The sequence below is a fragment of the Halichoerus grypus genome, chromosome 2 (genome assembly GCF_964656455.1).
Source record: "Halichoerus grypus chromosome 2, mHalGry1.hap1.1, whole genome shotgun sequence".
NCBI lineage: Eukaryota > Metazoa > Chordata > Mammalia > Carnivora > Phocidae > Halichoerus > Halichoerus grypus.
The window spans coordinates 165,441,584-165,674,469 of record NC_135713.1 but is presented as its reverse complement, the minus strand read 5'-3'; the positions used below and the strand labels follow the sequence as shown (position 1 = coordinate 165,674,469).

At 51.5% G+C, this 232,886-nt stretch overlaps 3 protein-coding genes across 8 annotated transcripts; 1 reads left to right on the top strand and 2 right to left on the bottom strand.

The window, feature by feature from the left end:
* Positions 1-634: 634 nt before the first annotated feature.
* BHLHA9 (basic helix-loop-helix family member a9) lies at positions 635-1,886 on the bottom strand. Its single transcript, XM_078066442.1, has one exon. It carries the CDS (start codon positions 1,771-1,773, stop codon positions 1,120-1,122), a length of 654 nt encoding a protein of 217 aa, XP_077922568.1. The 5' UTR covers positions 1,774-1,886; the 3' UTR covers positions 635-1,119.
* A 46,765-nt stretch (positions 1,887-48,651) lies between these two features.
* ABR (ABR activator of RhoGEF and GTPase) lies at positions 48,652-220,206 on the top strand. Of its 6 annotated transcripts, none has more exons than XM_036073026.2 (23): positions 48,652-49,714; positions 127,834-128,018; positions 149,333-149,431; positions 156,284-156,469; positions 161,618-161,725; positions 164,426-164,486; positions 169,307-169,359; positions 169,903-170,043; positions 172,033-172,154; positions 173,781-173,946; positions 177,173-177,295; positions 177,639-177,714; positions 178,161-178,265; positions 179,176-179,250; positions 182,027-182,124; positions 182,509-182,640; positions 211,087-211,146; positions 211,422-211,531; positions 212,129-212,268; positions 213,305-213,439; positions 214,404-214,509; positions 216,707-216,854; positions 217,525-220,206. In XM_036073026.2, exons 1-23 carry the CDS (start codon positions 48,667-48,669, stop codon positions 217,612-217,614), a joined length of 3,567 nt encoding a protein of 1,188 aa, XP_035928919.2. In that variant the 5' UTR covers positions 48,652-48,666; the 3' UTR covers positions 217,615-220,206. The 6 variants fall into 6 exon arrangements, with proteins under 6 accessions (XP_035928919.2, XP_035928922.1, XP_077924221.1 ...); XM_036073029.2 differs by lacking the exon at positions 48,652-49,714 and adding an exon at positions 84,387-84,942; XM_078068095.1 differs by lacking the exon at positions 48,652-49,714 and adding an exon at positions 85,441-85,459.
* A 2,031-nt stretch (positions 220,207-222,237) lies between these two features.
* On the bottom strand, positions 222,238-229,504 carry TIMM22 (translocase of inner mitochondrial membrane 22). The gene is made up of 4 exons (XM_036073031.2): positions 228,996-229,504; positions 226,738-226,934; positions 224,786-224,858; positions 222,238-222,932 (listed from the first exon to the last, which is right to left on the bottom strand). The coding sequence occupies exons 1-4, from the start codon at positions 229,231-229,233 to the stop codon at positions 222,856-222,858; spliced, it is 585 nt and encodes a 194-aa protein (XP_035928924.1). The 5' UTR covers positions 229,234-229,504; the 3' UTR covers positions 222,238-222,855.
* Positions 229,505-232,886: the final 3,382 nt, after the last annotated feature.

Sequence of the window (232,886 nt, the reverse complement as noted above, 5' to 3'; positions counted from 1 at the left end):
GTGGGGCCAGAGATTAGCTCGGGAGTGCTCAGCTTAGATGCAAAAGCTCTCCAGACCTCTCTGAGAAGGCTGGTGGTGCCTCCCACTTTCTTGGCAGACTTGGCCTGAGGCCCTCATTCCCTTAACCTCTTCCCCATAATCTTTCCTGATTCCCTGTCTGCTCCTCATCATAGAGGCCCTGGCTGCACTGGACCCCTTTTCCCTGGGAGCTCCATGCACCCACGCTCAGGGTCCAGGCGGGACTTACTGGCCTCCAGGCCCTGGTCTGCCCGAGCCTTCCTTTCCTGAGACTGGCCCAGACTCTACTTCCATTGCAGCCCTCAGAGTGGCTCACTGCAGGGTGTCCTGTCCAGAGATGAGATGGACTGCATCCTGAGTCTCTTGGTGCCGCTCCCCCTCTTCAAATAATGTCCTCTCCCACAGTGCTCCTCGCAATGCTCAACCACATCTGGGGGCTTGCCATGAATCAATGCCCCAGGTACTACCTGTGGGCATCAGGCCCTTGGCCTGACATTCCACAGTGAGCTCCCAGACCTCAGGCCTTCCTGCCACCCTGAGCCACTGGGCCCAGTGGACACCTGATAGCAGACAGAGATAATAGCTTTTCTGTTTTTATTTAGCTCCTTCTGTTGCCTCTCTCAGATCACAGACTTGGGGTATGGGCACGGGCAGGGGATGTGGATGCCACACTATCATCAGACCACACCGGGCGTCACCCACACTCCCACATACAAGTCCCCCTGTCCAAAAGCCCCCTTTCTCCTAAAAAACAGCAAGAGAACATAGGGCTCAAAGGCACAGAAATGCGAAGTTTACTTTCCAAGAAGAGTCCATCAAGTCCAAATGGAAGAAAGAGCCCCAGCACGATCCTTGCTCCTTGCCCAGAGCCGCCACCCCTGGTTGGGATCGGGACGGCGGAGAGGGGTGCTGGGGAGTGCAGCCCTGGGCTCGAGTTCCTTCCCAACTGCCAAGGCTGCTTCCTCTCTCTATCAGGCCTTGGCCATTCAGTTTTTCTCGGTCCAGGACGTTTTTTAGTAGTCTTCCCTTTTGTAGCCCTCCTGCCATTGGTTGCTCCCCGGCCGGCCTCCCTCCAGGCGCACCGGGTCGCTCCGGGGCCAGTCAGCAGTGCTGGAAGCCCAGCCCGGGGCCCGCACGCAGGTGCCCCCGCGGCCCGGCGAAGGGAGCCCCGGGACCTCGGCGCCAGCTTCCCGTGGACGCCTGGGCCGCGCCCGGAGCCTCGGCCACCGCCCGGGGCCGTCCCGGGGGCGTGTGCGGGGAGCACGAGGCGCAGCGCGGCGCGAAGGGGCCGGCGGGCGGCGGGGCGGGCGGCGGCGGGCTGGAGCCCGCATCCCCGCTGCCCCCCGCGCGCGCGGCCTGGCCGTGGCACTCCAGGTGCCCGCAGGGCCAGCGGGGCGCGGGGCTGGCGCGCAGGACCAGGGAGAGCGCCGCGATGCGGTGGATGGCCCTGCGCAGCGTGGCGATCTTGGAGAGCCTCTTGCCGCCCAGGTCGTGCCGCAGCGCCCGGCGGAGCGCGTTGAAGGCCTCGTTGTAGTCCAGGATGCGCTTGCGCTCCCGCACGTTGGCCGCCATGCGCCGCGCCTTGGAGCGCACCGGCCGGGCGCGCTTCCTGCCGCCCGCCGCCTCCTCGGCCTCGCCGTTCTCCCTCAGCACCCCAAAGCTCCTCCCGGCCTCCAGGCAAGAGCCCCCCAAGTCCTCGGAGGAGCCCTCGGCCCCCTTGAGGCCTCTGAGGCCTCCTGGCGCGCCTCGGTGCATGGCCTTCCCCGGGCCTTGCTGCCCCGGCTCTGGCTCACGGGGCTGACAGTCCACGTTCTGAGCGTTGACTCCCGCAGGCTGGACACTCCCCGGACGGGCCCTCTCTAGCTGGGCTTTATGGCACCACGTGGCTCTCCACCCTTCCCATCCATCCATCTCCCTCCTCCTGCTTTATTACCTGCCTCCAGGTAAGCTGGCGAGGGAGGAACCGAGAGGAAGGAAACAACGAAGGGAGGAAGCATGCAGATTCTTGTACAAGGGGACCAGACGGGCAGCCCGGCCACGCCCGGGGCAGTGCTCCAGCCGCCAGGGAGAACTGGCTCTGCCTCACTCCAGGGCCTCTCTCTGGCGACCAGATTGGACATTCTACCTGCAGACCCCAAATACAGTGCCAAATGTGGCCCCCGGGCAGGAGTGCTGATGGGGTACCGGAGGGTCACGGGGCCAGTTGAGTGTGTGTCACAAACCTTGAAAGTTCTTGTCAAGGCCTGTGAACAACACAGAGCTGTCCTTGAGGAAAGCGTGACTGTCCCAGTGGGACCAATATGTCCCAGTGGGGCCCACAAGAGAGGGACTTAGCTGATACAGCAGGGCCCTGCGGATAACAGGGACCTAGAGCTTCTTGCTTTTTCAGCTACGCGAGTGAGGCTGACTGGGATTCTGGGTTTGGGTTTTGATTGGGCCTTACTCTACCTCTACCTCTCTTTGGCCCCCACTTCTGAAGGCAGAGCTGGACTGAGTCAGCAGCAGAGGGTGATGGAGATGGTCCTGTGGCCCTCCGGGTCCCTTTGTGGTACCCATCAGGGGCATCTCTTGGTATTCAGGGCCCTTGGGCTGCTCTGTCTCATGACACAGCACTGCCAAGTTATGAACTCAGTGAACCCACCCCACCCACCGATTCCTGGGGACTTGAATTTTATTTTATTTTTTTAAAGATTTATTTATTTATTTATTTATTTATTTGACAGAGAGAGAGAGAGAGAGTGAGAGCAGGAACACAAGCAGGGGGAGTGGGAGAGGGAGAAGCAGGCTTCCCGCGGAGCAGGGAGCCCGACACGGGGCTCGATCCCAGGACCCTGGGATCATGACCTGAGCTGAAGGCAGACGCTAAATGACTGAGCCACCCAGGCATCCCGGATTTGAATTTTAAATAGAGTCTCTGGAAAAAGAATAATACTTAATCCTAGAGAAAGACCCTCAGTGGAAGTTCAGGCATCCACAAGTGAGTTATTTGGAGCACCAAGCTCAATCTCATTCCCAGCCACAATCCAAATGCCTCCAAAATGCAAAGGCTTGCTGTGGCATCAGCTGGGATGGGTATAGGGTTCACATCTATCTCACCAAAGAGCATGCCAACCACCCCATTATTTCAAACTATTCATTGCTCCACGGAGGAAGAGAACAGGGCACTAGGAAACAAATTATGCATGTATCTGTGTGATTATTTGTTTTATTGTCAGTCTTGCTCACTAGACTGTAAGCATCCTAAGGACATTTGTATTTCCAGGGCTCTATTCTCCAAATCTGCAATATCTGTGAAAGTCAAAAGTGAATGAAGGCAGAGAGAAGTGGATGTTTTCTCCTCTCTACTCCATCTGTTTCCCATCGCCCCACAACACACACACATGCACACACAATCACACAGCAATGCATGCCGCCAGCAGAATTCTACACAGAGTAGAGGGCACACATGGCTGAGCACCCATGTCTACCCATCCAGCTCCTAACAGGATGTCAGTTTCACTGGGTCTCAGAGCGAGAGGTCAAAACCCAGAGAATCCGGTTTCTGAGTGTTACATTCTATGACCACCTCTGCTCCCACCCCTATCCATGTCCCTTAGCCCCTCCATGCCACTTGAGAGAGAGAATTGAGTCACTGCCCTGCTCATGGATTTGCCCAGCCCTTCAGAAAAGCCTGGCCCCAAGGGCCAAGGGTGGGCAGGTCAGGAGGTAGCAGGTGAGCATTTCAGTCCCAGAAGGGCCAGGTGGGAGAAGTGATTTGGTGAATGGAAGCCCTCTCCTGCCCTACCCCCCAGCCAGTGTCCCCTTCTGAAACTTCCCTTAGCCAGTGTCCCTCTGAAATTTCCCCCACCCAGGGCACAGTTGGGCATCTGAGTACTTCCAGAGAATTCCACTGGACAGGGAGTCAGGAGACCTGGTTCTAGTTCTGCTACCAACTTGCTACATGACTTAGTACCAGTCATATCTTCTTCTCTGTACCTCAGTTCCCTTTTCTTTGCAAAGAAGACATCCTCTCTACAAAAGAAGGTAGGCAGGACCAGTTACATAATTTGCAGGGCCTGGTGCAAAAGGAAAACGTGGGGTTGCTTGTTCAAAATTATCGAGAATTTGAAGATGGTGACAGCAGAGCATTAAACTGAGCTTGGGGCCCTTCTAAGGGGGGGTGCACAGGTCCCATGCCCATGAAGCTGGTCTTGAGTGCAGGACACAGTGGTGTAGTTGTAATGAGCACAAACTCATCTGATATTTGCTTCTTTCATAAAGACCGAGGGAAAGGCTCTGAACCTCAGTCCTCAGACCTCTAGGATACCAGCCTCAGAGGTCTCAGTGAAATGGGCCCCAGTAAAGAGTCATCCTTAAGAAATGCTGCACCTGGTTATCTTGAGGGTAACCCCAGTCTCAGTGTGATCATTAACAGGTTTCCCCTCCCCCATGGTGTCTCCAGGGAGCCATAGCCCTCCCCCCCATCAGGAGGAAATAGATGGGCAAGCCCAGAGCCCCCACCATCTTCATAGAAGGATAGACATGACCTACCCAAGGAATCCTTCCCTTCCCACCGAGCCCCAGGGTAGCCCCACAACAATCCTATATGGAAGGCCTTGTTATTATAATACCCATTTTACAGACCACGACCCAGAGAGAATTAAGTAACTGGCACCAAGTCAGAGGGCTGAGCTGTGGCAGAGCCAGGATTTCAAATAAGGCAGTGTGGCTCCTACTCAAAGATCAAGCTCTTAACCCTTCTGGGCTGGACCTGCCTTCTCAACTCAGGGAGTCCCCCCACCCCCACCAACCACCTGCCAGTATTAGAGGCCTGGCACCTGCCCTTTGAAACAAAAGCCATTAAGATATTCAAATAGTTTCAACCAAGTGTAAAAAATCAAAAGAGCTTGGCTGATATATAGAGAAGGGTTGGGGTAGGGAGGGAGGGCCCCACCCCCCCCAGTGAAGAAAGACAAGTAGGAAAGAATAGAGAATATAGGCTGGAAGCCAAGAAAAGTCCAGAGGAGCCCAACTGCCTGCCTCCTGGGCTGAGATTTGTTGCCTGGGGTTCCCATGGCTAATCCTATTTCCAACACCAGCTGATCTGATGACTGCCGGGACCCCAGGGAGAGCACAGGAGAAGAGGAGTGACAAACCCGTGCCCCCCTGCTTACCTTACTGCAGGTGAGCAAGGGCCCAGTAAGCCAGGAGTAGCCCCAGGAGAGTCAAGATCAGCCTGGAGCTCTCTACGCACACAGGGTGGGAAGGCCAGAGTTCTGGATGGAGTTCTGGTTGGAGGTCAGTGGACTGCAAGGGGTCACTAGCCTCTGCAGCCACTTGCTAACCTTTTCTCCTCTGTGAAGCCAGCCCCGAGCCCTTCCCCACAGGGCTCCCTTCTTTATTTTTATTTATTTATTTTTTATAAGATTTTATTTATTTATTTATTTGAAAGAGAGAGAGAGCAAGAGTGGGGGGGGGTCGGAGCAGAGGGAGAAGCAGACTCCTGCTGAGCAGGGAGCCTGATGTAGGGTTCGATCCCCAGACCCCGGGATCATGACCTGAGCCGAAGGCAGATGCTTAACCGACTGAGCCAACCAGGCACCCCTTTATTTTTATTTTGTTTAAAAATCAATTAACATACAGTATATTATTAGTTTCAGAGGTAGAGTTTAGTGATTCATCAGTTGCATATAACACTCAGTGCAGTGCCCTCCTTAAGGTCCATCACCCAGTTTCCCCATCCCCCCACCCACCTCCCTTCCAGCAACCCTCAGTTTGTTTCCTAGAGTTAAGAGTATTTTATGGTTTGTCTCCCCCCACCGATTTCGTCTTATTTTCTTTTTCCCTCCCTTCCCCTATGTTCATGTTTTGTTTCTTAAATTCCACATATGAGTGAAACCATATGATATTTGTCTTTCTCTGATTGACTAATTTCGTTTAGCATAATACCCTCATAGTGATTCGAAGGGGCATCTGCACCCCAGTATTTATAGCAGCAATGTCCACAACAGTCAAACTATGGAAAGAGCCCAGATATCCATCGACAGATGAATGGATAAAAAAGATGTGGTGTGTATATATATACAATGGAATATTACTCAGCCATTAAAAAGAAATCTTATCATTTGCAACGATGTGGATGGAACTAGAGGGCTCCCCTTCTTAACTCCATCTCAGAATTTAGCAGGTCATATTGTACTTTTATGTTTATGCTGGGTCCACATCTAGGTCCTCTCTGTATTCCCAGTCCTAGCACAGTGCCTGGTACACAGCAGGTGCAAGGAAATAGTTTCTGAATATTGAATAAATGGTGCAATCCCTGATATTAAGAAATTTATGAAACTATGGAAACTCCATACTGGTCTGATTAAACAAGCTCTATATTCAAATCCAGTAAACATTTATTGAACATCGACAAATACCGGGCTCAGTGCTATAGGCTTTCACGTGTGTTGACAACCAAAAATGTGTATTAAGTTTATAGAAACTCAGGATTAAAATAGAAGGAAACAAACTGTGCAGCCACATAGAAATGCTTTGGAATTCCCCACCCACCCCATTCCCTGGGGGGAATTTGACAGTTGTCTAAGCTGTGGTTCTCTGGGTACCTGGCTGGCTCAGTTGGTAGTGCATGTGACTCTTGATTTGGGGGGGGTGTAAGTTCAAGCCCCATGTTAGGTGTAGAGATTACTTAAAAATAAAATGTAAAGGGGCGCCTGGGTGGCTCAGTCGTTGAGCGTCTGCCTTCGGCTCAGGTCATGATCCCAGGGTCCTGGGATCGAGCCCCACATCGGGCTCCCTGCTCAGCGGGAAGCCTGCTTCTCCCTCTCCCACTCCCCCTGCTTGTGTTCCCTCTCTCGCTGTGTCTCTCTCTGTCAAATAAATAAATAAATAATTTTTAAAAAAATAAAATAAAATCTAAAAAACAAGAAAGAAAGAAAGGCTGTGGTTCTCATAGTGTGTTGTATAGGCAGCAGCGTGTGAGACCTCATCCCAGATCCATGGAATTCAAAATTGTGTCTTAGCAGCAACGTGGTTGGAACGCTCAGAAGGATATATTCGTTCCTCCAGAGTCCAGCTCAGCGGCTATTAAATTTTAGCTTGCATAAGAATGACTGCTGAGGGTTATTTACATCATGCCTTGCATACCACAACATAAGGTTTATTCAAGGGTAATTCTGATCACATGCAATTTTCTTCTCGCGCATTAACTTTAGAAATCCCTACCCATGTGTTGGATGGAGGGAAAATTTATGACAAGAGACAACTATGGGTCTCAAAAGGAACAAAACAGCCATAGAAAATCAGCAGGGAAAAAAAAAAAAAAAAACGAGATTGAACCACCGACTTCTCTTCTGGTCCCCTAACATGAACCCTCAAATCGACCTTAAACCGAGGTTAGGAAAAGCCAAGAAAATGCCCAAGCAGCCCCAGTTCCCAGGCCTGAGAAGGGGCCCACCCTCCCAATCCCTGTCCCCCGTCCCCGCTCAACAGTTCTGGCTTATCTTCCCCGCGTTTCACACATTTCCAGGCCAGCTCCCCGCCCCACTCCGCGCCCTTCCCCGCACAGATCAGGAAATGGCCCACGGCTGCAAATTCATAATTCTGAGCCACACTCCCCTGACAAATGGCCGGGGCCGCCGGAGAGAAGCGCCTCCGCCCCGCCCCGGCCCGCTGCCACGAATCCCGGGGATCCGCGGGGACTCGCTGGGTCCCCGGGGCGCGCGGCTCCGCGGGGGGCTCCGGCGCGGGGAGCGCGGGCGGTGCGGCCGGACTTCAAAGGCGGGCAGCGGGACAAGTATGTCCGCGGCACCTGCGGCGGCGGCCGGGCCCTCCCGCCGCGCAGCTGGAACCGCCCCCGCCCGGGAGCGCCGCTTCCCCGCGCCCCGCCGGGCGGAGGGAGGAGGGGCCGCGGCCGTGATTTAGGGCCAGGCGCTTCCGCCCGCGGCCGCGAAGGTGCCTATTACCGCTCGGCTGGGCCTGGATTTCAGGAATTCCTGCTCTTCCTCTGGAAGTTCCGGCGTCGCTCGCCCGAGGGAGGGCAGAAGTCCCAACTGAGAGGAAGCCCGGGCCGGGGGACGGGCTTTCTGGAGAAATGGAGCCCGCGGGGTCCTGAGAACGCGATCACGCCGGGGAGCCGGCCTCGGGGGAGGCCTGCAGACTTCCTTCGCCTTCAGGCCGAGACCCTCAACAGTTCAGTTCCGACATAGTGCAGGGGTAGTTTGGAATCTGGCAAATTTGGGCTCAGTTTCAGGCGCTGCCCATTCATTCATTCATTCATTCAACAAAAGTGTATCGACTGCCCACTAGTTACTGGTGTACAGTAATGAATAAAACTAAAACCTGTCCCCACGGGAGTCACATTCTAGTGCGGAGAGCAAATAATAAGGAAAAGAAGTCATTTATGGAGTAAACCAGTACTATTTTATAAGTACATTAGGAGGTAATAAATACTCCTGGGGAAAAACAAAACAAAAAAACTCCAGAAAAGATAGAAAAGTGGAGAGTGTGTGCAGGTTCCCGGGTTGGGGGAAGTGGGGTGAGGGAAAGCTCACCTGAGAAAGTGACATCTGAGTAAAGACTTGAATGAGACAAGGCATTGTGTCCATTTTGAGGAAGAGCTTCCAGGCAGAGAGAACAGCATGTGCAAAGGTCCTAAGGCAGGAGAGTATCGACAAGTTTCAGGAGCGTATGGACAAGCAAGGTGGCCAGTGAGGGTGGGGCAGAGAGTAAGAAGGGAGCTTGGGTTGGCGACATGATCATGTAGGCTACTGTAATATCTTCCAGTTGTACTTGGGCAAGAGATGGGAAGCCATTAAACATTGATTCCTCCCCCCTCCCCCCCGCCCCACTTCATGGAGCTTTAAAAACAAAACAGGGGTGCCTGGCTGGCTCAGTTGGGGGAGTTTGTGACACCTGATATCAAGGTTGTGAGTTCAAGCCCCATGTTGGGTGTAGAGATTACTTTTTAAAATCTTTTTTTTTTTTAAGATTTTATTTATTTGACAGAGCGAGAGAGCCCAAGCAGGGGGAACAGCAGAGGGAGAGGGAGAAGCAGGCTCCCTGCCAAGCAGGGAGCCCAATGCGGGACTCGATCCTAGCACCCTGGGATCATGATCTGAGCCAAAGGCCGATGCTTAACCATCTGAGCCACCCAGGCGCCCCTAAAAAATCTTTTAAAACATTAAAATTTTTTAAAAATTAAAAAAACCCCAAAACATTAACTTTCTCTTTCTCTGACTGCTGGATGAAGACTCCCTCCACCCTACCTCATCTCTTTGTGTTGGTGTCCTCCCTCCCCTGGCAGTGCTCTGGGGCATGTCCTCTTCTCTCAGCCTCCACCCCACCTCTTCTGGGGACCTTGGCTCATCAGTTGCTGCTCCCTTGGCTTCATAGCTTTCCCTCTCCACTGGCTCCTTCCTTGGAAATACAAATGTGCTCAGGCTGCTTTCTCTGAGCTAGTCTTTCCCTACATCCTGCAATGACTATCTTCTTGGGGCGCCTGGGTGGCTCAGTTGGTTAAGTGACTGCCTTCAGCTCAGGTCATGATCCCAGGGTCCTGGGATCAAGCCCCACATCGGGCTCTCTGTTCAGCCGGAAGCCTGCTTCTTCCTCTCCCACTCCCCCTGCTTGTGTTCCCTCTCACGCTATCTCTCTCTCTCTCTCTCCCTGTCAATTAAATAAATAAATAAAAATCTTCAAAAAAAAAAAAATGACTATCTTCTTCCTTTCATCTCCTGGCACCAGTTCTCACCCCTCATAAACTGAGTCTGGCTCTTGCCACACTCCATCCCCAGTCTCCTGAACCCCTCTTCTTATTCATTCATCTCCCCACCTCCGCCCCAGCCCCTCCATCTCAGCAAGCCTTTCCTAGTCGATTGAGTTACACATTTATTGAGCACCTATTTGCCAGGTCTTGGATTAGGTACTGAAGATACAGTGATGAACAAAATGGATAGGGTTCCTGCCCTCAAAAACAAATTATTTCAATAGCATGAAACAAAAGAAGGTTAGAAGTAATGCAGAGGATGGAGTATGAGTTTCTTTGAGGGATCAGGAAAGGTGTTACAGGGGACATGATGCCTGAACTGAATTTCAAAGGATGAATAGGAGTTTGCCAAGCAAACAAGGGGTGGAAAGGCATTGAAGACAGAGGGAACAACATGTGGGAGGGCCCAGAAGTTTAAGCCATCATAGTATGATGAGGACAATGCAGTAAACTGGCTTTGCCAAACCATGATATGAGAGACCAGGGAGTGGGAGATAAGTTGGGGCTTACTAGGCATCATGCCAAAAAATTTGGCTTTTCGTCACTATAGGTCCCTCGGTACCACGAAAGGATATTAAGTTAAGGAGTGACACAGTCGTATATGGATTGTAGCTAGAATTCTTTGGAGCGGTATGGAGAATGGATCTAAGGCAAACTCCAGTTAAGAGGCTACTGCAGGGGTCCAGGTGACAGGGAGGGGCCTGAACTATGCAGGTTGGTGGGGGAGGGTGCTGGAGTCAACACCTGTTTGGAAAATAGCTTTGGTACATGGGGGCAACCAACTGGATGTGGCAGATGATGAAAAGGAAAGTGCTATCATCTCCCCATCCTCCTTCAAGAACCAGAAGCCGGGGATTTCTGAGCGGCTCCTAGTGATGGGCTCTCTGAACTAGGGTCCAACTGTGGACAAGAAGGCTTGGGTAGGGCAGAGAGCTGATGGCATTATGGTCACCTGGGACGGGGAGGGGGAGGGTGGTGGTGGGGAGACCTGGGGCACTGGGGCATTCCGTACCTGTTTTTTGTTGTCATTGTTGTTGTTTGCTAAGTAGCATCCAATAGGCTTCTTACCTGGGGGGAGGGGCCTCCCTGGTGGGGCTCCGGGTGGGAGGCGTTCCTCCCAGCTGGGACAGACTAGAGTCTTGACTTGAATGTGGAGCAAGATGTCCCATAGAAACAGGCAAGACAGGAGAAATTTCTCTGCCAGTCCCTGGGCCAGGAGCCTCCAGTGTCCTGCAGGGGCATCCACAGGAGGTTACTGCCTAGGCCTGGGTCCAGCCACCCAGTTTCCTTAATTCCCATGAGTTTCCCAGACATGATCCCCAGCCTTTCTTTCCATTGATCCTGCGAGCTTCCTCAGAGCTACCCAATAAGTTCCTCTTCTGCTTAAGTGAGCCAGATCGGGTTTTGTTGTTTACAACCAAGAATCCTGACAGCACAGACTCCCAAGCCAATCCTGGTACCTACCATGTACCAGCTTTGAGACCTGGGCCAGGTGACTTAGCTTCTCTTAGCCTCAGTTTCCTCATCTCTAAAATGGATTGCTAACTGCCTCCTATGCAGATTATGGTAAGTAAATGACATCATGCACAGAAAACCCTTAGTGCTGTGCCTGGCACATAGATACTTAATACAATTTTGTTATTATGATAGTTATCCTCTTTCTGGCAGACTGACCACCCAGAAGTTCTTTCTTCTAAGCTCATGCAGGCATAGGGCTCTCTACCCTACCCCAAAACGCCCAGCCCACAGAATAACTTCCCTCCATCAAGCACATCCCAATAGCTTGTTCCTTCTTGCTCTAAAGCTAGATATTTCTTGACCTACCCTCACCTCTGTGCCTATAACACTTAACAGCAGAGTGGTTGTTTGGGCTCTGGGATAAGACCATCATTTATTAGCTGTATAGCCTTGGGCAAGATGCTTAATTAACCGCTCTGTGCCTCAGTTTCCGTGTCTGTAAAGTGGGGACATGTAATAGTACTGCTTCATCAGATTTGTAGTGAAGATTAAATGAAACAGCATATTATGCTTTCAGCACAGGGCCTGGCTCCTCTGAGGTGTTCTACGAATGTTAACTTTCTCCTCCTGCCACCACCCTGCTCCCTTCCCCAGCCAGTCTGGCCACTAGAGCTGTAAATCATCCAGGAACTAAGAGCATCCTCCTCCCTTCCACCCCAGTACCAAACTCCTTATCACCTCCACCCACTAATGACCCGGTGATTGGCTTCTCATTAAAGCAATGACAAAGGGCCTCTGTGATTTTAGCCTGGTTCTAATCAGCCATAGATCTGCCCCAGGGTCAGTCAGGGGTGAGGTAGGCATTCTGGGTCCAGGAGCCAAGCTTGGTGTAGACTGAGGACTCTGTCTCCCTGTCTCCCGGGGAGGCAGCCACTGCCCTGACCTGGAATTCTTAGGACAAGGCACTGCTATTGGGGCAGAGAAACAGGGTTCCCCCCACCCCCAGCACCCAGGAGGCTGAGAGCCAGGTGTGGTCTCAAGGAGCCATCTCTGCCCTCCCGAAGTTCAGTGTTCTCATCTGTCACTAAATGATAACACCTACCTTGAGGGGTTGGTGTGAGGATAGGAGATAAATTGAATGTATATTTCTACAACTTTGTAGGTATCAATAAATGGTAGTCATTGTTATTGTTATTGCTTTCATTATTATTGGATTTCTATTCTTATTATTATTAGAACCCAGGTGCCAAATTTTCCAACTCCGTTTGGTAAATAGCTTATTCTGTCTCTAGTGATTCGTAATGCCACATCTCTATAATGCCACTCCCAGCCATTTCTGTTTAATCCTTCTGTGATCTGGCACTCCCTTGGCCTCCTTGTTTCTTTTTTTTTTAAGATTTTATTTATTTATTTGACAGAGAGAGAGGTCACAAGTAGGCAGACAGGCAGGCAGAGGGAGAGGGAGAAGCAGACTCCCTGCAGAGCAGGGAGCCCGATGCGGGGCTCAATCCCAGGACCCTGAGATCATGACCTGAACCGGAGGCAGACGCTTAACCGACTGAGCCACCCAGGCGCGCCGATACTTATTTGTTTTCAGAATTGTTTTGGATGTTCTTGGCTCTTTACACTTCCATGGGAATTTTAGAATCCTTTTGTCTAGTTTAATCAGCCCTCTGATTATTCTTCTGTGATTCTTTTATATCTCTTCTTTGTATATTTCTTTCTCAAGGTGGCTTCCCTCATCGTGAAAAATAGCTGCAGGAGTTCTAGGAGTCACATGCATACTCCATCATGTAAAAAAAAAAAGAGAGAAGAAATCTACCACATAGGCAGCTCCTCAAATCCTGACCCATAGAAACTGTGAAATAATTAATGTTCATTGTTGTTTTCAGCCAATAAGTCTTGAGGTAGTTTGTTATGCAGCAATAGATCATGAATACAGCGGCTACACCATTTCCCAGCCTTTCCTGCAGTTGGCTGGGTTCTCCTGTGAATGTGAGCAGAAGTGATGTAGGTCACTCCCAGTCCTGTTCATAATAACTTCTCATATGCAGCCTCCATACTCCCTCCCTTTCCTCTTGGCTTGAAGACGGAGGGCAGCCATGGGAGCCACAAGCTAAAGATGAGGAGTCAAAAAGGAAAAGAAGCCTGGGCCCTTCTTCATGTCTGGAGCAGAGCTGCATCGAACATCACCTTAACCAATATACTTTTCTTTTTTTTTTTTTTAAGATTTTATTATTCATTTGAGACACAGAGATACAGAGAGAGAGAGAGAGAGCGCATGAGCAGGGGGAGAAGCAGAGGGAGAGGGAGAAGCAAGCTCCCCGCTGAGCCAGGAGCCCAATGTGGGCTCGATCCCAGGACCCTGGGATCATGACCTGAGCTGAAGGCAGACATTAACCATCTGAGCCACCCAGGTGCCCCAACCAATATACTTTTCATACAGTGTTTTACAGATTTTTAAAAAATACAATCAATGTTCATTTAAATTTGCTCATATATTCACGAATTTCTTTGCTCTGCCTACCTCCTGTATCTCAGACATTCCATCTGGGGCCATTTATTTCTGCCTCAATGACAGTCTTTAGAGTTTTCTCTACTGAAAGCCTGCTGGTGATGGCTCTCTCAACTTTGGTTCTCCTATACAAGTCTTGGTTGACGATTACATTTTTAGAAAATCACTTTGAGGGTCACCTGGGTGGCTCAGTGGTTAAGCGTCTGCCTTCAGCTCAGGTCATGGTCCCAGGGTCCTGGGATGGAGCCCCACATTGGGCTCCTGGCTCAGCAGGGAGCCTGCTTCTCCCTCTCCCACTCCCCCTGCTTGTGTTCCCTCTCTCGCTGTTTCTCTCTCTGTCAAATAAATAAATAAAATCTTAAAAAGAAAATCACTTTGAAGATATGATGTCTTTTTACTTCCATTGCTATTGATGAGAGATGCCAGCTTCAGAGTAACCATTGCTCCTTGGAAGGTAATTTTTTTCCCAGACTGGTTTTGAAAGCTTTGCATTGTTTTTGGTGGTTTTGATTGTTTTGATTGTTCACTAGGACACATTTAAATGTGTGTGTTTTTTAGCTGTTAGGCTTCCTGAATTTGTCGTTTGTTATCTCTTCTCAGACTGGTAAAATTCCTCACCTTTATCTTCTCAAATACTGCCTCTGTTGCTTTTTGTTTTTCTCTTCTTATGGTTCTTCAATCACATACAAGATAAGACTTTCTCACTGTCTCCTCGTCTGTTCTCTTCACTTTTGCTTTCTTCTGCAGACAACTTTAAAAAGCATTTCCATAAACTCCAGTTTAGTTTGATTCTCCTAACTCCTTGTGAGGTAGGTAGGGAAGAGTTCCTCTTTTGCCAACGAAGACAAATGAGACTCAACAAGGCAAAAATATTTTCCCAAGCTCACACAGCTCCTGGTGGATCAGGAAAACAGTGAGGCAAGCGGTAGCAAAGATGCAGTATGAGTAACTCAAAAAAGTTTAAGCTCCAAGGACAGATAGCCAGGGGTATGAGTCCTGGACCCACTACTCACTAGCTTAGTGACCTTGGAGAAGTCACTTAATCACTTCTTGCTGGGATTTCTCCACTTGCAAAATGGGAACCATAAGGACTACCTTGCAGGGCTGTTTGGGGATGTTCACGAGATAGTATATGCAAAATTCCTGGCACCGAATAGGCATTCAATAAATATTTGATGAATGAATTAATAAAGAGTTTAGTCCGCTTTGGCGCAGTCTCTCAATCAATGTTCGCTATTGCTATTCTGTTTATATTTTATTTATATATAAACATACTACAGTTTGTTGCGATCAAGATTGTCATTTCAACAAGGCCCTCAGAATTTGGGAGCCTGTCAGGTGTCCTGCCCCTGCCTCTCCAGGCTCCCCTAGACGTGCCCAGCGGCAGCCGCAGGACACGGCCCGCCCCGCAGTAAATCAGGCCCCGTAGGCTCCGGGCCTGTAATTAACATGCCGCACTGGGCGGGTCTGCGGCGGCCCCGCCCCCCCGTCCCTGGGGCTTCCTGCGCCCTGGTCCTCTCCAGGAGGGGGAGGGAGGGCGCAGGGAGCTGGGGGGTCTCCCACAGCCCCCTGATTTATCGCGCTCTGTGTGAAGGAGATTTACGAGCTAAGAGGAGGTTGGCGGGAGGTGCAGGGAGCGGGGTGGCCAGAGGCGAGGGAGGCCCGTGGTCACCCACGTAAATCCTGTGGGCTGGCTCACGACATCCTGCAGTGTTCTGGTATCTGTTTACCTGTTTTACGGAGTCCCAGGGAGATGGAGTTCCTCCTAACGCTAGCACCTGCTTGGGGGGGGGGGGTCTGAGGTGGGGGGAAGAGAGCAGAGTCTCCAAGCACTGCAGATGTCTCTCTTAGCTTTAGGACAGCCCTTTGCCGTGACTGTCCTTACGTCCCTTTCATAGATTTGGAAACAGGGCCTCTCAGAGGATTAGCAGTTCATGGGAGGTCAGGTATCTGGACTGTTTTCTTTGTGGGGTTAGGTGAGGACACATGGGAGCACAGCTGAATTCGCCGTGGTCACAGGGATTCATGGAGGCTTCAGTGAGGGAAGGGGCTTTGGCTCCAGGGCCTCCAGCAGATGAACGGGACAACCAGGTCTCCCTCTCCTGGGAATATTCCTGACACACCAGCCGCTCCTCTGGTGGGATAGGAGGCCTGTCTTCATCCACAGACCCTCAACCCTACCCACTGTACTTATGCTGGAAGGAAGAAGTGTAACCTTTACTTCAGGGTCGTTAGGACATGGAAGAAAGATCTTTCTTTTTTCTTTTTTAAGATTTTATTTATTTATTTGAGAGAGAGAGAGAGCACAGAGGGAGAGGGAAAAGCAGAGTCCCCGCTGAGCAGGCACCCGATGCGGGGCTCAATGGAGGTTCGATGTGCCTGATCCCAGGACCCTGAGATCATGATCTGAGCGGAAGGCAGATGCTTAACCGACTGAGCCACCTAAGCAACCTGGAAGAAATATCTTTCAGTTGATTTTGAGCCAGACAGACTCAGGTTCAGATCCTAGCTCCACCTTTGATCCGCTGGGCACCTTAGGTAAGTTATTTAACCTCTCTGAGCCTTGGTTTCCTCATTTAAAAAATTAGGAAAATAAAGTCCTCCTCATTGGGTGATGTGAAGGTTAAATAAGATAAAACATAAAATTCATTTAAAACAACTTCTGGCCTCCTATTCATAGGATCTGTATAGCAAATATTTCCTCCCAGGGTACAGGGCTAGCAGTTTATTTTTATTTGAGTGAGCTACACACTACATCAGAAGCACTCAGGTGGAATTTCATAGACTCTAAGAATCTTTTTTTTTTTTAAGATTTTATTTATTTGACAGAGAGAGAGAGAGCGAGCACAAGCAGGGGGAGCGTCAGGCAGAGGGAGAAGCAGGCTCCCCGCTGAACAAGGAGCCTGATATGGAACTCGATCCCAGGACCCTGGGATCATGACCTGAGCCGAAGGCAGCCGATTAACTGACTGAGCCACCCAGGTGCCCCAACTCTAAGAATCTTGAGACAGAAAGATGATCATCTTCTTTCAGGATCCTGAACCTTGGCTAACTTCAGGTGTGGGGGTGGGGGTGGTTCTGCATCCCCCAAATCCATTCATTAGTACTTACGGAACATCTACTACCTGTCAGGCACTGTTCTAGTCTAGAGAGCAGTAAATGAAACAGACAACAAACCCTGTCTTCATGGGTGGAGACAGACAAATAAATAATATGTGGTTTATCTAAAATGTTACATCTAGGGAAGCCTGCATGGCTCAGTTGGTTAAATGTCTGGCTTTTGCCCAGGTCATGATCTCAGGGTCCTGGGATTGAGTGTGTCCGGCTCCGTGCTCTGATGGGGAGTCTGCTTCTTCTCCCTCTCCTTCTGCCCCTCCCCCTGCTCTTGTGCGTGCGTGCGCTGTCTCTCCCTCTCTCTCAATTAAATAAATAAAATCTTGGGAAAAAAATGAAAAAAAAGTTACATCTATAGGCTTTTATCAGAGTGTCAGGGGAATCCATAACCCAAAAAAGGTTAAGAATTACTAATTTAGTCCGATACCCTAAAGGGGAGCCACAAATCATAGGACCAGCCAGGACTTGAATCAGTCAAAGTCTCTGAGAGTCCAGTGTCCCTCTGTCCCCTGCACCATTCACCCCAGAGAGCAGTTGAGCTGAGACCTACTGGGCGCTCTGTGTGTAGTGTGGGTTCATGTTTTTGTTGGTGGGTTTTATCACTGAGCCAAGCGTCCAGGGCTCACCTACACCCCCACCTCATCGGGGCACTTCACTCTTGGCAAGGCCCCACCCTCTGTGTCCACAATGAAAGCAGAAGTCACGTGGGGTCGGGGCAGAGGACTCCCCAGCTTCCCACCTTGTAACGCTTCTGTGTCCACACTGTCCTTTGCTTTTGTGTCAGGGGAAGAAGGAGCCCTCCCTCTGCCCAGGGCCATCCCTTCAGCCTCCTGGACAAACTCACTCCATCAGTTATTCCTCCTTGGTCATGAATCAGTGTCTCTTCCCCCGGCTCCTTCCCCTCAGTCCAGAAATAGGGCGCTATTCCAATTATCTATTGCTGCATGACAAACCACCCCAAGTGGCTTGAAATACTAGTCGGTTACTTCTCATGATTCTGTGAGTTGATCTGGTGGTTCTTCTGCCTCGTGTGAAGTCAGCTAGGGTCACTGACATGACTTCATTCATCTGGGATCTTTTCTGGAGCTGGCGTGCCCAACAAGTCCCCTGTCGCCCTCCCCAGAGGCCTCTCCACAGGGGCCATCTCTCCAGCAACATAGCCCAGCACAGCTGCTGGTTCCAAGAGGGAAAAAGGGAAGCTGCTGGTTCTCTTAAGGACTGAGCTTGGTGGGAAGAGCCAGGACGCCGCTTCTGCCAACTCTTTTGGTCACACACAGAGCAAGTCTCATGGCCAGCCCAGAGGGAGGAAAGATAGATTCTGCCTCTCGGTAGATGGAGTGACGTGTGTGTCCATGGATTAGAGGAATTACTTGCAATGGTATTTAGGAGAATATAACAAAACCTTCCCTTGATCCTGCTTCACCCTACGAATCTCTCACTGCCTCACTACCCACCACCACCCCCACCACTTCATTTATGCATCCCATAATAATCTGGATTAGCCTCTCTGTACTCTGCTGAAACTTCATCAATGACTTCCTACATGGCTGATATGATGTCCACCTCCAGTTCCCACCCTGCTTCTTCTGCCAATGAGCTCCGAAGCAGCTGACAACTCCCTCCTTCCAGAAATAGTGCTCCCTGCTTCCTGGTATGCACCTCTCTTTTGGGTCTCTTCCCACTCTTTTTCTTTTCTGTTAGCTCCTCTTCTCCCATCAACCCCTTAAATGTCAGATCTCTATTTCCAGCTGCAAGCTCTCCCCCAACATGCATATCCATGTTCCTCGCTTCTGGAATACTTTTCTGCAGACATCGCAACCCACATACACATCTCTTCTACCTGGCTTCCCATCTTGGTGAATGGACAAGATCATCATCTACCTGACGATTCCAGCTGAAAACCCAGGAGCCATCCTACACACTTCCCACCCTCAGTTGTCTGCTACCCTCCCAGATCTGCACAATCCGATGGTCCACTGGGCCTGTTGCTTTTACCTCCTGGTTTGTCTCCGGTCTATCCCCTCCTCTTCACCCTCATGGCCACTGCCTCATGGTAGAAGAGTCCCCAGACTGCTCTCACTGAACTTCTTGCCTCAGTCTATCTATGCTTCATCTCTCCCTGCACCTAGCTACCCAAACACCCTTCCCAAACGAGTCTCATCTCTCCCCTCCCTGCCACCACTGCAGAGCTGACCACAGCACTTCACAAAGTTTGTTGTGTAGATGTGAACAGGTGATAGCAACAACAAAAGTTCTCTAGACAAAGACATTTGAAAAAGGATGGGTTTGAACAAAACCAAGCAGGTTTCTTTGCTGCCTGCCTCCTGGGGTTCTCTCTCCACTGTGCTGATATGCGCAGAAACAGAGATAGTTTGCAGCTTTGCCAAATTTACTGACATAGAATCCTTTCCTCACAGAGCGCCTCCCAGGACAGGCTGCCCAGCACACACGTCTGTTGAATAACTGTGAACTGGTTAAAACCAAATAGGAATGCAGCTTAGCACGATAGGAATGATCTGGTAACCTCCTAAACCTCCCTGCGACTCTGTTTATTTGGCTGTAAAACGAGGGTGATATTAACCACTCAGAGGTGGTTTGAGGATTAAATGAGACAGCACTTAGAACATCACCTGACACGCACTGAGTATTCAGTAATGGCCTGCGTGGACACTGCTAGCTCTTCCTTGAGGGAAGTAAAAGAAAGAAGCTTCCAGAGGCATAACCAAATTCTTTCTCTTCAAAGGTATTCCCTTTGGGCTGTTTCAGAGTTTCTCATCCTGCAAACATGGCCAGCTCAGAAAAGAACTTTTAACTCCTGGAATCGAAGGCTTTGGAACTTTGGAAAGAGAAAATTGGGAAATCTAAAGCAGGGGTGTGGGAAAGCAAAAGAAAAATTGTGTGGTGTCTCAGCGCCCTCCGCTGGTCAAGACGTGAAAGTCCAAGGAGACCGTCAATCTAGGCCTCTAGGCTTGGGACTCTGGGCCCTGCTCTTGGCACAAATCTGTGACGCGACAGGAAATGGCTCTTTTCTGTCCTCCGGTCAGCTTCTTCCTCTGCTCCCCTCAGCCCTCAGGGGCTCTCCAAATTTCACCACATGCAACCCACAGTTTTTCCATAGGTTCTGAGGCCCTCAGGTGTGAACCCTCAACTTCCTGCCAGGGCTCACAGAAATACCTGGGGCCCACGTCTCCTTTCCTCCAGCTGGCCGAGGCTAACCCTGCTGCTGAGCTGAGGAGCCCCTTCCCTTCCATCTCTTACAAAACCTAGACTTTTTTTTTTTACTTTTTGAAAATAGACTATTTTTTAAATGACTTTAGATTTACATAAAAGTTGAGAGGATAGTACAGAGTTCCCATAAATTCTTCACCCAGTTTCCTTTCAAACAGCATCTTAGAAACATCTTCTAAGAAGTGCTCTTAAACATTCAGTATAAGCATTACCCACTTACTGGACAAACACTGTGCTACAATCATCTTTTTTTTTATTTTTAAGATTTTATTTTTAAGTAATCTCTACACCCAATGTGGGGCTCGAACTCACAACCCTGAGATTAAGAGTCTCTTGCTCTATTGGCTGAGCCAGTCAGGCGCCCCTGAAATCATCTTTTAAATAATCCTTAAAAAACCTTGTAAGAAGTCTTTTTAAACATATCTGTATAAGCATCAGAGAACATCCACTCACTGAAACGACATTGTGCTGAATGCATCTTTCAGATCGCTTCTCAGAAACATCTTGTAAAAAGTGTTCTTAAATACATCAATATAAGCAGACCGAGTGAACATATGTTCCGCTCACTGAAATCACACTTTGCTGAAAGCCTCTTTCAAATAATTCTTAGAAAAATCTTGTGGGAATGCCTGGGTGGCTCAGTTGTTAAGCATCTGCCTTCGGCTCAGGTCATGATCCCAGAGTCCTGGGATCGAGCCCCACATCGGGCTCCCTGCTGGGCGGGGAGCCTGCTTCTCCCTCTCCCACTCTCCCTGCTTGTGTTCTCTCTCTCGCTGTCTCTTTCTGTGAAATAAATAAATAAAATCTTAAAAAAAAAGAAAAGAAAAATCTTGAAAGATGTAGGTTTGTTTTTTTTTAAAGATTTGATTTATTCATTTTAGAGAGAGAGAGAGCATGTGGGAGCAGGGAGCGTCAGAGGGGGAGAGAGAGGGAGAGGGAGAAAGAATCTGAAGCAGACTCCCCACTGAGCGGGGAGCCTGATGCAGGGCATGATCTCAGGACCGTGAAATGACCTGAGCCTAAACCAGAAGTCACATGCTTAACCGACTGAGCCACCCAGGCGCCCCTCAGGGGTAGAGTTCGGTGATTCATCAGTTGCATATAATACCCAGTGCTCATTACAAATGCCTTCCTTAATGTCCATCCCCCAATTGGCCCATCCCCCCACCACCTCCCCCATGTAAGATGTGTTTTTAACTGTTCTCTATAAGCATCACAGAGTACCACTCATTGAAACAACCCTGTTCCTGGCACAGAGCTCCAAAAATCCTTGGATCTTCCTAAGTGATGAGAGCAATAAAGGTGTCCTTTGTTGAATTAATGAGGTGACTTTCGGACCCTCTCTAAGGATGGGGTCCTTGTGCTGAATGCATCTTTCAGATCGCTTCTCAGAAACATCTTATAAAAAGTGTTCTTAAATACATCAATATGAGCAGACCGAGTGAACGTATGTTCCGCTCACTGAAATCACACTTTGCTGAAAGCCTCTTTCTTGTCTGGTTGCCAGGGGGAACCAACCATAGGATTAGAGTTTTAGAATTTCCAGTCCTCTGGAGGAGGAGCACGTCTTGAGAAGAGAAGGAACTCAGTTTTTGAAAAATTGAGTCTGGGGTGGCTATGGGAGCTCCACGTGGCAAAGTTTATACAAACATGAAGCTTGGGGCTAGGTTAGCAGGGAGGTAGAGACTGGGGAGCCCGCAGCAGAAACTGGCTGCTAACGCCAGGTGAGAGGATGAAATTGCCTGAGGCAACATGTAGAGTGAGGAGAGCAGTGGGCCTCAGAAAGATCATTAAGAACAGCAAAGTCGGGGTGCCTGGGTGGCTCAGTCATTAAGCGTCTGCCTTCGGCTCAGGTCATGATCCCAGGGTCCTGGGATTGAGTCCCACATCGGGCTCCCTGCTCAGTGGGAAGCCTGCTTCTCCCTCTCCCACTCCCTCTGCTTGTGTTCCCTCTCTCGCTGTGTCTCTCTCTGTCAAATAAATAAATAAAATCTTAAAAAAAAAGAACAGCAAAGTCGATAAGGAGGGCACGTTCTGCATGGAGCGCTGAGTGTTATACGCAAACAATGAATCATGGAACACTACGTCAAAAACTAATGATGTAATGTACGGTGACTAACATAACATAAAAAAAAAAAAAAGAACAGCGAAGTGGAGGTGGGTGGTAAAGAGGAGCCCTCAAAGGAAGCTGAAGGAGGAGGCCGGAGGCATGGGAGAGAAACCACGAGAGAAGACTCACAGAAACCAGCGAGGAGAACGTTTCAAGAAGGCGGGCACAGTCATGAACCAAAGACTCTGAAGAAGTCAAGTAAGATGATCAACCATCTTGATGACTGGATTATGGTACTGGCTGCATTATGAGGTTCTTCCAGGATACAAGGAAGGGACTTCTCAATTTACCTTAGGACAGTGGTTCTCAAACCTGAGCATGCATCAGAATCACACAGAGGGCTTGTTTAAAACATGGTTCTGGGGGCGCCTGGATGGCTCAGTCATTAAGCGTCTGCCTTCGGCTCAGGTCATGATCCCAGAGTCCTGGGATCGAGCCCCGCATCGGGCTCCCTGCTCCGCGGGAAGCCTGCTTCTCCCTCTCCCACTCCCCCTGCTTGTGTTCCCTCTCTCGCTATGTCTCTCTGTCAAATAAATAAATAAAATCTTAAAAAAAAAAAAAAGGTTCTGGGACTGGTTCCCAGAGTTTCTGGTTCAGTAAGTCTGGGGCAGGGCCTGAGAATGTGCATTTCTAACAAGTTCCCAGTGATGCTGATGCAGCCGTTCCAGGCCACACTGTAAGAAACACCAACTTTGGGGCACCTGGGTGACTCAGTTGGTTAAGCGTCTGCCTTTGGCTCAGGTCATGATCCCCGAGGTCCTGGGATTGAGCCCCACGTGGGACTCCCCGCTCAGTGGGGAGTCTGCTTCTCCTTCTCCCTCTGCCAATCCCCCTGCTTGTGCTTTCTTGCCCTCTCTCAATCCCTCTCTCAAATAAATGAATAAATAAAATCTTAAAAAAAAAAAGAAAGAAGGAAACAGCAACTTTGGCATTACCATCCACAGGGAGGTGAGGCAGCAAGGACACCTTCTTGGCAGCCACATGGTGACCCAGGGACTCAAGGAGAACTAGAACAATGGCTCATTGGATTCTAGCCATGGAAGAAGCTCCAGTAGATAAAGCAATCTAGCAGAGGGTTAAGAAGACATGCCCTCTCTGCAGGGGGCCAGGCCCTCTCACACATGCTAGTGAGAGGGAAACTGGCATCACTCTTATGAAGGGCAATTTGGTAATAGCTATCAAAATAACGCAGGTATAGTCCCTTTAACCCAGCAATCCTGCTTTATGGAATTTATTCTATAGACATTCCTGCACACATCTGCCAGTGGAATAGTATGCAGCTTTAAAAAAGAAAAGGACCGAACCAACATGGCAGTTTCTCTAAGACACTTTGTTAAGTGAAAACAGCAAGGCACAGAACAGAACGGGGCATGGAATGTGTACCTTTTGTGTAAAAGCTGGAAAATAAGAATATATATTTGCACATACTTGCATTTGCATAAAGAAATTCTCTAAAGGTACATGAGAAATTAATATGAGTGGTTTCAGAGGCAGGGATGGGATAGGGCTGGAAGGATGGAGAACAGTGGTAGGAAGCAAACTTTTTACTGAATACTTGTTTATGCTTTTTTAAAAAACATTTGGATTGGGGCACCTGGGTGGCACTTACTGGTTGGGTAAGTGTCTGCCTTCGGCTCAGATCATGATCCCCCGGTCCTGGGATCAAGCCCCTTGTCGGGCTCCTCGCTCAACATGGAATTTGCTTCTCCCTCTCCCTCAGCCCCTCCCCCTGCTTGTGCTCTCTCTCTCTTCCTCTCAAATGAATAAATTTTTAAAAATCTTTAAAAAAATAAAAATAAAAAACCACTTGGATCATGTGACTCTATTATCTTTTTTTTTTTAACAGACTATTTCTTAGGGCAGTTTTAGATTCACAGCAAAATTGAGCAGAAGGTACAGAGATTTTCCATATGCCCCGCCCCCCCCGCCCCCCCCGCCCCCCCCGCATGTATGCATGGCCTCCCCCATTATCAGCATCCTCCACTAAAGTGATACATTTGTTGCAGCCAAGGCACCTTGCTGACACAGCATAATCACCCAAAGTTCACAGTTTACATTAGTGTTTCTCGGTGTTGTATAGTTCCCGGGTTTGGACAAATGTAAAATGACATGTATCCACCATTACAATATCATACAGAGCAGTCTCATTGCCCTAAACATCCTCTGTGCTCTGCCTATTCATCGCCTGCCCCCCAACCCCTAGCAACCATCTGTTATCTTTCTTAATTTTAAATATGGAAGACCGTTTCTTAAGTCACACTGCCTGGGCTTGGATCTTCTCCCTACCATGGCTGGATAATCCAGCAGTTGATTAACCTGCTCAAGCCTCTGTTTTCTCATCTTAAAGTTGGGGTTGCAAATAATATCTATGTCATAAGACTGCTGGAAGATTAAATCAGGTAAAACTTGAAAAGTGTTGGGCAGAGTCCCTGGCATTAGGTAAGCACACATCCGGGTGCACAGTTATTGTGGTTCTTATTTGTCATCTCTTCCCTTGTCCCAGCGTGCACCTGGCCTTGGAACCTCCAGAGAAAATCTGATTGGCTGATGTTGTCACTATCCAATATGGAGCATCCCTATTGGACAGACTCTCACAGGCTCGTATGTGGGTGGTTGGTTGTTCTGTGTCCAACCTGTCCATAGCCACTTTGGGCTTGGGACCCATTTCCGGAACTAAACTGTTAGCGCCAGAAGAATCGTTCAGTCACATGACCCACGGCAAAGCAAGAAACCCCCAGAAAGTAACCACATTCCTCAGAGAAGGACTCTGGCGGGAGCGGACATGCAGAACTGTTTGATTCATGCAGTAAAGTTGGTTTGGACAGAAAGAGAATAGAGGAAGAAAATGAAGGAACAAGGGATAAAAAAAAAAATCTGTTACTATTGCTTTAGGGTTGCTGCGAGAATTAATTGAATCAATCCACGTATGGTACTTAGCATAAGTGCTGGGCATTCAATGGTAGCGTGGAGTAGGAGGAGGCGGGGGTGGCAACTGTTATCAAGTCTACTTAAGGCTGAGGAACAGGTTACAGGTAGAACGATGGGGAGAGGAAGATAATGGACAGGAGTTGTGCTCAAGAGAGAGGGACCTTAGGGTTTAAGGTTTCAAAGCAGGAGCAGTTCCTAGGGAGGTAACAGTCCAGGATGATCTGGGAGTATGACATGCATACACCTGGCAGGTCCTGCCTCCTTACATCTACAGATAGATTCAGTGTCCAAGCTTTGTGTTCCCCTGGGGTCTCACCCAGTACCCACTCCTGTGTCAGCTCCACGGGGAGCCCTTTGCCCCTCCCTATGCCTTTTGGATGTACCCAATTCGCTCCCCTTTCCAGGACTCCAGGACTGGGCCAGTGTTTGCAGCCCTCCTGCCATGGAGAACGAGCGCTCCCCAGAGCGGACGGATGGCACACACTGGCGACTGGTGTGCGCTTGAGCTGCGGGGGAGGTTCCAGAACACTAGGCTATTTTTAGGCTGGCACATATGCCCAATTCCCAGCTCAGGGAGGGGGCGTGATAGGTGGGGAGTAATCTTGCTCTCATCGTTTATTATTTTATTAACCACTGAGGATGCTGTATGCAGTGAGCCTCACCCCATTTCATCGCTAGTTTTCCTTTTCGCAATCCCTTCCTGCTTGTTACGTCAGAAACAACTTTCTCCCCCGAGGGCCCAGGAAGGGTCAGGGAGAAAATGAAATTGACCAAGTGACAATGAATGAGGGCAAGGAGGGGATAAATATTCCATCCTGCTCCATCAGCAGTGGGAGTGGGTCCAAAAAAACACTTAGCCTCACAAATTGCTCACTTATCCTCCCTGTAGTGAGTTTGCTCCAAATGGTTTGGAAAACTATTGCTTCTAATCAAAGGCGTCAGGCCTGTTGCTGGAAGGGGGCCAGCATGGGCCCAGCAGGAGTCTGAATTGCGCCTGGATTCATTATCTTTATCTAGTCCAACGTTTTAGTGGTAGGTTTTTGTTTGGTTTCAAAGTGAGATGGTTAGGTCATTATTTGTTAAATTATAGCTTTTAATTAGCAGATCTATTGAAATGAAAAGCCTGAGAGAGGCTCACATGCCTCGAAGTTTTGTTTGGAATTTATAATTATCGCTGTTTGGAAAAGATTAGTTGGGGGCGTTAAAGTCTTTCTTTTAAGAAAATCCTCAAATTATATGCTGTTGTAGGAGTGGGAGAAGGGAGATGCCAGTAAGCTAGACATACCTCTTACAAGTGATGCTATTTGTATTATTACCCACACCGAGCATCCTTTTATTTGCAGAAAAAAGAGGGAGACGGATATTTTATAACAATTCATGTAACTTTTCTCAGGGTGAGCCCAAAATGGGAATCGAAGGGGGTAGTGAGTTGGGTCAGTAGAGTGGGTAGCCAGGGCTACAAGATGGAGTTTTGTTTACCACTTATCCATTCCTGATTCCTTCTTGATTCCCCCAGGAGGTACGGGATATAGGGGTCCCTGAATCAGCCTTGGTAGATTTTCTCCCCTTGGGGATTTGTTTTCTACTTTTAGAAGGAACAAGGAAAGTTCTTGTTCTGACTTTAGCGTCTGAGCTGCCTTCTTCCCACCTGGCTTGGTTGATGCGGCGCTAGTTGCAGAACGGCCTTGGATCCAGCAGGGGGCGCGCCGCCGCCGCCTGATTTGGAGCTCTTGCCTCGGGAAACCACACCCCCACCATCTGCGCAAGCCGGGAGTTTTTCTTCCAGTCTCTGTTGGTCGTCCTTCTCCTGTAACAGCCGGGGTGCAGATTACAATCCCTGCGCACAGGGCCTCGGGCTGTGAGCGGCGGTCGAGGTGGGCGCCCTGGCTTTCTTCTTACTCAAGGAGAGCATCAGTACTCACTGCACAACGGCAGAAGCAGTGAGAGGTCCCCAGAATCTGAGTCATCTCTCCCAGGACTCTTCTGCTCTGCGCTCTGCAGGTCCCACGGACAGCGAGTGGGAAGCCTCTCTAGGCGAGGGTTGAGCCCACATCCACCGTCCCTCCTCTGACCATCTCTGGCGTTTGAACATCTTGTGCCGTTGGACCACAAACCCCATTAGGGCGGAGACCAGGGAAGTCCTCTGATCTATTACCAGCACCCAGCATAGGGCCTAACCCACATACGAAAGAAAGAAAAAGAAAGAAAGAAAGAAGAAAGAAAGAAAGAAAGAAAGAAAGAAAGAAAGAAAGAAAGAAAGAAAGAAAAAGAAAGAGAAAGAGAGGAAGGGAGGAAGGGAGGAAGAAAGAAGGAAAGAAAGGAAGGATTCATGTAAACCATTATTTTAATTATTTTATTCTTTCTTTCATGTACTGAGCATGTACTCTGTGCCAGGCATTGAGATATCAAAGATTAAAAATATAATACCCATCCTCGGGGCTCCTGGGTGGCTTAGTTAAGCGTCTGCCTTCAGCTCAGGTCATGATCTCAGGGTCCTGGGATTAAGACCCCTAGGGCTCCCTGCTCACAGGGAGCCTGCTTCTCCCTCTCCCTCTGCCCCTCCCCCTGCTCGTGCTCTCTTTCTCTCTCTCCCCCCCTTTCTCTCAAATAAATCTTTAAAAAAATAAAATAAGGGTGCCTGGGTGGCTCAGTTGGTTAAGCGACTGCCTTCGGCTCAGGTCATGATCCCAGAGTCCTGGGATCGAGTCCCACATCGGGCTCCCTGCTCTGCGGGGAGCCTGCTTCTCCCTCTCCCACTCCCCCTGCTTGTGTTCCCTCTCTCGCTATGTCTGTCTCTGTCAAATAAATAAATAAAATCTTAAAAAAAATAAAATAAAATAAAATAAAATAAAATAAAATAAATAAAAATATAATACCCATCCTCAAGGAGATTACAATATGCACATGAGATAGACATGAATGTGAGCAACTAGAATTTGTAGCTTCCACTAATTAATGGCTAACTAACTTCATTAGCCAGCAAAATCACATCAGTCCCATAGTAGAGGTACATACTGGCTGGACACGACAATATCCTGAAATTCAAGCACTTCTGATCTTGGCAGTGAACTTGACTCCTACCTTCTTTTCAGGCTTGTGAGGGCAGGGTAGGATTCCAATTCAGATGCCCTCAGTCTCCTGTTACTTTGAAGCCCCAAATTACACTCTACACCCCATACTTCCTTTGAAACCAGTCCACCTCAGAAAGGTCACTTTTGACCTGAGGTCCTTTGTCTGTGCATCAGGGTCTCTCTGCGTGATTTTTCCCTCAGAAGGGGAAATGAGAAAAAAGCCTATTAATAAATAGCACATTGTTTCCTGAAAGAGTTTTGGGCTGTTGCTGTTATTGGAATTTTGTTTGTCTGTTTTGTTTTAATTTTGCTTTAGAGTGTAAATTTGATGCTCCGCCTCCCCATCTTGCTTTCATCTTTATTCCTAATGATCACATTTACTCCACTTACAGGATTAATCAAAGAGATGAAACCCTCTCCCTTTGGGAGAGAACAGCACAGATAAGCAGCCCAGAAATAGGAATTATGTTTGATGAGCAAATGTCAAATTTTATAGGAGATTAACTTTGGGGATTGGAGGGAGGGTTATCACTATGGCCTGGAGCAACCAGACACATCTTTAGAGCTCTGAGAGCCAAGAAAGGCAGAATACATGTTTGGGAAGTGGTCCAACACATTTTGATCCCTGAAAAAAGACTAGAGCATGAAATGAGTAAAAGAAAAAAACTTTAAAGCTTTTTGACTCTTGCAACAACAAAAACCAAGAGTTAATCTTTATAATTTCATGGTATTAAAAATTTACTAGAATTAAAATGTTTTAAATCATACAATTGCTCCGGCTCCAGCTGTGTGCCCTGGTGTGGATCAAATACTGTCTGTCATTTAGATTACACTCGTCCCCTCCATGGCCCCTCAGCAAGGGTCCCAATGACCACAATTAAAACCACTGCACTACATGGTTTCACAGGGGAATTCTACCAAACCTTTAAAGAGAAGACAATCACAGAGCTGTTCAAATTGTTACATACTATAGAAAAAGAAGAAAAATCTCCAAAATCTTAAAAAAAAAATACGATCACAGGACTGATACCAAACCAGCAAAAGACTTCACGAAATAGATAAATATTTCTCAATAACGTTAGTGCAAAAAGTCCAAATGCAATATTAGTAAATAAAATATAGCATATTAAATTAGTATATCATGACCATATGGGGTTTATTCCAGGAATTCAGGACTGGTTCAGCATACGAACTCTACTACCAAAATCCAGAATTTCCTCTTCTGGTAGTGGTAGCCACTGGAAGAATTTAGAACAATCTTCTCCACAAAGAAAAAGTTCTAAGCTGGACAAAATACAACAAAATTTTTAAAAAGCATCAAAGAGTTAACAAGATAGGGATCAATTACTGGATGAGATCTGGGAGAAGCTGGGAATGCAGACTGGTGAGCAAAGCACTGGGGTCACTTTTGCCAGAAACATTTGCTGAGAGTCTATGATGTACTTTGGGCAGTCCAACAGGGATGGGGGACAAAAGATAGAATCCACGTAGGGTAGGCACTCTGGTAAACTACTCCATCGCATAGTGTTTATTTTATTTTTTAATGTTTTAAAAGATTTTATTTATTTATCTGAGATAGAGAGAGAGCATGAGCATGAAGGGGGGAAGGGCAGAGGGAAAGGGAGAAGCAGACTTCACTAAGCAGGGAGCCCGACACAGGGCTTGATCCCAGGACCCCGACAACATGACCTGAGCTGAAGGCAGACGCCTAACCGACTGAGCCACCCAGGTGCCCTAATCCCATGGTGTTTAATTCAGATAGGATCTAAAACCTCTGGGGGAGTAGATTCATTTCTCAATATACAGTATTGGAACAACTGGTTAGCCATTGGAAGGACAAAGGTGGGTCCATACTTTACACTTCATATAAGGATAAATCCCAATTGGATCGAAGTTTAAAATGGGGAAAAAATGAAACCATGAAAGTAATAGAAGAAAGTAGGAGAGGATTCTCATAACTCTGAAGGCAGTAAGGCTTTTCTCATTGTATCACAAAATCTAAAAGCTACTAAAAATACATTGATAAATTTGGCTACATAAAAAAATCTGCAAGGCAAATAACATAAACAAAGTTGTAAGACAAATGACAAACTTGGAAAAATATTTTTTTCTTTTTTTTTTTAAGATTTTATTCATTTATTTGACAGAGAGAGACACAGCGAGAGAGGGAACACAAGCAGGGGAAGTGGGAGAGGGAGAAGCAGGCTTCCCGCTGAGCAGGGAGCCCAATGCGGGGCTCGATCCCAGGACCCTGGGATCATGCCTGAGCCAAAGGCGGACGTTTAACTACTGAGCCACTCAGGCGCCCCGGAAAAATATTTTCAACTTATATTATAGGCAAAGGGTTAATTTCCTTAGAGAGCCCCTGAAAATTGATGAGAAAAAGATTAATAGCCCAAGAGAAAAATGGGCAAAAGATATAAACAGATGGTCCACAGAAAAGAAACATGGCTCTTATTATGAAAAGATGCTCAACCCCAGTCATGATAAATGCAAATTAAAATCACATTGAGGGGGTGCCTGGGTGGCTCAGTCGGTTAAGGGTCTGCCTTCTGCTCAGGTCATGATCCCAGGGTCCTGGAATGGAGCCCCACCTCCGGCTCCCTGCTCAGCTTCTCTTCCCTGCTTGTTCTCTCTCTCTCTCAAACAAATAAATAAAATCTTAAAAAAAATAAAACCACATTGAGATATCATCTTTCACTCATTATCCTAATAAAAGTCCCAAAATTTGGTATCACACTGTGTGCACTAGCAAACAAACATTCTCATACATTGCTGGTAAATTGACACGCTGTTTCAAAGACAATTTGTTAGTATTTATCAAAATTACAGATGCATATACCCTCTGATCCAGTACCCGCTTCCAGAATTCTTTTCTACAGATATCCTTACGTGAGTACAAAATGACTTCATATCAGGTTTTTCATTATACTTGTAATGGCAAAAGATCAGAAACAGCTAAATGTTCAATGACAAAGGATTGGTTAAATAAAGGATGGTACCTTCATATACTGGAATATTATACAGCTGTAAAGGAATCTCCTTATGTATTTTATGGAAAGTTCAACAAGATACATCCTAACAAAAAAAGGCAAGGTTCAGAACAGCATGTTACCATTTGTGGAAAAAAAGAGGGAAACTATAAAAACTCCACCAAAAAACTACTGGAACTGATAAATGAATTCAGTAAAGTCCCAGGATCCAAAATCAATGTACAGAAATCTGTTACATTTCTATATGCTAAGAATAAAACAACAAAAAGGGAAATTAAGAAAACAATCCCATTTACAACTGCACCAAAAATAATAAAATACCTAGGAATAAACTTAACCGAAGAGATGAAAGACCTGTACTCTGAAAACTGCAAACCAATGATGAAAGAAATTGAAGATGACAAAGAAATGGAAAGACATTCCATGCTCATGGATTAGAAAAACAAATATTGTTAAAATGTCTATGCTACCCAAAGCCATCTATAGATTTAATGCAATCCCTATCAAAATACCAACAGCATTTTTCACAGAACTAGAACAAACCATCCTAAAATTTTTTTTTTTAAAGATTTTATTTATTTATTTGACAGAGACACAGCCAGAGAGAGGGAACACAAGCAGGGGGAGTGGGAGAGGGAGAAGCAGGCTTCCCGCTGAGCAGGGAGCCCAATGCGGGGCTTGATCCCAGGACCCTGGGACCATGACCTGAGCCGAAGGCAGACCCTTAACGACTGAGCCACCCAGGCGCCCCCATCCTAAAATTTGTATAGAACCACAAGAGACCCCGAATAGCCAAAGCAGTCTTAATAAAGAAAAACAAAGCTGGAGGCATCACAATTCCAGACTTCAAGTTATATTCCAAAACTGTAGTAATCAAAACAGTATGAAACTGGCAGAAAAATAGACACATAGATCAATGGAATAGAATAGAAAACCCAGAAATAAACCCACAATTATATGGTCAATTAATCTTTGACGAAGGAGGAGAGAATATACAATGAGAAAAAGACAGTCTCTTCAACAAGTGGTGTTGGGAAAACTGGACAGCAACATGCAAAAGAATGAAACTGGACCACTTTCTTACAGCATACATAAAAATAAACTCAAAATGGATTAAAGATCGAAATGTGAGACCTGAAACCATAAAAATCCTAGAAGAGAGCACAGGCAGTAATTTCTCTGACATCAGCTGTAGCAACATCTTTCTAGATAGGTGTTCTAAGGCAAGGGAAATAAAAGTAAAAATAAACTACAGGGACTACATCAAAGTAAAAAGCTTCTGCATGGCAAAGGAAACAATCAATAAAACTAACAGGCAACCTACAGAATGGGAGAAGATATTTGCAAATGACAGATCTGATAAGGGCTTAGTATCCAAAATATATCAAGAACCCATACAACTCAACACCCCAAAACCAAATAATCCAATTAAAAAATGAGCAGAAGACATGAACAGACATTTCTCCAAAGAAGACATTCAGATGGCCAACAGACACATGAAAAGATGCTCAACATCACTGATCATCAGGGAAATGCAAATCAAAACTACAATGAGATATCACTTCACCCCTGTCAGAATGGCTAAAATCAACAACCCAAGAAACAACAGGTGTTGGCGAGGATGTGGATAAAAAGGAACCCTCTTGCATTGTTTGTGCAGCCACTGTGGAAAACAGTATGGAGTTTCCTCAAAAAATTAAAAATAGAACTACCCTATGATCCAGCAATTGCAATACTGGGTATTTGCCCAAAGAATACAAAAACACTAATTCAAAGGGATACATGCACCCCATGTTTGTTGCAGGATTATTTACAATAGCCAAACTAGGGAAGCAGCCCTAGTGCCCATCGATAGATGAGTGGATAAAGAAGATGTAATGTGTATATACACATTTAATATATAATACATGTAATGGAATATTATTCAGCCAGAAAAAGAATAAAATCTTGTCATTTGCAATGACATGGATGGAGCTAGAGAGTATAATGCTAAGCAAAATAAGTCAGTCAGAGAAAGATAAATATCATATGATTTCAATCATATGTGGAATTTAAGAAACAAAACAAATAAGCAAAGGAAAAAGAGAGAGAGAGAGAGACAAACCAAGAAACAGACCCTTAACTATAGAGAACAAACTTGATGGTCTCCTGAAACTAATATAATACTGTATGTCAGCTATACTGAAATTCTTTTTTTTTTTTTTTTTTTGAGAGAGGGAGGAAGGGGGAAGGGCAGAAGGAGAGAGACTCCCAGGGCAGCTCCAGCACAGAGCTCAGCGCAGGTCTCTATCTAACAACCCCGAGATCATGACTGGAGCTAAAATCAAGAGTTGGACGCTTAACCTACTGAGCCACCCAATTGCCCCCAAAGACACTGATTTCTAAACACCAGTTGGGTTTGGGATGGAGCTGAGGTGATTTATGAGACAGAATGGAGCTAACAGGCCCCTACTTAGATTTTGTCCCTAACTTTGACCTAAATTTTTTTTTTGATTGTAGTAAAACATACATAATATAAAATTTGTCATTTTAACCATTTCAAGTGTACAATTCAGTGGCATTAAGTACATTCACAATGTTGTGCAACCATCACCACCATCCATCTCCAGAACTTTTGCAGGATCCCAAACAGAAACTCTGTACCCATTAAACAATAATTCCTCCCTATTCCCTTTCCCTAGTCCCAGGGACCTTCTTTTCTCTTTCCTGTCTCTGTAAATTTGCCTATTCTAGATAACTCATATAAGTGGAACCATACAATATTTGTCCTTTTGAGTCTGGCGTATTTCATTTAGCCTAACCTTTTCAAGGTTCATCCATGTGGCAGCATGTACCAGAATCTCTTTCTTTTTAATGACTGAATAACATTCCATTGCATGGATAGACCACATTTTATTTATACATTCTTCTGTTGGTGGATATTTGGGCTGTTTCCACTTTTTGGCTATTGTGAATAATGCTACTATGAACGTTGGTGTCCAAGTATCTGTTCGAATCCCTGCTTTCAGTTCTGGGAATAAACATCTGGGAGTGGAATTGCCCTAATTTTGGCTTTTAACCAACTGAGCTTGCCAGAGCAACACTCCTGTGATTAAGATTAAATAGATGTTAAGAACGCTGACTGTGAGGGATGCCTGGGTGGCTCAGTCGGTTAAGCGTCTGCCTTTGGCTCAGGTCAGGATCCCAGGGTCTTGGGATCGAGCCCCGGGTCGGGCTCCCTGCTCAGCGGGGAGCCTGCATCTCCCTCTCCTCCCCGCTCGTGCTTTCTGTTGCTATCTCTCTCTCTCTCTCTCTCTCTCAAATAAATAAATAAAACCTTGAGAAAAGAAAAAGAACCTTGACTGTGAGTTAGAATACAAAGAGTTAAATAGTGTAAGACAGCCAACATAAATGCATCACCACCAAATGGCCTTCTCCCAGGAACGTGAAGCCACAGGGTCTAATACCTCCCCTCTGTGTCCACAGACGATCCACAGTTGTGTTGGTATCTCGTGTGGGTCTTCATCCTCGGACCATAAGGAATCCAAGAGACGCCCGGCACCCCTCCACAGGAAGGACGGATGGGTCAGGAGCTTCTACCTGCCCCTCGTAAACTGGAACCAGGGCCATGCCTCTAACTATCACAGTTTTTTTGGCAGTCAGCAAAGATGGCCTGTGGTGACGCTAATCTATCACTTGCTAATGAGAACTCTGAAAAAGGCTGCAAGCTTAGTAATTTGCTGATTGCCTCCTCCTGACGGCCTCTCAGAGGGCTTCTGGGCAGGGACACCCCAAAAAGCATTAAAACTGTGCCAAGACACCACTAAATTCATGAAATAAGCACTCTGCCCTGCTCACTTCTCTGGCATCAGTTTGTACTCGCTCCGGAGAGTGGGTGAGTGCCTATTTTCAAAGCTGCTTCCTCTACTTAAAATATTTCAAACCCCTTCTCCCGTGGGTCAAGCGCTGGGGCTTTTGGACATGGGCTTGGCCACCGAGAAGTGCCCATGAGGAACACAGCTGCCCCATATTCACCCTGTGAGCCATCCTCTCATGGCCTGGGTGCCAGGCAGATGGCCCAAGGAGGCTCACCCTTATCTCCAAGAAGAAATGGAATGGAATAGTGAATTCTTGGTAATGGAAGACCTTTTTGAGGACCCTGAGTTCAACCCGGAGCAGACATTTTTGTTGGGCAACCCCTCTTCTCCTGCCAACATCACCCTGACTTGTCATGGGAAATTAACCTCTCCCTGGTTGTCAGCCATGTGGTTTAGGTATAATTAATCCCACCCCCAGTTCCAGGGATGGATTCTGATTAGCTTAAGACAGAGCATCCCAACCCCTGGAGGCAATGATGTAGTTAGCCCAAGCCAATAAGATGCAAGGACATGATTGCTGGGGTTTCTGGCAAAGAAGAGCCCCCTTCTTTGGGGGAAGCATGCAAATAAGGGAAGACATAACCTTGGGAGTTCCTGGCAGCCATTTTGCCACCATGAGGGAGAACGCGCCTGGGATTAAAACCAATACTAAGGGGGCGCCTGGGTGGCTCAGTCGTTGAGCGTCTGCCTTCGGCTCAGGTCATGATCCCAGCGTCGGGATCGAGCCCCACATCGGGCTCCCTGCTCCACGGGAAGCCTGCTTCTCCCTCTCCCATTCCCCCTGCTTGTGTTCCCTCTCTCGTTGTGTCTCTCGCTGTCAAATAAATAAATAAAATCTTTAAAAAAAATAAATAAAACCAATACTAAGGATGATGAGAAACCTACAGAGAAGTTGGGTCCTGGCACATTGTTTGAGCGTGTATCAAGCCCCACCTGAAATTAGCCCCATTTTGAAACAAGGTTATGTGAGCCAATAAACGACTTTTATTTTTTAAGCCAATTTGAGTTGAGTTTCTGTTATTCATAACATAAAGTTGTCCAGCTAATTCAAATCTCCAAAACCAATGCTACATAAATATAGTTCTTCCAATGAGAAAAAAAAAAATTGTTAGCTGTTTCTATGACATATTACTAAATGTTCAGCAGAGAATAGGGCAGGAGCATGGAAAGAGGGAGTTTGGTCTTGCCCTGAGGGAGAGAGACCCTGCTGACAACCACTTATTCATGAGGAGAGACGCTATGCCCAGGTGACAGTATTAGGGCATTAGGGCCACTCCTGTACAAATTGGAGAAAGAAGACGAGTCTATCTTAGTCTTATCTCCCCCTACTATCCCTACTTCCTCCCTATAAAATGAGGATGTTGGATTTGGTGAGCTCTGAGGCCTATCTGGCTCTAGCAATCTGTGCATCTTTGTTTCTGTACAAAGAACACAGGTTCTGGAACTTCACATACCCGAGTTCAGATTCTGCTGGCATCAGCTGAGCAACCTCAATTGAGTTACTTAACCTCTCTGAGCCTCGATTTCCTTTGCTATAAAATGGGGATATTGAGGGGCACCTGACTGGCTCAGTCAGTAGAGCATGTGACTCTTGATCTAGGGGTCATGAGTTCAAGTCCCACGTTGGGTAGAGCTTACTTAAAAATAAAATAAATTATATTTAAAAAAATAAAATGGGGATATTGATTGTACCTTCTATATAGTGACTTTTGTGAGGACTAAATGAAATCCCAGATATGAAAGTGCTAACACAGTGCCTGGCATGTGGTATCCACCCTGTAAATGTCAGCTCTCCTTACCCCATCCCACTGCCCTTCTCTGTAAATGTGGGACAAGGGGTCGGCAACTTCCAGCTAGCAGTGCAGGAAGTCTGGCTTTTGTAAATAAAGCTTTATTGGAACACAGCTATGCTCTTTCACTGTGTATTATCTATGGCTGCTTTCTAGCTGTATGAGGAGAGTTGAGCAGCTGGAACAGGGACTGTAAGGCCAAAAGCCCCAAATCTTTACTTCTGAACCTTTACGGAACAGCTCGCTGTCTCTTGATTGGAACATGAGGCCTGAACTAGTTGAAGGAATGTCAGTCACCAGGCAGCACATAGGGGAAATATTGAGGAGGTATGAAGGAACGCCTCGAGGCCCCTGGGTCTATCCTGCTGGCTCAGGGGCCATGTGAGCTTTCATGCTGAGGACAGTGGCCAGTCTCTGAGGAGAATGCCCCAGGGCAGGGAAAAAAGTCCCAGTGGAATAGTTGAAGATTGGACAGGACTCAAACCTTCTCTGGCATTCTAGGAAAGGGGCCAAAAGGGAGCTTGTCTCTTTAGACATCACATACACATACACACACATGTACGGACGTGCACACACACACATACGCACACACTGCTTCAAGGAAATTACCAGAGTGTTTTGTTTTTGTTTTAAGTATTAAAAAAAGGTAAATATTGCAATAGATCTCAGGTTCTGCCCTGGTGTGAAGAAGAAACTACTTCCTTTGGGGGTGGCATTTTTAGTGGGCATGGTATCTGGAAAGGATTATCAACGCCAGGGTCCTAAGTATCAGTTGATCTCGGGACTCTTGGGTGGCCCCAGTACTAAGCATTTGGAACTGAGCTTAATGCCGCAAGCAGGTTACCTGACCCACCGCCCAGAGCGATTTATGGTTTTCTCTGCACACGTAACTGTCTGAGCAAATGGCACGCTCCACAGGTTTATCTGTTGCTCTTCCAGGTGGTACAGCCCACAGTCAGTCACTATGACTGTCCCTAAGATTAAGTGCAATTTGCACCCCTCTGAGCTGCATGTTGGTCTCCACAGAAGAATCTGGCAACTCAGCGTCTTCCTCAAACAGATAACATCAGGCGCACATGCCACTGAACAATGTATCGTTTTTCTTAGCAAGACAGACCTTGTTGGCTGAGGCCAGGGGCCTCAGTTCTGGGCCCTATCTGAGTAACAAAATACCTCTAGGCAGTTTTTCTGTTTGTTTTTCTCCTCAGCTCCATGAGAGAAGCCCACCCGTGTGTATCCCATTTTCTTCCCGGAACTCAGGGCTGGAGATCCCCTACCCCCCTAACCCCCACCTCACTGGAGAAGTAGCCTTGATTAACTTGCCCTTTCTCCTTCACCCTCTTCCTGTTTTCCTCTCTCTCTTAGACACAGAAACTAAAGCTTATGACCAGGCCATTTTTCATGTGTTAACCCTTTTAAGCCTTGACACTATCTTATGAAGTTGGTAATACTATGATCCTTATTTTACAGATGAGGGAACTAAGGCAGAGGTCATTAAGTGACTTGTCCAAGGCCACACAGCTAGGAAGGGGCCAGCGTGGTAGTCAAGCCCAGGCTCTCTGGTCCAAAACCGCTGTGCTTTTCTGCTTCTCCAGACTCCACACACCACACGCACACACTCTCCTGATCCTTCACTGATCCGGACCCAGCTGCTGGAAGCAGGGCGTGATCTGGGCTTCTGGGTTCTGGGCATTGTCTCTCCTGGACTTCACGACGCCCTCTCCTGCTGGGCTCTGCCCATGCCCAGGGGTGACCTGATAGCACCCTCTTGTGATGATCACATAGCCCCAATTGCCCTAACCTCGGCTCCTCCAGATCTGGGCAGGGCTTCTCTAACTCTTCAGTACCCTTTGGTGCTCCCTGTGCATAGGAGCTTGTACGCGCCTTAGGTGTTAGTCCTCTGTCAGTGACACCACAGAGAGGGCTTGCGGGTACAGGCGGGGAGCACCCACCACCAGATGAGGAAACTGAGGGCTAGCGGGGTGACGTGGTCTCCCCAAGACACCAGCTGGCTCACTGCAGCACTGCAAGTCCAGCCCCGGGTCATCTTTCCCACCCAGATGGTGAAGCACATCATCATTAGGGTGCAGTGGCCCCTGGCACCAAGTGAGGGTGGGCATGGGGTCTGGCTTTCCTCAGAACATGGTCTTTCCTACGGAAGAGATGTGGACACGGGGCAATGACTGACGTCTCTCACTCTGTCTCGGTCTCAGAATGCCTGTAGGGCAGGGATTCCCTGAGGGTGGCGCTCACCCCCAGGTGGGTGGTCCACGAGATGATTTCAGGTGGCACCCCGCTTGTTTATTTTAAGAGTAATGTGCTTATGCTTCTGTGCACCGGGGAAGTATACAAGGAGGCGCCAAATCTATTCATGTGTGTTATGCCTGTATGTGACTGCTTAAGAGGGGGCTCCGTAACTAAAAATTCAGTCAGTAAACAGTAGCACGGGGCATTTGTTAATCGGGAAAAACATACCATGCAGATGACCGAAGTTTGGGAAATGCTGTTGTGGAGAATAGCAGCAATTTTATAGAGGCTTAAACCAGGGACTTCCCTACAATGACAACACACACCCTCAGCCTCATTAATTACCAAAGAAATGCAAACTCAAATTAGAATGAGATACAGTTTTTCACCTTTGGGATTGGTAAAGGTTATGAAGATTATGCGTTCTCACTTCGGCAGCGCATATACTAGATAGAACGACCCGGAGGATTGGCATGGTCCCTGGTACAGATGACAAGCAAACTCATGATAAGTCTCCCGTGGGGCTGTTGCACGAGTGATCAGGTTGGTGTTCTTGAGAACAGGAGCTCTTTTTTTGAGATAGCAAGAGGAGAAGAGTAAGTAGAAATTCTGTCATCCAGAATATTAACTGGAAAAGTGACGATAAATTCACTGTGGGGAGACCCGAGCGGGTGGAGGCCGGTCGCACCGGCAGTGGAGGAATTCACCCCAGGCAGCACGAAGGACACAGAAGTTTATTGAATCCAAGGAAGCAGCTGGGCAGGACAGCGAGGGAGAGACTGTCTGCCAGGAGGCAGTGCTGGGGGGCTGTGGCTCAGGTGGGGAGTCAGGAGGTATGGAAATGTGTGGAATTTTCCTTTTTTGGTACCGGTAGGCGGTTGCAAGGGGCCCATTGGTGAGCTAGGGCTCGCGGCTGTTCGGAGGCCGCTCGGCGGACGACTGTGTCTGCACTCAGCCCGGCGGTCACCGCCGATAGAGCCTGAGGGGTCTGTCCTCGCGGGTGATCCTTGCCCCCCGCACAGCCCTTCTACCCCACTCGGCTTCCAGGGCTCACACCTGCTGCCTAAGAGCCGCCTCTACATTCATGACGTAGTTTAAATATAAATATTTCCTAGTTTTTTCCACTGAAAAGACCTATAGATAATGACTAATGCAATAGAAATAAACACCTCGAATACCTTAACTGACGTCTCCAAATGCCATTTCCCACTAAAAGGAAACTGGGCTCTTCGGAGAAATGGCTGATTTTATGCCTGGGACAGGAAATACAACAGACAAGATAAGCCTGGAACATCTTGTCAAACAAGAAAACAACAAAGCTATCCAAGACCACTAGACTGAGGTCAAAAAGCCTAGAAAGCCCCCAGCTTGAAGAGGCTCCTGCTGGCCAAAGATGGGACAATTGGAACATTAGTAAAGACAACAGCGAAAGTGGAACAAAACACATGAACATATTTAAAGCCCCAAATGAATTATTATACTAAAAACAATTCAAAACAAAATAAAACCTCATTGTTACCTCTAGGACACTAGTAAACCAACCCATTTTATTATTTTTTTAAGATTTTATTTTTAAGTAGTCTCTACACCCAACGTAGGGCTCGAACCCACAACCCTGAGATTAAAAGTTGCATGGTCCACTGACTGAGACAGCCAGGCACCCTTAAACCAACTCATTACTTTATCTATTTATTTTTAAAGATTTTATTTATTTATTTTGACAGAGAGAGAGAGATACAGTGAGAGAGGGAACACAAGAAGGGAGAGCGGGAGATGGAGAAGCAGGCTTCCCGCTAAGCAGAGAGCCCGACATGGGGCTCGATCCCAGGACTCTGGGATCATGACCTGAGCCAAAGGCAGACACTTAACTGACTGAGCCACCCAGACGCCCCTCATTACTTTAAAAAATTGGGAATAAGGGCTACTAAATGAAGCTACTAAATGAAGAAGGAATGATGGTTCAACACCATTTGCAATCATCAGCAATGGCTGCTAACTTCACAAGAAGAGACATGACCAGAAATGATGACATTTTTCCAAAGAAGACATTCAAATGACCAATAGGCATATGAAAAGGTGCTCAGCATCACTAAGCATTAGGGAAATGCAAATCAAAACCACAGCAGAGATATCAGCTCACACCTGTTAGGATGTCTATTATCAAAAAGATAAGAGATAACAAGTGTTGGTAAAGATGTGGAGAAAAGGAAATCCCAAGCGCTGTTGTTAGGAATGTAAACTGGGGCAGCCACTATGGAAAACAGTATGGGTGTTCCTCAAAAAATTAAAAATAGAATTACCATATGATCCAGTAATCCCACTTCTGGGTATATATCCAAAGTAAATGAAATTACCATCTGGAAGAGATACTTGCCCGCACACGTTTCTTACTAATACGTGCTATAACATGGATGAACCTAGAAAACATTATGTTAAGTGAAATAAGTCAGAAAAGTCCAGAAGAGGGCTAGTGGCTAGTGGGTTGGGGGGAATATAGGGAGTGACTGGTAATGGGCATGGGACTTCTTTTTAGGGTGATGAAAGGATTCTGGAAATAAATAATGGTGATGGTTATACAAGTGAAAAAATATCTAAAAACCACTGAACTCTTCACTTTAAAATGGCAATATTTATAGCACGTGAATGGTATCTCAATAAAAAATCAAAACAAAAAAATAAAAGCCCATAATGAATCTACAATAAAAAATTACTAGAACTAATGCATAAGTTTAGCAAGGTCTCAGGATACAAAGTCAATATACAAAAACCAATTATAATGTTATATACCAACAATGAACAATTAGAAAATGAAATAAAAGACAGTCCCATTTATGATAGCATCAAGAAAAATAAAGTACTTAGAAATTGAGCAAAATATGTGCAAACCTACACACTGAAAACATGAAACATTGCTAAGGGCAATTGAAGAAGACCTTAATGTATGGGGAGATACACCGAGTTCATGGTTTGGAAGACTTAGCATTGTTAAGATGGCAGTTCTCCACAAATGTATCTGCACATTTAGTGAAATCCCAAACACAATCCAAATAGTCTTTTCTGAAAAGTCGACAAGCTGATTTTTAAGATTTATACCAAAAGTCAAAGGACCTAGAAATAGCCAAGACAAACTTTTAAAAGGGATGTTGGAGGGCTTTCACTACCTGATTCAAGACCTATTATAAAACTGTGGTAACAAAACAGCGATATTGCTGTGAAAATAGACATATACATCAACACACAACAAAATGGAGTCTAGAAATAGATCCACACTTACATGGTCAATTGACTTTTTACAAAGCTGCCAAAGTAATTAGGTACAGAAAAGAGTCCTCTTACTAAATGGAGCTTCAACAATTGGATATTCACATGGAAAGAAACAGCCTCTGCCCTGACCCTCTATCACACCCCTAAATTAACTAAAAATGGATTGGAGACTGAAACACTAGCCCTAACACTATTAAGCTTCTAGGAGAAAACATCGGAGAAATCTTTGTGATGTTGGGTTAGACAAAGATTTCTTTAACAGGACACAAAAAGTGCAAAAAAATTTATAAACTGTAAATTTTATATACATAGATATATACAAACTATACAATTTAATATAAACTGTAAAAAATTAATAAACTCTACTTCATCAAAATAAAAAAAATGTTCACCAAAGAAAAAGGAAAAGGCAAGCCACAGACTAGGAGACAATTATTTGCAAAATACATCCGACAAAAGGCTGGAATAGAGAATATAAAGAACTATTACAACTCAATTATAAGAAGACAAGCATCCAATATAAAATGAACAAAATGATATGGCCAGACACTTCATGAAGAACATATATTAATGGCTAACAAGCACATGAAAATATGTTACACATCACTAGTCATCAAAGCAACATAAACTAAAATGGCTAAAATGAAAAGACTGACAATACTAAGTGTTGAAGAGAATGTAGAGCAATGGGACCCTCATACCTTGCTGGTGGTGGCGGAAAATGGTAGACCACTTTTGGAAGCAGAATGGTTTTTTTTCTTTTTTTTTTAAGATTTTATTAATCTATTTGACAGAGAGAGAAGTAGGCAGAGCGGCAGGCAGAGGGAGAGGGAGAAGCAGGCTCCCTGCCAAGCAAGGAGCCAGACGTGGGACTCGATCCCAGGACCCTGGGATCATGACCTGAGCCGAAGGCAGATGCCCAACCAACTGAGCCACCCAGGCGCCTCTTATCAAGTTAAACATACAGTTGTCATACAACCCAACAATCCCATTCCTGTGTGTGTTTTTTTTCCCCTGAGAGAGATGAATATGTATGTCCACACAAAGACAACCCAAATGTCCATCAACTGGAAAATGGATGAACAAATAGGGGTGTTTTCATAGTATGGAATATGACTCAGCAGTAAAAAGGAAGGAATGATCTAAACTTTACCAACTCTCGGGTGCCTGGGTGGCTCAGTTGGTTAAGCGACTGCCTTCGGCTCACGTCATGATCCTGGAGTCCCGGGATCGAGTCCCACATCAGGTTCCCTGCTCATCGGGGAGTCTGCTTCTCCCTCTGACCCTCCCCCCTCTCATGCTCTCTCTCTCTCTCATTCTATCTCTCAAATAAATAAATAAAATCTTTAAACTTTACCAACTCTCTTAATCTCATCAAACCATAATCCATTTATCTGCAAGATGATGATAATACTTCTATCACAGCATTTATGATAGAGGTTGAAACTGATAAAGTACATTAAAATGCCTACTCTCAACCCTGGGGGGAAGAGGGAAGGGAGGAATGAAATATAAATACACTTAACATAGATGAGACTCAAAAACATTATGCTAAGTTTCAGCACTCAACCAAACACCACAAACTGCGGTCATTCATAGAAAACTCCAGAGAAGGCAAAACTATAGTGACAGAAATGACAGAAAACTGGTCATTTGGGACTGGGAGCCAAGAAAAGGGATTGACTGCAAAAGAGCAAGAGGGAACATTTTAGGGGCTCCTGGCTGGCTCAGTCGTAGAGCTTGTGACTCGGGGTTGTGAGTTCGAGTCCTATGTTGGGTATAGAGATCACTTAAAAATAAAAATCTTAAAAAAAAAAAAAAGATGGCATAGGGTAGAGGTTCAAGGGTCCAGGTGGAGTCCTAATCATTCATTCATTCATCATTCATCATTCCTCAGCAGACGTGTACTAGGTTCTGGCAGTTTGGCACTACGTCAGGTACTGTGGCAGTTAAAGGGAGAAGAATTGCCACCAGGCTAGAGCCAGGATTTCCTCAAGGAGCCATGGAATTAATTACAGTGTGGTGTGACCAGTGCTGGAACCAAGGGAAATCCCTCTGCAGGTCAGCATGTCTCACTGGACCCACGGTAGGGAAGGCTTTAGAGAGAAAGTCACAGGGGAGCTGGGCTTTGCTAGGTGAAAAAGGATCTCACCAGGTAGAGGAAGAAGCAGCCTGGCGAAAGAAGACACGAGAGACCAAGGAGTAACTGGGGGAATGGTGACACACCTGGCGTGGCTGTCATAGGGGGCCTGGGGAGGCTGGAGGGTGTCTTCGGGGGGAGAACAGAAATGGAAAGCAGGGAAGGACACAAGGACCTGGGGCAAATAGTTTAGTCAGGAGATTATCCCAGAAAGCGGAAGTGAGAGAGACAGACAAGAAGGGAAAGTCAATAGAGAGTTCATTATGGATTGGTTACCACTGTGAACCACTGGGGCTCATTCCTGTTGGACCACTGAGTCAGAAATGCCCTCCAAAGAAGGAGCCTGGGGCATTTATTAAGCAGCTCTCATTTCTACTGTCCCTGGGATGCCCGTGGGGATATTAACATCCGCCTTAGAAGCTTCCATCTGGGATGCCCTTGAGAGCTTTGAAACTTTGGGAAAAAAAAAACAAACAAACAAACCAGGGCAGAAGGTGGGAGAATCGTAGGGGTGGGGGTATTTGAGGTGAGACCACAGCAGCCCATTGGAAGGATCCGCTGCAGCTGCAGTAGAAATCTAAGATGGACCAAAGGGAGATGGCATGGGACCCAAAAGCTCATAGGGAGACTCAGATTAAGGGACTGAACGGGTGCAGCCAGTGGAAGAAAAAATTCAAGAAATGGGGTTGGAAAAGTAGGCTGGGGGTCAGAGGATCCGTTGTGAAGAGTCTTATATGCCAGGTTACAAAGTTTAAACTTTATTTGCCAGACCCTGGCACCTAACAGGTGCTCAATAAATATAGTTCTTAAAAGATTTATTTATTTATTTATTTATTTTAGAGTGAGTGGGTAGGTGGGGGAGGGGGCAGAGGGAGAGGAGAGAGAGTCTTAAGCAGACTCCCCGCTGAACGCGGAGCCCCATGCTGGGCTCTATCTCACGACCCCAAGATCATGACTTAAGCTGAAACCAAGAGTTGGATGCTTAACGAACTGTATCACTCAGATGGCCCTACAGGGGCTCAGTAGATATTTATTGAATGAATGAATGCTAATGACAGATGCACCTGGACCAAACCCTTGCGAATCTACTGGGCTTTAGAATCCAGTAGACTAGCTGTGTGACTTCTAACCTCTTTGATCTTCTATTTCTCTCTCTCTCTCTCTCTTTCTGAAGTAGCAACAATAATACCTTTTTATGGGGTTGTTGTGAGGAATTAGATGAGATCAAAGATGTATGGCAACTAGAAGTATGGATTCAATAAATGTCAGCCACTCTACCCCTGCCCCCATGATGACCCAAAGTCAAGTAATAAAGTTGAACTATCCACCAGCTAGAGACAATGAAGGTTGCTCCTGGGATCTGTTTACAGAAGATGTATGCTGGCATTTCCAGCTATATTAGTCCTCGTGGAAAAAATTAGTGGTATTAGTAACAACTTCCTTGGACCAAAAGGGAATCATGCTGCTGTTTTAATTAAAGGACAGAGCTGAAACTATCCTCCTAGGGAATTTACAAATTCAGAAATTGATGTTTGTAGTAACTTACAGGGTTTTTTTTTTCCTTTGTGCATTTAAATGTACATATCGAAACATCTTCCAATCAATATGCTGTTGACTGGGGTCATCCATCCTTGCTGTGCTGCATTTCTCTCCCATTCTGAAATTTTAACAGAAGCCAAGATGCTTGTGGACTCCATTTGATGGAATACCCCTGCCCTGGCTCTCAGTAGGCATTGGGAGCTCCTCAGTCCTTCCCAGTAGACAAAAGAGATTGTGGCAGCCTCTGGGGAGGCAGGGAGAGACTATGAAGCTAAGGTGGGAGAGAAAGCAGCTTGAGGAACTAGGTGAAGGACTGAGAAATCACACAAACTGGGGAATACTCAATTAATGTATTTTAAAACATATCCATTCCTTCAGTTTGGCACAAGACAAACACTATGATGAGTCATGCCACTAGCACACCAATTTTTTTTTTTTAAGAGAGAGAGAGAAAGAAGAAAGGATATTGGGAAAATGAGTAAACACAGACTTTGTCAGGAAGGAAATTCCAGAGTTGAGAAGCCTCTGCGGGAAGCACATCTGCTCCTAGTCTGGAGTGATTCACAACTGGAGAAGCTGAGCAGGAGCCACAAGGTGGAGATTCATTCATCTGCCTGCTCATTCATTCATTCATTTCTTTCATTCAACAATGATCAGTTATCTCTCTACCACTCTCTGCAAGAAGAAGCAAGAATACAAAAGTGGAAAAGACACAAACCCTACCCTTGAGGGCTCTAAAAGTAGAGGAAAAATATCACTAATAGTTATAATAAATTGGAGCAAAGGCAAAGATAAAGACGTGGAGGAGATGCAGTGGTGGCACAAACCCAGAAATGTCTTCTCAGAGGCGGTGATCCCTTAGCTGAGTCTTAAAGGTGTTGGAATCCCCTAGGCAGCAGGGAATTATGCCTGTGTGTAGGGATGGGAGTAGGAGGAAAAGTCACTCGTAAAGAGGGAGACGTCTTTGAGGACAGAGTGGAGTTGACAATTCTAAAGCATAGGAGGAAGGCAGAGAGGTGGGCTGGGACTATGTGTGGGAGGACCTCCTGTGTGCAGAGTCTAGGCACCCGCCTGTAGGTAATGAGGAGTCACTGGAGGGTTTTGAGTAAAAGCATGGCACTATCTCATTCATGGCTAAAAAATATCTTCCTGGTATCTTAGCAATAGCCAGCCTTGAAGGATGGGCTGAAAGGGATTGAAGAGTGGGAGTAGGATAGCTTGTTCAGACAGTTCAGGTGAGAGGCAAGTAGCAGGTGGCTAGAGGGAAAGTGTTGCTGAGTTTATCTCTAGGCCACAAAGGGCAGGAAGAATTTCCAGCTGCCAAGTCACTAGTCTCTTAGAATATCAATTTCCTCATCCTTAAAATGAAGGAAACGTGAATCACCAATAAGGTCCCCCGTTGCAGCAAGCACGAGACAGTTTATCAGGACCTCGCTCTGCAGACACTGGGGCCTCACCGGAAACCCTGAAAAGAGGAAGGGCAAAGTGCTCTGCAGCCACGTGCAGAGGGGAAAAGAAGCGGGAGCCCCCCATCCACTCCACCGCGAGTGCCCAGGCACCTGTCCCCAGCTCCTCCTTTCTATTCCTCCCTAGGGGAAGTGTGTGAGGCCACAAAGAGGAGGTGGAATGGAGGGCCTTCTTAGATGCCCAAGTGTCTAAGGCTCCTGCTGCCATGGTTTGATTCGGTCAGGCGGCAGTACTCTCAGCTTTGAAGTCACAGGGGCCTCTAGCAGAGCCACTTGGAGCTGTCACCCTTGCCCATTTCTCCCCTGGAAAAGCTCTAAGGGAGCATTGGAGAGAGTGCTTTAAAGGGACTCGCAAAAACCAAAGTTCACTCCCCAGTTTTGGTTTAAACAGCTCTGTGATCTTGGACAGGTTAGTTCAAGGCGCTCAATAAATCCTGGGTAGGGGTAACCCCGCCGGTCAGCAGACCGCCCCCTTTGACACCTGCCCTCGCAGCCGCGCCACCTCGCCTTTCCCCCACCTTCTCCTTCCCTGTCCAAGGCGCCGCGCTGGCTCTGGGCAGACGAGGCTGCGGAGAGCCGGGCGGCGGGAGGTTGGCTGGGAGCCCAGGGCGCCCCCGCGCGCTCCCTCCGCGGGGCTCCCGCCTCCCCCGGCCGCGCGGCCCCGCGCTCGGATGCAGGGAGCCGGCGCGGACAGCGCGCGGCTGCGGGAGCGGCGCCGCCGAGGCGGCGGGGAAGGTGCGAGCCCGGCCTACAGCGGTCAGCTCCGCGCGTCGCGGGCGCTGCTCCGGGGCGCGCCAGCGGGGTCCCGGCCGGGCGCCACCGAGGCTCCGCCCCCGCCGCGGCTCTCCCGCAGCCCCCAGCCCGCGAGGCGCCCGGTCGGGCGGCAGGAGGTGCAGACCGCCGGCTCGGCGCGTCCGGCCCAGGGCGGGCCCAGGGCCCCCAGACGCCCGCCTCCGCCGCGGGTGGCCGCTTACGTCAGGGAGGCGAAACCCAGAAGAAGGAAAAAAAAAAGGCACAAGGGCGGAAGGGGAAAAACTTTTATTTTTTTCCTATTTTCTTCTGGGGCTGAAGTGAAGGGCAGGCGACTGCGCCAGCGCGGGCTTCCGGGAAAAGCCCGGCGCGACCCCAGCGCGGGGCGCGCGGCAGAGCCGGGCCCGGGAGGCCCGAAGGGGCGGCCGCCATGTGGGACCCTCAGGACTTCGAGCGCCACTGGCAGGCCGAGTTCCCCGGGGAGGAGGCGCCAGTCATGCGGCTGGACTCGGTGCTGGACATGGAGCGGGAGCTGGAGCGCTGCAAACTCAACCTGAAGCGGCTGCAACAGGTGTTGGCTGAGGAGAAGTTCAAAGTCTCCTACCTGCAGGCGGCCCTGGCCGGGGAGAAGCGGGACCTCGGCTGCGGGCGCTTGGAGGGCGGAGACGGCGACAGCCCGGGAGCTTGGGCAGAGGAGCCGGCGCCGGCCGGGCCGGAGCGGGCGCCGCCACCGCGCGAGAAGGAGGTCGCCGCGGGCGGCGGCGGAGACCCCCCAGGCCCCTGTGGGTCGACCCCGGGGGTGGCCGCGAAGGCCGAGACTCCTCCCTCCTCGTGCCGGGACCTTCCCACCTGGCCCGGGCCGGCGGGGGCCGGGGGCGCGGTGCGCAGCTTGACCGCCGCCATCCACCAGCAGCTGCTGCAGGCTCGCCTCCTCTTAAGGCCCCAGGAGGACCACGCGCCCCCCGGCCACGATGACACAGCCCCCGGCGCCCAGGGAGAGGAGTCGTCCTCCGGGACCCAAGCGGGGCGGGGCTCGGAGGAGGGAGAGCCGGACGCCTCGGTCGCAGATGATGGGGACAACAGCAGTGACCACGACTTCGAGATGGTGGATTTGAACGAGAAATTCGTCCTCGGCCACTTACTCGTGGCCCCCTGCCGGCTCGGGGCCCGCGATGAGGCCGAAAAGCCGGCGCGGGCGGGCAGCCCCCATCGCTGGATGCACCTGATCCCCGGGGGCTGGCGGCCCCAGCTCCGGAGCCGCGACCTGGAGCAGCTGGAGGCGGAGGCCAAGGACGGGCGGAGCTCGCCCCTGGCGGCGGAGGAGCACCCCCGGCGCGGGGCTCGCGAGCACCTCCCCCCGTGGCGGCGCAAGAGGTTCCTGCGGGTGCCGGAGCGGGACTCGCCCAGCCACAGCTCTCCCGAGAGGGGCAGTGACTGCAGCCACAACAGCTCGGACCACGAGGACGGCTTCTCTGCAGGTAGGCGCACCCTCGCGCATCCCGGGGGCTCCTGGCCCCTTCCTGCACCCCTTCCTGGCACACCTTGCTGGTCCTGTTTAACCTCAGGCGCTTGGGAAGAAGGGAGATAAAATTTATCTGTTTACCTTGAAACCACTTGTAGAACTGGAAGAGAAAACAAAAAAAGATTGTGCAACATGATTTCGCCTTGGGCGAGTTTATGAAAATAAGCAGTATGGCGATGCCAGGGGGTGATGGAATGGTGTGCTTGGCTACGCCACGGGAGGAATCTTTCACTTCGGGCCTCAGCCCTTATGCTCTGACTATAGTAACATCACCGCCCTCCCTCCCTCCAACTCATCTTCCACAGGTCGGTCAGATTCCTTTGCACCACAGGATAGTACCTTTCTCTGCACAAACTACAGTGGCTCCCCATTTCCCCCAGATTCCTTGATGTGAAAGTTTAAATCTTGCACGTAATTCTCTGAACTTCTCCCTCATCTTTCCCAGCCTCTATCTTGTGTTCTGGCCAAACTGAAACATCCTGTCACTCAGGGAAAGGTACATAATCCTCACTGCCCCCTCCCTTTGCTGGCTGCCCCCTTCCTAGAAGGCTGCACCTGATCTGTCAGCTTCCAGGAGCCTGAGTGGGAAGGGGAGGGCATAGAATCATAGTTTTCAAGCTGGCCTGGTGCCCAGAAATCATGTCTTGTGCAATATCTTCCTTTGACAAAGGAGAAAGCTGAAGCTCAGAAAGATTAAGTGCTTGTTGAAGTGAGTTGAGAGCCCCACTTGGGGCTTCTGTCATTTGTTGTTTCCCCTGACATCTGCCCTCTATTTTGAGGACAGGACCTGGTCCTAGCCATCTTTGAATCCCCTTGTGGCAGTCAGTATGGTGCCTTGCACATAGTAAGTGCTCACTAAATATTTCTTGAATAAATGGATGACTGCGTGGAACTGAATGTCTCCCAGCCACCCAACTCCTCATAGGTCAGGGAGTGGGAATGGGGCTGAGGAGGAAAGGACAGATAGGGATGTGAGGATGGCCTGTGACTGCTCCTTTGCTGCCCCTGGAACCGTCAGAGTCTCCTCAGTCCTAGGGAAAGCATAAATTGATGTCTGGCTGGGTCAAATCGTGATCAGGAACTTAAGATGCCTTCCTGCTCGGTGAAGGAGGAAAAAAAAAAAAAAGAAATCACTGACGCTGGGATTGTTCCAAAATCTCCATTATTAGATCTTATCTGGGTGAGTTTGCATTTGAATGAAAAACTGTCCACTTTGCTAAAAGCACATTTGGAAGGTCCATCAAGTCATCTGTTGTGATCAATTACACTTATTCATTAGCAGAGATTGGCTGCTTTTCCCATAGGTAATGTTTTTGCTGCCCATGCTAGTAACATTTTTATGTGCCCCTTTAACTTAAGGGAAGAGTCTGAAGATTTCACTCTAGTGCCAAGTTCCAAATACTGAATGGCAGCTACCCAAGTGGCCCAGAGCTGCTTCAGAGCTGGCTCCAATCCCATCTTCCCAGAGACCCACATCAATCACCCCTTCAGGTATGCCCAATGCACTGGATTTTCCCCAGGGAGTTATTTTTATTTCTGTGTGGCGTCTCTTCTCTCCCTAAAGGCATTCTAGCACAAAGAGCATCTTGATGCAGATTAGGAATTAGCATTCCCTCTGGCCTCACGAATTACAAAAGGTGCCTGCTCTGGGTGGACCAATGATAAAAAGATTCTCATCCCTCTGGATTAAAGACTCCGGCCCAGTCACATGTCTGGCATTTCTGTGGCTTTGGCTAGTGGTGCCTGGGCTGTATTTTAGGCCTCACTCCGGGACCCCGCTGCAGGGCAGGCTTGTGGATAGAACCCCCTGGACAGCTGTTGTCGGGGCCCTGCCTCCAAAGCCTCCCCATGAGGAAGTGGCTGGGGTGGACATGCACATGCATACCTGCATGCGCACACATACGTGCACGCCTACACACGTATACACATGTGCACCCAATCACGTACATGCATGCATGTGCACACGGTCTTGGAGAAAGAGCCGACAGACATACAGAAAGTCACTAGAGTGGATGGACTAAGGGCAGGGCTTTTCACCCTGTGGGTGGTAGCCCACTGAAATCAGTGTAGTGGGGAATGAAAGCACCGAGAGGCTTTCCTCAGCAACTCTTGGCCATCGTGCTTTATTTTTCTCCGTAGCACTCACCAGATTACCGCTTCAGATGCTACAATTTTGCATGTTGATCTTATTCACTCTCTATCCAGTAAAATGCAAGGTCCAAGAGGGCAAGGATTTTTATCTTTTTCATCCACTGACATAGCCCCAAAGCCTAGAACAGTGTCTAACACATATTAGGTATTCCATAAATATTTGTTGAGTGATATATTTTTTTAAAGATTTTATTTGTTTATTTATTTTTGAGAGAGAGAGAAAAAGCACAATGAGGGGGGGGCAGAGGGAGAAATAGACTCCCTACTGAGCAGGGAGCCCCATGCAGGGCTCAATCCTAGGACCCTGAGATTGTGACCTAAGCCGAAGGCAGATGCTTAACCGACTGAGCCACCAGGCGCCCAAGTGATATATTTTTTAATAGGATGGAATAGAAGAGAAAACATGGGAGTGAATTGCCCGTTGTAATGGTGAGTATTTTCTGTTTTAAAACTTTGTTTCATTTATGTATAAATGTGTGAGTGTATATTGGGTCCTGATGTAGAATCTATTTCTTGCTGTGGATTGGACAGAAAGGTTTGAAAATGCAGATAAAGACTATGGGCTTTGTAGCTAGATTGCTCATGTGAACTTGGAAGAAGTTATTTGAATTTTCTGTGTCTCGGTTTCCTCATCTGTAAAATGAGACTAATAAGCACTGCTTACATCATACCGTTGATATGAGTAATAAATGGGATTTTGTTTCTAAAGGGCTTTGAACACGTCTTGACACGTAGTAGGTACCCACAGTGTTAACTAACCATGACTACAGGTCATTTTCTTTGAGTTGATGCTTCAAAGATTCTCATTCCCAGACCATTCCGAATCACAGGTGGTTTGGTTTTCTATGAGGCATGTGTTGTTTTCCTAGCTTGGCTCTGGCTCTTTCTAGAAACTTCCAGGAGCAGGGCAGGACCCAGGGCCAAGTCTTGGCTCATGACGCTCTCTTTCTGGCTTGGCCCTCATGTTTCTCCTTCACTAGCAATCATGCCCATTATTTGTATTCAGAGATCCTCAACTGAAGGTTGGGTTTTATCGGGCCATTCAGTCTCGAGGTCTTAAGGAGAGAGAGCCACGTGAGAGGCACATAAAAAGGCCCAGAGGGAGAGATGCCCCCCTCCTTGGAAAAGGTCTATTTTCTCTTATGAGAGGTAGATTCCCATCCAAAGACACATTTGGATCTGTTTCTACCCATAATAGCCAACCCTGAGTATAAGTTAGAATGCCAGTTCTTTTTTTTTTAAAGATTTTATTTATTTGACAGAGAGAGCGCGCGCACGAGAGAGAGCACAAGCAACAGGAGCAGCAGAGGGAGAGGGAGAGGGAGAAGCAGGCTCTCCACTGAGCAGGGAGTCCAACTTGGGGCTCGATCCCAGGACCCTGGGATCATGACCTGAGCCGAAGGCAGACACGTAATCGACTGAGCCACCCAGGCGCCCCTGTGTGCATTATTATGATTTGCTTCATTGCTGAAGTCCCCAGCAGACCCCTGTCCATCTGCTGCTGGGGTTAACCCTCAGGGCTGCTACCCACCCATGGGGCTCCTGGGTGGACTTGGCCTCACAGGGGAGCAGACCACCTGCTGTATTTTAGATCTCCCCTCTTCAGCAGGGCACTCTTGGGCAGACACAACTGCATGTCCACATGCGGAGGCCACGTGGTGACATGCTTCCTTACCCCTCCTGCCATAGAGGTTGGTCGACATTTCCTTCTCGGGGCTTCTGCCTCTCTTCTGGAGCCTCTGGCCTCCCCTGTGCCACATCTATACTCCTTTTGCACCAAAGTACTCTCTTCTAGCAAAGCCCATAGGTGGCTTTTCAGCGTCAGGCATCCTCTTGACTGGCAAACGATTCATCTGATATTCTGGTTGTAGTTCGGATGACAAAGTAAATATCATTAGTATTTTAAATTGGCAGCATTTTCTTCTTGCCTTAAACTCTGCTCTATGGAGGGCAAGTGGTCTCTGTTTTGGCTGGCCCTTGAAATCCTTCATTTGTTCATTCATCTGCTCCACTCAACAAGAATTTATCAAGGTCTTACTTCATGCCAGGTCTCTGTTAAGGCCCAAGACTGCAAAAGTCGGTGACCTGCCTTTATGGTTCTCACTAACTCTTTGGCTCCTGGGGTAGATAAAGAAACAGCTTTCCATCAGGTAACTTGGTACATCCTGAAATGAATGACTAAGGACTGTTCATCTGGATCTTCAAGAGTCTAGAAGAGGAAGAGATCTTAGAGTACATCTACTCCTGCCCCTCTCCAGACAGAGCCCCTGAGACCTAAAAGTAACCTCAAGGTCACACGCTTATGACCCTCAAGGCTGGGCTCATGAGCCAGGACGAGGCTCTTTCCATTGTCCTGTGGCCTTTTCTTTCCTAGAATTTGAAGCAGAGAACTCTAAAGACATAAGTTCTGTCAAAGTCATGGTGACAGGAACAGTAGGCCACCTCCTTTAGCCTCCTAGCCATCTCAGGGGGTGGAAATTACTAGTGCTATTTTATAAGTAAGGCGCTGAAGCTAGGAGAGGTAAAGAAATGTACCCAGAGTCAAACAGCTCGTGATGGAATCAGCTTGAACTCAGGGCAGTCTTACAAAAATCACACTCTTTAACTTCCAACATGTAGTGCTGTCCTCAGCCAGCTCTAGAATTCTAGATTTCTGAACTTGGGAGGCCCTGCCATCAGATTCTGCCAGGCTGCCAAAGGAGATTTTTTTATTTTTAATCTGCATGTGCAGTGCACTTCCTATTAGGTACTCATGTTACCTAAATCATTTGTAACCGGATGGGTTTTTTCCCCCTTCCCTCGAGTGACTGATGAGATTTTAGCTCCAGGAAGAATTCCTTGTGTTCAGTGGTTGTATCTGAATAACTTAATTCAAAGTATTGAGTTTTTGGCCTTAGCTGTGATAGAGTATATATTTTTTTTCCATTCCCTGGTGCGGAGAGATATTAAAACACTCTCTGAGACACATGAGCCGCTGGTTGGCTGTGATTCATTTATCACTGGAGTTGACATTTTGTCACTGTTTGCTTGGTTTCTCAATGCTTACTTCCATCCGCCCCTCACCCCCACCATCTTAGCACTATCTACACCTCAGGAGCACTGGACCAGCCAGCCAGGGAGTATGGGTGGGTTTGTTTAACAAGTCCTTCCTCCTCTACACCTAGTAAACACAACCAAGACTCAAAACTTTTCTTTTCCTCATCTATTTGTTTTTCTTCTGGTTAAGAGAGTATTCACAAAAGCAGTTGACTCTATACTTGGTTCTGGGTCTTTATGTTTGAAAATCAGGATCTTGACCAATTTTCCTGGCTTTGAAAAAATGGGACAAACACATTCCTCATCTGACAGATGGAGTTGTTGGGAGCCAGCTTACAGGGTTGTGAGGCTTACATTGGGTAAGTTACTGACTCTCTCTAAGCCCCAGGTTCCTTGTCTGCCAGATGCAGGTGATGACAGGACTATGTCATAGACGTGTCATGAAGCATAAATGAGATAAGTGTGTGGAGAGTGCATAGCCCAGGGCCAGGCACATAAGCATTTAATAAAGGTTGGTGTTGTTGTTATTGTTCTAAGTCCAGGCCACAGCTCATACTCCTGTCTCTTCATATAATAAAGTTCCCCCAGCCTCTTCTTCTGCCTCTTTCTCTCCTTTCTTACTCCCTCCAGGTCCACAGGTGTTTTGCTCCTTTGGAGGGAGACAGCTTTCTTCTTCCTTTTTTTCTTTCTTTTTTTTATATAAAGATTTATCTATTTATTTTGGAGAGAAAGAGGGAGAGCATGCGTGTGGGGAGGGGCAGAGGGATCGGGAAAGGGAGAGAAGCAGACTCCCTGGTGAGCACAGAGCCTGCCATGCCATGGTGCTCCATCTCACAACCCCGAGATCATGACCCGAGCTGGAACCAAGAGTTGGACGCCCAACCGACTGAGCTCCCCAGGCACCCCAAGCTTTCTTATTGCTTTGTGGTCCCTGGTCCTTCCCCAGTCAATCCTTGTTTTCCCTGACATCTACAAAACCATCATCTGGCTTCTCTTTATTTCCTACTCTCTACCCACTTGATTTCAGCCAATGCTCATTCCTGCCGGTGTCTTCCCCTTTGCTCTTTCTGGCATTTGAGATGCCCCTCCATCCCCACCCACCCTTCCTTTAAAGCCTGGCTTTTCCGTGGAAACTTGTGTTAGTTAAGATACAGGTTTGCTGCATATGACAAAACCCACAAAAATAGTTTAAGCAAAATAGAGGTTTATTTCCCTTTCAAGTAAAAGAATGCCAGAAGCAAGCAGTCCAGGGAGAGTATGGTGACTCCATGATCATCAGGAATTTGGGCTTTTTTGTATTCATGCTTTTCTCTCTCAAGGTTGCCTCATGGTCCAAAATAGCTGCTGGAAATCCAGCCATCACACTCATGTTTCAGATGAGAATTAGAAGAAAGGGAGGAAGGACACATGAGTGAGTGGCAGCTGTTGGTCTGCCTTTTAAGGCACTTTCCTGGTAGCCTCTCCTAACAATTTCTGTTTAGATCTCATTAGCCACCTCTAGCTACAAGGGAAGCTGGGAAATGTAGTATTTTATCTGGACATACGGCCACCTCAAATAAAATAGGGGCTCTGTTACAAGGAAAAATGGAAGAATTGATATTGAGTAGGCAGCTAGCAGCCTCTGGCACAAGCCTTTTCCAACTACTCCAGCCCATCTTGTGGTTCTTAGAGTGAGCCCCACACTCACACAATTGTCTTATTATTGTGCCCTCTATTAATTCATTGACCCAACGAACAAATGATGACTGATCCACTGCTCTGTGCAAGGCACAATGCCTTTTATATGTTTACTGTAAAGTGTTGCTTTCCAACTCAGAGGTTAGCTTGGCTGCTTGAGAGCAGGACCCCAGCTTATCCCTCTTTTTTCCTCCCTCACAGTATCTTTCACGGGGCTGGGCACAGGACAGGCACTTGATAAGTACCTGGTTGATTTTGGAATATCACAAATGGGAAGTTTGGTGAAAAAATAAATCGCCTGCCTCGGTACTAGGCTGGAAAATTCTGGTTGTGTAAGGCTTGTTTCTGGCTCATTGTGGTTTTGGGGAGCATGGGGCACGGGTCATCTCTAAACATCAGGGCTGCGCTGCATAGGCACATGGACTTGTCCAGGTGTGGGGAAGGGCTTGACTATTTTGGAAACTGGACGAGTTTGTATACCAAACTAGAATTACAAGCAGAAATCTCTGTGCCCACCTGATTTTCTTTACCACCACTCTGCGCAGCTGTATTTACACCACACGAGTCTTGCTCAATATCTCTGCACCGCATAGCTGCAGATTCAACCTTCAGTCTTTCTGCAGTGAGTGTGGGCTTTGGTTCCTGTTGCTGTCTTCCCGTTTGAGCCTTGCTCTAGTCTGCCTGAGACGAGGCTGTCTGAAGGGAGCTGCCTGGAGCTTATGTCACATCTTGTGGCTGCTGAGAAAATGATTGTTTTAAAAATTTCATTGGCCACTTAGGAGGAGAAGAACCTGAATATGTTTAGCAACTACTACCTGCGAGGCGCTATGTTAAGTGTTTAACTTGCATGATCACATATAATATATGTGAGAATATATGATCACATATAACAGTCTACTGTTCTTTACCACTGTTCTCATTTGGCAGAGGAGGAAACTGAGGCTCTGACCAGTGACCTCACAAGCCCAGGTTCCCTTAGGGCTCAGGGGTGGGGTTCTTTCTTTCTCCTGTTTAAAAAATTAATTAGTTATTTTTATTGGGAGATAATTCCCATCGTATATAACTCACCCCTTTAAAGTGTACAGTCGTGAGTTTTTAGTAAAGTCACAAAGTTGTGCGACCATCCCTCGCCTCTAATGCCGACCATTTCCGGGGGGTGGGAGGACAGTGTTTGAGTCCTGGGCTTCTCCTGTAACCACACCAGTTCCTCTTCTAACTCACCCCATGCAGTGACTTAAAATAACTAGGCCCGATCTGGGGGGACATCAGGGCGCGTTTGGGTGAGATGGGGCAGGAAAGGGCCATCGCTTCTTCAGTTGCTTTCCCGTCATTGCGATGGCCCTGGTGCCCCTTTGAGTTCCCTCCCGGGCCGCTCCCCACCCTGTCTGTGTTTCCTGGACTTTGGGTAGGGGGGCAGAACACCCCCAACTTGAGTTCCATGAGCACCCGTCACTCCTGCCCTGGGGTTGTGGTTGGCAGGGTGAGAGGCGCCCTTGCTCTGACCTGTGTCTTATTTGCCTTTGTAGCCCCAGAATGTCACAGCACATATAGGATGTGCTCCAACAATGTTCATGAATATCTAGACTTTGATTTCATTGCCCCTGATGTAAACCAGTGCAATAACGTCTTGTTCTGCCTCTGGCCTCAGCCTTTCTCCTCCAGCCCCCCTCCCCATGGCTTCCACATGAAAGCCAACAGGATTGCTCTTGCCCCTAAATCTAATTATGCACCCCCTGCTTGCATTCTTCAATGACTCTCTGCCACCTACAAAGTAAAATCGGAGCTTCTTAGATGCAAATGTACCCAGCCATTTGTGATCCGGTCCACCCTCATCTTCGCCCTCCCCCACCCCATATAGTCAGAGGCTTGACGCTCTAGCAATACTGAACTGCTTGTAGTTTCCAAACATACCTTGCATACTTGTTCCCCTGTGTGTGCCACACCCTCTCCCTGGAATGCCCTTTCCATATTTGCCCATAGGACAAATGACTGTTCATCCCTCAGGTCTCAGCTAGGAGGCTACTTCATCCATAAAGCCTCCCCTGCTTTCCTGGGTAGACCTGAGAGCTGGGGGTCAGTTAGGCGTGCACTTGGCTGCAGATAAGAGAAAACTGCCGTAATGACTGTGGTATGCAGAATAATGGCCCCCAAATATGTTCAGGTCCCAATCCCTGAAACCTATGAGTATGTTACCTTACAGGGCAAAAGGAACTTTGCAGGCGTGATCAAATTAAGGACCTTGAGAGGCCCTGGAATGGCTCACTTGGTTAAGTGTCTGACTCTTGATTTCAGCTCAGGTCATGATCTCAGGGTCGTATGATCAAGCCCCACGTCCGCACTCAGCATGGAGTCTGCTTGAGATTCTCTCTCTCCCTCTGCCCCTCCCACCACTCGGGCACACTCTGTCTGTCTCAAAAAAAAAAAAAAAAAAAAAAAAATTAAGGACCTTGACATGGGGAAATAATTCTGGATTATCCAGGTGGGCCCAATGTAGTAATGAAGGTCTTAAAAGTGGAAGAAGGAGGTAGAAGAGGTCAGAGTGATGCAATGTGCTAAGGACTCAACTCACTGTTGCTAGCTTTGAAGAGGAAGGAAGGGGACCTTGAGCTAAGCAGTGTGAGCAGCCTCTAGAAGCTGGAAAAGGCAAGGGAACTAATTACCTTCTAGAGCCTCTGGAAAGGAACCCAGCCCTGCCAGCACCTTGATTTTAGCCCAGTGTCAGACCCTGTCGGACTTCTCCCCTATAGATAATACATTGGTATTGTTTTAAGCCACAAAACTTGTGATAATTTGTTAACGGCAATAGAAACTAATACAATGACTTGACCAGATAGGGATTTGTTTTCCTCCAGTCCTAAGAACTCCAGAGGCAGGCTTTCTGGGATGGCTTAGCAGTGTAGTCAGGACCCCAGACTTTCCCCATTATGTAGCAGAAAGGTGTTTGTCCTCTTGCCTGTTGCCTCAGGGTTAAAAAAAATCTGCTGCATCACCAGATGTGTGCTCAGGTTTCAGAGAGGGAGTAGGGTGCAGAGGACTGTAGTGATCATACTGGATGTCCCTTTAAAAAGCTTTCCCTCAAACCCTACCCAGCAACTGCTGCTTTCACGCTATTGGCCCAACATCACAGGGCCATAATCAGCTGCAGGGAGGGCTGGGGGGACCAGGGGTTTCAGCTCTTCAGCCTCTGTTGTAAAGAACATTAAGGAGAGGGTGCCTGGGTGGCTCAGTTGGTTAAGCCACTGCCTTCGGCTCAGGTCATGATCCTGGAGTCCCTGGATCGAGTCCTACATTGGGCTCCCTGCTCAGTGGGGAGCCTGCTTCTCCCTCTGACCCTCCCCCCTCTCATGCTCTCTCTCTATATCTCATTCTCTCTCTCAAATAAATAAATAAAATCTTTAAAAAAAAAAAAAAAGAACATTAAGGAGAGAAGGAGATTGTGATTGGCTTTTGGAAAACCAGCCCAATGTTAGTCACACAGTTCTTCCTTGCACTTTGTACATTTACTCATTTGAGCAATTATAATACGGTTTAAAAACGTTTGCCTCTCTGTCTCCCCCCACTGGATTCTAAACCCTTAAAGCTTACGTGTGTTAGAAAAGGACTACTTTTTAAAATTCTAGTCTCCCTGCCCCTAGCACAATGCTGATGTATTGTATTTGGAGGTTTTTTGTTTGTTTGTTTGTTTGTTTGTTTTAAAGATTTTATTTATTTGAGAGAGAGAGAGAGAGAACGAGTGGGGGGAGGGGTAGAGAGAGAAGCAGACTCCCTGTTGGGATCATGACCTGAGCCGAAGGCAGAGCCACCCAGGGGCCCTGGTGTATTTGTTAAACAAATAAAAGAATGATTGTGTCTTTTCAAGAATTTTGTGGGATTTGGACCATCTGGGCAGACTGTTGGGGTCTCTAAGCATTTAAAGACCTTTTACTTTTTTCTCCTCTTCTTCCTCCTCTTTGCTTTTAGATTTATTTATTTATTTTGAGAGAGAGAGAGAATGTGTGCAAGTTGGGGGGAGGGGCAGAGGGAGAGGGAGAGAATCTCAAGAAGACTCCCCACTGAGTGCAGAGCCCCACGAAGCAGAGCTCCATCTCATGACCCTCAGATCACAACCTGAGCCAAAATCAAGAGTCAGACACTTAACCTACTGAGCCACCCAGGCACCCTTTCTTTGCTTTTATCTTTATCTCTTCCTCCCCCTTCTCCTCTTTTTTGGGGGGCCAGTAGGACCAGCTGATAAGACACATTCTAGAACCATTATTCTCAAGGGCTGTGGTTTTTCTTCCTGAAGCCATTTTCAAACTTCATATGCCCCCGAGGAGATTTTGACATGTGCATTTCTAGCTTACTACCCTGTCTGCCTGCTCAGAATCTGCTGTGGGAGGTTGTTGTTTCCTGAAGGTGGACAATACAGGAAAAAGATAATACTCCAAACCTGACCAACTCATGGAGACCTGTGCTAGTCGTTAGGACTGTAAACTAAATATTTTGATTCCCTCTTGCTTCCAGGAGCACGGTAGGTAGGATTACATTCCTGGTTCCCTTGAGATTGGGTAGAGACCGTTGCTTAGTTCTAACCAGTGAGTTTGAATGGAAGTGATGTGTGCAACTTCTGCCGCAGAGCATTTAATGCTGGTATGAGACCTCTTTTCCCTTTGCTACTGGAATGTACAGATGGTGAGTGTTCAGTCAGCCTGGGTCCTAGAGGGAGGGCAGTACAGAGCAGAACTCCCAGGCAATCCTCAGTGGACATGCACTAGAGTGAAAAATAAACCACTGTCATTGTAAGCCACTGAAATGTTTGGTGCTCTTTGTTACTACAGCATTACCTAGTTTGTCCTGACTGATACAAATATCTGACTTACATTCATAAAGAAGAATGGCTCTTTGGAACTTCAGAAATCAAAGTATTTTCCTCAAAACTTCTAAGCTCCTGGGGCACCTGGCTGGCTCAGTCAGTAGAGCATGTGACTTTTAATGTCAGGGTCATGAGTTCAAGCCCCACATTGGGCATGGAGCCTATTTTTTAAAAAAAGAAAGAAAAGAAAGAAAGAAATGCAGAATCTCAGGCTCCACCCTGAACCTGTATTAAAACAAAACAAAACAAAACGAACCTCTGAGTTGGTCACTAAGACCAAGGGGTAGCCATGGCTGTTTGTGGGTATATATCAGAGGGTGGGTCTCAAAAATGTGAAAAACAATGTTAGAAATGGCTAAATTGTTTCACCATTGTTTTATTCGGTGATTTGCTAGAAGGATTTATAAGACTCAATAGCAGATTATACTCATGGCTAAGATTTTTTTTACAGAGGATACAGAACAAGAGCAGCAAGAAAAATATATGTATGGACAGACACAAGAGAGGTCCAGCATAGGCTTTGATGTCCTTCCTTGCCTGAGGCCGTGTGGGAGTGCCCTCTCTCTAAAAGCAAACTCAAAGACATAGGTGGAATATCTACTCCCAACGAGTGGGGAGTTGTTTGTAGGGAGTCTGTAGGGAGTCTGTTTGAGTCTTAGGGTTTGAGACTATTATTGGGTGCTGGTCACATGAGCATATCCTGATAAATAACCAGCCTTGGCAACCAAAAATAGGAACCCCAAAATGAAACCAAATGTACAATCACCAATCTTGATGTTTGTGCCAGAGGACCAAACACGCCATCACAGCATGGTCCACTGTTCCAGGTGCAAAATCATGAAATCACTAACATTGTGAAAAGGATACTAGAATTAAAAACTGTGGAAACCTATCTTGTCCACAATGTCATTGATCTGGTAGTATATTCACTTTATTTGTGAGGGTAGAAGGCCTAAACGTCTGAATGCTGAGATCTCTGATAAATGTGATTTCCTTGGGGATTTTGCACAATGAGGGTGCTGCTCAGAAAAGTTTCAGAAGTGCAGTGCAATTTTTCAAGGTCTTTGTTAATTAGACTTTGGGAGCCAATACTGGCCACCTACTCACCACTTACACATTATTTCAAAGGCAGATTTGTAAGCAGAAGTTTGACCATCTGTAATTTGGGGACCACCTGACTATAATGAAATGGTTTTGCCATGCTGAGTGTTTATTAGAATATAGATTGCACACATACTTTATCGCCCATGAAACTGAGTATTATTATTCCCATTCTCTACTAATAAGTCTAGAAACATTGAGTCACTTGCCCAAATCACACAGCTAATAAAGGACAGAGCTAGGATTGGAACCCAGCTCTTTCTGGGGCCAAAGTTACTCTAGTACAACCCACCACTAACTCTTTTTTTTTCCTTTTTAAGATTTTATTTATTTATTTGAGAGAGAGAGAGCATGAGCAGGGGAGAGGCAGAGGGAGAAGCAGACTCCCCGCTGAGCAGGGAGCCCAACATGGGGCTCCATCCCAGGACCCTGGGATCATGACCTGAGTTGAGGGCAGACGCTTAACCGACTGTGCCACTCAAGCGCCCCTCTTTTTTTTTTATTTTATTTTGAGTGAATGCTATAACCCACCATGGGGCCCCAACTCCCAACCCTGAGATCGAGAGTCACATGCTTTACCAACCAAGCCAGCCAGGCGCCCCCCTACTACTAACTCTTAATCTCTCTAGGCTACATCTCCTCACCTGTAAAAAAAAAAGGTGATTAGACTAGAGGTTTTCCCGGCCTAACCTTTATGAGCCAGTAAGTTAGATGAACTGGTAGTCTGGACCAAGTAATAGTTAAGAGCCTGGCTTTGAATCAGAGAAATCTGGGTTTGGATATACTATGTAGGCCACTTGTTATTTGTGCCCTTAACCAAGTCACTTCACCCTTCTATAAACCTATTTTCTATTCTGTACAATGGAGATGATTATACTTCACCTGGTGTTGTAAAGACTAAATGAAATAATGTACAGAAAATATGTGGCACAGCGCCTGGCATCCAGGGAGCTCTGTGTAAAAGCAAACAGCCACTAGTATGATGGTCAAGAGTGTACTGTCTAGGACCACATTGCCTGGGTTCAAAGCCCAGCTCTGCCACTTCACTGTTCATTTTTTTGTGCCTCAGTTTCCATATCTGTAGACAGAGTGATAATAACATGATATCAATATCAAATTAAGTTGGTGTAAAGATTAAATAACTTAATATATAAAGCTCTTAGAAAAGCACCTGACACACAGTATACAATGTGTGCTGGTTAATTTTACTGTTATCATCACAGTTATTACTGGTTTGGCCATACGTATTGCTGAAATAGTAAGGGTGAAAAATGGTACGTGGCTCCTCTTGTTGCCTGGGCATATCCTTAACTGAAACCCAAGGCTTCTGGAAATCCTGCAGTTTGAATAGTCCAAGAGCTCGAGCAGCGGAGCATCCAATTACGGATGCCTCACAGCTGCAGCCCAGGGAGGAAGGTGAGGCCTCGGCACTGTCTCGCTGAGGTTGGTCCTATTATGGAGAAAGCCCTGCTTTGTATGCAGCTGCCTTGTCTTCAGTTTGGCTGCATAATTGCGCCTTTTTGTTTCATTATAAAGCATCTTGAGGAATTCAGAGCCCCCCTCCCGCTGATAGCAGTGAAAGCCCCAGAGTGTCCGTCTCTAATGAGCCTCGGACGCTCTGATGGCCCTACCAAGGCAGCCAGGCAGGGAGCACGCACACAGGCCCTGGCCGCTAGCCGCCGGCTCCCTTTGAGCCCCGGCCGCCACTCAGGACTTCATTATGGGGCTCCCTGAATACCCCCAGGATCCTCCATGCCTGTCCTCATTGTCTCAGAAGGGGACGGAGCTGCTTCCTTGAATGCTGGGCTCGTTGGTAACCTTTGTGGGCCAGCAGTGAGAAAACAGAAATTAATTATTCATATCCATGGGCCTGAAGGAGCTGCTGTTTGCAGAGCTGACTCCCCTTCTGGCTGCCAGACTCAGAACTCCCCAGGGCCTTTGAGCAAGCGGGAGACGGCACAGCCCTGGGAGACAGCTACCCTGAGAGCCGGGTAGGCAGGTGGCCGGCCCTGGGTCACATGCGGTCTGCCTGGGCACTTTGTTGGGGCTGCAGAAGCTTAAAACAAAAGGGAAACAATTTGAAATCCGGAAACTTTCCATGAAAATCTGGATTTCCGGCTTTTCTTGAAAGATGGGAAGATCTCAGGTACCTGTGGAAATCATCAGGTTGTGCTGAACAGCTGACCCCTTCAGACCGGGCATGATTTTGCTAATCGCCTCAGCTCTCGTCTGGTCCTGTTTTCCACTCACATTGTGAGGGGTGTGTGTATCCTGTAGCGAACAAGCAAGACTCTGGAGCCGGACTGCCTGCCTGGCCTCCTGCCTCTGCCACGTACAAGCCTTAGAATCTTAAGCAAATTGCTTAACTCCTGTGGGCCCCGGTTTCCTCATCTGCAAATTGGGGGTTATATTAATAGCTTGCCCAATAAATGGGTGAGAACCGAGTGAGTTAGTGTAAGCGCTTAGGGCTGCCTGTCACATCATAAGCGCTGCTTAGGTGATGATAGCTACTGGCCTAGTGTTTTTGGCCTCTGAGATTATAGTCCTTGTCTTAAAGAGTTTTCCATGGAAGAAGAAAATGTTATTTCTTTCCTAGTGTGCGTCTTCACTCACTAGTAAGTCTTTCCTCCCTCCTCCAGCCCCTAATCTCAGCACCTTGGAGTAAGCCATCAGAATAGTGCTACCCGGTGTAACAAACCAACTCCAACATGTCAGCGGTTTAAACAGCTGAAGTTTCTTCTGGTTCTCGTGACAGTGGATGCAGGCATTCCTGATGCGCAGGTTTGCTTCCCGTGGTCCACTTAGAACACAGGTTCCCAGGCTCTTGTGCATGGGCCCTCCTCTAGGTCCTGGTAGTTCTCAGCTTCCAGAGGGTACTGGGCAAACAAGAGAGGGAAGACACACGTGCTTCTTAACTCTTCTTAACCCAGAAGTGATACCCATTTCTTTCGCTTGCATTGCATTGGCAGAGACAAGGCCTGTGTCCCCTCTTAGACTCAGGGGTCCTGGCAAGTGTGGCCCCTAACAGGCAGCTGCTTCCCTGCGACAGCCATGCTCTGGGAAGGGGGCTGGGGCAGGAATCTTTGGTGGACCCTCAGCTGCCTTTGCCACCACAGTCATAGTAAAGACGCCCCAAATCAACATCTCCCCGGGCTTATTTCTTTGTTGCTACTTTTAGCTCAGGGAGGGTGACTGCCTTTTTGTTTTTTGTCTGGTTTACTGTGGGAACAAGGAGGGAAACAACCTTTTTATTTTTATTTTAGTTTATTTTTTTAAAGATTTTTAAAATTTATTTGACAGAGACACAGCAAGAGAGGGAACACAAGCAGGGGGAGTGGGAGAGGGAGAAGCAGGCTTCCCGCCGAGCAGGGAGCCCGATGCAGGGCTCGATCCCAGGATCCTGAGATCATGACCTGAGCCGAAGGCAGACGTTTAACGACTGAGCCACCCAGGCGCCCCCAACCTTTTTATTTTTAATTTCACACTTCAAATTCCTATATACCATAAGAGCATTGATTTAGGGTATCAAAATTAGATTTGGGCAGTAACATTTCATCTGAGTTACTTATTTGGAGAGACAGGCAACTTAGTCATTGTGCTTATATATTCATTGAGAGAGCAGGCCAACTTAGAGGAAAAAGACATTTACAATCAGAATTTTTATATTCAAATCTTAAATCTCTCTTTTTTTACTTCTTTTAAGTTGGGTTAAAGTAGGTAATTTAAGCTTGTTACAGCAGTTACTCGTGGAGGAGGTGTATGTATATATAATACAATCAAATGTATGTATCATAAATTTTAAAAAATTGATGAAAGCCAAAGTACATTTTTAGGAGGGACCCTTTAAAAGCTAATCTTTAGGATTAAGGAAAAAAGAAACAAAAAGATGTCCTATACAGCACTTCACATTGCTTCAAAATAGAAATTGCCACACACTGCCTTCTTTTAACCAGTTTGTTTCTTTGGAACCACAGGGCCTGTCACATCTTTGAAGAAGTGAGATCACTGTGGGGTTCAGACAGCGTCTTTGCCGCAATTGGCGGACAATCTCCGAGAAGCCAGCACAGAACTTTTATGACCTAGGACAGTGACCTCAGTGACCTTCATTCAGACTTAATTAGTTTGCTCCCTGGCTCCCAGATTGACTGACATCTTTCTTGGTCCCTGCCAATCAGTCTTGAGGTGAATCAGTTGTAGTCACAGAATGGAAAGAAAACACAGAATCGGCAGTTTTTTGTCTGACCGCTTCGCAGGCTGACCTGACTCACACCCCGAGCACGTTACAAAAGCAAGGGGTTTTAGAAACTGAGAGGTGGAAATAGCCAGCTCTCTTCCTTGGTCCCTGGGCTAGATAGAGCTTGTTTAGTGTCATACCTCAAAGAAAAATGTGTGTTAGAACAAACTCTGGATCTCTGCTTGTGGTCAGATGAGTTGACTCTTACTGATTCTTTGTGGCTCCATTCAAGGATTTGCTGGGGAATTTCACACTACTTCAGCTGATTGGCAAAAGGGTAAAAAAACCTCTTGAGTCCAAACCTGTCATGCTGGCTATGGCTCCTCTCCCAGCACTTGTCTTTGTGTCTCAATTTCACATTTGTTTCATTCTGTCTTTTATTATGGTAATTTCCATGTTACCCCCACTTCACAAGGCTTGCTGGAAGCAGGGACTGGCTTATGGTGGTCAAGAGTGCAGACCCCGGAGCCACATTTACTACTAGCTATGAGGACTTTAAAAAGTTATTTAACTTCTCTGTGCCTCAATTTTCTCATCTGTAAAATGGATGTGTTAATAGCATATACCTCCTGGAATATTGTTAAGAATTAAATGAAGTGGGACGCCTGGGTGGCTCAGTGGGTTAAGCATGTGACTTCAGCTCAGGTCATGATCTCAGGGTCCTGGGATCAATAGCTCAGCAGGAAGCCTGCTTGTCCCTTTCCCTCTGCCCCTCACCCTTACACGCCCTTCTCCTTGCTCATGTACTCTCTCTCTCAAATAAATAAAGAAAATCTTAAAAAAAAAAAAAAAGAATTAAATGAAATAATCCATGGTAAGTACTCAGCCTGATGCATAGTGAGCACTCAGTAAATAATAACTCATGTTCTTATTTACCCTCTGTTTTCCTAGCATCTGCCATTGAGCCTTATGTGTCTTATGTGTTTGACAAATGTGTACTGATTAGCCTGAAAGAATGATTGAGGAAGTTACTAAATTATTCTTCTTCTACTTCTAGAATAATCTAGGTAAGGAACTGACTGCAAGTCAGAGTCTTTTGCAGGAGCACTGTAAAAAGACAGATTCCTGGTGCCCAGGCCCACTGAAGTGGAATCCCAGTGGATCTGGGCACAACCTGGAATCTATATTTTTAGCCAGTCCTGGGGATTCGTGGCAGCCAGCCCAGCACCCTGAAGTTAAGCAGGCTTTGTTAAGTGCTTGATGTGAGGTAGTGGTCAATGTCTGGGGGTTTTTTTTGTTGTTGTTGTTGTTACTATTATATTGTTTTTCATGTGCACTTTCTTTTACTTTTTTTCTTTTTTAAGATATTTTATTTTTAAGTAATTTCTACACCCAGCATGGGGCTTGAATCCACAACCCTGAGATCAAGAGTCGATCACTCCACTGACTGAGCCAGCCAGGTGCCCCTCATGTACACTTTTATAGTTTGTTTTATCAAAAAGGAAATTTTACTATAATTGCCATCAAATATGGAAAACAGGGTGAGGCTATTTACATTACATCCCCTTTTTTTTTCAAAAATTTTTATTGCAGTGAAATACACATAACAAAGTTTATCATCTTAACCATTTTTAAGTGTACAGTTCAGTGGTATTAAATACATTTATAATGTTGTACAACCATCATCACCATCATCTCCATAACTCTTTTCATCTTGCAAAACTGAAACTATATCCATAAAACAATAGCTCCCCAACCCCCACTTCCCCACTGCCTCTGGCAACCACCATTCTTTTTGTCTCTGTGAATGTGATTACTCTGTAAGTACCTCATGTAACTGGAATTACACAGTGTTTGTCTTTTTGTGACTGGCTCATTTCACTTAGCATGATGTCCTCAAGTTTCATCCATGCTGTAGCATGTCAGAATTTCCTTCTTTTTATTTTATTTTAATTTTTTTTTTTTTAATTTATTCATGAGAGTCAGAGAGAGAGAGAGAGGCAGAGGCAGAGGGAGAAGCAGGCTCCCTGCCTAGCAGGGAGCCTGATGCGGGACTCGATCCCAGGACCCTGGGATCATGACCTGAGCGGAAGGCAGACGCTTAACCATCTGAGCCACCCAGGCGCCCTTATTTTAATTTTTTTAAAAGATTTTTTTTTATTTATTTGAGAGCGATTGAGAGAGAGAGAAAGAACACTAGGGGTAGGGGGACAAGCAGACTCCCCACTGAGCAGGGAGCCCGATGCAGGACTGGATCCCAGGACCCGGGGACCATGACCTGAGCCAAAGTCAGATGCTTAACCAACTGAGCCACCCAGGTGCCCCAGAATTTCCTTCTTTTTAAAGGCTGAATAATATTTCACTGTATGTCTATACCACATTTTGCTTATCCATTCATCCATCGATGGACACTTGGGTTGCTTCCACATTTTAGCTATCATGAATAATGCTGCTGCAAACGTAGAGTACAAATATATTTTTGAGACTCCGCTTTCCGTTCTTTCGGGTAAATACCCAGAAGTGGAATTGCTGGAACATGTCTGGTAAGACCCTTTCTGTCCATACAGCCCCAAAGGTTGACATTAAAAGGAAGCCATAAAAAAAAGTCCCATTTACTTAAGAACTTTAGGTGCTCCTAAGCAAAATGTGGAGGGAAAAGCCTTTTGAGTTTGTGTGTGAGTAGATAAGGAGTTGCCAGACAGTTGATAAAGTAATCCATTTGTGTTAGGAGCCAGTAAGCCGTCAGAGGGAAGAAGCAGCCCAGGATGACCTTTGGCCTGAGAGCAAACACAGCATCAGCAAGCTGAGCGACACTTGGACGGTGTTACAAAGAAGTCCATTGTGATCTACTATTTCAAAACACTTGGCTGGTTGTGGTTTGAATCATGTAGGTCACCCTCTTGCTGCCCCCAGATAGCGATCATGGTGTTTGAAGGTGTCGGGTTCCAAGTTGGAATGCTCACCCACATTCATTCCCCCTGCTGAGCTTCGGGGGAGGAGGGCAGTGGGGTGGGGTCACATCTTTCAACCCAGGTTACAAGTGGCAGCCTGAAAGTCCCAACACGGGCTGAGCTTCTACCTCTCTGAATTTCATTACTTTCTGCCTCTACTTTCTCCCTGTCTCAAAGAGATCAGCCTTCACTGGTTTAGAGGTGGGTGGCATGAAATACCTGTGTGTGTTTTCTCCTTGGGAGCAGAGATTAATGTGGAGTTAAGACAACCACTTCTCTGCAATTTATAAATCTGCTGAGTTTGTAAATAGTTAAGCAAACGTGCTGGGCTTTAATAAATGGAACTTTTTCTCGGATTTTAAAGTCAGATAACATGGAGTGCTTATTAACCTCCAAACTGATCAATAAAAAAGGTCAACAAATACCTCTACCATAATTCTCAATGTTTATGGAGTATCTAAATTACCAAGTATTAGAGGGTTAAAAGAGAAGGATTTGGACAATAAAACATCATCCATGGAGCGCGTTGGTGGCTCAGTTGGTTAGGCGCCTGACTCTTGGTTTTGGCTCAGGTTATGATCTCAGGGTTGTGAGATCAAGCCCTGCGTCAGGCTCTGCACTCAGCTGGGAGTCTGCTTGAGATTCTCTCTCTCTCTCTCTCCCTCTGCCCCTCGCCCACCTCTCTCTAAAAATAAATAAATAAATAAATCTGTAAAAAACAAAACAAAACATCATCCACTTCAAAGCAGGTTTCAGAGAGCAAATCATTGTATGTGTGGTTTCATGACCGTGAGAGATCAATCCTGGGCTACCATAAACCCCTTCTCTCCAGGACAAAGGGATGCAGCCACCATTAAAGCAACCTCATTGACACCCGCATTGTGCCAAACATGCGTCTGGGGAAAGGGTTCAGACCTCTGCTTCAAGACCCTTCAGCTGCACTGTGGGAGCGGGCTAGCCAACAGGTTTGCACTACAGGAATGTGAATATAATAGAGACCCGGGCTAAGGGCTTGCCATCTTTAACTGTCTCCCAAGACACAAAGAAGGGTTTTATAAAACTGTCGGTAACCACTGTGTTCAAACACCGAACGGTAACAACCACGTCTTCGCAGGTTGACCAATGGTTACAGAAGTCGTCATACCTGCTTCACAATCTTCACATCCTTTGACGTTTTTCTCTGTTTCTTCAGCTCCAGTGCCCACATGCATACCAGCGAACATCCCAGCAGCTCCCTCTTGAGGCTTTCCCTTAGAGTCAAAGAGGGGGCAGTGGTCAGTGCTACTACACCCAAACTGGCAGAGAACTAGAGTCTCATTAGCAGGAAAGACTTCTCACTGCACAGGCCAACAGGTGACCCTGGGACACAGAGGTGGTATGGGAATGCACAGCACAGCCCGTCCTTGGGACAGGAAAAAGTTAATTCCTCAGTGCTAAGCTCCTCGGAGGACACCTGCTCCTGATACCTAGTTCCTTTAAGCTATCGACAGAGTGGCTTCCCGTGTGTTCATTTGCCCAGGAAGGCCGGGAGGACAAGTTCTAGCATCACCACTATTTCCTTTCCCTGGGGGACCCATCTTGGGGGACTGGAGAACTTCTCTTTTTAAGCCCTCCGAACTCAGGGGGTCTTCTTACACCATCTTTCCTAGATTGCAGCAAACAGGCTCTTCTGATGTCAGTGTTCCAAAGTGGCTGATTTAAGACAATGCCCAAGGAATTATAAGGCTATAAGGTCTGTGACTCTAAGAGCATTTTTGGGGGGAGGGCACTTCTCTTTTCTAGAGAAAAGGCAAAGGGGATAAATCTAATCCCTGGCACGGTGTCCCAATTTCTGCTATTCCAACCAATACCACAATTAAAACCATATACACAACCCATGTGTGCATATGTGTGAATATTTCTCTAGAGAAGATCTAGACATGGACTCGCGAAGTTGAAAACCATGTGCATTTTAAATATTAATCGATATTGTCAAATTGTCCTCCAAAAATGCTGTTCCAGCTTAGACTCTTTGCCATACTTTTTGGGGGAACCTGTTTACTCCCTCCCCAACATTTGTTACTGTTTTTCATTTGGGCCAATCTCATGGACGGAAATGGCATCTCAATATACATATGGCCTCAATTACTAATAAGGTACAGTATCTTTTCTTATATTCTTTGACAATTCCTATTTCCTCTTCTTTGTGATATCCTTTACCCATTTTTTTAAGATCTAATATGAATACATTTAACAGTTTACCATTGAACAGCATGCTGATTATAGATTTACTTAAGAAATGTGCTGTTCTTTTTTTTTTTTTTTTTTTTTGACTGTCCTAAATTGTTTATTAGGTAAGAATTTTATAAACGTTATTTACATTAGTGGTAAGGGTGAAGCTGGAGAGTATTGTGTCTTCTCCAAGCTGCATGGTGAGAACCACCCATATTGTGGTGGAACTTGTGACCCTTTCTAAGGTCATGGCTCTTGCAGCCTGCAGATGTCAGCCCTGGCATAAACCTGTGCTGGTGGGTTGGTCTGGTGACCTGGGTGTCAGGATTTCTTCTGATAGCTTTATGGAATGGACCAATGAGGATAACCTCAAAGAATTTGTATGTGGAATCTTCACCAACCCAGGAAGAATTTAGGACTCTCAGAGCTCCTGCTGTTCTTTGTATTTCTAGTTTCTGGGAGTATTTTTTCAGTTCTTTTTAAGCAGAAATGGGTGTTAAGTTTTAACTAATGCTTTTCTCACATATGTTAAGATAATCCTATACTTTTTTCTTCCTTAATCTATTAATACAGTGAATTACACAAATAGATTTTCTAATGTTGAACTAGGCCTATATTCCTGGGATTAAATCCTGTTTGGTCTGATATACAGGGTTGAGTGGTGCACTAAACAACTCATTCACACCTCAGCAAGTTGTGCAGTGTACATCCTGCACAACCAAGCATAGTGCCCCGAATTGTTTTTTAAAAAAACATTTGTTTTTCTGTTTTTTGTTTGTTTTAAAAAAATACTTGTTTCTTAAAAAAAAAAACAGCATTGCTAGATTCAATATGCTACTTACAAGTTAAGATCATTTGTATCAATGGCATAGGAAATATTGACCTATAGTTTTCTTCTTTTGCTACCCTTATCCAGTTTTAGTGTCAGAATTATGGTAGTATCATGAAATTAGTTGGGTAGCTTCCCATCTGTTTCTATGACCTAGAACAGTTTATAGAACATGAGCATTTTCTATTTGTAGAGGTTTAGAAGCCCCTACCTTTATAGCCAATGGAGTCTCATATCTAGATCTTTGCATACTTGTCCAGTTTTTTAAAAGATTTTATTTATTTATTTATTTATTTATTTATTTATTTGAGAGAGAGAGAGAAAGAGTACGTGAGTGGGGGGAGGAGCAGAGGTGGAGGGAAAAGGAGGGGGAAAGAATCTCAAGCAGACCCTGCACTGAGCACAGAGCCTGAGGTGGGGCTCAACCCCAGGACCCTGAGATGGTGACCTGAGCCACCCAGGCGTCCCAACCTTTTTTTTTTTTAAGGTTAGTAATTTGTTCCGGTTTTCTTCTCAAACCAATATTTGGACTTAAATGAAAATCAATCATTTCAAACTTAGATCAAGTTCTTGCTGTGAATCCATGCTTTAAGCTTATCCCTCCACTCTAAACAAAGATATAGATAAAACATTTTTTTTTAATTCAAAAGGTATAGCTGTGCCCAAAAATGAGATATACATTTCTATGAGCCAGAAATGGGATAAAAGCCACAGTGTGAGAAAGGCAGCTGAAGCCAGAGCCTCTTGGGCTCTGGGTCTTGGGGAAGGGAGGATGGGACAAGAGGGGCATGGGGGTGCTAAACTGCCTGTGTGCTCCTCCTACCTTGTCTCTACTGGTCTCCCAGATAGCTCCCCTGATGCTTTCCTGCTCCAGGATCTACTTCTTCCCCGGACCCCACCTTACCCACTGTTTTGGCAGCAGTCCCCTCCTGGGCATGTGGTTTCTTCTTTCCATCTGATACTCCTATCCCCTTCTTTCAGGGATTACTTAGAATTCATGGTCTTTGAGAGTACCCTGTGTCAGGGTACCTTGTTATAGGTTTTGTGTTAATACATGATTTAGATCATGTCTAGAGATTTGGGCTAAGAGGAGGAGGCATATGACAAGTTTATTATAATGGTGTAAAACATACAAAAAACCTCCATGGGCTCAGTCTTCCACCTTGAACCAGAAGCCCCAAAGGAAAATTAAGTTAGAATTGAGATCTCAGCTTTAAAAATTAACATGAGTATCTACCATGAGGCAGTGCCCGTATTATGCATAAAGGTATTTTTAATATAAAAGTTGAAAACAGTACTGAAGTCTTTGGAAGAAAACATATCAGTTCCAGGCACCTATCCCCACCACTTTCACTCCTCTCTCCAGAAAGAACCTGCAGTCAACAGTTTGTCGTAGATAATATATTTTTCCAGTCCTTTTATGGAACACATACAAATACTGTATCTCATTTGTGCATTGTTTCATTTGTTCTCACAACCGTAAGAGGTTGGTATTATTAACCCATTTTATGGATGACAAAACCGAGGCCTAAGAAAGTAGGGTAATGTGCCAAGGGGCCCACAGCTAATTAGTTTGAACCCATGTTTCTCATTTTGAAAAGAGCCAGTGCCTCTTTCTCAGAAGATGGAGGCACCAGTCTTGAAAAAAAATAAATGAATGAGCCTTGCTCAGTGGTGTATTTCTTACAAGTCCAAACCGGTCTGAAGGAGTCTAAAGGACACTGGGATCTCCCATTCAGCTACATTCTCCTTTAGCAGTTGTCCTTTTGGAGACCTGGGGGAGCAAGCCCTTGCCTGATAATTTGAATTTCAGGTGACCCTCATCTGGATTTCAGATCTTCCATTTTGCTAGGACGTTTTAAGCCCTGTGAAAAGACATCGTTGAAGTGCTTCCAAGAAAGGTTTTCAGGTGCACGGGACTCTCACAATTCCCCCAAGTGCCCCTGGGGGAAATCCCGGAGACCCTGACAGCGGCTCCTGCCTTGACGCCGAGAGGAAGTAGGCTGGCCTGGCACCTAAGACAGGTGCGCCTGAGCTTTCTCGCTCATTCCCCCTCTGCTCCAGGGATTTCCCCAGTGGATCTGACACCGAGGCCAGGAAACGGAAACTCTTTGATCAATTTGTTTTGTTTCAAAGCCTGAATAAAAGGCTGGAGCTAGCTCCTCCCACTACAGCCAGCCCCTCCGGGAACGTCCGGGCTCGCGGCTAGTTGTTCGGCTGCAGCGCGGCGGGACCCACGCGAATGCCACACTCCCTGGCCGGTCCCTTCCCCCCGCAGCAGGGAGAGTCTGGGCCTCCCTTCACCCCGCAAGGTGCAGAGGGTGTAGGCAGATCCCGGAGGGTTTCGGCATCTGCCTTCCCGCGCGAGTTAGAGAAACGAGGCCCCAGCCCTGAATACATTTGCATCTCAATAACTGCGTAAACCTCAGAAACCGAGGCCGCCTCCCCCGCCGGGGTCCTCGAGCAGCGGGCCGCCACGGGACTTCTGATTTGATGCTGGATTAATCATGCGTGCTGGTGAAGGCAACTCTGGTCGCCTGCGAGGTTTAGCTCCGGTGCTCCATTTCACATTTAAATGCTGCAGCGCCCTGTCTCGAGACCAGGAGCCTACGGCCCCGCCCCTATCCAGCCCCGCCCCCGGGAGCTGTCTGGGAACCCCAGTTGCGGTCAGAAGCCCCACCCAAGGGGGCCTCACCAGGACCCGCTACAAACACAGACTAATGGAGGAACTAGTAGGGGTCAAGGAAGAGCTGAATTTACCATTTCTGCAGGCGTCTGGAACCTCCTCGTTTAAATAAGAGGGCCATTTGTCTTCAAACCAACTGTTTCCAGCCCCAGTGTTTCAAACCCTAAACCTAGCAGGCTTTCATCAAGGGTCTGTGGATTAGGAATAGATGTTATGAATCATCTTCCTTTTCCTAGCAGGATCATCAAATTTCATGCAACATTTACCAAGGGCTAATATGTGAAACATGAAGATGGTGTTATACACTCTGATGGGCACATCATAGCCGGAGGTCCTTCAGAAGAGGGTTGGGAAGTTGGGCTCTTTGTCCACCAGGGAAATGCCCTTAAATGTGGCCTCATCATTTGTGTGTGTGTGTGTGTGTGTCTGTGTCTGTGTGTGTGTATTGGTATATATTAATTTCTAAGAAATTTTTTTTCTTAGTTCAACATTCTGATATAGTGTTTACTCTGGATAATCCAAGGTTTACAATTTTTTTAAAAAAGATTTTACTTATTTATTTGAGAGATTGAGAGAGCGAGGACAGGAGCAGGGGCAGAGGGAGAGGGAGGAGACTCCCCTGCTGAGCTGGGAGCCCGGTGTTGGGCTCGATCCCAGGACCCTGAGATCATGACCAGAGCTGAAGGCAGATGCTTAACTGACTGAGCCACCCAGGCACCCCGCAAGGTTTACAATTCTAACATAAAATTACCCACATATCTTATTTTCTTTGAACACACTTAGATATTTCAGACCTGTTTCCCTTTTGCCAAAGGAGGGTGCTCTACTTGGTGTCCTGGAGAAAATTCTGTTTGTCAAGAAAGTCTATCCTGAACTGAATTTTTCAGCTTCCGTCTTTTTGGAGGTCTTTCAGGGACCTTTACCCATCTAGAAGCCCCTGGCTCTCTCAAGCCTGACAGCCCTGACTTTACAGCGAAGGGATTATATTTTTCTAGATGGATCTTCCTCTTCTTGCTCTAGCAGCTGTTGAATAGCAAAGTATGGGGTGTTCACACTTCTGAATAGGGAATAGGGTTGCTTTGACTCTTTACAAAATGCGAATGAGTTAACTCTGCAATGAAGATGAGACACGTACGGAAAACAAAGGGTGTGGTTTGGCTTTGGTAACCTCAGTACATCTCACAGTATCTCTTTACTAGGTTTGCTGTAATGTTGGCGGGGGTGGGGGGCTGTTTCACTTTTAGCCTTGCTTTGGCCCTCAGGAGAGAGGTGTACCGTGTGCGTGCGTGTGTGCGCATGCATGTGCAAAGCTCAAGCAGCATAATGGTGATAGGTAACGGTGCTGAGTGAGTAGATGGAGCCAGCACCCGGCCAGGTGTCTTAGCATCTGTTCTCCCATTTCAGCCACCTCCAATAAGGCAGTTACCATTACTATCCTCATTTTACAATGAAAGAAACTGAGGGCCAGAAAGATTGAATTAAGGACACCAGGTCTTAAACCCAGGTCTGTTCTGTCTCTGGAACCCACATCCTGACCATTAAACTCTGCATCCGGAACAGCAGCGCCCCAGAAGCTGGCCCCATGAGGCTATTGCTGATGTGAGCGGCCTTGGGGGATGCTGCTGCATGCAGGGAACTGGAGCTTTCTGCAGCAGTGCCCAGGGGAGTTAGCAGGTGTCCCTCCCCCCCCTTCCCCTGCACCTGGGATGGGTGGATGGGCTAACCCAGCCCAGAGAAGAGCCACTCTCATGTTGGCCGTTCTGCTTTTCTTAAGTAATTATCAGTTTCTGCCTTGGCCGGTAGGCCTGCAAACTCCTGAGCCAGGAAACAGAAACCTTTTGACAAGATTGGCAAAACTAATGCCTGGCCCAAGCCAGGGCATTCTCCTCTAGGCTATCAATTCTATTTTATCAGCAGCCATGCCCAGCAGATAGGTGTCCTGGGAAGCGTGCCTCAGTCCCATGGAGTGTACAGGGGAAATCACCCAGCCACTGCCTCCTTTCATTGGCTGTGGGGACCAGGATCGCTGCCTTAGAGGGAGTTTCATTGATTTTATCTTGGCAGTGTGGGGGCTTCTAAAGTCAGAAATGCTTAGGAAGCCTGTGGCCACTTGGGAGGTTTGTTGAAAGTAGAAGGGCCTTCTCTCCCTATTCCCTCTCCCAGAGCATCCCAACCGGTGTTCCTAGAATGTGTTGAAGGTGTGAGGAAATGCTGATGTTTCAGACTCTTGCCCTAGCATGCTGTGCAGACACGGGCATTTCCTGCCTGTGGCATGATGTGAGAAAGGTTGATAAGCACATCTCTCTCCTGTTCTCCTGAGATTGCAAGAGCAAGCCCAACTTCCTTTGTCCCTATCACAGGTTGGGGTTTGGGTGGCAAATTCAAACCCAACTTTTTCTCTACAATTCTCCCTGCACCTCCCTCCCCCCTGCCCCACTCCTCCTCAGTTTCCATTGCTAAAGGCCTGATGTCACTAATATAGCCCTGGCCAATCCCAAGGAAGGAAGAGTCCCCAGGCCCTGTCGGGAGCAGATTCTACTGAGGACACTATGGATGAGACTTTGTTTCTAGTATTCCTGGGCAGTGCTGACTAGCGGGTGATAGACCTCCCTCCCCCAAGGAATCAGAGACATCTCACTTGTACAGGGACCAAAGGTGGATGATGAACTAGAGTTTCCCCCTGGGGGGCTCATCTTCGTGTTTAGGGCCAAGGTGGCCCTGAGCAAAGTGAGGCTATAGTTCATCTAGGTAAAACTTGCCTTGCTGGACACAGAGAGAATGAAAGCTGGACTGGCCACGGATCAGTGGCTGAGAAATTCCTGAGTACAGTCTGGAGAGCTGCTTTGATTATAACTACGCAAAGACCCCCACTGTGTATACGCATACCCAAAAAAGGCTGGAAAATGCTAATGCACATTTTACTCTTTTATTGTCCAAAAAATGTGTTTGTGGCTTTATTACTTTTAGAACAGGGGGGTAAAAAAGCGGAATAAACCCACTAGTTAAGAAAAACAGCCTAGGGGCACCTGGGTAGCACAGTCAGTGAAAGCGTCTGACTCTTGGTTTCAGCTCAGGTCTGACCTCAGGGTTGTGAGATCGAGCCTTGCGTGGGGCTCCGCACTCAGTGCGGCGTCCGCTTGAGTTTCTCTCTTCCTCTCCCTCTGCCCCTCCCCTGCCACTTGCTCTCTCTCTCTCTCTCAAATAAATAAATCTTAAAAAAAAAAAAAAAACCCAGCCTATATGCTTCACACCTGCTACATAGTCTTTTGATGACATGTGGGATGCATACAAGTGAGCAAATGACAGGTGCTAATGCAGTGTGGCTTCTGAGCCGGCAGCGTGGGTATTCGACGCAGGACCTGGCCACAGTTCATGTTTCCCCGTTCTTCCCTGCCTCCTGCAGACCTAGAAAGAACTTGTTTGCCCAAGTGTCTGTGACCCCGACCACATCCGAGCAAAGCTTCCACACCTTCACCAGCTCCCCGAGAACGAGGGTCTTCACGGGAGACAGCGCATCGGCGCTGGAATGAGGCATCTTTGCTTGCAGGAGCAGGCAGGCCAGCTGGGAAGTCAGCTTCTGTCGGTGTCTCGGGCCATGTTCTCCTCGGCCAGACAGACCTCTTCCTTTTGAAATCGGCAGAAGTGCTGCCACGTGTATGAATGTTGGCATTAGTGGTCTTTGTAGGAAGTCAAGGTTCCTTGTAGGCCTGGAAGGAAATGCGGCCTGCTTGCGTGTACAGCTCCATGTGCGGTCTCCAAGAAAAAGAACAGCAGGAAACCAGGGGCTGCAGGGGCCAGAACGTCTCTGTGACTGCTTCCTCATCTGTGGTTAGTCATAGTGGGAGGCAAATGGGATTTCTTTTACAAAAGCAGTCATTTTACCTCCAGAAAAAAAAAAAAAAACCCAGCTCAGCTTCCCTAAGGGCTTCCCGAAAACGAACCTCCAATGTGGAGGCTCTGGCCAGCCAGGAACGGCAAAAGCTCCAATCTCAGCAGCCTCTAGCATGGTTCTGCTCCAACAGTCAGTAGGGTACATTTGCCCCAAGAGCCAGGGATCTGAGGGACAGAGCAGGCCCGGAACCAGGTCCAGCTGGTGCTAAGGGGAGGCACCGTGTCGTTCCTCGCCCATACGGAGTGGTGGCTACTGTCTTCTGTTTAGGCTGCCTGGCATAGAGCCTGGGTGCAGGCCGCCCCCCCCCCCCCCCCCCCGGGGACTGCTCTCTGGTGAAACTGAAAACCAAGGCATGACCTTATCTGGGCCTGCACTGGTCTCCCTCCGGTGGTCCCAGGCCCCTGGGGAAGAGTGGGGAACCACCACCCACAGCTCTGGGGTCCAGGAAAGGGGCCCTTCCAGCACCCTTCTCCCATTTGCTGGTGACCTGTGGCTACCCTCATGTGATGAGCATGTGGCTTCCTGGAGGAAAGAAACTTGCACAATCAGATAGAAATAGGAACCTGGAAAATAACTCAGTGGGGCAAGTAAGGGATTAGGCAATCACTTATCTAGAAGACTTTGGGCCATGAGGGGGGTTGGTGGCAGAGTGAGGAACCAGGTTTCATCTGAGTCATGGCTAAGAATCTAAGGAGGTCTCTAGAGCATGAGACTTCCGAGGGGTCAGGAGGCAGAGGGACAACCTGCCAGCCTAGAAGTTCCTCAGAGCCCTTGCCCTTTGAGGTTCTGTGGAAAGGTTTCTCAGAAATACAACATCCTTCCTTAGGAACGTGCGCCTCTCATACCTCACCATGTGGTGCTATCTTCCCCCAGGGCCTCTAGCTTTGTTCAAAGCACAAAGGATTTTTGAGAACATTCCCAGCAGACCGGTCCTCTTCCTTAGGGCCAGGGCAGTGGAGACGTGAACATTGGATGGGCAGGACGTAGAGCTGACACCTCTGTTTTCTCTACCTTGTTGTGTTCATTTCACAATACATACAGTAAATCATCACATTGCACACCTTAAACTCACCCAGTGTTATTTGTCAGTTATACCTTAATAAGCCTGGAAAGAAAAAAGGGTGAAAGTAATGTGCCTAACACAGCGCCTCGAACATAAATATTGGTGAAGCCAGAGACACATTGACTGAGGGCTTTCAGTAACTGGGTGCCTCTGCCCACAAACTCACAGGGACAGGAGGTGAGTCCTAAACTTTTGTTGTTGGTGTTGCAGGCAAGAGTTGTCCCTTGTTTATAAAGACAGGCCTAAGAAAGCTGCAAATTCTGTTGTGTCCCTGAATTCATGCTGAGGCCACACATGGTATTAGCAACTGCCTATATTCTCCCCCAGTTCCCCAAAGAACCTTCTCTTCCAGGTATTCATTCTAGTTCCCCTCTTCACCCCCATTTCTGCCTAATTATATTTCTGCATAATTGCTTATACTTTTCCTTCCCCCCAGAATGCCCTGTCTCCCCACCCCACCATTGTTGCCAATGAAATATAAGGTGCCTTCCAGGCCCTGGTTCAAATGACACTTCCTCCAAGAAGTATTTAGTTAGTCAGCCCCTTTCAAAGTGGTGACCCCTCCATCTCCTCCATAACATACTGTCCACATCACACTCTGGACCCACCAGACACTGCCTTGCCTCTTGGGGACTTCTAGACATGTCTCAAATCCACTATCACAAGTACCCTGAGCAAAGGAACCCAGTCTTATATAGAGCTCAGGGAATATTCGATGGGTTAATGAATAACTTTTCTAGCCCTTAAAACCTATGGGACGTCCTGAAAAATTGGGGAGCTGAGGGGTGGGAAAGAAGAAAGTTTTTCCCCTCTCTTATAAACCATTTCCTGGTCATCGATAGATTCTCAAGGAATCATAGGCAGGACAGCTTTCATCCCTGCATGTCAAGGTAAGGAAACCAAGGTCCAGAGAGTGAAAGGGGGGTCCTCAAGGTCACACAGCAAGTTAGTGGCAGAGCCAGGGCCTGGACTCATGGTGTGCTCAGTTTAGTGCTCTTTCCCTTGTGTTGGGGAGGCGGTGGAGTATTGAGGGGCAAAGATATAAATTCTGGGGCTGTCAGGGGTTACTTTGATAATTCAGTGATTTAATACATGCAGAGTCCTTAGATCAGCCCTAGCCCAGGAATCACAATATAAGTGTTTGTTGCTATCACCTTTGTTGTGATTCCTCTGCCCATCATTGACAACTACTACCTCCTCCCACCAGGTCATTTCAGGGGAGAGAAGAAACCTGGAAGTATTAACTATGCCAGAACATCCTTCCTAGGCAGCAGGGGAGAAGCTGGTGGGTAGCTTTAGAGGACTAACCATCTGGTTTACTGACCCTAGCGGCCTAGGGTGATTTTTCTGGACCATCATAGACCCACAGCCCAGCAGATCAGACCTTGACTAAAAATTGGGTGTTTTGTCTCTTTCTTTCAGGGAAGGGAAAATGAAAAGGAATCTTCTTCCTTTTTTGTAGGTACCTGGCCTGCCCAGGGGTCTACCAAGACCCTCTCAAGCTAGGTCCTGGGGAAGACAGGGTGCCCAGAATCAATTTCCAGGTACTCCTCCCATCCCTGAGCTGAAAGCAAGATTTCCCATCTTTCTGGTTGGAGGTGCAGCAAAGTCATCACTGGAACCCAGTGAGTGACAGCTTCAGCTGACAGCCCCTGGGACTGGGGAGTTCAGCATCGCTGCAGGCCAGCAGCATCTCATTTCTCAGACTCCCAAATTCTGTCACCTGCCAGACCACGGGAGGAGAGACCGGACAGGTGTGCACCCAGGGACTGCTTTTTCCCAGAGGAGCACTACAATTTGCCTCCCTCCTCTAAAAACAAATGTAATTGCAGATTTGGGGCGGGCCCAGGAGAAGGACTCTTGAGAATTGAGACCAAAGTTCCCTTAGTGGGCTGAACCATTTCCTGGTTTCTATTCCATTTCCATGTTGGAGTCTGATTGGGTAAAAAAGAGTACAGCATTAAATGCTGGCTGCTTGGCGAGGGAGCCCTGTGCATTGGGGAGTTTTTAGTTGGGATTTCATGTGAACAGTTAGGAATTAATTAGAGAGCAATCATCTGCCCCAAATCTGCTTCTAGGATACTGTTGTTTTTTCTGAGTCTGTCCAGAGAGCGTGACCCCTCCAGTCACGACATCCCAACAGCCCAGACAGGTTTTTTTTTTTTTTTCCAGCTGGAGGACCTGGGCTGGCTGAAGTGTCTATACTCCCTCATTCCAGGGTCTTTGTGACCAGGAACATATTCAGTCATCCATTCATTCATGTACTCATTCATTCACTGAAACCACTATTTCAAGGTGCTGGGGTTACAGTGGTGAACAAGAGAGGTGTGGTTTGAATCCTCGTGGGGGACTCAGTCTAGCAGGAGAGACAGGCATTGAGGCGTTTACAAAAGCACCGAGTAATCTGAATGCAGGCCTCCCTGGTCTGGTGGTTAAGGAAAGCTTCCTAGCAGAGGTGATATTCAAGTTAAGATCGGAGGGAAGACCAAGAGATGTCCAGACATTTTAGCTGGAACTATCATCCTGTGTAAAAGTTCTGAAAATGCAAAAGAGAGCAAGGAGACTGTGCCAGATGAGGCTGAAAGGAAGTAAGGAGCCAGGCCACAGGGCCTTGTCCGCCACCAAAAGGATGTGGGTCTTCATTCCGACAGCAGTGGGTAGTGTTCTAGTTGCTGTGGGACGCTGGGAAAGTGCTTCCTCTAACTGGATCATCGCGTGATGACGTCAGCCTCGTGGGCCTGGGACTGCTCAAACCAACAGACTCAGGTCGGATGTGACCACTGCGCGGCTTTCTTCGGCCGCCACAGCCAGAGTTCCGTTCTTTTCCACTCGCCCTTCATTAGAATACATGTCATATGTGTTGGTTTCCTATGTCAGCTGCTGGCCCCGGGCTGTGTTCATGAGACTAAGCTGACCGGCCCAGGGCAGAGTGCAGTGAGCTTGGGGAGGGGGAAATTAGGAGCCACAAGGTTTCATGACTAGAACCTGAAAGTGCCTTATGTAAAAGATTGGTGTCCTGGGACAGTTTGGGGAGAGAAAGCCAGCGCTTAGGTTGAATCATCCATGCGGGAAGATTGGTGGGGTGGTCCCTTGGGGGCAGGGGGTGACTCGTCTTCTGTGATTCTTCTCAGACATTGTCTGCCGTTTCTAAGTGTCTGCGCTAGGCCACCCACCCAGCTGCTGCCTCCCCCTTCCAAGGGTCGCGACCACCGATGCAAGCTGTCTACAGGTGTGTACCCAGCTTCTGGGTAGGGGCATCCCTTGTGAAGGTGGCCTAGGCCAGACCGCTTCCTCTCTCCACCCCTAAGATTATAAAGATGAAATTTAGAGAGGACATCAAAGGCAGAATGCCAGGGAAAAGAACAGGGGGTGTGAGCTTGCCAAAGAACCATCCTCATTTCCGCCTAACCAACTAGTGTTCTCACCAACTAGTGTTCTTGACACTTGGGGACAGTTCTGCATTTTGCAGGATGCTTTAACATCTCTGGCTTTAAAATACTCCTACAAAAATAAATACATAAATAACATGCTCCTACACATTTGCAAACACTTCCTGTGGGGCAGTACCAACTACCCCTTCCCTGATTGGGAACCACTGTTCCCATGTTTACGGGCACAGGATATGCACACCTGTGCTTTAGGTCCTGAAGCTGGCAAGCTGGGACACTGGAAAAATCCCCCTGTTGGAGAATATCCTAGAGAAGCTTTTGTCCAGTGGGATGGTTATTCTTCCCAGGCTACTCATGGGGCTCCTGATGTCTCCTGACCCCACATGGAGTTCCTCCTGCCTTCCCTAGCCTGGTTACTCACCATGGTCACCTGCAGCTCTGTGCAGAATCTGGTGGACGAAGCTGAGATTTTAGTACAGGCATTTCCAGGCCTCTTGGCTGGACTGTGGCCAAAGTTGGCAGGACCCCTTCTGGTGGCTGAGTAGCTGCTCTGTTGGGCCACCAGATGGCACTCAGGAGACACTTCCCCCCCCCCCCCCCCAACCCCGCACGCAGTCCGCCGCAGGACTGCTGGTGGCAGGAGTGACTGCAGAGGGAACTTGCTTTAAAGAGGCCTGGTCCTTAAAGAGACACGGCCACACACCGCAAACTTGCATGGTTCACCCCAAAACAAGACTCCACTGATGACAAGCACCACTGCCTAGGCCCTGATGCTCCTTTGTCCTTGCCTTCCTGAATGTTGAGCGGCCAGCTCTTGGAGCCAGTCTCCTTGACAGCCTATCCTCAGCCCCTGCGGCCATTCCTGGGCCCGACAGGGACGGGGCCAGCTCTGGCTGGTGGCGTCACAGCTCCTGGCAGAGCAGCACAAGGCTGGGGTGCCTCTGCAGAAGTCTGGCTGAAAGAACAAGCCGCACAGCCAGCTTCAGGGGAATGGCGGCCGCAGGAGGGCAGGGGGCAGCCTGTGAGCTCTGACCCCAGGGTGGGCAGGCCTCTGCTGCACTCGGACCTGAGAAGCTTGGAACCGCTGAACTTGGTCTCTGGGCTTTTGGGACTTAGAGAATCCTTCCGTCTCTTCTGCTGGCCTCTTTCCAGATGCTGACAGGGATGCTGTGGTGAGTAAATTAGGAAGGGGGCTCTACCCCCTACTGTTGAGCCCTCTGATCCACTCTCTAGGAAACCTCTCACATTGACCCCTGGGGGGTACAATCTGAGCCACGTTGGGCGAGAGCCACTGTAGGGGCTTGGCACGAGACCCTCCTGAAATTGCACCTTCCCTAGTATAATCCAAGGCAGCTACTCTGCCCAGGAAGCTGGACTCACTATGGCTAGTGGCCGGGGGAACTGGGCTTCACTAGAGCCTCTGGAAACTGTGTGGGGATGTGGGGGGAGCTTCGCAGCTGCAGAGACTTGGATGGCACTGTGCCTGTCCCGGCCACGGCGCTGAGAGGGGGAACAAGGACGTGAATGCAGTTCTCTGGTTTACATCTTGCCAGGGCTGCAGATATTTATGACTCAAGCTGACACAAAACTTTGGTAGAGAAATCAGTAATTGGGGAAGGCTTTGAGTTCATCTGTGCTGTCTGAAGATCTGGCTGTCTCTGGAAAAGTAAGGAGGCTGGGAAGAGACAGGTAGGGAGAGGACAAAGGATAGAACTGTCGAGCCAAGCCTGCTCCCTGAGAGGTGACCCAGCAGAGGCCTAGGGAATTTCCTGCTTTCCAGGCCCAAGGGGGGAGGGTGAGCATCAGAATTTAGTAAGTGCTACTTCACCGTACCAAGGTAAAGGAAATGAAGCAAGGAGCCAGAAACAGGCCCCACAAGGTTTGCTAGGAAGCAGAGTTTATGGTCTACGAAGGCAGATAGGAAGCCTGGAATTCGTCCACCTGATCTACGAGGGTACCCACCTACAAATTTGAAAACTGAGCTGGGAAAGCCTAGAGATTGGCCCAAGGTATAGAAGCAGTGGGGTTCAGTGGGGACTGGAGTTCAGGAAATGGTCACTGGATTGATTGCATCCAGCTTGTGTCCAGAGTCGTCTGCCCTGTTGTGGTAAATGTGGCTTTGAGAACCAGTTCTCCTTTTGCTTAATCATTGTGGGGGGCGGGGGGGAGGCAGGGTTTCTGGAATTACACTGCCTTCCTTGCATTCCTGCTGTGGCTCCAGCGTCTTTCTCCCTGAGTTTAACTTCATTCTGTTCATTCATTTTTTCACTCATTGCAGCCCAATACAGTGATTATACACATCTCAGTTCATTTCCAAGTGTCACCCGTGGCTAGCTGGCCGATGCTTAGCCTGACTGCTTCTGGGAAACGGAGAGAAGAGCAGTGCCTATCTCGTTAGCTTATTATGAGGATTGAGGGAGATAATCTACCTGAAGCCCATAGAGCAGTGTCCCACACCTAATAAGCACTCTGCAAATGTCAGCTGTCATTCATTTTACATATTCAACCTGTATTGTTGAATGCCAGTCTGTCGGGCTTTGGGCAGAGAGTCCGGCCAGTCTGGGGGCACAATGTGGTTATGGCCGCTTTAGTCTGCCTGAGCCTCAGTCATCCACTGGGCTGAGTGCTATGGATACCCCAGTGGAAAAAAAAAAAAATGCAGTTCCAGCTTTTAAAGAACAGATCTGGCAGGAAGGGTACAAAGTCTTGGTTTTTTGGCTATCATAGTCTGGTTTTTGTTTTTTGTTTTTTAATTTGAATGCGGAGGCCCTCCACCCCCACCTATACCTCCAGCTTCTGCACACTAGTGCCCCCTGCCAGCCCCAGCATGGGGAGAGGTGAACGGACATCCTTTTCACCAGCCGTGACCTCCGTGACCTCCAGGTGATCAAGGAAGCAGGGACTCCCCGGCCTCCCTCTTGTGCACAGTGGAGCTGGGTTGCTACAGTGAGGAGGGAAGAAAAGTGGCGATACTGAGTTTTGGTTGTAAGCACAGTTACCCTTTTTCCATCTGGCTAAGTGGCTGGTGGAAGCAAGAGTCGTTGGGAAGGCACCTGGGAGTTAAGGGCAAGGCCGCTGACCTTCAGAATGGGATATATCTCCTTCGCACTCAGCCTCTCATCATCCACCCAGTGCTACGGGCAAGGCAACCAGCCCTTCAATCCCCCTTAAATGGGTGGTGGTAAGGCAGGAGCAGGGTGGTCATCAAGGCTGGCCTATGTGCACAGGCCAGAGGGATGGCTGGCAAAGGTGGAGAGTGTTCACCCAAAGCTTGGACAGAGAACGGTTAGTGTGGGCCTGGAGGATGAAGTGTGTTGGGTGCTGATTCAGTGCCTTGGGGTTCAAAGGCAGATCTGCACTTAGCTGAATCAGGGCGGTCTGTCCACAGGAGAGCCCTCCCTGGCTCGGAGAGATTGGGGTTGCTGGCAGAGCACTTAACCTTTGGCAAAATGCAGATGAGAATGATTCCTTAACTCCTTCCTTCCTCGAATGTGGTACTGGGTCTCCCCATACTCCTCCCCACCCTCGGTGCCAGGAATCTGGAGGCTTCTGTTCCAGTCTCAAATCACCCTGGTTCTCAAAGGGCCACACACTTGTCTCCAAGCCCAGATTAGAGTCAGGCTGTGTGGTGTTACCTATCTACTGGAAGCCACCAGCAATGGCATCAAGGGCCTCTTGAAATAACTGCCCTTTCCTGGGACGAGTGTTCGGGAGATGGGTGTGTGGAGATGGAGGAGGGCTGGGAGGGCTACTCAGTGCCGCTGTTTTCTCATCTAGAAAATGCAGGGAGCTGAGATGGCAGTGAGGTTCGCAGGGAAATGATCCTGTAAGCAAAGCACTGGGGTCCAAGCCAGGTGCACTGCAGACGTTCTCCGTTAATTACTACAAGTGTTCCTCCTTATTGCCTCCAAGACTATTCTCTCCCTGTACCCTATATTGTGTTCTGGAGTGGGAGGTCCAGGATGGGATTGGACAGAATGAAGAAAAAAAAAAGCAAACTGTGGCAATGCTAAGGAGAGCAACTGTAACATTTTAGCTTGAAAATGCTGAAAATAGCATGTTCAAGCCTTTGTAGATAAAAATGTAAAATGTATGCAAATGTATGTGTCTCACGCAGAAACATACATCTCTGGCCTCCTCACAGTCAGTGCCGGGATGTGGCCGTCAGGAAAATCCCTGCAGCATACAGAGAGGGTCCAGGCTGCCCTGGTGGAAGTGGTGGTTATTGGGGAGGGGGCAGTGCTGCTGCCTTCCTGGCTGCACTCCTGTTTCCACCTTTCTTCTGGGTTCTGTGCCTCCTGAGAGTTCCACGTGGGAAGAAGAGAGGCTCTGGCCCCTCTCTGCTCCTCCACCCTCACCATCCTCCCTCTGGTTCCTCTGAGAGCCCATTTGCTTCCTCTCCCATTCTGGCTCTATTTCTGGAGCATCTCATTGGAGATGCACACCCCCCTCTCTGCCAAGCTCCAGGTGCCTGCTTGGTCCTCCCAGGCTTGTGTGCAAGTCAGGGATGGTGGGAGGGTGACAGCTGAGCAGGGAGGGGCCAAAGAGACAGAGCCAGAGTCTGAGCCCAGAGAGTTGGGATGTGGGAGAGGGGAGTGGATGCGGGGAGGGGCCAGTGTTACCTCACCGTTGAAAAACACCCACGGTAGCCACCTGTGGGGGCTTTCCACACCCTTCCCCTGCACCTCCCAGGGGTTCACCCGACCTACTGTGAGTTGGAGGCCTCTATCCAAGCAGCTGCAGGGGCTGGGTGCAGGCTTCCTTTCAGCATTATGGGTGAGGGTCTGCTCCTCTCCTCAAGAACTGGATCTGTGGTTGTTTGGAAGGATGAGGAGCCCTGCCCCCATGTGGGTGGGTCCCAGTAGAGCTCAGGAGAGGCTTCTGAGTCCCAGGAAGGCTTCTGCTTCCCTTCTCTTGGGTTCAGGAGAGGAACTTCAGCGCCCCCTGCCCTTGTCCACCCTGGCCGGAGGCCCTTCAGAGCTCTTTGGCCAGAGGAGGCCTACAGGACCAAATCTGCAGCAAAGTTGCCTTGGGTCCCAGGAGACAGGCATAAAGCCCCCCTCCCAACAACCTCTTCACTGCTGTTGGGAGGTCTTACCAGGAGTTTTATTTCTAAAGGTTCTGTTCGCAGAGGCATCTTGACCCCACACTTCCCTCAACTTACATGTGATTACGCATGCAAGGTATGCCTCCTGGGCTGCAACTGTGGATCCCCAAAGAAGTCTCCTGGGGAACCCAGTGAAGATCCTGGAGTCTCTCCTATCTCCAGTTTGTCCTCCATTGCCCCTCCTCGACCCCCAGCCCCCTGCCTTTCTCCAGCCGCCGCCCTCTGGGCAGAACTGCCCCGCTTTTAGGGCAAGGGTGTTTAAACAGACGAGGTTTTAAGGTTTGGAAAGAAAGAGTGCCCCGGCGGCCAAGGCTTTCCTCCGGCAGCAGGACCTTAACCCCGTCAGCGCCGCCCCCCAGGCTTGCCTAGGGGAGGGGCCTGACGGCCGCACCGGCCCCAGAAACTGCGCTTTGAGATCCTGGGGTGGCAGGTGATGTCACCCCTGCGGGGCCCATAGGTCTCCCCGCGGCACTTAGTCTGCGGGTTGCCAGAATTCGGCTGAGCCCAGCGAGGGGAGGAAGAGGAGCCTGGGCCTGCGCCGCAGCCCGGAGACCCCCCCGCGGGACCACTCCTCCGTCACGGGCTGGAGCCCCTCTCGCCCAGGCGTCCGAGGGGACTGGGGCTGCTCCGCACACCCCCCGACCGGGTCTGGAGGTTTGCTGCGGCGGGGGAGGGGGCGCGGGAGCCTCGCGCCGATTGGTCGCGGCCCCCGCCCCCCGCCCCCCGCCCCTGGCCACCGCGCAGCCCCGGGGGAAGTTGCTAGTCTGCGGGCGAGCTGCGGGGCCGCCACTCGGGGGTCCGCAGCGGGGCTCGCCGGGGCCGCAGTGGCCGGGGGCGCTTGCCTGCCCTCGCCCGCCCTCCCCTCCTCTCCCGGCATCTCCGGCTCGCTCCTCCCTGCTACCTGTTTCCCTGCCTCCCCCCGCCTCCACTCCGCGCCCGGCAACTTCGGCCTCCGGGGCTGGCCGCCCCTCCCGGCTCCCCGCCGGCCCGCCCGCCCGCCGCCCGCGCCCTCCCTCCTTTGTTGTGCGATGAGGGTCGGGTTTCCGATCTGACGGAGCCACCGCCGCCGCGCGGAGCAGCGGGCATGGAGCCGCTCAGCCACCGGGGCCTGCCGCGTCTCTCCTGGATCGACACCCTCTACAGCAGTACGTGTGCTCTCGGGCCGGGGAGGCCGGGCGGGAACGGGCCTCGGAGCCCCGACGGCCCCCGGGGCCCCGATCTGCCCGGCTTGTCTGGGGAGCCCCGCGCGGGGCTGGGGGTTGTGGGAACCGCCGGCCAGGCGCCAGGGGGCCGGGAGGTGGGGGGAGAGATCGGCCGCAGATGGGGTCCCCAGAGCGGACTAAGAGCGGGTGGGGGGCCAGTGGCCCGACAGGGCCAGGAGAGCTGTGTCACCCCTTTCCCACCTGTTGTGTAACTGAGCACTCCCCAGCCCTCAGGAAGGAGAGCCCTTGTAGGGTGCTCCCTCCGCTTCCCGCTGACTGCTCCTTCTGTCCGAGCTGAAGCAGAAAGGCCATTTTGGCAAAGTCCTTGGCGCCTGAGTTTGTCACCTCAGGGACATCCTGGGGCAGTTGTGTGTTTTGGGGTGGAGGTGGGGTCGGGTGGAAGGGACTGTAGGTGCAGATCTCCGTGGGGAGCATCTGGATTGAAGGAACTGGAAACCTCCGGCTCAGCAGTCTTTCCTGCCAGCCTCATCACCACCTCCACCTTCACCACCCCCCAAAAAAGAAAAAAAAAAAACACCTCGGCTTCTCCACCCCCTCGTTCCCAAATCTGCCTCGATCATGTGATTGCTCTTGCACTGCCGCTGGGGATGTGTAACTGATCACTCGTACATTCTGGGGGTTCGTGCGGAGCGGTGAGCACCCCCACCTTACACCCTTGCCTTGCTGAGGTGACTAAAGCCCTGCACTTCTCTCCACCTCTCCCTTGAAGCACCTTCCCAGAAGCTTTCAGTGAGGTAGAAAGAGGGTCCTGCTGGCCCCTGAAGAAGCTAGTAAGTGGATTTTGCCCTCTCTGAGCACTTCGGTGGGACCCTCCCACTCTCTTGCTGTGTCTCCTAGCCCAGAGTCCTGAGGCAGGGGGCAGGGGTTCCAGGAGGCAGATGGTGCCAAGTTCGGTTTCTGGACACTGGATGCCATGGGACAAGGACATTTTTAAGGGTTAACCTGGCTCAAATTTCTTGGTGACAGTTATATGTGGGAAGAGAGGAATGGACAAGGATGGTGCCTTGAACCCCAAGGCCTTGCCCTGGAGGCTCCTCGGTACTCAGCATCCGGCCTCTGACCTCTGTATCCCCTTGGGTCCCTATCATTCCCCCTACCTTCTCCTTCCTCCTCCCCCTCCATCCTTATTTCCTTCCTCCCCCGCCCCCCGCAGGAGCACTCCTTGTGATGGTTCATTCTGCTTTGGTTTTTCAACATCAAAGAGGCAAAGCCGGATCCCCTGGGTGTCAGTCTTCCACTGAGCCCAGCCACTCCATCTGCTCCTTCCCCCCCGCAGAGGCCAGCATCTTTGGGTGAAGGTCAGGGCCCGTGGCTGTGTGGCGTGTGTGTACACGTGTCTGCGTGAATGGGGGCACACATCTGTTCAGAGGCCTGCTGCAGATCAGCTCCTGACCCGAAGGAAGGATTAGTGACCTCTTAGCTGCGCTCCTGCAAATCACAGTAAAAACAATGCCTCATATTCACATGCTACTTACGTTCCCGAATATTTCTGGCCCTTTGCAAACCCCAGTGGTGATTTCCGTATTTCTCAAAGCATAGAATCCTATGGAAATCTGTCTCTGGCTTTCTCTCTATTGCCCTGATGAAGACTGCTCAACCTAATTATTTCCAAGTTTCCTACCTCTCCCTCCCCCCGCCTCTTGGAGCAGGGAAGTTGTCTGAGGTCTCCTTGAACATTTCTGACCAGAGGAAGGTGGGACCTGGAGAGGGAATTAGACTGAGGCCTTCTCTGGGGGTGCCTGTTAACCAGCCCTGACTGAAGTAGTTTGGCATCTGAGCTGTTTGCCGTGCTGCTTGCTGCCCTGGCCCCTGGCCTCCTGGGGCAGCCTGGCTGGGGGTGGGGGGAGGCGCTGACTTGGCAGCAGTGTGAGGAGTCCCTGCCTCCCTCCTCAAAATGGCTTATTTGAGAGCCATAGAATGAGGCTTCCTGGGGAGGTGCTGTGCAGTCATGTTTGGGCTGTTAGCCATGAAGTTTCCTCTTGACAAGAGCCTAAATTAAAACAAATACCCGGGCTGTCATTTGCCTGGCAGCACGGTTTTGTGGTTCCCAGAGGAAGTTCCTCTGCCTCTCAGAAAGCTGTTTGCTTACAAAGCTCACAATCCTGGGGTGGCAAGTCCCCCACAAAAGCTAAATCCAACAGGAATTGTAAAGGGGATGTCCCCAGGGCACAGGGTAGCCCGTGTCTGTCTTAGAGATGTGACTGACCCCATGACAGAGGCCCTTCCTAAGTGCTGCTCCAGGTAACAGTGATAATAGCATATCCTGAGGAGCGTGCATATGCCGGGCACTACGCTAGTTTCTCTCTGGCCATCCTATCCAGACCACACAACTGTGCAAGACACGTAGTCTGATCTCCATTTTGCAGCAAGAGAGGTGTGGTAAGCTCAAATCATTATCCAAAGTCACATAACTGGTAAGTGACAAAGCTAGAATTCAGAGCATACCCTACATTGGTGAGGAAGACTCTGATCGCCACCTAGATGTGTCTGAGCTTACCCAAGGCCTTGGGATGTCATGGAAGGGGGGGGAGGGGGCATCTGTCTTTTTGGTCCTCTGTTTTCACAGGATTCTTCCTGAAATGGTCCAGCAGGATAAGTGGCCTCAATGATTCTGAGCCCAAGCTGTCCATGTGCCTCTTGTAGGAACTGGGGGCTGGTCCTGGAGCCACGGTGGGGGCGGTTGAGGCTCTGAACTCACTGAGGTTGGTGATTCTCTACTCCTAAGGTGCCAGACTGCCAACCGGCCCCTCCTCTGACTTACTTCTTGCCTTTGGAGCTGTCAGCTCATTCTTCCTGGCTTCAGCATCGATGCCAGGAGGAATGTGTGCATTTTCGTTGCAGGTTGATGGTCGTTTGATAAGAGGTAGACAGCAGAGCCCCTTTCTCCCCTATGGTAGTAGTTCTGAAGGGCTGCTGTGATAGGATTTGTCCAACTCGAGGAGATGGGTTGACTCCCAGCTACCAATGTGATATGGGGCTGATTGGAGCAGGGTCTTCGCTCCCGATAAGCCAGAGTGGCTGCCACATGAGGCTTCCAGACACCCCTCTTCTTGTCTCTGTACCACTCATTTTCCTACGTTAATGTAATAAAGTCAGCTTTGACCCTCAGGGCCTTGCCTCAACTCTCTCCCCAGAGCTGGCGTGATTCTTTCTGTAGGGCTGCATTCTTCCTTTTATCTTCTCCGTGTCTGTCTCTCATCACCTTCTCCACTGAGCACTTACCGCTCTCTCTTGGTTTTCTTCTATACCATGGGATTAGGTTGGATTAAATTAAGTTCTGTGGAGGGGCGCTGGGGTGGCTCAGTCGTTAAGCGTCTGCCTTCGGCTCAGGTCATGGTCCCAGGGTCCTGGGATCGAGCCCCGCATCGGGCTCCCTGCTCCGCAGGAAGCCTGCTTCTCCCTCTCCCACTCCCCCTACTTGTGTTCCCGCTCTCGCTGTGTCTCTCTGTCAAACAAATAAATAAAATCTTTATTAAAAAAAAGAAAGAAATTAAGTTCCGTGGAATAACAAAATGGGGGGTGCTCTGAGCCTACCCCTCTGAGTAGATACCACCCTCCAAACAGAGCTGAACTGAGACATGGATGTGCCCCAAGCAGGCAATGATTTGGCACCTCTTCAAATGGAAAGTCTTTCTTCTTTTACCCCAGGCAATATTTCCAAGGGATATTTCAGTCACTTGTGATATTTCCTTTGTAGACTTGTAGACTCAGTACCTTATCCAAGAGCCCAGAAAGCATTTGGGGCTGTGGGCATACAAACCCGTCTCCAGATCATCATGAACCAGCCTCAGTTTTCCATCTTACTCCTGTATTAGCCGCACCAAGGAGCAGGCTACTGGCCTGACAGACTGTGGGTCTGATCAGAGCAGCTGTCTTACCCAGGCCGCATCAGACCACCCCAGATGTGCTAGTGAACACCTGCAGATGGATGCTTTCTTATCCTCTGAAAAGCCCCTGCATTTATTCTTTCTTGTTGACACTAGTCCATTATTGTCATGGCTGCTGGAGTCTCAGAGGTGGGGCTGGCAGAATGAAATCATCTACTGGGAGAATATTTTTTGTTATTGTGATTGTTGCTGTTGTTCTTTGGAAAACAGAAGAAATGACAGGAACATTTGTGAAGAATTAGCTAAGTGGGTAGGAGACAGGGGAATAGCGAGAAAACCCATTCTGCCTCACTCTTGCAGGTGGCTTGGAAGACTTGGGCTGTTGTCTGAGGTGTGGTCTGGCTCCTGGGGACCCCGTGCATACTCCTCTGTAATGCGAGGCCATGATGTCTCTTGTAGATGCCACGTGGATTCATTAATGTTTATAAGGTGCTTTGAAGGTGAGGAGTGCTGTGGGATTGTTGCTCAGCTGTCCAGCTCGTCATGGTCCTCATTACGAACAGGGGTCCATGAGAGGCTTGCTGATGAGTGGGAAGGGGCTGCGAAGGGGGTGAGGGGGATGGCAGGTGCAGAGTGCTGGACCCGGTTCTTAGGTGGTGCCTAGGCCAGCTCCTCATGCGTAATAAGCCTTCAGTGATTTTTGGTAGCATGAGTATGAGAGGGAAAAGAAAACTCCTGGGTTCTTGGCTCCTTTAACTCCTTACTCCACCAGAAATCCCAGAAGCCCATTCATTGGCCCATTCACAAGTTTCCAGCGGTGTGGATTTGGTAATTGTAGTAGTTTGTACTGGAGTCGGAGACCCCCCAAGGGAGTCCCATGTGTTGCTAGGGCTTGTGATTGTGCAATTGGAAGACTTCCCTGCCAGGGTTGGTGCTGCAGCTGTTTGGCTCAGCTTGAGCCCTTTGGGGGCAAGCTGGGAACTAGGCAGCTTCACGGTCAACTCCACGTCCATCCTTGTTTGCCTCTGCCAGGCCCCTGGCTGTGGTAGGTGGAGGCAATCCATGGGGCTCCAGTACCCATCACTTTCTACCTACGGGGTCTTAGCACTTTCCACTGAGTACCAGTAGGAAGAGACCTGCAGCTTACCTGTCTCCAGAGCAGGATAGGAGAGACTGATTTTGATTTGTGGCCTTGCTGTGCCTTAGTTTGCATTTCTTTGGGCAAGATAGGGTCAGTTGGAGCCATGGATACTCCTGACTGGTAGTGGGAGTGTTCTGCTTGTTCCTGAAGCTTGGGGAGAACCTGTCCAGACCCTGTAAATGGGAAGAAAGAAATCAGAGCAATAGGCAGACTATGGAAACGCCCCCATATGGGGATTGGAGATAGATGCCCAGTCCAACCTCCTGCCCAAGGCATTTGGCAAAGAGCCCTTCAAGATGGGGCCAACTGGTACCATGACTGACTGGATGAAGAATAATGTTCTCTGTCCCCAGATTCAGACCTTATTTGGGCCTCTCACTCAGTTTTCTGCACCTACGTTTTTTTCCTGTCTTCTCTTCTGCCCTTCCTTCCCCGCCACACACCAGAATGAAAAATGAATATGGGTTTACTAGCCATATAGAAACTACAGTCAGTGTGGTCTTCAAGAGATGGGGCAGATGGGGTGGGCTCTGCAGCGACCTAATTGATGAGGTGCCATTTCTCTCTACCCTCACTTCTGATGCCTACATAACCCTCTAGACCACAGGTAGACATGGAAGATGTGGTCAGGCATCTTGCCTCAGATGAGGAAGGTCTCCAGGAAGGGTTGGGTGGCTAGAAGGCCTTGGGTGGACCAGTGCTGATGGAGCTCAGAGTCCTTGTCACTCCGGGCGACCTGGCTGTTGGCCTCTCTGGTGTGTTGGCGGAGCTGGTGCTGCCTAGAAAAGCCCCATATTGACAAGGGATCTGTGGGTTTACTCAGGGCTGTTGGGAAAGGATGTGGCCATAATTACCTTTATGGGATTGAAGGGTTGATCCTATTAGTGCGATGGGCTAACCCCTTCCTCCTGGGCATTACCTCCTGGCCAGCAGCAAGGGTTTAATGGATCAAGATTATGGAGACCAAAGATGTTGTGTAATTAAGCCCAGTTATTTCCTTACCTGGGAGACATCTATTTCCACAACAACAATTGATTTCCTCACTTGTGGTCACCCTGTTCAGCTGCAAGTTACACTGGGCCTAAAGAGCCTAGGGGCCATCTTTGTGATTGAGTTTCTCCCTTGAAGGTGAAATTTTAGGAGAAAAAACCCTTTCTGAGAGTTTTGGGGTCAGAGTGGCAGTGTGTTCCATATGATGGCACACCTTGGAGTTGTACAATGGGGACTTCTTTGGGAAATGTGTCTGGGTTACACAAAGGTACATAGAAACCTCACCCTTGGGTCTCTCACCGGGCCCAATGAAAAGAAAGCTTGGGGCACCCAGTGGCTCAGTTGGTTAAGCATCTGCCTTTGGCTTGGGTCATGATCCCAGGGTCCTGGGATTGAGCCCTATGTCAGGCTCCCTGCTCAGCAGGAAGCCTGCTTCTTCTCTCTCTGCCTCTCTACCCCCTGCTCGTGCTCTCTCTCTCTTTCAAATAAATAGAATCTTTAAAAAAGAAAAGAAAAGAAAAGAAAGCTCGTCAGTCCTGCTGAGTTTGTAGAAATTAGGTTTTCCATTTGGTCTGGGAAGAATGGACATGACATATAACCAGTCCTACCATGTGCCAGATGATGTGCTGTGCTACATACTTCCCATACATTATCCTAAGACGAGAGAATAGAGGCCCTGAGAGGTTAGGTTATTGCCAAAGTTCTCCAGTTTGAACTGGATCAGATTTCAGATTGCCCTGACTCTCTGTGTAGCCTTCCAACAGCAATCATGATTATAGCCAATGCTGTGGAGTACCTACAATGTGTCAACATGGTCTTAGGCATTAACCCTGTGTTGTCACCAATCCTCATCTTTAATGACATACCAATCCTCATCAGGCCCTACTTTATGAGGCAGGAGTTATTATCTCTATTTTGTAGAGAGGAAACAGGCTCAGGCAAGGTTCTAGAGCTAGAGGACAAGCCAGGCTTTGAGCACAAGGTTGGCTGGGTTCTAAACCCCTGCTTTCTCCCACACTCCTCGCGTTTCACAGCAGTGCCAGTGAAGGTCCCTTGGTAGTTCATGGAAGTTGCTTGATCTGCTCACCTCTCTAGCTAAAATGACAACTGTAAAAACTGTCTTGGCTCCCCCATGGTGTTCAGGTAGCTCTCAGCCTCCGGGTGGCCCGTAAGTGCCTACCAACTGGACTACCTCTTCCGAAGGAATGATCCCAGGGAGATCTCCCCATGGCCGCTTGGAGCCCATATCTCAGCATTACCTTCTCCCTGGGATCATTGACAAGGAACACTGATGGTTAACAACAACAACAACAAAGAGTTTTAAAGGACAGAGAGAAAATAGACTTTGGGGGTAGAGATGAGGTACAGCTAGTGCCCAGTTTCTAGAGCAGGGCAAGGGCAGGGGCAAGAAGATGGGGACTGGAGGAGGAGGGGACTTGGCAGAGCCTAGGTGTGCTGGCCTCACTCTTCGGCCTTTTAAAATTCATCTCCACAGTTTCCAAAGGAGAATAAAGGGCCCTCAGCCCTAAATCAGGCCACTGCACACCAAGGTCCTTTGCCGAAGCCCAGGGCCAGTTGGGCTGCAGATCCAGCTTCTGCGTTTGAAATCACCCATGCGCAGCATGCTAATGATGGGGTGGTTCCGTGCAGACCCTCCAGCCCCTCCTCTCATACCCCCAGGGCCCCAGAGCCCATAGTCCCCTGCCAAGGGGTCAGTCTGCTGCAACTTGCATCCTAGCAGACCCCTCTTCCAAGGTTGTTGCAGACTGTGTGTGGTAAGTGTTCTGGATGTGATAAAACAGAGGATTGCCTGCCCTGAGCTGAGAACCTGAAGCTGTAAGTGGGGACAAGGGAAGGGGCACTCCACAACACCATTCTCTTCCTTTCCCTTCCCTGCCCCAAATTTCACTGTCAGCTTACTTCCTTCATGAGTCTGCAGGTATTTTTAGGAATCCCTGTTTGGTTGGGTATAGGGACCCATGACCCTTCCCCCTCCCCCCGGGCTCCTCTGTTTGTAGAGGGGCAAATAAAGAATTTCAGTTGCCCCTAAGGCTTTAGTTGCTACTGCCCTCCCTGTGGTTCCAGGATGCAGCCAGACCAGAGGCTCAGCCTTGACCAGGTCCAACCTCTGGGTACCCCCTCCCCCCACCCTGCCTCCTCACCCCCACCTTTCTCCTGTTCTTCTTGTTCTTCCTGCCCTTCCCCCCAGCCTTTCAAGGGAAGAGATGCCACTCAGGGAAGACTGTTGAAATGGGGCTGCCCAAGCCCAATAATTGAGAGGGCCGGGAGAGCACTTCCTGGTGATGAGGATCCTGCCCCTCCAAAAAGGACAGGGCTTCCCCTAGTGCTTCTCCACAATTCTTTCTGTGCAGGTTGAAACAATGCCTCAGTGCAAGCTGCCCAAGCCCTCCCTCACCTGAGCAGGGCTGGGGCATGCCCGTTTCATCACCTGCTGTAGCTACTATTGTCAGCTCTGTGTCGTGAGAGAGGAGCCAGAGAGCTAAGGTGGGGACCTCCAGGGTGTGGCTCTGGAGTCAGCTCCTCACCACTGGAATTAACTCAGCAGCGGCTGGGGACACCTACCAAAGGGAGACTGGGCTAGATGAGTGGCCTGCTAACTCTTGTAATCTAAACATAATACATATATTTTATGTTATAAGCCAGTACATACACAAAGTAAAATAAAAGTTTCATTGGACAGTACTTCCCCTTTCTATAACGTTTGCAATGCACTTATATTTTTATGCCCTTCTATTCCATGCCATTCTGTTGCATTCAAAGCAAACCCAGAAAGTGCTGGTCATGACCTACTACATTGATTTCATGACCTACAGTATGAAAACCGTGGGCAAGATGATCTCAAAAGGGCTTTTATGAACTGTAAGGAATAATAACTTACTGAACTGTGGTGATTTATATACCTTTGTTGTGATTTTTGCCAGATTCCCACAATTCTGTTCCTATGGACTTAATGTTTTTCTTCAGTTTGGTTCATTGTTTAAAAATATAACTTACTTAGAAGAAGGGGAACTAGTGGAAAATCTATACCACTTGCAATAAACCAAAAGTTACCTTACAAATAAATGCACTAAAAACTAAACAATGTATTAATTCTAATTATACACTGTTGCCCTTGGAAGGATCTAGGTCTGAGCCTCCTGTGTCCTTGTTTAAAGCAAAAGGAACAGAAGACAGAGAGATGTTAAAGACATACTAGGATCAAACAGAGTCTTTCTTCTTCAGTAACAGGGAGATTGAAAGGAATCAAGAAGGGAATAATTTTCTCAACATGTGCTTGAGTGTGGTTTAATGCAGTGTGGCTAGCAAACACATGCTAATCAAAGGGCCCTTTTTTGCTGGCATTCTCTACTTCTATCTACCCAGAGTCCTGGGTCCCGTATTTCCTGTGGTGGGAGAGGAGAGGAGAAAAGATGGTTTTCTCTTAGGAACAAACATAGTAGAGCAGAGTCTCAAACTCTGTCGTGCATTTGAATTACCTAGGGCTCTTGTTAAGATGCAGATTCTCATTCAGTAGGTCTGAGGCCCAGGGTTCTGCATTCTAGCAAGCTCCCAGGTAATGTCAATGCTGCTGAAGGTCTAGGGACCACAGTTTGGGGAGCAGAGCTCAGGGTCTTTTATTCCCATCCCTAGGAGACTGACTGCAGACCGTGAACCAAGTCAGACCCTTCTGTAACTGGATTCTAGCCAGATGAAAAGCAACCCATGACTTACATCTCTTTTGAGCCCACTTCTCAATAAAAACAAAAAGAACAAAGCAATTGATTGGACATCTAATGGGTACCAGACTTGAGCTAGTGTTCTCACATTCATGATCTCATTTAATCCTCACAGTAAAACCTGTGAAAGGTTGTTACCCTCATGCTAAGGACGAGAAGAGAGAGCTGCCATTGTGGTTGGCCTCTGCTGGGGATTTCTCAAATGGGGGGTGGAAGGCACACCAGGCCTCGATGTTCACCTCTTCCCTGAGTGGCAGAAGCTCAAGCATCTGCCTTTCTGAGTGCCTCTGTCTAGACAAAACCAGTGTCCTCCCCATCCCCTTTCCCCCTGAAGGGCCAATTTCAGTGTTAATGGAGCAGAATGACTTGGCTGTTCATTTTCTAGTGCATCATTGAGAGGGTTAATGAAGGACCAGCTGGTGTGCCACTCAGCCGTGTGGAAGCACCATTTCCCCCTGATTTAGGTGGGCAAACACTTTGCAGACCCCATGGCAGCTCCTGACTAAACGTTCCCCTTTTGGGCCCGGATGGTGCCTACCTCGATGTGTCCGTGGGTGCTGTGTGCTATCTTTGGGTGTAGAACCTATAGAGACCAGAAGCAGGAGCAGGTTCTGTCTCCCGCTCCCTGGAAAGGAAGAATGGGACACAAATTTGATGTCTGAGACGCCGTTTCTGGCCTGGGCGCCCTGTCTTGGCTGATCACCGCCGCCATAGCCCGGCCCTTGCAGCGGACGCCTGAGCACCTGTGGGCCCCTTCTCTGATGCCTCCTGATGCCACCCCCTTCCCATGTGGCCGTAGCTTCCATCTGCCACTCCTTTGCCCAGAAACCTTCCGTGGGGCATTTTATTTCCACATGAGATCCAAACTGCCTTCAAGCTCCCCTATGCTGGGGGATCCTCACACTATCCATTCAGGTTTCCCAGCATGCCGCAGCCAACCTCCGTGAACTGAACTCCCATCCACCCTCAAGCCTCAGCTGGGCTACTGCCAACTCCAGGAAGCCCCCCATGCCTGATGATAGTGCTCGCCTCAGTGCGGGCCCCAGCTCAGAACCCTGCCTGCTCTGGGCCCCATCGTGGGGCGCTTTCTTACCTATTGTTTTGTAGTGTTTACCTATACAGTTTCCAGGCTGTTGTCATTTCTTCTCTGCCAGACTCTAAACTCCTTAGCGGCATGAAGATGAGTAACAAAGGCTGCCGTTTATAGAGTGTCAGACACTGTCCTTAAGCACTTTACAAACAATGTTCCATTTCATCTTCAGCCTTCTGTGGAGGTCCCAACTATTTTTATCCAGTTTTATAGATGAGGAAACTTTTTTTTTTTAAGATTCTAGAGACATTAAACAGCTTTCCTATAAAGGGCTGAGCTGAGTTCTAAACCCAGATCTGAAATAAATAAACAAACAAACAAACAAACCCAGATCTGTGTGGATGCCCCAGGCTGCGGTGTTCACCAGAAGGGCCCAAGTGTCAGGGCCCTCTGAATGAGAACTGTGTGTTTGAGAAACTCCTCTGCACGCCCCGGCCAGTCCAGGTCCATTGTCCAAGGGCCACCTAAGAGAATCATGGTGCAGGGGAGATGCAAGGAGGCACTAGGGCTGGGCCTGAGGAGGGCAGAAGGGCACTCAGAGAAGGATATTGGAGAGACCAAGCCGGTGACCCTCTCTCGGCCCCACCCGTAACTCAGGGCCTCACTCAGCTCAGGGCATATTAATCAGTGGGGGCATCTTGTGAAAATAGAGATTCTGATCCAGCAAGTCTAGGGCAGGGCCTCCCATTTGGCATTTTTTAAAAAAGATATTATTATTTGAGAGACAACAAGCGAGCACAAGCAGGGGGAGGAGCCAAGGGAGAGGGAGAAGCAGACTCCTCAGTGAGCAGGGAGCCCCATGTGGGCCTCGATCCCAGGACCCTGAAATCATGACCTGAGCTGAAGGCAGACGCTTAACTGACTGAGCCACCCAGGCGCCCCCCATTTGGCATTTCTAGTAAGCCCTCAGGTGATGCCCTGGGTAGGAAGAACCTAGATTCCTCCAAGCCCTTCTGGAGGATGTGATTCAGTCACTTGCCAGTCTAGCGTCTTCCCACCTCCGTCCTTTCTACAGGATAAAATCTAAACTCCTTAGCATGGCACGGGAGCCTTTTCAGAGACTGTCTCCAGCCCACCTGCAGCCTCACCTCCTGGTGCTCCCAGGCAAACTGAACTCTTCACAGTTCCTCAGACACACCATGCCCAGTCATAGTTTGGTATTTTCTGCACAGGCTGTTCCTTTGCCTGGAGGAGCACTCGTTGGCCTTTCTTAACTAGATGAAGATGAGGCTGAATGTCACTTCCTTGGGAAGTCATTGCCTGGGGAGTGGGCTCTAGATCTAAGCTTCTAGCCCTGGAGAGAAGTCCCTGAGAGGTTTCTAGAACCCTTCCCTGTCCCTGATCCCAGTGAAGGTCAGCTGTGGTCCCTGGCCTTGGAATCAGGTGGCTTAATTGTCCTGCTTCGAACATTCATTGTTTGTTGCCACTTTGAGTAAAAATAGAGCTGAGAATGACCGAAGTGAAACCTGCCTTGGCGTCCAGGAGGGCAGGGATGGGGCCCCTCCCTGGGAAGGCGTGGGGCTCTGGGGAGGGGGCCTCGTGGCCTGGGCCACGGCTGCCGGGGCACCGTGGTCATGCCCTGGACGCTGAGAGGCCAGCCTGGCCCTCCTGTCAGTATTCTTAGGGTTGCTGTCACTTTAAAAGTTTCTCTCTGGGCTGTGGAAATATTTCAGGACTTGGGGAGGGGTTTCCTTCGGTGTGGTGCGGTGTGGTGCTTCCGGAGTTTTCCCCTGGGCTTTTTGCCTCCAGGTTCCAGCTTCAGGCAGGGGCAGCTTCCGGAAGGGCTGAGGGTGCCTCCCTGGCTGCCTGCAGCCCTGCTCGGGACCTCCTACCCCCTGGTCGCCCCCCCTCTTCTCCTGACCCCTAGAGGCTAAGCTGATGAGAAACTTCTGTGGATTTGACACAGAAATATTAAGACTGTTTTTATAGACTTGACACAAAAGAATAATGATATGATACATGGGAAAATGCCAGTGATAATAGCTATCACTTACCTAGCACTTGCTATATGTCCTACGTTATTCTAAGCACTTGATGTATATAAATTCTCTTCTTCTTGACAACAGTCCTATGAAGAAGACACTTATCTCCACTTTACAAATGAGAACACAGATGCACAAAATAGACAAGTAACTTGCTCAAAGACACATAGCTAGTAAGTGATGAGCTGGGATATGAACCCACACAGTGGGACCCCTGTGTTCTTGCTCTTTAGCAGGACGCGAGTGCTACATCTTGCCTACCAGTGGCCACAGTTAAAGATGTAAAGTTTCTTTAAGGTCAAGGACATGGAAACCTCCAGGGATGGTTTCACAGAGCAGGTGATAACACAGCCTGCTCCCAGAGGGAGGTGTGACTTCATGGTTTCCCTGGAGATCTCTGGATGGAGAGAGGGTTCGGGCAGGCGTGAGGGGCTCACACTAGGGTCTATACCCACCTGCCCACCACGCCCCTGAATGTTGTGGAGACACTGGCCACGTGCCAGCCTGTCACCAGGTACAAGATACACTATGCATCTTTGTGTATTTGCTGAGAGGTTGTAGAAAGTGAGTGTCCCTAACTGGCCCGGGCTCCAGACCTGTCTGAGGTCCATGCCTGTAAATCCTAATTCCAGGTCCTTTTCAGATTTATTAATTCACAAATAATTGTGTCACAATGTGATGTCTTCCTTCTCCTTGAAAATCTTCATGATTCTCCAGGATAGAATTTTTTCTCTTTATAAAAGGATTGCATGCAGTTATTGAAGATAAGAAAAATGCCTAAAAATAGAAGGGAGAAAATCCATGTTCCACTGTCCTACCCCCTGAGAAGAGCTTTCCATCTTTGCTCTTCTTTGTCGCCTCGGGTCTGGGCACCCAGCCCAACTATGTGCTCCCGGCTGAGGTGAGGCTGGAGGCCAGGGCATGACAGAGACCCCTCACAGCCCCATGTCCCAGCACCAACCCTGGATGCTTGTGCCAAGGAAAGAGGATCTGGAAACCAACAGGTGGCAGCTCCCCTTCTCCAGCGGGCTCTTTCAGACAGGGCGAGGATCAGGGGCCCACAGCTTCCCTCTCCAGGCCATCATGCACCCACCCGTCCTCACCCCAGCCCATCCTGGGAGCACAGTGTGGAGGTGCCCGCTGCTATCCCAGCTTGTCTGCCCTGGGCCCTATCCCAGCTTGTGACTAGAGACCAGTTTCCAGAACGCTCGTGTAGGGAGCATTAGCAGCTCTGTTTGGCCGGAAGCCCAGATCCAAGTCTCCCCCACCTCTTTTTCCACCACATGCCTCCCCCAGGCCCAGTTTCTCAGTGTTGTGGTCTTTCCTCATTTTCCAAAGGTTAACTCCAGTTAATTCAAAGAGAAGTCTGAGACCAAGTGCTTTGTCTGCTCTCCCTGCTACTAGTTCTTTCCATTTCTCTGCCATCTTCTTCCTTTTCTCTGAGTCTCCGCCCCCCAGGTCCCCAAGGGACTGTTCAGTAAGTGTTTGCTGGCAGGTTCCAAGAGACCCGCTCAGCCATCTGGAGACCAGAGTTCCTAACCAGTTACTTACTGCCGCATCCATCAGGGTCCAGCAGGAAACAGGTGGTGCATGCACTCAGGCTGGGGAGTTTGGGGAGAGCTTAAATGGGACTATGACCAAAACATGAGCAGGGTGAGGGGAGGGTCTGGTTCCCACACCTGGAGGCACAGAGGCCACGTGTGAGGCTTGGCAGGAGCTGCAACCTTCAGGGGAAGCACACAGCCTGGGTGGCCCACAGGGAGGGGCCGGGGAGAGAAATCCCCCCTTCATTCCCTCCCTTCCTCTGATTTCTCTGGGGCAGAAACCAGAGTGGAGAAGCAGGGAGAATGGACCTAGAGGGGCATACTCCAAGACACTAGCCTATGTCCTGGTAAAATCATTCTCTCTGAATCTTTCCCCACTTGCAGAGTGAGGGTTATAAAACCTGCCCCGTGTATGTTGTGAGGTCACTGGAAAAATCAGCTAAGGCAATGAATGGTGACGACATGTGTTCATCATACTGCTTTATACCAGAGTAAGGGGTGATTGTTGTCATTGATAAGCACCTACTGGGTACCCCTGTGAAATGAGGCTTCCACATTCTCACTTCTGCTGGGGATCCTCTAATCTCCAAAGGATATGTGGGTAAAGGAGACAGCAGTTGCAAAATTGCAAAAGCCTGGATCTGAATCCCAGAGCCCTGTTTAAAATGTTTGTGTGGCATTGGGCAAGTTGTCAATGAGCCTGTCTGCAGTGAAAGTACCTCCTTGGGCCGGTTTGGGGTTCAGAGGAGCATGGTTGCTGTCGTCGCTACTAGCCAGTCTTGAGGGGGTGGGTAGGTTAGAAGACAGGCGACCTTGACCCAGTAGGAAAGATTTAACTTCCAGAGGGGTAGGGCTTTCTGAAAGGCCCAAGATGGGAGCTGAGGGTCTCAGCCTTTGTGGTGTCCATGGGCTGCGGGTCTGCAGGGTTTTCTAGCAGGCAGTGAGGGCTGGCTGCCACCTGCCCACTTCTCTTGGCCAGAGCACTTGTCAGCAGCACTCCCTAGAGGCTGAAAGGGTCAAGAACAACAACTCCATCAAGTGACAGTGTCTCCACTGGATAAGTGTCCCACCCTGGGAGACTTCATATAACTGAAGATTTGTTGAGTGAATGAATGAATGAACACATGAATGCATGATTGTTGGTCTGCACTGACGGTTCTCCTTATAACCTGAGAGCCTTGGATGTGAATGTGGGTTCTGTGACGTAGTTACATCTTTAACCCTTGGTTTCCTTATCTGTGAATTCGCGGTATGATTCATGCATATGGTGCTGACATATGATGAAATTCGGTTACATAATGCGTGGAGATGCTGGGCCCATAGGTGCACCTGTTGAGTGTCACTTTCCGCAATACACGAGACCACAGGCACTGTGGACACAGGCCCTCAGGGCTCTGTTCCTGGCTATGTTTGTGCTTTACTATAGAGCCGGCCTTCCTGTCTCCAGGCAAGACCTGCTGTGGGTCCCTCTCCTCTCAGTCCTAAGGGACCTATTCTCTCCAGACAGCAGCCCCCTCCCTGGGGGTGCCATCACTCACAGGGGCCTGCACTTCAGGGGTAGCATCCCTCCTCCTCCCACTGAATCCAGGCCCTACAGTAGTCCCCAGGCTCCAAGGTGTGGGTCCCCAGTCTCTCTCCTTAGCCTCACTGACCCAGGCCCAAGGCCATGGAAGCAACTCCTAATATTGACAGTAACCATCGCTGACTTATACTGAGTCCTTACTGTGCACAGGCACTGATCAGTTCATTCTCTTGGAGTCACCAGAGTCCCCGTGGCTAGCATAGCATTTCAGAGCAACTGATTCCCCTGGTAGTCCTATGTACTTTATGCATTTCAAAGCATTCTTCAGAAAAGGGTCCATGCACTTTGCCAGACGGCCATGGGTCTGTGGCACAAAAGAGTGAAGGGTCCCTGCTCATTTCCTGCAAGTTCCAGGTTCCCTGGATTCTGAACAGAATTCAGCCTTCTCTGGGTAACTCTGGGCCGTGGCTATGACAATGACCTTCACTGAACTGGGAGGCAGGGGACCTGGGCTCTTCTTCAAGCCTGGCTGCTCCCTGGCCATGTGACCTCAGGCAGGTTCTCAGTGTCCTCAAGCATAAAATGTAATGGTTGGACTATCCCTGCATGATTTTTATTTCCATTTTCTATATGAAATATATAGCATATATACAAAAGAGTATATAAAATGTCTAGGTTTGGCTTAATAAGGCCTTACAAGACAAGTATCCATTTGTCCTCCATGAAGCTTAAAAAGACCTTTGCCAGGCCTGAGAAACGGGCCTCACTGTGTTCGTTTGCTAATATAAAGCCCCACAGACTGGGGTGTTTAAACAATAGAGCTGTGTTGGCTCACACTCCTGGAGACCAGAAGTCCAACATCAAGGTGCCAGCAGCATTGACTCCTTCTGAGGGAGAGTCTGTTCTGTGTCTCCCAGCGTCTGCTGGCTGGCTGGCAATCCTTGATGTTTCGTGGCTTGTAGATGCATCACCCCAATTGACCTCTGCCTTCCCTCTTCACATGGCATTCTCCCTGTGTCTCTGCATCCAGGTTTCCCCTTTGTATAAAGAAAATAGTCGTGTTGGATTGAGACCCACCCTAATGACCTCATTTTAACTCAATTAGCTCTGTAAAGACCATATTTCCAAATGAGTCACATTCTGAGGTCCAGGGGGTTAAGACTCCAACATCTCTTTTTTGGGGGACACAATTCATCCCATCACACTCATTTTCACTGCCCCCCCACCCCCAATGCAGACAGAGGTAACACCGTCCTGAATTTTTTGTTAATCATTCCCTCCTTTTCTTCAGAGTTTTACTGCATAGGTATATATTCCTAAATAATATAACTGTGCAGGTTGGCCAGCAATTTATATAAATAGAATCACAGTATAAGTATTTTTTGTGGCTTGCCTTTTTCTGCTTAAAATTATGTTTTTGAGATTCATCTTTGTTCTTGTCTATAGCTTTAGATTATTCATTGTCAAAGTTGCATAGAATTCCATTCTATGAATAAACTACAACTTATTTAGTAGTAATAATGATACTCCTATATTTTTGGACAAAATCCATAGTAGGGGGGCGCCTAGGTGGCTCAGTCGTTGGGCGTCTGCCTTTGGCTCAGGTCATGGCCCCGGGGTCCTGGGATCAAGCCCCGCGTCGGGCTCCATGCTCCACGGGAAGCCTGCTTCTCCCTCTCCCACTCCCCCTGCTTGTGTTCCCTCTCTCGCTGTCTCTCTCTCTGTCAAAAAATAAATAAAATCTTTAAAAAAAATCCACAGTAGGAAAATCATTTTACACTGCAACACAGCACACACACATACAAACTATATATATACTATATAGATATATAGATATATCTGAAACAAGCTTCACAAAACAATACTTACTCTTAGTCTGTGAGATGCTCCTTTTTAATCCATTCCAAAAGGTGACCTGCCAAACTGATTGCATAATGCACTAACGGGTCAATTAGCAATGGCTGAATGTGCCCCCTTGTACGTCCAGCTTGATGGCCCTGGGGTTCTGTGCCCAGCAGGTGGGCACAGGGCATGGCTCCGCTTCTCTCACCAGGGCTGTCTGCGCATGCACCCACTGGCATGAGACCCCGGGCCTGCTGGTTCCCACTCTGCCATCTGTTATGACTGTTGGCATCTCCCCCCTCCTATTGGACATCATCTACCTGTGGCCTCGCCCTTGTAGCACATCTCCTGGGCTGTGGCCTGAGAGGCCAGATCCCCGGGCATGTTAGAAGTGTGTGCATGACTGATTTAGTCAGGTAGCAAGAGAGAGGGTAGTGTCTGGGACCAGACTGCCTCGGTTCCAAGCTTGGCCACTCAGCAGCTATGTGAGCTTGGGGAAGACCTGTGGCCTCTCTGTGCCTCAGTTTCCTCATCTGCAAAATGGGGGATATTAGTAGTACCTACCTCATGGGGTGATGCGAAGATAAAGTGAGTTAATTGTTTGCATAAGTATAGGCTCTTATTATTGTTCCTGAGCCCAATTGTGTGTCAGGGCCTGATATCTAATTCTTTGCTAATATCTCTGGACACAATGGCTATGTTGGGGAGAGGTCAAAACACTCAGTTAAAAGAAGTTGGAGGCTGGAACGCCTGGGTGGCTTAGCCAGTTAAGCGTCTGCCTTGGGCTCAGGTCATGATCCCAGGGTCCTGGGATCGAGTCCCGCATCGGGCTCCCTGCTCAGCGGCGAGCCTGTTTCTCCCTCTCCCTCTGCCCCTCCCCCTGCTTGCGTGCGCGCTCTCTCTCTGACAAATACATAAATAAAATCTTTAAAAAATAAAAAATAAAAAAAGTTGGAGGTGGATGGAAGAGCTGGTTCTGGACCCAGGCTGCCTATATTCAGATCCCAGCTCCACCACTAACTAGCCATGTAGCCATGAGAAAGTTATTTAACCTTCCTGGCATGAGGAAACTGAGGCACAGAGAGGTTAGGTAACTGGCACAAGAGCACACAGCTAATAAGTGGTGGGGCTGAGATTCCAACCTCAGGGCAATCTTCTCTCCAGTCTTCTCTCCTGAACAAGTACGTGATATTGAGTATTATCAGAAGTGATTCATTCTACTGGGAGTCAGAGAGAGCTGTTTGAGGGACGTGATGGTGAACTGGGTTTGAATCTCTTCTTTAGGCAAGCAAATGGGGAAGGAAGGAGACTTGGCAGAGGCACAGAGGCAAGAATCAATGCCAAGTTTGGGAAATTCGGGGGGAGTCAGAGGTACTAGAGCATTAGGTATAAATGCAAGGTGAGGGGTGGGACCAGTGCTGTGGCTCAAGAAGCCAGCAGGCTGGGCCACGGAGGCCTGGAAGGCTATGCTACTTTATGCTAAGGAGCAGGACTCCTGATAATACTCAATATCATGCCAGGAGCTCTCAGAGTGTCTACCTTATTGTGAGAATTTAAGGGAGTTACTACATGCACCACACACATAGTCGGTATGTACTACCTGTCCACTGGATGTAAGCCTCACGAAGGCAGAGGCTGACTCTGCTTTGCCTCCCTCTTGTGTACCCATCGCTGGACACAGTGCCTGGGGCATAGTAGGTCCACATTGGATATCCGCCAATAAAATGGAGGAAAGCCGCCTTTACTCTCCTTGGAGAAATGTCTATTTGGATCCTTTGCCTATTTTTTAGTTGGGTTATGTGTCTTCTTATTGTTGAGTTGTAAGATTTCTTTATATATTCTAGCCACAAGTCCCTTATCAGATATATGATTTGCAAATATTTTCTCCCATTCTAATGGGTTGCTGTTTCACTGTCTTGATAGTATCCTTTGAAGCACAAAAGCTTTTGATTTTGATGATGTTCGCCATTTATCTACATTTTCTCTTCTTGCTTTTGGTGTCCTTCGCCAAATCCAAGGTCATGAGCTTTACCCCTATGTTTTCTTCTAAAAAGTTTATAGTTTTAGCTCTTACATGTAGGTCTTCAATCCATTTTGAGTTAATTTTCGTATATGCAATAAAGTATGAAATAAGGGTCTGAGTTCATTCTTTTGTAGGCAGATATCCAGTTGTCTCAGCACCGTTTGTTGAAAAACTATCGAATGGTCTTGGCACTCTTGTGGAAAATCAGTTGACCATACATAGATGTGTTTATGTCTGGCATCTCAAATCTACTCCGTTGATCTCTATATGCGGCAAGCCATACATCTCTATATGTAGCTCTGAGTGTTTACCATCTCTGTCCGCCTGCTCTCAGCCGTCCTGGAGGCTCCGGCAGGACGCGTTACCAGGACATCCTGTAGCTGAACACCCTCTCCCAAGTGGCCCCTGGACTTAAGCACTTCCCGCATCTGTCAGGGCGACCCCTGGGAGGGCCCAATGTGACCGGCCCCTGAAAGCACATGGGGGAGGGTGCTGTGGAAGCATGCTTTCCTTCCCTCTCCCTGCACGCCTGCACACCTCCCAGCTCGGGGTGAGAGGTCCCAGAGCAGGGCCTGTTTGTGCCAAAGCCCAGCTTCTGATTGGGTGGATGCCCTTGATGTGGGCCAGGTAGGAGGGACCGTAGGGCGGGAAGGGGCTCTTGGGATGGAGACAGGAGTGGGGCCTGCAGGAGGGAAGCATTCCTGGCACTAGAGGCATCTTCCCCAGGACAACAGCCTTGGGAGGGAGAACCCTGCATCCATGGGTAGGCACTGGGAGGCTAGAAAGGGCCGGTAGTGTTGCCAAGCTCTGGTCCTAACATGGCTTCCTTCCCTGTTTCTCGAGAGTGTGTGTTTGTGTGTGTGTGTGTAGCGGTGAATGTGTGACTTGATCCCCCTCCTTTCCAAGTTCTTATTCCATGAGATTGGGGGACTAGGATGCTTTAAGAGGTTGGGGGGCTCTTGTCCAGAATGTCCTCCGTGTAGGACATTGCCTCACACTGACTCCAGCCAGTAAAAGAGACTTCTGTGGAGTGGGATCGGGAGCTGGGAGGCTGGGGATCGGTGGTATCATGGGGACATTTTAGCTGCGGGGGAGTTCCAGACTCCGGGCTACTTTCGTGCAGCACAGGCAGGGAACACAACAGAGCAGAGAACTGTAAAGCGTCACCTGTTGAATTCTGCGTTGCTGGGCTGCCTGTGGGCTGAGGGAAGCGGGGGTGCTTTCGCTGGTGGGGTGCTGGCTCAGAAGGCAAGGAAGGGGCCGCGTGGTGGTGGAGAGGCCCATGGGGCAGTCTGTCTGCCCCTCCTCCAGATCTCCTAAGGCCTTAGAGATGAATCTTCTAGAAGCGGCAGCCACTGCGGTGACACCGTATTTGTTAGGCGCACCAGAGGGGAACCTACAGCTTGCTTCAGGGCCCACCTTATCTCCAGTCCTTGGACAGAACTGGGGGAAGAGCAGAGTTTTCCGTGGAGTGTGTGCCCACCTCCTCCTTCTTCGTTTGTTCCCCCCACTCGCCCGCCCCCAAGTGGGAACAGAGCCGTGTGTGAGCCCGGTTGGGGCTGCTCACTGCCTGAGAATTGCATCAGCCCCGCCCGGCAGGCTGGAGCGGGAGCCTGTTGCTATGGTGACCACGAGGCTTCAAACCAGTGGGAAGGATGAGTTAGTCGCAGGGTGTGGTCTTCTTGCCTCGCGATGCCATCATGTGACAGGCACATGGACCTGTGGGTCCGTATTTCTCTTCCACGGGGAGATGTGTCATCTGCTTAGGTGGGCAGGATGGGGACAGCTGCTCCAAAAGCCGTGTGGGCATTGACCAGGTCTGGTGTGTGTGACCGGAAGACGCAAGTGGCTCCCTTAGCCCTCCTGCCTCGTTCTGGAAACCGTGGGTGATTTGACCAAGTAAACCAGCTTCTGGGGGAAGGAAGGGATCCAGGATGTAACCTGTCACCCAGGACAGAGGGCAGCTCTGCATCCCAGCCAATAAAACCGGCCCAGGCTGTGTCGTGATTTTTTTTCTAAACCACCTGACAGAGCTCATCTTGCTAACGGTAATAGACGGCTTGGCCAAACCAGCACAGTACCTTGGTTCAGATCTCTTCTCTCACGTTTTGCCTATAATGGGAAAGGAGGGGGAAAGTCCACATTCCAGCCGCATCAAGCACTCGCTGTGTGCTGGGTACTGCACTAAATATTGCCTTGTCATTTTATATCTCCTTACCTCTACACTGGGAGTAGGTAATGCTGTCCCCATTTTGCAGAGGAGCAGGCTCAGGGACCCAGGGAGTTTCAGGTGACTTGCCCAAAGAGTTAAACCTAAATCTCCGGACTTCATGTCCAGTGTTCTTTTGGATTCCAGATCCTGCTAGAATCAGGAATTCTTAGGATGTCTAGTACCGAAACACGTGGTCTGTCTTCTGGTGGGAAAACCATGGCAGTCTCTCCGCAGAGAAAACCACATGTTCTGTGTGGGGCACGGTGGACCGGAGCTGTTTCTGACATCAGAACGGGAAGACTGAGAGATGTGGGTGTTGCCTGCAGACAGAGGAAAACCCAGGAAGCAGCGAGGTGATATCAGCGCAGGGCACTGACAAAGCCCAGACTTGGCTCATTGACAGAGCTTGGGATTTCTGCCTGGGACCCTGTAGGGGTGAAGACTAATTGTCAGATGAATTCTCAGCAGAGAGGGGTCTGGTGACCTGGTCCAGGGTAAGATGGAGAACCAGGAGAACCACAGCCTGGCAATCCGATCTGACGTGTCGAGTTTATGAGTAATAGTAGTTAGTACTTAGGTGGTGCTGACACTTTTCTAAGTGCACTTTAGATGTAGTTACTCATTTCATCCTCACAGAAGCCCTGGGAGTTTGGCTGCTATTATTCTATTTTGAACATGAAACAGAAGCACAGAGATGTTAAGTGACTTGCCCGAGGTCACACAGCTGGTAAGAGGTAGAGCTGGGATTCAAGCCCGGGTAGTCTAGCTCCGGAGCATAAGCTCTTGACTACGGTGTCTGCTCTTACCTTCTGGATAGATGATAGGAAGTTAGCTTGTGTGGCCCACCCTGGGGAGGGTGTGTGTACATGTATGTGGGTGCGCGCACACACACACACACACACACACACACACACACACACACACACACCCTAATATACCAGCAATGGGAGGGAAGGCTCAGGACTGCACTTCTGAGCTTCTGTGTGTTATGGCTGTGGCCTGTGCCTTTGTGGGAGCTCAGGGAGACCTGTACTCGTGTGCACGAGGGCCCCTTCCTTCTTCCCTTCCTGCCTTGTGGTTCCCAGGAGGCTGTGTGCTCTGCCGCCTCTGATGTAGTGATCTGGAACATATCGCTGCAGACTGCGCATCTGGATTGCTTACCTAATCCTGTTGAAGGGCCCCCGGCTCCCAGGAAGGAGCTTGGATCTAGGGCTGAGAGTGGACCGTGGCCCCAGGAGGATCAGGCAGCGACCTCTTAGTGTCTTTCCAAGGGCCAGGATTTGGGGGATAAATAATAATAATAATATCATCAACAATAACAACCCCTAACATTACTACATGCCAGGCACTGTTCTGAGTCCTTTACTTGAGCTAACTAACTCATTTAACTGTCACAGAGCTCTATGAAATAGTGGTATTATTATTATTGTCATTTTATAAAGGAGGAAACTCAAGAACAGAGAGGTTGAGCAAGTTGCCCAAGGTCACACAGCTACAACTGGGATTTGAATTTAGATAGCCTAGCTCCAGGGCCAGTACTATCAAAGCACTGTTCACTATTCTGCCCTTTCATGGCTCCCAGAGGAAGCCTCCAGACCCTATAACCCTTCTCTTGCCCCCAATTCAGAATCTTGCTCTCATTTTCCTGGGAGACTGGGATATGCCCACTTGCCTGCCTGGAGGTCCTGTGTATGAGATGCGGCCTCTGCCAGCCAAGCCCTGGGTTTTGTGGGTATTGTGCCCTTCTCTCCTCTCATGCTCACATGCCCAGGTGTGGAAGGGACATTTCTAGGAGCTCTCCTAGGAGCAGAGGTAATTGACCTTGGCCATTGCTGCTCCGGCTCCATCCCACCAGTCTGCCTGCACTCAGACGATCCAGTGTAAACACCTGGGGCCAGGCAGGTCCTGCTGGCCCTGTGGGCCCTGGCACCTGTCTCTCTTGGCCTGTCCTCTCTGGCCTGTGGTCTATAGCCACACTTGTCATGAGAGCCAAGTTGAAACATCTCTTTTTCCTTTCCCTCCCCCATCCCGTGTCAGCCCCTGGGCCATGTCTGATCCTGAGCTTGATTCTTGGAGGAGACTTCCTTCCTGCGGGGGGTAAGGCTGGCATCTCTCGCGGCCAGGGGGTAGGATGGAGTCGTGTGGATCTGAGTGAAGGACTTGGGAGGTGGCAGAGGGGTGGGGGCAGAGCCAGGGGCAGTGGTGACCTGGGGGGGAGTTGCATTTCCAGCTGTGACCCCTGGGTCATTCTGTGTGTTCTCCAGGACGTCGCTAAGGCAGGTTGAACGCTGTAATGGGTGCCCAGGTGCTGTCTGATCGGAGAGGGAGGATTGAGATCGGAGCCGACAGATGTCTGGCAGCCCCTGCCTAGGGCCGAGCCAGGTTTTTCGGGTGCCAGGAAGTTGGCAGCAAAACAGAGATGAACTGTGGATGTGGAACCTGCCTGTGTAACTCAGAAAGAGACTCCAAAGCCCTCTTTGGAAATTAAGTGGACTGCAGGCCTGGTTTAGTCCCCTTGCCCCCTGCTAATCCCCACGAAAGAGTTTCTGTCTCTGGTTCTACTCCTTCTGCTCCGTCCTGTCTGCTTTTTTTGTTTAAATTACGTTTTATTCTATTTTTAAATAGTGATAAAATACATAAAACAAAATTTACCATCGTAATCATTTTTCAGTATGCAGCTCGGTGGCATGAAGTACACTCACGCTGTTGTGCAATCGTCCCCGCCATCCATCACCAGCACTCTCGTCATCTTGCAAAACTGAAACTCTGCACCCCGACTGAGGCCCTGGCAACCATCATTCCACTTCCTGTCTCTGTGAATTTGACTACTCTAAGTACCTCGTATAAGTGGAATCATACAGTATTTGTCTTTTTGTGACTGGCTTCTTTCACTCAGCATGATGTCCTCAGGATTCATTCACACTGTAGCGTGTGTCAGAATTTCTTTTCCTTTTTAAGGCTGGCTAGTATTCCATTGTGTGTATATTACCACATTTACCTTTCGTTTATCCATTTATCCATCTTTAGAGACTTGGGTTTCTTCCACCTTTTGGCTGTTGTGAATAATGCTACAGTGACTATGGGTGTTGCCCTGTCTCCTTTGGGGCTTACTTCACACATCAGCAATAGGCCGTCCTTGGGGCTTGGTCAGGATGGGCTCGCTGACCTTGTCCTGGGAGAGTGGGTGGGTCACCAAGTTGGTGGGAAGGCTTGGCCCTCTGGTGCCGGCTTCTACCAAACACTAAGCTCTTGGTGCTCCTGGCACCAACCCACTTGCCTGAGGACATTCCAGATTTCCTTCTCCTCCGCCCTCAGAAGAGGTGCTGGGTTCCTGGTTCTCTCCTGAATCGGAGGAGGGTGGCCGTGGTTCACCATGAGCCTGGCATAGGGTGGTGTTAGGAGAAAGGAACTGTTGGGTACTGGGACGTGCATGTGGAGCTTCTCTGAGACTGGGGCTGGCTAGCCAACCTTACATGGAGTAGTTGGAGATGTTTTAGGGTCGCTGGTTATGCCACAGAACCAACTCAGTCCCGAAATCCCCGTGACTTAACACAAGCACGGTTTACTGCTTGCTCACACCAGTGCATCACTGGTAGGCAAGGGCCTCTGCTCCACATGGTCACTCAGGGATCCAGCCAAATGGAGGCTGCCCCTTCTAAACCCACGGCCTCCAAGTCACTACAGCAGGAGAAGGAGAACGGAGGATTTTGCATGAGGGGTGACCAGAGCAGAGAGAGTCGGAAGGCATCAGGGCCTTGATGTGGGTGTGTGTCTGTATCTGTGTGTGCGTATGTGTGTGTGTGCATGTGTGTATAGGTGTGTGTGTGTGGGCAAAGAGCAGAAACAAGCTGGCTGGGCGAACCGCAGTGCCCTTCCCCAGCTCAGCCCTCACCTGGCTTTGTACCGCTCCAGAGGAAAGGTGATTTGGTGGTTCAGGAAGAGGCCATTGACTTGGGGAGGTCCTCTCATCTCCTCTCAGCGGATGACAAAAGGAAGTTGGAACAGGCAAAACCACTAACACTCTGGAGCTGAGGGGGCAGAGAAGGGCATGAATTTTGAGGCACCCTCATATGGCTCTGTCCAATATTAGAATGATTTTTAAGGTCCAGGGAAGCTCTGTGGAGAGCCAGCAGCTTGAGCTGAATGCTGGCGAGTCCGGCCTCCTGGCAGCCATGGAACAGAGATGTGCGGTGTTTCTGTGGATGTATGTGGGAGGGTGTGCAAGCATGTGCAAGCTGGGAATGTCTCGGCTGACTTCTGTAGAGAAGGGTGGGAGCCTGGGGCCACGTGGCCCTGGGATTGAAGGGAACCCCTGCGGTGGAGGGCAGGGCTCTTAGATTCTGATCCTGGGCACCACCAAAGTACAAGGCTGCTCTAGGGGTCTTACTGACCCCTCTGGACCTTACATTACTTATCTGTTTCCTGAACTGTCCCTTCCTACTTCTCAGCACTAGATTGAGAGTCATTTAATTTTTCATAAATACTCTAGGGACTCATGAAACCGTATATGGGAGAGGGGTCTCTGAGGAGGCCATCCCAGGCGGTGATAAGTGGGATTGGATTCGAAAGTCATTGTCATAATGGTCCTTTGATTCTCCCTCTTCACTGCCTCCTATCCATTCCCCCTTCTGCCACTTTGGGGCCAAGTAGCGTTTGCCACCAGCATGCGGGCAGAGGGGAAGAAGAGCAGAGCCTTAAATCAAATCAGTCCAGGATCATTACTAGTCATCAATCATGATAGTTCAGAGGGGAAGCTGGAGAGAAGTTAAAGCTGTTAACTCTAACAAGGGTTAGAACTCCTGTAGGATTTGTCAGAGGGACCTCCCGGCTCCAGACCCTAAATAATTGAATTGGTTGTTATGGGAGGAGATTCGGAGGAGTTTCAGCGAATGGCATCAGCCCGTTGGTGGTTGGTTACCCAGCATCTGCTAGGTGAGTGCTCTCCAGACTCCTGCCACCTAGTGGGGGAAGCCGGAATAAACCAAAGGCCAAAGGAATGGGAATTTGACTTTCTTTGTAGAGGAGTATTTTTTGTCTGATTGATTGAATGCTATACTATTTGTGAAATACTTTTCTTGCTTCTGATAATGCTCTTCAGAGCAGCCCCATGGAATGGGCAGGACAGCTGTGTCATCCCATTTCACAGTGAGAAAGTGGAGGCTCCCAAAGAATGAGCAATTTGCTGCAAGTCCAGAAGAGCTGGGACCAGAATCCAGATTTGTCTGACTTCTGGCCCCAGGCTTGACTCAGTGTAAGCCTCTGACTGGTAGTAGCAGTGGGGGGGCGCCCAGTCCTGCTCAGGGTCCGTTCATTTCACTGCATCTGGCACATAACTCAGGAGATGTTTGTTGAATGACTATTGCTCATTTACACAGAAAGATTTCCTCCATGATGGCAAGGTCATCTAACCATTCTGCACCAGTATTCCTATATGTTTGGTGGGCATATAACTGCTTTTTCTATAGAGCAATTAGAAATTCTAGGTCCCTGTGCCTGGGTGGGAGACTTGGTCCAAAGAGCAGACTTTAATTTGAGGGTCAGTTGATTATTAGCCAGGTAGCCCTGGACAAGACCCAGAACCTCTTTGAGCCTCAGTTTCCCCCTATGTAAAATGGGGGAGTAATATCCACCCTGACAACACCCGCGTATTGTGAGATCTCGGCTGCGGGGTTGCTCTGTAGGCTATAAAACACGGTGCAGATAATAGCGTTTCTCTTCGATCTCTCTGAGCCTGGATACTGCTGAAGCCACCCTTTCTTCTCTGCCCAGGGCTGTCGGCAGGCCCCTGCCCCCCGCCCCGCTGCTTCTGCCCCAGCCACTGAACCCCACGGCCTAGGATTCCTTTGTCTCAGGCTTTGGGGCCCTGGCTTCTCCAGGCGGCCCCCATCTCTGCCTCCCTCCCCAAGGGAGCCTGGAGGTAGAGGATCTGATCGAATCTCCACAGCAACCCGAGAGGCCGAGCCGCACCCCCACGGGGGACAGGGAGTCTGTTCCCAGCAGCGAGGCCGAGCCAGAACCGAGTACTCCAACTCCAGCTCTCCAGGGCACCTCCAGGAACCAGCTGCCCCATCGCCTCTGCCCTTTCCTGGGTTAGTGCCCCTGCTCCAGGCCTACGTGAAGGCCTCTGGGTGAGGATGTGGCTAGTCCAGGTGACTAGTTGCAGGCCCTGTGTGAATGGGACAGGGGCTACCCAGCCCGCCCCCAGTGTACAAGCTGAGTAAAGCCCTTTATGTCCACCTCCTTCGCCTCTTCCCAGTCCATTCCCCCTCCCAGTCCTTCATGACTTAATTCAAACCCCGCCTCTTGCGAGTAACCTTTCCATGCGGCCAATGGCTTCCTAGGGCTGTTTCAGAGTTCGGTTTCATTCGACACGGGGTCCTTGTCTTAATCAGGTGGTTCTCAGCCTTAGAATACATTAGAATCACCTGGGGAGCTTATAACAGCCCTGATGCCCAGCAGCCCCCCCCCACATTCATATGGATCTCTGGAGTGGGAGCCAAATATGAGTAGTTTCCAAACTTTTCAGGGGATTCCAGTGCACAGTGAAGTTTGGAACTGGTGTCTTAAATTTGAAGATTTGCACTGTTTTGATGGCCTGGATGCCTTGCTCGAAGCCGAGCCTCCTGAACATAGGCTGATGGAGGAACAGTTGGGCCGGCCGATGGGAGCCTAGCCCAGGGGTCTGTTTCCAAAGCCCTGGTTCTGTTTTTTGTTTTTCAAGGACTAGGAGATCCCTGAGGGCACTCACTGCGCAGGAAGAGGAACAATGTAGTAATGATAGTTACTGATTATATCAAGGGACACTCAGACCCTCCTCCAAATGGATCTCTTCCCTCCCCAGAGTTTGACACTCATTGTTTCTTCCACTTGTGGGCCCTGACAGCAACCTGCCCGCATGGTCTTTTCTCGCCGTTCCGGTCGTACATGTTATAATGGTTAAAGCACCGGTCCTGGGGTCAGACTAGCTGTGTTCAGCCCCGTCTTCCACGGGCCAGCCATTAAACCTTGGGCAAATGACTTCACTCCCTGTGCCCTCCCTTCCTCAATTGTAAATGAGAATCATAATGGTACTGCTTGCTTGGTTTTAAATTTTACACGTGGCTACTTGCGTAACCACCCCCCAGATCAAGATGGAGAACATTTCCAGGCACTCCAGAAAGTTCCCTCCTGCTCTTTGCCAGTCAACACCCACTGCCTCCCACAGCCCGCCCCCGGGGAGCCATGAACGAGAATTCTTATCACCGATGATCGAGGAACACTTCATATGAATGGAATCCTGTGTGTGCACTCGTTCGTGTCTGGTTTCTTTTGTTCGGCATGTTTGTAAGATTTCTCCATCGCTGGGTGGCTTGGAAGATCAGGCTATGCGCGGCCCAGGGCCCAGCACAGTCACAAATGACAGTGAGCCTGCGTAGGACCCCGCCGGGAGATCCCAGAGGGCGGGAACGCAGTCTGTGCCCCTGGGCTCTGTGTCCACCGGATGCAGCGTGTGACTCACAGAGACTTCTGATGTTCTCTGAAGACCTTTGATGCTGCTTTGGTGGGAATGGTGGTCAGGACTGGGCTGCCCTCAGCTGTTGTCCCCAGGTTGCCCTTCCCCATTCATCCTCTGTGAGCTCAAGAGCAGGTAATAAGCTTATCACCTAATATGAGCCTTCCTAGCACCCCTGCTGGGAGGGCAGGGCTGTTCCACACCTAGAACTTAACTTGATCCTGCACCCACAGGTTCTTAGAGTGGCCAAGAAGAGGTTGGAAAGATCCCTGAAACTGCCCTCAGCCTGTGTTTTGGAGGTTAGGTGTACCAGGACATATGTTTGGTTGTGTCCCTCCAACACGCGTGCTGGACAGCCTCAGGGGAAGGTTGTAAACAGCTTGACGCCTGTGTGCCTCCAGCCTTTGGGGCACCCCTTCCTCCCCGCCTTGCACCTACCAGAGCTTAGGATGGTGGAAATGAGGGCTGGTCATTTGGGTTTGAACCTACCCCCAACAGACCCAGCTCTCCACCTTGCCCCAAAAGAGCAAGTCTGAGGTCTCTGTGGTCTGTCACTGGTTGGCTGCCGTCCTGTCATCTGACCAGGCTCCATTACAGGCTTGGAGTAGGTAACCCTATGTTCCCATGTGGTCCCAATCTGGATGACTCCTAGGAGATCTGGGGGTCCCAGGATTCTGCCTGCATTGTAACGCAAGAGAGGAATATAGGCATCGGGCAGAATTATCTAAAGTTAGCAATATTTGGCAATGATGTAGCTGGCAAGACCCCACATTAGGGAATGGTCCAGATCAGCCATCCCCACTGGGTCCTGCCTAACTCTTAGCCTGGTTCACGAGGCCCTCCGTGTGCTGGTCTGTGCCCACTTCTCCAGTGTTATCTGCCACCTCACCCGCCTGCTCACTCGGTGTTCTAGCCATGCTGGGCTATTTATAGTCCTCTTGAGGGGCCCTGCTGTTTTACATTTTGTGCCTTTGCCAAGCCTCTTCTCGTTGCCTAGAACTCTGCTCCCATCCCCATCCGCCTGGCAAGCACCCACACATCCTTCAAGATTCAATTAATAATATTAATAATAGCCACTAAGATTTATAGGGTACTTACTATGTGCTAAGTGCTTTGTGTGCGTTATTCCAGTTCATCCTCAAAGCAGCCCTGGGCACTTGGCCCCTTCGTCATCCTCTTTCACATTCACTGGGTTAACCAATATCCATTCAAAGGTATCTGCCCTGTGCCAGGCACTCTTCTGAGCACAGAGAAAGATTAGGAAGTGATGGAGCCTGGGCTGGAACCTAAGCTGGGGGACCCCAGGGTCTTGCTCTTAGGCACAGTAATAAACCACCTCCCTTTGAGTACCAGCTCAGCTCTTCTACCATACCCTCATCCACACTGTTGCCTCCTCCCTCTTCTCTGCCTCACCTGTGAAGTCCTTCCGTCATGGCACCGAGGATGTCGTCTTGCTCATTGGACAGCCTTCCTCTGCTGGGCTGTAGGGGTATCACTTAGGAATGTGTCTATTTTAAGTGGCAGAAAACCCAACATTTAGGGGCTTATATTTTTCCTTTCAATAAAAAATGAGGTGAGCTCTTTCTGGTGTGGCTCAGTAGCTCAACAGCATCAAGGGAACATCTGTGTTCTTTCTTGATCATTTCCTCAGGTGGCAATATGGCCACTGTAGCTCCGGTCATCACACTTGAGTTCAAGGCAAGAAGTCCCTTTTTAATCACTAAATCAAAGGCCTTCCCGGAGGCCCCATCATACTTTACTTGGGTCTCATGGACCAGAACGATGTCAAATGGCCACTCCTAGTTGTGAGAGAGTCAGAAAAAACAAGCATCCTGCCTGGGACTGGGTCCTTTGCCACCTCATTTAAAACCAGGGTAAGGTAAGCAGGGATGAAGGGAAGATGGATATTGGGTAGGAGACCAGCAGTATGTGCCAGTGTCCTAGAGAGCAGAGATCATGCATTAATTTCTCTCAAATTCTTAGAACCTGAATGCTTTATGATCGTTTTGTGCTGTTGCCTTGCATTTATTCTATGCACATACAGACACTTTTATTTTTTCAAAAATAGTATCATACTGTACACACTACTATTTCCCTTTTCAGTTAATAAAATCATCTACACCATCCGTATAATTTTAATGGCTACATAGTAGTCCATCTTGGAGAAATACTATACTTAACGAGTTCCCTATAATCATTCAGTTTGTTTTTAATATTTCACAATCATAGACAGCCCCATGATTAATAACCTTGCAACCTTATTTTTAGATACACTTCTCTTTTTTAAAATATTTTATTTATTTGAGAGAGAGAGAGCACAGAGGGAGAGTGAGAGGGAGAAGCAGACTTCCTGCTGAGCAGGGAGCCCAGTGCAGGGCTCGATCCCAGGACCCTGAGATCATGACCTGAGCCAAAGGCAGGCACTTAACCGACTGAGCCACCCAGGCGCCCCTGGATACACTTCTAATTAATTTCTGAGGACATAATCTTGGGTTATGCTGGGTTAAAAGCTGTACCAACTATCAAAGCTTTTGAAACAAGTTACCAAACTGACTTCAAACAAGTTGTACCATACCCTCCAAGAGTTTCTTTTTTTCTTTTTTAAAGGTTTTATTTTAAGTAATCTCTACACCCGACATGGGGCTCAAACTCACGACCCTGAGATCAAGAGTCGCACGGTCTACTGACTGAGCCAGCCAGGTGTCCTCATACCCTCCAGGAGTTTCTGAGGCTGCCTCTTTCCTGACAACTTTGAGTATTTTTTAACCTTGCTGATTTGATAGAAAAATTGCAAATATATATACATACATATATATGTGTGTGTGTGCACTTGCATTTTCTTTGATTACATTTTAAATGTATATATACGTTGAGAATGTGTAGTTCCCCACTTAATTTTCTCTTCATTTTTCTAACATTTAGAAAGTCAAAGTATTCACCTTTTTCTCATTTTGCAGAAGTTTGCAAAAGTGCTTCATATATTCAGGAGATGAGGAAGTTCCTGGGAGAAGGGTGCAGCTGAGATGGATTCGAAGGCTAAATAGGATTTCATGGGGTGGACAAGGGGTGAGGAGGTCTAGGTGTTCTAGGTCTAGGAACAGCGTGTGTGAAGGTCCAGAGGGGAAAACAGTGCCGTGTGTCTGGGGACTATATTAATTTCACAGGGGTGCCATAAAAAAGTTACCACAAACTTGGTGGCTTAAAACAACAGAAATTTATTTTCTTGCAGTCTGGAGACCAGAATCCAAAATCAAGGTGTTGGCAGGGCAGCGCTCCTTGCTGAGATTGTAGGGGGTGAATTCTTGCTTGCTTCTTCCCATCTCTGGTGACTCCAGGCATTCCTCGGCTTCTGGCAACCTAACTCCTAATCTCTGTCTCCGTCTTCACATGGCCTTCTGTGCATCTGCGTCCTCTCTCCTTCTGTCTCCCATAAGGACACATCATCAGACTTAGGACCCACTCAGTTAATCTAGGAAAATCTCATCTCGAGATCTTCAACTTAATGACATCTGCAAATACCCTCTTTCCAAATAAGGTCACATTCACAGGGACTGATGTTAAGATTTGAATATTTATATATATTTGAGAGCTACTGTAGAACCCACTGCAGGGACCAGGAAGATGTCCGATATTACTCGGCAGCAGAGTATGAGCCTGTAAAGATAGATTCGGGTGCTGGCCATAAAGGGCCTTGAGCTGGGGCGTTTGAGATTTACCCTTGAAGTGAATGGAGAACTGTTGAATTTCAAACAGGGAAGAAACGCTATCAGATTTTCAGTCTGGCTCATGGGGAGGTAGTGTTGGAATTGTCTTTGTAAGAGCTGGTGAGGGTGGGGAAGTGGTTCAGGAGTGGAGATAGTTCAGGATATAGAAGATGAGGAGTAGGAAGAAGGAGGGATCTAGAATGATCCCTAGGCTTCCAACTTGAGCAATCTAGCATATTACCGTCAGGAAAAGGGTGGATTTGAGGTTCCTGAGGATGGAGATGTCCAGAAACCAATCAAAGAGATGGGTCTACAGCCCAGACCTCTCCCTGGCATGTAAATAAAATTTGGGAGAGGGAGCAAAGCAGGGATGACAGAAGCTTGGAGAACACCAATTTTTCCCTATCATTTTATTATTAAAATTTTCAAACATACATAAAAGTGTAAAGAATTATACAGTGGCGGGCGCCTGGCTGATTCTTAATCTCAGGGTCATGAGTTCATGAGTTCATGACATGGAGTTGGGCGTGGAGCCTACTTAAAATTGAAAAAAAAAAAAAAAGAATTGTTCAGTGAATACCCATGTACCCACCATCTAGAGTCTATAATTATCTATACTTTTTGGATGTTTTCTGTTTTCTACACTTGCTTCATCATACCTCTCTCCATTCCTTTGAGCATCATCAATCCATCTTGTTTTTTATGTGTTTCAGATAGCAGTACACTTCACTTCAACACTTAAGCATGAATGTCATTAACTAGATAGAGTTCAGTGTTTAGTGAAATGCACAAATCTTAAGTGTATTTCACGAAGGTAATGAATGCATCCACCTATGTACTCCAAATCCCTTTCAAGATACAGAACATTTTTTAAAGATTTATTTATTTATTTTAGAGAGAGAGAGAGTTCACACACAAGAGGGGGAGAGACAGAGGGAGAGAGTCCTCAAGCAGACTTCCCAATGAGCACAGAGCCCGACGCAGGGCTTGATCCCATGACTCTGAGATCATGACCTGAGCCAAAATCAAGAGTCAGATGCTTAACCAACTGAGCCACCCAGGCCCCCCAGGATATAGAACATTTCTATCACTTTGAAAGTTCCCTGTGCCCCTTACAATCAGCTACTATCTCTATTCCAACCCCAGAGGTAACCACTGTTTTCTTTTTTATTTTTAACCATAGAGTAGTTTTGTCTGTTCTAGAACTTCATGTATGCAGAGCCATACAGGATATGCTCCTTGGTGTCTGACTTCTTTTACTTGGCATAATGCCTGTAAGAGTTATTTCTGTTATTGCATGTATCAGTAGTTTGTCCCTTTTTACTGGTGAGCAGTATTCTATTGTAAGGATATTTAAAGAATACCCATTTTCAAGGGGTGGGCAGAGACTTAGAGACCAAGGAGACTTAGAAGGAACAGTGAAGGCAGTAGGAAAAGCACCTAGACAGAATGTCAAGGAAAATCATCTGGATCAGTTACAATTAAGTTTGAGTACATGCAACATAAAAGCTAAATAACAGTGGCTTAAATCACATGAACATTTTTTTTTCTCATGTAAAAGAAGTCTGGGGGCACCTGGCTCAGTTTGTTAAGCATATACCTTTGGCTCAGGTCATGATCCCGGGGTCATGGGATCGAGCCCCGTGTCGGGCTCCCTGCTCAGCAGAGAGCCTGCTTCTTCCTCTCCCTCTGCTTCTCCACCCCCTCCCCCACTCATGCTCTCTCTCTCTCTCTCTCTGTGAAATAAATACAATCTTAAAAAAAAAAAAAGAAGTCTGGAGGTAGACAGTCCTGGAGTGGTATGGCAGCTCATCATGCCATCACCACCCAGGCTCCTAGCTTTCTGCTCAGCTAGCTTCAGCGCTGGCTTCAATCCTCAATGTCACCTCATGGCTTAATATGGCTGCTGGAGCTCCAGCCATTCCATCTGCTTTCCAAACTGGCAATAGAAGGAGAAAACATGGGGGCGGGGCGAGGAGTGGCGTACCTTCCAACTAAACCAATCGTTTTTAGCAGCCTTCCTCAAAGTTTCACACATATCCACTTAACATGTCATTGGCTGGAACTTAATCACGTGGTCCACACCGCTAGGGAAAGTAGTCTTTTAGTTAGCCACTGGGCACACTGCCACTCCAAATACAATTATATTTCTGTTACTAGGAGGGGAAACGGATATTGGCTGTTAACAGCCTCCTCTGCCTTCTCTCTTTTGAGACCTGGTGGCCAAGCCTTTGTATCTGTGGCCTCTCATAAACTGAAGCCTGTACTTGGTAGATTTTCATCCTCCTGAGTCCCCAGGGCTCCTTCCTTCTCTGAGGGTTGGTTTCTCTGTCTTTTCTATAGCTTTTGTATCCCTTTTCCTGGTAAGGGCTCTCCTGGGTCTCTGACTGACTTCCTGGGCTGTTAGCGTTTTACAGAGGGTAGAATGAAAGGGAAAGTGTGTTAGAACATTTGCAGAGAGCTCTGTGTGCACTTTCCTCCACTCCTGGGCTGGCACCCCTCCCTCCTGTCTTTGGTCAGCCTCCCCTGACCAGGAGAGCTGTGGAAGTAGACTTCTCTGGAAGTTAGAAACTCAAAGGGAAAAGGATGGCATTCGGAAACAGACAGACAGACCTGAGTTCAGATCCCTTCTGGGCAAATCTTTCTGAGACTCCCTGACCTTGTCTGTAAATTGGGGATGGAAACAATAGCCTTACAGATGTAGCTAGGTTAAGAGGAGTGGGACATGCAGGCCCATGGCTGCCCCTCTGATGAGGATGAATTGGAGCTTATGCGGATCTGGTCCTGTGACCTCTGGGAATATAGGTCAGTGTGCAGGAGAGTCAGCATGGCCTGCTGGAATCTGAACTTTCGGCCAGGTCGGGGTTCACCATAGCTCACACCCCTGGCCTTGACTCCAGGCCCTAACGGGCCAGCCTGGAGCCTCCTGGAGGAGAGATGGCAGGTTAATGTGATGTTTCATTCCCTCCTTACGTGTCTCCAAAGTGAGTAGACCTCACCAGACAGCCGGGCCCCCTCACAGTGCCAGACTTGGGCCGACTGGATGCCGCAGCTTCTCTTCCTTCCTTCTGCCCCCTGGAAATAGCAGAATCGGCTCACCCCCTGCCAGCCTCATGCATAGGCCCTGTGTCCTCCCGTCAGCGGGCCCTATCTCCGTGTGCATGGCACACACACATTTCAGTGGCTGGATCCTGTGGTTCTTCACATGCATGCCTGTTCTGGGGGGAAAAAAATAATAGCTTACATCTTCTGACAGCTCAATGGGCCGTCAGCACAGGGACTGGAGAGAAAGTCAGAGGGAGCAGGTGCAGCAAGCCTGGGGGAAGCTCTCGGCTGCCAAAGGGCCAGATTGGACTGAGTATTGCCATGGCCAGGGGCCCTGGTGACCTGTTGACACCATTCTCAGGCTGCTGACTGCCCAGGGGCTGGTATGTTGTGACAGGAGGAGCCAGGGCACTGTGGAGAATTTGGCTCAAGCCTGAGACCTGAGAGGGACAGTGCATTCCTCTGCTCATTCATTCCCTCCACACACGTTTCTCGAGATACTGCTGCACGTGGGTTCTGGGCACACAGCGATGACTGAGACACCCAGTTCCCGCCCCAGGGCCACAGGGACGACTGGGCAAGGTCAACAGGGGCACTAGAAGGCCACATTGCTGTCGTTCTGAGCCAAGACGCCAGGGAGGACAGCCTGGAAGTAGTATCATCTGAGCAGATGATAGGACGAGGCCCAGCCGGCGGGTGAGGGGCCGTGAGAGGGTCGCTCGTGCCGCTGCAGGAGAGACCCCCCCTTGGTGGAGCTAGGGGGCCTTTCTGAGGGGCTGTGCCCCCATGGGCCCAGCCCCGTGTGCCCAGGAGGGGCATCTGTGCGTGGGCTCTGCAGCCTGGTCGGGTTCACGGCAGCTCGACTTCCCTGCAGCCTTTTCTTCCCTCACCTCTGAAGGGGGCCTCCACTGAAATTACAGAAGTAAGTGCCAGCTTTTGAGTCTGCTGTTAACCCCTGTCCCTGCCAGGCCTCGGGGCCCACCTTCTCGCCCACACTTGGCCAGCCCTGGGCTCCATCGTGCGCAGGGGCCTTGTTCGGAGGAGCGAGGGCTCCCCGGGTGCAGGGCCCAAGCCCTGCACCCCAAAGCCCGCTCTGCCCCCCACACCTGGGATCGGCTCAGTGTACAAATGGTACCCAAGGAGGAGGGGCTCAGGAAGTGACATCGCTTGGCCCGCCCCACCTCCTTATTCCCTATAAAAAGCAAAATGGTGACTCAGAGAGGAGAGTTGGAAGCGTCCTGCCTCCCGCTCTCTCTGTGAATTTTTAGACTTGGAATTAGGCAGGAGGCAAAGGAAACAGCGGCTCGAAATCCGCAACTGACATGCTATTAAGCGGGTGGCAACAGTGGAGCCGCTCCTCCCTGACTCCCAGCAGCCCCTGAGCTGCAGCCGCGGTGCCTGCTGGCGCTCCCCAGCCCCTCACGAGGCCCGGGTCCCCCGTGCAGCCCCCGCCCGGGCCAGGCCGTGCATGCGGCGGCGGGGGGCATGGCAGCCGGGGGTCGCCGCCGGCGCCCACTGCGCTACCAGTCCCTGGCAGCCCTCGTGGAGGACTCTCAGTGGCCTTTCTTGTTCCTTGTCTCAGACTTCAGCTACGGGACAGACGACTACGACGGAGAGGGGAATGAGGAGCAGAAGGGGCCCCCGGAGGGCTCGGAGACCATGCCGTACATCGACGAGTCGCCCACCATGTCACCCCAGCTCAGTGCCCGTGGCCAGGGCGGCGGGGACAGCATCTCCCCTACCCCACCTGAGGGGCTGGCACCTGGGGTAGGTACACCTGCTTTTCCTTCTGGGCTGGAGAAGTGGGGGTTCTAGGAGAGGGGGGCAAGCAGGCATGAGGGTCATGGGCCAGGCTCTGCCTAGGATGCTCCTGGGGGAGCAGGGCTGGGGAAACGTGGACCTGGATGTTCTTCGTGGGTCGTCATCTCATTCCGGTCCTGGGCCCCTCGCAGACTAGGCTCCCTGCTCCCTCCCCACCTGCTGCTCTCTCTGCCACCCCTGCACCTATCTCTGCCTCCTCTACCAGCCATCTGCTTCCCTGGACACCCTCACTTCCTCTCTCAGCTTTCTCTTCCAGCCCCTCTCGAGCAGGATGGGGCCTGGTGAGGGGGGGTGGGAACCGGCTCTTCTCTCTGGGCCGGAGCTGGGCAGGGGCTGCACACGTGACCCGTGGGCTGTAGATGTCCAGATGCCGGCTCAGCAAAGCAAGGCTGGTCTCTGTGCTCTCTGCGGGGTGGAGTGAGCTGCTCCAGCAGCATTCCCCGAAGATCAAGGGCCCCATTCTGCCCTCCTCTGGTGACTCTGGAAGGGAATGAGCCCTAATGGTGTCCCCCTCTCCTCTTGTTGACTGATGGGAGCTCTGCTCCAAAGAGAAGCATTTTACAAGGAATATTAAGTATGTGCTTTGACAGGCTGGGAGGTTTGCAAGCCTTGTAATTAATGCTGTTTCTGGCCGCAGGGCCCAGCTCTGTCTGTGCCCAGCTTGTACGCAGCACCTGAGAGAGAGGAGCAAGCGAGACAGAGGGGTTCCTGGGGGCTGTTTTTCTGGAGTTGGAGAGAATCAAAGCCGTTCCTCCATGTGGGGGTGGGGGTGGGGCTTGGAGGGCCTGGTCCTGCTCTGCTCAGTAGAGGGCTTGTCCAGGTGTGTTTTGGGGAGTCCCCTTTTATCCCTCTCATACCCCCGAGAAGCAGTCACTGAGGTGCCTTGGGATACTTGTTCCCCTCCTGAAGGGTCCAGCAATCCCCACTCCAGCAGGAGGGCTGCCTGGACTCTAGCATTTCTGGAGAACACCCTGCTTCTTTCCCTCGCAGCCTCCTTGGCCACCCTCCACCCCTCTACAGAGCTCTCACCCCCTCTTCGCACACCGGGGTGGTTGTTATAGCCTTTGGCAACAAGGGCCTTGGCAACCAGCTTCCCACTTGGGGGAAGCCACATTGTTGCCATGGCAACAGAGGCCGACGCAGAGCTTAGTGGCTGCCAGGCATTTCGAGTTTGGAAACGGATGGTGGGGGCAGGTGGGAGGTGGAGGGGACGGCTGAGGTTCAGGGACCCCCCCCCCAGCTGGCATTCTGGGATGTTGTCCTGTCCTCCCTAAGGAAGGTGAGAGACCACCATCTTGGACAGGCAGGGTAGGGTTTTTCTACTGATGAAGGAGGGAGTATTCTGGGACCTGAAATGAGGCCAACCAAGGGAAACAAGAAAACTCTGGCTTCTCATCTCTGCCTTTGGGTCTCTGACCAAACAGCTCAGAGGACCCCTGGAGGACTCAGCTGTTACCCACTATGAGCAGGTGCAGGAAGATTCACTGTAGGACCCACCCAACCCAGGGCCAGGAATGCAGGCCAAGAGTTGAGAACGTGCGGCCGAATAGAGCTGCTGGTGGAAAGAAAAGCACCTTTGCTCTTTTCTGCCTCCCTCTCTGCCTTCCTCCTTTCTCCCTGTCCCGTTCCTTCCCTCATCACATGACCCCCTTGCTGGAGTGCTTGTCCATTGGTTTTTAGATTCCTTGGTGAAAGGTCCTGTTGGGTGCTTTCTCCAGTGAAACAGGCACAACGGGAGACCCACCCCACCCCACCCCCCTGCCTGGAGGGCAGAGGCTTTGGCGCAGTGACTTTTTTCACTTTGTGGCTGCTCATTTTGCTCGGTGGCTCACGTGGAATAACCTGGTTTGAGGACTTTGAAATCCACAGATGCTACAGTGACAACTGACTAAAGGGCTTGGGGCTTGGGAACCCCAGAATCGATTTTTTTACACCATTCGCTAGAAGACATGTTACGGTTGGGGAGCATTTACCCAACTTGGGGATCCTGGTGAAGATTTCAGCCCCGTGCACCCCCCTGCCTGCGGGCCTCACCGCCCCCGTGCAACCCCTCCACGCCTGCGGGCCTCCCCTCCTCTCCCCTCCCCGCGGGCCTCCCCTCCTAGAGTCAGTTGCCTTTCCCCCGCTTTCCGCTGGGTCACTGGCCCCATCTGGTGGACTCTGCAAGTATTGCTGTTTACATTGGGGTGCTGGAGAGAGTTGACACACCCCTTCCTGAGTACTTGGGGGTTGTTTTGGTTAAAAAAAAAAAAAAGAAAACCAAGGTTTCTGCTCCTTGGCTCTGTTCATTTGGCTAGGCAGGGCCGCTCCCTGCCAGGCTTCCTGTTGGGGCCTTGGGAACCAAGGGGACTTTTGGACTAAATCAGACAATTGTTCTAGATATTTAGATGTCAGGCCTCTGGCAGCTGGGCATTTCATACCCAAATATACAGCCAACTTGTTCCGGGAAGCCTAAGGTTTGGTCTTTGTATTTGGTCAGGGTTCTCCAGAGAAACAGAACCAATAGGACGCCTATCTGCGTCTGCACCTGCATCTAGATTTAGATCTATAGAGAGATTTATGATAAGGAATTGGCGCACTTCATTATGGAGGCCAGGAAGTCCCAAGACCTGCAGTCAGCAAGCTAGACACGCAGGAATGATGTGCAGTTAGTTCTAGGTTGAGCCTAAGGGCCTGAGAACAGCAGAGCCTGATGGTGTAAGTTGCAGTCTGAAGCCAGCAGGCTCAAAACCCAAGAAGAGTCAGTGTTTCAGGCTGCCTCTAAAGCCTGGAAGAGACTCATGTCTCAGCTCAACTGGCAGGATGAGTTTCCTCTTATTCAGCCTTTTTGTTCTATTTGGGTCTTCAGTGGATTAGATGAGGCCCACCACCCACATTAGGGAGAGTAATGGGCTTTACCCAGTCACCTGATTCAAATGTTAATTTCACTCAGAAATGCGCTCACTGACACACCCAGAATAATTTTGACCAAATATCCGGGTACCCATGGCCCAGTCAGGTTGACACATAAGTGTAACCATCGTAACAGTCTTAATCAGCGCCCAGAGAATGGAAGGAACATGAGCTTTGACTAGATGAACACCTGCTACTCTCTAGTTGTGAGACACTGGACAAGTGTCATAACCCCTCTGAGCCTCACTTTCCTCATCTTTATTTTTTTATTTTATTTTAAGATTTTATTTATTTGAGAGAGAGAGTGCGAAGGGTGGGGCAGAGGGAGATGGAGAGAATCTCATGCAGATTCCATGCTGAGCATGGAGCCCAATGTGGGACTCAATCTCACGACCCTGAGAAAATAACCTGAGCCAAAATCAAGAGTTGGACGCGTAACCGACTGAGCCACCCAGGTGCCCCTTGCTCATCTTTAAATAGGACCAACGACCCGAAGGATTGTTGAGAAGAGGGACTGAGATAGCTCAGGTAAAGCCCGCAGCATTGGGTCTGGCTCATCCTGATGCTCAGTCCTTAGTGACTGGGACCCACAAGACTTTTCTTGACAGCTTTTGAAGCCAAGACCATTGCAAGGACCTAGGCTGATGATATTTGCTAGACAACAACTGAATCTGCTTTTTGCAACCTCCTGTCTGGGGTTGGTAGGTATGGTAGCCCAGATGCAGCCAGGTCCCTATAGGGTTGGCAGGATAGACACATACTCCTCACTCCCCAACACACCCCTACGGCCTTGCTCTGCTGCCCTTGTCGTAGATATGCCCCAGCTGTGCAGCCCACAGGCATCGGGGTGAAAGCTGAGGCTCTGCCCTGCAGACCCCTCACGCTCCTCAAGCCCAAGCCGAGCAGAGCTCCTTCGTAGGGCCAGGGCCCCATACCCCTGCTGGCTCCATTCAGCTGAGAGTGCCTGCTTTCACCTTGGGAAGGAAGGGCAGGGACTCTTGATCTCAGCTAACAAGTGGGGGCACACTTTCCTCTGCCAGGACCATGGTCTTACAGAAAAGCTTCAGACTCCTCTGTCTCCCCTCTTGGGAGACGCCGTAAAAAGTGGAAACAAGGCAAAGATCTGGGTGTCCTCTCAGTGCTAGCACTTTCTAGCTGTGTGACTTGAGGGATGTCACTCATCCTGCCTGGGCTCCAGTTTACTGGTCTGTAAAGGGAAGATACTGAGGATTTCCTCCTTCCTGACCTCACACAGCCATCGTGAGGTTTCCATGAGACAGTGTTAGGCAGAGCACTTTGCCTAAAGTTTGTACACATGTGGGTGGGACTGCTCAGTGTCAAACTCATTCTGTAGTTCCTGGAGCACCCAGAGGCAGTTCAGAGGTTTCGAATAAAAGGCTGAATTGAGGGGTTCAGACTTTAGCTAGCAGGAGAATCCAACGTAAGGGTGGCGGAGCGTTGAAACGATCACCTTTGTCCACCTTTGTCCTCCTCGTCTCCCCCACCCCCTCCTCGTCCTCCTCCTCCTCCTCCCCCTCTCCCTCCCCATCCCCCCTCCCAGCTGCTGCTTATCCTTGCGCTGAGCCTCTCCACTAGTGTTTCCTAGCGCTTTCCTTCCCACGGATGATGCCCCGGCGAGCCGTCCGCCCTCAGGGCTGTGGACTGGTTGCTTCTGTCTCGAGGGCCCCCAGACGCCTCACCGTCCTGCCCTGCCCATGTGGCAGGAACGAAGAGAACGCGTAGAAACACTTTCATAGCACTTACCAAATGTGGGCTGTCACAGCACTTTATAAACACTCGCTCACTTCCCTCACCACGACCCTGTGAGGAAGCCACCACGATTGCCCTGTGTTACAGCTATGGAAACTCAGGTGCGGAGAGGTTACACCGCCTACCCAGGGTCCCACAGCTGGTAAGTGGTAGGCTCCTCGTCGCGGCCGCCATCTGTTACCTCCCCCGAGCAGGAGCCTTCGTGCCTCTGTTTTGCCTCTTTCTGGCTGTGTGGCTTTGGGCAACTTGCAGGGTCTTGGTACCCTCAGCTGTAAATGAGGATAAATGCCTCCTATCTGGAAGGACTGCTGCGGGAACCAAGTGACATAGTCCCTTGAAACAGCCTCGTGCCAGCCACACAGAGGACCCGCTCCCGAGGTGGGAGTGGAATTTGAATCTCTCCTGGGATGTGAACCCCATTCTCCAGAAGGCCCCAGCTCTGGTCCTGGCAGCGGTGGCTCAGCTCCCAGTGGCATTCCTGCCTGGTGAAGGCCCCTGCGGTGGGGGGGGGGGGGGTACCACTGTGGAGGATTCAGGGGGAAGAGAGGCACAAAGAGGAGAGCCCAGCTGCTGGGAAGGAGGTGACACTGGTCTTGGGCTATTTCTCACTTGGCCACAATCTGCCTTGCCTTCTCCCCAAACCCCACTGGGAGGGTGTTCCCCGTAAGCCCACCTTGCTAGACACCAAGCCACTGCCAGGAGTTTGTGAGCTAAGGAAGGAGGGAAGTGCTGGGAAATCGAGATAAAGCCACGCTTGGCCCGCTGCATTTGGCATTGGTGGATACTCACCCTTCCTCCCTCCTCAGCCTGGTTTCCTTTGGTAGGACTGTGCTTCCTTCAGCCCTAGGAGCTCACATCATACGACCACTTTCCATAGGAACCATCCATCCAATCTGAACCCCTTCATTTATCTTCTTGGGAGACCCTTTGTCTTGCCCTGTAAGCTTCCATGTCTACTCACTAAGTATTTTCGGAGCAGCCACTTTTTACAAGATATTGTTCCAACTGCTATAGGGAATTAGCATGCACAGGGGTTGTCCCCACCCCCCCGTGACACATACACACACACTCTATTTCAAGGCTATCTGTGCAACAGCCTTCAGAGATGTCCAGCATCCCAAGGGAGGAGTCATTGTGACCTCAGGGAGGGGAGTCCGTGGGAGGCGGCCTCAGATAGTGGGTAGTGTTCTGCCTGGGCACTGGTCAGGAAGAACATTCTAGATAAAAAGGGCTGTGTAAGTTCTGAAATGTGGGGAAACCTCTGGAAGTTAGAGAAAAGGATAATGGTCTGCTGGGCATTGGGTTCAATAGAAGAGGTGGGAGGTGAAGCAGGGAGTGAGCTAGGGCCCCCCACTTCTGTGCTCCCCACACCCCACCACCCCTGCCAAAGAAAAGGAGAATAGCTGGTGCCTAACAAGGGCTGACACTTGCCAGGCACTGCCCTACATGTACTAGTCCTCACTGCGACCCTGGAGTTGGTGCTATAACCCCATTTTACAGATGGGGAAACTGAGGTCCTGGAAGTTTGAATCACTTGCTCAGGGTCACACAAATGGCAAGAGGCAGAGTGAGGATTCAAATCCAGAATCTAGGGGAGTTCTTTTTGTTTTTGTTTGTTTTACTGCATAAATAGTGTCATGTACTGGCTGATACCCAACATTTGCTTTATGTAATTAAACTCTGTATATGATTTTTGGAATGACTTCTATAACAGAAGAGGAAAGGCGGAGGGAGGAGCACAGTTATCAGGAGGATGATGCATCTGATTCCGTCTATGGCTTTAGTAGACTTTGCCTGCTCCTGGCACTGCCCCTTGGGGTCAGTTCTTATTGGCCCAGAGTCTCCTGGGCTCCAGCAAATCTGGAGGTGGAGCTTCAGCTTTTGCCAAAAAGTTGAGAGGGCCAGGGATTGTCAGAGAGGAGGGAGAAGAGGCTTCCAGCCCAGGGTGAGGCCTGGAGGTGAGAAGGTACCTGGCCCGTTAAGGGGAAAGTGAGCAGCAAGGACTGTTGTCAACGGTTGGATTGGTTGAGTCGCCACAAGGGCCCCACTGCCCTTGTTTGGGCTGACTGGGTGGCTCCCTGTGGGCACAGAGTGAGCAATGTTTTAGAAAGAATAATCTGATGTCAGTGGGAGGTATGACTATTAAACAATGGTCACGTCATTCCCTGCTTAAAACCCTCCAGTGCCTTCCCTTTCTCCTAGTGGTAAAATCCAACCTTCAGCAATGCTGCCAAGGCCCTGCCTGATCTGATCACTTGATCCCTGCCTACTTCTGCGGCCTCATTACCAACCTCTCAACTAGAACGTGAACTCCAACATGGAGCTTTGTCAGTTTTGTAACCAGTGTTTGTTCATGGAAAACTCTAGTGCCTAGAACTGTGCGTGGCTCATAGTAGATGCTCAGTCAATGTTGGTTGAATGATTGAATGCGCACTCGCCACCCAGACTGAACTCATTTCCTTGTGCTCACACAGTCCTGTCTGTCCTCCCCCGCTGCCCCCACTGGCGGGCTAACCCCTGGACATTTTTAGGCATGAGTTTCAATGTCGCCTCCTCCAGAGAACCTTCTATGACTCCCCCTTTGCTGCATCAGCTGTGCCTGTCTTGTGCCCCCAGAGCTCAGTCTACTTTCCCAGTCGTAGCACTTGCCACATTTCTTTTTTTAACTTCTTTATTTTCCCTGATTACATCACTGAAAATTCTAACTTTACAGAAATATGTAAGGTAGAAAGTGAAAGTCTCCTAAAGTCTCATCCTATAGACAGAACTTCTGTTAAGAGTTGGTTGTATACTTCTCTTTATTTTTCCATGTGACATATTAGATATATGCTTTTTTTTTCTTAAATCATACTGGTACTGTTATGCAATTCACTTTCTTTATTTTACTTAATAAGTCTTGGACATTTTGCACATCAGTAAGTGAAGATCTACCTCGTTCTTCTTTCTTTATGACTGCATGCATATTTCACTTTACGAATGTGCCATAAGTCACTTAACCATCCCTTTCTGCTAGACATTTGGACTGTTTCTAGTCTTGCACTTGTATAAACATCACTGAAGTGAATATCTTTGTACATAGATCTTGTAGAAATGCCCCTGTAGAAATGTTTTTGCAGAAAAAAATCCCTTAAAGTGGAGTTGCTGGGTTAGAGGGTGTGAACCTTTAAAATCACAATAGATATTTCCATGTTATCCTTTCTGGGAGAGTTGTACCTCAGCCCCATAGTTCTGAAATTGTACCCCACTCCTGGCACTGCCTTGGCTCACAAGGGTCAGTCTGTCCCCAAGCCTGTCAGCTCCATGGAGGTAGACATAGTATCCCATTTGTGGCTGCATTATGAATGCCCAGGGCACGGTAGGCAGTTAATAAATACTTATTGATTTAGTGGCTAAGAGAATGAGGATGGAGAATAAGTGTGAGGGGAGGCCATTGGGTTTGGGGAGAGGAAACTATGGGTGACTTTGTGAGTGTGCACTTGGCAAGTGTCAGAAATCTCAGTTGGTTAAGCGTCTGACTTTTGATTTCGGCTCAGGTCATGATCTCAGGGTTGTGAGGTCGAGCCCCACGTCTGGCTCCATGCTGGGTGTGGAGCCTGCTTAAGATTCTCTCTCTCCCTCTCCCTTTGCTCCTCCCCACCTCCCTGTCTTGAAAAGAAAAGAAAAGCTCAGTCTGTGCCCCTCACCCTCTATAGTGTGGTTCCAGCCTACTTCTCCAAGTTCACCTCCTGCCCCTTTTCTACTCTGTCCTCCCTCTGTGTTTACTTACCAGAAGTTCTCCTTTCTGGCCTTCCTCCCTTTGCCTGCAAACTCTTCCCCTTTTCCAGCCGCTGCTCAGAAGCCACTCTCCTGTGAAGCTTTTCCTCTGAGGCAGGGATAGTGCCTTTGTCCTATGTTCCCACTGTGTTGATCACTGAGGCACTGTCTCTTTTGTTCCTGTGTCCTTCACTTCCTATAGGTTGAGAGCACTCTAATGGCTGTGTCTCCCAGATTTGTGTTTGTAATGCCAGGCCTTCTCTGGGTATGAGGGAGCAAACGAGTGAACAGATAGATGGATAGGCAAGATCAGGACTCAAAATGGAACATGATTGTGACTGTGTGTAGGGGCAAGATGTTGCAAACTTTGGCTGGGGTGGTGGCTTTACAAGAGGAAAAGAAGGAAGAACCAAAGGGACTCGGTAAAAGGGATGTGGGGCGTGAGGGAAGGAAGAGTCGCAAGATGGTGGCCCTGCCAACAGAAGTGGATGAAGCCAGAAGGGGAAGCTGGCTTAGGGAGGGGGAGGGGTCATTTGGTCTGGATATGTGGAGTTGAGGGGCTGTTGGCGGGACTTCCAAGTGAGGAGACCCAGCCGACCGTGGAGATGTCACGCTTGGAGCTGAGCAAGATGTTGGAGCTACACAGGGTGACGGGCTGCCATTGGCCTGGAAGCCAGAGGGAGGAGGCCGTCAAGGGTAGAGAGCAGCGGGCTGAGGCCGGGGTCTTGAGTGGGTGACTCCAGTTTACAGGAGGCAGGAGAAAGAAGGGCCAGAGCGGTGAGAGCAGCACCGGCATGCTCATGGGACCTGAGGGCTTTGAGAAAGTCCAGACCGCAGAGGCTGCGGAGTAGGAGAGGGAGGCTTTGGAATAAGGCAGTTTGGAGACCTTTGGAGCAGGCTGCTTCTCTGGAAGGAGGAGCAGAAACCAGGCTGAAGCAGCAGAGTATGAAGGATGCAGAGAGGAAGTTCAGGTCCAAGGCTGGCTCAGGGCACTTGTGGGGGAAAGGGAGGGAGCATTGCTGGGACTTGTGAGTCACTTCCCCCCTCCCCCCAGGGGGAGGACGGAGGGCCTCGGAGTGGTGTCTGTGTGCCCGATGGTGATGGAAGGGCATTCTAGTTACTCACTGGAATTTCCAGCCGGCTGGGGTGGGGTGGAACAGAGATGCCTTGGATGTTTAGGGAGCAGCTTCTGAGAGGTTTCAGGGTTTGGGGAAGAAGTAGGTGTTGATCTGGCTTTGCTGGTTAGGGGCGTGGGGAATGAAGATGGGGATACTCCAGGAGACATCCAAGGGTACTTCATGCTCCCTTGGGTGGGGGAAGGGACATAGGAGGGACCCTTGGGCTTTTAGGCCCTTCTCCCGTTCCACCTGCTTGTCTGACCAGTGGGGGCAGTCCTGCCATGCACTTGAAGCTGGCAGGGTAGGAGACAGAAACGCTGGCAGAGAGCCCTGGGCTGGCACACTTGTGCCCTGGGGAATGCCAGGCCCGGTTGTTCCCAAGCCCTGGGAGCAGCCTTGCCCGCCCAAACCAAATGAGGAATTGTGGCTGAAAGGGCCCTTCAGATGTGCTCCGGCTATTTATAACCCAGCCCAGGCAGACAGGGAAAAACCAGGGACTGAGGGAGGGGGCGGAGTGTAAAGTGGGGTGTGCCTCTGTGGAACCCTGTCAGCCCTGGGGCCCAAGAGCCTACCCCAAATCCCTCAGTCTGTACTTCAGCTTTGGTGACAGGGAGTCAGCGGTGAGGACAGATTCTCTGCTCTAACAGAATGGCAGGAGCCCCATCTCAAACTCAAAGCTTGCACAGACTTTTCTGGCGGGTTGGGATAAACCATTTCCATTCTTCTCTATTTCCCTCCTCTCTCCTCAACTCTCCATCCAGCTTGGAGGCTCAGCCAGGGGCCCTGTTCTCAGTTGAGGTGCCCAGTGGAAAGGAGAGGCAATGAGACCAGGTGGACCCAGGATGGTGCACAGTTGACCTTCCTTTGGAACTCATTTTTTTTTTTAAGATTTTATTTATTTATCTGACAGAGACACAGCAAGAGAAGGAACACAAGCAGTGGGGAGTTGGAGAGGGAGAAGCAGGCTTCCTGCTGAGCAGGGAGCCCCATGCGGGGCTTGACCCCAGGATCCTGGGATCATGACGTGAGCTGAAGGCAGCCGCTTAACAACTGAGCCACCCAGGAGCCCCTGGAACTCATTTCCAAAGAGTTTGAGTCCTCCCCGCTGTGGCCGTTACCACCTGACAGGGGATATGACGTGTCCTAAGGAGGCTGGTGGTAGATACACACACTGATGGGCAGCTCAGACACCGCATCACCAAGAGCCATTCTGACTGGTCCTGGCAACTGTGTATTAGGAAAGAGAATTGTGAGCTAGAAGCATCAGGAAGATTTCAAGGGAATCCCTGGCTGGAGACATTGTTGAGGGGCTGGTCGGAGATTGAGGGGGTTGGCTTGAGTGGGGCTGAAGCTTCAGGGCTCACCACCCAGAATCCTGAATTTCCACTCGATCTACCCAGGTGGTGGCCCTGACTGTTCAGGTCTACAAAGGGAAGTGGTGGGTTGGTAGTGGGTGACGCTGAATTGGATTCCAAGATGCCAGTTCTGGTGAGGAAATGGGACAGAGGGGATATTCAGGGAAAACCACCACCCCCGCCCCCCAACAACTTCCCTCAAAGAAACAACCAGCTGCAAGAAGGCAGCAACCTTGTCTGTGGGCCTAATTCAGTTCACAGGTGTGTTTCATTCAGACTGCACCATGTTTCGTTTTGTTTTAATGTCATTGATCTGCCACTGTTTTTAAATGGAGAGAGATCAGCTAAGAGTCCACATTGCCAACGTCTCTAGGACAATCTGAGATGGGGCAGCCTGACGCCAGCATTGCCCCAGCAGCCATCAGCTGGAGCTGAGTGGTGGCTTTTTCCCGCCACCCGCTGCCTACCTGGCTCGCTTCCACTGATCTTACCTGCACCCTCGTGGCTGCTGGAGTCTGCAACCTTTGCCCTAGGTGTTGTGTGGTGGAAGAGCTTTTCCCAGGGGCTGCCCCTGACCTCCTCCCCCGGGGGGAGTAAGAGCATGCCCCTCTCTGGCTGGGGCCTACACAGCCACAATGTGGACTTCTCTGTCTGGGTGGATTTGGCTTCTGCCGCCGAGGAGGAAGCCAAGGGAAGCAGGCTGGGAGCAGGAAGGGCTGCTGGTGTTACCCGCACCCTCTGCCGGGGGGCGGGCTCCACTGGGCCGAGGCCCCTCTTGAGGCAAAAGAGCCCAAGGAGGTGGGAGTGCTCATCCCAGCAGCATCTGTGAGTAGGAGATGGGGCACCCGCGGCCGTCCAAGGTGGGCCTGCTGCAGAGCCTGGCTGGCACTTTTTGGTTCTGTTGTGGTGAGGCGGCTGAGGCCTCGTTTGCACAAAGCCTTGTTCTCCCAGCCGCAGTGGTGATAGAAACTGTTTTCTCACCAGGCCCTGGCCTCCCCTGCGCAAAGGTGTCAGAACGTGAGGCAGAGATGAGAACGAGGCTCAGCTTGTGGCCATCCCAAGGTGACAGAGAGGTTTGCCCGGTCCTCCCGGAGGCCGTGCGGGCAGCTGCTCTCCGCTCCTCCCCCTGCCTGCTCGGGCTCTGGCGAGGGGCCGTAAATAAAGCCTGTCTCTGGGAAGCAGACCTCCCCCCGCGCCCGGCCCGTCTGCGGCCTCCTCGCCCCTCCTCCGCGCTCCAGAAGCCTCCGCCAGCCGCCGGCCGGTGACCGCAGAGAGGGAACGGCTCCACCTCGCAAGTCAAGTCGTGCATTTCCTGCGTATTAATAGCAAACGCGAGCCTCCGAGCCCAGAAAGGGCGGGATCTGTGGGGCCGGCGGCGGCGGCGGCGGCGGGGCGGCGGGGCGGCCGGCCGGAGCTCGGGAGCGGCGGCCGGGGAGCGCGGGGCCCCGCCTGCGCCCGGGCCGGCACGCACGGCAGGAAGGGCTGCGGCGGCCGGCGGGGGCGCCTCCTCCTGCTCCGCCGGCGCGCCGCGCGGTCCCTCCAGTCACAGCCCTGCGCTCGCGGCGGCGGCGGCGGCGGCGGCGGCGGCGGCTGGGAGGCCGGAGCGCCGCTTCCCCTCTCCCCGGCTGGGGACGCGCGCGAGGCGGCCCGCAGCCCCGGCGCGCGGGAGGGCCGGGAAGCGGCAGCAGGAAAAGGTTCATAATGGAGCCTTTCATCGGGAGCCGGTGGCCGGGTGCCAGGACTGACTCCGGGGAGGCCAGCATGCTGGTTTAGGCCTGCCCTGCACGCTCTTCCCCTCCCTGCCCGCCTGCCTCCCTCCGGGGCGGCGGCGGCAACGGCGGCTGCTGCTGCGTGGACCCCGCTTCCTGTTTGCCCTCCGCGCCTCCGGCTGCCATGGAAGAGGAAGAGGAGGCTATAGGCTTTTTGGACAAGGTTCTGGAGGATGAAGATGTGTTTCTCCTGGAGGAGTGCGAGCTGGGAAGCCCGACCAGCCCCGGCTCAGGGTCCCCCTTCTTGGTGGCGGTGAAGGTGGGAATGTGACACGCCCTGGATGCTTGTCGGGGGAGGGGCAGGGCGAGCCGCTCTGACTGCCCAAGCTGTGTGCGGACAGAAATGGCTGGTTTGTGCACAAACCTCACGGCTGGGTGGAAGCACCGCGCTCCGGCCCGAGGGGCGGGCGCCTGCCTGCGAGGGGGTGCGAGGGGCCGAGCCCTCTGGCAGCTGCTCCTGGGGGAGAGGGGCAGTGCCTGCCTCCTCCCCCTGGGCCAGTTGTCCTCCGCGCGAGTGGCTGCTGGTTTTCCCCGGGCCAGCTGTGCTGGGGGCTTTCTCTGGCAGTGACATGAGTCACCTGGTGGGCACGGCAGTGGTGTGAGCCTGCTGCCCCAGAGGAGCTGGCCGACTTGAAACCGGGAGGCCATAATTCAGTGTTTCCATGGCAACAGTAGGATAAGTGCACTTGGGAAGTTCGGGCCAAAGGGGCCACTCGCTTCCTCGCCAGGAGACTTCATCAGTCTGGGCTAAGGCGAGAGAACGTGGGGAGAGATTGGGAGCCAGAGGTCACTGAGATTCCTTGAAGGAAAAGAATTGGATCAGCTGAAAAGGGGATGATAACATTTGGCTTCCAGGCAGGAGCCAGGTGGGTAGGCACTTTTCCCAAGGTGGGCGTAGGCAAGAAGCATCTGCCGGGCCCCAGCCCACCCACTCTGGGGCTGTGAACCTTCTCCCCAGCAATGCGCCTGTCCTGTCATAGGAGTTGCCTTGAAGGCAGAGCAGGAGTCTGTGCATCAATCCCCTTTCCTTCTCTTCGTCTCCTCCCCTGGGACCAGTGCTGTCCAGCCCTTCCTTCTTCCTTGCTTTCACGTCGTCGGCCCCCTCCTGAGAGCCCTAACCTCAGCCTTTTGCTCACCTCCTCTCTGTTCTGTGGCCAGAAGGGAAGGCCGGTGGGAATGTATGGCAGGGAGTTTGCAGACTGCAAGCCAGGCTGCCTAGCAGAGTGTCCATCTGTGCCCCCCTCCCTGCCGGGCCCGTCTGCACCCCAGAGGGCGTGGTGCACGGAGCATTGCTGTGGGCAGGAGGCTGCCACTGAGCCTCTCTGGGCCTCTTGGTCCCTCCTGTAAGATGGGGATTGCAGCCCTGCCACACCCATGCTACAGTGTGGTTCCGAGGGCGAGCTAATGGAGGTGAAAAACAGACTACAGACCCACAGGAGATGGCTGATGTGCGGCGTCTGGGTGGAGCTCTAGCTGTGGGCCTGGGTGCGGAGGAGAGAGGAGATGTAATGGGAGGCAGGTCGTGGCTAGCATCCCACCCCTGATTCTCTCATCTGGTGCTAGCTCAGACCACTGGGGTTAAGTCACATCTCCACTAAGCCTGCAGAGGTCCCTGTAGTTAGGGTCTGAGCAACCTCCCCACCAGGAACAGGATGGGGAAAGGTCTGGTAATGAACCAAGAGCACCGGCTGGGAGCTAAGTAGTGTGTGGGATGGGAGGTGTAGGGGGTCCCTAATGGGCCTTCTCTGAGAACCCCTCCCCAGCACAGATGGGGTCCTGTTCATATGCTGCCTTATGGATCCACCCTTACTCTAGACTCTGGCTTATACCTGGGTCTTAGCTCGTATTTCAGTCTGCTCAGAACTCTAGACAATCTGCCTCCTCAATTATGTTCTATTTTCCTCCAGGGCAAGGGCCATGTTGTAGTCGCTGCTAAACACTGCACAGCTTGGGATGTGGCTGGTGTGCAGTGAATTTGTGGAGTGAGCGAGGCTCCGTGGAGCACCATGTTCCCGGCCTTGTTCTCCTACTCAGAGGTGTTCCAAGGAGGGAGCACACCAATGCCAAGGGGGCCCAGGCACACATCACACCTAAAAACCCTGATCCTCCCAGATCCCTGTGAGCGCCTAGGTGGAGTCTTCCCCTCTTTGCTGCCTTAGTTTTCCTGGACTTGTCTCAGCATGGGGGAAGGAGCCCTCTCTCTTGGCTATTACTTTACTTCAGGAGTACTTACCTTCAACAGTGGCTGTGTCCCTGAGCATGTGTCCTATAAATCAGTCCTGCTTGCAGTGTAATTTCTGAGATGCTTCATCTTCCTGGGGGACAGTGTTGGCGAATTCCAGGCCCCTCATCTCATCCTGAACACCTCCAGGATGACCTCACTCTCTACCAAGCTTGGTCAGCTGTAGAGGGAGCAGGCAAGCAGGGTGGCTGCAGAGGGGTGGGGAGGAACCTCATTGAGTCATTCAACAAACACTGTCAGGTTGTGTTCTAGTCAAATCACTCTGCCTGGCACTGAGGAAGAGACAGGATGAACATGGCATGGTGGCATGGTCCTTTCTCACAAAGAGTTCACAGTTCAGGGCAAGGGGACAAGTGCACAGATAATAGGAATAGAATGAGAAAGTCCTCAGGGTTCCGATAAAAGGGTAAGAACTTCGGAGGAGAGACCACTTCTGTTTGGGTCAGAGCTGGACCGGGTGCACGTGCGTGTGAGCATGTGTGTGTATGCATGTGTGGGGTCAAGGGGCACTTCTGGAGGGTGCGTTCCTGTCCTGGATGGTCTTGGCAGTCTTGCACGATAGCCTCTTCTCAGCCGCTGGTAGGAATCCAAGGCAGTTCTCTCTTGGCTATTACTTTACTTCAGGAGTACTTACCTTCAACAGTGGCTGTGTCCCTGAGCATGTGTCCTATAAATCAATCCTGCTTGCAGTGTAATTTCTGAGATGCTTCATCTTCCTGGGGGACAGAGGTGGATAGGACAGTGGTTTCCTCCAGAGCTGGGGCTGGAGCTTGCTGTGTCTTTCAACCCAGACTTCCTTTTGAGGAGTTAATTCTCTATTAACTAATAATCACGTTAATACCGATAGCAACACCACCTCCTGGCCTTGAAGTGTTGTATGCTTTCCAAAAATCTTTCATACAATTCTATTTAAAGGTACGAAAGGCTGATTGCGGCCTTGCTATCTAAAAGCTGCTATTTAAAGGAACTCCTTTGTCAGTAATAAAAGTCCTTTTGTAATGCAGATTAGCCCATCAGGTGTTAGTCTGTGCCAGTTTTTAATGGATAGTCGGCAACGCCCACATTTGTTTCACCGGCCCCAGTGTCTTCGGCCCCCAGCATGTGGGGGCCGTGATGGCCACGCCTGTGTCCCCCCACCTGTGCCTGGGTGTTTCCTGGAGTGTGGGCCCCACTTAGGATGATTTGAGATGTGATTTTAGGTGACACCTAGGTGTATTCTTCGCACTTTAATAGGTTTATATTTTAACGTGTATTAGGAAAAATATGACTTGTACATCTTATGATTTCAAATATAATGCTTGGGAGGCTGTGCTTTTTAAGAAGTCAGTTGTAAAGAACGATATTAAGTAGGGCGCCTGGGTGGCTCAGTTGGTTAAGTGACTGCCTTCGGCTCAGGTCATGATCCTGGAGTCCCTGGATCGAGTCCCGCATCGCTTCTCCCTCTGACCCTCCCCCCCCCATGTGCTCTCTCTCTCTCATTCTCTCTGTCTCAAATAAATAAATAAAATCTTTAAAAAAAAAAAAAAAAAAGAACAATATTAAGTAGACAGTAGTGTAAGTGGTATGAATGACAGAACTGTAAAGGTGGGATATGAACACCTGGCCTTTGGAAACACTGCTGGACCTGCCTAAAGCCTCAGACAGCAGGGAGCCTGGAATACAGGGATCCAGCCTACGGGAGAGTGGGCTTTGCCCCCCCCTCCAAATTCTGCTAAGGAAATAGCTGAAGGAGAGCTCCCCAGTACCTAGCGCTAGGACGAGGAGGAATGGCTGGATGTCCCCACGTTGTCTTGGCTCAGAGAGGGGCCACCTGTCCTGATGCTGATGCTTGGCATGGGCACAGCCCCTAGACCCGGTGGCATCTACTCTGCGCAGATTCTGCCAGGTGCTCCCTGAAAAGTGGTGTGGCCCATGAGCCGGGTGCAGATCCACTTGGCCGAAGGCTCTGAACAGCAGGTGGCCCTGCCCGTTCAGTCCTCGCTATTGTCTTGGAGGAGGTCACAGTTCCTGGACAGATCGTATCTTGGTTTGGCCTAGGCCCAAACCTTTAGAAGTGTTATATTTAGCCTCTGCACTCTGTAGAAGACCAGGCCAGAGCTAGCTAACCTGACCTTGTAGGTACTGTCCCTATCAGACGGGCTCTTGGATTTGGGGGCCTCGAGCTGACAGACTTTCAGCCTAGCAGATTGTGTGAACTTCTGGGAGTGAACCAGCCCGCAGGGGCTGCATTTCATGAGCCCTGCTTGGGGAGGAAGTGGAGACAGTCTGAGTGTCACTCAGAAGGTAGCTTCCCTGTGTTGGGGGACCGACAGGCAGTATGGCACAGACTGTGGGGGCCCTGAACTCTTCGGGGAACTGGCCCCGAGGACTCTTGCACGTGGGCACCACCTCTGGAGGGCTCTCTGGGGGCAGAGACTGTCTCTTTCGCCTTTTCTTTGTATTTGTATTCCCAGTGCCTGGCACATAGTGCTGAATGAATGAATGAATGAATGTCCAGCCCTCGTGTTTTATGAAACAAGAATAGCCCCACAGGATTGAAGAAAAAATTGTGAATTTCCAGATAATTCTAAGCCAGGAACATGGGGGTATGAGGAAAGCAAAAAAAAAAAAAAAAAAAAGAAGAGAAAAAGGAAGAGGTTTTTGGTGGTAAACAAGAACAGGCCTCCTGTTGGTAACATGAGCAGAACTTAATTTCACATGCTTAAGCTCTCTACCACCTCCACCCCCATGCCAGCCAAAACTTCGGAGGGAGAGTAGCCCAGAGTGGGACTCTTGGGGGTGACTGTTGACTTTTGGGGAGCTCTTTCAAGATTGGACCCTGAGGTGGGAGTTTCTTGAGGAGAGGGTCTTGCTGAACTGGGCTGTCGCAGGGACTGTCATGGGCTCTGTGCTCACGCCAAGGTGGGGGACAGCGTGGCGGGAGCTGCAGTGACCAGGTCTTCATCCCGGTCCTAGGCCAGCCAGCCCTCCACTTAAGCTCACGGTGTCCCTCAAGTGACTTCCTTTACAAGATGTTTGCCAGGCCCTCAGGTGAATCTTCTGTTGGCAGGGAACAGGAGGGGGGTGGGGTGCCGTAGGGGCGCACTGGCCCCCAGCATGGAAGGCGAGTTCCCATTGGTCCAGCTGCTGCGGCGTGCAGGGAGGCCGCCTCAGGTCTGACCAGGAGGGGCCGGGGCTGCGGCCCTGCTCCAGGCTCGGACCTTGTCCCTTGAAGGGTGTGCTTCCTGCCTGAAGGCCAACAGCTCCAGGCAGCTGGGAGTTTCCACTCTGTGCCTCAGGGGGTAATGACAACACCTTCCAGAGTGTGGGATGGTCGTGAGCTAATCCCTGGAAAGCTCTTAGAACAGCGCCTGGTGCCTGGTACGTGTGAAGCCGTCGATACAGAACTATTGTCCTTCCCTAAAGCTTAGTGTCCACACTGGTTTCCTAATGCTGCCGAAACAAGTGACCACCCATTTCGTGGTTTAAAACACAGATTTATTCTCTTACACACAAGTCTTAAAGGGTCAGCAGGGCTGCATTCCTTCTGGAAGCTCTGGGGCAAGAATCCATTCCCAGGCCTTTTCCAGCTTCTAGAGGCTCCCTGTACTCCTTGGCTCATGGCCCCATCCTGGTCCTGAAAGCTAGCCAGTCTTGCAGTCTTTTTCCCTCCCCCTGCTCCCCTTCTCTGGTCACATTGCTTTTTCTGACTCTGACCCTCTTGCCACCCCCTCATAAAGTCCCTTGTGATTAGATTACTTAATCCAGTGTCATCTCTCCATCAAAAAATCCTTAGCTCAATCATACCTGCAAAATCCCTTTTTCCATGTAAGGTGACGTATTGATAGGTTTGGGGCACTGGGATGTGTGACCCTGTTTTTCAATCACAGGGTCAGGTAACATTTCAGACACTTGGGGGGCAGCAGCCTCTGGCTGGCACAGATCCGATACCTGGGCTGCTGATGGAAGGCCAAGGATTCAGGCCCTCACCTGGGGAAGGGTGGGAAAGCTGTGGGAACACTGTGGGGCAGGTCGTGCAGCTAGGGGGAAGCCACTCTTCTCTGGACTTCAGAAGTTTCTGATAGCTTCATATACTCTCCCAGCCTGTGCTAAATTAAGTAAAGGTATGCATCTGGTGCCCAGAGAGGGTTCTGTGGTTCTACGTAAGCACCCGTTGCTTGAAAAAGAAAGTGAGAGCGAGGAAGTCATTAAAGCGGTGGGAGAGCCTGGAATCTGGTATTCAAGGACTAGGATGGAATCCCAGGTCGGCCACTTCCTGGCTTGTGTGACCCTGGGCTCGTCCCTTCCCTCTTCCAAGTGCTGTTTGCTTCCATTTGCATACAGGAGAAATACAGTACCCAGCCCAGTGAGGTAAAGGAGGGCTAAAGGCGCGTGAAAAGAACTTACAAGGCTTAGTAAATGTGGGGTGCCCACGTGCTAGGGGTATTGTGTGGTGCCGGCCTTCAGGGATGTGCAGAGGAGTGTGATGTCATTGCTTCAGAGCCCCCCCCCCCGCCGAATCTCCGCCAGTTCACAAGAGAGCTCACGCATCAGGCCGGAGGGTCTGTGCTGCAGAGAAGAGCCAGGGCGGGACAGGCATCTTGGGTAGCAGGAACCAAAGTGCAGAGGCCCCAACACTCCCAGCAGGTTGGGAAGACCCAGAGATCTGCCAGCTGCAGGGGAGGTGGGCAGCGGGAGATCGGCACAGTTGGGAGAGGTGCTAGGAGCCAGCAAAGGTTATTTAAGCCAAGAATAAGCCAGACCCCCTATCACAGTGCATCGTTATATATTTATATTTCCTTGTTTTTTGTTTTTACTGTCTTTCCTCTAGATTATAAACCACATAAGAGTAGGGATTATTGTATGTTTGCTTCCCGGTGTATCTACAGAGTCTGGTGGGCATTTAGTAAATATTTGTTGAACAAATAAATAAATGATCTAATTGAATCCCCAAATAATCAGTTTTTGCAATGTTGATATTTTTGTTTCTATTTTTTTAATTCCAGTATAGTTAACATACAGTGTTCTATTAGTTTCAGGTGTACGATATAGTGATTCAACAATTGTCTACGTTACTCAATCATGAAAAGTGTACTATCTTAATCCCCTTCGCCCACTGCACTCCCCCCACCCCCATCTCCCCTCTGGCTACTATCAGTTTGTTCTCTATAGTTAAGAGTCTGGTTTTTTGTTTGTCTCTTTCTCTTTGTTTTGTTTCCTAAATTCCACATACAAGTGAAATCATACGGTATTTGTCTTTCTCCGACTGACTTATTTCAGTTTGCTTTACACCCTCTAGATCCGTGCATGTCGTTGGAAATGGCAAGGTTTTACAGTATTGATATTAAGTTCCTGATAAGCATCAGGTGTAAGGTGGTGTTCTCAGAAGGTTAACCTGGCTCTGGTGTGTGGTGTGAAGGGAGGAGAGAGAGGCGGAGGTCAGTTAGAAGAATCTGGGCTGCAGAGCCAAGGTCCACAGCAGAAGGGAGGGGTGGAACACAGTCCTTGTAAGAGATTAGCAAGATGGACTTTCAAGGCTAAATGGCGCATGATCACCATAGAGGAGAAGAAATTCTGGAGTGGGGAGGAGGCCAGTTAGGATATGTGCCTTGCACAATGAGGCAGTTAGGAAATGGTGGGAGGACAGGGGTGAGGCTGAGGACCCCACAGCTAGCACCTTCTGTTGTGGGGTTGAGCCCTCGGGGACAGAAAGATATAGCCAGAGGTGTAGCCAGAGCCCCCACAAGATGGGGCTCCCATGGCCACTTCATCTCATCCTCTCTATCGCTCTTCTCAGTTTATACTCCTCCAGGAACCTCTTCCAGCCCCTGTTGGGTCCTCCCATGTGACCATGCCCTGCCTCAGTCATGGCTGTGATTTCCCTTCTTTCTTCTTTCTTTCTTTTTTTTTTTTAAGTAGGCTCCACACCCAGCATGGAGCTCAACTCTGGGATTGAACTCACGACCCCAAGATCAAGATCTGAGCTAAAATCAAGAGTCCACTGCTTAAATGACTGAGCCACCCAGGCGTCCCTCTGATTTCCCTTGTCTATATTCCCCCATTAAACTGCCCCTACACGTGAGGCCAGGTCCTTTATTATCCTGCCCACTATTACAAGATGGAATAGGTGGATGGATGGACGACAAATAAGGAAATGTGGGAAAAAGAATGTGGGAGAGAAAGCAATATGTTAGCAGCAGAAATATGTGTGATTGTTTTTCCTTTTTTTATTCTGTATTTTCCAAATTATAATAAATATATTTGGCTTCTATTCCCTACAAAAGTGTTAATGAAAGAGGAAGGAAAAGGCAAGAAAACAGGTCACTCAGGATGTTAGCCTCCTTTCTCACGAACTGTTGGCTCTTGGTTTGCTTTCCTACAGGTGGAAGCAGGGAAAGGCCTGGAGATGAGGAAGCTGGTTCTCTCGGGGTTCCTGGCCAGCGAAGAGATCTACATTAACCAGCTGGAAGCCTTGCTGCTGGTGAGTATATACGCTCTGGCTTGCTGGTCAGTGTCACGCTCGAAAACTCCCTTTGGAGTTGGAGAAGAAGGGAGACCTGGACCAGTCCTTCCCTGCGGGCAGAATCTGTACTGCTCTGCTGACCATTTGGCATTGGGCCGGGGTCATTGCCGGAAAGGGGCCTGTGCCTCTCAGCCCCAGCCCTCCATGAGCTGCCCTGGGAAAGGCGGGAGAAGCACAGCCAAGTTGGAGATGGCGAACACTCCCATGGCCCATGACCATGCACAGGCTTTTTTAATCAGTGACAGTACTCTGTCCAGGTGGGAGTCCGGGTGGGGGCCCAGCCTCCGCCTCCACACTGGGCTCTGGGCAGTCTCTACCAGTCAATCAAGCTGAGTCCTTTCTGTCATTTCCTGGTCCCAGTCCTTCCTCCTCCCAGGAGTAGTGAGCCGTGGCCATCCCCAGGCCCCGTGGCAGGAAATGTGAGGTGGAAGGGTTTCTGTGTCGTTTGAGAAACACCATAGCCATGGTGTTTCTGAGGCATTTAGGCATTAGACCAGCCCCAGCCCTCTGGGAAGATGCCTCAGTTTCCTCCCAAGATGGAGGCATTGTGAGACTCAGACTGGGAGGGAAGTATTATTAATATTAGGCAGAAGTACTACACAGATGTAAGGCGTTTTTGCCTTTGAAGAAAGTGCTCATTAGATGCGGCTAGATCTTATGCAGAGTAAGTAGGGAATGTAAAGTTCTTCCCCCTGGTGGTTTTGCAGCCTGAGACATGGGGAATAAGAAATGTAGATGTAGATGAGTAGAAACTCATCCTTACAAGAATTGTAAAGTACACATTTATGTACTTGCTGTGGTGTGAGATGTTGTCACCCAGGGTCCCAGAGACCTTGGCATTTATTACCCAAGGAATAACTATCTAAATGTGCAGATACTTTGGAGCACCCGGGTGGCTCAGTGGGTTAAGCATCTGACTCTTGATTTCTACTCAGGTCATGATCTCAGGGTCGTGGGATCGAGCCTCACATCTGCTTGTCCCTTTCCCTCTGCTCCTCCCCCTGCTCACGCTCTCTCTTTCTCTCTCTCAAATAAGTAAATGAAAATCTTAAAAAAAAAAAAAAAAGAAAGAAAGAAAGAAAAAGAAAAGAAATGTGCAGATACTTTGTGACAGCCTGGGCTCAGTTTGTGGTAGATGTCACTGGGAGTTTATCGGTAGGCGCAGCAATGTTTTTCAAGTGATGGACAGGGTGGCAGATAGGCGAGGACTGCAACCTGGGGCCAGAACTAGGGCGAGACCTGACCTGCCATTAATCATAGACTCATGGCTCTGTTTTTCATACCTGCATCTGAACCCATTAGTAAATTGTGAAATCAACGTAGGTTGAACCGGCATTTTTTTATTAAATGAGAAAGAAAATACCAGTGTGCATCACACATAGTAAGAATAAGTACTATTTCACCTAACTTTGGGTTTGTTGTCTGTATATGTGTATATATATGTATGTACTGGGCCACGTTCTTTCTCACGGGTACTGTCGTTTTGGAAAACCACTGGCTTTGGGCAAGCCATGAGTAACCTCCTTGAGCCTCATCTTCCTCATCTGAAGATGAGACTAATCCCATGACCTTCTCTGTCTTCTTCACGGGGTTGAGAGGATCAGGTGATCCTTTTGGGGACCCAGGCACTCAGATTAGCTGAGGACAAGCAGAGGACCCATCAGACACATGTGAAGGACACCGCAGAAATGGTGAATTTGCCACAGCGAATGGAGGGGGCGTCATTGTCATTACTAAAAGGATGCGCATTTGAGAGGAGTTCCAACAGAGGACCCAAACCGCCTGTCAGAATCCCTGCTTGACCGCTCTCGAGCTCAAGCCCTTCAGCGCGTTCATGAACCCTCGTGGCCCATTTTCTCCATCTGCAAACTGCGGATCCTGATACTAGTACTCTGTTCATGGGGTTGTTGTGGGGACAAAATGAGTTTGTATGTGAAGCTCTTAGAACAGAGACTAAAGCATTAGCTGCTGCTCTTATTTTGACCAGTGCTGGGAGAGACGCAGGTTGGAGCCTGTTTCTGTCAACACAGCCTTTCCCCGAAGGAAGGGGAGGCGCGTCCTCGGAGGAGGCCAGCCCCTCATAGATTCCAAGGTGCCTTCTCGTCAGTCATTGGGCCTAATGTGAGTTTCCGTGTGTCCGGGCAAAGATAACAGAAGTAGGGCCCAAGACACTGCCTCCCTGCCTCTCCTTCCTAACAGCTCAGGACTCAAAGCCAAAACCTGTGAGGCTGGGGCCACAGTCCTGAGGCCACCCAGGACACCTCCTTCTGCTCCCCCCGCCCCAGCCTGTTCATTGCGAGCCCCTGATTGGTTCTTCCTTGAACAGAGGCAGGAGGAGGGAGGGGAGAGGCCAGCTGGGAGGCCTGGTCTGCGCTGGCGCTGTTGGGCCCCAGGAAGAGGGGGCAGGACCCTCCACAGCCACAGCCTCAGATAATGAACCTCAGAGATAAGGAATCAAGCCTCCCCACCCCCCTCCTTGAGCTGGGAGCCCTCCCCTCACAGCCGCCTGGTTGCTAGAGCCCTTTGCTCTTTGGGGGCTGATCTGACCAAGGGGCCCTGGGGAAGAAAATCTCTCCTCTCCGTGGCCCACTCCCAGATCTCCTACTCATCCCCCCCGCTCCCCGGCTCTGCTCCTACCGTGTTTGTGTTAGACTATTCTCACTTAACACTTCCTGATATGCAGATGGCTGGGTGTGTGTGGTGTGTGTGCACGCACAGGCGCAGCTGGGACCCACACAAGAGCCTCTGTTCCTGCCCCCTGGGTTGTTGGCTGGAGCAAGGTCTGGTAATATGGAAACCTCCGGGTTCCTGGTTGGCTCAGATTACAAATGGAGTGGGCCGAAGTGGGGCGTGGAGGAAGGGAGACAAACCAAATGCGTGTCATTCTGCATCTCACCTACCACGGGGAATGTGGGAAGTGAGCTCAGGGGCTGCCTCTGGCCATTGCTACAGGACTTCCCATCGCTGGGCCCCACTGGCCCTCCTTTCTCAGCCTGTCATTCTGGCAGTTTGCTTTGGGGTTCTCAGGTTCCTTATCACTAAAATAGGTTAATGATGTTTCCCTCCCTGGGTTCCGGGAGGAGGAGTAACTGAGGTGATACGTTAGCAGCCTCCAGGCCTTCTGGGATAGGAGGTGGAGGAAGTGGGCTGATTTCTTTCCCGTTTCGAAAGCAGGTTGCTGGGGGACAGAGCCGACAGACGGCTCTGTGAAGTCCCACTATGAGTCAGAACCCACCTGGCCCTTCTTCCTGAGAAGCCCTTTGTGAGAAATGGAGAGCCAGGCTCGACTCCCAGGTCACTCAGTGATCCTCTTTTTTTTTTTTTTTAAGAATCCATTTCTCCCCTGATGAAATGGAGAGCCAGGGGCTAGCCTTGCTTTCTGCAGCAGGATTCTGGGAGGAGGTAGAAGTATGCTAGCCCTTGGGCTGAAGAACAGTGTTGGATCCGAGCTCAGTGTTGAGTTGCTTTTGCCTTATAGCCATCTGGCCCTGAGGCCTGGATTCAGGGCTTCACCAGATAAAAGTAACTGCCTTCAAGGGTCTCTGGCCAGCCGGAGCTCACACACGCCCCCCACTTTCCCTTACCCCCAAGCGAAATCAGGGCTGAGACCAAAGGTCCCCAACCTTGTCCGGAGAACCCTCTGACGGCCCGAGTGCAGGCCCCGTCCACGTGACCCGCTGCTGGTGAGCACCCATTTCTTCCTTTTTTGTAGACAGAGTGGGAAGTTGAGGAGGAAGCAGAGCAATTGGGTCTTGTCTTCACCTAGGTGGCCGATGAGTGCTTACCCAACAGCCTCTGAGAAGTCCTGACCCTTCATCTTCCCAGGGCTGTTCCCGCCCTAGGTACTTTATTCCCCTCTGCGTGGGGATTGCACCCAGGCAGGAGCGAGGAGGAGAGGTTCTGGGACCCTGTGCTGACTTGTCCCTCCGCTGGCTCCGGGGCCGGGGCGGTGGGGGGGGAGGAAAAAAGGATAAATTAGGACAGCGATCTTGAGGAACAGCTCCGTATCCTTCACAGAATGTTGGGAGCCCTGAAGCTGAGTGGGGCCACCCACCTGGGGTTGGGAGAACAGTGTGCCCTTCCTCTGGCTCCTGGTTCCTTCTGTTTCCTGGCCTGGTGTGCTTACTCACACCCCACCCTCCACCTACTCAGACCTTCCCCACCTTCGAGGCCCTGTTCCTGTCACTTCCTCTGTGAAGCCCCCTGAGGTGTACCAGCACAGCCTCGGGACCACTTGGTTGGTATTTACAGCCCAAGGTGGGTAATGCCCTATCTGGCTTTGTGCACTACATTGTTTCATTTGTGTTGGTCCAGTTTACCCAAATGGATCATAATGTTCTCCAGAGCAAGGATCATGAGTCAGAAAAATAATCTCCTGAAAAGAGAATTGGCCCCCCATCACTCCCCTGCCTAAATCCCTTCAGGGAAAGCTGGGTCATTACAAGGACTTAAAAGCGACATTCCTTCCCCCTGCCTGGTCTGGCCCCTGCCTGGTCCTCCAGCCCTGCCTTGGCCCCGCTCCTCCCCCCTGCCCCTGCCCCTTGCCCACTGCACCTGGGCTCCCTGGCTTTCTCCAGCTCCTCTCTCTCACCAAGCGCATGCCCACCTTGGGACCGGCGTTGAGGAATACTGTCCTCTGAGCCCCCGGGCTTCCATTTCACAGTAAATGTTCCCTTCTGGGAGAAGCTGTCCTTCCCCACCCTGGCTCAGGAGGTCTCCTTCTTATTATTTTCATTGCACTTAGGTGGAAATAATGTGTTTGACAGTTTCCTTGTGTTTTGTCTGTCTCGCCTACTGGATGGGAGGCTCCACAGGGCAGGGACTGGACGTGTGTGGTGAATCACTGAATACCTGGTCTGGCCTCACATTAGGCACTTGGTACATTATTTGTGGGGCGAATAATAATAATGGTAGCAGCTAACATTATTGGCTGCCTTCTGGGTCCCAGGCACATACTTGATATTTTATATAAATATGGCTTTTGATCTTCCCATCAGTGTTCTTGAGAAGGTAATATTATCCCAGTTTTACAAATGAGGCTGCTGAGGCCCAGATGCTAAGTGACGTGCCCACAGCTATTAAGTGGCAGAGCTGAGACTCAAACCCACACCTCTTGGCCTGCACCAAGGAAAACCTCATCCTACTGCCCTAGCAAAGCCTGGACATTAGGGTTAGTTGGTTCCAGCACTAAGAGGGTCAGAAGGAGCGCTCTGCTTTTCCCTGCCTTTATCCTCGCTTCTGGACTTTATAGAGCTGGGAGGACACAGGAGCTGGAAGTCAGAGCATCATCTGGGTATTTGGGTAGATGAACTTCCTCTTATGGACAGACGAGGCCCTGCCACCAGCAGAGAGGCAGCAGAGAGGAGAGCAGGAAGCGTGGCTGGAAGTTGGCTGCTGTGGTGGCTTGAGCTGCTGGTCCTCTCTCAGACTGAGCCAGGGATAACTCTGGCCTCTGTTAATGTCACTGTTCCATCCAGTCCAGCACCGAGTCACCCATTATCGGCTAGAATGCTTCTCTGGCTGGAACCAATCCCGTGAGGTAATGAGGGTCAGCTCTAGGGAGTCCACACCTGCCCCCATGACTCCTCCTGGCTGTTCCTGGGTTTCCAGAGTGACTCAGACTAAGTCAAAGGCCTCTTTCCACACAGCCCTTCAGCTAGAGGAAGAACATTAACCACGTCTGACTCAGGCTTCTCTCTTCTGCGTAAATGTGCCTGCCCGACCCACACTTTCTCTAAGTGGCAGGTGTCCAGACCCTGTCCCCTGAAGGGCCTCTGGAGGGCAGTCTAGGCATCTTCGGGGGGCTTTGGGGCTGAGGGAAGGCCAGTCAAGGAAGAGTTCCTCATCTTTTGACATCAGGATGTTTTTTTGCTTCAACTATGAATTTTAATAGCTTTTTTCCCCCTGATTATAAAATTAAGATTTACTCATTTTAGGTGATTTAGAAAATACAGAAAATCACACTGAAGAAAATGCACCCAGGTCCCATTCTCCTACAGTCTCCTACAGTCCTATTGGGCATTAAGAGGACAACTGCAGCTCCCTGCCAGTGTTAGGGAGTGGTCCTGAGTTACTGCTTGTCACTGCATCCACTCCACCTGCAGCCCCTGGAGCATCTTGGTGGAGATAAGCTCAGTGAGAAAGAGCACTGTGATCGACTAGTAATGTCTGCCGTGGGTGCAGGAGGTAGGACGGTGGCATCTGTGCCGCCTGCTCGCTCTCCCTATACTGGGATGGGAACTTGAAATGTCAGTGTAGCTGAGATTGGTCTTGAGTTTCTTTGAGGCTCTACCACCAAATCCTAGAATCATGTTCTGTTTCTTGGAAGGAAATAGCTTAGGGCTCGAGTTCCCAGTCAACCCTCCCTTCCACGGATGTGTGACAAGAGAGCTTGTAAATAAGGACATGAGGCCACCGTGGAAGAAAGGCATGGATCCTATTAAACCAATAAGCGAACCCAGTACAGGCTGGGGGCCGGGGACCCCTTGGGCGACAAGGGCGTGGGGGAAACGTGTCCTGGCATTAACCCATGGGCCTGGGAGGGCTGCCGGACCAGGCCCTGGCTGTCAGGGTCCCCCTCCTTGCAGTGGGGCATGGCTCGTTGGAGCCTATGACAGCAGCAACTCGATGCAAACCACACTTCAGGTGCCCTGCCCTCCGTGGCCTTGTCTGGGCACCACTCCAGCCGCGGGAAGGGCGAATCAGCGAATTCGCGGGAAGGGCGAATCAGCGAATTCGCGGGAAGGGCGAATCAGTGGCCCATCTGGTTTCTTGCCCCTCACCTTCTCTTTTCTCCTTCCTGGCTCCCAGCCCATGAAACCCCTGAAGGCCACAGCCACCACCTCCCAGCCCGTGCTCACCATCCAACAGATCGAGACCATCTTCTACAAGATCCAGGACATCTACGAGATCCACAAGGAGTTCTATGACAACCTCTGCCCCAAGGTGCAGCAGTGGGACAGCCAGGTCACCATGGGCCACCTCTTCCAGAAGCTGGTGAGTCTTCCGTCGACGGACGGTCCTCATCCGATGCCTCTGTGGAGCTGCTGGTGTTGGGAGACGTCCAGGCATCCCCAGCCTTCTTGGCCTCCTTGAAGGCCTGGGTCACTTCTGAGTCCTGGGGGAAAGCCTGGGCCTCTGCTCTGTAGGGCCCTGGGCCTAGCTCTGAGACTGTCTCTGGCTGTGTCCCCTGGAGGACCTCCTAGGTCAGACCCATGGCGCCCCCAACCCCACTCTTCCCTGATCTTTCCCTGCCCATAACTTCTGCCAGCCCAGGAGGCAGCAAGGAGACTGCCAGTGCATGGTCTTTGTTCTCTGGGTGTGGATGGTGGTGGGCAGGGAGCAGCCCCTCTCCTTTAGCTCCTCTGCAGTGGTGGGACTGGTTGAATGGACAGGCCTGTACTTTCCTTACACTGGAGAAAACTCTTGCTTGGATACTCACTCCTAGGCCCTCAAGCTCACAGCATGTTCAGAACTGAACTTATTGTCTCGGAAGTTCTTTGCTCTTCTTCCTGCCTCTGTGTCTGTGGGTGCTGCCACCGTCCCAACCCCCGTCCATCCATGACTCCCTTGGACTAGTCCTTGGCACCTCCCCTGCCCCACCCCCTTCCCCATCCCCACTTCCGGAGGATGCTCACTGCTGCCTACCTCTCCCCACCGCCTCTGGTGCCCTCACCTCAGGAGTGGCTCCTACCTCCAGGCCCTCCTCCCCATCAGCCCCCGACCTCTACCTAGCAGCAGAAGAGAGTTATCCGAACCCCTGACCAGACCTCACTTGTCCCCTACTTAAATCCCTTCAGTGGCTCCCCCTTGCCTGTTGGATAAATGCCAGGAATGGCTTATGAGACCTTTTGCATGCTGGCCTCTGTCCAGGCCTCTGGCTGCCTCTAGCTACTGCTTCCCCTGTCCTTGTGCCTCCTGACCCTGAACTTTCTATTCTCAGTTCATGCAGCAGACACTCTTGACCTCTCTGTTCTTGCAGCTCTGGCTGCCTGAAATGTCCTTCCCCAACTGCTTCCAGTTTAGAAGTGACTTCCTTGGAGAAGCCTTCCCCCAACCTTCAAATGCAGCCCCTATGCTTATCCCCTCAGTGAACCCAGTAACCTCCTGTGTCCCTAAAACCATAAGCTCTGGGAGAACAGACTGTATTTTCTTCATCAGTAGACCCCAGAACCAGCCCCGCAGTCAATACATGAACGAACGAACGAACGAACGCACCATGACCTTGACCATTGTGACTAGGGAGAAATTGGAAGGCATTGAGGGGGACATCACAGGGCCTGAGGTCTGTGTCCCAAGAGGCCAGCAGTGTTGTAGGGACTAATATAGCTTCTAGAGCCACAGCTGACTTTGGGGTTTTTGTTTGTTTGTTTGTTTGTTTTTAAGATTTATTTATTTATTTGAGAGAGAGAGAGAGAGAGAGATGGAGCGCACACACAGAGGTGGGGAGGGGCAGAGGGAGAGGGAGAGAGACTCCCAAGTAGACTCTGTGCTGAGTGCGGAGCCCGATGTGGGGCTTAAAGCGGGGCTCCCATCTCACAACCCTGAGATCATGACCTGAGCCAAAAGCAAGAGTCAGACGCTTAACCGACTGCGCCATCCAGGCGCCCCGGCCACAGCTGACTGAATCCTGGCTCTGCCACAGATTAAACCTGTGACTTTGGGCACAACCTCTCTGTGACTCAGCTTCCTCATCTGTAAAAAAGAGGATAATAATAGTAGTTACCTCATTGAACTGTTGTGAGGACTATGTGAGTTAATACCTGAAAAGTGCTTGGAATCGGGCCCAGAACAGAGTAAATTAGTAAATACTCAATAGTCAGCCATTAGCATTACTGTTATTACCATCACTACTGCCACGATCGTCGTCGTTGTTGCTGTGGTTAGTGAGAGGCACCCCGGAAGGTGGTATTGCATGGGGAACCCCACGCTCCTGGGTCCAGCAGCCCCGGAGTACCTGCCCCAGTTCAGGGACCGTGCATACCCAGTCATCACTCCCGGCCTGGTCCCAGGAGCCTGAGCTGATCAGCCCTCGGGAGGGCATAAGAGAGCAAACCAGAGGCAGGGGTGGGGGGGGCTGCGGCGCATAGGCCAGAGCACAGTGGATTTTTCCACTGGCTGTCCAGTTTATCTTGGTCACTCGGACCCTGCTGTCACCAGGGTCCCCCATTCAGCTCCGCAGGCCCGGGTCGTGAATTTGCTACCTCCCTTCCCTCCCCCCAGCAGCGTGAACTGCTACCCGCAGCCCCTGGAACTGCAGGCCTAGGAGGGCCGGGGAGGAGCCTAGGCGGTCCAGGCATCTGGAGGTAGTTTATTTTCAGCTGGTCTCCATTACTGAGGGAAGGGAATTAGCATCTCTGCTATTTGTTTTATGAGATCACCCCAGTGCCAGGCTGCTGTTTTCCAAGCAACCTCCGCTTGGCAGTTAATGGCCGTGGCAGGCCGGGCCTCAGGCTCTACCGACGGGGCTACGCCGTGGGGATGGCAGCGCCTGGGATGGTCAGTGACCCTGTGCACGGGCCTTCTGCAGAGGTGGCTCCTGGGCTGACTCCCCTCCTGCTACCCCCTTGGGCCGTGGGATGGGAGATAGTGTTCCAACCTGGGCAGCCAGCCCTTATGTTCTTATGCGAAAGGGGGACAAGGAGAGCGCATCCCCGGAAGAAGAAAAGCAATGATTTTTACTTTGGTTTAGGAAGCAACTGTCTAGCACCTCCCGTGTAGCTTGGGACACCGGGGGGCCAGTACTCCCCCTGGAAAAGCAATTGAGTTCATCCCTTCCTGCACTTCCCCCCAGATTTTTCGTCTTTGCCAAGTCTGGCCCGTCTGGGGCTGAGATCTGCACAGCTCTGGCCTTGGCTTTTCTGCAAGCATCCCAGTTCTCATTTTCCTCTCTGGCCTTCCTGGCCCCCCACCTGCCACCTTCCTGCCTGCCATCTTCCACCTGCCCCACCTCTTTGGGATCTGGAGGAGCACAAGGATTCTGCAAAAAGCAGAGTGGTCCAGGGTGGGTCTCACGGGCAGCCTGCTTTCCCCAGCACTGTGGTGGAATCCCCGGAGGAAGCCCAATAGCAGCTGAACCTCCTTTGCTGCTTCATTGCAAAATATTTAAACCAGAAATTCTAGAGAATACATGTAGCAAACAACTGTGCCCTCCTCTCCCGGAATTAAGGGTTGTTAAGCTCTGAAGATAGAAAGACTTTTTAATCAAGAAAACAAAGCATTATAGGTGAAGTCTCTCTCTCCCTTCCTTGTGCCCTTCTGCTTAGCCCGGAAGCAGCTACTGGAATGAATTTGGTGTGTTGCCTTCTTGGGCTGCAGTTTGTATTTTTATTATGTATCTGTATCTTTTTATGGCATTACATGTACTTTTTAAATGTATGTATTTTGCAATGTTTATGTATTTTGCAATTCGATCAACATTTGCTTAGGAACTGGTCGGTGTTACTACCCATAGATCTCATTCATTCATTTAACTGTGTGAGTATGAATTCCCCTCTTTGTGAGCATCTGTTACCAGTCTTTCCACAGGAGGAAGAGTGAAGCAGTGAATTCCCTTGCTTACATCTCCTTGGGTACACACATATGCAAGTTTCTCTAGAGCGGTGTTTCCAGCAGAACTGTAATGCGAGCCACATATATAATTTTAAATTCTCTAGTAGCCTTATACTTTAAAAATAAGTACATGAAATTAATTTTAAAAATGTATTTTTAAAAAATATGTATTTAGCCCAAGAGATCCAAAATGCTGTCATTTCAACATGTAATCAATATTTAAAAATTAATAAGGTAATTTACATTCTCTTTTACATACTAAGCCCTTGAAATCCAGTGTGTATTTATATTTAGAGCACAACTCAGGGTGCCTGGGTGGCTTAGTCGGTTAAGTGTCTGACTTTTGATTTCGGCTCAGGTCATGATTTCGGGGTTGTGAGATTGAGCCCCGTGTCCGGCTCCGAGCTGGGCGTGGAGCCTGCTTAAGATTCTCTTTCCTTTTCCCCCTCCCTCTGCCCCATCTCCCTCTCTAAAGCGCGTGTGCGCGCGCGCGCACACACACACACACGGCACATCTCAATTTGGACTAGCCACATTTCAGGTGCTCACCTGCCACAGGTAGTGATTGACTCCTGAACGGGACCCCAGAGCTCTGGCGTTTGTATGTAGAAGTGGATTTGCTAAGGAGTAGGCCAAGCTGTGCATATTTTCGGCTTTATCAGTTATTGACAAATTACTGTCCAAATAACAGGCCTCACATCCCCGTAAGCGGTCTATAAAAGCTCTAATTTCCCCTGCATTCTTGCCAACCCTTGATATCATTAGACTTTTAAATTTTGGCCAGATTGATGGGGATGAAATAGTATCTCACTGTGCTTTTAATTCACATTTCCACCCTTTACTCTCTCAAGAGGAAATGCATATGCAAAGCACAGGAAGACTTTCCATAAATATTTGAGGAATTAAATTTGTGTTAGGTTCAGAGCGACACGCAAATGTGTACTGAGGCAGGTAGGGTCTCTGGCTCCTTAAGAGGCTGAGGATGAGGGGACAGGAACTGAGAGAGGCCAAGGGAAGTGGGGACTGCACCTCTTTTTTTAAGTAGTCTGTACACCCAGCGTGGGGCTCGAACCCACAACCCCGAGATCAAGAGTCGCATGCTCCACTGCCTGAGCCAGCCAGGCGCCCCCGGGACTGCACCTTTAAATGCTGTGCCTTACACTCAGCACGGGGAGTGGGGTACTGAGCAGGCCACGTGTGCCCTCCCTGCTCCAGCTAATTCCAGGATGTGAAAGACGTGTGAGGCCTTAAGGGGCTTCAAACCCTGGGAGACCTTTATGATGCTAAATAAAGCCAAATGCTGTTGAATTTCTAGCGTGCCAACAAAGGCCCTGCCCCCTGCTCCCCCAACCCCCAGTACCCTCTTGTTAACCTTATTGGCTGAGCTGGTTTCCATGGAAACTGTCAAGTTCAAAGGGATACCGTAGTATGTTCATCCTGCCTTTCCCCTCTGTTCCAGCGTAGCCCTTTGGAGCAAAGTTAGAGGTTCCAAGTGCTAAGGGAGCTCCAGGTGCCTTGCTTACGCTTTCATCCATTCATTAATCCTCTCTCCCATCCCACTGCCCTCCCTTCTCTCTCCTCTTCTCCCTGCAGGCCAGCCAGCTTGGCGTGTACAAAGCGTTTGTGGATAACTACAAAGTCGCTCTGGAGACAGCTGAGAAGTGCAGCCAATCCAACAACCAGTTCCAGAAGATCTCTGAGGTGGGCAACTCCCTGCACAGCCCCTGCCTTCCAGCCTCTAGGCCTGTTGCCGGTTAGGGAAATGGTTCCCCTGAGGGTAACAACTTAGACTGACATTTGCTTTCTCACACTTGATATTTTCCCTCTTAATATAAGAATAACAATGTGTTTGATTTTGTTATTCTATTTAGGTTATTCTGTATTAGAACAGAGGAGACAAAAAAGAAAAAAAGCAGTATTCTCACACACTGTGGTGACCTTGAGCCAGTCACTTCCCTTCTCTTGGCCTTATTTCCTCTTCTGTCAAGTGGGGTGTCTGGATTCTTCAGCTCACCCCCAGCTTGCTTGATAAGAACCACCAGGGGCACTGTTTAAAATGCAGATCTTCAGACACCTTCCTTGGAGCTTTAATTCAGAGAGTTTGGGGTGGAACCCAGGAGTTTATATTTTTAACAAGCTTCCCGGGTGATTTTTATGATCAGAAAGATGGGAAGAGGTCTGGACTAGGTGGTCGTTTAAGATCCTTACAACTGCACGACAGAGAGAGGACCAGGGCCGTTTGTGAGAAGCAGCGCTACACTCCCTGGCTGGAAGCTTGCCTGTCCCTGCTGCTGCAGCCAAGCCTTCCTCCCGTGCTCCTCTGCAGGGCAAAGCTGTGTCATTGGCTGCCATTGCCTCTTCAGGAAGTGGCAGGGAGGAGCTCTGATCTCCTCCAGGAGCACAGCCCAGCCTCTGTCTTGGGCCGAAAGCATCTCCGTGAGCTCCCCAAGCTGCTGGCCTTGGCAGTCACAGACCCAGCACCAAGCTTGGGGCAAGAGAACCTCTGGTTCCCGGGCAGGGAGGGCTCCTTCTGCAGCTTTGGAAATTTGGCCTTATGGGCCTCTCTGGACCCTTTGCTTTCCCATCTCCGCTCTGATGCTAGAAAAGTTGGTGGGATGCAGGGTAGTGTTGGTGAGACTCCTGGGGTTATGGGTTCTGCTCCAGTTTGGAATCAGCTGAGAGGCAGCACATGAGTTGGACAGAGGGACATGAAAATGTCAGCTCGATTACTAGTAAAAGCCAGGTTGGAAGAATGTGGACTTGGATCTGTAGGCACACTGGGCTTGCTAACACTTGCCCTCCACAATGAAACACATCTACCGGGGATGGAAACAGGGAGCTAAGCTCTGTTTCTTCTCCCAGCTGCAGCCATCAGGTGAGTCACCCTGTGCCTGGGAGGACGGACGGAGGTGGGTGGGGAAGTCCCTCTACGTGGAGTCACAAGGGCGGAGAAATGGTGCTTCCCCTCATGGCTCCCAGGCCTCCCTGGGAACAAACTGGATCCGCTTGATGATATGTGTCCAAGGCTGCCCAGGGTCATGTCTGGTCTAGAGAGTGGTGAGCCTCCTCTTAGCCTAGGCTGACTGCCCATTCTCTGGTCGGCAGAAACCCCTGCACTCCTCCCGAGTCCCTCTCCCAGCCTGCTGGCCCCAGCGGCAGAGCTGGCCCCCTGGCCTGCTGCCAGGTGGCTTCTCACCCTGACTCATGCGCTGACGCTGTCACTTCATTCTGGCATTTCTACTTAATTACTGCAATTAGGGCCCTTCTCCTCTGCAGCCGGAGCGATGTCATACCTCTAGGCTACACTGGAGGGGGGCACGGAGGCAAGTTTCCTGAAGCCAGGAATCCAGACACCCACCAGGGACACACCCGCCAGGGACCCTTCTCCCCACCCCAACCCCCAAGCTCAGTCCCTAGGGTTTTCTCTGTCCAGAAACAGCTTGAGGCAGGAGTAGGAAATGTGGAGCTCCTGCTGCCTGGGCATGTCCCCCCTCCCAGGCAGAGCAGGCAACATCCCCTGGGTTCCTGACCTTGGCCTCCCCTCACCCTGGCCTCCCTGCTGACGCCCCACTTGGAGGCCCCCTCCGTGCACTCTGCCCTGCAAGTGGGGATTGTGTTAGAGCTCCAGTTGCGGGCCCTAGTGGTGGGTCTGTCGACAGGGCTAGAGCTGGAACCTCTCTAAAGACAGAGAAAAGAGGATCAGATAAGCAATCCCTAGAGTCCCTTTCCGGCGCTCACTCCGGGTCACTTTGCTTGGGGGCCAGGAGGGGTGTGGCCTTTTCCTTGCTTGCAGTTTCCTCCCTGATGCTAGCACAGGCACCTATGGGTGGGGGTGGCAGGTGGGGTTGGGGGCTGGGTGAATCCCTCTCAATCGGGGTAGGATCTAGGTGGGACTGCCCTGTGGAGCTCAGTCTCTGCCCCAGGTGCGCAGGACCCCTTGCTCCTTATCTCCAGGGCTGCTCACACCCTAAGGTGCTGGTACACCTGCTGTTTGTCCTCTGAAATCCCATGTACCCCGGGCTGATGGTGGACAGACCCCTAAATACTGGCTGCTGCTGGGGGATCCCGCTCTTGCCACCTCTCTCTAAGGCCCTTGGAGTCACCAGGGAGGGGCGTTAGGGGGTGTGTCCGAGGAGCACCATTGCTCCAGACCTCTCTGGTACCCAGAGCCCCTCCTTCCCGCCTACCCCCAGCCTCCTCGCTACTGCACGGGCTCCTGGAGATCATGGGTGTGGCACAGGGAGTCTGGAGTCAGTGAGTCAGGGGGAGACCTGTGCTTTCGTCTTTGTCCTCCTGTTTGCGCCCTGGGTTTCAGAGCGCTTCTTCCTGCTCTGCCTACGATGGGGGATGGGGAGGTTCAGGGGACGGGCCACGTAGTGATTCCTCCCCTCTGCTCGGCAGGAACTCAAAGTGAAAGGTCCCAAGGACTCCAAGGACAGCCACACGTCAGTCACTATGGAAGGTACTCTGGGGAGCGGGCTGGATAATCGTCACCTTCCTTTGTCTGCTTTGTAGACTGTGGTGCCCTGCTAGTGTGAGCATGTGCATGGCAGTGTGTGTGTGTGTGTGTGTGTGTGTGTGTGTGTGTGTGTGTGTGTGGTGCACAAACGCGAGGAATCCAGCCTCTGTCCCTAGGCAGCCGGCCAGCTACAAACGTGCTCCTCCTTAGGATGCCAGCAGGCAGCGCGCTCCCCTCCTCCTCTCCCCGCGCGCCTCCCCTCCCCGCCCCTCCCCCTGCTAGAGGAGCGCTCTGAAGCGGCTGCTTGGTTCAGGCTGTGCAGCAGCAGCGGGCAAGGTGGCTGAGTGGCCGGGCTGCTGATGGGAGCCACCGAGCGATGGCCACAAGCTCCAGCCGCTGGGACGGAGGCTGCCATGGAAATCCTCCTCATCGTTCGCTTCTGCTGTAACTGCACCTATGGTAACCCAGGCCCCCTCTCCCGGGAGGTGGGGTAGCTTCCCAGAGCTTCCCACCTCTGGGGGCTGGCTGGAGTGGGCTGGCATGTGGCCGGCAAGGGGGGGCGGAGGGGGGGCGGCAGGGCAGGGAGGGGGTGCAAGTAGCTGGATCTGTGTTTGCCCCTGTTCTGGCCAGCTTCTGGCCTGGAGTTGAAGTCTGGGGCCGCCGGGGGCAGGGTGGCTTGGAAATGGAAGGGCCAGGCTGCAAGCGTCCAGGCACCCCCTCCCCAAGGCTTAGCTTGGGAGGCAGTGGGCAACTTCCTGGAGATGCTGTTAAGGAGAGAAAGTGACAAGGCTGTGTCTGCAGGCATGGCAGCCCTGGGGCTGGAGGGGGGTCAGCAGGAGCTGGTCACACCGGGCATCTGGTCTGGGCAGCGGTCTCGGCCCAGGGGGGCGCTAGCCCCTGCTGGAGGGACAAGTTGGGAGTTTCTTTGTTTCCGGAGAGAGGAGAGGAGCTTGAGCCGCCAGGGTATTGTGTGCTCCGAGTGCACAGGCTGCCTTCGAGACATTCTCTCCTCAGAACCGAGGTGGCCGCGGTTGGGGGAGCAGGAGGGAACTGGGCTGCTCCCAGGGGGTTGTTTGTAGCCACGGGAGACCCTCAAGCTAAGGTCCCGGCATTTGGTGCATGCTGGTGGGAGAGGGGGGCGTGGCAGGCCACTGCTTTGTGAAGGTCACACACCCATCGGTCAGTGGAAGGGACCTGGGGCGGCCTCTGTGCAGCAACCTCAGCAAGGGGGACCTGGGACAGGTGCGTGCTGTCGGCCGGGCTCTAGCTCAGCGGGGGCCGAAGCAGACCTAGGCGAGGAGGTGTCTGGAAGCGGACACTGCCCTCTGAGGCAAGAAGTGCTTTAGGGATGACCCAAGCTGTCTTTGGCAGGGGCGGAGGGTCAAGTGTTGCCTCCAGGGGCCGGCTGCCCTGGGCCCCGGTGTGTTGGAGTGGCAGGCGGCTGGTTTTAGGACCTTCTTCCCTCCCACCAGGCGTTTTGCCTGCACCCTCTCAGTCACTTTGCCTTCACATCTCCGTGGTAACCTGGAGCTCCTTGGTGAAGGCTGAACGGAGGGGGGTGGCAGTTTGCTGGAGGAGAAATGATGAGGTTTCCTGGGCTCTTTCTCAGAGGCCACTGTGCTAGAGGGGCTGTTGTCTGCTCACCTGCTCAGACCCTCCCAGGTCGAGGATCGCTCTAAATGGAGGAGCCCCTGAGGCAGCCCCTCTCCAGCTGCCCCAGCAGGACAGCTGTGGGAACTCTAGTTACTGGCCAGAAGCTGCCCTGTGCCCCCACCTGTCGGCTCAGATTCTGACAGGCCGGGCTCAAGAGGAGAGATGGACTTGAAATTGGCCTGTTCGAAGATCAGAGGAGAAATGCTCTTTTTGGTCTGGCCTTGGAGTGGGTCAGGTCTCAACTCTGCCTCCTTAAAAAAGAAGTGCGGTTGGCCCTTGGCCTCCTCTTCCTTTCCCAAAAGGGAGTTTAGTATTCGTGAAACAGACCTGGGACTGGAGTTTAGTGTTTCTTTGGTCCCTGTGATACTGTCTTTGAAGTCAGCTTCAAAGTGGGGAGGGAGGAGAGAACAAGCCCTTACCAACCACACTGTTTAGAATCTTCTCAGCCCCTCCAAGGGATGCTGCTTCTGGGGGCCCCAGGGTGGGGGATTCTGCACTTGGGGCTCACTCTGGCTTAATGGTTATTTGCTGAGCACCCACTCTGCAGGTCTCTGAGCCAGATGCTGGGGGTGGCATGCAAAAGGAAGTCTTGTGTGATCCAGGCCCCCAAGGAGGGGGCTCACCTTGGTAGCAAAAGAGGCCAGCTTACCCACTTCTTCCTGGTGAATCTTTCCAAGGATCCTCCCAAGGGTCACTGAGCTTTTGCAGATGCTGCCCTCCCATACCAAAGAAGACAGCTCAAAGTTAAGAGCACGGGTAGGCCTACATTCAAAACCCAGCCGCCATTTGCAGCTTTGTTATTGTGAGCAAGTTATATAACTTCTCTGTGCCTTAGAGAGGTTTCCTCATCTGTAAAATGGGGCTAGTGATAACTGCTTCTCTTTTTAATCAGAGGAAATAGCACATATTAGTGCCACTGGACACAGACTAAGTACCCAGCAAACTACAGAGAGGACAGCTTGCTCATGTCAGCGGTCTGACTTTCAGGCACTGTGGGTATTGTTTGCAGAAGTCCTGGTCAGGGAAGGCTTCCTGGAGGAGGTGGGGAGACAGGTGTTGCAACTTGGTGAATGGTGTCTGTCTCCGGAACAGGAATGGCATGGTGAGGAGAAGGGAGCGTAGGGGAAGCAGGGGGCAGGAAGCAGCCCGGACTGCTGGAGCCGTGGGACAGATGAAGGGGGAAGGGTGGGCTCCTCACCCTGCATTGTCCGGGGGACCCGACGGAACAATTGGGGTGGCTCTTCCTCCCCTTCTTCCCTCCCTATCTGACTGTGGCCCCAAAGCCCTCTCCCTGAGTTCCCCTCCCCCCCACCTTTCCTCCTAGCTGTTCTCCCCCAACGTGGGCTCTCATTCCACATCCCCAGTCAGGTAGACTCGAGGTGACCGCAGGCGTATCAGTAACCCGTCTGAAACCCTACCCACCATTTGTGCAGACCGCTGAGCTTAGTCAGAAACCTCTTCCTCCTGGGACTTGAGAGAGGGACAGAGGGAGCTGACACTGCACTATCAGCTTTGCCCTGAGCTGGAACTCCGGGGCCCACCCTGGCAGGGGCCCGCTGAACTTGCACTTTCTCCTGGGTCTTTGGGGTTCTCGGGTGTGATTTCCCCCTGAACATGAGCTAAGCCACAGGTGGGTGCTCTAAATAATGTCAGTACGGGCCCCCTCCCCCACGCCCTGGGCTCTACCCTCACTGCCCCAGGATACCCCAAGGCTGGTCCTGTTCCTTTGAGCTCCCATAGACCATGGGGAGGGTCTCTAGCAATTGCCACGTTAAGAAGGGGCTACAGATAAGTCATGGGAAGTGTGTTGGCATAAGGCAGTGGTTTTCAACCATGGCTACATACCAGAATCTGCAAAGAAGCTTTTTAAAAATGCTGATACCCAGGTTCCACCCAGCAGAGATTGGGATTTAGTTGATAAGGTGGGGAGAGGGGGACAGGCAGCTGTTTCTTTTAAGAGCTCCCCCAGTGATTCTAAAGGGCAGCCAAGCAAAGACTGCAGATAAGGCTCATGGCATACCACTGAGACTCTATCTTCTCCAGAGCCAGCAGATCGTTCCCCGAAGTGTCTGCTTAGCAATGCATGGGGTATTTATATCTAGGGCTTCAGGGGACTCTTTGGTTTGGGGACTGGCTAGGGCATGAGTGTCAGCTCTGCGACTGTCACAACCAGCATCCTGCCTCTTCCTGCCCCTGTGGCAGGAGAATGGAGGTCACGACCCCACGGACAGAGGCATCCAGGGGTAGGACCGAGGCTGAACCACCTATGTTTGGAGGGGCAAGGCACAGCTGCTTGCAGGAAGCTTTGTTTGGAAGTGTGGTCAGCCAGTTGCTGCTCTACCTGTCCCCACTGAACCCCAGCAGTCCTCCTTTGCTGTCCTGGTTGGCCAAGGGATGTGGGGAATGGGCCCCCCCCCCCCCCCCCCCCCGCTGAGTCTGCATTTTTTTTTTTCCCAGCCTCTTCAGCACTCCCAGAGGCCCCACCTGAATTCCTTCGGGAAATCTTTGCTCCCTCAGCTGCCACTTGCTTGAGAGCAGAGGCTTTGTGTGAAGAGCTGGCCTGCCTCCCTAGCCCTCAGCTTGTCCTGTTTTGTTGGGGAGTTTGATGGCATGGAGGGGGGTCTTCTCATGGAGATGAGGCCGCCCGTGTGAGTCAGAACAAAGCCTGCAGCTCCCAGCTGGCGATGCCAGGCCTTGGGCCAGAGGAGTATAAGAATGATTGGGTGTGCGGGAGCCACCTTCCCCGGGAAAGCGCCATGTCTCCTTCCCGCATTCTGGGGTGCCAGGCGTGACCAAAGTGTGCCAGGGCTCTGTGGGGTGAGGTGAGGCATAGCTGTATGATGCAGGGCTAAGGGTACGGAGGAGCCTCTTCATCCGCTCTGAGCCTGGTCAGACAAGGAGAGGCCTGTGGGATGGCCCTTCGAGAAGTCACATCTGGTGGGAGATGAGATGAGGCAGGCGGGAGGGGACCTGGGCTGCCAGTGCTGCATATCTGTGTGTGGGTGCCGTCCGGCCCGCCCTGGGGAAGAACGGATCTATGGCTGCCCGCACCTGGGCATCCCAGTGGGGGGGCAGTGAGGCAGGTGGAGAGATGAGGCTCATCTCTGAGGTGTCAAGCTGCTCCCTGTATTTCATCTGTCCTGTGTCCTTCTCCCTGCCTTTGCCAACAGCTCTGCTTTACAAGCCCATTGACCGCGTCACCAGGAGCACCCTGGTCCTCCATGTAAGTGTCAGCCCCTGAATGGCCAGAGCGGGGCTAGGAGTTCAGTGGGAGACTGAGCCCAGGGTGGGGGCACTGGAGTCACTGAGAACCGCCCACTCGGGGAGCTGGGCAGAGTGGCCCTGGGCCCTGACTGCACCTCCCTGGCCTCGGTAACCATGCCGGCGGGGCCAGAGCCCCGGTGTAGCTTGCCTATGAGGCTCGACATTTGGCCAGATGCTGCCGTGGAGACTCATGGTCTCCAGGGTCCTTGGAGTAGCTGTGGGGGTGGGTGGAGTGGTATCTCTCCCAGCTGCCTGGGGAGATGAGACCCCACCTGGCTCCCTCCGCCAGGGGAAGAGTAATGACTCAGTAGTAATAAAGGGGCACCACTACCCTCACCCTCACCCCTGCTTTTGAGTTCAGATTTCACAGAGATGACCAGATTAGAGCATGGGTCCCTTAGTGCCCCGCCTTGGAATTCCTCTGGTGAAGATTGAGTCCCCACTGTCTTCTCGTTGAGCCCCAGAACTGCTGCCCCCAACTCACCACCCCACCCCTTCCCAGGACCTGCTGAAGCACACACCTGTGGACCACCCAGACTACCCGCTGCTCCAGGATGCCCTCCGCATCTCCCAGAACTTCCTGTCCAGCATCAATGAGGACATTGACCCCCGACGGACCGCGGTCACAACTCCCAAGGGGGAGGTGAGCTCAGGACCCAGACCCGCCTCTCACGCAGGCTGAGAAGGGCGCAGCAGGCCACATCACCCATCCCTGCTCTCCTGCTCAGATGGGCACCACTGTCCCGTCCTCGGTGCCTCTCCAACCCTCATCTCCTGTGCCCAGCCAAGAGAAGGTCTTCAGGCCCTGGGAGCTTTACATTCAGTGTCCCGTTAATCTTCATATAATCCACTGAGGCCTAGAGTCTCTGCAGATCTGACACAAGGTCTCTTGGCCATACGTGTTGGAAGTGGATTCTTTAGCTGGGGTTATCTGTCTGCAGGCCTCGTGCATTGTCCCCCAGACCAGGGAAACCAGGGGCTGTGGCTATGGCATTATTGAATGCAAACCCCCACTGTGGGCGGTATCATGCCCTCAGGGTCCCTTGGAAGATAATGCTCAGCCTGAGGGAGCTCAGGGAATCTGAGAGCGGGAGCTCTGAGCCTGCATGAACAGGTGGGGTAAGAGCTAGGGAGTGAGCCCAACAGTAAGAAAGGCTGGAACGGGAGGTGGCTAAGGCTGCCAGGTTGCTGGAATGTCCCAGGTGCAGATGTGGTACAGCAGCTCCAGTTACTTGGGGGCCCTTCTTGGTGGAAGGGTGGGGGTACCTCAGAGAGGGGAAGCGATTTGAAGAATTGGAGGGACAGTTACTCACATGGGTCAGCAGCCTGGCGCTTATACAGTGCTTCCTGTCCAGGAGAGGTAATTAAGTGGCATTTAGGAGTGAAGACTGGCTGGGTTTATGCTCCTTTATTATATTTATGAGCCTCCAGTGTCTCCTGGGGAGGGAAGTAATGAGGGACGGGGTCTGGAGCATGACGAATGGGGCACAGAGAGCTGTCCCCGTATGCAACTCCCAGCCCTGGTTGGCAAGCCCTGGAACGTCACTGGTTTGTTTGACTCGAGGATATCTGAAAGATCTCCGAAGGGTTTAGAGCACTGTCAGTTTCAGATCATGTTAACTGGATACTTCCACCATGCTCACCTACATATTGCAGCATATGTAGGTCACAAGACATATAATACAGGGAAGGCTGACACGGATCGCGACAGCCCCCGAGAAGCCTGCTGGCTGTGAGGGTGTCAGGGCAGAAACTCTGGAGGTTCTGCATGGAGCAGAATGCTCTTACCCATCCAGGACCCAGGTTAGAGATGGCTGCAGGGTCCTCCAGGAGCTGCTACAGCCCCACCAAAGGTAGCCCATGTCTCCCATCCACCTGAGGGCGGCTGTAGAATCCACTCAGAGGCCGCTGAAACAGACCGAGAGGGCCTGTGGGTCAAGGTTGAACTGAAACAAGATCAACTTCTTAGGCAGGGTTGGGGGGATTCCCCGGGGTGGGTGGGGGCGGTGTTCATGGCCCAGCGTGGAGGAAACAAGTCATTCTGGACTAGGGTCTATCCAGGTGAGAGCTGTTGACCGCTGCAGGAAAATAGAAAGCTACCGTTTTTAAAATTTTTTTTATTATTACTATTTTAGATTTTATTTAATTATTTGAGAGACAGAATGAGGAAGAGAGAGTACAGGAGCCGGCGCAGAGGGAGAGGGAGAAGCAGACTCCCCTGCTGAGCAGGGAGCCCGATGCGGGGCTCGATCCCAGGACCCTGGGATCATGACCTGAGCCGAAGGCAGACGCTTAACCGACTGAGCCACCCAGGCACCCTTAAATCTACCATTTATTGATCACATATTATGTGCCAGGCATTGGGCTCTTTTACATATATCATCTTGATGAATCTGACATTACAGGGCAGCCATCATTATCCCCATTTTACAGATGGTAAGACTGAGACTCAGAGAGGTCAGGGAACTTGCCCAAGATTACAACCAGAAAGCCCGTGTCTGTGTGACCTTAAGCACCAGGTGCCACGGCCCCTCCCTGCAGCCCCTCCCAGCTGGATGGTGCCCCCAGTGCAGGCTGGGCCCTGGGCTGACTCCCCCTGAGCAGGTGGGGGTGGGTGTGCCATCTCCCTCAGACGCGGCAGCTGGTGAAGGATGGCTTCCTGGTGGAAGTGTCGGAGAGCTCCCGGAAGCTGCGGCACGTCTTCCTCTTTACAGATGTCCTACTGTGTGCCAAGCTCAAGAAGACATCCGCAGGGTGAGTCCAGGGGGCGGGGTGGGAGGGAGCTAGACTCTGCCCCCTGAGGAGCCTCCCAGCACGGGGGGCAATCGGCATTTAGTTTTTCCTTTTAAAAAATCGATTAATTAATTTCATTTTACTACATATCCTTTTTCTAAAAATAAATCATGTTTTTAATTATAAAGATAATATAACCAAATTACAGGGGGAAAAACCCATCACCCACCTGAACATAAGCATTGGTCTCCTGCTGCTATATTTCCTTCCAGTTTTTTTAAACGTTCTTATGTTTTTTCATGTACTTGTAATCAGAGTGAATGCCCAATTTTGGTCTCTGCTTTTTCCATTTCACGTCATAAGCATTTTCCCAGGCTCTGCCTAATCTTTGTAATCATCCTTTTACTTTCCTGCGTGATGTTACAAGTGGATATGCCATAATTTACTTAAGCACTCTCCTTTTATTAGACATCTCTAAATTTTTGCTAACTGCGATTCTGTGAATATTCATTAAATCTGCTGTCATTACTGAGTGCTTATACCATTCCAGATGCCATGACAAATGCTTTGACTCTATGATTTCCAGTCTTCCCCAAAACTCACAGAGGAGAGGAAAGACTTAGAAAAGTTAAATCAGTTGCCCAAGGTCGCATGACTAGAGGTAGAGAAGATGGGATCTGAACTGTAGTCAGACCTGAGCGCTGCTTTCCACCTCCATCCCTGCCCTGGGTGAGTGGGGTCCGCCCTGTGCCACGAGCAGAAGAGATCATGCGGTACTCATTCCCACATTGTTCCACCTCCATTTCCTTATCGACTATCGTGTGCCAAGTACACTGACCGGGGGGACAAGCCTCATGCTCACCTCAGCACTAAGAGGCCAGCATGAGAGGGACGAACCCACGTCCTGGGGGAGGTGAGGGAAGTATCAGACTCTCAAGCCTAACAACTTCCCCTCCTTCTGCCATCCTGCCACACCTGGTTCAAACGGCCCCAAGGGAAAGGGCCACCCCTTTAAACGTTCTTATGTCTTACTAACCTCTCGGTTAGTATGCGCTTCAGTAAAGGAGGGGACTCCCTGGAACTAGATCACAAATGAGATCGTTCTAGAGCACAGATGGCAGTCATAATGAGCAAACACATCTATGCCTTTAGTCCTCTGCCCGTGACAGACATTACTAGCGAACCACGGCACGAGTACCCACCGGGCTTGGATGTGGCTTTATAATCTTCCACCCAGTACCCCCACGTGACCTCTATTGATCAGGGTTAAAAATAACATGTGTATTCCATCTCCAGCCCAAAGGACAATGACTATGAGCTAAGTATAGATCAGCTAGGGGGAGGGGAGAGCGTGGGATGGGGAATAGGAAAGTGTTAGAGGTTTGGAGTGTTTAAAAACATCAGTCCTACTGGGCCTGAAGATTGGCAAGGCCAAGGTCCAGAGCCCTCACTGCCACCTGACCCTAGACCCTGACTGTCATTTCTCCACATGTGGGTTTCCCGATCAGACTCCTCAAGGACACGGATCATTTTTGCCTGTGACAAGTTCTTTTAAAAATCCCTCTCAGGTGTTCTTCTGGTTCTGGCAGTTCAGGCTTGAAGAGCCAAGTTCTCTCTCGCTCATGTCTCTCTCTGGCTTGTTTGCAGGAAGCACCAGCAATATGACTGCAAATGGTACATCCCCCTGGCCGACCTAGTGTTTCCATCCCCCGAGGAGTCTGAGGCCAGCCCCCAGGTGCATCCCTTCCCAGACCACGAGCTGGAGGACATGAAAATGAAGATCTCTGCCCTCAAGAGTGAAATCCAGAAGGAGGTGAGTAGAGCCTGGTATCTGAGCTGAGATGGGGGGTGGGGTGGCCCTTTCCCTTGGGGCCGTTTGAACCAGGTGTGGCAGGATGGCAGAAGGAGGGGAAGTTGTTAGGCTTGAGAGTCTGATAAGGGAGAGTACATGCTCGGGGAAAGACCCGGCAGTGGCACATTAACACTGAGCAGATGGAAGGAGGGCCAAGAAGTCAGTGTTCAGAATTTAGTAGGGTTAGTCATGGGGAGCTTCCTAGTGTATGTCAAGCACCACAGAAAAGGAAAGCAAGAGAAGAAGGCCTTCTTAAGGAAAAGCAGGATGAGTGCAAGAGAAGGAGCTTGAGGGGCCTCTCAGAAGCTGACAGATCAACTAGGCAAATAAGGGGAGCGGGGCTTTGAATAATACAGTTAACATGTTCCTGCTCGGTCTAAAAATGCACAGAAGCTTGTGCCCATATGCAACATTTACACACATTTATCATGTATTAAGCTGCAAAGGAAATTGGAAGTTTAAAAAACACTTCTTTGGTAATTTTTTTTTTTAAAAATAAGCTCTACTGAATGTGGGGCTTGAACTCATGACCCTGAGATCAAGAGTCACATGCTCTACTAACTGAGCCAGCCAGCCACCCCTAAAAAAAATTGATAGCATACTGGTTATGTTCACAGACCACAGTGCAACGAAATCAGAAATCAACAACTAGAATATAGTTAAGTATATGCCTTGAAAATTAAAACTTGCAAGGTAAAGAGGAAATCCTAATGGAAACTGCAGACTATTTAGAACTGCATGAAAATGAGAGCACTCATATCAAAACCCGTAGGTGTGGCCAAAGCACTCTTTAGAGGAAAATGTATAGCCTTAAATTCATATATTTGAAAACAGTGGCTAGAAGAAAGCCCCCCCAGGAGGTGGCTTCCCCACACATGTCACAAAGGGCTCAGTTTAGGCCTCACCTCCCCGGGAGCCTTCCCTGCTGTGTACCCACTGCGTCTGGGTTGGGCGCCCTGCTTTCTGGTCCTGGGGTCCGCTCTTTCTTTGCGTTATTGGTCCTGAATTGTAATTGCACAGTCCACTTTCTCTTTTCCCCACTTGAATTTGAACTCTAGTGACCGTGCTGTTTTCCTCAGTTCTATGTCCCTAGGACTCGGCACATAGTAGGTGCTTTATAAGCAGTTGTTGAGGAATCCATGACCAGATGGCTTCTAAGAATCCTTTCAGCTTAGACATCCCTCTTTGAAGGAGAGGAAGACCACAGGAATGACCCCAAGGGTGTCTGGGGCAGAGGGACGACTGAGGGTCTCCCTGGGGGCACATCTGCCCAGAGGGGCACAGGTGTCCTCCTCCTGACTGGCGTCACCCCACCCCGCTTTTAGTGGAGCCTGTCTCCCCAGCTCTACCAGCCCCACCCCGGGGCATCCTGCCTGCCTGTTTCTCCCGGTCCTGGTTGCTGGTGGACTTCGTCCCCTCCCTCCTGCCCCAGGTGTGCACACATGGCCTTCTGCTCAGTCCAGTCCACAGTTCCTGGGCTCCATTGGCTGCTCGCTGCAGGGGTGTGCCAGACACCTCAAGGAGTCCCTTGTCTTGCCCATGACTGACCTCAGCAGGTGACACGATGTGAGGAGGGTCACCGGGGAGGCACATTGTTGTTCTCTGAGTCACAGAAGAAGCAGTGATTGATTTTTTTTAATAATACTTTTTTAAAGCTTATTTTTGTTCTCATCATTGACCTAACACTGGCTTGTTATCACAAGAAATATAATACCGAAACATACAGAGTGTTACAGATTATCACCCACCCCCCATTTTTAACAGTTTGAGGTGTATTCTTCTAGACTCTTCTATGCTTATACTGGTGTGTATTTTTTTGTTTTGTTTTAATGAGACTAGACTATATGTGCCATTTTGCAACTTAAGCTTTTCACTTAATGGTGCATTTTAGAGTTCTTTGGATCTATCAGATTCTTTTTAACAGCTGCGTCCTATTCTGTCACTTCACTGCGCAATGATGTACGAGATATTTAGATTGTTTCTGGTTCTTTACTCTTAACAGGCAAGACTGCAGTAAACCTGACTGTGTTCCTATTTCTCTCTGGTAGCTTCCCTACAAGTGGGATGGCTGGGGCAGAGGGCTTGCTCTAATTGCCAGATTTACTTCTGGAAAGGTCGTGTCCAATTATATACCCCCCCCCCCGCACCAGCAGTGAGAGAGTCACTGTTACCCACGCTGTCACCCCAGCAGCGTGAGAGAGTCAGTGTTCCCCCACACTGTCACAAAACTGGCTGTGAGCACTTGTTACCATTTTGCTAGTCTAGTGGGTAAAAAAAATGCAGTAGAGATGAATTCTAATCGAGGAGCTTGAAGTTGGCGCTGGAACTGAAACTTGAAGCATAATAGCAGTTACTAAAAGGGAAGGGATCTTTCACAAAATATAAACTTGAAAAATTGGAGAAGGGGGACACGGGTTGAGACCTAAGGGTTTGTTTCAGAACAAGGAGTAATACGGTGCAGCTGAGGTGGAGGGTGCAGGGTGGGGCATGGTAGGATACTTGGCTGGGCACGGAGGCCAGCCCCAGCCTTGGGAGGCCCCTTGTGCCAGGCCAGCATTTAGGCCTTTTTGCTGAAAGGTGTCTGAGGTTTTTAAGCAGGTATTTTGATGGTACCCAGGATCTGATTTATAGAAGTGACTGAGTGATGACACGCTTAGGCTAATGCCGTTTCCAAGAGGAAGGGGTGCATCATCCTACACAGGGCCACAGGGGAAGCACCAGGTTTGGTCAGGATGCTGAAGGCACAGGGGGAAAGTATGGCTCAGAGCCTGCATTGTGTTTCCTGCAGGAAAGGAAAGCAGGGCAGAGGCAACTGCTTAGGACTGGGAGTTTGAAAAATGTCAGCAGACTGGGCTAGCGGGTGGTCCCTAGCTGTCTGCTACCTGGCCCTGGGTTATTTCGGGCAGAGGAATATTGGCTTGGTGAATGGGGCTATGAACTCAGGCCTGGTTGGTTTGTATATGAAAGGTATGTGCACAGGAACATATGTACCAGCTTAGGGGTCAGCTTGCCCTGGGAAGGGGTAGCCTTCTCCCTGGCCAGCTAGGCACCCCCGAGATGTCAAAGCATCATAAAATATAAAAAAAGAAAAAGACACGATGAATGCACAAGAAGTGCTGTGCTTAGAGCTGCCGAGTGAGGAGTGGAGTGGGTGAGGGAAACCACCTGTGCCCTCCGGCCCCTACAGAAAGCCAACAAAGGACAGAGCCGGGCCATCGAGCGCCTGAAAAAGAAGATGTTTGAGAATGAGTTCTTGCTGCTGCTCAACTCCCCCACGATCCCATTTCGGATCCACAATCGGAATGGAAAGGTCAGAAAGGGGTGGTGATGGGACAGAGGCGGCCCCCTTCTTCAGTCCAGGGCTGCTCGTTCTCTAGGGCTCCTGTCCATGATCTGGGGGAATCAGGGACTCAGGCCCAGTTCTCCAGGATGCTGCCCCAGCTCCTACCCCAGACTCCCTCTCCCTGCTGGTGTGGAGCCAGTGCCCCCTGCTGGCCATCACCGGCACTGCCACCCCAGTGCCTGGACTTCCAGGAAAGGAGGCTCTCCCCAGCTCCCACCTTGGCCAAGCCTCCGGGCTCCTGGGTAAGAAGGAGCCAGGGATGTGCTTGGCCACATGGTCACCCCACTGAATTCTCTTCTCCTCTCTTCAGAGCTACCTGTTCCTACTGTCCTCAGACTATGAGAGGTCAGAGTGGAGAGAAGCCATTCAGAAGCTACAGAAGAAGGGTAAAGTCCCGCCCCCCTCCACACTGCTCTGAGGGTGTCCGTGGCAAGAGTGGCCTTTTGCGTTTCCATGCACTTTGATGTCCACGGTCTTCTCTTTGGCCCTCACGGTCACTCTGTAAGGTGCCAAGGCGGGTGGCATTTAACTGATGTTACTTTAACTTGAGGCCCAAAGAATTTAAGTGATTTGCTTATGGCACAGAATAAATTAGTGATAGGCCTGGGCCCAGAGCCCAGGCTTGTCTGTCTGTCTCTTGCTCTCCGTGTTGCACACACACAGTTGGAAGCCACCTGTGACTGTCCCCATGTCCCTACAAATCTTTCCCTCCCTTCCCATGACCAACTCTGCCCCTAGAGCTAAGCTTTGTTTCCTGCAGTAGCCTCCAGAGAAGAGTAGCAGGTCCTAGTGGATCTGTGATGACATTTTCCTCTCTTGGCTCCTCCTACAGATCTCCAGGCCTTTGTCCTGAGCAGTGTGGAGCTCCAGGTGCTCACGGGATCCTGTTTCAAACTTAGGACTGTACACAACATTCCCGTCACCAGCAATAAAGACGGTAAGATCTGGAACCCAAGGTTGTCTAATCAGCAGGCCCAAGCCCCCAGGGCATTGCTGGAACCTTCCATAAGGACCTAGCCAGACACATGGTTGTAACAACTCAGTTGCCAGGTACACAGAGAGCTTGAATAGGGGTGTTCTCTACTGAGTTCCCAGATGGTCCCAACTCCTCCCCGGCCCCCTCTGGCTTGAGAGAAGAATCTGGCATCCTCGTGCCCTGGAATCATGCTGTTAATATGTTCATGAGGTAGTCAGATAATGGAAGCGGAAGACCGAAGCATGGGGCATGGTGGTGGTGGAGGGGGAAAGGGTAGCTGGAAGCGTATGAGAAATAAGGCCAGAAGTTTCCAGGGACCAGATCTTGGAATGCCAAGCAAAGGAGTTTGTTCAAGCCAAGGAGCCTATGGGAGGTTTGTGAGCAGCGGAGAACTGTGATCAGGGCTGGTCCAGAATGGGTAGAATCTGGTTGCTCGTGGGTGTTGGGAAGGGGTTTTGAAGGCAGGCTCTCCTCCCCATATGGGGTTATCTGCCTCCTGTCCCAAAAGGAGGCAGACATGTATTGGTTAATTTTCACTTTGAAAGGCTACACTGAGGAGGACAGCCAAGGGATAGGCAGGATTCAGAGGGGGAGGAAAAGTGCCCCTGGGGGAATGGTATGAAATCCCCGGCCCAGTAGGGAAGGTGTGGATTGGCCTTCCAGGCTGAGTGGAGGGAGAAGGGGCACCAGCTCACATTCCAGGAAGCAGAGGGCTCTGGAAACTTCTTCCTCCAGCCACCAGGTGGTGCTGCGAGACCAAGACTCAGACTGTGTCCTCCCACCCTTTTGGCCTTCCTGCGAGCCTGGGGTGAGAAGGGGCTGAAGCCGGCCTCTCGCCAACCCCTACCGGGGGGGCTTTCCTCTCTTACAGACGACGAGTCTCCAGGACTCTATGGCTTCCTCCATGTCATCGTCCACTCTGCCAAGGGGTTCAAGCAGTCAGCCAGTAAGTGCCCCGGACCCCCAACCCTAGGAAGAGCGGGAGCCATGGTTCATCCTTTCACAGGAAGACCCTATGAACCTATTGCATGGGGCCTCCCACGGTCCACCAAGTCTGCTGTGGTCTGCCCAGGCTGGGGCCCTACCGGGTGCCCTGACATGTGGGTGGCCATTCCCCCAACGGTCAGGAACCAGCTCCTCTTGGCAGGAGGATCATTCCTGCCTTGTGTCTCCGAGGTCTGGTCTTCCCCAAGCCCTCCCCAACTCCTGGGTGTCTGAAATTCTGGACTCTAACCCCACATCTGCCAGTGACAAGCTATGTGACCTCGGGTAAATTTCTTAACCTCTCGGAGCCTCAGCTTCTTTCTCCATAAAAAGCAAACGCCCTTGTTAATACTGACCTAAGAGCAGGCTTGGCGATGACTGAGTTATGTGCTCTGCCAGCACATGGCCGCACATTTCCCTCCTTCTGCTTCTTCACCGTCTCCCAAATCCGTGCAGTTCTTAGCATCTGACAAGATACGATTACACTTTTTTATCTAATTTTCCCCCATAGGAATTTATCTTCCCATTTGCCAGATGAGAAAACTGAGACACAGACACATAAAGGGACTGAACCTCACAGAGCACCAGAAACCCGGGGTTCCTGACTCCTCTCTCCGCCTGCCCCTTCCCACTCCCTCCTCTTTGTCTCTGGGGGGCGAGGTCTGCCCTGGGCCCCTCTACCTGCACTGCACCACGCAGAGAACATGGTATCGACTCGCCAGCAGCCATTCGACAAACATTGACTGTGAAGTTCATGGGGTACCTTACTGCTGGGTGCCTGGGTACCTTACTAGGTGCTGGAGAAAACTCAAACGTGGCCAGCGTGTGGATGATGCCTTGGCCTGTTTCAGAGCCTTTTCAGGTGCATCTTCTGCTCTGATCCCCCTGGCATCCCTCCTGGCATAACAGGTCCCTGTTATCACTCCCAGGTGCCAAAGCCCATCCCTTTCGCTTTAGAGCAGCGTTTCTCTCAGTATGGCCAGGAGCTCTGTGCTTACCACTCAGGCCATGCTGCTCATACACACGGGGCAGCCTCCTGGACCCTCCCCAGACACACAGAACCCCTTTCTAGGGGACACTGCCCAGGAATATTCCTGGTTGGTAAGTTCTAGAAGGCTGTTCCACATACCTGAGTCCATGGCCCACCATGCCCAGATGCCTTACCCTCTCTCCCTGCTCCCTGTTGGCTGGGATGGGCCTCAGGGAGCAGAGCCGTGGGGGTGGCATGGCCCCCTCTCCCAGAGCAGGTGTTCTGCCTCCCAAACTGGGTCAGGGGGGTTAGACATGAGGTGAGCTGCTACTACAAAAATCTCTGCTGACCTCCATATGGTCCTCACCTCCTCCCTCCACCGGCTTCCAGCGCCGTTCACATGTTCACTCTGACTCAGCGGGCTTAGGCCCCATGAATCTTCAACCATGGTTCTTTGTCCTAATACGTTCATTACATCTGCACAGTCAGGCCTGGGGTGTAGGCACCATTGTTAGTCCTGCTTTACAGATGAAAGCACTAAGGCAGAAAGATTCAGTGATTTGTGCAGAGCTGGGATTTGAACCCAGACAGACTCAAAGCCCTCCTTCTATCTCATGAACTTTCCCCTAACCCCTGACAGTGCTCACTCACACAAAAATCAATAAATGGGGATGGCACGCATGCCCTCAATCTCTCCGCCACCCAGACCTGCTCTCTGATCTGGCAGAGGCCTGGGTGCTTAAGGCCTCTGGTGTTGTTTGCCTGTTAATCTGTGCCCACCTCCCAGAGGGCCCTAATACCCAGCTCTGTCTGGTCTGTGTCCTGCCCAGCCCGAGACAGCTTGGGAGCTGCTCCATCCCCTCTCCCTTCTCACTGAGGAGAGCCCTCTAACGGGGCCTCGGAGGGGCATGGATGTCCACCCTCTGACCTCTGCCCCTTGATTCACACTGCAGAGGATTGGCTCTCATACCCGCAAGGCACCTCCCGTGCATCATTGCACTGGGGTACAGCCACGGCCACTCCCGTGGAGGGGGGCAGGTGTCAGGGTCTGAGCCCCAGAGGGAGGGTGTGGGTTTGCAGAGCACCTGGGGTGGCCACCCAGGGCTGTGGCCGCGTCAGCTGGGTCTCACCGGGAGCTAAGAACAAGGCTTCTGCCTGTGTGGTGTTGATGTGGTGAGGGGAAACCAGGCAGAAAAGAACTTGAGTTAAAGTCAAGTGCTATGAAGAAAACAGCAAACCAAGCTTTTGGGATGCAGGGGGCATTTTTGGTTGTCACAGTGAGCGGGGGTTACTCCAGATTTTCAGCACTCAGAGGCCAGATGCCCTCCAGAGACTTCCACCTCAGATGCCAGACGCCCTGCTGAGGAACCTGGGATCGGTGGGAGAAGGGAAGGGGGAGAGCAAAACTTCTTTAGCCAGCGTGGCCAGTGAAGACTTGGCCTGAGGCTTCAGCGGTGAGGAGGCAGCCAGGCAAGGACCAGGGATGGAGGGACTGCAAGGCCTTACAGGGCCCTCAGGTGGGAGCAGCGGGGTAGGTTGGAGGAGGGCGGTGTAGCTGGAGGGCGGTGAATGAGGCAGAGGGGGCAGAGCCAGCTGAGAAGAGGGCAGAGAAGTGGGAAGGAGCCAGAGCATGTAGGGCTGTGGGAAGGAGAACACGGAGGGTGTCCTGCAGGGATGTTGGGGGGACAGAGGCATTTATCCCCCTTTCCCTCCCGAGGTCCCGAGCCTCGGGCCTCACTCGGTGTGTCTCTGCCTGTCCCCGCTGCAGACCTGTACTGTACCCTGGAGGTGGATTCCTTTGGCTATTTTGTCAGCAAAGCCAAAACCAGGGTGTTCCGGGACACGACAGAGCCCAAGTGGGATGAGGTGAGTGGAGGCGGCTGGCGTCCCCGCAGGGACCTCTGAGCTTGTCACCAAGTGTACCCACCCCACTCCCTGTGCTCACTTGCTGTTGACTGGAGATGGCCGAGCCTGCTGGCTAGGTGAATTCTGTCTCCCTAACCCCTCTGCCCTCCATTCCCTGCTCATTTAGGTGTGGGGATTTCAGCTCAGGCCTAGACTCCACTATGCCAGCAATTCGGAGGCCTCTGGGGCTCCAGCAAGGGAGGAAGTTCCTCCATGCCTTATGACGTGTTTCTCTTGGGCCTTTGTCACCCCCTTCTAACCCTTGCAAACTTGGGGCCCACACTCGCCAGGAAGCTATGTGTCTCAGCTTTGGAGGTTCAGGATCGTTGTGCCATCTTTCCCCAGGAGTTTGAGATTGAGCTGGAGGGCTCCCAGTCCCTGAGGATCCTGTGCTACGAGAAGTGCTATGACAAGACCAAGGTCAACAAGGACAACAACGAGATTGTGGACAAGATCATGGGCAAAGGGCAGATCCAGGTAAGGGTCCAGACGCAGCTAGGGCACCAAGGCCGGCGTCTGGGAGCTGCCAGGAGGTGGTGCTACTGGGAAGGAGTCCTTCTCACCTGCCTTCTTGGCTAAGGTGCTTGGCCTTTTGTGACTTGGGTTCAAAACTGGTTTGAGAAAAGTTCCCCAAGGTGGTGGTTCTCTCCTGCTGGAGATGGTGTCTTATTCTAGCTCCAGAAGCCCATGTGCGCTGCTTCCTCCATCTTCCGTGGCTGGTTCAGGTGCATCATGCACACTCCTGCATGATGGATGGGAGGGATGATGACTACCTTTGTTTTCACATCCCAACTCTGGTCTACTGGGGGCTTTTCCCAGGAACATTGTGTTAAGAAGGATTCTGAGGCTATATCCATGAATGCTCTGTTTGGTTAGCAATGTCTGGCGTTGGAGGAGTGAGGCCTTGAGCATTTGCCACTGGACTGGAAGGGCTTAGGATCCAGCTGGCTTGCTGGGGGCTGGTCTCTGACTTGTTGCTAGGGCTGCTGGGCCTTACTCAGCCGAGAGTTTATTGACTTAAAGTATTGGTAGAGCCAGGTCCTGAGTCAGGTTAAGAGTATACATGCCTCGGCTGTGTTTCTTGGAAGCCCTTGTTTGTAGCCTGTGTCTCTGGAACATTCTGCCAGTTTTGAAGATGACTACTCTTCATTTACCTATCAAGAGGATGCAGGTCTGGGGGGCTGACATTCAGCATGGAGCTATCCACACTCCATCTGACACCAGGTGTGGCCTCGTCCCACTTGGGACACAAGTGGCCTCATTGGGGCTGAATTCTGTGACCCTGAAATCAAGGGAAACTGGCACTGGGACTGAGCCCATGAGCCTTCGGTGTTCTGAGCTTCTTAACAGTTGTCCAGATGTGATCTGGCTGGGGGGTGGGGGGAGTCAGGGATGCTGAACAGCGCTTTTTGGAAGGAAGTGTTTGTTCTCTGATGCCCTGTGGAGGCTGTGGAGTTTGGTATCTGGCTTTTGGCTCAGGGTTCTTGGTGGTAGTGCCCTTCGGGGACCCATGTGGGCCTCCTCCTCTCCCCACCTGTTTCACCTGAGTGTTTGAACAGGGGAATGGCATCGTTTGCTGGGGGCCCAGCCATCTGCCTCGTGTCACCCTTGTTCCTGTGCCCGTCCCTTCCTAATGCTGCGGGACCAGCTCTTTTGAGCACTGTCGCTAGGGAGACGGTGCTGCCAGGCAACCCTAAGCCAGCCCTTCGTCATTTAGATGAGAGAGAGGTCTGTAAAGTCAGTCCTGGGACCCTACTTCCTGCAGGGATGAGGGGTGGGAGCCCTGTCTCCACATGCCTGGGCTGGCCAGAGGGCCAGGCAGGGAAGGGGTGCTGCCCGCCCAGCCCTGGGGAGATATCCGGCCAAGAAACATGTGTGACTGCCATGCTCCCTGGGCCACTGGTGGCCATAGAATGGACGAGTTAGCAGCCCGCTCAGGGAGCACCATGGGCCCTGACTCCTCCAGAACACAGATGCCAGGGCCCCGTGGCACCGTCCCCCACCTGGACTTCCAGCCCCATTGCTTCCCTCCTCCTCGTTTCTGTCAGCCGCACAAGCCCCAGGGGAAACACACCATAAATCATTACATCTTGGAGACAGGAGCAGATGGAGGCTTTGGGGGAAGGGGAGGAAGCCAGGTTATGTTTGGCAGAGCAGAAAGCACAGTCTGGTAAGGAAAATGTTTCTGTGTTTAAGCTTCGAGGAATGTTAAACGCCTGGGAGTTGATATTAAAAGAAACACAGACCTTCCTGCTGCCAGCTGACCTGGGCCATGAGTGGCCAGCTCGGGGCCCGCATTCTCCGGAGCTCCCAGCCCTGCCCTGTGCAGGGCGCAGCCCCGGTGCAGCCCTTGGCCCTCAGCTGTGCAGCCGTCTTGCCCGCCTTCCTGTGGGTCGGGGGGGGGGGGTTCCCGCGAGGGGTGTGCCGACCCTCATGAAGTCGGCTTGCCCTGCGACGCGCCTCGGAGCCCCTGAGGATGACCAGCCTGGGTGGGAAGCCTGCACTGAGCCATTCCCATGTGGCCAGGCCCACCGGAGCCACGGAACAGTCTGTTCCCACAGCTTGCTCCCACCTCCCTTTCTGCCACGTGTCCAAGGAAGGGAATTGGCACGAGCCTCTGGCACTTGGTTCTGCTCCCCTAAAGCAGGCGCCGAGGATGGAGCGTAAGGTGGCCTTGCAGTAGGGGCCATCCTTGCTAACATTGGGGTGGGCTGAAGGAGAGGCAGGGGGAAGAAGGCCCACCTCTGTCCCCATCTAAGCCCCTTGTCACTCGGCCCATCTAGAGAACAGCACGGGATCCCATTTCCTGAGCTGCAGGTGTTTGCTCCAGAATGAGTCTCTCTCTGGGTTTGCCTGATGTGGCAGTGGGGGCAGGGAATCTGGAGCCGCAGGCTGGGGGTGGGGGGCGCACTTAGGGGCAGGCAAGTGGCAGCATTAATCAGCAACATGTGTGTGCAGCACTTGTCTCTTGGAGGCACATTCCCAAACGTGATCTCTGATCCTCGCCGCGGCCCTGCAAGGAAAATGACAATCACATCCTCCCCACGAGGACACTGAGGCCGCTGCCTCTGCTGACCGTTTGCAGGGAAGCCATGCCCTCTCCCCTGTGTTGTATGCCTATGCCCCAGGCCTCCGTCAGGGACTCTCTCAGCCCGGGTACAAGGCCCTGGCATGGCTAGTGGCCTGGAGAAAGAGGCAGGGTGATGTTCCACCCCAGCATCCCACTTTATGGTGTGAGTGAGCCTGAGCCTTCTTTAGTCTGGAATCCTCTTACCCTGGGGTGGGGGGGATATTACGGCCTGGTGCACCTGGAGGGCAGCAGAATGAGCCTGCATACACGGGAATGAGCCAGGGGAGGGAGACCTACCTTCCCTCTGCAGTGTACCCAGCACCCACTGGCCGCTCCAAGGGCCATAGGCGCCTGGCTTCAGGATGAGTCAAGTGTATCAAGACAGGCCAAGCCACTAGAAAGCACAACAAGATGCCAGTAACGATGATGACAATGCCCGAGAGCTTCCTGGGAGCCCAGCACTGGGCTGATGCTTACAGCCGTTATCTCGGGCGTCCTCCCGTGCGCTGTGGGGGAGGAAAGTGATCACAATTAGATGAGAAAGCTGAGGCACCGAAGGGGTGAGTAACCTGTCCAAGGCTGGGCAGCCTGCGGGGAGGAAGCCGGGACCGGAAGTAAGACTGGAACCAGGACCGAAGCAGAACCGGAACCAGGACTGGAAGTAAGACTAGAACCAAGACCAGAAGCAGGACCAGAAGTAAGACTGGAACCAGGCCCAGAAGCAGGACTAGAATCAGGACCAGAACCAGGGCTGGAAGCAGGACTAGAACCAGGGCCGGAAGCAGGACTGGACCCAGGACCGGAAGCAGGACTGGAACCAGGACTGGAAGCAGGACTAGAACTAGGACCAGAACCAGGACCGGAAGCAGCGCTGGAAACAGGACCAGAAGCAGGACTAGAAGCAGGGCGGGAAGCAGGATTGGAAGCAGGACTAGAACTAGGACCAGAACCAGGACCGGAAGCAGGGCTGGAAGCAGGACCAGAAGCAGGACTGGAAGCAGACCCAGGCCTTGTCCTCTGGGGTGCTCTCCCATTGGCCATGGTTCTCTACAGAATAAGATGGAAAAGTGTGCAGGAGGAATTCAAAGAAGGCAAGATCATCATGGGCTGGAGTTAGGGAGGCTCCTGGGAGGAGATGGAGGGAGAGGGATTTGAGAGCACTGGGTTTTTTAAATTCCAAATGCAATGTTTACATTAGAAGGAAAATGGCAATTATAATAAAGAGACTTGAAACATAATCACTAACTATTCCTACTCCCACTCCTCTGAAACAGCCATTTGATTTTGTGCCTTTTCCCTTCTTCAGGCATAGAAATTTTATATAGTTTTAATCACAAGTGTGTATTTTGTATTTTTTCTATTTTCACGTAATAGTATCATAAACCTCCCTTTTTTCTAGGGCTGTATGTAATCTTTATAATGACCTTTTTTGTTACATTATCAAAAGTACTTCTTATACCTCATAAAAATCATTTTACATAATGGCCAGCCATTAATTGCCATTTTAAGGCTCTGTGTTATTCTAGCAAGGTGGGCAGGCTCTGGATCAGCAAAAAGGAGCAGGGTGGGCATTCAGGGGAAAGGGCCTTCATGGCCATGCAGGGAGGCGGGAACGTGCAGGGAGTGTCCCAGGAAATTAAGGAGCCTGCCTGCCCTGAGCAGGAGGAATTGTGAGTCACACAAGTAAGAGGTAGGTTGATGGAATGAATGAAAGAAGAGGATCAGTAGGGTCAGAGGGCCAGAGGAAATCCTAGAGGCCATTTAATCCCATCTTGTTTTAGGGCGAGAAGGAAACTGAGACCAGAAAGGGGTAAGTGACATGCCACAGTGGTTGAGCGAGGGTTCTAAATTCAGGAGCCCAGTTCCAGGTTGGTGATCTTTGGTTGGCTGCTGGACAAATGAGTAAAAGAAAATGCTCCTAGGTGGGGCAGGGCAGACTTGAAAGTCAGTCTGTGACCCTCAGGGATCTGCCCTTTGTCATTACAAATTTAGTGGAGTCCTCCTTCCCCTCCCCGCCCCCCCAGCTGGATGTGTTTCTCCTCTTCTAGGCTCAGGAGTCCTCCCTTTGTCGTCCTCCTTCCTCCCCCAAGGGGCCAGTATCTCCACATTCTCCATCCAGGCCACCCCCACTGCCTGCCTCCTTCTTGCCGCCCCGCCCCCTGCCCAGCCCGGGAGCCTCTCAGCCAGGAGACCCCCTCCTTTGTCTGCCTTGGCTCCCTGGCCCCAGGGGACTCCCATATATTTATCCCAGTCTATTTCCAACCATGCTGCTCCCGGCTCTAGATGTGCTATCCCCAACTGGGACCTACCCACTGGCTGATTAGCATATTCCCAGGGCCCAGCCCTTGTTGACTGGCTGGGCCAGAGGGGAGAGCTCTCCCTGAGGACCCCACAGCTTAGTTCCTGCCACTGACACCAGACTAAAGAGGAGTCTGAGACCTAGAAGCCACCTAAACCAGAGGAACCCCTCCATGCCCCTGCTCCCTGCCATTCCGCAGTTCAGCCACAAGCCTGGGGACAACCCCCACCCTCAGCTCTGTCCCCCCCACATACCCCAGAGTAGGAGGCAGCTTCACTTTGGGAGTGCTCAAGACTCTGGCGTGGGAAGGGGCAGGGTCCCAGGCCAGGAAGGAAGCTCCAGCCATCCCGGGGCCCTGCACCCCCAATTGCAAAGTTCAGGCCTAATGGGATGCCTCGCCTCCATCCTCCTCCCTTTTGAAGCTCAGAGCCCATGTCTGAAGGGGAAAGGGGGGATTTCTGTTAACAGTCTTGACCTGGCCTCTTGGAAGCTTGTTGAGGGTTCAGAACTATTATAAATGACACTCAGGAGGAGGTCATGAAGGCCAGTCCCCTGTTTTAAAGATTTTATTTGAGAGAGAGAGAGAAAGAATGAGTGGGAGGAGGGGCAGAGAGAGAAGCAGACTCCCTGCAGAGCAGGGAGTCCAATGCGGGGCTGGATCCCAGTTCCCTGGGGTCATGACCTGAGCCGAAGGCAGCCACTTAACCGACTGAGCCACCCAGGCATCCCTAGATCCTTACTTTTTTGTTCAACGGTGGTAAGAAATACATACCATAAGATGTATCACTTTAATATAGGTGTACCATCCAGAGGTATTAAGTACATTCACATTGTTGTGCAACCATCACCACCATCCATCTCCAGAACTTTCTTTCTTTCTTTCTTTTTTTTTCCCCCCAGAACTTTCTCATCGTCCTAACTGACCATATCCATTAAACAGTAACTCTCCAGGGGCATCTGGCTGGCTCAGTCGGTAGAGCACACAACTCTTGATTTTGGGGTATTGAGTTCAAACACCACGTTGGGCATAGAGTTTACTTAAAAAAAAACAAAAACAAAAACAAAAACAAAACAGTAATTCCCCAGGCAACCACCATAGACTTTCTGTCTATGATTTTGACTATTCCATTCCAGGGACGTAATGGAAGAGGAATCCTACAATATTTGTCCTTCTGTGACTTCACTTAGCATAATGTCTTAGAGGTTTATCCACGCTGCAGCACGTGTCAGAATTTCCTTGCTTAAAGCTGAGTAACACTGTATGTTACTCATCAACATTTTGTTGATCCACTCATGCACCAATGGACGTTTCGGTTGTTTTCTAGACTTTCTTCCTTTTAAGTGAGAAAAAGCCTGGTCTTTGAGGATGGAGATTTCATAGCGTCCTTCTCTCCAAACCCAAGGTTCCCCACCCCCACCCAGTTGCTCATCGGTCTCCAGCTATCACCAGAGAGCAGGGCTTCATGAGCAGAGGACACAACTGGTCACTATTAGCTTCTTTGGGTTAAAACAGTTGCCTCCTGGCTTTCTCTCCCCCAAGTTAGGCATCCCTGTCTCCTTGACTGTATTTCCTCATATCTCTTCTGCTTTCCCCTTGGTTATGGTTTATATATATCGAGTGTGGAGGGGGTCAGAAGGTCAGAAGGGGGTCAGAAGATCACCATCTGACTCCTTTGATCTCTGGGAGCCTCGGTTTCTTTATCTGTGAAATGGGGATAATTATCCCCACTCCACCTTCATCACCAGCTTGTTGCGAGGCTCAAAAGACAGAATGTCCCGATCAGAACTGTGATGTGCACATTCATCCTGTCACTGGCTTATTCATGGATTCCTACGTGCTGAGCACCATCTAAGTGTTGGGCACCGTGCCGTGGATACAAAGAATGAACAGGACCTCACCATGTAGGAAAGAAGACAGAAGAGAATTTGGATTCATCAGTGCCGATGGGCCTTTGAGGCCAAACAGTTCTGGGGGTCAGTCCACCTTTCTCCATTCATTAGTTGAGAGAACAGAGTAAGTTACTTTACTTTCTGAGGCTCGGTTTCCTCAGGTCCTCATGAGCCTTGAATGTGGAAGTCCATGAAGCCCTGGCACAGGGCTGGCACAGAGTCTGTACTCATCTAACGATGACAGTCCTTTGCTCAAACTGGCAGGTCCAGGTATACTGTCCTCCACCTTCCTGTGGGACTCCAGGTGTAGCTTGTCAAGCAGCCCCCCGCCCCAAAGGCCGTCACCTGCAAGAGACCCCTGTCTGTGGGCCTTAGGCTGGCTGAGGCCACATCTGTTTTCTTAGGCTGATGAAGTCAGATCCAGCTTTGATGAACTGACCTCAAAGTAGACTGGTGGTCAAGGTTAGGGCCCTCACCACCTGCCAGCCAAGATTTCCCTGCCTTAACCCTGGCTTGAGCAGCTCTGGGCTCTTCCCGCTTGGTGCAGCTCTCAGCTTGGCATGGTGTGGTCAGGCCCGAGCACAAAGTGAGTGAGGAGCCAGGAACAAGGGGCCATTGTTGGCCCGGAGTCATTTCTGGTTTCAATTACTCTGCAGAGCAGGAGGAAATTCAGAGTAAGCGTGGGTCAGGAGCCTGCTAGGGCAGGAGTCAAGGGCTCCCCCACCCCACATCCCTCTCTCTGGCCCCCAAGGGGTCTGTTGTCCCTGTTTGACCCTGCTGGGGGGTCGAGCATGCCAGCTTTATTGCTCTGGGAGCCTGGGCTCTGGGGCATTTTTCTGGTCGACCCAAAAGCACTTTTACTTCTTGCCCACTCTGATTCTTCATGGCTGGTACCAGGAGGTGCCGGGTCCCTCCCTGGGTGGGATGACAGAGGAGCATTCACGTGGGTCCTTAACACCTTCTCCCAATGTCCTTCAGGCCACAGTGACCACAGCTGAGCCGCTGGGTCCTGGGAATGGCCTGGTTTTGACTAGGGGGGGTGGGGGCAGCTGTGAGAAAGCCTAGGGGCTGGCTTCTCCCTTTCATTCCACCACCCCAGCCCCAACCCCCCTGGCCTGGCACCTCACAGCCGTAGGCAGCCCCCTACCCCAGGACGTGGCGGTGGCCATGGCGGGGTGTGGCTCTCCAGCCCGCCCCCCCCAGCCCGGGCCTGATGTGTGTGACCAGGGGAAGCGTCTGCTTCTGGAGTCTGTGCTTCCTATCCCTGCTGCCTTCTGTTCTCAGCGCTGCCATCACCACTGTGCCAACCCAGGGGCACATGAGGCCGGGGGAGGGTGAGCGCCAGGACGGCTTCTCTCCCTGCCTCCGACATTACTTCCTCCCCGGGGGCCTTGGGACTGGAGCCGTTGTCCTGTCCCCCCACCGCTGGATCGCTGTTCGTCCTCCGCAAGCCAGGTCCAGATGCCGCGGTGACACTTGGAGAGCAGGCAGCATGATGGGGGGAAGCCAGAGGCAGGACCCCTCAAGAGGGCCGCCCTGCTGCCCGAGGACTTCCCCACACTTGTACAACCTCTCTCTCCCCGCCCTTGCTCAGCCGCCGGCCGCCCAGGTGTTCCTGAGCTGGGGAGGCCGACCCTGCCCAGTGGATTCTGGAGACAGGAAGCATTCAAGAAGCAGCAGCTGGACGCTCAAGTCTCCCTCTTGCTCTCCCGGCCCATTTGGGAATGCCCCCTTGAGGGGCAGGCTGGCTGCCCACTCCCTAGGCCCACCTCTCAGGGGTGGGTGTTGAGCAGAGAAGCCGATCCAGAGAGGACCCTGGGGACTGACTCATTCAGTGCCTGAGAATACCCAGCTTCTCAAGCAACCAAAAGGGGGGTGCGCTCTTCCCAGCTCTGGGGGGCTCCTAGACTCAGGCGGAAGAGCCGGATTTGACCCCAGCTCCACCACCAGATAGCAAGGTGGCCCCAGGTGACCTCTCGGAGTGCTCCTTCTCAAACCCGTGTGAATGTTAAATGAGATTACAGAGGTGACCGTACCCGGCATATTGCACACTCTCAGTAACCGCTAAGCTCCCTGCAGGGGGAGGCTGCAGCTGTATCCTAGAAATCCAAAACGCCAGTCCCTCGGGCGGTCTCACTTTTGATTTTTTTTGAAACCTCTGAGAAAAGGACTTAGTAGAGGAATTGCCAGGGACATCCCTAAGTGGGGGGCTGAGACGGATGTGAATGCTGTGAGGGGGCACCTCGCATGGGCTCTGCCAGCCTTCCTCACCACGGGTGCTGCAGACCCCACCGCGGCCCCTCACTGCAGCCCAGCTTCTGCCATGGCATCGAGGGGGTGAGCAGTGGTGGCCCGCGGTAAGGGTCTCACCCCGGGGCACAGCCTGCGCCTACCCTTACAGGCAGGGACTGAGCCGTGCTGGCGTCAGGGCCAAGGTGACCCAGAAAACACCAGCCTGAATGACTCGATAAGCGTTATCCCGTTGTAAGGCCTCCGAAGGGAACCCACACCAGCAAAGCAGAGGCCCACGGTTTTCCCAAAACAGAGGGAAAAGTAGAGATAAGGCACAAGTTTCAGATCCAGGACTCTGACCCGGAAGTTTCCTTAAAAAGCCCCTAATCTCCCTGGCCTCCACATCTCTGCACCCTGAGGGCGAGCGGGGGCCTGTGGTTGTGGTCAAGAGAAACAGCAGTTCTCATGAGAACCATCTCCTAGAAGGAGGCTCGGGGGCTCCGGGTTCTGCCCACAGAGCTTGGGGATTGCTGGGAGGGACCTTCAGCCAGGGGCCTCTGCTTTCTTCTGCTTTTATCTGATTGGGGGGCAGGGAGACTTTGGCATAAGATTTCATTTGGAAAGAAAGAGAGTGTCCTCTGCTTAAAAAAAAAAATTCATTGATGACCTTTTGTCTGGTCCAGGCTCCTGTTTTGACAGGTGTGGAAACTGAGCCCAGAGGGAGAAAGTGGCTCCTCAGTCTCCAGTGACCAGGCAGAACTCTCACCCAGGTTCCCTAGCTCCCAGGAGCTTTCTCCTATTCACTTGGAGCTCAGAGTTCGGTGGAAAAAGAGTTGGGTAATAGAGAAGGAGAAGAAAGACATGGGGGCTCAGTGGACCCTGACCTACTTTCAAACCTTTCTGCCTGAGGCTGTTAATGTCTTCAGCATGAGGCCTGGGGGGCCCCCTTTGGTCCTCTGCTTGCCCCCCGCCCCCGTCCTTCCACTGTGCTGGGAGACCCTGGCCATGCACCTCCTTTCTGTGAGAAGGAGCAGGCAAGAGGCCAAGGGAGTCTGGGTGCTGGTCTGGCCATGAGTTTTATGGGGAAGGAATGGAAGGACATGTGGTGGGTGTGCTCTGCCCACTCTGTCCCTGGGTGGGTTTTGTTTTAGATAAGCAAGATGTTCCCAAAGACTCAAGTGGATTTTCCAGCCGTTCCCATGACCAGATATGCTGCGAGAATCACTAGGGGCTGCCAGGGATGTACCATCAGGCCGGTTCTTCTGCCGTGGACAAGCTCTGTGGTTATTTCAGCTTCTCCAGCCTACCTAGAGCCACCAAGCGCCATCAAGACACCAGCCCAGGGTAGCCAGGCAGAGTGGGGAACGAGGCTGTGTGGGGAGCAATGCGTGTTTTGTCCTGTGCTGCCAGTCGGCGCGGGCCCCGGGACACGGGAGGACCGTGCCACACCTGGGGCGGGCCTGGAGGCTGGGGTTCCAGAACTGAAAGCCTGCAGCCCCATGCACGGCTGGTCAGTGAGTTGGGCCCAGGCCCCGGGGAGTTCTGGCCTGGACTGCCTGAAAGAGTCCCGATTGCTGTTACCTCCTCGCAGGGGTGGCTGTTAGACTGGGACCTGTTCAAGGTCCTCCCCGCCTGGCGTTGTGTGTGTGTGGGGGGGTATCTATTCAATGATAAATGAATGAATGAGTCAGTGAGTGAAAATATAGCATCTAGGCTCAGCTCTGCCGTTGGCTGTTCGGTGACTTTGAGCAAAGTGTTTCTGTCCCTGGGCCTAATGCAGGCCTTGAACATAGCAGATATTTGGAAAGATGGATGGATAGATAGGAAAGTATAAATGGGTCTCACTTTCTCATCCTCTGGAGATCTCTGCCCCTCCAATGCACAGGTCTGGGTTAGGATAAGTACCAGAAGAGGTGAGAACACGCATTAGGGAGCCAGGAATCTTAAGGGGAGTCTCCCATCCTCCTCTCTCACAGCTGCCCTGCAACGTGCCACCCCCCCCCCAGTTTGCACAGCCTGTACGAGGGCCCCAATCTCTCTGGGCTCCCCGGCCTTGCTGGCCCTGCTGGTCCTCTCAGCCTGGACTCCCGTGCCCGTCTTTGGGCAGGGACTGCTGTGAGCTTCCTTTCTGCAGCCTCCAGCCTCAGACCCCACCTTGCTGTCCACCACCACCTTGCCCCCCAGCTCTGCTCCTGTGGGGCCTGCCCCATGCTGTGCTCCTCTGGGGCTGAGAAGGAGCATTCTTGGCAGACCTCCTGGCCTCCATCCTCAGCGAAATCCTAGGCTCCTCTCATGCTCCCAGCTCTTGCACCCGGACTCTCTGGGTAGCCTCGTGGGGCTCTCCCCTCCACTCCTCGCTCCCAGGCTGTGCACCGCGGTGCCTGTGGCCTTGGTCTAGCTGGCTGCACAGAAACGCCCTTTCCTGACTTAGGGTCATTTGGCTAGAGGACAGGGAAAGGGAATCAGGGTTCCCGTCTGGGCTGGGGGAGAAGACAGAAGTCATTCCAGTGGGAAAAAGGAGGTCACTCCAGAAAGTGGTAGCAACATCTCAAAAGTTCTGAGAAAGAACCTTCTTCCTCGTGTTCACAGGCTGGAGGATTTGCCTGGAAGCTATCCCCACCCCCAGCTGTCGTCAAGGCAGCCCTGGTGGCCGTCCCTGCATCTCCCGCCCACACACCTCAGGCTGCATATATTCCCTGTTGACCTTTTTTCCTTCGGTGCTGCTGCTGATCACTTTAACCTGATTTTGCCTCAGCCCCAGCTGTGGCTGGGTGCCCAGTCCCAACCAGCCCAGGTATATACCCCTCTCTAGGTAGAACCCGGGACCGTGCATCTCCCCGAGGATGGCCCTTCTCATTCCTCCAGCAGAGAGCCAGGGTTGGGGTGGGGGGAGCGGGAATGAGGGAGGACAGGACAGTCTACTAGGAATGTTTTTAATTCCAAAGACAGCGACATCTGTTCATGTGGGCCTTTCCGCCCAGGCTCTGTTTATCCAGACAGGGGGCTCTTGCCTGTCCTCAGAGGCGGGTTCTGCCAGGTGTGGCTGGATGGAAGGGATGAACCGAGGGAGGAGGGGATGCGGTCCCTTCCTGGGTGGTCAGGACAGCCTGAGCCTAGCCCATCCAGCAAAGTTGTGGAAGGGTCCATGGTGGGCTGGAGGGACCAGAATTCGGACCTTTGCTTTTGAGGAACTGACTGGGAACATTTGTCTTGCACAACCCAACCCCCCTCCTCCCCCCACCCCACCCCCCCCCCACAGCCTGCTCCTAGACCATTGATTCCAGGAAGGAGTGAGTCAGGCTGAGGGAAGAGAAGACAAATCTGTGCTGTCCCAGAGAGAGCCCCCAGCCCACAGGGAGGCAGGGAAAGATGAACATCTCAAGGGAAGAGCCTCCTAACTCAGCTACCCATCTGCTAAGGCGCTTATGTCACCATGGAGACCAGTTGGCCAGCTTTCACCCAATCGGAGCTTGCTTTACCCAGACAAGTATTGAGCCTGGGGTTCCTAAGACAGACAAGCACGGGGCTTTGGGAACAGGATCTGTACTGTCCTCCTTCTCCCACACACCCGGGGGGGGGGGCACACCTTGCAATGCATTCCCCCAACCTGCACCCTGTGATGTATGATCCAGATAGAAGGGAGAGAACCTTAGAAAGCCAGCAAGGGGCCGGTTTTGAAGTTAACCAGCTGGTGGTGCCAAGCGCACTGACATGGTCAGCAATTATAATGACCCCTTACCAGCCAGTTACACAACCAGCAATTGCACGTTAGCCAGAGGAATGCAGAAGAAAGCCAGGGTGGATGGCCTTTTTCCACAGCAATTAAGGCCCATGCCAACCCCTCCTCCTCCAGGAAGCCTTCCATGGTTCCTCTGGCTAGAAATTTGCTCTCCTTTCTCTCAGCTGTCATTGCACTTTATCTGTATGTTCTTATGGCTTAAGACTGGGTTTCTTGAGAGCAGAGATGATGCTTTGTCCATCTGGGTATGCACATGGTAGGTGCCCACTTGCTATGTGCCAAGTGCACGAATGCTTTTCTGTTTACTGTTAAGATGTGTTTAAGCCCACGTCTTGCTCTCTTCTTGGGCTGTCAGGCTTTTGATACATGTCTGTGATTCCTCAGCCCCCACCCAGGGTCAGACACAGAGCCAGGTCCTCAGTCAGTGCCTCTTGAATGAAATGAATGAGTTGGAGAAGTGAAGGCTGCAGGAGCAAGCAAAGCCTTCCTGGAGAAAAGGGGTTTTGTGACAGCCAGGGTGAGGAGGCTGCCTGGCCCCTCATGGGACTGGAGGGAGACTCCCTTCAGAGGTAGCACCTGGTGCCCTGGGAGAGGCAGGTGGGGAATAGGTCAGGAAGGGTGGCTCAGGCCTTGGCTGGGCAGGGGACACACATGTGTCCCTGCCTCTGTGGGTCTCCTTCCCTCCCCCTCAGGGAGTATTGGGCAAGGTATTATGGGCTCATTAAGGGCGGCTCTTACTATGATCAGGTCTCGGCTACTTTGTAGTGAAGCTCCCCTTCGCTCAACAAAACACAGAGGGTCTCTGATGTTAAGCCACAAGACCTACATATTGGTGGGGATCCAGCAGGAGAATTCCAGATGCCAAGGGCTGGTTCTGTGCCCTGACCCACGGCCCTGGGGTCAACCAAGAAATGTGCAGACCCAGCGCCTTTTCCTGACTCTGAAGAACCACACTTGAGTGGGCGTGAGCACCAGCAGCTGTGGAAGAGACCTGTCACTCCCCGGCTGCAGTGGCCTGACCTCAGGCGAGAACTTTACCTCCCTGAGCCCAGAGACATAACCCAAGTATCACAAAAGTTGTGAGTCTTAAATGCAATCGGATATCTGAAAGCTCTCTGTATGGGACCTGGTTCATGGATGGTACCATGAAAATGTTGATGTCCTTCCTTACTCTGAGCCTAGCAATGCGTAACGTGACGTCCTGGGTGCCTCTGGGGTTTGTGTACCCTAACCGTCTGGGGTTCAGGCCTTTCTCTTTTCCCCAGACACCAGACTCTAACTGGATGCTTCACTTCTCACTCTGGTTAGAATGTTTACCAACTTGAGCATCAAGAGCAAGGTCTTTCTTCTCTATCTTCTGAGCCACACCCAGCCCAGACAGGGTGGCTGATTGCCCCTTTGCCATTGGATGTCCTCTGCCCCTGGTGGCACAACCTATATTGGGCTTTTCTGGTGAGGTGCACGGGGCCACGGTTAAAAGTGGCTGGGTGAGAGGCACCTCTTGCTGGGTGTTTGTAACCAGTGTCGTTCTTGGCTTTCTGCTCACGTCCCTGGAGACAGCCCATAGCGGCCAGGTCCTTCCGGTCCACTGAAGCCCAGGAGCCTGCCCCACTGGGGATCTTCTTTATTCTTTAAAGAGGAGGTTTGTGAGTTCCATTCCACACGTGTCTGGCCCTGTCACCAAACTGGCATGCAGGGAGGGGCCCTGGGGCAGGAGTCAGGAGTGGGGGGAGCAGAACTCCAGGGCAGCGCGGGTCCTTTGCCTGGGACAAGGGCGGTTGTCCAGGGCCAAAACGCGGCTCCTGCCCCTGCAGACCCCTTCTGGCTTCCTCCCAGGCCTCCGTTAGACACCCCGGGCCGCCAGGGAGCAGCCTGGTGGTGAAGGGGTTAACCGGGGATCTAGAGGGGAAGGGACTGGATTGTGTTTAGCTGCTTGTCAAACTTTATTTAGTACTTGGGCTGAGGGTCGGTGAGCGGGAGCCCCAGCCTGCCAAGAGTTAAAACCCGGAGGTTGGGTTTTTTGGAGGGGCAGCCTCCAGTGCCTTCTTTGAGTCACTTCCTTCGGTGGGGGCGGGTCCCCGCGCCGTCTCGGGCGGTCCGTGGCGCACGCACTGGGGCGTCCCTGTGAGCCGAGCTGGGACCAGCAGGCGGAGGAGAGAGAGGCCCCCGAGGCTGCCACCGGTGCGCTCCTCTGGGAGGCCGTCTCCGAGGAGGGGAGGAGAAAGCGGAGCCTCCCACCATGCGCTTCCCTGCCCGGCTCGAGTAACAGTCCGGCCGGCCTGCGCACCCAGCACTCCGCACGCTCCCTGGGTCTTCGCCGCTCCCGCCGAGCCCCGGCGGCCAGGCTGCCCGCACCCTCTCCCGCGTCCCCGTCCCCGGAGCCGGCACCGCAGGCCGGGTGGTAGTCCGGGCAGCGCTCTGCCGCCGCCGGCATGACCGACATTCTGCCTCAGCCCGACTGCAGCCTGAAGGCGGTGTGCGAGCCCCTGGAGCGCTGCTGCCTGGATCGGCTGGAGGAGCCGGGGAGCAGGCGGCCCCCCAACACCGGCGCTCGGCTCTGGGGCCGGGTGCGCAGCAAGCTGCTCCGCCAAAAGGTGCTAGCGGTGGGGGGGGGGGGGCGGGGGTCCGAGTGGGTGGGAGGGCTGGGGACTGCCGCCGCTCCGTTTCCCCCACCCTCCCTTGGAGATCCATTCCAGTTCCTGCCTGATCATGGAGTCCTAGGACAGAGGCTGGGGTATGTGTGTGGGTCTGCTCTAAGTGGCCTTAATTTGATGATTAATGCTGTCGCCACCCCCACCCCTGACCCCAGCGGCTTTCTCTGCATCTGTCCCCGTCTCAGGAAAAAGGGGGTTGTCTCCTGTGGGAGAGGACTGCCCAGCTCCTTTCTGAGTCTATACAGGCAGGAATGCGAGTAGTTTGGGAAGGGGTCTCCTGGGTCTCAGTCACCCCCACCCAGGGTGCCCAGCCCCGACCGAGTCTCCTTCCCAAACCCAGTGGACATTGCTAGCTGCCCCTTTATGGGGGCGGGGGGGGACACTGGCAGAAGCACCTCAACACCACTGGCCATGGAAGACTTCTTTGTGTGGGGTTGTGGGCCTCCTGCCCCACCAGGGAGGAAGGTGGGGGTCGTGTGGAGGTGGTGGTGCTGCTGAGGCTGGGGGCTGCAACCTCCAGGGGGCTGCCTCATCGGGGACCACCCAGGTGACGGCTGGCCCCATGCCAGCGAGGCACCAGTGTGCCAGGGGTTTCCTGACCCAGCAGGCAGCTCAGCCCCCAAGCCGTGCCAGGGCAGACTGCCTGTCCTGCCTGCAGCCCCAGACCTTGGTGGGGATGAAAATCGGAGATAGAAGCTGACTGTCCTGCAGCTGGGCAGGCTGCCTTGGGGCTGGCTTCGGTCCCTGGCATCGGGTGTCCGAGGAAGAACCAGGCCTGGCACCTAGAACACAGTAAGCGCTTGATAACTGCAGCCTGAACTCGCCACCCGAGCAAGATGTCACAGGGGGCCTGTCCTGGCTGGCAGGGGGCCGTGTCCATCCCTCAACGGAGGCTTTGGCTACTCCATGGGGCTGATGGAGATTTGCAAGCCATCCTGCAGCTCAGAAGAGGGGGATCCCTCTGTGCAAGTCCTCGGTGCCAGCCAGCACCTGCCAGGAGGAAGCGATCTCGGGCCCGTTGGCTCCTTGTCTCGTTTCACCCCCTGCCAGTGGGGCATACTTGACCTCCCAGAGGTGACATCAGTCCTGGAAAGTGCCGGGCAGGGCAGCAACTTGAGCTGTCCTGCCCTGGCCCCCAGGTCACCTTCAGCATCTCCGGGGACCCAGCTTGCAGGGCCCTGCTGGCCTCAGCTGCTACTGGAGCCCCTCTGTGCTGAGGCAGCTGTCTGTGCCCGGCGGCACGGAGCCGGCCCTTCCCCGCACCCCCCTCCCCCCCAGCCCCTGCTGAGGCCAGCAGACACCAGCCCCAGGCTCATTGTCCATTCCCAAACCTCAAGGCTGCCGAGAAACTGACCCCGCGGGTTCCTGGCCCAGTATCAGGCAAGCAGAGCTTTCCAATTTACCTGTCCCTTTGGGGAGGGGCCTGGCAAGTAGGGGACAATTTTTAAACCCCCAAATCCCAGACTTTGTGTTCTTTCCCCGTGCGTTTGTGACCGGCACATCCAAGAATCCACTTCAGGAATTCTTGAGCCAGCCGTACCTCCACTGGTCTCTTGCTTCTCCGAGTCTGATGGTGCCCTCTGGGCAAGGGCGGTGGGCCGGCCAGGTGCTGGCCTGCTGAGGGCAGCTGCAGGGTGGCTCTGGCAGCGGGGTCCCCGAGCTCCTGCTGTGTGGCACAGTATGTCCGCGTCACCGATACAAGGGTCTGCACGCTGGCACATTCACGCGCCCTGCTAGCGGGTGAGCGGGCGGACTTGCGGGCCCAGGCCTGCTGCCCACTTCCCTTCTTTCCCCAGCTGCAGTAACCTATTTTTTGTCAGTGCTGCAGGCTCCCTGCCAGCCAGGGGGGCTGGGACCAGGCAGCAGCTTAGGTGGCATGGGGGAAGGGTGCCAGGTACCGCCCAGCCTGGCGGGAGGGGTCGCCCGTGAGCTCCTCCCCAGCTTTGCCCTGAGGATTCGATGCTGTGGATGCCAAGACACCTGTGGCCCTCCTCCCATTTCACTAAAGATTCACTGAAGGCTGCCGGGGGGGCGTGTGTGACTCATCTGGGGACCCCATGCTGGGGCGGGAGAAGCTGTTCCGATGGAAGAGTCCTCGTATTAACCTGGGGGGGTCCCTGGCCCCAGCGGTCTGCAGTTGCTTAAAGAGGCTCTCCTTCGGGTCTCAGGGAGCTGTGCTTGGGGTGGTTCTTGTCCCCAAGGAGAGTTCTGGGGCTGAAGCCTCCTTCCGGCCTCCGACTTGGCAGTTGGTTTGTTGTGCAAGCATTTAGCAGAGGAGACACGTGGCACTGGGGTTTGCGGGTTCTGCCAGCGCTCTTGGCACTACACATTTCTACTTTCCTTTTCCTTTAGTTTTTATGTTTTAACTTTTTGCTTCAGATCACACTCACGGAGGCTAGGCTCGGTGCCTGCTCTTCCAGCCTTCCCACCTGCTTCTAGATCCTGAGGTTGCACTTGAGAGGCTCAAGGAGGAGTCCCATCCCCCACCCCCTGAAGTATCCCAAGGTTGTAATGGGGTCACTTGGGGAGCCACGGAGAGGCTAGCGGGACTGTCGTGAGGCAGAGGCCAAGCCAGCAGCATTTGGGGTGGGAGGTGCCCGGAGGTGGGAACTCAGGTTGGACTGGCAGGGCCCAGAGGAGTGGGGGACAGTGGAGGACAGTTCTTGATGACCTTGTCTCTGCTTGAGGGGTTGCCACGTGGGGCTGAGAATTCCCTGCCTCAAAAGAACTTCTGTCCGGGAGCTAGAGGCCAGCAAGGTGAATGCAAGTGTTTGCTGCTGAACCGCAGTGACTCCGCTGCCTTGTGATGATGGGGTTTGCTTTCCTCTGGCTCTGGGGACAGTCAGAGGTGTTACCTGAGGACGGAGAGGGTGGGAAGCCCCTTTTGGGCCACTTGTCTGGGGAACCTTAGGGCTTGGGAAGGTCCCTTTCTTTGCCGTCTTGATTGCGACCGCAGGACAGCTCCTAGCCCCTCCCAGAGTCTGTCGTTGAACTTGACCGTTCTCCCTAACAGGTAGCACCAGGTACGCAAACTGTGTGTACCCCCTCCGCGCCCCCGCCAGGCTCACACAGCCATTCACTGGCTGTTCTAGGCGTTGAGGGTACAAAGGTGCTAGGCTACCAGACGTAGATATGTCTTGGGCTCATTAACTTTATTTCATAATCTGGCTCTGGGCATGAAGATCTTGAAACCTTGCGCAGTAGACATCTGTCCTGCCCTGGCTGCCTGCACTCTGCATTGCCCCTTTCCCCCTGCCCCGCCCCTGTCTGCTTTATCTGCTGGAGGGAAGGGACCCTTGTCCGTGTCTTAACCATCCACATGCCCACTCGTGCCCCTATAGCGATCCCTCAGCTCTAGGAAAGGGACAGTAGCGCCTCTCTCTTGGGCCGGAGACCTCTGCAGCTGGCCCATTTCCCCCTGGGCCTCTGTGAGAGCCAGGACTGTGACCAGGCTGGCTGGAGAGTTGGGAGGGGGAGCAGAGTGACCTCCCTGCATTTCCACAGCCACGAAGCTTGTCCCAGCACTAGCTCACTCCCTAGAGGGAGAGGACCTTACTCCTGGTGCCACGTGGGTGGTCTCCTGACTGCCAGTGCCCCTATTTCTCTACTAAGCTGACTCCCAAGAGGCCTGTTTGATTCCACAAAGCAGGAAACCTCAACTCTGAGAACCTGATGGAGGTCACAGAGCCCCCATGCAGACGCAGAGCCACCCATATGCACAAATGGTGTGCCGTTTTAGATAGGGTCACAGATCCCAAGGTAGGAACCCCTACTCTAAGTGCACTTGGCAGAGTGCTGTTTCTTTGCACCTGGGGAGGTTAGAAAGGGCCTTGGCCCTCTCTGACATCTCTGTGGCCCACAGGCGGCTTGGGCAGGCAGCCATGCTGGGCTTAGTGCCCCAGCTTTTAGATGGCCCCAGACCAGGGGAAGCTAAGCCTGCCAACCAAGGTGGTTTCCGAAAGGCCAGAGCTGGGGGAGCCCAGCGTTGCAAGAGTTTCCAGAGGCAGTGAGGCCCCAGGAGGGCAGACATTTTGGAAAGAGCCCAGAAACTTCTGCAGGTGCTGGTTTGGGGGAGTTCCCAGGCATTGATGAGGGAGCACCAGTCTGGAAAGGCCCAGCCCTCTGCCGAGTGGCCTTGCTAGCTGCCCACATTGTTGGGAGCTGGTCGGCAGGTACTGTTTTGGCTTCCTTTTCCCTATCGTGCTGGGGACGGGAAGGGTATGTGTGTTCTGCCCGCTCCCGAGCCCCTAGAGGAACGTACATGCCCCCACGTCTGGAACGTGCATGCCTGATCCCCGGGAGGAACCAGAGTCAGTCCAGAATCCCAGCAAGCCTTAGATCAAGGCCTCATTGTCCTTTGTCCCCAGGGTGAGCCGAGAGAGATGGGAGGCCACCATGAGAGCTGCCCTTGGGATTCTTCTGCAGAGAGGCTGGGAGGGCACCGGAACCCCGCGGTGATCTCAGCTCTGCTTTGGCTGAGAGACTGTGGAACTGATCCCTCAGCCAGGAGCTAGAACCATCTCTGTCCTGGACAGTGATCCCTGCCAAGGTTGGTGCCTCGGATGGGCCCCGCCCGAGCAGTGACAGCCACAGCCCACCTTTGCATCACGCGCCTGAAGCCTTCTCCGTGCCCTGGCCTCCTCCTTGGAGCACCCTGCCCCTCGGGCTCATGCGGCGTAGGGTGCTGGAGACTCCGCCAGGCTAGTAGCAGTCAAGAGGCCTTATCTTTCTAACCCCAAGTCTGCTGTCTTTGCTGGCTGTGTGACCTTGGGCAAATCTCTTCACCTTTCTAGTTCTCTGGCATCAGTATCATGAAGTTGCTGAACAGGATGATCTCCTAGATCCAGCTCATATGATGATGTTGGCCATGTCTCAAGATTGCTGTTCCTAAGCCTTAAACTCTCAACACACTGGGAAAGTCTGGGGGGGTAGGTCACAGGGCTGCCTCTGGGCCAAGGCCAGCCAGTCACTGGACACAGGAGAAGAGAGGTGAGCAGGAATGTAGGGCTTCTTGACCCCTGTCCCAAAGGAGCCTCGGTGGGAAGGCTTTGCTCTCTCCATCCCCCACATCCCATTTCATTCATTTGGTCCCTGAATATTGATGGGCACCTTCCATGTACCGGACACTCCAGAGGCGGGAGGCAGAGAGCCCTTAATCTCATGGAACTTTCTGTCTACAGAAGGGGTCAGGCAATAAATAAGATTGTTTCAGGCTGGACAAGTGCTGGGAAGAACATAAAATTGGGTAATGGACTAGAGAGTAATGGGCAGGGAGAGGCCATGCTGGAAGAGGTAATTTTGAGCTAAGATTTAAGTGACAAGAAGGATTTTGGGGGCGCCTGTTGGTTGGGCATCTGACCCAGTTGGTTGGGCATCCGATTCTTGGTTTCAGCTTGGGTCCAGATCTCAGGGTGGTGAGATCGAGCCCTGTGTTGGGCTCTGTGCTTGGTGCAGAGTCTGCTTTAGACTCTCTTTCTCTCCCCCTCTGCCCGCCCCTGCACGCTCTCATTCTCTCTTAAATAAATTAATAATTAAAAAAAAAAAAAGATTCTGGAAAGATCCAAGACAGTGCCATTCCAGGCAGAGGAACTGGCAAGGTGAAAACCCTGCGGCTGGTGGGGTGGCCGTGGCGTCTTCAGAAGCAGAGGCTCGGGACAGGGTAGGAGGGCACCCTGGACGGAGCAGGCCGTGGCCAGCTGGGATAGGACGTTGCAGGCCCCAGCAAAGAGTTCAGCTTTTAATTTAAGTGCAGCAGGAAGCCGCGGGGAGCGTAAGCCCGGTTTGAGCGATGCTGTCGCGTTTTGAGCCCTGGCTGAGGACCAGACGTCATTCTCAGCCCGTGCTGTGCAATAAACTCTGAGGGGCTATTATTATCTACTCCATTTCACATGCGGAAACTGAGGCTCCGAGAGTGACCCAGAGTGACAGCCAGCGGGCCGCCCTGCCGGGGTGGGGAGCCAGAGCCCCGTGGGGGCCTGGGGCGGCCCCTCAGCTGCCGGGTTTTCTGGGTGCTCATGGACCCCGTCGGGGGCGGGGCGGGGTGCCCTGCCTGGGGTGCCTTCCTGCCTGGAGCACCCAGCCCAGCACGCTGTTCAGAGACATGAGCAGTTCCTTCTGGTGCTATCTAGTGAGTGTGGGGCCGGGCAGGAGCCCGCCGAGAAGCCCCTCAGAGCGGGCACGGGCAGCAGACTCGCAGGGGCCGCTCATTCTCAGGAACAGGCTGTGTGCCCAGACCGCGTTCCTGGCCTGGGCAGGGAGGATGAGGTCAGCTTCAGAGGAGGACTTTCACAGGGCTCACCAAAGCAGTCCCAAGTCCAGAGGGAGGCCGCTGAGCCCACTGTGGTCCCTCAGGCCGGCCCTTAGCCTTCCCGTGGCAATTAGCAGGAAGCTTCCTGCTCAGGACCTCAGCCTGTCACTCCCGACTTGGGAGACGAGGCTGCCCCGGGCCGCAGCCAGAGTGACCCTCCCTTCATTACCCTGGTGCCCCCAGCATGGCCCTGAGCTGAGGCGAGGCAACCTCCGGGCTGTTTGTCTGAGGCCTGGTTCTGGGGTGAAGTGTCCAGGCTCTGAGGAACGGGGAAGGCAGTGGGGCGTGGGCCGGCCCCGAGGAGGACAGGGCCCCTGGGCTCGGGGAGAGATGCGCCCAGCGTTGGGGGGTCTCCCAAAGCAGCCCAGGTTTGAGTGCTCCCTGCAGCCGTGCCCAGCCCAGGGACTAAAAGTGGGGCAGGCACAGGGCAGACTGGGTTCTGGAATGCTGAGTGCTGGGGAAGGCAGGTCGCAGTGGGTGCTATGAGGCTAACCTGGCTTCAATAAAAGCCTCATTCAGAGCTGCTAAACCCTTTCCATATGTGGGCCTCTGAGAACTTCAAAGTCCAGGGGGGCAGGGGGAGGGGAGGCAAGATCCGGGTGCTTTGCCTGCAGAGTCAGCACAAGCCTGTCGTGTGGCTGCCCTGGGAGAGGGTACCTGGCCCTGTAGGGTGAGGGCTGGGGGGGCCCAGCTCGCTTGGCCTAATGGTGCGGGAGCCAGCCTCTGGGCTGGCGTGAGTTCACCGAGCCTGACCGTGTGCTCCCCCGGCCCAGCTGCTGCGCTGGAAGCCAGGCTGTAGGCCCTGGCACCCCCCTCCCCGCCCCACTCCACCCCTGCCTCTCTGGGAGCTTCAGAGCAGCCACGTCGACGGAATCCTCCCGTACCCTTCCCAAGAAGGAAGAGAGGCAGGCCTCGGCCGCTCCCCAGTCCCCCTGTTGCCAGCCCTGCCGTGCCTCTCACGCCTGCGGTCTGTCCCAATGACAGACTGGCTTTGGTATCCCAAGGGGACCCAGCCCAGAGTATGTGGACACACTCGGGAGGGCAGGAAAAGGCCGGCCCAGGACCGCCACCGTGGCCCCTGGCCTGGGAGCCACAGGACACCTGGCTCGGGGCCTGCTCTCCACTGCCCGGCACTCAGCCTCTGGCAGGCACCCCCAGAAACATGGCCAGCCATCTCTGCCTTCCCTTCAGAGCCCCGTTCACCTCTGAGGGCCTCGGCTCCAGCAGACTGGATTTATTGTCCTTATTGTTAAAGGAGCACTTCGTTTTCATTAGCCCTAGAAACAGCTCTGGCTTCGAGACAAGTCCGTGCCACCTCCCCGGTCAGGCCCAGGACGCCAGGCCCCGGACTCAGAAAGCCAAGGGAAGGGCCTCGGAGGAGCGACAGAAAGCAGGAAGCCAGGCCCGCGGGGACAGGAGGTCAGGGATCAGTGGGCTCCGCGGGGCCTCAGGCCTGCGCTGGGGAAGTGACACAGTGAGGTTCTGAGGGCGGGGGCCCCGCGCCCAGAGGCTTCTGGGGGGAGGGGAAGCGGAGGGCTCGAAGGAGCACGCTGAGGACTGCTCTCTGCCTCGCGGCGCAGACAGTGCGGTACGACCACAGGCCCCACGGGACGGCGTGTGGGAAGGGGCCGTGGCAGAAATCACCAGAAGACTTTGGGGCAACCTGTGTGGCTGCAGGAGTGCAGTATAGTGGGAAGGCTGTGGCCCCACCATCAGAAGGACCCAGGTTTGACCGTGGACCGTGTCATCTACCCAGGGGAGTGAGAACAGGGACCCCAAACTCGCTGGGGCCGCTGAAACCCCAGGCACCGGCAGGTGGTGACGAACAGCCCTTGAGCCAGAGGGAAGGAGATGCGCCGGCAACCAACGGGCTGGGAGGAAGGGCTTAGGCCTAAAGGCCCATAAGGATGTTCCTGCAGGAGCGAGGTGCACCCACCAACCAGAGGATGCCCGGGGGGAGCACAGAGCATCCTCCCCTGCCCTCCTGTCCTCGGATCCTCCCAGCGCCCCCTCGAGGCCATTGGGCTTTCCTGTCCTAGGTTCAAGGCTGGGGAAGCAGCTCCCCAACCACCTGCCAGATTCCCTCTGAGAACATGCGTCTCCGTCTCCTTACGTGGGCTCAGGATTTTGTTGCAGACGACCTGGCAGTTCTCTTGTGGACATCAGTCCCCAAGGTCAGCCGTGTCTCCTTGGCAGCCATGACCTGACCGAGTCTAAAGACACAAGCAAACAGAACATAACTGAGCCGCTCCCCGCGGCGGTGTGTGGCCCACCCAGAACTTTCTCTAGGATGTCCTATGGCTCCTTTCTGTCTATTGCCCGTGCCCCACCTTGGGGGAGCCCCAACTGTGTGTGTCTTACCCATGGGGTGAAGGAGGGGCCCCCTAGGGGGTCTCCCCCAGCCTGGCCCTTCGCAGCCCCATCTCCCTCCCTCGGGCAATCTGGCATCGCCTTGCTACCTGCTGCCCAAGGCGGGGGGGGTGGCACCTATCTGCTGGGACTGGAGGGTCAGCGGTCAGGTGTTCTGTCCACGGACATCCTGGGGGCTGACTCTTCTGCCCCCAGCACTAATCTAATCAGGAAATAGCAGAGTCCACATTTCCCAGGGGTTATAAATAGCCACAGCAGCTCAGGCAGCATCATTTCTCTGGAAAATGTGCCATGTCCCTCTCCACTCCTCACCCTCCCTTCTCTGTATTTAAGTGACATCCTGAAAATAGCCTTGGTTTCTGGAGGCTGCTGGTCTGCTGGGAGACAGAACTTCATGGTCGGGGCACTGAGGGGCTAGGCAGGCCTCCCTCGAGTGCACCAGGGCCACACCTGCCAAGGGGATCCGGGAGATGGCAGTGGTGGGGTCTCACAGTAAAACACAGAAGTGCCACCTGACTCAGCCCTGGCCCCAGACAGGTGGGAGGGCGCCAGCCAGCTGCAGAGGGACAGCATCCTTGCGGCAGGAAGGCTGAGGAGAACCAAAGGCCTGAGGCCTGGAGTTCTCCAAGGAAGCCTTCCTGGAAGAAGCAGGCCGAGAACTGGGCCTTAGCACCAGGAGTTGCTTTTCCTGTATCTCACGTGCCCCCAGGAAAGTGTAAGGTTGCCGCTCGGCAGCTAGGACGGAAGCAGTGGGGAGGGAAAGAGTGGCAGAGTTATACTGGAGGCGACCCTGTTGTCTCCTTTCTAAATAAATACCAGAAAGAGCAGATGCCTTGTCAGCGAGAGGCGCAGACACCAGGCAAGGTGCATTACACCTTCTCTTGCAGGGTTAGCAGAGTGGGCGGGTCAGGGAGACTCGGTCTTGGGCCCCAGCTCTCACTTCCTAGATGTGTGGCATTGGGCAAGTTCCTTAGTCTCGTTAAGCCTCAGTATTCTCGTCCATAAAATGGGAGAATAAAAAGGCTAAACCTCACAGCGTTGTTATGACGATTGAGATTCTGTATGTGAAGGTTTGTCTTCATGCCAGACTCCTGGGAAATGCTCAGAATACATTAGTTCTGTGATGATTTTCCAGAACCATCCTCTGAGGTGGTATGGATGCCCCAGTGAGGAAGTTGAGGTTCAGGGAAGTTTAAGTGACTTGCCCGAATTCACACAGTTGAGTGGAAGAGTGGACATTTGGACCTAGACAGGCCTGACTCTCAATCCTTGCCCTTCCCCACTTGGCTGTGCCCAGACGCCACTCCAGGACCCAGGGAGGGACCCCCTGGCTCAGTCCGTGGTGGCTGCCAGGAAGTGCCAGGTCCCAGGAGGGGCGTTAGGTGCAGGGACACCTAAGGGGCAGCCTGTGCCACAGACCTGGCGAGGGTTTGGGACAGAAAAATTTCGGGAGAGGGACATTTCAGGGGCTTCCTTTGGGACCCAGTGGGACGCTTGGCCCCAAGGCTTCTGGAGTATCGAGCCTGGGCCACAGCCAGGCTGGTGAGTCCCACGTGCTTCCCTTGGGTGTTGGAGGAGGTGCCGGGGCAGGGTGGGGAGCATGGGGGTTGCTGGGGTCTGTCCACACTGCCCTCCCTCGGTCCCCTTCTTAATTCCACCCCTCATCTGGGCAGGGAACCGACTGCGGGAGGCTGGGCCAAATGCAAACCCCAGGCCCCCTGCCACCCGCGCCCAGCTGGTGTGCGGATGATAGAAGGTGCGGAAGGACTTAGCTCAAGCTGTAGGAAGCCCCAGGGCCCAGCCACCCTGGGCTGACCCGACCGTTTTCCTTCACACTGTGGGCCTGCTGGAACAGCGCTCTTCACACTGTGGTGCACACGCTCTTGGGGGTGCGCACAGAGGCTTTCCAGGGCGTACGTGGGCAGGGAGAGTTTTCAGAGAATCAGTCTGTGGACTCTCAGCCCCCATAGGTGCCGCTGCCAAAAAGCCATGTGCCTGAGAGGGGCTTTCCGCCTTCAGCTCCGTTCCCCTGCCGGGGAGCCCAGGGCTCCCTGCGGGGCACGGCCCGGGGCGCCTAGGCCCCCTGGGTGGCGGACAGCGGGGCCTCATGAAAGGCGGGTGTAGGTGTGCAGAAAGTAGAAGACCCCAATGGCTGAGTTCCAAATCCGTTCACGAGTCAGGTGCTTTCCAGTTCTTTGCTCGCCACAGAACTGATGGACATTGTCAGCTGAGAGATCATTTAAAATAAATTTTAATAGGGGTGCCTGGGTGGCTCAGTCGGTTCAGTGTCTGCCTTCTGCTCAGGTCATGATCCCAGGGTCCTGGGATCGAGCCCCGCATTGGGCTCCCTGCTCAGCAGGGAGTCTGCTTCTCCCTCAGCCCACCGCTCCCCCTGCTTCTGCTCTCTCTCTGTCCGTCAGATAAATAAATAAAATATTTTTAAAAATAATAAAAATAAAATAAATTTTGCTAATAGGTATATATGCAATTTAAGGCAAACGAAGAGGAAAGAGTTTAAAGAATCATATAACATTGCTATAATAAAACTATTTTCAGCCCCACCTAGTTACTTATATGAACAAGATGTTTCACCCTATACTGTTTAAAAGCAAAACCAGGGGCGCCCGGCTGGCTCGGTCAGTGGAGCCTGCGACTCAGGGTTGTGAGTTCGAGCCCCACATCAGGTGTGGATATTACTAAAAAAATAACCAACTTAAAAAAAAAAAAAACACACAAGCATATTGAGACTGCACCCAGTTCCCCTAGCAAAAAAATACATGAATTAAAACAGAAAAAGTGTTCTACTTTTTCTGTGTCGTGAAGAGACACAAGTCCACCAAGATGGTACCTTGCTACTGAATATTAATACTTACTTGTAACGTGCTGGTTAGTGTTTTTATTGTGTGCTGCCAATCACTGTAGTAACTAATCTTGAACACGTCTTGGATATTTGGAGCCTTGTGGTCTCAGGAAGTACTTTATTGCCATTTCTACAGGTATTTTTTTTAAGGCTTTTTTTTTTCAGTCTGCTTGGGAGGATAGGCAGATTCTTTTTTTTTTTAAGATTTTTTTTTTTTTAGGGATTTTATTTATTTGACAGAGAGAGAGAGGTAGCGAAAGCTGGAACACAAGCAGGGGGGTTGGGAGAGGGAGAAGCAGGCTTCCCGCTGAGCAGGGAGCCCAATGCGGGACTCGATCCCAGGACCCTGGGATCATGACCTGAGCCGAAGGCAGATGCTTAACGACTGAGCCACCCAGGCGCCCCTTACAGATATTTTTGTTGAGGCAAAATATAATAGGGTGATGAATAAAAGACTTTAAGACAGAAAAGTACAAAGTAGGACAAAATTCATTGGGAGAAGAAAGAAACAATGCAGGGTGTATACAAGGGAAAGGAGAGCTTGTATTTTCCTCATGAATGATGGTGGGTAGCAGATCGCTGTGGTAATTGGATCCCACGGAATATATTGAAAAGAATGATGTCACAGTTTTATTTTAAGATGTAAATATTTACATTATCCTGGAAGTTATATTCCTTGCAACTATTTAAACTTGCTTTGGAAATATTCAGATGTCGAGTTGCAAATGTGCTGGGGAGTGCATAATTTTTCAAAATCATTATGTGGGTGCACAAGGAAAAACAGTCTGAAGGCCCCTGAGTCAGAGGAGCGGAGTCCCGTCCGGTCCCCTGTGAGGGATGCCTCTGAGCCTCCCCTGCTCTCCCCACTTCCTGGGGCTCCCGCCCAATCCGGGGGCCGCCCCCCCCAGAGTGTTTTCCTCCTTGGAGGCCAGCTGCTCACCCCCAGTTATCTCGGGGAGCCTTCCGGCCGGGCAGCTTCTGCTACTGGCTGCAGGGAGCAGAAGACACAGAGGAGGCTGAGCCACGGTCAGAACTTCCCAAGGTCACACGTGGCAGTGGCAGTGGCAGTGCTGGGATTCGGACCCAGGCAGCCTGACTCCTGAGACGGGCCCCTGACCTCTGCTGGCCCCCATTCAGCACCTCCGAACACACTGGCCACAGCGCCCCCTGGCGACTCCAATCCTGGTGGTTGAGCCAGTGGCCTCCTGTTTGTGAGCCTCAGTGTGTGCATCTGTGAAGTGGGTGAGAATACCCATCTCAGAAGGGGATGGGCCAGAGCCCCAGCTCCTTCACGGAGTCAGGCATCCTTTACCAGCCAGGACAGGAGGGGCTGGGGGCTGGCGCCACTCTGAAGGGCTGATTTCCAGAGAAGCCTCGGGCCCCGGTTCTGCCTTCCTGACCACTGAGCCCGCTATGAGCAGCCGTCGGCTCTAGGCCCCCCCCATCCCGAGCTGCCATCTCCGTCCCTCGCGCTCACGTCCTCTTTCTTTCTTTCTCTGCAGTTGGATCCACAGACCGTAGAAACCAAGAACTGGCACACGGATGTGATTGAGATGAATGGGGTGAGCCGGGAGAGACAGGAAATGTCCACACAGTGGGTGGGCCCCAGGCTGCTGTCCTCGGGGGGCTGTCTTGCCCCCTGTCCCCTCAGCCCAGTCCCTCTCCCCTCCCCTATGCCCACGCCCTTCCCACTCCCCCCCCCCCGTAGGTGTTTCAGGGAGCCCTGGGTGGTAGAGGCAGCCCTTGGCGGCCGTCCTGGGGAGGGGACCCGTGTTTTGGAGGCTCTCCTCAGGCACTCATACCCTGGGGGACCTGTGCCTGCCTCACCCCCAACCAGATCAAAGTGGAGTTCTCCATGAAGTTCACCAGCCGGGATATGAGCCTGAAGAGGACCCCGTCCAAAAAGCAGACTGGCGTCTTTGGCGTCAAGATAAGCGTGGTGACTAAGTAGGTGCCCCCCTGGCGCCGGAGTGGTGGCCTTAGCACCCGGGGCCCCGGCCAGCCCCCTGCCGCCCAGCCCTCCCTGCCCGCCTGGCCCCTCAGCACTCACCCCCCAGCTCGGGAGTCAGGGGCGGCCTGTTCGGAGGCAGAAGTGGCCCGCAGAGGTAGGGCTCCGTCTCACACATGCTTCAGAAGTAAACAAGCCAGCACTTAAACGCCGGGAGATGGCCCGTGAGCATCCGGACCGGCAGTGTCTTAGAGTAAATGCGAAACTCTGGGGACGCAGGCCCACGGCGAGGCTCGGCCACAGCAGGCGGGAATCTGGGGGGGCTGCCCCCTTCCGCTGCCCACTGCCCCCTCCACTGCTCTTGTCTCCAGGACTTCAGCCACCTGCCTCAGGCGACCATGTGTGGGTCCCGCATAAGCATTTGAAGCTGAGCTCTGTGTTCTCAGGAACATTCTTGTCTCAGAGTCTTTGGGCTTGTCTCCCAAACCTCCTCCTGCCTTTGTCCCCTCTGTCCTGCAGCCGGCCGGGGCGGGGAGGGGCTCCGGGTCGCGGGGAGGGGAGGCCCTCCGCCCCCCCTCACAGCCCCTCCCCCCCAGGCGGGAGCGCTCCAAGGTGCCCTATATCGTGCGGCAGTGTGTGGAGGAGGTGGAGAAGAGAGGCATCGAGGAGGTCGGCATCTACCGGATATCGGGGGTAGCCACGGACATCCAGGCGCTGAAGGCCGTCTTCGATGCCAGTGAGTGAGGGAGGCCCCGCCGGGGCAGCGGTGGGGAGAGGGCGCCCCCCTCCCGGGAGCCCGGGAGCACCAGAGGCCTTCTCCGGAGAGGCCCCAGGTCGCCTATGGCAGAGGGGCCTTGTTCTGTGAACGGCGGTCCAGTGTCGCACGCGCTGGGCCATCTCTGAGTCTCTGATGCGAGGAACCTGCCTTGTTCGCTCGTGGAACCCCCTCCCCTCCAGTCCCTTACCCACTGGTCCAGATAAGGAACTGAGGCTCAGAGAGGCCACGTCCCTTGCTCAGGATTGCCCAGCTTGTAGGCTTTGCGCCTTCTTTCAACTCAGATCTTTCTTACTCCAGTGTTGCTGGCTTTCTCGCTAGCTCCCTGGTGCCTGGGGGGCGGTGAGGAGACTGAAGGGCTTCGAACCTGGGCTGACTCGGGCTCCCCTCTGCTGCCTCCAGAGCCCTGAGCGCCCTTCGGGAGGGGCATTGCAGTCTAGCTCTGTAAACCCCTCCGTGGGGGGGCCTGCCCTTCCCGGTGCTTCTCTCCCCCATCTGCCTGGGTCAGGCTGCGGGAGCCAGGAGGCCTGAACTGGCCGGGCACGGCTGACCCGTGGGAGCCGAGGCGGGGCCCGTGTTCGGGAAGCCTGGGGTGCGGGGCTGGGGACGGCGCCTCTGTGCAACCTGGAAGCCGACGCTTTGTCGGAACAGGATTTTACGTGGAAAAAAGTGTGCAGGGCCTTCCAGAGAGAGGCTTGGCAGCGGGGAGATTCCAGAGAGGGTGTGTGACGTGTGGTGGGAGTGTGGCTGCAGAACTCCGACTGGCGCACGGGGCTCCCCTCCCCCACGGGGCTGAGTCACTGACCACCTGTGGCCGCCGCCTATATCCTGCCTCTCCTGGGGAGGCCAGAGCGGAGAGGGGGTGGGAGGGGGCTTCCCCGGCTGTGGCTGGGTCGTGCGGGATGGAGCGGCCCCCCCCCCCCCGCGCCTGGCTGAGGACTGCGTGGAAGGAGGGGGCTCAGGCGGGCCCAGTCCCCATCGCGCACCTCCCCCGCAGATAACAAGGACATCCTGCTGATGCTGAGTGACACGGACATCAACGCCATTGCCGGCACCCTGAAGCTCTACTTCCGGGAGCTGCCCGAGCCCCTCCTCACAGACCGACTCTACCCAGCCTTCATGGAGGGCATCGGTGAGGCTTTGGGGGACTGAGGGCCGGGCCGAGCCGGGCCTCCCTGACAGCGAAGGGCAGGAGACCCGTGGCTTCCCTGGCTTGTGGAGCCGCCCAGTGCTCTGGGGCGGCGTGGCCGAGTGGCCCAGAGGGTGGGGTGTGACCCGCTGGGGCCTGAGCCAGAGGCTGGACCCTCTGTCGCCTGCCTCGCTCCCCTCTTGGCCCCGTGGGCTGCTCTCTGTGCTTCCTCCTCGAATACCGGCCTCCTTGCCTGGAAAGCAGGCGTCCGGGGAAATGTGCCCTGAGGGGGGTGGTCAGGGCCAGCGTCCCAGAGCCAGCCGAGCCTGGCGGGAGTGCACTGCAGGTGGCCGGCGCCCAGCCTTCCAGAGCAGCGCCCTCCCACTCTCACGGGTGCCCTGGGGGCGCCGAAGCTGAGGGCCTCCGCTGGCGGGGCTCTGGGCACCTCCCTCCTGCCTCCCCCCTGCCTCCTCACGCCCCCTCCACTTCCTCCCCCCCCCCCCCCGCCTCCTTCCCCCCTACCTCCTCCCGGGGCAGATCAGAGCTTCAGCCACCACAGGGAGTGAGGAGCCCCTTGGAAGGCTGTTCACTGCCTGCTCTAGCATCACAGGCAGTTGAAAGAGAGGAAGCGTTCAAAGCAGTGTCCTCATTGCCCTAAGCTTTGCCCCCTAGACCCCGGCCGGGGGGGGGGCATGGCAAGGCGGGAGGGGCGGGAGGGTGCCCGCTCCCCGCCAGCCTGCCTCCTGACTGAGCTGCAGGTCACGGGTGGGGGCTTCTACAGGAACCAGCTGTTCGTAGCCCACCCTTGGGAAGATACCAGGCCCTTCCTTCCCTGCAGGGTCTGCTCCCCTCACCCCTGCAGCCTGGGCTCTCCCTCGGTGTCCCTTAGCCTCCTGGCCATGGGGGCGCTGGCTTGGGCCTCCCCACCTGGGAGCCGAGCCCCGCCCTAGCCCCGCTCTCCCCACAGCCCTGTCGGACCCTGCTGCCAAGGAAAACTGCATGATGCACCTGCTCCGCACCCTGCCCGACCCCAACCTCATCACCTTCCTCTTCCTGCTGGAACACTTGAAAAGGTAATGAGCTGGGGCCCAGCCGGGGGGAGGGGGGCAGGGAGCCCAGCGCAGGCCCCAGCAGGGGAGGACACATCTGCCCGGTGTCCCAGCCCCTCAGCTCTTCCTCATGGGTGCTCGCCTCTGCTGGCTCATCCATCACAGGGTAAGAGTTTGCTTTTCAAACTCTTGCCTTCAAATTCTTCTGTTTTGAGAAATATTTGGGTCCTAATAGCAGCCTCACACATCGGCCATACGCCGCTTAGAAGGCAGTGCCAGGGCCACGGACTGTGGATGGATCTTGCAGTCCGTGGTCCTTCAGTCCACTTCACAGTTTTAAACGGACGGGAACGGACAGCCTAGGGGCCGCTGCGAGCCGTAGCGTGCGTGTCGTTCGGTTCGGTTACACGCAGTTGCGTGTCCTGGGTTATAACGTAAAATGTGTTTGCCGTGGGTCACAGTCCAAAGTTTGCAACCCGCTGGTCTCGACCTGCACCTCATCTAACAGACAGGGAAACTGAGCCCCAGCCCAGCAGGGCTTTGCTTGGGGTTGGCAACGGCTCTGTCCTTGGAAGGCACGTGTCCCGAGTCCTGAGCTGTCCCCTCGTGCCTTCTCCCCCACCCCTTCTGTCGTGGGGTCTGACCGAGAGCTGCTCGAGCTGCTGCCTGCAGCAGAGCTCGGAACTGAAGCCAGCCCACGGTGTCCTCGCCTCTCGCTTTTGCGCCCAGCCCTGGTCCGGGTGTAAATGGGGAGGGAAAGCTCCTGGTGTCCCTTCAATCCACTTGCCACCTGGGACCAGGGAGCCCCCGGAGCTGGGGCCTGCTCCTCCCCGAGCTCAGTTCCAGGCCCCAGGCCCATGCGCGGGCTGTGGCTCCGCCAGGCCAGCTCTCGAGGGCCAGCGGGGACCTGGCGGCGCCTGCGGCCGCGGTCCTATCTTACCCGTCGTAAGGCATTTTCCCTCTGCTCTGGCCGAACTGGAGCCCCAACCAGTTCCCAGAGTTTGGCGAGCACTGTGGGAAGGACGCACAGAGGAGGAGTGGGGAGGGCAAGTTCATTAGGTTTGCCAACCTGGGAACCGGGCACTCTGTTCCCACATCTGGGCCCCCGGCTGGTGTGTGTGTGGGGGGGTGTGTGTGTAGGGGGGCTGTGTGTGTGTGTGTGTAGGGGTGTGTGTGTGTGTGTGTAGGGGTGTGTGTGTGTAGGGGGGCTGTGTGTGTGTGTGTGTGTGTAGGGGGGCTGGGGTGTGTGTGTGTGTGTGTGTGTAGGGGTGTGTAGGGTGTGTGTGTGTGTAGGGGGGCTGGGCCGGCTGCACAGCTACCTCCTGGCATGCAAGTGTTTGCCCGTTTCCAAAGCAGTCAGAGTGGGGGGCACTGCTCGGGGTGAGTGGTCTCAGCCCCAGAAACATTCCTGGGCCTCATGGAGGCCCAGGGCCTCTGTGATGTGTTGGGTGGTACTGGGTCTGCCTGGACGCCAGCCAGATGGCAGCCCCCACTGTCACTCCGGGGAAATATCTACTGAGCATGGGGCCTGTTGCGCAAGAGAAGCAGAGAAAGATCCAAAGGGAGGCAACTCTGGGGTCCCGCGAGAAAGACCCTTCTGGAAAGGCACGGGAGAACAGCCCCCGGGCTCCCATCTGTGATCAGGGCTGTCTTGCCTCAGCAGAGCCCAGGGTCTAGTTCGCGACTGCTGCCGGAGCCGCGGCCCCCTCCTCTGGGACCCCCACCCCCCGAGGCCACTCGCAGCGGCTCGGCTGACCCTGGGGAGAGCACAGGCTCGGAGGCAGACGGCGTGGGGTCAGACCCCAGCTCTGCCACGGGCTAGCCGTGTGACCTCGGGCAAGTCACGTCCCACCTCTGTACTTCGAGGTCTTGGTCTTACAGGGCTGTGATGAGCGGGACAGGGAAGGTTCTCGAGTCAGGAACGTCATCCTCCTCGAGGGGAAGGAGTTGGAGCAGGTCCTTCTGGCTTTGGCAGTTCACCGTCAAGGGGTGGCCCCGGGAGCTAGGAATCCAATACAGGAACGTCCTGGGACAGAGCTGGAGACGTGGTCCGCGGGCTTAGTCCCTCCCTACCAAGAGGTCTCTACCCTCAGGAAGGGCGGCTAGTACCCACCTTCTGGGAATCGTCCCAGGAGTTATAGCTCAGGCCAAGCGTCTGGAGCTCCGAGTGGCTGCTGAGAAATGCCTTTTTTTTTCTCTCTCCCCCCGCCACCCCTTTCAGGGTTGCTGAGAAGGAACCTATCAACAAAATGTCCCTTCACAACCTGGCTACTGTGTTTGGCCCCACGTTACTGAGACCGTCGGAAGTGGAGAGCAAAGCACACCTCACGTCGGCTGCAGACATCTGGTCCCATGATGTCATGGCCCAGGTACCACTGGCACGGCCTGGGCTGCTCGGGTCGCGCCACGGGCTTCCCCGCAGGGCGGAGAGAGAGCAGCTCGGAGTCCCACGGCCCGTCCCTGCTGAGCTGCTGGGTGGATGGTCTGTAGGATGTCACCGGGGAGGCAGGGCTCCGGACAGTCCCGCCTCCGAGACCAAAACAAAACAAAAGAAGCGTGAGCCCGGACCGGGGGCCCCCGGTGCTGACCGCAGTCCTGGGTGGGAGTGCCGCAGTCTCGGACGGCAGGCTCAGGGCCGAGGAGACCTCTGGGGGCCTTGTCCTCCCGTGTGGAAGCTCTAGGATTGCTTCCAGCGTGAGGAAACGTCTCTGGAGTCCCTACAAGATCCAGGTCAGAGTCCGGTCCGGAGGCAGGGCTGCCCAGCCAAAGCCAACCTCTGGAGCGGGTCGGAAGCTTCCGACTGAGGTTGGGGAGGTGGCCGCAGGCTCCCCAGCCTCTGCCCCGAGGTGCCGTCTACTGCTGCCAATGGGCACACACCCCTGGGCTGGCGGGGGGCGGGGGGGGCAGCGGCCTGAGACGGCCTGGGGGCAGGGACAGGGTGGCACAGAGGGGACCCCCGGCGACCGCTTCTTCTGGGCAGATGGGAGGAGGGCCAGGAGGCCAAGGAGCCCAGCCTGAGTCTCCCCGTCCCCCCCACAGGTCCAGGTCCTCCTCTACTACCTGCAGCACCCCCCCATTTCCTTCGCAGAACTGAAGCGGAACACACTGTACTTCTCCACCGACGTGTAGCCCAAGGCGGGAGCTGCTGGGGGCGGGCGGCGAGCCGGGCCGGCCTCTCCAGCCGGGGGCCCAACACAGACTTGAAAGACTCCCATCGAAAACTCCCAACCCCAGTGCTCCAGCCTCCAAGGGACACCAATTTCCCCGAACTGGAATCCGTGCATCTTCCATGCCGCCCTGTACAAAGCAGCCGCCCCAGCCCCCAGCCTCAGCGCCGCGCCCCGGGCCCTGCATTCTGTCCCTCGCGTTGTGTCTCATGCCCCGTGCCGTTGGGGAACGGGTTCCTGTCTGTCTGTCCTGCAGAAATGGCAGTGACCGGCCCAGTATGGGCATACGGACAGCCTGCTTTGTTCTTTCGGTCCCTCCGACACTCTCCCCCCCTGCCCCGCCCGGTCCAGTCCAAGGGCTTTTATTTTGCGCTCTGTCACTGCGGCCGGCTGATCCTCTCTTGGCCCTGCTCCCAGATTGCAGTCTCCGGGCAGCGTCCCCTCGGTTTGCCTCCACCCTCCCCTCCTCCCGGCCTGCCCACATGCATGTGCAGCCTTGGTTTTCGCTCTATCACTGGAAGCTGAGGAGGCCCTGGGCGGCGGCGGCAGTGGCCCGTCCGAGGCTGTGCCTGCTGCCCCCCCCGGCCCCCCCCGGCCCCCCCACCCCATCCGCCGCCTGTGGAAGCACACCTGCTTGGCCTTGCTGCCTGTGCCCACGTTGGACAGGGAGACAGCCTCACACTAATCCTCAGCTTAGCACAGAGCTACAGAGCCGATCTGGAATTTCCACCTGACAATCTCCATTTCTGGGGTTTATCTGTTCTATCTCCTGCCTCCTAGTGAGGCATCTTTGACTGTTTCTTCTGCTTTTCAGTTCCTTTTCCCCTGGTGTTCTATTTCCTTTGAGTGTCAAGACTCACAAGTGACCTGATATCAAGAGAGCCAGAGGGTCACGAACGGGGGGAGGTGGGCGAGTCGGGCCACTGAGCAAACAAGATAGGTGGGACATACAGAGGAGCGCCACGGAGCACTGCGGCCCGAAGTTGGGGGAAAGCGGCTCTCGGCAGCAAGGCGTTATAGTGGCTTTTCTAGGGGAGCCAGGTCTCTAGGAGGGCAGCGAGATGGCTGAAGCAGGTGTCCGGAAACAGGCAGGCTCCGCCCAGGAGGCAGCCCTTCCCGGCACCACGCGGACCCTGCGGTGCCTTCGCCTTAGACTGTACAATCCTCCACAGCCACGCACTGCCACGGGACGGCCGCCACGGCCACGTGTGCTCCGGGGCCCGGCAAAGACCGGCACGGCCCCAGTAGCCAGCCACCATGGTGCTGCCTCCCCGCCCACAGCTTCCAGACGCGGCCTTTAGGGTGAACTCTCGGAAACTCCAGGCGTTGGGGAGTCACGAGCACCTGCCTCTCTTGGGACTGGGTTTTGCTGGGGACATTCCTTGTCGACACCCTGCTCCAGAGGAGAGATCAGCAGGTTCTAGTCCCCACTCTGAGGCCCACCTCTCCGTGCCAGAGAGGAATGAGAAGTATCCCCCAAGCGCAGTTTCCTCCCATCTGAGCCGCTGGCCTGGGAGGGCAAAGGCTCCCGGGTGGCGGGGGCTTGAGCACACGGCTTTCTGGCTCTCCTAGGTGGCAGAGAGCAGATTCTAGGCCCTCCGGGTCGGAGAGAACAGCTCCTTCAGCTTGTGCTCAGGGCTGAGTTCTAAAGAAGGGTTTGCTGGCCCTAAAGCCGTAGCACTGGCTCGGTGAGAGGCGGGCGCTTTCCCAAGGTGTTTACACCTGTGGCCCAGTCTTGGGCAGAACGGTGCACATTCTGTGCACACCTGAGGAAAGAAATGCCTAAGAGGAGGGAAATGATTCTGACCACGTAGCCGTCTGCTGGCAGCTTAGCAAGGAGCCCTGCGGCCTGGGACAGGAGGTGGAGAAAGACCACCACTTGAGTCTAAAGATCCCAGCCTGTGATCATCCCTGGAGTCTCTGCTCAGCACTCAGGAGTTGGTGGGTGGCATGGAAGGTTCTTGCTTCCAAAGCCATTGATGGTAGTGAACTGGAGGCCCAGCTAGAGCTAGTTACAGCCCCAGATGGGTGTCTCCCACCTCCCCGAAACAAGAGGTTTGCTCCTCGGCATCAGGTAGCTACCGCAGCCCCCAAGCTGGCTTAGGGAGGAAGGCTGGAGGGGCTGAGAAATGCAAACGGCTCAGAATATTTATGAATTCCACCCCCAGGGTGGGGAGGGGCAGGTACCAGACATGGACTAAGCTGCACCAAGGAAGGAGCCCATGGGTGGTCCCAAAAGTCAGGGACCGTGCAGCCCAAAACCCCCGACCACGGTGCCCAGCAGGGCAGGCTGTGCCGACAGGAGCCCAGCAGACAGGCCATGGGGACACGGGGACACCTGTCCCTGCTGGCAACGGCTGTGGGCTGCCAGTTTTTGCTGATACAGGTAGGGTGGGAACCTTCATTAATATCGGACTTTAATAAGTTGGTAAGGATGTATTTTTTTTTGGTCTATGTTCTGTTTCAACTTATGTAGATTATTATAAATTGATGTAAACCACGTGAGAGGAAAATGTTAATAAAAAAAATGCAAAGCCCCAACATTTGCACACAACTCAGCCCTGTGGTGTGGACATTTGTATACTCAGTAGTCCAAGGAAGACCACCAATCTAAATATTTAACTCTTCCAGCTGTCTCCAGATGTGAGTTTCCAGAAATCTATGCCCCTAGTTAACGTCCCCTGAGCTTCCCTTCAGCCTGTGCTTCACAGGGGCCTCCAAGTCGGTCACCAGCGAGATTCCTTTCATGAAGGACAAACGCCCCACCAAAGACCTGGCCATCAGTATCCCTCCGAGAGATGGCAGAAAGGTGTCGATCCAACTGGAGGCTTCTTATTTTATGCAAACTTTTCTCTACATTTTCATCAGAAGTGGGCGTCTTTGGGGCAGCCTTTTGGCCCAGTCTGATTGTTGGAGAGGCTGGATCCCCTGGGGGGCCCGGCCTCCCTTTAGGAGAGCCAGTGGGGTTGACAGAGGTTCCCACCAGCCTAAGCCATTGGACACTATGTTTATTCTGGAGATCAGGAACAGATGTCTCTGAAAGTTGGTGTTTGGTTTATGAGCTCATACTGACTCCTTAGCCATCTAAAACAGGAAACTATTCATCTCCTTTCTTGACTGAATAGTCCATGTGGACGACGCTTGGCTTATTGAAATGATGGCTACTGACAGCCCGAGGGCTCATCTGCTCCGAGGCAGTCAGAGAGGCAGCATTTCCGGGCCTCGCTCAGCACACGGGACCCTCCCTGCCAGGCATCCAGGCGCTTTGCCAGCTGCCAGCTAGGAGCATCTGCTCTTGCCCTCCAAGGGCTTAGAAGTGACTTACCTAGGACAGTATAGGAAACACTCCTGACTTTGTCCCCAGGCCTCTGAGGATACTCCAGCTAGCTAAGGAGCAGTGAAGCCTCAGACCTGTGAGACTGGGCTGGATATTACAAGACTCCACCACACAAGGACATAAGCCCTGTGCGTCAGCTCCCGTCCACTGCCGAGGAAGCAGCAGGCGTGGCCAGAGGAAGGGGTTACCGGCTGAGTTTGACGTCCTCACTCACATACACACACACCCCTGGACATCTGGACGTTTCAGCCAAGTCTGAATTCTGGTTGGGGGGGGCGGCGTAAGCTAGAAGACAGCAGTAAAAAGGGGAGAAAGCAAAACAAGGTGAAGGAGTCAATGTACAGAACAGGAGACGTTACTGCTGGCTGAAGGTGGCTGGAATTACACGGCCCCACCAAGCCTATGATTTCCCCACGTGGGAAAGCCTGAGCTCATTCCCTTCGTGTCCTCACCAAAGGACCAGAGTGAAGAAGCACTCACAGCAGATCCCAACCATAAAAGCCTATTTTTTTGCTCCGGGGCACACAATTAGGCTGAGTTTCTTTTGTCAGAAAAAGACCATTAGGTCAAATAAAAAACACTAATGTGTCAAAACAAACAGGGACGCCTGGGTGGCTCAGTCGTTAAGCATCTGCCTTCGGCTCAGGTCATGATCCCAGGGTCCTGGGATGGAGCCCGCCATCGGGCTCCCTGCTCAGCGGGAGGCCTGCTTCTCCCTCTCTCTCTCCCCCTGCTTGTGTTCCCTCTCTCACTGTCAAATAAATAAATAAAATCTTTAAAAAAAACACAAACAAAAAAACCTGGTACCAGAGAACAAGGGTAGTGGAGAATGGCCCCTCAACACCGTCTGATCTTCACCAGCCGCTGCTGATGGACTCATCAGGAGGACCACAGCAGGACTCTTCACACAGCGTGTCCTTGAGCTGGGCCTGGTCCAGCGGTCAGAGCCTAAAACCAGTGTGGCCCGGACCGCAGGCATTCCCATCAGCCAGCCCACAGGATTTTTAGAAGAAGCCAGGGCTTATGCATGGAATTTCAGTGTATCCTAGGACACGGCTGGGCTGGGCGTCTTAGAGGGCAGGCCCTGGCTGAAGTAACAATCTCAGAACGCTATTCTGCAAACCCTGAGAATCGAACATTCCCACACTTCTCAGGAACTTTCTCACCCTCCCTCTGGATGTCCAATCTCTGGGCCACCTGGCACCATTTTTGGGACTCATGGAATTTGAAAATAAAAATAAACCAACCTTTTATTTATTCATTTATTTTATGGTATGAAAAGCCTTTATTGTTCGTAATGGGAAGTGGAGGAGGAGGGGATGGGACCACGCTGTCACTGTTCCTCCCCCCGAAAAACCAACCAACCTTTTAAACTATAATCTAACTTTTTAAACAAAGATCGCAGAACACTAAACAAAATGACACGATGGGTTGGCCAGTCTACATTTACTCTGTCCTGCCATGTGGGACGGACGACCGCGTGGAGTTCCGAAGTACACGAGCTTCCTGGTACATGTCCAGTCACCTCAGGTCCCACCGCACGGAACCACCGGAGGGCCAGCCGTGGTCGGGACGGAACCTTTAGGGAACTTCATTCCTACCAGTCAACACACTCCTGATCTGCCCGAGAGAGGCTGGCATGGCACATCCCCCACACAGCGGGGCGGGAACCCAGGAGCAGAGAATGCGGCTCCTCAGAGGTGGAGGTAGGCGGCAGCCAGGTGGCTCCCTCACGACACCAACGGTAGGAGGGAAAACAAAGGCCTGCGGTCTCTGAAGCGAGGGCCCTGCAGTGGGACAAAACTGGGCTCCACAGAGCAGCTCTGATGCTGGGCTGGCAGCGTCCTTCCCTGGAGGCAGGAACTCTCACCGTAGGTAATAATCAATGGCAGCAGAGAAAGCAGCAAAACCTCCACACCCAATGACCCCGGCCTTTAAGCCAGCTGTAAAGCAAGCAGAAATGACATTACCTGGGGTGACAGACACCGAGTCAGGCTGCCCTCAGAAGTCTGCCTAGCCACGGCGGCGAAGAAACCGGTGTCGACATTCTGTCGTCCGACCGACCCGTCGGATCTGTAAGACTCCCAGGAAGTCCACAATCTACCCCAGTGTGCTTTATCTAGCTGTATGTTCAACTTTTCTCATTCCAAAAAATTATGATTTCCAGTTTCATGAAACAGCCCCTCACAGGCAGGAAGCTGGTTAAGAGAATCAGCCCTTGGAAGCAAGTGAAAGCATATGGCCTGTTACCCTGACTTGTTTATGAACTAAATTCCTGGGAAGGTGATCAAAGCAATCCTGGAGGGAGCTGAGCTTCTCAACGTCGCTGACAGAGCTGAGCGATGGGAAGACCAAAGGAAAAGTTACTCTATAAATCACAAATGGCTGTCTGAGGAGCAGAAGCAGCTTTTAATGATGGCAAATCATCCTGCCTCTCCGAGAAGGAGAAAACAGGCTTTTTGTTTTGGGCAAATCAGGCACGGAAGAGGGCGAGTGGCCCAGCAATGGCCCCTCGGAGGAGTCAGGTCACTGACCCCCCACACCGCACTCCTGATGGGCACACTGACAGGAGAAGTGCAGAGAACTGTTTTCTTTGTTGTTTCTTGCTGATAACCCACATTTCCAGAATACCCGTCTGGCTTTCAATGGGTAGAACACTAAGAATCCTCAACTGCAGAAAGACATTACCATATAACTTACATACAATATTAAAACTGACAATTGTACGGTATTAAGAAAGATGTCTGAACTACTTGAAATGCACGGACCTGAAAGTTCAGCAGCGCCTGCCATTTGGATCAATGGGCTCTCCAGGGCTGAATGAGACCTAGTCGTGCTCCTGTCCTATCCTACAGATCAATACACTTCAGGAATTCCTTACTAGGAGGAAGTTCTTCCCATCTTTTCAATGTGAGGGCAGTTCTTTTTTCTAAAATCTAGATCTGGGGCGCCTAGTGGCTCAGTCGTTAAGTGTCTGCCTTCGGCTCATGTCATGATCCCGGGGTCCCGGGATCGAGCCCCGCATCGGGCTCCCTGCTCAGCGGGGAGTCTGCTTCTCCCTTCCCCTATTCTTGTGCTCTCACTCTCTCTCCCTCCCTCTCCAATAAATAAATAAAATCTTAAAAAAAAAATAGACAAATCTTTTAATAAAGGAAAGAAGGGGAACACCTGGGTGCCTCAGTCAGTTGAGGGTCTGCCTTTGGCTCGGGTCATGATCCCAGCGTCCTGGGATCAAGCCCCGCATCAGGCACCCTGCTCAGCGGGAGGCCTGCTTCTCCCTCTCCCACTCCCCCTGCTTGTGTGCCCTCTCTCGCTGTGTCTGTCTCTGTCAAATGACTAAATAAAATATTTAAAAAAAAATAAAAAATAAATAAAATCTAGATTTTTTTGTGGTTCTCAGCCATGGGTGATTTCATCCCCTGGGGGAATTTGGCAATGTCGAGAGACACTTTCAGCTGTCACAACTGAGGGATGCTACTAGCTTCTAGTGGGTAGAGGCCAGGGATACTGCTAAACATCCTACAATGCACGGGACAGCCCCACTCTCCATCCAGCAAAGAGTTATGTGGTTCAAAATGCCAACGGTGCCAAAGATGAAAAACCCTGATCTAGATACTAGAAGTTTCCAAAAGTAAGTTAATGCAAAAGTAAACCTGATTTACTTGTCAGAAGAGAAGAGTATCAAGTGTCCACATATGCCTTGGGCTGTCCCTGGAACACGCATGTGTTTGGGAATGTCAACTACAGCACGTTGTCCAAGGCCACAAAGCAAACCAAGCAGGAGCTGTTTACTAACCTCTGAAACCGATGGCTCCCCCCGTGATGCAGCCACTAATGACGCTGTTCCTCCCATCTGACCTTCCCCGGTGCTGTGGGTGGAGAAACGCAGTTCAGAGCCAAAGAAACAAGCCAGACAAGATGTTTAAGGGAAAAAAACACAGGGTTTCTAGCTGGCTAATTTAGTCCCTCCCCAAAGGAAACCTAATCCTTTTCGCTTTCCAAAATACAGTTCCTAAAATTTGCATGTGTTCATGGATGCTTCCTGCAGGTGGTACGAGAGCGCTGAAACCAAGTGCGCCATTTGAGGAGTAATCAAAATCTCTTCTCTGGGTCCCGAACAAGTCTCACGGTTAAAATCATTAACCAACTTCTAACAGACACATGAAAACATGCTCAACATCTCTCATCACCAGGGAAATGCAAATCAAAACTAAATGAGATATCACCTCACACCCGTCAGAATGGCTGAAAACACAATAAACAACAGGTGTTGGCGAGGACATGGAGAAAGGGGAACCCCTTGCACTGCTGGTGGGAATGTGAACTAGTGCAATCACTCTGGAAAACAGTATGGAGGTTCCTCAGAAAGTTAAAAATAGAACTCTTGGGGTGCCTGCTGGCTCAGTTATTGGAGCATGTGTCTCTCTTGAGCTCAGGGTTATGAGTTCAAGCCCCATGTTTGGTGTAGAGATTACTTAAAAATAAAATCTTAAAAAAAAAAAAAAGAACTCTACCATACAATTCAGCAATCACACTGCTAGGTATCTACCCAAAGAATACAAAAATACCAATTCAAAGGGATACATACATCCTGATGTTTATAGCAGCATTATCTACAATAGCCAAATTATGAAAACAGCCCAAGTGTCCATCTATTGACGAATGGATAAAGATGTGATAAAGATATATACACACAATGGAATGTTACTCAGCCATAAAAAAGAATGAAATCTTGCCATTTCAAACATCATGGATGGAGCTAGGGAGTATTATGCTAAGCAAAGTCAGTCAGTCACAGAAAAACAAATACCATATTATTTCATTCATGTGGAATATAAGAAACAAAACAAACAGGCAAAGGGAAAAGAGAGAGAGAGAGAAGGGCAAACCAAGAAACAGACTCTTAACTATAGAGAACACACTGATGGTGACCAGAAGGGAGGTAGGTGGGGGGATGGGTGAAATAGGTGATGGGGATTAAGGAGTGCACTTGTTGTGATGAGCACCAAGTGTTGTAGGGAAGTGTGGAATCACTATATTGTACACCTGAAACTAATATAACACTGTATGCTAACTAGAATTTTAAAAAATTTTAAAAATAAAATCATTAACCAACTTCTAGCCTACAAGGAGAACTAAAAAATAATGCAAGCCTAAATAAATGCAATAAATGCCCAAAAAGTTTAATTAGGAACTATTTTTATTTTTTAAGACTTTATTTATTTATTTGACAGAGAGAGAGACAGTGAGAGAGGGAACAAAAGCAGGGGGAGTGGGAGAGGGAGAAGCAGGCCTCCCGCTGAGCAGGGAGCCCGATGCGGGGCTTGATCCCAGACCCCGGGATCATGACCTGAGCTGAAGGCAGATGTTTAACGACGGAGCCACCCAGGGGCCCCTACATTAGGGACTACTTAATGAAAATTCAATCTACCAAGTATCAGACATTTCTGATCTGCTTTCTAATCAACATTTCTCTTTAGAAGTCATAAGATGGAGGGGGAGGGGGTTGGGTGGCTCAGTCAGTTAAGTGACTGCCTTCGGCTCAGGTCATGATCCCGGGATCCTGGGATCAAGCCCCAAGTCAGGCTCTCTGCTCAGCAGGGAGCCTTCTTCTCCTTCTTCCTCTCCCTCTGCCATTCCCCTGCTTGTTCTCTATCTCTATGTCAAATAAATAAATAAAATCTTCAAAAAAAAAGGAAGTCATAAGGTGGTACAGGCAAGGCTTTTTCGGAAGGCAGAGACACTTACAGATTCTACCAAACACTCAGTGCAAGAAAACATGGCGCCCACAATGGCAAAATTTTTGGCGTAGGACATTCCTCTCTGTCCCATGTCTTTAAGAACTTCCTTTGCTGTCGGCGTACGGTAAGGATCCTTAGGGTCAAAGCCCACATTGGTATCAATGCCGGCAGTGAACACCCCAAACGCACCTCCCAAGACAAATCCTAAAAACAAACACAGAAATGAAGATTTCTTTGGCATGTTTTCTAGGTTACTGTAATGAGGTCATCATACTCAAATACACATTTTGGATGGCCACCAGCAAAGAGGACACTCCCTACCTACCCCCGCCACTCCACCTTGCCACTCAGACCCTCCAGTTACCTGGTTTCCACATCATACAAGCCAGACCTTGTTGACAGTTTCTCTGTCTTCCTTTGGATTTCTTCCTTTTCTTTTCTTTTCTTTTTTTTTAAGATTTTATGTATTTATTTGAGAGAGAGACAAAGATGGCGATAGAGAGTACAAGCAGGGGACGAGAGGGAGAAGCAGGCTCCCCGCTGAGCAGGGAGCCCGATGTAAGGCTCGATCCCAGGACCCTGGGATCACGACCTCAGCAGAAGACAGACACTTCACCGACTGAGCCACCCAGGCGCCTCGCCTCCTTTTATTTTCTAACATTCCTCAAGATTCAACCTTTAACCTTCTGCTCTCTGTCTATACTCATATATTCAGCTATCAACTTTGCAAATCACTCCCTTGACGATGGTGACATTCATAATTGTCATGTAGTGAGTGCCATGTGCCAATTACTCTGACGCGTTATAGTCACAGCTTCTTTTATTCTTCATAATAGTCCTGTGAGGTTGATACTATTATCGTCTCCATTCTGTAGCTGAAGCAGCTGAGGCTCAGGGAGGTTAAGTAACTTCCCTAAGGTCACAAAGCTACCAAATGGCAAACCACACACTGCTGTCCCCAACTTCCTGAGCCTGCTGGACATTTCCATATAGATGTCCTCTCATCACCTCAAGGTCAATATATGTTTAATGAAATCGTGGACACCTCCCCTCCAGACTTTCTTACTTATGGCTCCTTTCCAGTCACTCCAGCTCCAAACCTCAAGGGCATTTCTGACTGCTGCTTTGCTTCCCCCCGCCACAACCCTATGTTCACAATTATCCTAGTCTAGGACCTTTATCACTTCCACTCTGAAGCATTACAAAGACTTATTCATCATTTCATCAAATATGTAAGTGATTTATTAGGGTCAGACACAATGATGAACAAAGACCCAGGCCAGGCCTCACCGAGGTTCGGTTTAGCAAAATCCCTATACCGTCTCCCTATCCACAGACTTTTCTTTCCTTCTCCACACTCCATGCTGGTTCATCATGTGCATCAGTTACTGCCCTGATGCCTAAAGGCAAAAAGCCCAAATCCGCAACTCCACCCCCAACTTGAAAGGGCATTTCCCTTCCTCTTTTCTACCCCCATTCTCCCAATCCTTCAAGATACAGCTGCAGTCTCACCTCTTGTAGCCTTCCCCAAACCAAAAAAAAAAAACACCTCTCTTTCCTTTCTACTATACTTCACACCTGCACTCACTATATTTGTTTGATTGTCTTTCATTCCCATTGAGATTTCAACTCATCTGCAAATGCGGCCAACCTCTTTACAGGAGGGACACCATACATTCATACATTTAAGCCTTCAAAAGGTTTAAAGGGGGGGGTGCTCCAGACTTCTTTCCCCCTTGTTCACCGCCATCTGATCACATTGGCCACACTGGCCTTTGTTTTTCAAACCTGAAGCCGGTTCCTGGCAGACCTTCGCACTTGCTGTTCCCCTATGTTCCACTTTCCTGCCAGGCGCCTTCCCAACACTGTTGCTTCTATATATATTAAAATGTTAGTTTCACGAGAACCAGGCTCTGGTCTCTTACCCCGTCCCTCCACTGCCGAGCACGTGATGGCTACTTGTAACAATTTGTTCAAAGAATTATTACTTAAAAGCGAATCAACGAATGAATGAAGTCAACCATTTTATAACCAACCTCCAGGCCCCGACCCATATAGTACCGATTCGCTGATCCAACTTCCAGAGGCGAAAACTAACCTCAGGGCCTAGAGAAGGGTTACTCGAGTTCACGGATCGAGGCAGGGGTGAGGTCAAGATCGAGGTCCACGGGCTCCTCGCCTCCCAGGCGCGTGGTCTTCTTGGCAGAGGACCCCGCTGCCGTCCAAGCCCTCAGCCTCCCAACGGCCCCCCTAGTCTCGCCTCACCTCCCACGCAGGCCAGCGCTGCCTTGAAGGCACAGCTTTCCATCACCTTCTCGATCATCTTCTGTTCCTCACTCTTGGTCGGGCTCGGGATCCCGCCCAGGCTGCCGGGCTCCAGGAGCCGGGGCTGACGCTTGTCGCCCACCAGGTACTGCAGGAGAAGGCTGTACTGCAGCGGGGCTTCGGCGGAACCCGCCGCCTCAGGCGCGGAGGCGCCCGCACTGGGGGCAGTCGCCGCCATGACTGCAGTTGCCCGAGAAACCCTGGCGCTCTTCTTCCCGCAGCAGATTCCGCAAGCTTCACGTCAGGGCCCTGCGCGCCTAGCCACCGTGCCGCAACGGCAGATTCGCCACAACGAACAAGTCCAGTAAACTGCGACAGCAAAGTCCGTTCGTGCATCCAGCGAAAGAGAGATGTTCCCCCAAAAGCTTCTTGTGAATACCGAATCAGGCTCGTGCAGCATCAAGATTCAGAGTCACCAGAAAGCGCCCTCTTCCTCGGGGCTGCAGCGCGGTGGGTACAGGGATTTGTAGGCCACGCATTTCCCAGGAGGCTTTGCGCGGGCACTCGCCTCGCCGCTGCCTCTGGAGCTCCCGACAGCGGGGTGGGGGGGAGGGGCAGCGCGCCCGCGAGGCCGCAGCGCTCCGGGGCCACGGCAGGGGGCGCACGCGCCTCGCCACTGCCCTTCCAGCCTAAGCATTCCTTACGGAGGTCAATGGTGGAAGGTGCTTCGTAAATAAACGTGAAAGCGTGGTGTGAATGTATGCAGTATATGTTTTGTTTGACAGTTAAACCTTTGCGGAGAGAGAAGGGACCCAACAAATGAGTGAACAAATGAGCGAAGCTAGCCAAGTATAAGAAAAATCAGGGACGGTGGTAGGAGGTGGAGACGACTGGCCAGATGGAGAGCGCAAGGCTGGGGCTGCTACTCCAGCCAGCTGTTTTTGCTACTCCAGCCAGCTGTTGCTGTCAGTGGAATTGGTGATGGGGGACTAGCATTGCCCTGGAAAGCCACGTTTATAGTATGTGAAATTAAAGTCTTCACCGGCTTGCCGACTCAGAACCTAAAGGTAAATTGTAAGATGGTATAGTACTGTGTATGAACCCAGACAAACTTTTGCAGTTTTTACGGTACTAAAATAGATCCCAAGCTATTGCCTTGCCCCAGACTAGCAATGTATTTGGGTGTTTTAGCTAAGAGAAACATAAATAGAAACAGGTGGTGAGCCTAGCCAGTCAACGTAGGCAGAGATACTTCACTGGTACCCAGAGCTCTCTGTGCCCGCGAGCACGGCGGAGGCTTCACCCTGCTTCTGTTCGCACCAAGCCACTGACTGAGCTGGTCCGAAGGTCCCCCTGTGGCTTCCCAGTTGCTGAATCTAATTCAGACCTCATTTAACTAGACTTCTCCACTGCATTTGCCACTGTTGACTCCTTCCTCCTCGTCTGAAGTTTCTTCATAGTTTTGGTGGAGCGTCTCTCCTACTCTTGCTACAGCCTCTCCAGTTGCCCAGTTTCCTTTGTAGGCACCTCTGCCTGGCCTTTTCTTGTTGGTCCTCTCAGGGCTTCATCCTTTACTCTCTTCTCACGCAGCTCATTCTACCTGAGCAGCTCATCCTCGTGTTCTGCTCCACTTCTAATGCAGTAGTGATCTGAAATCTTTCTCTCCAGCTTAGACCTTTCTCATAAACACAAGAACCAGACATTTCCCATAAGCACTTCTAACTCAACATGCCCTCCAAACCACGCTTTCCTTCCAGACGAATGAGGGACCCAGGGCTCTGATTTATGCCGAGGTCTTAAGAGCCCCAGTTGTATCTGAGAGAAATTGGGACACGCCCTCCCCCAGACAAGTCCCAGGTAAGGTGGCCTTGGAAAGCAAGGAATGGTCTAAGTAATTAACCCTACTTAGAGAGCAATCATCAATCCCCAAATGAAGGTTCTGCTTTAGAGTTCAGGTGAGATCCAGGTCAGCACGTAAAGAAATTCCATGTGGCCCAGGTACGTGAAGGAAGGAGCCTTTCATGGAACATCCTTGGATCCTTGGCCTGGATCACAGATGGAGAGAGAACAGTTACAGACACCGCTCTGGTATCTCTCTCCACCTACCCATTTCCTTCCATAGGTGGAATGGGTTTCACCTGATGGAAAACTTGAACCTCTTCAAGCATATTCTGAAAGTGAGAAGTGGTTTCCCATGTCCATTTCCCTGGGCTGAACCTCTGCCGGTAGTCTAGGGACTCTCTCTGGCCCTGGAGTCCAGCAGTCTCACGTTACAGTTTGTTTCCCCACCCCAGGTTGTCTGTGCTGGCCACAAGGCTACGGGGGAGCATCTCAGTGGGTCCAGGAGAACAGGGGACAGTTAAAGATGAATTTGATGCACGGGGTGGGTTGTAGGAAGAAGTCAGAACACTCTGAGGGGAGGACTTGTCACTTCAAGGACGCCAGATAGTAGGTGCTGAATGGGAGGGGGTCTGACCATATCTCATCCCAGGTGCCCAGGAGCCCCCAGCTGGCCTGTAGGTCGCTCAGCATGTCACTGGAGCCCAGGAGTAAAAGAAACAACACCAGTGGGATAGAATGAGGAGGTCCAAGTGGAGAAGTGCATTGTGTCCTATGTGGATTTGAAGTGCATGTGAATTTGGTAACAGAGAGTAAGTGGTCTGAATAGCCCTGTCGCCAGCAGGAGGTACGGCCACATAGATACTCTGAGTAGCCAAGTGATCCACTGTGGATAGTGGTGCTGGACAAGTGACTTTGTATTTAAGGGGCCTTTGGGGCACCTGGGGGGCACAGTCAGTTAAGCACCCAACTCTTGGTTTCGGCTTGGGTCATGATCTCAGGGTCATGAGGTTGAGCCCCAAGTCAGGCTCCGTGCTCAGCGCAGAGTCTGCTTGAGATCCTCTCTCCCTCGCCCTCTGTCCCTACCCGCCCTGCGTGCATACTCTCCTTCTCTCTCCTTCTAAGATAAGTAAATCTCAAAAAAATCTTAAATAAATCTTAAAAAAGGGCGCCTGGGTGGCTCAGTTGGTTAAGCAACTGCCTTCGGCTCAGGTCATGATCCTGGAGTCCCTGGATCGAGTCCCGCATCGGGCTTCCTGCTCGGCAGGGAGTCTGCTTCGTCCTCTGACCCTATCCCCTCTCAGGTGTTCTCTCTCTCTCATTCGCTCTCTCTCAAATAAATAAATAAAATCTTAAAAAAAAAAAAATAAATCTTAAAAAAATAAAGGGCCGTGGTCCATGTCCTCCAAAACCAGAGGATTTCTGGGAGCTGAGGATGGAAATACGGCGTCTGAGAAGGAGAAGATACTAAGAAGTGGCTGGAGCTGGGCTGGAGCAGGAGCTGAGGCAGCCTGAGAAGGTGACAGTATCCACCAGCATCACCAGGATGGCTTTGTCTTCATGTGAGAAGTGTAGGTCAGAAGGGAAATCCAAGGATGTTCGGGAATCAAGAGTACAAGCCTTGCGCTGCCGGTCACATCTGGTTGCATGAGGCAAGGTGTTCGTTTTAGCATAGGGCCACCTGAAGCCCTGCACACCTGTTTGGCTAGAGTTGCTGGTTGGGGAGGAATGGTGGGGCAGGCATCACACCTGGGCAGAGGCTGACCCTACCTGGGGAGACAGCCATACCACTTGTCTCTCCCCAGAGGTGCCTCCTGGAGAGCCCTAGCTCATTCCAAGATGCCTATACAGCCTCTCTTAGGGCACCAACAAGAGATGCAAATAACAACCAGTTTTTCTGGGCTGAGGATCTAAGGTTAAAGTTGCCCACTCTTGTTGGTCCTCTAGATTTCTGTTCAGAAGCTTTGGCTGGTAAACTTGGAAGTGTCTGGGGGTGGGGAGTGCACCCCTCAGATCATTGTAAACTCTGGGATGCAAGGTAACTGCTCAAAA

Excerpts from the sequence above, each read along its gene's own strand:
- BHLHA9 (XM_078066442.1), bottom strand. The coding sequence starts at position 1,773 with ATGCACCGAGGCGCGCCAGGAGGCCTCAGAGGCCTCAAGGGGGCCGAG.
- ABR (XM_036073026.2), top strand. The coding sequence starts at position 48,667 with ATGTGGGACCCTCAGGACTTCGAGCGCCACTGGCAGGCCGAGTTCCCC. Across the intron at positions 182,641-211,086 it reads TGGGCAAAGGGCAGATCCAG|TTGGATCCACAGACCGTAGA; the intron begins GTAAGGGTCCAG and ends CTTTCTCTGCAG. Across the intron at positions 214,510-216,706 it reads CTGCTGGAACACTTGAAAAG|GGTTGCTGAGAAGGAACCTA; the intron begins GTAATGAGCTGG and ends CACCCCTTTCAG.
- TIMM22 (XM_036073031.2), bottom strand. The coding sequence starts at position 229,233 with ATGGCGGCGACTGCCCCCAGTGCGGGCGCCTCCGCGCCTGAGGCGGCG. Across the intron at positions 226,935-228,995 it reads AGCGCTGGCCTGCGTGGGAG|GATTTGTCTTGGGAGGTGCG; the intron begins GTGAGGCGAGAC and ends GTTTGTTTTTAG. Across the intron at positions 224,859-226,737 it reads CTGAGTGTTTGGTAGAATCT|CACCGGGGAAGGTCAGATGG; the intron begins GTAAGTGTCTCT and ends CTCCACCCACAG.